Source organism: Erithacus rubecula (assembly GCF_903797595.1).
Source record: "Erithacus rubecula genome assembly, chromosome: 10".
NCBI classification, from domain to species: domain Eukaryota; kingdom Metazoa; phylum Chordata; class Aves; order Passeriformes; family Muscicapidae; genus Erithacus; species Erithacus rubecula.
Window position 1 is genome coordinate 27,792,058 of NC_136662.1, and position 283,107 is coordinate 28,075,164.

General features: G+C 46.6%; 10 protein-coding genes and 1 long non-coding RNA gene across 20 annotated transcripts in view; 4 read left to right on the plus strand and 7 right to left on the minus strand.

Moving 5' to 3' along the window:
• Positions 1-3,232: 3,232 nt before the first annotated feature.
• On the plus strand, positions 3,233-81,974 carry ACBD6 (acyl-CoA binding domain containing 6). The gene is made up of 8 exons (XM_079313747.1): positions 3,233-3,472; positions 9,253-9,317; positions 9,812-9,908; positions 27,262-27,347; positions 36,920-37,025; positions 43,320-43,409; positions 77,588-77,618; positions 81,402-81,974. The coding sequence occupies exons 1-8, from the start codon at positions 3,275-3,277 to the stop codon at positions 81,554-81,556; spliced, it is 828 nt and encodes a 275-aa protein (XP_079169873.1). The 5' UTR covers positions 3,233-3,274; the 3' UTR covers positions 81,557-81,974.
• On the minus strand, positions 48,672-49,579 carry LOC306806085. The gene is made up of 2 exons (XR_013775388.1): positions 49,292-49,579; positions 48,672-49,154 (listed from the first exon to the last, which is right to left on the minus strand). It is a non-coding gene; the product is annotated as an uncharacterized lncRNA (long non-coding RNA).
• Positions 81,975-84,639: 2,665 nt separating the features above from the next.
• Positions 84,640-95,797, minus strand: LHX4 (LIM homeobox 4). The gene is made up of 6 exons (XM_079313882.1): positions 95,647-95,797; positions 90,308-90,479; positions 87,125-87,327; positions 86,819-86,973; positions 86,208-86,379; positions 84,640-86,117 (listed from the first exon to the last, which is right to left on the minus strand). Exons 1-6 carry the CDS (start codon positions 95,720-95,722, stop codon positions 85,720-85,722), a joined length of 1,176 nt encoding a protein of 391 aa, XP_079170008.1. The 5' UTR covers positions 95,723-95,797; the 3' UTR covers positions 84,640-85,719.
• A 5,079-nt stretch (positions 95,798-100,876) lies between these two features.
• QSOX1 (quiescin sulfhydryl oxidase 1) lies at positions 100,877-111,145 on the minus strand. The gene is made up of 12 exons (XM_079314185.1): positions 110,812-111,145; positions 108,637-108,737; positions 107,294-107,342; positions 107,012-107,114; positions 106,157-106,251; positions 105,788-105,929; positions 105,225-105,362; positions 104,979-105,108; positions 103,195-103,317; positions 102,941-103,085; positions 102,522-102,701; positions 100,877-102,164 (listed from the first exon to the last, which is right to left on the minus strand). Exons 1-12 carry the CDS (start codon positions 111,077-111,079, stop codon positions 101,434-101,436), a joined length of 2,205 nt encoding a protein of 734 aa, XP_079170311.1. The 5' UTR covers positions 111,080-111,145; the 3' UTR covers positions 100,877-101,433.
• Positions 111,146-118,062: 6,917 nt separating this feature from the next.
• On the minus strand, positions 118,063-187,285 carry CEP350 (centrosomal protein 350). Of its 5 annotated transcripts, none has more exons than XM_079313953.1 (39): positions 187,119-187,285; positions 176,518-176,603; positions 174,870-174,913; positions 173,820-173,934; positions 173,106-173,238; positions 171,514-172,091; positions 170,879-170,989; positions 168,351-168,464; positions 164,971-165,114; positions 163,539-164,176; positions 163,063-163,184; positions 160,754-161,802; positions 160,021-160,174; positions 158,793-158,956; positions 157,728-157,917; positions 156,183-156,403; positions 155,907-156,070; positions 155,138-155,248; positions 154,763-154,894; positions 153,178-153,314; positions 152,682-152,801; positions 152,082-152,248; positions 151,417-151,613; positions 150,692-150,876; positions 149,719-149,806; positions 149,221-149,367; positions 147,818-147,975; positions 144,388-144,510; positions 140,636-140,835; positions 138,696-138,907; positions 137,362-137,506; positions 135,094-135,254; positions 134,365-134,504; positions 133,420-133,502; positions 130,725-132,778; positions 130,031-130,432; positions 129,797-129,943; positions 128,552-128,674; positions 118,063-122,087 (listed from the first exon to the last, which is right to left on the minus strand). In XM_079313953.1, the coding sequence occupies exons 2-39, from the start codon at positions 176,588-176,590 to the stop codon at positions 121,923-121,925; spliced, it is 9,411 nt and encodes a 3,136-aa protein (XP_079170079.1). In that variant the 5' UTR covers positions 176,591-176,603; positions 187,119-187,285; the 3' UTR covers positions 118,063-121,922. The 5 variants fall into 5 exon arrangements, with proteins under 5 accessions (XP_079170079.1, XP_079170077.1, XP_079170078.1 ...); XM_079313951.1 differs by having other exon boundaries at positions 163,539-164,179; XM_079313952.1 differs by lacking the exon at positions 187,119-187,285 and adding an exon at positions 186,948-187,004 and having other exon boundaries at positions 163,539-164,179.
• A 4,464-nt stretch (positions 187,286-191,749) lies between these two features.
• Positions 191,750-202,636, minus strand: LOC306806161 (torsin-1A-interacting protein 2-like). Its single transcript, XM_079314629.1, has 6 exons — positions 202,131-202,636; positions 201,844-201,912; positions 198,842-198,943; positions 197,939-197,998; positions 195,313-195,372; positions 191,750-194,277 (listed from the first exon to the last, which is right to left on the minus strand). The coding sequence occupies exons 1-6, from the start codon at positions 202,540-202,542 to the stop codon at positions 193,484-193,486; spliced, it is 1,497 nt and encodes a 498-aa protein (XP_079170755.1). The 5' UTR covers positions 202,543-202,636; the 3' UTR covers positions 191,750-193,483.
• Positions 202,637-205,354: 2,718 nt separating this feature from the next.
• On the plus strand, positions 205,355-213,049 carry TOR1AIP2 (torsin 1A interacting protein 2). 2 transcript variants are annotated; one of them, XM_079314627.1, is made up of 6 exons: positions 205,355-205,540; positions 206,322-206,519; positions 208,109-208,408; positions 208,539-208,859; positions 209,235-209,399; positions 210,190-213,049. In XM_079314627.1, exons 2-6 carry the CDS (start codon positions 206,486-206,488, stop codon positions 210,948-210,950), a joined length of 1,581 nt encoding a protein of 526 aa, XP_079170753.1. In that variant the 5' UTR covers positions 205,355-205,540; positions 206,322-206,485; the 3' UTR covers positions 210,951-213,049. The 2 variants fall into 2 exon arrangements, with proteins under 2 accessions (XP_079170753.1, XP_079170754.1); XM_079314628.1 differs by having other exon boundaries at positions 205,360-205,540; positions 209,235-209,333.
• A 4,738-nt stretch (positions 213,050-217,787) lies between these two features.
• LOC306806016 (ADAMTS-like protein 2) lies at positions 217,788-237,713 on the plus strand (the record flags this gene model as incomplete). The annotated part of the gene is given in 19 exon segments (XM_079314397.1): positions 217,788-217,811; positions 217,814-217,956; positions 224,256-224,393; positions 226,178-226,253; positions 226,753-226,855; positions 227,507-227,652; positions 227,891-228,014; positions 229,272-229,352; positions 229,666-229,841; positions 230,060-230,486; positions 231,158-231,566; positions 232,300-232,406; positions 232,578-232,704; positions 233,039-233,252; positions 233,815-233,970; positions 234,338-234,508; positions 236,101-236,277; positions 236,949-237,093; positions 237,205-237,713. Coding segments are annotated over 19 exon segments (3,063 nt in total). The 3' UTR covers positions 237,324-237,713.
• A 173-nt stretch (positions 237,714-237,886) lies between these two features.
• FAM163A (family with sequence similarity 163 member A) lies at positions 237,887-242,737 on the minus strand. Of its 2 annotated transcripts, XM_079314395.1 has the most exons (4): positions 242,632-242,737; positions 242,238-242,260; positions 241,650-241,764; positions 237,887-240,847 (listed from the first exon to the last, which is right to left on the minus strand). In XM_079314395.1, the coding sequence occupies exons 3-4, from the start codon at positions 241,740-241,742 to the stop codon at positions 240,437-240,439; spliced, it is 504 nt and encodes a 167-aa protein (XP_079170521.1). In that variant the 5' UTR covers positions 241,743-241,764; positions 242,238-242,260; positions 242,632-242,737; the 3' UTR covers positions 237,887-240,436. The 2 variants fall into 2 exon arrangements, with proteins under 2 accessions (XP_079170521.1, XP_079170522.1); XM_079314396.1 differs by lacking the exons at positions 242,238-242,260; positions 242,632-242,737 and having other exon boundaries at positions 241,650-241,798.
• A 20,479-nt stretch (positions 242,738-263,216) lies between these two features.
• On the minus strand, positions 263,217-278,245 carry TDRD5 (tudor domain containing 5). Of its 4 annotated transcripts, XM_079313652.1 has the most exons (11): positions 276,732-276,742; positions 275,603-275,841; positions 274,140-274,669; positions 274,070-274,079; positions 273,193-273,308; positions 271,069-271,274; positions 270,180-270,386; positions 269,098-269,164; positions 267,940-268,140; positions 266,949-267,108; positions 263,792-263,931 (listed from the first exon to the last, which is right to left on the minus strand). In XM_079313652.1, exons 1-10 carry the CDS (start codon positions 276,737-276,739, stop codon positions 266,953-266,955), a joined length of 1,740 nt encoding a protein of 579 aa, XP_079169778.1. In that variant the 5' UTR covers positions 276,740-276,742; the 3' UTR covers positions 263,792-263,931; positions 266,949-266,952. The 4 variants fall into 4 exon arrangements, with proteins under 4 accessions (XP_079169777.1, XP_079169776.1, XP_079169778.1 ...); XM_079313651.1 differs by lacking the exon at positions 276,732-276,742 and adding an exon at positions 277,313-278,245 and having other exon boundaries at positions 263,217-263,931; positions 274,070-274,669; XM_079313650.1 differs by having other exon boundaries at positions 263,217-263,931; positions 274,070-274,669; positions 276,732-276,878.
• A 1,014-nt stretch (positions 278,246-279,259) lies between these two features.
• NPHS2 (NPHS2 stomatin family member, podocin) overlaps positions 279,260-283,107 on the plus strand; it is a 5,767-nt gene continuing 1,919 nt past the window's right edge. Inside the window, exons 1-5 of the mRNA XM_079314432.1 lie at positions 279,260-279,540; positions 281,107-281,210; positions 282,115-282,187; positions 282,465-282,547; positions 282,814-283,017. Coding sequence (XP_079170558.1) covers positions 279,264-279,540; positions 281,107-281,210; positions 282,115-282,187; positions 282,465-282,547; positions 282,814-283,017 — 741 coding nt within the window. The 5' untranslated portion in view covers positions 279,260-279,263. The remainder of the gene's footprint in view (positions 279,541-281,106; positions 281,211-282,114; positions 282,188-282,464; positions 282,548-282,813; positions 283,018-283,107) is intronic.

Genomic DNA, 283,107 nt, shown 5'->3' on the forward strand with positions numbered 1-283,107 from the left:
GCAAGGCAGGGAGACTGCTCTCTCCATGGAGACCCGCCGGAGAGGCGAGGCTGTGCGCTCCAGCTCGTTCGCGAGTGATTTTCCCGAGCTATTCCAAGCGGATTCCAGTCTGCCAGGCTGCCTGCGGGGCACCGGCGGGGTCGGGCCGGGCTCTGCTGAGCAGGGCTCCCCGGGCTAGCACTATCTGTCTACATATATGTATTTATTTTTTTTCAGGTGGCAGAGTCAAGTTGGTTCAGCCTTTTTCCTCTTTCAAATTTGGGATTAATCTCTCCCCCCTACACAGGCTGTGACTAGCAGGGTACACTTTGTCCCCATAGAAAACAGCTGGGGTAAGAGTGGAAGAGTGGGTGCTTGCAAGCACACCCCTGGCTCTGGCACAGCTGGATCTGTCCCCAGTCTGATACTGAGCAGAGGATGGGACCACACTGCCCCACTCAGACTAGCTGGGATGCAGGGATCCCCTCCTTTTTCATGAAGGGCAATGGTGGGGCTACTTAATCCCACATCAGGGACAGGGGCAGTGCCATGGCTTGGCAGCCCTGCATGGCTATGTCCAGGTGCTTCAGTGATCATGGAAACATAGAATATCCTGAGTTGAAAGGGACACACAAGGATCATGGAGTCCAACTCCTGACCCTGCACAGCACAGCCCCAAGAGTGTTGTCCATATGTTTATTGAGCTCTGTCAGCCTTGATGCTGTGACCACTGCCCTGCTGTGAAAGCCTGCTCCAGTGCCCAACCACTCTCTGGGTGAGGAACCCTTCTCTAATATCCATCCTAACCCTCCTCTGACACAGCTCCATGCCATTCCCTCAGGGCCTGTCACTGTGATGCTCCAGCTGGCTGCCTTGGCTATTTTAGGGCTTTTCCCCAACTAAGTAAAGCCTCTGGCACCCAGTGAGGCTGTGAAGAGAGTAAGAGCAAAAAAACCCAAACTATTTCTGCCTGTCATGGAATGTGGGTTTTCTCCACAGTTCCTGCATTTTCCTCTGGAAGCCCCTGGATGGAAAAGTGGGTGCATGCATTGCTCACAGGCTGCTGAATGGAAAAGGTTGGCTTTTTTCCTCTTACTCTCTTCACAGCTTCACTGGGTGCCGGTGGCTTTTCTTAGAGGTGGAAAAAGCCCTAACACAGCCAAGGCAGCAAGCTGGAGCACCCAAATGACAGGCCCTGAGGGAATGGCATGGAGCTGTGTCAGGGGAGAGTTAGGATGGGTATTAGAGAAAGGTTCCTCACCCAGACGATGGTTGGGCACTGGAACAGCTCCCCAGTATCAAGGCTGACAGAGTTCAGGAAAGATTTGTACAACACCCAGGCACATGGTGTGCCTCTTGAGGCTGTGCTGTGCAGGGCCAGGAGTGGGACTCGATGATCCTTGTGTGTTCCTTCCAACCCAGGATATTTTCTATTCTGTGGTTGAGTCGGATGTGGCTGGGAGACACCACATGGAGAGATCAGGGCATGTGTGTGAAGCACCTTCATCCTCATCCATCTTCCAGTGCCTCGGGGTGACACAGAGACCCCAAAACCGAGACCCCAGCTCGCAGCCCCCCACAGCAAGGAGTGGGCAAGGGGCTGGGGGTGGCCAAGGGCTGCCCAGGTGACTCGGGGCTGCCATTCGCCGCGGCCGGGGGTGGAGGAAGGAGGGAGATGGGACTCGACAGCTGTGTCCGGGAGATACCGGGATAAATATAAACCTCCTTTGGGATGGCTCTTGGCCGGGACCCCCGGGCAAGGCAGGGCAGGGTCACCCCTGGGAATCTGGCACCGCATCCTGGGAGGAGCCCGGGTGATCCCGAACACCGTGTACCGGGAGAATCCCGGGTGATCCCGAACATCGTGTACCGGCATCATCCCGGCTGACCCCGGGCACTGTGTTCCGGGAGGATCCCGGCTGATCCTGGACACTGTGTCCCGGGAAGATCTCGGATGATCCTGAACACCATGTACTGGCTTCATCCCGGGTGATCCCGAACATCGTGTACCGGCTTCATCCCGGGTGATCCCGGGCACCGTGTCCCGGGAGGATCCCGACCGGTACAGGGCACAGTGTGCTGGGAGAATCCCGGCCGACACCGGGCACTGTGTCCCGGGAGGATCCCGGTTGACACCGGGCACTGTGTCCCGGGAGGATCCCGGCCGAAACCGAGAACTGTGTCCCGGGAGGATCCCGGCTGACACCGAGCATTGTGTTCCGGGAGGATCCCGGCCGACACCGGGCACCGTGTCCCGGGAGGATCCCGGCCGAAACCGAGAACTGTGTCCCGGGAGGATCCCGGCTGACACCGAGCATTGTGTTCCGGGAGGATCCCGGCCGACACCGGGCACCGTGTCCCGGGTTCCCGCCCCACGGTCTCCGGGATGGTCCCGGAGCGGCCTGCGAGTGCCCTCCAGTGGTCCCGGGAGGAAGACAAGGAGGAGGAAGATGATGATGAGGAGGAGGCGGCGGCAGCCCCGGGACGGGACCGCGGGGGACGCGGGAGGGATTGCCCTGAGAAGCTGTGGCTGGCCCATCCCTGGAAGTGTTCGAGACCCGGTTGGATGGAGCTCTGAGCAGCCTGGTCCAGTGGGAGGTATCCCTGCCCATGGCGGGGTGCAAGGCTGGATGAGCTTTAACATTCACCCCTTTAACTTATCCCCCTGTGCTGGGCACTGGGGAGGTCACACCTCGAATCCTGTGTCCCGTTCTGGCCCCTCAGTTCAGGAAGGACATTGAGGTGCTAGAGCAAGTCCAGAGAAGGGCAAGGGAGCTGGGGAAGGGTGTGGGGCAAGATTCTGGTGAGGAGCAGCTGAGAGGGCTCAGGGGGGATCTCCCTCTCTACAACGCCCTGACAGGAGAGTGGAATGAGCTCAGTGTCAGCCTCTTCTCCCAGGTAGCAAGCGACAGGATGACAGAAAACGGCCTCGAGTTGCGCAGGGGAGGTTTAGAGTTGATATTAGGAAAGTTTTTATATGTCAGACTTTTGGACAGGGCAGGGGCCATCCCTGTAAGCGCTCAAAAAACGCGTGCATGTGGCACCTGAGACATGGTTTAGTGGCGAACATGTCGGTGCTGCTGGGGAAACGTTCTGGCTCGATGATCTTGGAGGTCTTGCCCAACCTAGACTATTCTGCCATTCTACGTCACGTCGCCGCTCGCCACCACGCGGATCCGCGGCCGCCCGGAACCGTCGCGCGTGGTGCGCGTTTCCCGCGGGCGGTGCAGGCGCGCGTACCGAGGCGCGGCGGGGGAGCGTGTTGCCGGGCGGACCGGGGCGGGCGCGGGCCGCCATGGCGTCGCCCCCGCTGTCGGCGGCGGGCGGGAGCGGCGGCGAGCTCAGCTCGGGCTCCGAGGCGGCGGCCACGGGCGCGGCGGCGCCGGGCCGGGACCTGCCCGCGCTCTTCGAGCAGGCGGCCGAGCGGCTCCCCTCGCTGCTGTCCACCGCCAGCAAGGAGCAGCTGCTCTACCTGTACGCCCGCTACAAGCAGGTGAGGCGGGACCGGCCCACGGGGCGAGCGGGCCGGGCCGGTGCGGGGGCGAGAGCGGTGCGGTGCCCGAGGGGCCGGGGCTGGGGCTGGGGAAGCGCCACAGCGAGGAAGGACCCACAGCAGCTCAACATGAGCCCGAGAAGGCCAAGGCATGCTGGGCTGTATCAAACACAGTGCCCGGTGATAAATAACAGAGAATAGACATGTTCAGTGCCGGCAGGAGCACGGCAGCGACCGACCCCCCGCGCTGGGCATGGGTGAGGTCGCATCTCAAATTCTGGTTTTGTGCTCCTCAGTTCAGGGAGGTCACTGAGATGTCCAGAGAAAGGAACAGAGCTGGGGAAGGGTCTGGAGCACGAGTCTGGTGAAGAGCGGCTGAGGGAGCTGGGAGGACTCAGCCTGGGGAAAAGGAAGCTCAGGGGAACTTTGTTGCTTTCTGCAGCCACCTGAGAGGAGGTTGTGGCCAGCTGGAGGTCAGGTTCTGCTCTCAAGTAACGTGACAGGACAAAAGGAAATAGCCTTAAGCAGGATTGGGTGCAGAATTCATCACTGAAAAGATGGTCAGGCATTGGAAGGGGTTGTGAAGGTGGTGATAGGTCTAAGGTTGGACTCAGTGATCTCACAGGTCTTTTCCAAACCAAATGATTCTGTAAATCCATCACCCTGGTTGTTGTTCCTCAGCTCTCCTCTCACTGCTGGTGGTCCTGGCACTGCATCCTTTGAACAACATGAACCAGACTCAAGTTCTGCCAGCAGAGGTCCAGGTTGGATATTAGGAAAAGCTTCTTGCCTGAAAGAGTGGGCAAACACTGGAATGGGCTGCCCAGGGAAGTGGTGGAGTGACCATCCCTGGAAGTGTTCAGAAACCAAGCACTTTGCCTTATGCTTTAGTGGGAATGGTGGGGTTTGGCCAAAAGTTGGACTGAATGATCGTGGAGGTCTTTTCCCACCTTAATGATTCTGTGGCCTTGATTTGGCTTTGGCAGAGTCCACCATGATTGAAATTGGTGTGGAGGACAAACTCCACAGCTGAGCTGGTTGGTTCTGGTTGTATCCCTGAACACAACCCCCACTTCCCCCTCAGTGTGAACCGAGCAAGCTGTGGGATGCATCCTGTCAGAATGCACAGAGTAACTTCTTCCTGCTCCTGTGGGAGAAGTTTACATAAACCAAACAAACCACCAGTTGCAAAGGACTGTATCAGTTGCTTAACTTGGAGAAACAGAAAACTGTTAGTGTTGTTACACCTGGAAGATGAAAGAGTAAAACTACAAATGTAGGCTGGATGGAGCACTGAGCAACCTATTGTAGTGGAAGGTGTCCCTTTCCATGCCAGGGGCTTGGAACTGGGTGATCCTTCAACCCAAACCATTCTGTGATTCTGTGGCTCAAGTGTGTGGCAAGAGGTGCTGCCTCAGCCCTAGAACTGAATCCCACTCATTTGGATGATCAGACAAAAGATGGGTGTGCACATCTTCCATATATGTTCCTCCCATATGGATTACCTGTGTCTTACTACTGCCAGGTATAAGTGCTCTCAATTTTTTAGTGCAATATTTAATTATCCTCTAAGCTGGCAGCTCCCAGGCCATGGTTTGTGGACTAGTAATTATGTTAAAAGCAGGCTGGTCACGTGAGGTTTTGTTTTCAGACTGTACAGAAACCCAGGTTTTTCTTTCTCTTGTAAGAAAAAGAGGGTAGGGAAAAAAATGTGAGGGGAATCTTACAATGCCCAGGATGAGAGGAAAATGGTGTCTTTCCTATAATTTTTTGTCTGTTTTCTCAGGATGCTTGTTGCAAATAACAAAAAAAAAGAAAAAAAAAATTTTTTGCTCTGTTTCAAATGCTTTGTGACTATCCTGAGTGGAAATGGGAAGGGATTGGTTGCTCGTCAGCTCATGATAGTGCACAGACTACAGAGGGTTTCCTGGTGTTACCTCTGTAAGACCAATAAGGAGTTTAATGCTAAAAACTGCAAAAATCAGAAGCTGTTTCACAAGAGTTTTGATGCAAGTCAGGAAAAGCTGACAATTAACACTTTGTCAGCACAGATTTCCAGTTGCCTTCCAGTGAGGAGGTAGGGCACTTCTGTGTCCTTCTCCTGTGTCCCTGAGCAAGCAGGATGTGAGTGCAACTGTCTTTGTGCTCCTTGGTTTCAGCTGTGCTTGGCTCTGGATTTCTGTGCCTTCCCAGTTCAGAAAGGTGCCCTCCCTGTTACAGAGTGCCTGGCAGTGTAGTGCTGGCACTGGTGATGGGAGAAGTTTGCTAGCAGAGCCACTGCAGGATTATGCCCTGCTAACTTTAAGTTTTGCAGCATTTTGTGCTTTAAATCAAAAGGAGGGTGCTTAATGCAAGTTTTCTGTATTTAATTACAGCAGCCATATCAGGATGCATAATGAGCTGCTAATATATTACCCTGCTGGATGGTGGAATTGCTAGCACACAAAAGGTGCTGACTCAGATCTGTCCACTGTCCTTGATTTGGCATCCTTGTCTTTTCCCAGTTTAGTGTTTTGTGTCACTAAAGGCTTTGATTTAAGGTACAGCACCGTCATAAAAGAGGTGACAGTAACAGCTGAGCACTCTGTTAAAATACTGTATATTATTTATTTCCAACTGTTTGGGTATATAGGCATTTTCCTGGAATTTTATTACCTTTTATTGGAGGCCATTTCAGGATTTTATTACTTTTCTCTCTGATTTTGTTTATGTGTCAGAGACCTGAAAAATAAGGGAATTGCTTAGTTGTCATCTCCAGTGAGGTTTTTAGAAGATGTTGCTGAGTTTATGACTCTGCCCCATAACAGGAGGAGCACACAAGTCCATAAGGCTCTGGACTGGGACTGATTTTTCTTTCCTTCCACTATTTTCTGTATGGCTTTGGGCATTGTGTCTGGGCCTTGTGTCTGTAGTGGTGAAGTGAAGAGAGCACTTGCCTGTCATATGGAAAATGTCAAAATCAGAAGGTGCAGTAATGGAGACCAATGTAGCAGTGGTGATTTAGATAGGGGAGGGGATCCAGAACTTGCTGGAAATTATTGGACTGGGAAAACTGCTCTGCCAGGAGGAGGATGTGTCTATGTAAATGCTGAGAGGTGCTGGCAAGCTGGAAGTCCAGTGCTGATGGCAAAACAGGGCCTGTACTGTCTCTAGGTGTGGGCTGAAGGATATAACACCAATTTTGCATGATGTCTTTGAAGTATTGTGGAACATGATGTCACAACCTGCCCTGAACACAGGAATTTCTGCCTGCAGCTTCTGTTGCATGGAACAGTGCAATGGCACTGACTTGGTTGTTACAGTGTGACTCTGCCTCTCTGGGATATACAGTCCCTTGGTCATCATGACCCCATTTCTGTGATTGGTGTTTGCTTGTCCTTCCTTAGGCCCCATTTCCAGTCAGGGCTATGGGCAGGAACAGGTAGGAATTGCCATCTTGAAAAAGCAGTTTATTTTACGTGGCAAAGGCCAAGTACAGAAAGAGCTCAGACCTGCTGTCCATTGAGGTTCTGTTCCTGTTACTGCTCCACAGGGAGGCTTCAAATACAATTCACCTTACAAGAGTTACAATCAGGTAGGAATATTTGGCTGGAACACTCTGCTGTATAATAATCAGGAGAATAGTGCCTGCAGGCAACTCTGCATGCAGAAGCAATACCAGGAAGTTTTTAATGCATTCTGGCTGTCATGTTCTTTTAATGCAGCTGATGAACTGTAAATGAGGAGCACTGAGCATCAAGTGACCAGTCAGCACCCTAGAGACCTTCAGTAATTATTTTCTGGACACAGAATGAGCAAGTATTAATTTAAAGTACTAATAAAGGTTCTTGGCTTCATGCTGGCTGTGGAGTAAAACAGCTTTTGAGGTCCTCTAGGGAAGTAGCAGGAGGACAGAGTCCTGCTCAAAATTTTGCCTTTTTTGTATGTATTGGCATTGTTTAACTCCCTCAGCTATCAGGCTCAGGTCCCCTTTTATGTTAAATTCCTCCCTAGCTTCTCCTGCATTGTGAGTCTTGCAACAAAAAGAGAGGAGCCAAAATCTTGTGTTTTATTCTTTCCAACAAAACCACTGCAAGCCTTTTTAATGTACCTTAAAATAGCAAGCAGGGCACAAGAGCACTTTTTTCTCCTCTTGATGGATGAAATTTAACTACTGTTCCTTGATTTGTATTACTATCAATGTTGCTAACAGTCCTCCCCAATACTAGAACAGCCTTTGAGTGCCAAATCTCCAGAGAGGAAACTGCTGGCGTGTTTTGATGATGACAGTGGAAAATTAATATTAAAACTGATTTATTTTTTTATCCATCTTGGCCAATTTTTTCAGGTTGGCTGTTGAACTAAAGAATTGCCAAGCAGGCATTTTCCATACAGATAATGAATTTGCATTTTATTCCCTGGTTTGTTTTGCTTTTTAAAACAAGTGGTCCAATCCACCTCAGAGCATAGAAAAAAACATTTAGACTACATGAATTGTGACTGATTTATAGAACTTAACTGTTGCTAGCCTCTTCTCCTATTTCTACATGAAATGCAATATGTTGTTTTAAAGGCCAGCTAAGATGTTCTAATTTGGATGAATTGCTCACTGGGAGACAGTCAGATGTACAGAAAATTAATTTCAGTTACAGTCACTCATATCCTCTAACACTTTAAATGAAAACATAGTGTAACTAATAAATATCTCTCAGCATGGGCATGCTCTCTTTAAAGCCTGATTAATGCTTCCATCCTCAGCATAAAATCCCCACCCTGTTAAGGTGAAGAATTGTTAGTTGATTTAAGCACTTCACCTGCCTGAACACTTGAGCATATTTCATAAAACATTTGCTGCATGCAGTTTGGTTTTGTTTGGCTAACAAAACCTTTCTCCAGAAGCCTTTGCCCACCTCCAGGATGTACCTGTGTCCCCTCCCTGGGGTCCCCATCTGTGCTGTGCCCTGTCTTAGGGGGACTTGCTATGGTAACTGCTTCCCAGGAGCTGCTGCTTTGGTTCAGCTCTGAATTCTAGCCTTTCACCCATCATCCTTGTGTTAAAACAATTTTACACATGGAAAACTGACTGAATCCCACTGGCACCAAGTCTGCTTTGCATTTGCTATGACACTTCTTTCCATATATCTGTCCCTGGGTTCTCCTTGCCCTTCCTCCTTGTGTTTTTAATTTCACCCCCACACACATTCATTTTAATTTCTGACAGATTGCTTCATCTCTGGCATTCAGGCCTTGACTTGTCTCTCATGCAGTGATTCCTGCTGCTAGGTGCCTCAGAGCAAATTCAGGAGCTGCCTGGCATTCCTTTGCTCCAAGTTTGTCCCCTTGCCTTCCAGAGGACCTTAATTAAGCAATTATTATTATATATATTTCAATTAAGCAAAGTCTGTTTATTCGAGTTTCCTGCAGAAGCAGGTGAATTTCAGCCATAATGAATAATCATCTCTGTAGAAACCCTAATCAACAGATTTTTTTTCTTTCTACTTGTGGAGGATCAGGCATTTGGCTAGGTAATAAACATAACATTAGTGAGAAATCACTCACTGGTTATCCCCATGGGTAATGCATGCAAAAGAAATGAGCTGCATGACAAAATTGCTTCCTGTGCATCATGCAAAGAAAACCCAGGGATGCAGAGGTGCTAAAGCAGTGGTAAGATGGTTTCCCAAAAAAAATCTTTCTTCTGGCCTTATGACATGGTTACCCTGCAACCATCAGAACACAGAATTTTCCTTGTGCAAATCCCCTTTGTTTTTTTCTGACAGAAGGAAATTTCTTTTCTTTAGGTGAAACTTGGAACCTGTAACACCCCCAAGCCAAGCTTCTTTGATTTTGAGGGAAAGCAGAAATGGTAAGAGGAAATCCTTGTCATTCCTACAATTCTGACTCTATTTTTTGTTGCCTCTTGTCTCATCTGTTGACAAATTATGGACTATGGGGATGTCAGCTCAAAGAGTTGCCACTGAAATGGCTTTAAAATCCTTTGTTTAACAGGGAAGTGTTTGCTGTTATCCTGACACAGATGTGAAATCCCAGATCCTGTATTTACTGTCTTCATCCAAAACTGGTGTGCATACAGCAAAAATGTGGAAATAACTGCAGCTCTGTGAACACAAACTGTGTTCCAGCCTGCATCAGGATCCCCTGAAAGATCCTTTCACAACAGAGCTGCACTGACAGTGGCCATTCATGGCCTCAGAGCAAAGTTGACCATTTCAAGCTGAATGAAAGATGGCTTTGCATACCCTGAAAGGATTTTACTGAATCTGTTTGTCACTGATGTCACTATAAAAACACCTTGTGCTGTCTCTTAGGGGCTCACTGATGTTTTGCTGTTGCTCCTAGGGAGGCTTGGAAAGCTCTGGGAGACACCAGCCCTCACCAAGCTATGCAGGAGTACATTGCTGCAGTGAAAAAACTCGACCCCAGCTGGAATCCACAGGTAGGAAATGTGGAAATATCCTTTGGAAAACAAACCAGCTTTTGTCTTTGTGAAGCTGACAATGGTTCAATTTCTCACAGGCTTTAATTGCTGCATGGCAAACTTCATTTGGAGCAGATTAAAGTCTAAATTCGTTTTTAAAACTCTCCTTTTGTTGTGACTGAAGCATGAAGAACCATCTCTTTCATTCATAATGATCTTCATTACAGAGAGCACATGCACGGGGCTGCTTTGGCTGTAGTGATCTAATTTATTTTGCTCTTATTGGTTCATGCTGTATTTAGCATGTAAAGATACTTTTTATCCTTTTCTCATCCTTCTCTTTTCAACTACTATTTAAATGTTGATCAATAGAAAGCAATCTCCATGAAAGTGACATGAACTGAATGATCAATTCTAAAAATGTTTCCTTTTTGTTTCCATGCAGCAAATTACCAAATCTGATTATGATTAGATACTCCAACAGAACAAGTCTGTATCTGTGTCTTATAGGGAGACTGTACTGTCATTTTAATTAATTTGTCTTTCATCTACCAGGTTTATTACTTGATTGAATCCTTAAGGATATCTCCTGTTTATAGACTGACTTTTATACAATTTTTAAAGAGGATTGCTCTTTAGAAAAAGTGTAGCCTTTGGAAATAGAGTGGAGATATTTCACTAATAGTAAAATGCTGAAAGCATGGTAATTTCCTCTCATGGTAGGAAATTTGTTCTTCTGTGCCCCTTTGGAAGCAAAATCTTGTGTGGGCACAATCCTATGAATCAAGAATTTGATTATGAGTTGTCTTCTGATGCTATTCTTGAGACTTAAGGTTATTTTTTTTTCACTTGTTCATGTTTCATGCCATTCATAGTGTTTTTGCAGCAAAGAAAGGTGATCATTTAGAAAAATCCTTTTTTATGCCCTTGGAGAAGATAGTTTATGTGCTGTGCAGTTAGCCAAAGCTGGCTGCTTGCTTGGGTAAATTCTTGTCCAGGCTAAAAGTCTCATACAGAAATAATGTAATTTGTAAAAATCTATATATAGATTATATGTATAATCCTGAATGAAGTGAGTGTCAAGTGAAACACGTGATTATTAATTAAATAATGAAAAAAAAGAATTCAAACAAAATACTCAATGCCTTCCTAAACTAATTTTTCAGTGTGGTAACAGGCTTAGCCTTTTGGGTATCCCCTTCACTTCCTTTCCTCAGAGAAATACTGTTAGAGTTGTGAGCTTTAGGTTAGAGAACTGTCAGCCAGGAAAGAATAAATTTGTATTTATTAAAATACAAATATTTTAATAAAGAACCTATACAGCAAACAAAGAAAGGTTGGCAGCACTGTTCCTCCCCTCTTCACCTAAGGTGAAAAGGTTACCTTAGCAGAAAATGTAATTTAAAAGTCAGCATTGAAATAAAAGTGGTTTTGCTTCCTTCACAAGAATTCACTTGTCCTTCTTATTACATCATCCTTTTAATTCCACTTTTATAGGATGAAAATTCTCTCAGGAGTCCTCTCTGATGCATCTCGTGCTGCTCTCCTGTTTTTCCTTCTCCCCATCAAATCCAACTTCTTGGGCCACGAGAGGGAGCTCTGTTCTTTAAAATGATGGAGATGCATGTGTCAGGGGATGGAGATAAAATAGCTCCTTTAGTCCTCAAATTTCGAATTGGATTTATAGAAAAGAGCAGTGGGTACATTACAAGGTGCTTCATCACTGTCATTGTGTCTCCTTTACATGCTCACATGCTCATCTGCTGGGTTCCTTCAGATTTTTCTCACAATCTGTAGATTGTAAATGAAATACTTCAAATGCTTGGTTAAAAGCAGTGTGAAGTGCACATTACAAATTTGAAAAGTTTGGCTTTCTTATCATTATTAATCATCAGTAGTAATTACAGTACAGAAGTGTTCCATTTCTTACTGTGCATCCTCATGAATTTTGCTATTTTAAAGCTTTCTGAGAGTTCCAAACTTACTTTTTCTTCAACCGTTCATCTCATCTGTAAAATTGTTCTTTTGTGTTATTTTAAACTCTCCTCAGTCTCCAGTTTCATATATTTGCAAAAGGGCTTTGTTAGCTTGATCCTTTAGTGAAAGTTTAAGCTTAAAACCACTTATTTTTTTCATAGGTTCATTTTTTCCTCAGCATGTTTGCTGCTATTCTGTAGCCTTCAGGCTGTCAGTGTGTTTGTTAATAAACAGAATGGAAGTAAATGAAGTATTTCATTTACAGTCCAAATAGATCCACTTCTTCATTCCTTGTTTCTCCATTGATTCATTCTTTCATATTGAAGTTTCTTTATTAGTGCACTTCCAGCATCAGATTTACCTGCTTTAATTTAGTATCTTTGTTTGGGGAAAAAAAAAAAAAAAAAACAGAAGTAAAAGGGTTCTGATGCAGTAGGATTGCCCTGAATTTGTGTCCAGGAGCAGTGAGAACTCTTAACAGCAGTCCAAATCTCACCTGCTCCTTCCTATTCCTGCTGACTTGGGAGTCCCCACACTTCATTAGGAGACAGCTGAACGTGGAGAGGCAGCAGCATAGCTGTTCTCTGCTCTCTGAAGTTTGTGTGCCATTTTTGACAGTATCTGCTTGGCTATTTCCAGTGTGGTTTTAGTTTCTTTTTCACCCTTGCTCCCTGCAGATTATCTCATGGTCCTGCCTAATCTTCTCTTTCAGAGCTTTGTCTAAAATCTGGGAAGAAATGATTGTACTGCACTTCTTTACAGCAATTTTATTTGCTGAAAAGTTTTTAAAATTAACAGGTAACCTGGGGGATATTTGAGGTGAGGTCCATTGTCTTTAAATCCGTGAAGCCACGGGAATCTCATGGCTGTGTTTGTGTAGAACCAGTAATCACAGTTGCCTTTCAGGATGTTTTGACACAAAGCCCTTCTGTGTTGGCATAGTCTTACTACGTGCTGTGGCTTGTTTGGTTGTTTTTCCCAAGAACAGCTGTTAGTAGGAGGTCAGGAATATTCTTTTCCATGCTGTCTCCTTCCCCTCTTGATGTAGTCTTCCTTCGTCATCTTCTACCTTTTAGCACATCTTTTGTTTCTTGTGAGTCATTCCTTTCAGTCTGAACTTCCAGGCAGTGGAAAGGTAATTGCTTGGACCAGCTCAGCTCTATTTGCATATTTTAGAGACATCACCTGTCCTTCAAGTCTATTCACTCTTCCTCCAGAACAGAGAATAATTTATTAAGCCATTCTTTTGCATTCTCCAGCCTGAAACAGAAACATTTCATGTCAACACCTCCCACTGCTCCAGTCCTTTACAAAGGAAGAAATCCAAACCCAAAGAAGGCAGAAGCAGGCCAGCACTTCTTTTCTTAGCAGCTTTGAAGATGTCCCTTCCATGGAAACACTGTGGCAGGGGCCGTGGGTGGAGGTGTGACAGGACACTGCAGGGGAGCTGCTATTGATCCCTTCTTGTAACGAGATGGTTATATGGCACGGCTCAAACAATAAAAATAAATAATAAAAAAAGCATCCAGATTTGCTCAGCACATTTAGCCTTCCATTTGCTGATTGCAATTTTGGCATGGCTGAGTTCTAAATATTTCCTTTTCCTATTTCTTATATTGCCTATTTACCAGTTCCAATCTGAACAGCTTGTCACTACTAACTTCAGTGGCATCCTTTCCCAAACACTTAGATGCCTCTTCCTATTTGCTTTGAAACTCACTGGAGGACTTAAAGATTTTCTATTTATATATCAGAGTTTAAAAAGTTGGCATTTTAACTTGTTTGACTCAGCTTCACCAATAATGCAGTTAGTAAGATTTCTGCTGTGTAATGAGGAAAGTTGGAGATCAGGAATCTGAAGAGCAGAAACTTCCCTCTAAAGGAGAAAGAGTTCCACCTCAAAGAAAATAGGCATTGACCAAACATCTTTTTAGGCTCTTGAAGGTGTGAAGTGAAAGTTCTGATGTTTACATGGGAGAAAGTTGCCTGTGCTTTTTTTAAGTACTATTCTGTGCCTTGTTTGAGTAGGGAAGGATTTAATTCTCTGTACTCTGGCCCAAAGAGTGAATGGGAGTAAAATCTCTCCTTTGCTGGGTTGGTGTGAGAGCAGCCAGGAGAGGACCCTTAGGAAACAAAAAGGCTCATGCAACAGAGAACAAACTTCAGAGTGAATAAAATAGCAAATGCTTGATTATTGCAGGCTTGAAGCAGTCCAGTAAGGTGGAAAACCTTTGGGAATAAAATAAATGGATTTGTCCATTGGGTGTTTTTGCAGGAAGTACTGCAGGGGGCAATATTTGATAAGGTGGGTAGCCAGGTACCTTGTGCCCAGGGCTGGATCCATCCCTTCTGCATTCTGGTGAAATAACCTTTCTATGTCACATTTAAATGCAATAAGCAAGTTGAAACTAAAATGTGGGAAAGAGAATTTGCAGTTCAGAGATACAGTTAAAAGCAGGAGAAACAATACCCAGATTTGCAGAAGAGCTGAGATCGATGTGTGCTTTTGGCAGGTTGCACCAAGTGTTAACTGAGTTATTTTAACAATTAATTTAAATTTATGAGCCTCTTGTATTTAAGTATGCTCTCCAAGGCAGCTTAGATCTCTGTAGTGTAGGATCTCCAAGAGAACTAAAAAAATTCTGTCATGACTCAAATACAAACTCTGTTTCTGATGACATTAAAAAAAATTTGGAAATCAAAACTCGAATTTTTCTAAAATTTGGATTCATTGCTTAAGTCTGCCCTGTTGATATATGAAACAAGAAGCTTTGATCTTTTGCAGGATTTATGTCTGGTCAACTTCTAAGAATTAGATTAGTGGCTGGTAAATGCAGTTTCAGGTTGAAATCTGTGGATTTCTTGGTTAGTTCTTCAGGCTAGTGGAATTTCTTCTGGAAATCAAGAAATGCTTTAGAAAAACTGTTGTCTGTAAACAAAATGAGTGCACCCATCATGTTTTCCTGTTTTTTCTATCAGTCAAACAGATGTCTCCCTTGATAATCTGGCCCAGCAGCCACTGTTTGTGGTTGGGAAAGAGCAGCAGAGTGGTGTGGTCAGGATTACAAGGGGGATGGGAAGAGCAGGAAGGGAAAAGACCTGTTTGGGTCTCTCTGTGCCTGTCACCAGCAGCACTGAGCTCACACACCTGCTTTGTTTGGGGGAATATCTCAATTTATGGCTTGCTGTGCTGCGAGGTCAAAAACTTTGAAAAATAGCGATTTTATTTCTTTTGTGGTATAAAAGCAATTTAATTGCATCGTGTAAAGTGGGCACTAATCAAATTATGGCTGTGCTCCCTAAAGCTTGCTGTCCTGTGCTAATGCAGCACACTGGGAAGAGGAGCTGTGGAACAGTGCTCTGCTCAGTTCTTTGTATGGATCCTGCTGTGGCACTTCATCCTTAGGGAATTTCATATCTGACTTTTTGTTTGCTTTTTTTAACCCAAAAGTTGTTATTAACAACAATAATAATAATTTCTAGCAAAGTACGGACAACATAGATTACTGTTTGCTCTACTATTTTTATTTTGAAAGATCTTATTTCAGTGGTGACCACATTGGAAGAAGCATATCACTGAAACAATTTGTAAACTGTCATCAAGCTCTTCCCCTTTGAAAACAAAACCAAACTATCAAACCTGTATTTTTAAAATTTTAACAGAAAATGAAGCACTAGAAATTAAGATTAAAACCAGAAAATTGATCCACCCCAGGCATCTGGCTTTGGGGCATGTAAAACTACAGTGTCCTCTGGTTTTAGACAAACTGCTGGTTTTTTGTGAACCACGTTGAGGTATGTAATAGTTTTTGAAGGTTTTTATATCCTGAGAAGTTTGAGATTTTAACACACAGAGGGATTCTTCTGCCTTGCTGCCTTTTGCCAGCTGTATGAGGGACAATCTCTAGCATGCAAGTGGAATTAGTGGAGGATACAGTTATTTATATGCCTCACAAAACCTTGCAGTTTGTGTACACTTCATTCCTACTTGTGAGACTAGAGGTGGAGTGACCCATCTTATTTTATCCAAGTTGGAAAAAAAAGGCACTTTGTTATCTGCAAAATTAGACTTTAGTGCTTTGCTTTTGGAGCATGCTTTCAGAACCATTTTTGCTTATTAGCAAGGGGATGTTTTGTAGTTCCTTTTGTGTCAGAAACTAAAATAGCACACTACAAACATGAACTAAATTTCCCCATTCTTCTGCAATAAAGGTGAGTAGTGTTGCTTTCCTACATCTTCTCATGAGGAGTCCTTGATACAGATCCTACTCACAAACAAAGCTATCTATAGGTGATTTACTGCCTTTCTGTCCCTGTCTTTGCAAGTAACTCACCTGCCAGGCATTGTGGTGCTGTGCTGGTGGGGCTGGGATTTTGGCTGTGGACAAGTTTGATCAATCACAGGATTTTTTTCTCTCCTGCAGCCTTGTATTGTAGAGCACAAAACAAAATGCCAGACCCACACTGAGATTTTCAGTTGTTTGGAACTGTGTCTCTGGCAAGCTGTGCAGAAGTGAAGAAGTTAAAATGAACCAGCATCTCATAGTAGAAATATAAACAGCTGGAATATGTGTCAGCCTCTCACCCCCTGGGAGTCTGTTGGATTGTTCTCTTTGATTTTACATCTCTGCAGAAATTTATCGTCTCGGCTCCTTTTATTTATGACATTCTGATCCTCCACCAAGAGATTGATTGAAATACAACAGTGCCAAGCTACAAGTCTGTATTTCAGAGAGGCTGAAGTTTAGGAAGCAAACCAGAAATGCAGTTGTGGATTGAAGGTTGCACTGATATCCTGTACAGAGGTTGCCCATATTTCTACACTTCTAAGCTTCTTCAAAAGAGAGAATTATCATGACAAGGGTTATGCCTCTTCTCTCTCCCTCCTTTTAAGCTGCCTGTTCTTGCTGAAAACATACTGTATGTTAAATATGCAATCTTACCAGCCCTCCAAGGGCTAACTTTGGCTTGCAGAGGTGCTAGTCCTCATTTTTCCAGCTCAGATCTGGCAGTGTTGATTCACTCTGTTAGTGTGCTGTGAGTAGCATAGCTTATTCTCTTGCAGATACTAGGATGTAACAGTAGTGGGTTTTGAGAATTCCACCCAAGAAATTTTGGGGGGTAAGGGGGTGTGTCACAATTAGTGATTTTGATTAAATATTAATATTTAAATATTTTTGGTTTTAATACATCACTGAAATAATTTTCACCGATTGCAGAAATATTGCACTGCTTACAGAAATACTACAGAATATACTACTTGGGATGTATTCAGAAAAAAAGAATAATTAGAGGTGTAGCTCTGCCTTGCTGAGTGTGCTGCTGCAGCAAAGTGAAGTGTGTGGCATTCCAGCATCATGATTCCTGGCTTTCAGGTGGATGAAGACACTGTGTGCTAACCAGATACACCAGAGGCTATTGAGGAAAAAAAAAAAAGAGCAAGTAAATTTATAAATATATAATCTCAAACTACTGTCATACAGTGATGACAAGATGTAACAGAGTGAGACAAAACACTTTACTGTGTAACTTTCTGTGCAGCAGGGAATTTATTGCTTTTTTTCTTATCCCTGTAATCATTGTCCAGAAGTAACAGGTTCTGCTTTCTAGTTGCAGTCCCACAGCACCTGGTTCTTCTGTGATCCCACAGCTGTAGGATTGGAAGCATAGGATACAGCTGAGCTCTGGGATCTTAAAACTTCATTTGAGCAATTGCTCTCCTAGCTGAGAAAGCACCTCTGTGTACCTGATCACAGATCAGGTGTCAGTTGCTGCAGATCCTCTGCTGAAAGTTGTTGCTTCTGTGGCTGAGTTGATAGAAAATGGTTAAATACTGATATTTCCAGGGAGAGCCCAAGACCTTGGCTTAAACTGAGGTGGCAAGGCTGAATTTGTTAAAATTTCAGACCAGAAGCTGAAATGACTGAGATGCAACCCAGGTGCCCTCTGTCATTTCTGCCTTGGGGTGGCAGTTTCTGGCGAGGCAAGGAAGGTTTTAAATGCCAAGTGCAGTTTTCATTTGTTGCAGATCTAAGCAGCAATGCTGCTGCTCCTCAGCACAAAAACATGAATGACAAAAGCATTGAAAAGCTCATTTTTGTGAAGTAGCTGTGTGAGGCTGGAAGCAGGAAAGAGCAGTGTTCTGCATGAGAGGTGACTCCACCAGCAGTCAAAACTTTCCTGTGAAGTTCATTTCTGTACTGAAGACTCCTCTGGCTAAAACAAATCAGTACTTGATGCTTTTGGTAGTGCTGATGTGGCAAAACTGGGAGCTGGCAAAGCTGCAGGATGGGCTGGCAGAGGAGAGGTGTTGAAGCAAGTTGGAAGCTGCCATGGTCAGTTCAGGAGCTTGGGGCAGAGAGCAGAGCCTCTGGTGGAACAGGAGGTTTGGAAGAGGAGGAAAAATAAATAGGAAATTGCAAGGTGAGGTGAGAGGAGGAGGGCAAGATCTGCTTTCTCTGCCCAGTTTCATCTGGAGTTGGAACTAGCTGCCCTTTAAGGTGCTTTCCTGCCCAAACCATTCTGTGGTTGTGTGATGACTCCTGCTGCCCAGGTGGATTCCTGAGCAGGAGAGAGCCATCCTGGCACCCTTGGATCCAAATGTTTTCCTGGAGTGTCCAGAAACATGGAAAAGTCCTGTCTCTTGGAATAGCCAACTGAGGTGGGAAGTGAGGGTGGAGGAGCAGGGACTGACTCCTCTGCTTGTGGCACTTGGTGGACATTCCAGAGGGGAGCTTTGACTTGCTCTGCTGCCCTGTCAGGAGCTGTGACAGCCTCTCCTCAAACTGCTGCTCCTGTTCTGGCCAGCAACCCACCAGGCTGGGCAGGCAGTGTGACTGCTTTAAATGTGAAGGGCTCAACCTATCATTAAAAACAAATAAAATCAGATTTTCCCAAGTAATTGAAGCTGTTGCAAGACTCTCAACTTGAAGTGTTAGAAACTCTTAAATTCAGGAACTTGGGTAGAAATTTCAGGTTTATCTCACTGTGGAATTTGTAATACATTGATTTAGGTGTGGAGCTGTAGACATTTACTTGAAAGTATTCAGGCACAGGTTCTGTGTACCCTGCATGTACATGCAGAGCTGGTTTAAAAGAGGGAATGTGTTAATTAAGAATATCATATGCTTTTGGGTAGGAGCAACCAGCTGTAATTGTTTTGTGTACAACATAAGCTATAGCATAATTAAACTGTTTCTTTAGTGAAAATACTGCTTTTTGAGTTAGAAAAAGATTTAAGTAGTTATGTTTAGCTTGCTCTTTACAGTAAATATCAAGTATTGAGTGTAATTACTAGAGATTAAGATTTTGTTTGGATGTTAACTGTCACTGGTTAATGTCATGTAAACGCTATTTGTCTCTTAGATTGGAAAAAGTTTTCCTTTAAAAGGCAGCTATTGTCTCCTGCTTGGATACTTGGACACTGTTTTACCAAATTGCTCCTGTTCTAAGGAAAGGTGGCACTCCTCAAAAGACTCTGGAGAATCCTGTAGGTACTTTGAGCTGATCTAACCAACACAAATGCTGGGAAAGGCTCAGGCACAGCCTCAGTGCTCAGCACTAAGGGCTGTTCCACAGGCATCTGCTTCCAGAACCTGCATCCTTCTGGCTGAGCCTGCCAAGGATTGCACTGTACATTTGGAAACCTTCTTGTTCCTGCCTGGGACCAGAGAAGATCTCTTCATTCTGCCATTTCTGTGCCTGCAGACCTCATAAATCCACCCTGGACGACCGAGATGTGCTGCAGGGAACAAACGTCCATGGCACTGGTCAAGCAGCCTCAGAGCTGTTCCTTTTGCCAGTGGGGATGGTGGCCACTGCAGTCATGTCTGGCCCAGTGTCACTCCAGAAAGCAGAGGGTGGCTGTTGATGTCCTTTATATTTCAAAAGTTAGGGTTCCCTTCAATTTTCAGGCTTCACTAGTTTCATCCCAAGCCATAGAGTTGTTCAGTATTTTCAACTTGGCTTAGGATATGTTTCTTGCTCCTACAATTGTCTGTGTAAATCTCTATAAATATATTGTATTAGATTGACAAAACCCCCCAGCAATTACAGTACAGGCTGTATTTGTGTCTGTAACTTGGTCCCCTCTGCTTGGGCATGTGTGGATTTTCACACAGGTGATAGGACAGAAGGGATTGATTGCTCCAGGACTGACCTGGTTCCTGTCACTCTGGAAGGGTCCACTCCACCCTTTGGTCCGCAGACACTGGGAATCTGCAAGTTTTGGCAGAATCCATGAAAACAATGTGAGGAAAGGAGTCTGCTGGTCATCTTGTGTTTGCCACCTCCAAGTCTGCTACTCCTTTAAAAAAAAAAACTGCTCCACAAACCAAAAACTGTGGAAAGCCATTACTTTAGGGCTTTTTATTGAGCATTTCCTCATTTCCATTTTATTGAGTATTTCCTTCCACACATATGCTAAAATGTATACAGTGAGTCATGTAATCAGAGTTCCTAGCAAGCATAAAACTTGCTCAAAATTATGTTATGCATTTTACATTTATTTCCCTTCCCCTGACTGTCTTTACTGGTAATTTCCAGCTGTGATTATGGTGCACTTATTAATTAAGTCGTTATAGTTAAATGAGTAATCTGCAAGGCTTTGCTTTAGACCACAGCACTGTTTAACTATGACATTACTTATGGTATGTTTGTTTTTATTTTTTGACTGTAATCTGAAAAATATTTTCCCTGTCTTAAATTGTGTTTTTAAAGGGAAATTACGTGATGAGACTTAAAGGACCCACAAAAGTTTACATACACATTATTGGAATATTAACTAAACTGCCCCTTCAGTATTTAAAAGAAAAATAGAACCCCCTGTTATCGTGCAGAGTGCTGCCATTTTTCACGGGCAGTTTGCTCAGCTTGTTCAGATCCTCGGTGGCTCTTGAAAAGGCTCCAGGTGCTGAGTCATGTGCACGCTCGGCAGAGCTGCTGCGAGAGCCAAGGATGGCTGAGAGAGGAATATTAAAACACTCTGTTTATGACAGTCATTAATAAGGACCGGTGTGGAGGGTACGGCAGCCTTTTGTGAAAGCTGGCTTTGCGGAGCTGCCCTCAGCAAGGAGGGATTTGTATCTTATTTGGGTGTTACTGCTTTACCGCGGGCACTAAAGAGCGGTGAGAAATGCTGAGCTCATGTCTGAGTCAGGAAGGAAGGATTTGATGAATTTAAACCATGTCAAACCATGCCTGATTTTATAAGTGGTTAAAGCTCTATTTCCTGTAGTAGCATCACCTCCAAAGGGTTAATATTTGCCTTCGCTCCCGCTTCCCGCAGGTAGCGTGAAGTTCAGCCGAGCCGTGCAGTCAGATGGATACAGGTGGAAAATACCTTTGGAAGGGAACATTGTTTGTCCTCATTTCACGGCTCATTAGCCGCGCTGCCGGAGGAGCCTCCCGCATTGTCCGGGGTCAGCAGCCTCCCGCGGCCTGGGGGACAAGGGACATCTCCTCCCGTGCAGGGCTCTCATCTTCGGACCACCTGCGTTTGGGGTGGAGAGCACCCTCCTCCCCTTGGCTCTCCTGGCACGGGCTTTAACTAGCAAAGGAAAAGACGGCAGCAATTACGGCACACACAATTAACGAGCTTCTAATCTCCAGCCTTGTGTGTAATTGCTGCTGTCAAATACAATTAGTCTCTGCCCAAGTTCCCTTCCCAGGGGGATGGCCAGGCCGTGGCACACCGGGAGAGGAGGGGGGCGAGTGTCTGAAACTTTAGGAGAGTTTACATTTTCTTGTTGTCTCCCTAATAATCCTCACTCCTCAAATAGAGAAATGTTAATCCAGAGCATTAGGGGAACATGGTGGCCAGCAGAGCAGGTCTGCTCTTGTGTCTGAAGTGTCTTCTGTAAAATTTCTCACCTGAGACTATACCAGCTTAATTACACTTCAATCAGCACATGTCAGGGATTTACTGGTACCTTCCTGTGAGCCTGACAGAGTTCCAGCATGTCACCTGTCCTGTCAGAGCAACAGACTGGAGTTGCTACACCTTCCAGGTGTAGTTCAGCAAGCTGGGACATGGGCCAGGGTTTCTCCTACCCTGCCAAGCAGATTTCTGTGAGCATCCAGCAATTGCAGCTACTCCAGTCTTGGTGGCTCAGGACCCTTTGTTGCTTTTCCAAGCCCTGCAGCACTTTGAAAAGTGACAAATTTTGGTGGATCCTAAAGGCTGCCACATTCCTGCCAAGGAGAGCGTTTCACCAGTCTGCTGCTTTCACCAGAATGCACCTTGCAGAGAGGTGCAGAGCAAGGTGACATGTCCCTGTCCCCAGGCTGGGTTCTGTGCCTGGCCATGCAGGAAAGCCAGGGAATGTGCCAGGCTGAAACCTGCACTGGAGGAACAGGTGAGCTGGAGAAAGGTGAATTGAGCAGCACAAATGCAGACTGGAATCTGTACAGCTTCACATTTGCTGCTGCAGAAAAGCTTGAGAAGCTTTGACTGGAGTAATTTTGTTAGGAGTATTTATTGTCTGCATCCCACAAAGCTGGATACAGCTGCTACTCTGACTCAAGCTGCATGGGGCTTGGAGGAAGAGGAAAATAATACAAGTAGTGCAAATTTCTTCCATGTGGTGTGTGGCTCAGGTGTGAGATCCTCATGCATGAGATTCTCATGCATCACTCTCGATTAAGTTGTCTCACTTTCCTGTTTCCAAGGTGCGTGATGATGAAAAACCTCAGTCTTTACCATTTTAAAGTATTAGCCAGGGTAACTTTGAAGATAAGTATTTTGATGAGATGAACCTTTTTTTTTGCTGATGGCTTTCTCTTCTTAAATATGTATTATGAGAAGTTATTTAAAGGTTTTGGGTGTGGAGAAAAGCCAAGTGAGATGTGAGGGAATTGGGGGGATGATAGATGTGCAGTGCAGCACAGCCACGTGCATTGCCAAACAGCTATTGCTGTGTTTGCTGGGTGTTTGGGCATGCAAAACCAGACAGGCAGAGTTCCCATGTTGCTCTGGATAAAACAGGGATGCCCTGCATTTAATCCATACCTGGCATCAAGCTCTTCTGTTAACTCGAAATTGTGGTCTTTCAGTTTTTAAAGGCTTTATTGAAACTTGAGCTGTTCCTGCTGTTTTGCAGTATTTCTGTAGGACTTCTCTGTACCTCCCTTCTGTCAGAATTAGGAGTCCCTTGCCCTGCATGTAAATAGCTGTGTCCTATTCCATCCCAGCTAATCACTGAGAGTGAGTTCATTTGCATCTCTATGGCTGCTTCTGGCTCTCGAGCTTGAAGTGGGTCATTGGGAGGACCCATGAATTTGCCATCTTGTTCAATGTGCTGTAGCCTGTTTCGAGTTGATTGGAACAAAGCTTGGGTGTGGAAATGAAAAACAAACAATCCCTGGCCTGTCAGGGACAGAGCAAGAGAGTGATCCACCAAACCAACCCACATCAGGAAACTTCTGCTCTTTCTCTTAAATGATAATTTTCATCCTGCTCTCCAAAAAATGCCAAAGGAGAAATGGATCATGTTGCAATCATGGGAGAGTTTTGTGACAAAACCCTCACAAAGAAAATGCTTGTCTGTAATTGCTTTGCATTTCCATAATGCTTAGTATGATAAAATCATCTTCTCTTTCTCCTTTACTTTTCAATCGTGATTAGGCTTTAATGTTGCTAAAGCTAATAAGTGAGTTTGAGCCACTCCTGTTGAAGAGAAGATGGAGCTGAAATTTTCAGTGAGGCATTGGACAGGGTTTTTAATGTGTCTGTCATTATATGTTAACCTCTGAACTGGGACACGACGTCTGTTTTATGGCTGACAACAATTTAAAAGTATACATCTTGACATGGTGGATAAAGGAAGAAGGGGGAGTGGGGAAGAAAAAAAGAATTAATGATGTTAGCAAATATTAGTCCCTGTATTTCCATTTTGTTCTGAAAGTGGTTGTCAGGCTTTGAGGCTGCCTGGAGCAGCATTGCCAGTGACAGGCAGCCAGGATGTGATTGTCCCTTGGATCGAGCTGGGCTGTTATTGACAAATGCAGTGCACTGAGGCAGGGACAAGGATGCCCCACTGTCTGTTCCTGGAGGAGTGTGGCTTTCCTCCTGGCATTCCTGGTGACATTTGAGAAGGACAGTTCTGGGCTCAGTGGAGTTCCCTGCGCCGGTCCCTGAGCCCGTCTGGAGTCAGGGGAGTTGAAGATGTCTCTTCAGGAGAACGTTTGCTGCATACTGAAGCCCAGATTGCCTGTGATTGATGCTGGTTTTGGGCAGCCAGACCCGCCCACCAAACCCAGCTGTCACAGGAGCAGTGACTTTAACATCAGCCTTAATTGTACACCAGCCACAAAGAATCAGTGGGCAAGGGGAAAATGTGAGAAATTTCACTATTTAAGACATGTCTTACACTTCTCTATTGTCTTTTCCCCTATTTCTTACATGGCACTGCCTGTTCTTTGGCATGCAAGTGCAATCCTCCTCTTTCCGTGCTATCACAAATTCCTCTTTATTCCCACAGTTTTTAACTGGCATTTCAAGAGCAATGTCTTCTCCTTTTGGAGTCCACAGCAATTTTGCTTTTCCTACAGGGCCTCTCTTGCATGATCCAACTACAGATACTACTGCTGTCATCTCCCTTGGCTTCAGGTTCTAAATTGTGGATCCCTGGATCATCCTGTTCCTTAACTATCATTAGTTACCTGTGCATCTGCAGTGCTTTTGGACAGCACTGCCAGCAGTGAAAGAAATGGAGCTGGCTTAATTGAGAGTCACATAGTTAATTATTAGTGCCTTTTTAACAGAGGAGACAGGAAATTTGCAGTGTCAGTTTTTAATTTCATTGTGCTTTGTGGGGTAATGTGACTTTAAACTCACAAGTCATTATCTGCATGTAGGTAACCCTAAAAGCCCTCTTTTGCTATAAAAATGTCAAGAGATTTAAGAAGGAAAAGGGCATCTCTGTGCTACTGATCCCTTCAGCCAGGATGAACAACAAATAAAAACACTAGTTGCTGTCTGTGCTGTCAGTAGCTGTGATGTGATTTGGAGTGAGCTGCTGCTTCTTGTCCCACTTTTTGTGTCACTGAGTTTGGAACACCGTGCTCAGATATTGTGTGGAAGTTCTGGCAGGCTGGGCAGCAAGGATTTTGGAAGTGAGCAGATGAGCTCATGGATAGGCAGGTTGTCAAAGGCACCTGGAAAGAAACCAGTTTGTGTCTGTGCTGCAGCAGAATTAACTTTTTTGGGAAGCTTGGATATATTCCCTTTTGAAAGTCCAGTGAGGATGAATGGTGGAGTCTTTATCTCTGTCTTCATGGCTAATAACTGAGAAAACAGAATATTTTCCTGGACCTTCCTTATAAACTTGTTCTATATATCAAGGACTGTGATGGAATAAGCTTGCTTCAACATTCATACATTGAATATTGAATTACTTATTTCTGTGTGAAAGAGATGAGATAAAAGCTACTTGGACAAAGTAACTTGTATATGGATTAAAAGCCAGAGAAGTTTTTGCCTGAGTGTTTTTGGGAAAGCCTTTATCACTAAGTTTCCTGATGACCTTATGTGTACTCAATCAACGTGATTAATCTTTGGTAGAAATGCATTTGTTGTGCAAAGAAGGTGAACTTAATTCTAGAATTATTTTTTTTTAATAATTTCTGTCTCTAGAAATATTAAATGCATTTTTTCAAATGTTTTTTCTGACTTGGATAAAAGGCACCAAGAACTAGAGTAGAAAGAGATAAAAGAATATAGATTAATTTTTTTTGCAGTTTCTGACACTGAGTGCCCATCATCCCTCACTATCAAACCAGGATAGACTAGTAGTGAGTATAGCTTCTTTGTATAGGAATAACTCTTTTGTGCACTTTCAGGTGATCTGAGATTAATTTTATTTTATTAGTGGAGTCTAAGTAATTGATGGACAGTAAGGTTCCCTGCTAAATGATTTTTAAGAGGGGCACTGCACTGTAAAGACTGAAGCCCTTTCTCTTGAAGAAAGGAGAACTTCCTGTCACCTTCTAAATTAGAGAGAGCCTACTTGCCATGGAGTAGTCTACAAAGCCAATTTTCTTTCGGTGTGTTCTTATAAAGGAGTGTGTCTGTAATACCTGCAAACCTAATGTTTGGGCTTTTGGCTGGTAGAGGAGAACTGAAAGGTGAACTGGTTGGCTCAAGCTGGGCAGAATGTAAAAGTAAATGTATTACAGGGAAGTAGTACATTGATTTAAAACAAAAGCAACCTGAGTGAGGAGTGAGAAGAAAGACAAATTAGTATGTTTTATTAAAAAAAAAATCAGCATCTTTCTAGGTGGAATTCTGATGGGACAGCAATGGTTTTGGGTGTAATGAAGCTGATGAGAGGGATGGAGCACCTTTCCTATGCGGAAAGGCTGAGAGAACTGGGATTGTTCAGCCAGGACAAGAGAAGTCTTCAGGGTGATCTAAATGTGGCTTTCCCTGCCTGAAGGGAATCTACAAGAAAGATGCAGAAAGACTATTTGCAATAGCTGGAGTGGCAGGACAAGGGGGAATGACTTCAAATTGAGAGTAGGTTTAGATCAGATATCAGAAAAAAATTCTCCCCTGTGAGGGTGGTGAGGCCCTGGCACAGGTTGCCCAGACAAGCTGTGGCTGCCCCATTTCTGGGAGTGCTCCAGGCCAGGTTGGATGGGGCTTGGAGCACCCTGCTCCAGTAGAAGGTGTCCCTGCTCATGACAGGACTGTGAAATAGATGATTTTTAAGGTCCATTCCAACCCAAATCATTCTATGATTTCTTCTACAGAGAAGCTGCAAGAGTCTGGGACTTCACTCCTGATCTTTTTCACCCTAGATGTGACACTTTGCCATCACAGAAAGCCTCAGACCTGTCCACTGACAGCAGCAAGTTGCAGCTAATGGGCTGATTTTGTAAGGAATTGCTGATGCAAATTCCAAACCAGTTTTGGCTGCTTATCTGAAAACCAAAATGCTTAATGCTGTGGAAGAGTTGGGGTTTCTGGTTCCCTGCACCCCCTAATTAGGTCAGGCTTTCAGACAGCAGGCACTTACCCCTGCTGAAGGTCTGGCATCAGTATAAAGTCAGGCAATTGAAGATCCCAGGCTGCAGGATGGTTTTTTGAAAAGGTAGGCCTGGGGCTCCATATCGATCAATCATTATTCTAATTGTTCATTTCTATTATGGTGGGAATCATTCAGAATCCTAGAGTTCCTGGGAGTAAATCATTTGGAAATGCTGCCCATTATAAAATTTAATTTTAAATCTATATTAAATAGATTTATAAAGGCAAGCTTTGCAATCTTGTAACAGAATATTATGCTGCCTCACAGAGGTTCAGCTTTTGGGTCCTGAGAGGCCAGGGCTGGGAATGAGAGTTGGGAATGTGGTGGGAGCCAGGATGATGGACCAATCTTCCTTTTTCTTTCAGACAACAGAGAAGAAGGGAAAGGAGAGCAAAACTGTGTTTGGAGGCCCAGTCATCAGCTCATTATATCAAGAAGAAGAAATAATCAGGTGATTATCTGTGCTGGAATTCAGTTAAAAACAGTGTTTTTCTAATGTCATTTTGTTAAGCTTTTTTTTTTTTTTTTTTAATATTGCACAAGTGTGGTGGCAGCTACAACAGGATAATAAATGACAGGAAAGAACTTTTCAGGTCCATAATCATTTAAATCAATATCTGCCTGTATCATTGCCAGGTAGTAACCTTTCCCTAGCACAAGATGTGGGGGAAGGGCAAAGCTTCCCATTTTTCAGTTATATGGCTTAAAAAAAAAGTAATATTGGATATTTTTAATAGAAAGCTATTCAGGCACTACCTTTTTCAAATAGTTATTTCTTTACCAATACATTCATTAGGGACTGTTCAGTGAAGGTTTTAGTGTTGGACAATGTTTGCCTTCAGGGACAGTTTGTGCCTTATATCAAATTAATTTTTTTCTAGGCTTTGCAGCTAGAAAAGCCAGCTCTGCAATTTACTGAACTAGAGTGGCTGCTACTTAAAACTGTCAAGGTGCAAGTAGTAAGTGACATTAGCTACTGAATAAGGACACCTGCATAGTTTTTGTTTGGCTTATTTTTTTGCTGTTCTGGGCTACTTATCATGAGTATAATATTAAACTCCAATAGCTAAATGATTTTGTGGAGGAAATTTTAGAATATTGTATCATATTTTTAGTTAAAATGAACAGTCAGAGAAGACTAAATTTTTGACAGTGTTTCCTGTCATATAGTCAGCCATTTACATGTGTGTGATCCCATTTTTTAATGAATGTCTTGCATCTTTTTACATCCAGGAAATGTAAACACTGATTTCTCAACATGCATTCTACAGCTGAGAACTTCCCTAAAGAGTTAATACTCTAGCACAGCATTTCTTTGACTTGTTGTCACAAACCAACGAACAGAAATTTGGTCAGGTGGCTCCAAACCCTTAGCAAAGGGCTCAGGTAGGAATGGAGGCAGCTGATGTAAGCAGGCAGGGTGGCAGCTGTGTGCTTGGCAATAATGCAGGCATTTCCCTTGGGATTGCAATCCACTTTAGAGTGGAGTACTTGGCCAGAAATGGCTTCCTTCCCTTGCATGGAGAGCCAACACATCTTGGACTTGCCCTGGCCCTTGAGCAGGAGTGGTCAGGTGTGACCTTGGTTTAACACACTGTTTGAGGAATGGCACCTCTGTTGGCCACCAGCTCCATTTTTGTCTCAGCTCCATCAGTGCAGGTCTCAGTCAACATCCTTGATCTCACAGTTTGACTTTGTGGTTTGTATCCTGTTCAAGCTCCCCTTTTAGGGGTAGAGCATATCCCTATAGTGCTGTCAGAGTCCTGGATATCCCAAGTGCTGCCTTATGCCCTTTCTTGGGTTTGAAATACAGCATAAAGTAAAGAAAACCAGAGTTTGCTCTGGTTGACTTGACCAGCCTAAATCTTTTCATGTGTTTGTTTTTATTTCCAAGAGTACAGCTGCAAATGCTTTTTTCCCAAACATACCATGAGGAACATAGGTGCTGTTTGTTTAGCACAGCACAGCTGTCATTACAAATGAGGCTGTAGGCAGGTGCAGTCTCATACACAGCTGGAATAGGGTGATTCTGCTGAAATTTGTTGAACAAAGTGTCCTGACTCTGCTGGCAGAGTGGAGACTCAGGTAGTCCATCAGCACAGTTTGATTCCCAGGCATCAGTGTCTTCCTTACAAGACATGAATGAGCAAGTGTCACCATCATCTACCCACAGAGTTGCACAGCTTCACATTTCCTGGTTCTTTTGTCTGCTGTTCATTCTATTCCTGGAACAGGGAATAAACACTCAAGTACAGGCACATCTCTAATATGATAATTCCACTAATAAAAGCATAGACTAAACAGCAAAAGTGCTCTGGAACCAAAACTGCAAACAGATAAACCAAAGAGGGAGGGGCTCTAAACATTAGGTTTGCTGTCCAAGTTTGTCTAGAGCAAGTATTGGTTTCATTGCAGTACCTGAGAAGGGTGAGAAGCCTTCTGTGTGGCTGTGAGTGGTTGCTTACAAAAATATAAGCTTAGCATTCAGTAATACTTCATAAAAGAGAATGTTATTGTAAAAAATATAAGGCATTTTCTGTAGAGGAAGAATATGGGAAATTTTAAGGGGACAGAAAACTGGTTAGCTTGAGCCAAGATAAGCTTTAACACATTGGTAGTTCTGGGTGAGTCCTGTGCTGGCAGTTCAGTGTGTATATGTGTGCTCCCTCAAAACCTGCTGTTTGAGAAAAGAGACTTTGATGCAGACTCTTTTATTGACTGAGTTGTCCATGGTTGTCTGAAGATTTGCAAAAAGCTTGCAAAAATGTGAATAGAAATCAAACCACTTTAGTTTGTTTCCCAGTGCTGTTGATAGGATAAGTATTTTTTTGTTGCAGGATCACTAAGGAAGCCCAAAATAAGTAAGGAAAACCCCTTATTTTCTGTTCAAAAAGCTAAAACTTGAGTCCTCATCAGCCCTGAGTCCTGACAGATTGCTGGAAGCAATTTCTCAGCCAGTATTACTCTGCCAAGCACAGCCTACCATGTGCCCTTTAGGATTCTGCTGATCCAAAGGCAGGAAAAGGCTGCTGATTTATCTGGAGCCACAACCTCAGCTTGCACCAGGAGATAGACAAGAATGCAAGTGCAGAGTTTTGAAGGGTCACCTAAGCAGGTCCACTTTTATTCTTTACCAGAACCTTTTGAACCATTTATCAAATGATTAAAGCCCTCCAGGCTGTTGATGTGTAGTACAAAGAGGAGAGGTTTTGTTTTAAATGGAATAAACCCCTAGTTTGCCATCAGCAGTAGTTAGCAACAAAGCAGCAATGCTATTGACTTCAAATTTATACCTAAAATTATGCCTAAATAATGCTTACATTCCTTTTGTGAAATGAAGTGCTTGGGGTTTAGGATGCAGATCTGTAAATGATGGACAAAGTGAAGTTATCATACCCTGCCCTAAAGTGGATCAGCAGTAGGAGGAACCCAGGTGGTGCCAGGACCCATGTTTTTCCTTATCACTAATTATCTCAAATGTTTCTAATTGAGAACAAGATAGAAAAATGGTCAGTCTGGCTCACAGTACATTGCACTGATTCCAAATAAATTCAAGAGCATCCACAGAAACAGGTTATACCAATCTAATTAAATCAATTTAGAAAGAGATTCAGTTTAATCAGTGCAATTTGTGTGTTCATAGATCAGCCCTCAAATCAGGAGAAGGTCTCTTGAGCTAATGAGGCATAGCAGTTATTTACTTTGGGGTACTGGGCACTGGTCATCAATTAAGAGTCATTAATAAACCCTGGCAATAAAGAGCTGGAGTACCCCCAGTGAGTAATGGGGAGCAGTTGCAGGATGTATTAGCATAGTGCTCTGCCTCTGGGTTTCTCTGCAAATCACTTATCTCCCCTCGGGCATTGCATAAAACTCCTGCGTGCTGGTGACTGATGATGGGACTTGGAGGTTCCCTTGGAAGGAAAAATTTAGAAATTATCAGTGACTTCAGGCTGGGAATAGTGCTGTTTTTTTGTTTGTTGGTTTTTTGGGTTTTTTTTTGCTGCTACACAAAGCTTTATGTCCCTTTTCTGATCTTATTACCAGAATAAAGCAGTAGTAGTGGAGCTCTTTAATGATCAAAGCACTATAATTGGAGTTTCACAAACCTGAGAAATGACCAGTGATCTGAGATTGACTGATGTGTTACCAGTATAAATCTCATCCAAGACACAATCTGAGAGATACGCCAAAAATACCATAGCCTTGGAAATCCAGCTTCATTTTTCAGTATTTTTTTAAAGCCGGGGCAAGGAGTAGGCAGTTTATAAGTGTTTTCAGGAAACAAATGCATTAATTTGGCAGGTGGAGAATGAGAAATAAAGCTGCCAAATGTCCGTGTCCCTTTCCACTTCCACTGGGGGAGCCCTCCTGCCCTGTGCCACGAGCTGCTTCCTCAGGGCCTTGGCATGCCACGATGGGAATGACATCTGCCAGTCAGCACAGAACCTCCCTGAGCTGTGCTTTACACTTCTACACAGAGGGATGCCGAAGAACTCCCTTTTCTGGTCAAAACTACCACCCTTCCCCAGACATTTGGGAGCAAGCCCAAACATGAGTGGGGCAGCATTTGGGATGTGGGTGGGGAGCAGGCAGCCCTGGTGTGCAGGAGCTGCCTGATGCTGTGCAATCCATCAGAATTGTATTAATCCCACTAACGCAGCCGCCATCTGGTCCCGCTGCCGGGCCGGCTCGTGCGAGCCCCCGTGATGGATGGCCCTGGGAATTGATTAGTTGTTGTGCTAGACAAATGAACTGTTTTGGCAGAAAATACCAGAGGTCGCTGCATGTGGTCAGGCACAAAGGCTGGTGAATTTTAAAGAGCTGCTTCCAGCATCCATTGCAAGGATGCTGCTTCAGAGCAGCGACGGCTTTGGGGATGAGCCCACTACTCTGGAGCATGGTTGGGGTTTTGTTGTCTCCCTCCAGCCCTACTTTTGGGAACACCAGCACTGGAAATGAGTGTAGAGCTGCAGGGACGTGTGGCATCTGTGTTGGGAATTATGGGCTGATGGTGTGCATGTGGGTGGCTGTGCCACAGATGTGTCACTCACATAAGTGCTGGGCTGTGCAGTCCCTGTGGAAGAGCTTTCCTGGTTCTGTGGAGCTCGGGCAGCCTACAGTGTGCTCAAGCAAAACACCTGTGGGTCCTGGCAGCTGGGACTTGGGGTTTTTCAGGTCAGCATTATTAGAAGGGGGTGCTCTCATGGCAATGTTTAGCAGACCAATCTTTTGATTCAAGCTGATTGCCAAGTTTATTGCTTTCTCCCTTTTTCCTGTCCCCAGAGCAGTGAGCTTTGGGGCTTTGCTGTGCAGAAGGGCTCAGGCCTGCCTTCCCTTTGGAGAGCACATCCTCCTGTGGTGGCTCCCACTCGGCGTTTCCCGGCCGCCTCCTGCCGCCCCGAGTGCGTGGGGAGTCGGATGACACGTGTCCCTCGGAGGGATGGCACACGAGTGTGCCGGCAAGTGGGCAACACTTCCCTCGGGACGGCCCGCCGGCTCAAAATAAACTTGAGTTATGGATTTATTCAGCCTGTAAAACCTCAGCTGGCATAAATAATTGAGAAAGCAAAGGTTTGTCTGTGGAGCGTACCTCAGGGACCTGCTCCTGCCTCCCTCCCTCCCACCACCCTTTCTTATGAAAATGATCCCAGTTGCACTGATAGATAATAACAACACCAAGCAATTAAAAGCTATGGGTGGCTGGAGAGAGGAGAAAAGGTTCAGTTAATGAGCTTTTCCTCTTCCTGCGCCCAGGAGAGCCTCCGAAGTGACGAGGCGATTAAAGCGAAGAGATAATTATAGATGATGTGAAAATGGGTCCCTTGGGGGGCCGGGGGCGTTGACACAAACAGCGAGCGCTGCGAGTTCCTCTCGGCTCCCCGCACACGTCCCGTTCCGCTCCGCCGCCCTGCCCAGCACAGGGCGAACCACCTGTTAGCGGCCACTCGGCAGCACATCCCCTGGGATGTGCCTTGGAGCAGCCCCAGGAAAAGGGGACAGAGAGGATGCTCACAGTAGAACCTGGGCTCAGCCCTCTGCCCTGAGCTGGAGGTAACCTGCGCAGGGGGAGGAAGGGGACAGGGCAAACCTGCAGGGTGTTCTCTGCACAATGGTGAAATAATGTGAATTTCAAACCTCTTCTTTGCCCTTTTTGGTGCTGTTCAGAAAGCAAGGAGTTTTACAGCACTCCAGGTAAGAAGGAAATTATCAACTAGCAGCAGATCTTTTGCATGAGCTGTTCTAAACCTGTTGGCTCAACACATGTGTTTTGGACAGCCTATGGAGAAGGCTGGCAAAGCCTTGTAAGCCTGGGGAGAGATGACTTGGTTTAAGTTCTTCCAAGTCCTTTTATTGAAGGACAGCAAAACTGCTCATGAGTTACTTGCAGGCAACAGGTACACTTCAACTCATCTTAGAGTTACCATCTCTTACTGAGGATGGGATAGAGCACAAGGAAATAACTTTGGGGGCTATCAGCAAGGCAGAAGAGAAACCTCTGTGTGTCCTCAGGAAATAGATATAAAAACTCTATCTGCCTTTACTGACAGTCAGCTGCTTGCTGACTGGAAGACTCCTTTTTATCTCAACGATCTGACATGGAAATAAAATTGCATTCAAGTCTTCCTTTTAGCTACAGCTTTTGCATTATTGTGCACATCTCCATTAGGTTGAGTTTCATGGTGTTTCCCATCTGAAGATGTCCTGAATACTGTGGTTTATATATAAATTGAGATTTTTCTGAAAATACTGATGGAAATGCTATGGGTTCTCTCCCCCAAAACATCATCTGAGCATGTCTTTGCACTGTCACTTTTGTATTTTTCATGTGTTTCTGTCTGCTTTTTGCCTGTTTCTGTCAGTTTCTGGGCCTTGCTGCTGACTCTTACCAGTTTGTATGAGGAGTGTAAATTCCTGCTAGGAACAGATCTGATAAAATCATTACATCCTTTTTCTTTTCCTGTACCTACTAGGGTGGGAGCAGTACACATATTATATTATTATGTACACATACACACATGTGAAATAAAGGAAGGGGAAAAAAACAAGTTGCCAGGTTTTCAAACTCGGTTTCTTATTTATACTGTGTGGTTTTCAATGCAGAGTCAGCAAGTAACAGTAACTTGCTGTTATTTCATTCACACCATTCAAGAAGAATGTCTTCCCTAGTATTGGTCCCTCCAAAAATCTGGATTTAACTCCTCTGAGCTCTTTCCTCAGTTTCCCTTCCTGATTTTAGCTGGATCAGATTGTTTTAAATATCTGGAGTGCAGCTTCATATGACTTTATTTGTAGGTAAAATGTTCTAATTGTGACCAGAAAGGGCTTGTTTCTCTTTTTTAATATTTATGGAAAAGTTGGATATAATATATGCTTAATTTTTTTAAGGAGGGCATCAGGAGCAAAGGAATGGTTTAAACACTGGGAAATGAATGCAGAGTAGAAGAACGAAATTTCCCGAAACCTTATCTTCAGGTGGGGAAATTGGTATTCTGGATTAATTCCATTGTTGAGACTTCTGAAAGAAAAGTGGCTTTTTGGAATGGGGATATATAGAGCATTTGCAGAGTTGGTTATTCCAGAAAACTAAATCATATCCAAATAGCTGTGTCAGGTCATTTTCCCCTTACAGACAATAATATCCGCAGGAAAAGACTTTAAAAATCCTGTCTGGAGGCTGTGGTGGGAAAATGGACTGGTTGTGGTAGGTTAGGGTTGCTGTGCCCTCTCTGCTGGCATAGCCCCTGCAGATGCTCCCTGTGGAGCACAGTTAGATGCTTTATGGCTGCCACGTCCCTGCTGGCACCTCTGGTGCTGCCCTGTGAGTTCTGTCAGGGCTCTGCTGCATGTGCAATGACCAGGTGGCATCACTGCCAGGGAGAGAAGGACACAGCCCCAGCTTATGTTGTGACATGGAAAATCCCTCAGGAGTAACTGGGGGTGGTTGTGGGCCTCTCTAGTGAGAAGGGACTGGGGTTTACTTTGGTGTTATGGAAGAAAGAGTGATCTTAATAGATGAGAGAGGTGTGGCTGTGCAGTGGGTAACCCAGTTCCTGTCCAGCATAGTCTGGAAACTATCTTCTCCCAAAAGGCTGCTGTCAGCAGCCAGGGTTGTGTTGGAGAGGTTGGACTAACAAGGTAGGACTGGAGGGATTTCCAGCATATCACATCAGCTCTTGTTAGCAGGAGCAGGCATGTCTTGTGACCTCCATCATGAGTCTGTCAACCTCCATCTCAAGCACTATAAACTTTTGCCTTTTCTAATCCTGCTGTGAGATTCTTGTTTTTTCCTGTAATTCAAGGTAGTTGCATTTAAAGTGTGCAGTGATCTGCTTCCCAGGAGTTCGTGTGTAACGAGCAGGCAAGACCTCCAGTGAATGAGTTCATGACAAACTGGTCAAGAAACTGGGAGCCTCCTGTGATGTCCATAGGCCTAAACACAGAGTGGGAAATGCTGTGTGGCTCCCAGCTCTTCACTAGAAAGGTGCAGCTCAGGTGTCTCTGCAGGGACTGCCTGTGTACAGAGTAGGGAACAAGGGAGCAAGGTGAGAGAATTCACTTCAGAGGAGGTGACTTCTTTGGAGAAAAGCAGTGATTTGCCGCTAAAGCAAGTATCAGTGTTTTTTCCCACCTTTTTCTGGCACAGGACACAGATGCTTCAGGTCTGAAGCACCAGAGTGTAACTCAGTAAGCCGGATGCATAACAATAAAACACAGTGTCAAAGTTGGGTTATGGCACTCTGCCTGCCCTGATGGGAGCATAGGAAATAGCCTTGCTGGCATTTCATTTTGGGGGGACTACAGGTCAAAGAGTGTCACTTTTTGTTTGTAAGCCATTGCTCAGAAATGCAGATGTTATCTCAATTCTACTTTTCCTTCCTGGTGTTCCTCAGCCTGTGAGTTCAAGAGCAATGCAGATGAATAGAAGTGCTGTTGTCTTTTAGCATCAGAAGATTGGTTCTCAGATCTCCCTGGTGCATTTCTCCTGCCCACAGCAGACTCACCTCCTTACTTGGGTCTGACCAGCTCCAGCAAACTCCCTTTTCTCTGAGTAACTGAGACTGTCAGACAGTCTGAGTTCTGCTGAACATCCAGAAGGTCTTTAGTTAAGGTGATTGAAAACTGGGGATGTCATGTGAGGCAATGACTCTGTGTTTAACTCTTGTGAAGCTGCCAAGTCCCATAGCAATGCTGATGGGCTCATTTGAACCATGGTTTTCATCTGGAAACTAGAGAGAGGATTATGTGGGCTTTTGGCTTACTTCTGGAAAACCAATGGCCTCTTTTCTTTATTCCCTGCTAGCAGCACAGTGGTTTCACTGAACTTACACCTAAAGGTGTTATTCTGATAAGAATCTGTGAAGGGTCTTAACTTCATTAGAGGTTCTGTTTGTTTGGCATGTAAAGATGGAAGTTGTGCTGTTCCTGAAGCCAGACTAATGCTTTTAGCTGTAAGAGGAGCTTATAGGTGTGACTCAGGCACCTGTGACACCATCACTTGATACTTCTGCCTGCAAGCAGTTCTAAGCAAGCACTTGCTGGTGTCGTATCCAGGATCCAGCATTTGTTTATCCTGGGACAGAGTGTTTTGCAGGTGTCCTGTTTGTCCTGCTGTTTTCTCCAGGCCACTTTAGTGGCCTCTCTCTGGGATGGATGGCATTGGATGGGGCTTTGGTGTGACCCAGAGTGGCTCTTACAAGAAGAGCAGCTTTAGCCTTTTCTCTTCTGTGGCATTGCAGTGATTTATACCAGAACTCAAACATAGATTTTTCTAGCTAACTTCATACATTTCTTGTGCCATTTTCACAGGAATAAAAACAATTTGTGTTTTTCTAGGAAGCAGGTTCTGCTACTTGGGAGGGTAGGGAAAAACATATTATTCTGCATGTGCGATACTAGATGCCTATTTTGATCCAATCATGGCACTGAAATGTCTGTAACAAAGTTAGAGCGTATCATGTGCATGTAGCCTTTGTGTTGTGCAGTAACATGGTGCTTCTTTTGCTTTTGTTTCCTGAATAGGGAAGAAGACAAGAACATTTTTGATTACTGCAGAGAAAACAACATTGACTATGTAACCAAAGCCATTCAATCAAAAAAAGTGGATGTGAATGTCACAGATGAAGAGGTATGGAGAAAAGATAAGGACCATCAATCTTTTATCTGTTTTGTGTATTAATTCACTGCTACTCCTTTTTAAAATTCCATGGTTAGGATTGTTGCAGCAAGGTGCTGCAACAGTTGGACAAACACTTGGTCATTGAGACAGAGTAATCTGTTTGGAAACAGGTTTCCACTGGATTTCTGGTAAGTGTGGGTGTCTAATTCTCAGGCTGTAGCATGTCAGATCAGAAGCTTAGTTCTATTTTCAGCAGTAACAGCAGCCACTTGCAGAATAAGATCTTCTGAATACCTCCCTTCCCTCTCTTTGTACACTAAATGTGGTCAAACAAGTTGGAAGTGAGGGAAACAGCTTTTTTTGTTCCATGAAGTCTATTAGGTTGAAGGAGGATTTCTGACATGCCACAAACTTTTCATCATTCTCAGATGGAGGGGAAATGAATGACACTGGTTTTCCACCTTCAGAAAAACAGTGACATTGTCCAGCATTTCTGTGCTCATCAAATGCAAAGCACCATTTCCCCAGAGGGAGGTAATTCAGACACTGCCAGAAACCCTAAGAAAAAACAGTCTAAAACTATGAATTGACTTCTTCCTTTTTTTGATAAAACACCTGGTGGGGGCAGTTTCCTGTTGATCCTTCAGCAGTTATGGCCTGTGATGGTTTTTCACCTTGGTTTCCCTGCTTGCACAGTGCCACCTAGCCCTGCCCCTGGTCCAGGCTGAGCACAGCTCCTTGCAGCACGTTGTGTTTTGGTGAACAGATGAAGTGCTTAGACATTCATAGACTGAGACGCCGCAAATTCAGTTGGGTTCTGCTGTAGCTCTAAGCAGATTTCTGCCCTCTGAGCCATGACAGCCCCGGCTGGGGCTCTGAATGCTGATGGCAGGGCCTTTTATTATTAATCAGGAATTCATGTGAATTAATTTTCAGTGGAGAGGAGGGAGGATGTTCACAATCAGGGTTGGAATTTCACATCATAAATTCAATGAACTGAAACTGTCATGTGCCACACAGTCATTGCATCAGTGCTGTTTCTGGGCTCCATCCTCCTCCTGCAGATGACAGGTTACAGGAGATGTCCAGGGCAATCCCACAGAAAATACAGCTGGAGTCTGTTAATTAATAAAAGCTCATGTTTTAGGATCACTTGCTTGCAGTAAGTGCATGTTAGCATTACCTTGTTTCCACTGGCAAGGTACTCTTTGTAGTTAGCAGCATTCAGAAGCTTGTATTTTCTTTTCTGTTCAAGTAACAAATGTGCCTATTTTCAGCTGAAAAAATACTGTTTATAAAAATCAAAATATTTTGTAGAAGCAGAGGTATCTAAACTACTAAAAACTGCCAGATTACATCCTCTTTGGGAATTCTCCATGAGTCCCTGATGTAAAAGAAGTCCTATTTCTAAGTGATGGATATTAAACACATGGCTGTTGCTGGGTATGGGATTACTTCAGCACAGGCAGGAGCCAGAAACATCTGCCTACCTGTGAAGGACTTGTGAGAGGATTCCCACTAGGGCAAAATTCTCCCATAAATTAAATTCTCACAGCTTCAGCAATTTTGGTTTACTCCAACAAATGTTCAAAAAACCAAAAAGATGGCATACCAAAAGGAAGGATCTGAAAGAAATTGTTGTTTCATTGTATGTTATGGAACTGAAAGCATAGCCAGTGTTGTTTGGTATCCTCCCAGTCTGGGAAGTGGCTTATTTTCCAATATCAGGCTGATTGAAATTTTAGAACCCATTTTAGACTAGAGATAACCCAGACTGAGCCTTCCTTGAAGTGTACACAAGCATAATCTTGTCATTTTTATTAACTGTTTTAGTGTTACTGTGTAAATACATCCTGCCAAATCCAAAAGCTGCCTCACCTGGCCTCTGGACATAATTCACACTATCAATCATTTGATTTAAATGCCTATAAATTTAAAATGTCAGCAGGGTATGTACAAAGAGTTAACTTCTTATAAAACAAAATCTACTGAAGCACCAAATAGGCTTGTGCTAAGCTGCAAAGACACTCAGCTCAGCCTTTCCTTGGACAATAAAGACTTGGCTGGGGTTGTAGGATGTTTAGATTTTATTTTTATGTGATAGGGTAGCACTGCATCTAATTGTATCCTCCCCCCATTTTGTGCAAACCTGGAAGAAGTCAGTGAAAGGAGAAGAGAAATCAAGAATAAAAATGTAAAGTGGGGATGAGCCAAAGTAGTCAAAGCAAAAGGATTTCAGAAAGCGCAGCAGAAGATTCTGGGGTATAAATAAATGCCCTGGGAAACTCCAAAGCATAAGTGGCCTTCTCCCCAGAACCAGCAAAGCTCTTCATGTGCAGCATTCAAGCCAGCATACCTGCTAACAGTTTGGACATGATAAACTTCAATTTAGAATTAAACAAAGAACCTAATGACAGTAATCATGTACAAGCTTCCATTTGCTGTATCTAAATTGCCCAGAGTTCAACAGAATCACTTGCATTCACTCATAAGAAGTAGCACAGACTAAAGCAACCTGTTTTCCTTGTGTATGTCAGCAGGACTAATGGAATAAGAAATGGACTGTGGCTGTGAAGTCACCCCAGGCACATCCTGGGAGTGTGGCTTACTTGCTGCCTTTTTGAAAATAGTATTTCTTCAACTTCTAACAAACCAAGAGTTGCTCAAAGGCAGAGATGAGTTGCTTTTGTAATTTGTGCCAAGGGCTGTGGAGGTTGTAGCTAGATAATTGTTTTTTAATTGTTGAATAAATCTCAGTAAACAAACATGTTACCTGTGTGCAGTGTTTAAGCCCTTGCCAAAACTTTATTGAAAGGCATCTGACAGGATGCTCACTTAGTCCCTGATCCTTGTGCTTTTCAGACAGCAAGTGCCAGCTTGCCAAGGAAAGGACAGGGGGGAAAATGGATTTGAAGAAGGGTCACATACTTCTGGATTTTTAGGCTTTCTCCCATTAGAAAAGCTTTAGCAGATGTTTCAGAGCTCTGAAAGTGATTGACTTCCAAGTCAAGTTTACCTGTGTAATTGTAACAACAGGCCTTCTATTCACTGTTTCTGCTGTCACAGGGGGATGCAGCTATTCTGTAGATATCTCTCTTCCCTTAATTACTGCTCATAGAGCACTTGCCACGAGTTAGAGTGGCTCGTTGCTATCCAGCCTTTACAGCTGCAAACATCAAGCCTGGAAGTGTAGCTTTATACTGTAGCACATCCATTCGTTTTGGCTTTGTTCTTCCCTTTCTCTGCTTAGGCTAATGGATGTGAAAATCATTCCCATCCATTTGTCTGCAGACTCGGTGTATGGGAGACAAATCCCTGTCCTGTGCTTTGTTTGTGAACACCCTGTGACTTGGAGCTGAGCAAAATTGATGTGCTGTTGGCTTGAGAAACAGCTGCAGGAGCTGGCCAAGCTGGCAGCGGTGAGCCAGGCAGAGCACAGAAGATTTAAGAGGCAGGGTTAGTGCACTGGGGCTATTTTTATGCTTTTTTTTTTTTTTTTATTAAATACCTCAAAGGTGGGGGAGGGGGGGTGGAATTGCATCCTCTCAAGTAACTTCTGCAGCAACTGTTGTTTGAATTGCAGGGAGGGAGTACCTTGACTGCATCTAGCCAAGACCTCACTGCTGCAGTGCTTTCCTATGTGAAATGATTCATGTTGCTTTGAGCCTCTCACTGTTTAATGAAATAGTCATTTGGGAATTGTTTTGGGAAAGCTCAATCTGTGGCCCTTAAAATTTCTGCCATTTATTTAAACACACATGCTGTATGCTGCTATAAAGCAGCAGCTGTGCAGACTAAAGAGTTTTTAAAGCATGCAGAGGCAATATCCCTGCTATACAAAGATTGGGACTGTGCATTCACTTTAAGCTTATCTTGTCATTAATGTAGTTTAAGAAAGACATGGGAAACAAGTGGATTTTGTGGCTGTAGATCTGTGTGAATATGTTAGCTAGAGCTGTTGACTCTTGTTAACTTGCCTGATGCTCTACAAATAGTTGTGGATATTATCTAGTTTCCATAGAGCCATTGAGGTTGAAGAAGACCTCTAACATCATCAAGTCCAACCATTTTAAATACCCAATTTGTAGTAATCCTTTTGTTATGCAATAAGTCTGTTGAGATTCTTCTGGAGATATTTTTTTCCTTCCACATTTCCTGGTGTGCTCTTGCACAGAAGGTCTCCAAAGGTCCCTTGCACCCCATGTCGAGGGTGTAGCATGTTGCTGGCATTTCTTGGGTGGAACGTGTCAGGTGTTTAATAATGCACAATTACAATGCAGGGCCATTTAAGGCACTAATTAGAAAATATTGTATCCATTTAGAGTTGCAGAGAAAATATATAGGTAAGCACAGTGTAATTACCCAAAGTGGAATTGGCCCAGGATCTGAAATCCATACTCCTGCAAATAGCACAAGGAGATTTTTAATGACTGTAGATGATCAGGCTTCAGGGTATTGTCTTGTTCAAAAGGCACCATGTGTGGAAGAACCAGCCTGCCAGTGTCCTGGGCAGAACCAGTTGCCCAGTGCTCTGGTACCCCTGAGCTGTCACAATTAGCTGTTGGTTTTCCTTTATTGGTCTCAGTCAAGTTCAGCACCAATAAAATAAGATTCTCCTTGTCCAGAGACAATTGCAAAGCAACATATTTTAGCCCCTAATCTGTAGCATTAATTTTGACATAAAGGATGGAACTGCCTTTGTTTTATCATGTAGCTGTACAATACATTTGAATAATCACAATATTATTCCTCCACACATATATCAAGACACTAAAATAATCTGTTGAAGTATTTATTCCTTTTGCGATAAACATCTGTGGCTTGAAAAATGTTGGTGTTTGTCCAACTGAAATACTAAGTCTTAAGTAATTACCAGTCCAGAGATTAGTGAAGGGATGCTAAACATGAATTAAAGATCTCTCCATATTTACCAATTGTTTTAAGTTTCACTCTTTCCCCCTTGTGGACTTTGATAGGAATGTTGAGTACAAGAATATGAATCATTAAATGGCCTGTGGATGTCATCAATGCTTCCATAGAAAGTCACTGTCAGAAAATTCATTCTAATGCAAGGTTAATTAGTGCAACATTAAAATTACATGTTACAAAAATTAATTACTCACTAGGTCAAAAAGTGTGAATTTCCTGACTTAAAATCATGCTCTCCCTCTGCTGCCCTGCCCAGGAATATCCAGCAGAAGCAGTGTGAGCTTTGGTCACAGGAGTCTTCTGCCCCTCCTGCTTTCTGGCACCATGGCCAGGAAATTTGGCTCACATCTCCCATTAGCAGATAAATGAGTTGCTCACCTTGTTCCCCACTGTTTTGTCAGGAGATTTATAAACAGGCATGGGCTAATTTAAATGATTTCTTCTGTGAGGGTCTGTGACTGTTTTTTGTGGCATATTGAAAAACACAGGTCAGTCTAATGGTGTCACAGCTTGAGGGAGGTGATTCCTGGTTATCTGCAGGGTGATTTCCAAGAAATCCCTTACAAGTGTGCTGTGTGCTGTCCTAAATCAGGAGAGACTGATAGAACATTAAGGCTGATTTGCTAAGTGTATGTAGAAGGTTTTCTTCTTTGCTATCTCAGACTACTTTGAGTTACCTTTCTCAGGGATCCTAAGCTACTTCCCGTGCCCTTGGGCATGCAGGAAGATCTGAACTTCCATTACATCCCATCCCATGGTGGCAGACACCTGTAGAAAGAGGATGGGAAGAAAAGTCTGAAGGTTTGACAGGTGCTGGAGTTACAGGTGCAGCAGCCTGCCCAAAAGAGGACAGTGAGGGGTGCCTGTCCAGACACCCACTTTTAATTTTCTCTTTCAACAGAGGCAGGAACTGCCTCTGGGCAGCTGTTACAGGGTTGAGTGTTACAAATCTGCCAGAGAAATGAGCTTTTGGGGACTTGGTATCCAGGTGACTTAGGCAGCATTGAATATCCTACACTTGCTGTGTAAGTCATTGCTCCCAGAAAAGTCAGAGGTGCCAAAATCCTAAATCTATACAGGAAAACAAATAATGTGCTGGCTCCTGCATTTCATACTTTGCTGCTTTTCCCCTCTAAATTTTTTGCTGGCTTGTGGGTTTGGTGCCAAATTAATGAAAAATTGAACTATGTGTCACTTTTGACATTTCTAGTATTTTAAGTCCAGAGCACCAGTAATAGTAAGTGGCATACTAGTATTTTTTTGTATTTTTTTAAAGGCTGTGTTAATTTTGGTATGGGTACTTACTACTTAATAGCAAGACTGATTTTCCATAGGGTTTTTTTTGCTTTGTTAATTTTCTCCTGGCTGTTTCAGGGCCGGGCTCTGCTCCACTGGGCATGTGACAGAGGACACAAGGAGCTGGTTTCAGTTCTGTTACAGAATGCTGCTGATGTGAACATCCAGGTAAGAAGGAACACAGAGGTAAATTGCATTGGTGGGTTATACAGCCTCCTGACCAAATGATTCCATGAAACTGAATTCTTCCAAGACTCCACAGCAAGTTCAGTCAGGGTATGTGTCACAGAAAAGCTGCTCCATTCTGGTGAGACTCCAACTCCAGCTCTGGGGCCCCAGCACAGGAAGGACATGGACTGTTGGAGCAAGTTCAGAGGAGGCCACAGAGTTGATTAGAGGGATGGAGCACCTCTCCTATGAGGCTGAGAGAAATGGAATTGTTCAGCTTGGAAAAGAGAAGGTTTCAGGGTGACCTAATTGCAGCTTACTACCTACAAGAAAGATGGAGAGAGACTGTTCACAAGATCATGTAGTGACAAAACAGGAGGGAATGACTTAAACTGAAAGAGAGTAGGTTTAGATTAGATATTAGGAAAAAAAAATTCTTCCATATGAAGGTGGTGAGGCATTGGCCCAGGTTTCCCAGAGAAACTGTGGCTGCCTCATCCCTGGAAGTGTTCAAGGCCAGGTTGGGCAGAGCCTGATCTAGTGGAAGATGTTGCTGTCCATAGCAGGGGTTTAGAACTAGATGATTTCTAATGTCCTTTTCAACTCATACCATTCTGGGATTCTCTTATAAGAACATCCAAAAAAGGTAACCTGGGAAAATTAACAGAATGTTGAGCTACTGAGTTTGCAGCCCATGTCTGAGCTTAGCTAGCACCAGTTTTAGGGTATCTGAATAGACCAGGTTTTGACCTAAACTGGTTCAGCAATCACTTTGCAAGTGGTTTCCTCCAGCCAGCCAGCCTGATTCTGCCAGTGCAACACTCCCAGTTCTGTCAGCTTATTGTAATTAAGAGCTGGCCTGTGTAGATGTGGTCATATTCATAAATAATTGTCCAACTCATTTCTGTCAGATTATGATTGACTGCTCTTTACCATCATGGCATTTTTGGCACAGCTCTCCTCATAGATACATCTTTGCTGATGAATCTTTGAGCTCTTACTGGTGAGATCTGAGCAGCCTTCAGTAAATTCTTTGGGAGTTTGTAAGAGGTGAATATGAAGCAGAGCTGCAGTCTGAAGCCTTGTGGGTAGAGCTGTGGTATTCACAAGCTACAGATAGCTGTGTTGGTATTAACACACACATCAGATTGTTGTAAAAAAGTCTATTTTGCCTTTTCCTGGGCAGAATTTCTGGTGGGATGGGTATGAGGAAGCACAGCCCTGCAGTGGCTGGTGAGATGGATGGTGAGATGTGTATGTTTGTGCTTTGGTCTCCAGGGTTTCAGTTGTAATGGCTTTATCAGGAGGTTTTCTTACAGAAAAGAGGGATAGAGTGAAGCCAGTGCAAATGGGTGACTTTGCACATCCTTTCCATCACCAGAGCTAGTGAGTGGTGTGTTGGCTACAGGCAGGAACAGCTTTGCATTGAAATTGGGAAGCAGTGGAATCAGGCACATGCCCATTCCCTTCACCTTGGCACCCTGGGATATGGTTCTGGGTTCTCTCTGAAACATCTCTTTGGCACTTTTCTCATTCCTTTGGAGGTGAAGTCTGAGTCTCAGAAGAAAAAGCAGATGAGAGAATCATCGTATATTTTTTTTCCCCTGAGTATTAATTTTCTGTTAAATTCTTCTCTTTTCTTTTTGATGCATTGCACATTTTCTAACCAGATTATTTTTGGCCAGTAACAAAAGGTTAATAATAGCCATAAAAAGAAAAATCAATCTTTGATATGTTTTTCCCCACCAAGGTAATAAAGGAGAATTTTTTATAAAGGTCTCTGTTTGCACGTAGGTGTGCCCAGAGAAAGCAGACACATTTTTATTCTCAACCATATAGAAATTGCAATAACAGTTCAAGACTTTGTGACTTAATGTTTATTTTTCTTTTTTTCTTTTTTTTTTTTTTTTATTTGTTATTTTGACCTTTACCTCAGAAGAATTCACATTCACATCCAAAGCAAAATCAGGAGAAATTTTAAGAGCAACCACAAGAAAAAGAGAGAGGGAGAAATTCTGGCTTCCTAACAGGCCATAAACACTGCAGCACCTGCTATAACACATTACCAAGGACACCATCAGTTAATGTGTAGGCTGTAAAGAATAGTGGGTTCAGTGTGAGGGGATATTTGGTGAATGGGTGATGCTGTTTTTCCAAGGTGACATGGTCCCAGCAGAGAAGGTTCCCTTCACACCTCTGTCCAAGCTGCCTCCACAATCCCACCTGCCTCTTCAGGTCTTCAGGAATTCTTCTATCTTGTTCAGTTTTGCAGCAGCACCTTCATGCAGGCAGCATGAGAGATAAAGAATAAATTAGGCATTATGAGGGTTATAAGCAGGTAGTGAAGGAGAGGAATGTTACAGACCAATTTTTTTTTAACTGCCTGTGTTTTAGTATGCTTCTAAAAAGTTAGTCAAACTAACTTGGCAGATTTATGCTCTCTTCCATTACATTTTTAATAAATGTTCTTCCATCTTGGCTCTTTTGCAGTGTACTAAAGGATTGAGCTGCCCTAAAAAAGCAGTGACAGTGGTGATCTGCTGGGTGGCCTGGAGCAAGCCTTTCCTGTTCACTGTGCCTTTAGATGTGCCTTAATATCTTTTTGCTCCTCATTTTAGTTACCTTTATACTATCTATTGTCAAAGTACTGCAGTCTCTGGATCAAGAGGGTCTGCAGGAGTCAACTTATTTATCAGCTCTTTGCTGATAAACTGACAGCTTTAGGAGCAGGAAGAGAGGTCTCCTGGCTCTACTCATTCTTGTAGCATGCTCAAACACACTTCAGTCCCCCAGACTGCAGTGATCAGTGCCTGTGATTTTTGTTTCAGCAGGGGTGCCTCAGTGTCCAAAGGGTGGTTTGCTAATGTCACTGAAAAGCTGCAGCCACTGAATTCCCTGCTTGTTCATAATTAGCTCCTAACAGCACATTAGAAAAGAGGTGGGAGAGCAATTGTCATTGGCAGGGGATGCAGAAAGGCAGCAGGCTGCTCTGCTTTGTTGAGAGGGGACATCTGTGTAATTGAATTACCTAAATCTCCAGTGCCAGGGGCCATGTCAAAGTGGGTGGTGAGGTGGTGGTTTGGAGCTCTGCTGGAAATACCCAAAGCTTGGGGCTCAGTCTGAGAACATCCTCCTTCACTGGAATCATTTGCCTAAACGAGCAAAAAGCAGTTGGTAACGTAATGTTAAGGTAGAAGATTCTAAGCATAGCACATTAGTAACATAAGAGTTATTAAGGGGCTCTTCAATATGATTATAATATCCATTTCTAGCTTTAAAACATAAGAAGACACAAATTTTCCTTGCAGAGGATGAGCAACAAAGAAAATCCCCTTTGCTCTATGGGGAGATCACCTTGTGGATGTGAGGTGCAGCTTTCAGAGGGGCTCCTTTAGTGTATTTTGGGGACATAAACCATAGTCTTCCCTCCTGGACTTCCTGTGGGTGCATTTTGTTTCATTTGTGGGTACTCTGTACTCCAAAATAATAATCCATGTGTTCATGGCATGCCCTTGGGAGTGTATGGGGAGCTATCTGGGAGTGGTGCTAAACAGCTCAGCTTCTTCTGGTAAAGCTTTTCAAGCCTATCTAGCCATGTGAGCAAGTCTTAACATAAATATTGTGAGTTGTGAAGGGAAATGTATCACTTGACACAGAGGATAATTAAGGGCTGTGTACATATCTATGAGGTGGAGCAGCTGAGTTAAAACCAAATCTAAATATATTATGATTTTCAAACTGCATCATTGTGCAATTATCAATGCTATGGTAATAACTTTCTGTGCTGAAATTTTTCTTTAATTTTCTTTAGTTATGACTAAAAGGATGAAAAAAGCTGTAACTGATCTTCAGTTTTTATTTCCTGACTTTTCACTTCCCTGATAAAGTGCAGATCAGTGCACTAAGACCACTGGTCAGCAAGTTCTCAGTAGTCACTCATGAACCCTTCAGGTGTTTGAGAAGGAAACTTGAACTCAGAGCTGAAAATCATCAGGATAAGAAGTCTATGGCTAGTATATGTGAGGTTTATTTTATTCACTTCTATATAATGGTAATTTTGGTGAAAAGCATCTGGTATCTGTGCTGTCTGCAGAGAGCATGGGTTGATTTTTGTACCAGTGTTGGATTTGTATCTTGTACCAATTTATGCAAGGCTGCTCAGTCATTTTTATGCACTGAGGCATTGTTTGTCAGCATATTCATATTTTGAGTTAAATTGTTGGGTTTTTTTCCTTTTTCTAAGACACTTAGAGTAACAGAAGGAGCATGGTTGCCTCCCCAGGATTTCTTTCAGTTCCCAACTTCCCTTTTCTATTTGCATCCTAACATTGGTGATCAGGGAGACGTGGAACATGGAGCAGCCATTCCCTTTTAATACCTTCACTGTCTGGGGATAAAAAAAAAGAAAAAAACCTTTTCAAATGAAGACAATACAAACATAATAAATCGCAGGGAGGGTTCATCTCCCTCATGACTCAATCCTTTTCAAACAACATTATTATTGACTGACCTATTGGTTGCCAAAAAGGAAAATCAATTGTACTAGAAGTAGTTGCTGGGCCACAGATCACAGTAGTAACCCAGCAGAGACAGGTTGATTTTTATCAACTGTCCAAAGACTAATTTCCACCATTAGCTAAAAATGAAGTAGAAATTATGGATATGTCGAAGATTGCTAAGATTGGTGGTCTGTTGGTTTTGTGTGTTTGTGTGACTTTTCTGTTTTCCTGCCTGACTCTTCAAAGGCTTGTGTCTGTAGAGCATAAAAAGAAGCAAGGAATAGTCAAGCCTGCTCGCATGCCTGCTTTTGTTTTTTTCTTTTCAGCATTCTTAATTTGGATTTTAAAGCAAGGGTCTTGTGTTGGAGGCACATAGATATTTAAAAATTAAGCTAGTCTCAGCAAATGTGCATCCCTTCCCTGCCTCCTGCACCAAACATTAGTCATGCTCTCATGATCCTGTGTCTCTAGGGAGATGGAGAAATTGATGTGGATGTTTTGACTTGTGTGACCAAGGACCACTGGCTCCATCTACACCTTTCCCCCTCCCCAGTAAGATGCAAACACACTTGTGTGTGCCAGCTGCTAAAGTCCCTTGCTATTAAGACTGCATTCTCTAAACCTGGCTGAGATTAAACAAGAACAGGACACCCTCATGCCCTTGCAGTTAATGTCCCTAGGATCAATTTCTCCCTAAATATACTACAAGCCTGTCTCATAAAGGCAGGAGGGGCCCTGTCCTGGACCTGATGCTGCAGCAGAGGCTTTGGCATGGGTATGCTCACAACAAGCAAAGGATGTCACAGGTACTGCTGAATTGACCACTGTGCTGGTGGGAGGGAGCTACAGTGGTAAATGCATGGGGACACTAAACAGAAATGAAAAGCAAAGCAGTGAGAGCAAATTTATTAACCACAGTAGTGTCCTTCTCTTAACCACCCCCCATCCCTGTCTCAGTGTTTCTGTGGTCATTTATGTCAAGCAGATCTCTGAAGACTCTGCAGCCTCAAACCCCTTCAGTCTTGACACTGCTGCCAGTGGGTGTGAAAGCCATTAGCCAAAAGAAAAGAGAGATCTGCTTAGTGACAGAGGGTAGCATTCTACATTAAAGCATTGACATGGTGCCAGTCACACAGTTATTACAAGTGGCACAGCTCCATGTCTCTCCTGCAGGTCTCTCTGTGGAATGTAGATTGGCAGCAGGTTGAATGTTAAATGGTCACCACTCAGCAGATGCTGTTTTTACCTACAGGGAGAAAAGTCCCTTTCAACAGAAACATTTGCAAAATATTTGCACTGTAAATATATGCTGGGAAAGGCAGAGATTTATCCCTGGTTTTCTCCTGAGTTTCTGAAGCCACCTGAGGCCTCATCAATACTAACCATCAGTTGTACAGATAGTGTTTCCTTCTGCTTGTCCAGGCTGGGCTTTTTAGCATTGTTTCTTCATATCTTCCAGCTTGAGTTGTCCACTCTTTGTTTCTTGTGCTCCTTGTATTCAATGAATCGCTGCTTGATGGCTGGTGCAGCAGAGCAGTTGGCACCTTGCACAGGCAGCCCATGTGCAGCACTGCCTGTGAAGCAGCTCACCAGCCAGGAACTGCTGCAGGCTCCTGTGTCCTGCAAAAACAGGGTTTGGAAAGTGAAATCCAAGAGCTGGTCCTGAAAAAACTCACAGTGGTCTCTGCTGCTTTGCCCTCAAAGTCTAAAGCTGCTTTTGGGCTAATCAAAAGGCAGAGTTTAAAAAGCTGGGACCAAGGACAGCAGCACATTTTAGTGGTTTGTGGGCATCACTTTGTAGTGAGGGCTGTGCTGTGCAGAGGGAGGCACTTCTCCACAGCCAGTACTGAGGTAGGAATGCAGTCTGGCAAAAGGCACACAGTGTTAGCTCAGGGAGCCTTGTGCCTGATCCCCTGCCTGACACCACAGCTCTTTTGTGGTACACTCTCTGTCAATGCTCACGGGAGACAAACCAGCAGCAGCAGTGAGCTTTGAGGTCAGGGCAGGTGGCATATGGAGGAGAAGCAGGTATCTTGCTCCTCACTGTCTTCATGTGTCCCTGCAGAGACCGAAAGAGCCCTTCCTTGAATGCTTCCCCGAGAGGACATGGGATGGCCCCATGGCCCTTGGTCCCAGGGTCATCTTTGAAATCAGCATGTGTTACAACACCTGTAATTCCTGAGGTCATTGTTGGAAATGCTTTAGCCCCTCATTAAGCTGTTTGGTTAACTGCCCAAACAGGATACCTCTGGCAGCCAAGCTGGTTCTTCAGGTGAACACATCACCCTAGGAATGGTCTCTAATCACCCTAGGAATGATCTCTAATCACCCTAGGAATGGTCACCAGCCTTGCTTCATTTCCTATGGCTTTGGCATCACCCATCCCTGCCAGAGGAACAGCCAAGCTGTCAGCTACTCTTTGCTCAGGAGAGATGTTTCCTACAATATCTTCTTTTACCATCAGCCTCCTGGAAAAGCTTTCCCTGTTTTGAAGACGTTCTGCCACTCACCTTCTCCCTGAGAATTTATCAATTTGAAAAAAAAGCCTCGAGGCTTCGCTTTCAAGTGGAATTTTGTATTCATCTGTTGTCAGCACTTGTTTCTCCCAGTTTGCTCTAAAAACCAAAACCAAACCCATAGAGAACAAAAAACCAATAATAAAACACCCTCAGTTCTAGGTAAATCATTGGGGCATCTCACATTTGCAGTCTTTAGTACAAAGCACTTTTATTAAGTTTTGCTAAGTAAGATTGTTCTAATGCTTTAGATATTGGGGCAGTAACTCTTTAAGCTTATTTTGGTTAGATTTTAAGTAAGATTTTTCATTATTATAGCTCCATGGAATGTAACTGGCAGAGCAGCACTGAAAATGGCCAAGCTAATTTAGTAGGTTCTTGTTTCTCAACTTGTTACTTTTGCATCCATGAGGACAGTGTCAGTGCAGGAGACTTTCTAGATCAGAATCATGTTTCCAGTGGCAGGGAAGAGTGAATGCTTAGGAGACAGAGTAAGGTAAGCATAGAGTGATAATTTCATATCTTTTCCCAGAATCCAGGGCTTGGAGGCTTCCTCAACCACTGTTACTACCTTTGCACTTCTGGATTTTTCTTAGATGAATTTCTTTCATCCCTCTTTGGATTCCCAGACTTGATGCTAGTGGGAGTCCTGTAGTTTAACTGTGCATTTGCTTTGCACTTCCATGATCATTTCATGTTAGAGCCCCATCTTTCTTGTGCAATGAGAAGCAGTAATTATTCCCTCACTTACCTTCTCTGTCCTGCTTTTGGCTTTATTGGCCTCTTTGATTCCCCTTGATCACTTCTCTTTCAGACTAAGGAGTTTTATCTGTTTAATCCTACCCCATTTGAAAGCTGCTCAGTAACTTTGCCACTTGTCATTCTTTGGATCATTTCTAGTTCTTCCTTATTGCTTTCAGATGAAGGGAGCAGCACTTCTCCCAGTGCCAAGCTGTAAGTGCAATATGAGGTATAATGAAGCAATATAGTGCTGTTTTCTTATTCCCTTTTTTTTCCCCCAGTGCCTCCTTGTTGTTTTTTATTAACTGCTCTTGAATACTGAGCTGGTGTTACAGAGCTGTCTGTAATAACTCATGATCTATCTCCATAGTGGTAGTAATAGCTAGTTCAGAGCCCATTGCTCTGGATTTAGACTGAAGATTGTTTTTCCACATATGCATTGCTTGGTGTTTATTAGAGCTGAATTTCATCTGCAGGCTTTTCACCCTGTCACCTTGAGATCCTTTTGTAGTGTTTTACAGGCAGCTTTTGGTTTAAAGGACTCGGGTGATTCACTCCCAGCCTGTTTCCCCTGTTTCCTTCTGTGGGATGAACAACCCAGGCCCTTGCACAGATCCCTCAGAGGCTCCAACTCTCACCAACAATTGTGCATTGTGCAAGCTGGTTGTTTACTCCTATTCAATCTCTAATTTTGTAATCAGTTCTCAAGCAAAGACCTTCCCTCTTGCTCTATGACAGCATCATTGGAAAGTCTTTGGTGAGAGGGTGTGTCCAAAGGCCTTTGGAAATCCATGTGAGCAGGCATCCCCACTCTTGAGGGATAGCAGAAGTCTTGGTGGGTAGCAAAGGCTGGTGTCATCCTGTCTCTGCCTGTCACAGAAAAACTACTCAGTAGTTTTTGTAACAAAACAAGTAAATCCTATCTTGGAGTAATCTTCTAGTTTATCTGACACACTGATGGACTGTCCCATCTTATACATTCCATGTTGCAATGAGTCTTCCCTTCTCTTTTAACAGTGCTCAGCTTGGCTGGAATAGAAGTTTGTTATAAAACAAAGGCCTGAACTTCCACGAAGGTGTGTTGAGATTGTCTGTGTTGTTCATTCTCAGGTTAGGAGGTGCCTGTCTGCAGGCTGGGTACCAGTATTGGAAGAACTGTTGAACCTCCATCATCTAAATCTGTTTCTGCTGTTCCAGCCAATTAAACATTAAAATGAGCATGACAAATAAGTGTTGTTTATGGGTCAGTAACTCCAGAGTATGGCTGTGACATGGCTGCCTGAGACAATCCATTTCAGTGCAGCCTTGGGCAGCCCAACATCCTTGGGTGTGTCATTGCTTTCATAGGGAAAGGGAAGTAATAAGGATAATGCACCTATCAGGCCTCAACTCACCAGTTCAGAAACTTCCCCTTGCCAATCAAATTCCTTTGGTATTCACCCAGTTTTAGGCTTGCTCCAAAGGCATTATTGTGCTGTCAGAAAATATCCCAATGGATATGTGCATTCTCTCCAGTGTTGGATGTTATCTTCTAGGTTTTGTCCACCAGCCAGCCCTCAGTGCACACTTCATAGCAACTGACAGGCCTGTCTTGTCCCTCTCCCTCCCTTCCCCCTCCCCTATTATATATATATTTTTTTTTTCAGCACTATTAGATTATTAAATGCTTAATGACTATTCCATTCTTGCTAACTATACTTTTGATGAGCTGCAGTAATAAAACTTTGTAACAGTGAGGCGTGTGTCTGGTTCCTTTATAGGAAGGGCACATTTGGGGAGCTGAAGTAATGGGGGATAAAACTCAATTAATGAATAGAAATAAAAAGAAGTAAATGAGGTAATCAAACTCAGAGAAATTAGTATTGGCAGGTCTTGAATGATGCTCTTGGATGAACAATCTTTCAAAATCCTCCCTTGTATGCCGCTGCTGTCTCTTTATTTATTATTAAAATAACATGATCCATGAGGCGCTCGGGGTGACTCCCAGCCTAGCTAATTCTAATTAATCCAGTCAGGGAGAGCAGCAGGGTAAGTGGAGCAGTCTATCGGATTGAAATTCATAACTTAATTGAGGTCAAAGTCCTGGGTTGGGAGAACAAAAGTCTTTCGCTGGGACCAGGCAGATCAATAGCAATAAATATCTGGCTTGGATGCAAGTAGCTTATAGTGACGGATTATCTGACACTGGCCAGAGGTCTTGGTCTTGTTCAGGGCAAAGTCCTATGGCATGTGCACTGGAGGGTGACTTTTGCCAGTGTTCCCTCCAAAACCCCAAACAACTCTTGAAGGACTCATGGGGCCCTCAGGAGAAGGATGTCCATACAGAAGTTCACATGAGTCATGCTGAAATTTGGTTTCTCAAGGTACAGGTGTCTCATCAGTAGCACAAGGGCAAGTGTCACATTTAATGCTGAGAGAGGCTGGAAGAAGTTACTCAGGTTTACAGGAACTTGGAGCTAAATCACAGCTTGTCCAGAAAAAGACCTTTAGGATCAGGGGAAGCTGAGCTATGGATGGATGGGCTTTATGCCAAATCTGTATTTATAGCACGTTTACATAGGAGGAGAGAGGAAGGTTGGAAGAGGGAAGTGTAAATAATCATTAAGGTGAGTTTGGAGTGTGAGAGAAAACAGCAGAGGCAGATGTGGTGTTTCCTGTTCTTCAGAAGAGCATCCAGTGTCTGCTGTGAACTCCAAAATGTTCTCTTCCAGGGGAATGTGCTAAGGTTTCCCAATCCCTTGCCCAAGCACAGCCTGAGTTTGGGTGTTGCCTGAACTGCTAAACCAGAGAGGAAGCTTGAGGTCCTGGCCTGGGATTTGTGGCCTTGCACTGTGCACACAGCCTTCCCTGGGAGTGGGCACTGAAATATTCATCATTACCAGCAGCTTCTCTGAACTTTGAAACAAGCAGGTCCTTCGGCTGGAGTTCAGAATTAAAATGCAATCTTCACCTAGGCCATTATTAATGCAATGTTTATGCAGATTGGACTGTTCTGCTCATATCCTCTTTGCAGAGGACAAATACTGCTGTGGTCAGCACTTGATACATCCCAGATGGATGTTGTTCTGCCAATGCACTTCAACACAGCTTGGAAGAGAGATGGAAACCGCAGCTTGGACTCAGCCAGGGACTGAGTTTGACACACCTGCTCCTCCCATTAACACTGCATGAGTCTACAGCATCTGTTCTTGTCCAGCTTGACAGGAATGTACAGAAGATCTCTTTGGCTCCCCAGATCAGGTTTTGAGGTGTAGGGCAAAAGCTTTGGCTGTTCAGTATATAAATATATATATATTTATATACATATACACTTGTTTTTACTATATACTACTGTGATTACTACTGTGATTATCTACTACTTGCTATTCTAATATTATATTGTCCCATCCATGGCACAATCTCCTCCTTCTAAGCTGGTGGTTGCACTCTCCAGATTCCTGTTGGATTATTTGTATGCTCCTGCTTCATTCCTGCCCAGCCTGTGCAGGAGCAAAAAGTTCCCGAGGCTGTTAAACACTGGAAACAAAACTGTGCTGGCAGCTGTCATCAAAGGGGGAAGGGGTTGAGTGATTTATTTTGCTGTATATAAAAACTAACAGAAATTTCCAGGCACTGAGCAATTCATGACTTAACAGCAAGTTCTCATGAGCAGCACATCTTGAATGCACAGAACTTTGATATTGCACTTTAGCTTGAGTTACAGCTCTGCTAAGGTTTAGGAGGAAAATCAATTAAATATTATCATAACCATTTTTTCCTCTTCATAGAGCCATACCTGCAACACAGGTGAGAGAATTTGCTTGTTTTTTCCTCTGAGAGAAGTAAAAAGATCTATCCATTCAGAGCTGGGTTTCTACATTATATATGTTATTAAAAAACAAAACAGTAGATGCCTAGATCTGTAGAATATCTATGGATTCAGTGAAGAGATTCTGTTTATGGCTCTTTTCAGAGTCAAGTTTAGGTTTCTAATTCTCCAGTTTTGCTACAGAATTCCAGCGTGACCTTGAACAAGTCACTTGATTTCTTTCTGCTGTGGTTTCCCATTTGGGAAATGGTGGGGCAAATAATCGTTTTTTATCTCATGGATATAACAAGATTATAAAAATATGGTACTTTTAAGAACCTTAGAAAACTGATGAAATGAAATTAAACAGATCCTGCAGTCTGGATAAAATGAGATGAAACAAGCATGAAACTATTAGTGAAAGAAATGTTTCTTTATCTTCTGCAAATAAAAATGCAAAGTGATTAAGTGGGTCTTTTCTAGCTATTAGCAATAGCAGCTCTAGCCAGCTGACTTCTGCCACCCTTCTAAATTAATTTGTGGGGTACAGTCTTAGATTTAGTGTGCTCACAATAAATACCCTTAAAAGTTTTATCATCTTCTGTGATGCACAATGTTAGTACTGCAATTAACTTGCCCTGCAGATAAAAAGTGGCTGCTTTAAATGAGATGCTCTAACACAATGGTTTGCAGATTTCTTTTAATTGATTTTTCCCCCTCCCTATGATATTTACTGCCTTTACTATATTTCCAGCATTATTTTTGTGAGGCAGGGGAAAGGAATGGGGATAAAGCTTAAGGTTATTTTTGTCCAAGGCTGAGCACAATTAATGATGAGCCCTGTGTAGGTGTGAGGTGCTGCAAGAGGAGGAAAGCCCCAGCTCAGACTGTGGGCATTTTCCTTCCCTGGATTGTTGACTGGAAAGTCTCTCAGCACAGTTCTGAAATCCAGGTAGGGATTAATGAACAAAACAGGAAGGAAGGAGTTTGGACTGGTTAACAGATCCTTATCTGACACAGAAGGGAGACAAGCAATAGGCTGGAACATGCTACAAAGAAACTTAGACATGTGTGCAGGGAGTCAGCCAGAAGCCAGGTTAACTGTGTTCAGGAAATCTCAATTCCCTTCCCTTCCCTTCCCTTCCCTTCCCTTCCCTTCCCTTCCCTTCCCTTCCCTTCCTTCCTTCCTCCCTCTCCCTTCCCTTCCCCTTCCCTTCCCTTATCCCTTCCCTTCCCTTCCCTTCCCTTCCTTCCCTATCCCTTCCCTTCCCTTCCCTTCCCTTCCTCCCTCCTTCCCTGCCCTTCCCTTCCCTTCCTTCCCTTCCTCCCTTCCCTCCTTCCCTTCCCTTCCCATTTGTTTCCTTGTTTCTTTGTTTTGGTTTTTACTCAGTTTTTAATTACATTTGGACTGTGTAGATGAAATCTGAGGCAGAAGTCAGATCTGCCAAAGGTGCCTGGTTCTCTTCTCTGTGATGTCCTATTCCTGCTGCTATTGTAGGGATGCTTTCAAGCAGTGCTTACAGATTACATAGTAATTTGGATTCTGAAGTGGGATGAAATTGAGCATTACACTTTGAATTCCAGTGGTCAGACTCAGAAGAGATGTGTAGTTATGGCTCAGCAATTGCAAATGATCCATTTTTCACAGTTTAATGACCAAGGGCTTGTTTTTGGAGTGATGGGAAGTGATCACATACACCCTTACCTCCAGTTCTAATTGCAGAGTAAAAGGTTAATTTAAACCTTGGAGGTAGTTTTGGTCTGGATCTTTCACAGCCAAAGGAAAACTCAGAGCTGTGATGACTTTAAATCATTCATTTTACTTCTCAGACAGAAAAGTTAAGTGTGGATGTGCTCAGTTTGCTCTCATGACTTGGAAAAAACAACTTCCTAAGCCCAGTCAGTTGGGATAAACCACACTGTAAAGGTTATAAATGTATATGGAGTAAAAAATGGAAGATATATATTTTTTTTGCCTGTCAGTTCAAGTGTTCCTCTTGTGCCCATTTAAATTATAAGTCAAGGCATTAGGCAAGAGCAAAGACCATCCCTGTCCCAAAGAGATCATCTTGGCATCAGATGCAGTGCCACAGGTAGTGCAAATGGAAAGGCTGAGTGAATGGAAGTAAGAGAACAAAACAGAGATCAGCAGAAAAATGGTATTCTTGGCTCATGGCTTCCCCAAGCAATGCCAGGCAGCAGTGACACTGAGGGTCATGGCAGAAGGAGTCTTACTGAGGATATAAAGGATGGGAAGGTGTCATTACTGAGGACTTCTGGCAAAGGATAAACACGTGAATTCTTTGCTTAACTCAATGGGACTTTTATTGGCATGTGTCCTAGGGCTGTGTCCCTTGCTGGGATCAGTTTTAAAAACCCCCTGCAAGTGCTACCTTTTACCGAATCCTTTGGGAGGAAGAATCAGTGATGGAGAAGAAATGGGAGACTTTTCATAGAGAAAAAGAGAAAATTGCTTAATTTGCATAGGAATGTATCACAGCTGTACCCCATGCAGGAAGTATTTCCTTCTGGGATAGGGTGGTTTTAAAACACGGTCATCCAGCTGCAAAATTGGTTCTGACTCAAGCAGACAATGGCACTCATTTCTGCATGGATGATGCTTTCAATCTCGTGCCTAGCTACTGAAAACACCTGGTAGAGTTCTGGCCTCCAGGACAGGAGTCTGCTGTTTCTAAATAAAGAATTTCTGAGCACTATTCCCAAGCTGGGGGAATTGTCCATATAGATCTGCCAAACCACAACCCACCTTGTTTGATGTGATTTCTTGATAGCTTCAATGGTAGCATCTCCTGCTACCATTGGAAGCATTCCTGCTTCCATCGTCAGATAGCATAGAAACATCTTTTCTATCATCATTTGGTCTTTGAGACTCTTGGTTTGTAGCTGATGCTACACTCCAGTGGCTCAGTTGTGTGTCCTGGGAATCTGGAACTGCGAGTCACAGTTGGTCCCAGAGATCAGAAATACAATATTGAGAGTGCCTGGTGTGCTTTTAGCATTTTCCTCATTTCCCAAATCCAGGCAGATCAGTGGTTCTTTTGTCATGTTGGCTTTCAGGAAACAAAAAAAATGAGGGTTTCACCCTTTTTTGTTGTCTTAATAAATTCTCTTCATAATGTGAGTTCTAGTTATTGTTACTGCCACTAATTTATATTTGACTCTAATCTAATCCAGTATCTAAGTTGTGGTGTCCTGGCCAGGTGTGTTTTTTCCTGTCCCAGCAAGAGCCTTTTTGCTTCTTCTCTTTTCAAAACACTTAGCTAGTTTTCACCTCCATTTCTCTCCCCTTTCTTTGCAGCTACAGTGCAGCTGACCTACAGGTCTACAAAATGTTAGGTGTCATGTCTTTGATACCATTTGGAAAAAAGCAAGGAACGCAGGAAATATCTGATCTTTAGCATTGAGGCTTTTTTGCTGCTAAAAAAAACCAAAAACAAACCAACAGTGTTTTAGCAGAAAGATTCAGAAGGTTTCAAAGAGGCATCAGTTAAACCTGCCTGTTCAGTGAGAGCCAACAAGTGGATCTTTCAGATGTCTGAGTGTTCCCTGGGGGTTCACATTATTAATATCTGCCTTATGACAAGGTGGCTGTGCTGATGCCAGGCTTTTTTTCCCAGCCGGCGTGATTAATTTTTCCTTCCTTTCTTAATATCTCCGAGCCAGATGCTTCTAAATGTCCTCACAGGGTGTATTGCTGTTCTTAGCTACTCCTCCTTCCCCCCTACCCCTTTCCAACTAATTCATATAATGGCTCTGGAGATGCATTTTGTAGCCTCACAAAAAGCAAAACTTTGAAAGCCTCTGGAGGTGATGGACGTGACACGTGCAGATCTGGCCTCCCGACGTTCCTGGTGGGCTTGAAAGCTTTGTGCCAGGTGGTCTGTCAAGAACATTTCCCAATTCAGAGTCTGCTTATTTGCCTAGCACTTTACAAATTATATCCATGCAGAAGTGCTGAAGTGCAAGTATTCCTGGTGGGGAGGTTGACAGCGGGGTGTTGCTCTGATATTATGGAGAGGGGGAATTTTGGCCAAGGCAGAGGAGGAACACTTGCATTATTTATGGAAAGTGCAGTGAATCTTCAAGCACTGATTTATTTTAAGGGCTTCAAAACATTGTGATGCTGAAAAAGGTCTTTATTCTGCAAATGGAAATTAGTTCTCCTTCACAGGCCTGGTTCCATAGTGCAACTGCATGGACCTGAGTGATACCAGCTAAGAGGGAAAACCTTAGCAAGCTCTACAGCAATCAGCTTATTCCTGAGGTGTTCCTGCTTAGCAACATATCCAGCAGTTTTCTCTCTATAATAGATCTGTGGGTCTTATGTATTTATCCTCAGCTGTTTTCAGTCATTAGTACATTCACCTGCATCTCAGGGGATTTTTCCCAGAGGAAGCAAAACCCAGAAAGAGAATAGTTAGTGGTTAATAAATTAGAATTTAGTTAACTATTTTTTGTAAGTGTTAGTACTGTCTATTCTAGGTAGATCAGTGGATTAAATGATGGAAGTCTTAATTTAAGAAATCTAGAAGATAGCATTTCTTAATTTCTTACAGGGCAAGCTAAAATCTCCCACCCATTATGTTTTACTGTTCGTGGTATTTTTGCAGTGTAACAATGGTAGAAGGTATAATATAAACCAATTAATTTGCCAGTGCAAATAGAGCTGTAATTAAGGGAATCAAGTCTTCAGTTTTAATCTGAAGTTCAGGTTTTTTGTGGCAAGATGAGGGTACTAAGAATATCCTGAGAGTAAGAATGCTCTGAAGAGCTTGTCTGTTCCATAACAGCCAGCTGGCCATTTAGCCATGTGTAAGGCAGCCTCAGACAGCCCTTTGGCCCACAGCAGTGTGGGAATTAAGTTAAAATTAACCTGAGTTTGGAAAACAACTAGCACCACTTTATTTGTCCATTTAATTGAATTATATGATGCTGTGTAAGTATGCTGACCCACAGACGTAAATTGCTCCTCCCTACCCATTTCCCTCCTTAATTCTTTCATGCTAATGGAGCTGATGGGATGTTGACTGCAGAGAGAGAGAGAGAGAGAGAGAGAGAGAGGGAAAGAGGCTGGAAATAAAAAAGGCTGGAAATAAAAAGAGACTGTTCCAGCTTGGTGCAAACCTTCCCCTTTTGGTGAAATGCTCTGAGTGTCACAGCTGCACTAACTGCACTGTGATCTTTGTTGCCATTAAGCTGATTATATCCACAGAAGGATTCATCCAACTAATCCCACAATGCTGCAACCAGTTGCTTCACATTTAAACACAATTTTAATTTTTTTTTTCCTAAGAAATGAAAGTCAGTCAGCCTTCACCAGATTCTCTAAATGGTTCAGGCACTTATAGGGACCCACTTTTTTTCTGTTTGTTTAATAGAGGAAAATAGGACAAATTAATTGGCTCTATGCATTAGTGGATATGCTTAGTTTGGGAGCCTGTGGTATAATTTGGGGAGGATGTGCTGGGAAGGTGATGTGTGTCACTGTACCTTTGGCACTGCATCATTTTGTGTTTGCCTGGGTGGCCACACCATAGAGCAGCAGCTCTGCATCCAAGAGTGACTCTAATGAGGGAGGTTCTGACAGGATAAGATTGACTTAATTGATTTAATAATCAATTTATATCTAGTTTTTGCTTATTTTTCTAAGGAAAGGTTGATTTTTGTTAGTTAGTAGTCATTAAGATATGTTCATTTGCAGATAAATATAGCCTTTATTGTAAATTTAATTCCTCATTTGCTAATCAGGTGTACAATGTCTGCCCATGTTTGTTTAATCATGTAGTTTACCCTAGTCTATTAACATTCTTAATTTTTACATTTGAATCAGGATAGAAAACAGCAAATGAGACATTTCTTCTCTGTTAGACTATTAGGTTTTTTTGTTTTATCTTGTGGCCAAGTACATCTGAATGGAATTAGAATTTCATTTTTAGAAACATTTACAAGGAAATTTTAAAATGCTTCTTAAAAAATAAATTAAAATCACATCGTAAGTGTGGTGTGTTTGGTTTTGAAAGGAAAAACTGAATAGAATTTTCATTCATTCAGGTAGTCAATTTTTCTCAGTTTTGTTAACAAAAATCTGGGATTTCAGGAGGAAAAGCAAGAAGCAACTGGAGAAAGATAAGGATGAAACATAGGCCTTAATTCTGTCATTAACATTCAGTGTTGGATAAAGTTGTATCCTCTTTTTTCATGCTGTCTGTTGTCTACCCTGAGGCTTTGGGCTTGATTTTGGCTGCCTGAGCAGCAACACTTCCCATGTTCCAGGCCAGCTGGGAGTGGACAGAACATCCCGTGCCTTCAGCAGCATAAATCACAGAGAACTGTGCCTAGAGCCTTGCCATGATTTTCCTGCAGGGTTCTGCAGGATTCTCCTAATTCCTTGTCTTTTAAAAGCCATTCCTTCAGATTTAGTCTGCATTTGTCACTCTGATGCTTTAGCTTTTTACAGTTCTCCCATACTACAGGCAAGGCTGTATATTTAATATTTATCCATTAGGAGTCCAGAGCTGGTCTAATATCTCAAAAGGATGTTTAGGGTGACTTACCTGGTCAGTAGTTTGACTTGCTTTAAAATGTAGCCATCAGATGTATGCTGCTTGAAAACACACATCCTTCTTCATGGAATGTATGGATTTTATGGATTTGTATTCTGTTGGGTCATCACTTGGGGTGTCCTGACTTTTAATCTATTAGAGAAGTATTTTTTATTTTAGAGAGGCAAAAAAAGCATTGGATTTCACCTATCCTAGGCACTGATTGTCACCAACATTCTTCTCTCTCATGGGAGCTTCTAAAAGAGAATTTTTTAATGATTCCAAGTACAACTTCTTATATAAACTTCAAGGTCCCAATAAAAACTGGTGAAACAGATTATATTAATTCCTTTGGGATTTTTGTCTTTAACACTTAATTGTTTCATTGGCCAAGAGTGGTTAAGCAGCCTGCAAGCAGAGAAGGAAGAAGAGTGAAGATAACTGTGCAAAAGCAGGTGCCAGCCCAGTCATGGTGGCTCTCTGTAGCAGCTGGGAAAGTCTGAGCTCTCAGCTTATGGTTTTCAACTTCAGTGTTTCCTTCCCTTATCACAAAGTGAAATTAAGTGTCCTTAAATGTAGACTTAGGTGTGGAAAAGGACAGTGTGTCCTGAGAGCCACAGCACAGTGCTGGGAGCTCAGCATCCCAGAACTAATCCTGGCTCTGGGAGCTCTTCCTCGTTCGACCTTGAGTAAGTCAGACAGTGGGTTTTTTTCTGTGTGTCTCAGTCTCTGTAACCAGCATGGGAATACTATGTGTATATATCCCTGGATCTTGCCTAGATTAATAAATCAATATTTGTAAAGTAAGGCTTGATAAATGCTAACTCTATTACCACGTGTACTTGAACCTTGTGCAGAACTTTGGGAATGTGCTTGCATTTCTGCACTGTGAGTGGATATGGCCCAGGCCAGGGTGGTCAGCAGCCACAGAGACAGGTTTGGGTCATTTCCTTCCTCCCAAGGGATTGCCTGTAGCACATATCTGCAAGAAGGTCTTGAATACAACTTTTCCACTTAACATGCTCCCCCATCACCCACTGTCAGCAATGAGATTAAATTCTGTGCGACTGCAGAGGACGTTGCATGATTAAAATCCTCTTTTAGAAATTAATATGTACCATCTCTCCCCAGTACTGTGCCTCCTCTCAGAGAAGGGTATTGTCTCCTGAGCACTCAAGGTGTGAAAAGCCACCCAGGAAAGCTGTCTATCTTTGAATTTTATGCTGTTGCACAGTTGCTCCAGTGAGAGCTACAACTGCATAAAAATCACAGACTTGGGGACTTCTCCCTTCACAGGATCACAAGATGTGGGGGAAGTTTTGCAGAACAATTAGTAGAGTAGTAAAAGGAGTGTGGGAGCTAGAAGTCTTGGTTACAGTTCTGCAGAAAAGGTTTCCTGAGGGAGGATAGTCAAAGTCAATAATCACCCATTCTCCTTAGGAAACCTTAGGTGTCCTGGGAAGAAAATAAAACTTTTTTTCCAGATAATGCCCAGCTTTTTCCAACCTTTCTGCCTCTATCAGCCCAGGGAAATACAGTGATCATGGCATTTGCAGACCCAATTTTAGTATTCATTAGGCATCAGACACTGATGCAGCCCACAGAAGGGTTTACTTGTATAAACTCTTGGTAGATGGAATTAGGTGTTCAGGGCTGCTGCATTCAGTACAAACTGAAGCTTTGGGCCATCATTTCCAGTCTGCTTTAGTCCTGGAGGCTTTGTGGCATGACCAGGATGTGCAGTAGGGTGAGTTTTCTTGGATTGATTGGTGGCTTTCTGATGGAGCTTTTCTAGAATCACCTGATAGTTGAATATCCATATTTCATGTGGCTAGGAGCCTCCCTGATGCTTTGAGGAAGGCTGCAGCAGAAGTGACTGACTGCTAAAATATCTCCCCTTCCACTCACATCCTTGGGCTGCAGCACAAACCTGTAAGTATTAGTCAGTCCCACAGGTGTTCCCTGTTCACAGATACCTGAATGTGACTCCTGCCAGTTTTAAGCCTGAATCCTGGATTTTAAACTCTGGATCCCTGTTAGAGGCTTCAGGTCTCCTCGGTGTTGATCTATTCCCCTTTATCACTTGTTTATAGTACATAAAGAGAACTTCAAGGCTATTTGTTTATTTTAAAAGTAAGGAGGAGAATTCATCTTCTTTAAAGACAGAAGTTGTTTTTATCTGTTAAATTTTTTTCTAGCATATATTCAGGAGTTCATAAAAAATAGGTATTTCAGGGGGAAGAAGTCTCATTTAGCAGGACGATTTTTCATTTGAGGGTGTGCAAAACTGGCTTTACTGGCTCTTACTGTGTGAGTTTAAAATGCTGCTATTAGAGCACTCTTCCACACTGCCTTCAGACAGCACTTGCCAAGGCTTTCAAAGAAGATTTTCTGTGAAATTAGGTTTTACCAGGTTAGACAGTTAGACTTTCATGGCTTTTTCTAACCTTACAAAAAAAAAAAAAAAAAAAGGCAGGAACTTCTGAAAAAAGTCTTTAGAAAATACTAAAATTGCACATTACTGCCTCAGTAATAGTGAGCTTTTTAAAAATGAAGTTTTTTCTGGACTGCTTACCCTGCCACCTTCCCACTGTGTTTGACTCTTCTTTACCCTGACTTGTACAGATGACCCAGAAGGACTCCAAGGACTTCAGATCCATTGGTGCAGCATATTTTTGTGCTTCAAGCATCCTGATCATGTCTCTCACTTTCCTAATTTTCTACAAAACTGGGAAATTAGGAAGAGAGAATGAGCTGCTGAGCCTCACTCAAACACACAGCCCTGGTCCAGCTGAAATTGCCCTCCAGGAGTTTGAGGCACAGGGACAAGTGCCCCAGCTGGAAGGCACTGACATTTTACAGGTGGGGAAACTGAGGCACAGGGTTTGTCCCATTCTCTATAGCAGAGCTCCTTCTCCCCATGCTGGGCATTCCCTGTCTCCCCAGGGAAGACAGGCTGGAGCCAAAACTCTGAGCACAGGTACTTTTATCACAGGGACTGGATTAGGTGGCAGTGTGTGTTTCTGCTAAAGCACTGCTGGCAGGTTCCTGCCTTCCAAGAGCTCAGCCCTATTTTTCCTTTAGAAAACAGGGTCTGGAGGAATTTATAAGAGTGCTAACTCAGAGCAGACACGTGGTTTCCAAAATCGAATCTGGCTTTCCAGAGCTTTTAGCAGAAGGGTTGATTTGGGTCAAAATTAATGAAAACACTTGTGTAGACCATTTAATGTTTAGTTTATGGACCTGTTAAGGCAGCAGGATAATCCCTTTAGATTACCTGTGTAATTCCCAGTGAATATTTATTTTAAAGTGCCTTCAGTGCCCTCAGTCATTAGTGAAGGTTAGTAATGCCTCTCACAGCTGCCAGGCTCAATGCAGCAGCATTTGTCAATGGGAGGGCTTCTCCTTTTGTTCCCCGTTTTTTGGTTTGTTCGTTTTTTAACATTTCTCCAGCTCTTGCCAGCTTAATCCCGTGGGCTCACCTCTAATCAGAGGAAGGATTTTATCCACCTTTGCCATGCTGACTCGCTCTTGAGGGAGGCTGAGCCCAGCCTGGCGCTGTGCTGCTGCCTGCAGGGTGCGGGGCTGCGGGAGAGCAGGGCGGGTTCAAGGACGCGCTCCCGCTTTAATGTGCGCAGACATGCTCCCGCTGCCTCCCTGATTGGCAAGGTTAACTCGGAGAGGCTGCAGCTTTTTAAACTGATTTGATTAGACCCACTGCTTTATCCCATTCCCTCCCCCACCACTTGGCCCACCACCTCCTGATCCTTTTAACACAGCCCCTGCTCCAATAACCAGCCGCTCTGATTTTTTTTTTTTTTCCCCTACCCCCTTTTTCCAATTTTCATGCTGGATTTTGACATTTTGTAAAATAGATTATGCAACCCTACGGTGAAGATCAGTAGGCAGTGTCTTGGTCTCAGAGCTGGGTTTTATTGGGACTGTTTGAGAGGCTGGGATGTGCCTCCTCTTGCTTGATCACCTGGGCTCTGCACATTTCCCGTGTGAATTCAGGGACAAGAGACTGGAGACTCACATACCCCAGCCTGGATGCTTATTGCCCACCAATTCCTATTTTCTCTGCAAAACCAGCCTTGGGGAGAATTACACTCTCAGACCAGAATGATTTGGCATCCCACTTTTCCACTGTGGTATGACTTGTTCACTGTCTGCATAAAGAAACATGGACAGTATGGATAGAGAGCTCCCATATGCCACAGGAGCAAAAAAAATGGTGTCTTTTAGTAGCAAATGTTACTAGTTGGGATTGCTTTGGGAGGTCAGATCACCCAGAGCTCCCAGGCTGGCTGACAAGTGGGATGAGCTTCAAGAGGCCCTGAGAAGCCATTTGGGACAGCAAGGTTGGAGCGGGCATCAGCCCAGCCTTCAAAGGCTTTATGGTCCTGTTGCCATCTTTAGCCAATGTGTGTTGTGCCAGTTTGCAGTCCTGGACTCTGCTTGTGATATTGCCCTGTTTATCTTATTAAATATCCCAGGGGAACGTGGAGCCTTATGTGCAAAAGCACCTCTTGACCATTCTCCCTGGTTCTCCTATAAATAAAGTGAATAAAGCCTAAAAATTACAGGGTTTCCCAAAACCTGAGAGTCTTGAGTCACAGAACAAAGTCACTTGAGAATGAGCAGCACTGCTGAATTTTTGCTAATCCTGGACTGTTGCAGGGAAAGGTGCATCTCATCTCATTTTCACTTGCCTGTTCATTCAGCAGACCTGATCTGTAGTGGTGTGGGCTGTTCAAGCAGGGACCAAATCCAGTGACCAGGACCGACCCTATGGAGTCACCCTGGTGAAACAGCACAGAATACAGACAATCCCCTACACACAAGGTATTAAATCTTGACATACTGCATTACTTAAGAGGTCTCATGGAAAATTAAAACCCTTTTGACTGGGTTTTGCAATGCAGGGAAAATTTTAGTGACATTTAAAAGGTTTCTCTTGTGTTCCTCTAATGGGATAAATAAAAAAAGGCTTGTTTTAGGCCAGCAAATGGGGGGACAATCCAATTTCCCTGATTCCATCAAGACACTCTTAAAGCATTAGCTTGTGCAGTTTTAAAAAAACCCACAACAGACTGACCCCTCTGCTTGATGGCTTTGAAAAGTGTCCTGATGTGGAGGTATTTATCCTACACCACATGCTTCATCGAGGCACTCCAGCAGTGCTTGGAAATATACTCTTTTGTTATTAAACTATTTAGGAGGACAGCATGCACAGCAGGAAACACAAACACCAGTTTATTACTTACTGCAGCCATCCACACTGGGGCTGTGCTCAGACTAATGCATGATGACGTGCTCTTTAAATTTGGTACTTGGAAGGGAAAAAAGGTGGCATTAACTAGGAGTGTTTCTGATGGAAGGCTGAAACCTAAGCCTACCCTTAACTTTATGTTTTTAAGCATGATATGGGCTCAATATAAATAAAGATTCCCCTGTGGAATGTTATATTTGCAGTTTGTTTCCATCAGTCAGAAAGATTAATGTATTAACACTTACTTCAGAGGGGGCTCTGGGGGTTGATAATGGGAGATACGGAGCCTTTCACCTCTGGGTCACTGGTTCAGCACTGGCCCACAGTGGCAGCCACCACCAGCACCTGCCATCTGCTCCAGTGGGCTGGGCCCAGTTCTGGGGGCTCCCTGGGCTGCTGGAGTAGGAAATGGGATGAAGCTGCTCAGCCCAGCCCCAGATGTGACAGCAACCCCAGCCCTCAGCTCAGACCGAGCACCACCAGGGAACTTGACCTTCTGCCACACTTGTACAACCCATGAATGGAGAACCTGTTATCCCTGCCCTGTGCAGAATAACTCATTCAAAGAGCAGGACATCCCTGAACATAAATCTGCCTCTTATAAAGTTGGCTGTGGTTTTCCCTGGTTGCCTCCAGTTCCTGCTGAATTTCATTAGGAACACCTCTATTATACAGCACAGGGAGAGAGCAACTGCTGCCTCTAGACTTTGAAAGAGCCCTTTAAAGGGAAGATCAATTTTGCATCTCACTAAATACCTAATGACAGACCAAACTGCAAGTACTTAGTTCAGCTGTATTTTAATAGCACTGTGGCTCCTCAAGAAATCCCAGTTACTGATACAGTTTGATGTCCTGAGGCAGTTTTCTCCAGACATTTTTCCTTTTTCTTTCTTTAGTAGTAGCACTTCATTAATAGCTGTTAGGAAACCTGACTGTCTGTGAATAAGCAGTACCAACAAACCTTTTCCCTCACTATTTATTCCTCCTTTCTTCCATTGGGAAACAGCCCCAGTGATCATAGAATGAGTTTTCAGGGTCTGAGGTATAGTGGTGCGTGAGCAAATGAAAGAGCAGCTTCGTGCCTTATAAAATAACAAATGGCAAAGCAGCTACTAATACAATTCATGGGGGCTGCTAAAAGGCTGCTGGATGTCACAAAAACAGCAACCCTTTGAGGTGATGAGATGGGAGCTTCTTAAGTCAACACATGCAGTTGGCTTCTCCCTGGCAGTGGTCCACTTCAGGGCAGGATCCAGGCTGTGATGCCTTCCCCCTCTGACAGACAGCTGTGAGTGTGCAAACGTGCTCTCTAATTCCAGATTAGCCACAAAGAGGAGTCATCATCCTTAAGAAACAGGCATGCTTGGAAAGGAAAGGCTGTCTGGAGGCTGCAGGGCACAGCACTATCCTCAAGTGCTTTGAGATATCCGAGCAAGGTTCCTGGCTCTAAAGGCGAAAGAGAAAAAATGTGCCTTTCATGCTGAGGGCTGTGTGCCTCTGGAACTCAGCTTCCCTGCTAACCCAGGTTTTCTTAAGCTTGGCTTAATAAAATCCAGATCTCATCTAATGAGTTCAGAGGATGCTTCAGAATGTCTCAACGTCGAAAGTGCTGATTTTGCACACCAAGCCAAGGAAGGTTTATGCGTCCAGAAGAGTTTCCAAAGTCTTTATCTTCACTGACTGGAAGGAGAAAAAACTCCCTGGGCTGGTAGCAGCACCTCTGCTCCTCCTGCAGCACATTGTGACTTGGCTTTAATTGCAGCCATGCCTGTTCTCACAACACACCCTCTCTGACAGTGCTTCAGCTCTGCCATGGCATTCCTGGGCATTTCAGCTGAGCCTTCCTTTGTCCAAATCATGGGAATCAAACCCATGGGTTTGGGACAGGCAGTGCTTTAGCCCAGACACGGGTGGTTTCTCCACTTTCTTCTGGATTTCTTTCTCTCTCATGGCCACTCAGTTGTTGGCTTGAAATGACAGGTTCTACAAAGAGGACATCTGGAAAGGCAGAGGGGCAGCTCTGAGCCATTCGAGTTGACAATTAAAAGTGCAACATCTCTTCCATCCTGCAGAGCTTTAGGTTCAAACCTGCAGAGGCAAAGGGGTTACTTCCAATGCCCTGAATTCCTTTAAATAAGTATCAGGCAGCATTTGCCTTGCAGTCAGCAAGGGCTGAGTTGAACCAAGCAGTGGCAGCAATACTCTCAGCTGTTAAATTTAGCAGCCTAATCATGCTTCCTTCTCTCTCTTTAATCAGGTGGAGCAAGTGGCATGTTGTCTTGCTGGTTGGTGCTGAGTCCAGCCCTGCTCCAGCAGTCCCAGCCCCTGGGCAGTGCCTGGGCAGCCATCTGTGGGGCAGCAGCATTGGTGGGGCACCGTGGCAGTGCTGTCTCCTAATCTCCCTGCTCCCATCCACACGTGCTGTCCTGATACCCGACAGCCGGTCCCACGCGGGCATCGTGCCAGCAGTGACTTTACAGGCTTTGTGGCAGGGATTATTTAAAGGAGATTAACCCTTCTAAACCCCTTAGATTTTAATTATTTCTGTATGTATTTATAAAACCTGCAGTCTGCTAGTTCCAGGGCACAACTGCCCCAGTCCCCATCCTTAACCTGGATTTGTGAATATGCAACACACCCGTGTTGCAGGATAGGGGCTGCACTGGACAAGGCTCGTTGGATTTATTTATTTATTGCCATTCTGGAGCAATTCACATCTGGGATGAAAATTAAACATTATGGTTTCAAATTGTAAAAAGAGCTAATAATTTGAACCACTTTAAAATACTAATAGGGCATTAATTGAATTGTTTGGGTCGATGAGGCATTTCTGGCTAATTATTTTGGTAGGGCAGCTCTGTAATAAATGCCTCCCCACTGCCCATGTTGTGAGCACAGAGACTCCCTGTCCCTCTGAAGACAGGACTATCTGTAAGGCTGATGTGCTGGAAACCAGGAGGGGGAAGGACTGTTTCTTTCATTCAGTATCCTAGCAGGTTTATTATATGCATAATAATGTTATGATACCCTGTGGTCTAGAAAACTGTCATGACTAGCAGGTATTGGTTATAGAAGGGAGAACAGAAAGGTGTGCACTTCCATCCTTTCATGCTTTCTCTCCTATTAGTCGTGTTAGGGCTGGGTTAATTAGTTTGTTAGAGTTAAAGAATGATGGAGAGAGTGTTTCTACTCTGCAGGTGTGTTGCAAAATTTAAATAAGACTGGAAATACCTTATTTCTGCTTCACAGCACAACCTGGCTTACCTTGGGTCATGCACACCTTGCAATCTCCAAAAGTATATAGAATCTTAAGAGTGGCTTGGGTTGGAAGGGACCTTAAGACCATACAGATCCAAACCCCTGCTATGGGCAAGGACACCTTCCACTAGACCAGGTTGCTCAGAGCCTCATCCAGCCCAGCTTTGATCACTTCCAGGGATGGGGCAGCCACAGCTTCTCTGAGAAAGATGTGCTAGACCCTCCCCACCCTCACAGTAACACCCTCACATACCTGCCTGTTTTCCAAATGCAAACATGAAACAAAAAACCCCACAGCATTATGGACCCCAGTGATCGGAGACAAAAATAGGGTAATTTTGAATTAATTCCTTAAAATGGGATCATTTTTATTTATTCTTATCTCCTGAACAAGGAAATAAATGCAGACAATGCCAAGGAGTCCATAAATAAATTCTGTTCTTGGCGAATCTCTTTAATATGCACACAGTCCTGCTGCTGTGGTAGTGAACATTTGACCAGTAGCAATTAATTTCTTATCACAGTCTTTCTATGAGGTAAGAAAACATTAGTGTCTCCATTAGGAGGTGGAGAACAGGAGCTCTCCAAGAACAGATGATGTACCCCACTTCATTCCCATGCCCCATGGCTTGCCAAGAGCTGCTGCAGGGAGAGGGCTTTGCAGGGATGCCTCTCCTGCAGCACAGCTGGGTGTTCCTTTCCAGGCAGATCCATCCTCCTGATCAAATGATAGACTCGGAAAACGTTCAATATCTGTATATTTCAGGATAAGTATCACTAAGCTGATGAATTTTCAGCAGCTTACTGTGAAGCATACAGCATTCCCTGTATTGGCAGGTGGGAAAAGAGAGAATTAAAAATAATAAGGTCCCTGGTATGAATCTTTTCTGTGTGGAAAGGGTTGAAAAAGAGGGTTTCTTACAGAAAATAGCATGTGATCCCATGGCATGTTGATGATTAGGCAAAGTGTCCTGAAGGTTAATAAATCTTTTCTCATTCAAATAGGTAGGATCTCCAGCTGAAAGTGCTGGACCCTGCATCCAGCCCCAGGGAGGGGGGAGCAGGGAAGCAAAGGGTTAAATTTCGGGCTGTAGAAGCAGATTGTGTTTTCCTTCTATGATGTGGGCTGACAAGACATCAGTATTCTATTCATCTGTTGGGAATTAGGCTGTTAATCCAATCAATGACTCTTGAGCTAGCTGCAGCCTGCCTCCCCACTGGGGAACAATCGGATCAGACGGGAGATTGTTTAAGAGCACAGAGCGGTCCCGGTGTCAGGTGGAATTTCCAAGCGTTCCCTAGTGAATTGGGGATGGGAAAGCTGTCTCAGCCCATTTATCCTGCCCCTTAAATAAGCAGGTATCTGCCTCAGCCATGCTAAAGTGATAAAGCAGTAGAGGAGCACTAACTTTTATGCAGGGAGGGGGCAGGGAAGCACCCTGAGAAGAGAGGTTTTAACATCCTGCGCTTTGGAATATCATCCTGTCCATAGCTTGGGATGGCATTTGTGTGGTTTGTCAGGGGGACTGGCTCAGCCACAGTGCTGTGACACTTGTTACAGCTTCAGGCATTGACTTCTCCAAACATTTTTTTGATCCCTGCAGCTTCCTGGCAGTTTTTCTATTGCACCAGCACACTTGTTTGATGAGCAGCAAGATGCCTGGTGCTGAAAGTAACAGGCAGTAGCAAATATTATTGGGATAACCTATAAATATGTCCTAATACACAGCTGGGCACAGAGTGCTGGCTGCAAAATGGATTGAAAATGCTCAATAGCAAAACATCCCTGAGAGTTTCAGTGTTGCTGCATGAGCTGCTGCGTAGGTTCAGAAATCAGTTTGTTCTGCAATTAATGACAGCCATGTCTGCAGTGGGATATTGAGAGCCTGTATCTGTGCCAGCAGCACTACATGCTGATCATAGTAGATGTGATAAATCCCATTGAAATTGCACTTGGAAATTTAGGTACAGCACCAGTTAGAAACTAGGGCGATGAGGGATTAGCGTAACCCTGGCACACTGAACTCCTCGGGCTGGGGGCGTTTGGGAGCATTAGCAAATGCAGGCTTCAGGAGGGAGACAGTGGTGGTTCCTGGGCATCCTCTTCTCTCTGAGCTTTCTTAGATCTGCTTTTAACAGCAGCTTCTCCAAATTAGTGCTCCTAAATGAACCACGAGTATGAGCTCCAGCAGTGAATACAGGCAGGGAGGTCCCCAGACAGAAAAATCCCCAGCTCAGAAGCTTGGCTTTAAAGGGCTTCAACATCCCTCTTCCCTTGATCATAATTTTGAATCAAACAAAAGCTAATGCAATTTTCTTTGCCTTTCAGTAGCAGATTGTGCTGTAAGGGTTCATGCCATTAGAAATGTAATAATTGCTTCTCTATGCAGATCTAATTTATCTGTGAGGCACTTAGAAGATAGGCTAAATGATAGCCTGGCAGTAGGCTCTGGAGAAGGGCCTGAGAGGTGATGATAAAAATCTGTCTAGCACCTTCCATCCTCGGGGATATCTGCCTGGCACAGTGTAGGAAATGGTCAGAATGGGAGGAAGTGAGCAGAGGAGAGAGCTGAGAGCTCTTGGAGAAAGACAGCTCAGTGACAAAGGGATCCCTGCCAAACCTGCACACATGCAGAGGAGGTGAGAGAGTTAATGAGGAAGCAAACTTAAGAGGATGCCCTGCACTTGCCAGCCTGGGTTATTTGCAATCCCTAAAAAACAGTGCATGCTTTTTGGTTTTGCTTCTAGCAGAGGTTGCTGTGTATCCTTTGTCCCATAGTTTTGGTCCTTGGAGAGTGCCTGAGCTGCCTTGGAATTGGGACCAAGGATGCACATGGGGATGTCTCCTGCTAAATTTCAGACTGGTTGTGTTAGCCCCCATTGCCTGGTTTTAGTATTGGTGGGTATTAGCATGTCAATTCTGGTGTATTGAGCTCAGTCTTCTTGGAGAGAAAATATCAGAGAGAGAATAAGATGATGATGATGAGGTTAAAGTAAATTGTTGGGAAGTTGAAGTCTAAAGTAGAAATAAATGAGAAATAAAACCCTTTTTAAAAGTGGAGGGAGGTATTTTCTTGCTATTTTTCATCTCCCTGGCTTGAGTGAGTGTGTGTCATGAGGCTGCAGAGATTTATATTACAGCTCCTAAGCACCGGTGCTTGTTCAGAGTCTGTATTATTCTGGCCCTTTTTATTCACCTTCTAAAGATGTAGTGTAAATATTTATCTTCCCTCTGGCCCATCATGCTGCCCAGGACCCAGTGCTGTTAAACACTCTTATCACCTCATCGTTCTTATCTCCTGCGATCCCTGCCAGCATTCGGAGTCTGTCAATGGGAACGAGTGTGCACCTTAAAAGGTGCCTCAAATGAGCAGAAAGAAAAGGTAATATAGGTGAAAAATACCTTAAAATAAAGAACACATGTGCTACCCCTCGAAAGGGCACGGTTAGAGGCTTCCTGCTGTGTTTGGGAGGTGATTGGAGGAATCAAAGTGAGGTCTCGGTATGGAGCAGCACTCGAGGTGTGCATCCCCTACAGACCCTTGTGCTGGTGTGGAGGATCCAGTCCATCTTCATCACCAGTATGGGATCAGGCTGGACCAAAGCTCACCCAGGTAACCAGCATGAATTAGTTTTTCCTTTTTCTCCACTGGTGCTAAACAAAACACGTGAGATGGAGGAAGAGGCAGTATCTCCCTCCCACTGCACACAGCCTGGAGAGTGAATGAAGCAGCTCTGAGCTATCAGTGCTTATTCAGCACTGTTTTTAAAACTGTCCCATGAAACCACAGTCAGACATTGACAGTCAAAGTCTACTTGAAATGGCAAAGCAGCAGCAATCTTGTCTTACAGAGTGCACAGCGTCTCAGCAGGTTTAGCCAAGCCACTTCCTTGTCTCTGCCCTTCAGTCCAGAACTTGTGTTAGGTTAAGCAGGGAATAGGAATTCTGAAGGAATGAACATGGGATAACATGGGATAGCAACACCAATATAATCCTATCACTTATAAGACAGAATTCAAGTGCAGCAGCCATGGTACCACTTAGCAGATAAGACAGTTGGTCCATCTGCGCCCGGTCCATCTTCTCCCATTTCTCTTGCTTAAATTTCTCAGGAGCAGAACAAAATCCTGTTATCCAATAAGTTATCCACTGGTAGTTGGATTTTCATTGAGTGACATCTGTCACAGACCTGGCATGTAGGAAGTACCAGTGATTTTGTAGCATCTTTGTTTTGATGGGTTGGGTAAATATGGACATTTGGGTTTTCATGTCCCAGAAAGGCCATGCAGCTCAGCTGTCACCCTGACATGGCCAGATGTGCCAGGAGGCTGTAGAAGCCACCAGGGATGGCACATGGCATTAGGAGGCAAGAGGAAATCTTGGAATCAGATCTGTTGTTGGTCAGTAATGTGTCTGTGACTGAGCACTCCTGCATTTGAGTGTGTCATGGTCTTTCTTTCCTTCCAGGTCATTTTCTGTCTACCTGTGTGGGTTTTGCCATTTCCATGAGCTCCTCCATTTTACAGATGGAGAATTGCCAAAAGGGCTCTGGGACAAGGGCCTGCCAGTGCCTTGCAAGCCTTTACAGAAGATGTTGCTTTGAGCCTGGCTTTTGCCCTCTTTTGTGCTGAAGTTCACTGAATCAGAGCAGGTTTCTTCCTTTTTAACCCGTGACAGTGACATTTTCACAGGTGATAGAGAGGCATGAAGAGGCATTTCTCTGAGGCATCCTGGCTCAGTGTTGGCCCAGAGCTGCCTATCTCCTCTTCCCCACTCACCAACATCAGCTTCCTTTCTCAGCACCTTCTCTTTGATCCATCTGCTGAGAGGATCCATCTGATCACTGTGACATCTCTGTTCCTCCCAGCTGTGGAGGATGCACTCCAGCTGCACTGACTGGTGCCAGTGGGGTGAGGACTGAGGCTTGTACCTGCCCATTCATTGTTTGGGATCATCCATCCCAGCACAGACACACCTTGGGAGGAGGACATTAAGGTGCTCAAAAGGCCACTGCTTTCTGTTGCACATCAGGAAATATCCCTTGCATCAATGCCAGCTACAATTCATCTTCACTCATCTTCTGCACATCGTGTTTGATTGCAAAACAGCCACTTCCAGTGCCTGGCAGGCAGTGTTTGTTTCACATAATTCCCACAAAGGGAGCCATAATCCTGACTTTCACAGCCCATCGTTGATTAGTGTCCAGGTGTGACCGTTTTGCTCTGAAGGCTCAGCATTGCCATACCTGGAGCAGCCGGGTACATCAGGCTGCAATTAGCCACGGTGCTCCAAAAAGCCAAATCAAAGAGGGATTGAGAACAGCAGCTTCCCGAGGGCTTTCAAGGCCTTTAGTGAGTGACCACACTAGAGCTTTTTCCATTTACCTGGATTAAAATTTGTCACAGAGGAAATAGAAGCAAACAGCACGGCATCTGAGAAGTGTAACAAATAGCATTTGGCCATTGGGCAGGCTCAAAGCAGGGGGAAAATCCGCAGCATAAATAAAGTGCAAACCATGTTTGCATAACATTGGATTAATAGTTCTTTTTAAAAACCACACTGGGATTAAAGAGACCCATTTCCTATGCCGGGACCTGTGCTCCCTCCTTAGCCCAGCAGATGCCAGGAAGTACATCTAAGAGAAATAAAAAACCTTGTTATCTGCAGCCAGCTGCTGAAACAGCAGTGCTTTCTGCAGGCCTTTGGAAGAGGAACAAATATCTGCAGCATTCCTGGAGCAGTCCTATGTGTTTTAATAGGGAGTTCTGCAGCAAAGCATTCCAGGGGGAAAGGGTTTCTTCTGCATGGCTCCAGTCCTGTTCACCTGTGGGTTTTGTTGGCTGCAGTCTTGGAGGTGGTGATGCAGTGGAGAGCTGGATTCCCATCCCCCAGCCCACACATTTGACATCCTGCCTTTCCAATAACTCATTTGGAGCACTCCCACCTGTCCTTCCCCAGCCCTGCTCCATATTTTGCTGAAGTCAGTGCTGGCTCTGTGTTACAAACAGGCATGTGCTTAGGGAGAGCTCAGGGACACTGGCTCACATTGGTTACCTTATTAGTGTGGGATAATCAATGGATGCTGTCTGTGATTCCCTCAGTTCTTTGGTTTGTGGTACCATCTTATGACACCCATTTGCATTACGCTCCCCACAGTTTGGGCAGAAATAGGCTCTGAAATGAGGTGTCTTCAAACACTGCTGTGAGTGACATGAAGGGGAGGTAGTGGCACATGGAAAGAAAAATCTGGCCCTCCCACCCTTTTGCTTGGAAGAGCCGTGGAATGGGCATTTAGGCAGCCAATGCCTTTTACATTTGGCTTTTTATCCCTGTTGCTGCCGTGGTTGTTGTGTTGGTGCAGTGTCCCAGAGCAAAGCATGGCATCTCCCACCCTAAAACACAGGTCATTCCTAATTCCTCAGCTCAACAGGCTGAATATCAAACAGAATAACACACTGGGAAACCTGAAGACTTCCAGCTATGAGTGGAATTTCTACCTGTTCTCCTGTTCTTTTTCACCTGCTCCAGAATCTACAGCAAACTGTAGAATTTGCACCTTAATCCCCAAGATGACGGCAATTAAAAACTTAAGTCACCACAGACAGATGCAAATAAATTAAGGAGGCAAAGAACTGAATTAGAGGCTAATCCTGGTTGGGGAGTGAAAGCAAAGAGGCCAGTAATTCTTTCCTTCTGTTATTTCACCTATTCTGGTGGCAGGATGAGGCTGTGTCGGGGTGAGGTGCCTGGGTTTGCAGTGCTGGATGTAAGATATCTGCTGTGGCAGAACCCTGGAGAGGGGACACAGGAGTCTGGGGAGGAACACACTTCCCAAAGCAGTGCAGCTGATGCAGTGGCTTAAGTGTTAGCTGGAACAGAAAGCTGTGTGCCAACACCAACAAATCATGCAGTTTGCTTTGCCCTTGTGCTGCAGGTGTTTCACAAGGATGTTTTACAACTTATTCTCATCCCTGAGCACTGTGCCCTTTCCTGAGTTGGTAGAATTTAACCTGAGTATTGGGGTAGACCTGAATTCTGAAGGCAGGGACCTAAGATTTATTCAGGTGGAAGGAACTGTGTTTTTTCCCCCTTGTGCTCCCTTGTGCTGAAGAGTGCAGTGCACTGAGCTATGTGAGCATCCCAGTGCTTTACCCTTCTCTCAAGTAGCTGGTCAAAGCTAGGTTTGCACTGAAGCATCTTGCACTAAAGCATCAGGAGTAGCAAGAATCCCAGAGTGAGGCCATAGGACTGAAATCCTTCATTTTTATGGGCTGGAAGTGATAACAGTATGAACTGAATTATACTCACGTCATGACGTGATCCACGCACTCCTACGGGTGGGTAGATATTGATTATCCATCAATAGGGAGTGATGCTGGATGATGATTCAGATCTCAGCTGTCAGCTAGCTGGGTGTCCTGGCTGTTTGTCTGGTCAATTAAAATGATGCTGTGATTCAGCCTATTTGTTTAAAACTGGGATTTATTTGTGTTACCACAATGTTACCTACACCTCTAAAATCAAATCTTTCTCTTTTTCAGGATGGGGAAGGCCAGACTGCACTCCATTATGGTAAGCTGCTTCTAAGCTTGGCTGTTCCTTTTTAGCAGCATGGATTTGCAGCTGGAGTAAATGCTGTATATACACAGAAAGCAAATTTTGGGAGAAAACTGAGCAAGAAAGCTGGATTTGATTAACCAGTGGCTACCTCCACTAGCAAATCCCAGCATGGTAGGGGTAGGAGCCTTGGGAGAAGATTGCTGCCCTCCCTTCATTCTCCTCTGCAAATGTCACCTTAAAGCCTTCCTTTTCCCCCAGTTAATGATGCAGAGTTTCCCTGTACACTCTGTTTCTCCAGGATGGTGGTGTGCCTGCTGCAGACCCAGGAGTGGCTCTGGTTTGGGGATGCCAAATCCCTTGGCCTTCAGGGAGGACCTGGGCCAGTTTTAACAGGTTACACAGGTCAGGGGAAGGGGACAAACAAGGTGGCCTTCACCATCATGTGTCCTGGTGACAAATCTGTTTGATCACAGCTGAGAGAGCAGCAGCTTCTCTACTACCAAAATCAGCAGAAGCAAGTCACAGTTGGTGTCCCTCCTACAATTACAGGCTAATTAGATACATTATTTAATTGGAAGCTTGTTCTATCTCCAAATGAGAAAAGTAGAGACTGAAGTGACGCGTGCGGTGCTGATGTGCAGGGAATAGGAAAAAAGTATCCATTTAATCTGGATCATAATCTTTTTCCCAAAATTAAGACATAGCCAGTTATTATCTTGTACTCTCTCTTGATGCCTGTCACTGTAATTAAGAGCATACTTGTCATTCTGAAGTGTTTGTGTCTTTCTCTCTCTTCTTGATCTCTCCACAAGGACATTAGCAGGATGGCAAAATTGCTTTGCAGAAATCAGTCCAAAGCACAGCATTTGGATCTGAAGCTAAACTCCAGATTCCAGGGCCCCTGAAGCAAAACTGTAGTTACAATAATGTGTCATTTCTCCCTGTGGGATCTTTCCTGTAGGATCCTCAATTTTTCAAACTCCTATCACTGTGACTGGAATGGTGAATTTGTTGCTTAGCACAGTGTTGTCCACAGATGGACAGCACTTAAAATGCCACATTGCCTCTTCCTCTTCCTAAGCCATTCTACAGTTTGAGCTTTCTCTCTCCTTGGAAGATGCTTTCCAGCTCCAGGACTGAGGGGTACACAGTAGATTGTAATAGGTTGTGCAAAAGCATAGCACACCTGTAAGTTATCCAAGAGCTCTTGCTTCAAGCAAGCCCAGTATGTGGAAGGTGGATGCAGGTGGATCCCTCTGGCTGGGGACTGAGGCAGGTTGTTCAACACAAACAAACATAACTGATATAATGAACATTATTTCAGAAATGTTTTCTCTGATTCACCCTTCCAGCTTAGGTGTTTCAATAATGAGTTTCCCAGGATTTTCTTCCTAAGAAGAAAATATTTGTTAAGTGTTGAAATTTTTTCTTCCCCTTGAGCATTATCCCCTCTCTCATTCCTGTATGTCATCTTTGGGAAGCCTCTCTGGGTTGCTGGCACACAGGTCTGGGGTTCCCATGGGTGCCTGGCTGTTCTTGGTGGCCATCACTGCCCCCAGGACATCCTCATTCCCTTTCTTGCTGATCCGGCCATAGACCACCCCAAGCTTGGAAAATGCTTCTTAAACGGGTGACTGGGTTTGATTCAAGTGTCTGTTGGCCTGAAAGTGGAACTCACTGTCACCTCCCACTCCCATTTTGATCAGCACTTCACAACCAAGGCAGTGGAGGGGCAGAACTCCTAACGGAGTTCTCCTAATGCTCTGAGCAGAGCAGTGCCTTCACAAGGCCTTCCCTCTTGTTGGAGGCTGTTCATGGAGTTCAGGGAAGGGTTAAATCCCATCAGCAAGGCAGCCCCTGCTTTTAGGGTGTCTGCATCCCTTTTTATGAGCAGGTGTGGCCTGACAGCTGTCCTTGTGGTGACAGCTCTCCCGATTACAGCCGGTGTCAAAGCGCATCCTGCTGGGGGTTATAAATCCCGGCTCCTTCCGACGGGCTGACCCCGGCTTTAATCGGGGGTTAAGTGGAGGCCAGTCCAGCAGCCCTGGACCCTGCTCTGTGCCCATGGCACAGCTGAACAGCCCCTTCCCTCAGCTGCTCTGCATCCATCCATCCAGCCCCCCCAGGGGAGTGCTGGAATCATTGCTGCTGCCTGTCCCCGAGGAAATCAAGGCACTCGGAGCGGCCGCGGCGTGGGCAGGCTCTGTATCCTCCTGGCGCCCCGGCTCCCCTGCAAAGCACCATCTGTTGGGCTCTGTCTGCGCCGGGCCGGGGCACTGGGAGGGGACTGCGGGGAAAATAAATAATAAAAAAAAATTCATCATCCCAACCCCGAGGATTAATGGAGTCGGGAGGAGAACTGCGCCGAACGGAAATTCATCTTCACCCGTGCCAGTGTCAGGGCTGCCGCTCTGGCCCTTGACAAATCGAGGGTCCCAGGGTGTGATAAATCCAGCAGCTCTGCTTGTCCCTAGGGGTGTCCCCAGCCTGCTCAAGGACATGGCACTGGATGAGTAAGCCACCTTTCCCATCCCCAGAAGCTGCCACTGTACCTTCCTTGGCACCTCTGCAAGTCTTATTTTCTGCCTTGCCCACACCCCCACCTGCTTCCTCACCAATCTCTTTCCTCTTTTTGACCCCTTTTTTATCTTTTCTATATAAACTCAAATCACACATTGAATTTATTTTAATGAGACATTACTGCTTGTCCTTTTGGATCAGTAGGAAACTGTGGGAGTAATGCAAAATACACTAGTTACTAATGGAGTCAGTCGATTGCTTTATAAAAACACCCAAAATATTATTGAAACCAATTGCTACCAGTGCAAGAGGAAGCTGCCAGCTTCATGGCCTGGTAAAGCAGCTTTGGGCTGCACAAGGTCTGAGTTGCACAGGCTGAAGGGAAAATCCAGAGTCTGGGACTTCTACCTATGTCAGCCAAGTCCAGTGTTAAGAGTTTTCCTGATTTTCCTGCTTCTTTTTTTGTAGCATCCTTAGTTAAGACATCCCAAGACAGAGAAAAGCTCAGGTCAAACTCAACTAGCTTGGCAGAGAAAATGAGGGATGAAAAAACAGTTGCTAGTAGAGGTGTGGGAAATACAATGTGTGCCATTAACAGCTGTCCCAAGCCATGGGCAGAGTTGTCTGGAGCTGGTTCTCGAGGACATGGTGGCCAGCAGCTATAAACCATCTGATTTTATGCAGAAAGAAGTGATGGGCAAAAGTCAAGAGCAAGGCAGTACTGAAGATGTTGTGTCTGGGATGTGCTGCCTGCTCCCTGGGAGATTCAGGAGGCAGGTGAGGAGCAAGGGCTTACAGATACATTATAGATGAACATCTGAGTACAAGAGCAGGCAGGGAATGCCTTCCTAGGTGGCTCTTTGGGGGTGCCTGCAGTGCTGCAGTAGCACTCTGGGGCCCTTGCCAGGGTCAGTCTCCAGTCCTGGATGTGAGGGTGCCTTAGCCAAGCTGTGCCCAGGCTCCCTGTGATGCCCTGCAGATCCCTCTACTCCCAGCACCTGTGGCTGCACTGTGGGCTCTGGGTGCTGCTTGCACCCCCTCAGGACTTCTGGCTTTGCATTGCTCTCCCTCTCTTTTCTCCTTCCTTTGCACTATTCAGTCCAAAGCAATACATTGTGTCTGGGCGCTGCTGCAGCGATGCTGTGCCGGGCCAGGTGCTGAGCCGGCATTTCCTGCCCGCGGGGGAAATCTCCAGCCACAGCCACGGCTCCAGAAATGCCCAGCACCTCCCCCTCGGGCCACATCCCACACTCACCCTTCCCTTTACCCCCCCAGCTGCCACCTGCGAGTTTCTGGACATCGTGGAGCTGCTGCTGCAGTGGGGAGCAGACCCCAGGCTGCGGGACCAGGAGGGCTGCCTGCCCGAGGAGGTGACGGACTCCAGAGCCATCACTTCAGCTCTGCAGCAGCACAGCACCGGCGAGCCCTGACCCCCAGGGCACAGAGATGCTCTGCAATAGAACCCTTCCCCCTTCCCTCTGCCCTCCCCAAACACCTCGGGCCTTCAAGGGGACCTTGTAAAGCACAGCGTCTGGCTGGGCTCTCCAGCACCAGGGCCCTGAGCAGGATGGCATCAGAGTTCAGCATGCTCTGACGTTTATCAGTATTTGAGGGGGGGAGGGAGAGGGCCTGGAGGAGCCCCAAGTATTACTTTAATGTATCAAACATGAGTGCTGTGTGGGCTGTCTCACCAGAGCAGCGTGGGCTGACTGGTTGGCTCCTCCATGGGGATGCAGAGCCAGGTGAGATGCTCATCTCTCCCGTTGAGACTGAATTTTGGTTGTTTTTTTTTTTTTTTTCCCTGGGTCCAAACAAATAATATAAATAAAAGCACAGTATTGGGATCAAGCCTCAGTATGTTTGTTTGGGTTTTTGGGGGTTTTTTTAAGGGGTTGACTTGTAGCTGTAAGAATGGGAGGCAGCTCAGGGCAGTCATAACCTTTGAGAAGTTCTGCTGGAGCTCTTGTCCTGGGGAGAGAGAGCTGCAAAGACAGCAGAGTCCTACAGGTGTGTGTCTGTCCCTCTGGTTCTCACACAACACATGTTGCTAATCAGTCTCTCCAAGCTGACAGGACTTTTACCACTTTGCTGAATTGAATGGCTTTAAACCCCACCTCTGTTAGCAGCTCCAGGGCCTCCTGCTGTATGTCCATCCCTGGAATGACTCCTTCAGGGCTGAGGTCTGGTAAGAATTGAGCACAGATAAACCTGCACCTACCCTGTCACTCCTTTGGGTCTGTCTCAGACACTTCATGATCTTTTCAGCTGGCCAAGTACCCAAAAGGGAGAAAAATGTGCCATGCCTGAGTGCTGGAGTGAATGCAGGATGATCATGGGGTTTAGTGCTTCCTCATTAGCACCCAGCTGGGCCCAGGGAGCTGCCAGGGGTGGGTTTGTGCTGTGGGGTAGCTCCCAGCTGGGAGGGAGGCTGCTGCACTGGCTGAGTGTGTGGCAAGAGGAGACCATGGCTTCCCTGCAGGATATTGCCATGAGTTGGCTTTTCCCAGACAAGATTTACAGCCTGGGGGGAGCAGAGGAAATCTCCATGGCTGTGACAGGAAGCTGCTTGCCATGGGGTTCTGCAGCAGAAGAATAAATGGGAACATTCCTTTGGCTAAGGGCTGGCTGGGCAGCAGGCACACGTGGCTTTGGCCCCTTGCAGTGTCTGTGGCTCCTGCCAGCATTTGCTGACGCTGACAGAGTCACTGTGCTGGCTCCAGCAGCCACCACACCACACACAGCACGGGCCAGGCTCCGTGCTGAGGACACAGTGCCTTGGGCAGGTTATTTTCCATTAACTTAACATGAAGCAGGACCCCCCTTGGTTTCTGCTCCCTTTGCCCCTGCCCAGAGCAGCTGCAGGCTGGCTCATCACAACCCGGTGCTTTTGCATCCAGATGCAGCAAAGATGCCAACCCCACTACTGGAGTCACACTGACTTTGTGAGGGAGACATGGTGGCACTAAGGTTGGGGACAAGCAAGGCCACCCCTGTGCAGGCCCATAATGCACAGCCACTGCCTGGCTTGATGGACAGGCTGGGTAATAAAAAATCTCTGTTAAAGCTGGGATGAAAAGCAGCAGCCGCGGTGCCGGTGCTTTCAGAGAGCACATTTGGGGCCGAGCGCTCAGCCCTGGAGATGTTTATAGCACTTTAGGTCTGTTTGTGAGGTTGGAGCCTTTCCAAAAAAAAAAAAAAAAAAAAGAAAGCAGGGTGGGGGGGAGGAGAGAAAGACATATATTATTGTTTATAATCTGCTTTATTCAGCCAAACCTTTCCCCAGCAGCCTTGCGGATTGCTGTTAAATCCCTCGGTGCCTTTAACTACCGATACAGAAAGTGGTTAATGTGCATTCACCCTAAGCTTGGCATCTACTCCAGGAAATCACTTTAATTGAGAAGCATTAAATGTTAAAATGATTAAAATACAGAAAGCCAACACACCGGTGCCCGTGGAGGGGTTGGACCCCCCTGCCCCCCCTGCCTGGCACGGCCTTCACATCTCACCTGTGCCCACCAAGCGCTGTGGTGGCACAGCCAGGCACCCCTGTCACTGCATGGTGGCAGGAAAGCTGTGCCACCTTGGGGTGCCATGTGGCAGCCATGGAGATTCCTGCCCCAAAGGTCTCTGTGCCAGCAAAAAGCCAGGGCACGATGACCAGTGTCACTTGTTCCATCACCCAGGGATGTCACTTCCACCATCCAGACACGACCCCGGCAATCCTGACCCCAAACAGGTGCCAGAGCAGGGATGCCAGTGGTGACCACTGCCCTCCCACTGAGGAAGAAAATCTCCAAGACAGCAGCTGCTAAAGAGCATCCCGAGTTTATTTGCCTTCGCTTTCCCTCACAGAGGAGGGGGTGACTGTACACATCTCATGCCAACACACCAGAGGCAGGGTACAAAAGCAATGCCCTGGGCCCAAATCCAGGGGCAATTTGAGGGGATCATTTCTCCCCAAGACATGGCAATAAATAAGGTTTTATTCTTTAAAATTATTTTTATTATTATTATTTTGGTGGGTTTTATTTTTTTTCCTTTTTATTCCCCCAGGAAACAAGACTCTCACTTTCTGGAACTGTACAAAATTTACACAGCGAGGGGAGGAGGCATTTGGCCTTGTTGAAGGGGGATGGAGAGCAGCAGGCACAGCTCTCCCCTGACCCCTCCCCACCAGTGCCGGCAAGGCCGGGAGCTTGGCACGAAGCAGCACCCAAGGCTGGAGGGGGGGGAGGCACATGGATGCAGCTGGGGCAGATCCTGCAGCACCAAGGCACCCAGCTGGGGGGGCAAGGAAGGACAAGGACAGACCAGTGATGTGCTTTCTCGTGTGGCTTTTTTTTTTTCTTTTTTTTTTTTTTTTAATTATTTCTCATTTTTATTCATTTCTTCCCCCTGCTTCTGGAGCCTCCACATCTCTGGAAGGAGCCGACTAACCGGATCCACCCCCGGCCCTCCCTGAAGGGAGGATCATCAGTACCACCCCAGAGGCAGAGAGGATGGCAGGGAGCCCATGGCCAGGGCATCCCTGTGGGGCTGGGGCAGAGCTGGGCACTGGGCAGAGAGTCTGGAGCTGGATCTTACCCACGGGGCTGAGTGTCTGAGGGTAGGGGGTGTGGCTGTGCTGGACAAGATGGGCTTGTAGGTTTTGAGCAAGGGCTAGTGCTGAGTGAGCCTGGCCAGGAGCAGATCCCATGGGGCTTGTGGGATGTGCCAAAACCACCGGGATCCTTCCTGGCTGCCTGCATTCACCCTTTAGTACCATCAGACCCACGGCACCAAAGGAGGAGGGCGAATCATACCAGGAGCATCTCACACCTCAATCGCCTTCCCTTCCCACCACGCAGGTGCTCCTGCAGCTGATGAAATTCCCTTTCCCCTGCTTGGGAGGAATTTTTTTGCAATGCCCTCAGAGCAAACCTTGCCCACCTCTCCCACCCACGCCTCCAGTGGCTGCTCTGCAGGTGCAGCCCCATGGCCACCTTGGCCAGTGGGCATCCCGGGCAGGAGGCAGGTGTTTTTCATTCCTTCCCCTTGTGTGACCATGGTGCAAAGAAAGCAGCGATGCTTCTGCGTGCCCAGGGATAAATCACGGCCTCTGGGCCAGGAGCAGGCGGGACCGCCCGAGGCAGCATCGCCCCTGGGCAGCTGAGCAATGGCCTTGCCCGGACAAAATAAACCCTTTACAATATAGACTTCTGCGGAGGCTCCGGGCAGCGCCGAGCTGCGTTTCAACACCATATCGAAAAATAACTCTTGAGAATAGCAGCGGTGCTGGGCGGGGGGTGCGGGGCTGGCGCGGGTGCCGGGATGGGCTCTGCCCCCCCTGATTGTCCTTCTGTCCTTCCCGCCGGCCTGGCCACGGCCGGGGCCCCGTGCGCCGCCACCTCTCTTGTGCTTACACCCAAAGGATCCGTGCCCCCCGCCCGAGCGCAGCCACCCCAGCCGTCGGCACTGCCGTCCCCCCTCCCTGCAGCCCCGCAGGGCCAATTCCCACGGGAAATCCTGGGAAGCTCAGCCGCCGGCGGGTCCCTCAGCGCTGCGCTTGCGGGCCGGGGGGAGCGCGGGGGCCGGGGCGGGGGGCGAGCAGCGCTTAGAAGGGGGGGTGATCCATGTCGTCCAGCCAGGAGGCCGGGCTGGTGGGAAAGTCTGGGTACCCGACGCTGCTGCCCGTGGAGATGTCGGAGGTGGGGCCACCCCCGGCCATGGCCCGCAGCGTCTGACTCACCCCCTGCGCCCCGTGGGCCACCAGCCCCAGGCTGCCGTCCATGGCGTAGTCCAGCCCGTTGAGCAAGGGCGGGTGGGCCGGCAGCGACGAGATGGAGGACGGCGACTGCGGGAGGCCGTAGGGGCTGCCGTCCCGCAAGTCCTGGTACGTCTGCCCCGTGCCCTCCATGGAGAAGCCGCCGTTCAGCAACTGTCCGCCCGCCACGTCCCCCGCCGAGCCGTACACCCTGTTGTTGTGGCCGAGCTCGGAGAGGATCTGCTCTTCTGCCGGGGACAGGAGGGAGAGCGGGGGCGGGGGGTCAGCGCGGGCAGCGGCCCCGCCGCCCCCCGGCCCCGCTCGGGCGCCGCGCTCACCGCGGAAGCTGAGCTCGCTGTCGCTCACGCCGCACTCCTCGGCCGAGCTCTCCTTCTCCAGCTTCCCTCCGCCGCGGCTCCGCTTCACGCTCTTGTAGAACTGCCCCCAGCGATGCCGCCCCGCGTCCTTCTTCAGCCGCTTCTCCTTGGCCCGCCGGTTCTGGAACCACACCTGGAGCGGGCCGTGGGGACACCGGTGGCACCACGGCACCTCGCCACCCTGGCGGTCCTGCTTGGCAGCACCCCTGTAATCCAGCGCCTCTACCACCCAGCACCCAGGAAACGCAGTGCTCAGCATCCTGGCATCCCTTTATCCATGCCAGCACCCTCACATCCCAGCATGCCAGCACCCTGGCACACCATCCTGGTATGCCAGCAGCCCCATGCAACCCAGCGTGCCTAAACCCCTGCACACCTGCACGCCAACACCCCTGCCCCCAGCTCCCACACCCCATGCAATCCAGACGCCCATCATGCCTGAGGCCCAGCTTCCAGGCACTCACACCACCCAACTCCCATGTCACCCCTGCATCCCCTAAAACCCAGCATCCAGGCACCCCGGAGGGACCCCTGCTTTCGGGGCAGGGTGCAGAGGGGCACCGCGGCCTCACCTGCACGACCCTCATGTCAAGTCCGGTCTCGGAGGAGAGCTGCTCCCGCACGTGTCGGGCGGGCTTGGGGGAGTTTTTGTAGGCGTTCTTCAGCGTTTCCAGCTGCTTGGCCGTGATGGTGGTTCGGGGCCGCTTCGCGCCCGCCTCCGAGTCATCTGCAAGCGAAGGAGCCGGTACCAGCCCCGACCAGCGGCACACGCCAGCGGGGAATATCTCCCCAAAACCAGCGACACCTTCCCGCAGGGACACGAGCCACGGCCACCCCTGTGCGTGCCGTGCCCCCCGCAGCCTTTCTGGGGTGCCTACCGTTCTGCTTGGCAGTCTCGTAGTCCTCCTTGCAGACCAGCCGCCCGTCCTCCATCAGGTAGAACTCGTCGCCCGTGGCCAGCTGCCGGCTGCAGATGATGCAGGCGAAGCAGTGCAGGTGGTACACGAAGTCCTGGGCTTTGCGGACCACCTGGGTTGGGGGGATGCCCTGCTGGCACGCCGTGCATTTGGTCCCGAAACGCCTGCGAGGAGAAGCGGGCGACCCTGAGCCCCCCGGCGAGGTGGGGTTTGCCGGGATGGGGAGCAGGAGACAGGGCATAGTTTAAACCAGCAATCAACCTTATTATGCATGACACTTCACACGGCGGGGGTTTATCTTCCTCAGAGTGAGAGACCGGCCTAATGGAGCCGAGGAAGGTTTGATTTTAATGATTCTTTTAACTAATGCTTATAGGCTGCCTGATTTTTCCCCTGCAAGGACAGTACATATTTCATCCACATTAATACCAAATAAATTAATTACGCCGCCCCGCCGGCATGATGAATCCCACATTAAGGCATAATGATGGGGCTCATACACCATAACGAGGGCCTGGCAGGGGCGTGGGGTGGGGTGGGCTGGTGTGGGGCACGAGCAAAGCCGCCTGCATGGCTGCAGGGAGTGTCCAAGGGACATGAGAGAAGTGTGGCAGCAGCATGCAAGGTGGGTCAGAGTGGGAAAATAAGTGTGGAAGGAGCCTGCGAGAATGGTGCAAGGAGTGTGGAAGCAGTGTGAAAGAAATGTGCAAGGATGATACAAGAACACTGCAAGGAGTGTGGAAGATTCATGCAATGAGCCTGCAAGAATGGTGCAGGAAGTGTGCAAGAAGAGCATTCACTGAATTAATGGCACAAGGGTGACACGTGCCATGAGAAGGAAGTCACAAGTAAGCAAATATTCCACTGGTATTTTGGGCAGCAGATACTGTAGGATTGACCTGGGGCAGACCCCCACAGACACCACAGGGCTCTGCTCACCACTGCAATCCTAAACACCCCAGAGCACCACAGAGCCACCCTGGCTCTGCAGCAGCCCAGGTGACTAAACTGTCAGAATAAACCTGTCCCCATCTGCTTTGAAGGAGGCAGCACAGGAACACCCAACCTGTCCCCTGCCCCAAAGGGACAGGCAGTGGCATTTGGGAGTGTCCAGGGAGTATTTGGGAGTGTCCAGGCAGTGCAGCCACTCCAGGCAGCTCTGGCTGTCCCCTGAGGCCTGAACATCCCCCAGCCGTGCAAAATCACCATCAAGCCCCAGGGTCACCCATCCCCTCCAGAAATCCAGGGCACAGCCACCAAAGCTGGGTCTCTGAGACTGTCCTTGAGCTGCACAGGTGTCACCCAGGGATGGGTGGCAGGTACCGGGCATGAGTGATGCCAGCACGATTTCGGGGTGCTGGAGGCACAAGGTGAGAAGGAAAAACCTGGTTTGTCTCTGCCTCTGGATTTGTATCCTGAAGGGAGACACATCTGCTGGGGAGACCTCAGCTCTCCTGGAGTCAGATGGGAAGGAAGGTGGGACAGGAAGGGAGGAAGTGGGAGAGGGGTGGAGAGCAGATGGACAAGAGATAGGGAGGGAGGGATGAAGGAATGGAGGATAAAGGGAGAGATGCAGCAAGGGTGGGAATGGAGGGGAGGAGGAAGGAGGGTGGCAATGGAGGGAAAGAGGAAGGCAGGTGTGAGAGAGGAATAGGATAGACAGAGGATGCTTTTCTGCTCCCAAAACTGAGCTAGTGCCCACTGTGCAGCCACCATCCCCTGCACATTCACCCCCTCTCACAGAACACTATAAATGCCATTTTAATAACTGTCCCAACACCCCGGGGTGTTTCCACATCATCTGGGGACAGAGGACCCAGGACAGAGCTGGGGATCAAAAGCTGCTATTTAGGGAAAGGAAAAAAAGACAAAAATAAAAAATCAATCTGATCCTTTCCGAAGCAGCTCCTGCACTGCCAAATGCCTCTGAAGTTGGGCTGAAATCCTCACGTCCCCTGCAGGTTCCCCACCCCGAGATCAATGAGCGGTTAAGGAAAGGTGAGGTGCGAGCGCCGAGTTGCTATTGATTGGCACCAAATAATCCAGGCAGGACCTCATCTGAGAAAGTCGCTGATCTTTCAACTCCAATTAACATTGATTACCCGCACCTTTTGGGCGACTATTTAAATGACTCGGAGATTAATAGGCTGGAAAATATCAGAAGTGAAGTGTTATTACCCAGGCTGGAGTGGCCGCTTTGACCGTCTCCGGGAAGGAGAAATCCAAGCTGCATCTTTGGTCCTGATGCCTGATGAGGATCTAGGAGAGCCTGGGGATGGGAAGGCACGGGAAGTCCTGTCTAGGGGCTAATCATGATGGCTGTAGGCTGGTGGGGAGGGGTGCTGGGGACGGCCCAGAGCGGGAGATGTTGGCAGGAGGAGGTGGCTTTAGTCCCTGAGGGGCAGCAGCTGCCTCATGGCTGAGCCCCATCTCCTGCATCCAAGCAGTGAAAGGCACCCACCGACCAGGATCCAACCCCTCTGCTTCATGGCCATTCAGCCCCAGCAAAAATCCTTCTCTATCGCTTGGGGAAACTCCCAGATTTCACGGGCAGCCAGGGACCAGAGCATCCTAAAGGCAAAGTCCATTTTTAATGGGGAACGGGTTGTCCTGTTTCATGGGAGCAGGGAAATGCCAAGGCTGGGGCATCTCACAGCTAAGAGACAGCTGCCAAGGCAATCAAATGAGGTTTTCACACTAATGGGAGCAAAAAAGGGATAGATTTAAAAAAAAAAAAAAAAAAAAAAAAAAAAAAAAAAAAAAAAAAAAAAGGTAAAGGTGAAAAGGGAGAAAGAGCATCAGCAGATGCCGAGGAGGCGAGGGAGGCTCTCGGGAGGCAGAGGCAGCGTTGGCGCTGCCTTGCGCAGGTTTCTCCTGCCCTCTAGCTCCGAGCGGAGCCGGGGCCGCCGCAGGATGCCATCCCTGAACACCAGCACAGGGCACGGGCAGCAGCAGCAGCCAGACCTGGCGCTTTCCCATGGTTAAATCCCAACAACCAGCACCCAGCTGGCAGCAGCTGCAAAGCACCGACACTCCCTTCATTTCAACAACAACGAGTTGTAGAAGATCTTGGAGAAATTACGCTTAAAATCGTGCTGCGTGCTTGCTCCGCGGCAGGAGGACGCTGCTTTCGGGGGTACTCACTTGAAGAAATCCTCCTTGCAGTAGACGCTGCCGGCCCGGGAGAAGCAGCGCTCGGCCAGCTGCATCTGGCAGTCGGCGCACTTGAGGCAGGAGCTGTGCCAGTGCCGGTCCAGCACCTTGAGGATGAACTTGTCCAGGATGTGCTGGTTGCAGCCGGCGCACTGGGGGATCTCTAGGGATGGAGAGAAGAGCAGCGTCAGCCACCGCCAGGCTCCCAAAGCCCTGTCCGGGCACGTCTGGGGTTTTTGGGGTAAGGAGCTGCCACCCCTCAATCCCCGCTGGCTCCCTTTGCAAACCTCTGCCGAGATTTTGGGACAGCCAAGCCCACGGCTGGACACAGACACACACATGTGATGCTTTTCCTTCCTGCACCCCGTTTTTCAGTCCGTGTCCTGCTCTCTGCCAGGCGTTTTTTCCCTGCTTGCCTCCTCTACCCCTCTGGAATGGCACAGCCACCAAGCAAGGACACCTCTTGTTGCTCCCCACTGACTCACACATATGGAAGCAGATGGATTTGGGAAAAAAAAAAAGAAAAAAAGGAAAAAGATTTTAAAAATATATATATTTAAAAGAAAAAAATACTTAAAATAAAAATATCTAAAACCAAACAAACAAAAAGAAGGGGGAAAAAAGGGGGGGGAATTTTAAAAGGAATATTTTTTTTTTTAAAGGAAAAATATAAAAAAAGGAAAAATACGAAAACCGAAAAAGATTAAGAAAAAAAAAAGAAAGAAGAGAAAATATTTTTAAAGAAAAAAGGTATAGAATGAAAAGAATTTTTAAAAAAAGAATAAATGGATTAAAAGCGAGGAAGATAAAACAGGGAAAAGATTTTTTAAAGGAAAAATTATTTTAAAAAGAAAAAATTCACAAGAATGAAAAATATTTTTAAAAAACAAAAGAAAGAAAAGATTCCAAAAGGAAACAGGAAAAGGGAGAAAATAAAGCAGAAACAAAAAAAAAGTAATAATAAAAGAAAAGCAAAAAGAGGAGAAACAAAACAAATGTGAGAGAAGAGAGAAAAGGAATGGTACAAGTGAGGAAATGGGGAAAAAAAGGAAAAGGGAAAGGGAAGAGAAAGGGAAAGAAAGAGGAAGGAAAGGAAAAAAGGGGGAATAGAAAAGAAGAGCTGGGGGAAGAGGAACGAACGGGCAAAGGAGGAAAGAAAGAGGGGGGAGGAGGAAAAGAGCACAGGAAAATCTCATATTCTTACAGCCTCAAACAACATTATTTCAAAATCCTTTGGGGTCCTGCCACGTACCTCACGTGAAGGCAGCTTATTCCATCAGTGCCCGGGTTAGTTACAACCCCAGACCACAGCTACTGCTGGCGTTCAAGCCTCGGTGGCATTAACCGGACAATAAATTTAAAAAAATAATAATTCTACGGCTTCTGGAGGTCCCTCTTTCCCTTCTTGATTTGGGAACACCTGGACGCTTCGCTGCCCAGTGCTGGTCGGCACCAGGCACGTTTTCCAGGCTGGATTTGTTAAACCCGTTCGGGAACGCCGCTGGCACCGGCGGTGGCACCAGCACAGCACCAGCTCCAGGAAATCCTCCTCGGTCGCTCCCTAAACGCGTGTGCATCTTCGGGAAACGCGTTTTGTATCTAAGTGATTATTTATGTAAACACGTGTGTATTTATATGCACCCATCCACACTCTCACAAGCCAACAAAGAGCTTTCCCCTTCCCAAAAGCAGCAACGCTGCTCAATTTCAACAAGCAAACACCTGCAGCCGAGAATACACTATCTCCCTTCAAATTTCCAAACAAAACTATTTTTTTAAGAGGAGACTGATTTTCCTTCCAATTTCGCTGTAGATGCACAGCACCAACCCCATATACAGGTGCCCGTGTGTGCAGTGATGGCTGCGTGCACACACGGGGATGATAATAATAATAATAATAATAATAATAATAATAATAATAATAATAATAATAATAATAATAATATCAACCATACCAAAAGGGGGAACTGACTGGGGAACCAGATGTCCCTCTGGTTCGCAGAGAGAAAATATCTAAAATTCAAGCCCTGCTTTGTGCTTTTTCACACAGGCAGCTGCCTCCCTGCCTCGCATTTATTGCACTCGTTTTAACTGAATTATTTTCCAGAACAGGAATAAAGTTAATGGGTACAATCGGTACATCGGGACGGAGGCGCTCCCGCTGTCTGTGCCCAGCAGCATTCCCCGGCTCCGTGCACAGGGTGTTTGGATGGGGGGACACAGCCCGGGGTCCCCCCTCCCCACGCGGGGAGCACCCGGCGATGCAGCAGCCTCAAACCTCTCCCGGGGGAGCGGGGAAGTTTGGGGGTGACCCCCTGCCCCGGGGCGATGCTCCCGGGAGGGCATCGCACATGTGCATCCCTGGGATTTGCCCGTATCCCATTAAAGCCCGTGGGCAGATCCGCAATCCCCCGCCTCCCCGCGGACCCTCCCACGCACGGGGACCCGAGCGCTGGCCTGGCCCCCGCCGATGCCGTGATTTATTAGCGGTGGGTCCATCTTCCCATCCGCACCCCGCCTCTCTCCCCGACGGGAAAAATTAAAGAAATATCGATTGAAACCAAACAAACTGGCCGGTGGCCTCAGTAATCCCTCAGACCGCCAAACCCCCTCTGGAGATTCGGGGGCAGCGCCGGGGGGATGCGAAACGCCCCCGGCCCTGGGGCTGCGTTCTGCTCTTTTTAGGGGAAGGGACGGAACCCGTGGATGCTGCGAATTGGGTGTCCGGGAATGCGGGGGCAAAGCGGAGCACAAAGGCGGGCCGGTCCGCCGGTACCGGAGCCTGCACCGGACCCAAGGAAAGCACCAGCCCGGGGATTCCTTCAAAAGTCTTTCTGCGGGCAGGAAAACTCATTCCTTCACATGCAAAACCCTTCCAATTCATTTCTCTGCTGCAGGCAAACGACTTTCTCGGCGGCGATTAATCACTCCCCCCGCTCCAGCCCCTTGGCCAGAGCCTGCCGGCACCCGGGCACTGTTCCCGCAGGCTTTGGCACAAGTTCTGACTCCGGTGAGATTTGCAAAACAATATTCATAAATAATATTCGGAATTTTATTTTTAACAATCCCGTCTGCAAGGCTAAGCAAGGTCTGTCAGGGGGAGTGGTGGGGGGAGAGGCAACTCGGCTCCCCAAAATCCTGCAGAAAAAGATGCTGTAGGACACAGCCTCTACTTAAATAAGGAGGTTGGTGGCTAACGAGAGAGGAAAAATTGTGATTAAATAGTGCTTAAAAATGACAATGCCACGGATTTTTCTCTCACGCACGGTGAAATATCGAGGTGGTGCTGGAGGCTGCGGGGAGACTCTGGCTCGTTCTTGGGAATGGGTGTCCTGCCCAGGGCCAATTTCCTTTGGCTCGGAAGGGGCTGTGTTCTATGTCACTGAGGCAGGATCAGGTCCCAGACCTGTCACGACATGAAAACAGGTGGCTGGGAGCTGGCAGCGGCCGCAGGGCTCAGGCTGGGGCAGCGGGAAAACCAAGAAGGATGATTTTCAGCAGCTCAGACTCATCTATTTTCTTTCTGACAATTTTTGCGCGTAAATAAGTAAATAACTATAATAATTATTATTATTAATAATAACAATAATAATAGCATTAATAGAGATACAAGGTGCAATAACAGTAGGAGTAATAATAACAGTTGTAATAATAATAATAATAATAATAAATCGTTGTATTCTTTCCTGCTAATTCTTGATATCCATCACTAAGCACAGGAATGACAATGCAATGGGCAAGGAAGGGGGTTTGGTGGCCCCAAAAGGGGCCAGATCAGGGAGCTGTTCCGGGGCAATGCAGCTCCACAGTGGTTTAGGCACCTCATTTTTTTTTTTTTTTTCTAAATGAAGGGATTCCGAGGCCTTAGAAGTGACCCGGCGACCCGGAACCGGCGGCGTGACTCGGGATACGGCCGTGGGACAGACCCAGGCTATCCCCGTCCATGACCCTGCACCTGCTCTGTGCTCCTGAAAAACCTGAAAAATCCTCGGGATTTTTCTTCCTCTTTGCTGCGGTGAGATTGGTTAAACGGGCCCGCCTGTCCCCCTCCCGCAGCTCGGCAAAGGGATAACGGGGGATAACGGCGACAGCTCCCTCGAGGAGCCACGGGAAGAGGCACCACCGAAAAACCCACGGAAAACGAATTTCGGCCGCTCGTGGGCCAGGGCCCCGCGCGGGGCACGGAACGGCGCGGAGGTTCCGCGGGGCAGCGGCCAGAGGCGGCGGAAACCTGTCGGGAGCGGACAGCCCCGAGCCCCCCGCGCTCCCCGGAGTGATGCCGGAGCCCGGCCGGGCCCTCTCGCCCCTCCTCCGCCGCCGCCCGAGGTCCCTCCCCCCAACTTTCCCGGCGCCGCTGCTGGGGGGCCGCGCTGGGCTCCCCCCATTACGGGGGGGGGGGGGGGGGGTCTCGGGAACCGTTTGCGAAAGGGAAGGAATAATAATAATGAAAATAACGATGGCAATACCAACAGCAGCAGCAATACCCGCGCAGGTGGCCTCCCGCGGAGACCCCCCTCCGCCCGCGCAGCTCCGGGCGCACCGAGCCGGGGCACGGCCGCCCCCCCCCATCCATAGGGAGCATCCACAGTGCCCACGGGATGTCCCCGCGTGGGGCTCGGCCCTATAGGAACGACGGGCTCACTCACAGCTCGGATCCAGCACCCCCTTGGGGTGCATCATCCCCAGTGGGGTCCCTCTGCCCGCAAGCCGTGCCTGTGCGCACCCCACGGACACGCTACCTGTAGCTGCAGGGCAGATACGCGCCCATACAGACACGCGCGTGATTTTGGGATAAACGCGGATGCGGCGGCATCGCTCCGGGGGCCGCGCGTAGCCCAGCGGGCTCGCCACCCCCGGCACGGCGCACGCACGGCCCTGGGTCCCTTCCCACCGCCGCCGCTCGCCGCCTGTCGCGATAAACGATATAAGCGGGATGTCGTGCGCTGCGGGCCGGGGATGCGCGGGGGCGGGTGGGGGCCGTGGCCGTAAATACACTCACACACTCACACTCACACACTCACACTCACACACTCACACACTCACACTCACACTCCAATTCACGCTCACACACACACAGCCGGAGCCGCGCCGTCCTCCCCGTCGGGGCCGAGCCCGCATCGCTCCGCTGCCCGCCCGCCCCGCGGCACCGCTCTCCCCTCCGCACCCCCGCGTTTTCACGTCCCTGAACGCTGCTACACACTGGGGAAAATAAATGGAAAGTGCAGAACCGGGAGCGGAGGCACCTGCCCACCCGAATGGCGCTGCCCCGCCGGCCCGGGGCCGCCTTTGCGGCAGGGAGCAAAAGAGGGAGAAGAGAAAAGCGTCCTTACGTTGCACCGGCACACCGAGGATCTCGGGAAGCCCCTTGACAGCCCCTTCGGCAGCGAGCGCGGAGCTTTGCATCATTTTATTGGCCCGGGGGACGGCGGAGGGGAGAGAAGAGGGGCGGGAGAGCCGCGGGCCGGGCCGGCGGAGCCCGGCGGCGGGAGGTGGCGTGTCCCGGTGCCGTGTCCCGGTGCCGGTGCCCGCCGGTGCCGCCCGCCTCCCATTCATTCCCCTGCGGGGAGCGCGCCTGACGTCACCGCCCGCAGGGGGGCGGGGGCGGGCCGGACCCCCCGCAGCCAATCAGCGCCCGCTCCGCGCCGCCGGGGGCGGAGCCTGTCCGGGGGGCGGGGCCTGCGGGGAAGGGGCGGGGCCGGGCCGGGCCGGCGGTGGCTTTGGGGACACGGAGGGACGAGCCCAGGGCCGCGGGCGGGCTCCGCTCCCGGGGCTCCGGGACCTTCTCCCGCTCATGGAAGGCGTTGGCGGGTCTCCCTTCGGGCGCGCAGCCCTGTCCGTCTTGCAGTTGGGAATGGAGGATTAGCCAAGGGACACTTCCCTGGAACATCCCGCGCCAGCACGAGTTACTGCCCAGCGGCTGTCACCTCGCCACGGCAAGCTGTGCTCCCACAGGGCGCTGTAACACATGGCTGGGCCCAGCCCAAGGGTGCCTCCCCAGTGACACATCTGGACATGGGAAGAGCCAGCCCATCTCGGCAGTGTGCAGCGCGCCCAGCCTGACCGCCCGCCGGCCGTGGGGACACAAGGGTGGCAAGGCCAAAGTCACAGCGCGAAGGGCTCGGTGTGGCTGCAGCTTCCATGAGGATCCCCCTAAGGGAAAACCCTGAGACAACCCAGCCCGCAGCACCGGTGGTACCTGGCAGCTGAGCAAGGAAACTCCCTGAAATGGAGCTGAAGTAGAGTGCGTGCCCCGAGCATCACCCTTGCCGATGCTCACCGTGTCACCAGCACGGGGACAACGATACCAAAAAGCCCCGATGTGCTGGGCCGTCCCGCTCTGCTTAGAGAGCAGGGTGAGGCCCCCGAGGTGGCATATGGCAGCTTCTGGCAAGTGAGGGAGGATGCTCACCCAGCCAACCACACTGTAAGGAAGAGGCTTTCCCTCCTGAAAAAGCCTGAAACCCTGCCCCATCAGGAAATGTGCAGGTGGGACAAGCCAGCGACTGGAAAAAAATGTTTAAAAAAAAAGTAATAAACCCTAAGGAATATATTAAGCCTAATAGTTTCTTTGGGGAAAAAAGAAGAAATTTTTCTATGAGGTGCTGGGGTTTGACTCCCCAAAACTCCATTTTTACCAGCAAACCCTCTTCCCCTTCATATCGCAGCTCTGTGCAGAGACCGGTGTGCCCTCATTACAGGAGTGAGCTCAACCCTGCAAAATCTGCTTCCCACCACAGGGAGCTGAATCTTAACCTCTCCCATCCCATTGCATCCCAACCCCGTCCCGTCCCTTCCCCTAAATCACGCCGCAGCTCTTAAGTGCATTAAGCACCGCCAGAGCCCCGCCGGCCCCGGCCACCTGCGCCCCGCAGCCCCTCAGGGCAGGGGCCACCGTGTCCCCCGAGTCCCCAGCCAGCCAAAGCGTGGCTCCCAGCACTCAGAAAGGCAGGTCCCCAAGGCAGATTCACGGGAGAAGTTTAGCCGGACGCGCGGACAGACGGACACAGGGACACTGCCCCATCGCCTCCCTGTCCTGCTGCTTTGCATTTCCAACCTATTTCCCTAATTATTCCGCCGCTGCTGGGAGTCATCGCGGTCTCCCAGCTCCCTGGCACGCTCTGATTTATCTCTCAGCCGGGATAACAGCTCCCTCCACCCCCTTCTCCTCGGGGAATTCAATTTTCATTCATTTTTCTGCTTTGCCAGATTGATCCAGCCCCCTCTGCCCTGCTCTGGATCACTCATGGAAGTGGTGAGCGGGCAAACGGAGCCACACAGCACCAAGCCTTCACCTTGGGGAAGCATCGTGCTGCCGGTGGGGGGGGGGGAGAGAGGGGGGTGCCACCACCAAAAAAACCACCCCACCAGCATCTTCCCCGTGCTCGCTGACACATCTTCCCAGTAGAGTCTTCATTCCTTCCTCTCCTGGTAGCATTGCTTTGTTCCCCTCCATCCTTCCTGCTGTCCATCTGTTCTTTATGGCGGTGGGGATCTTTTGGTCTCTTCAGGGATTTTTTTAGATCACTTTGGGCTTTTTAGTCTCTTTAGAGTTTGTCTTTCCAATCTCACAGGAAGGAGACGGTGGTTGAGATGGGCATAAGGTGCTTACCCTGCAAATCCTCTCTGTGCCGCCCAAAATGCTGCTGCGTCCTGGTGGTGCCTAGGGAGGGGGGTTATATGTGATGGGTGTGAAATGCCACCCTCCACAGTTTCTCCTCGTCCCAGAGCTAAATCAGAGCTAAGGCTGACCAGCCTGCAGCAGGGTGAATGTTGATTTTCATCAGGTTGCATTTCTGGGGCACTTTTGCGGGGAGGACTCTGGCCCCACATAGATGTTCTGCTCCTTCCTTGGCATTGCTTGAAGCCCTCTGGCCCTGCAGCCAGAGGAAGACACGAGCAGCAGGAGGCTTTGATGCAAAACCAGCAGACGAGCAGGGATGGTGCTCCCACACCTTCCCTGCTGGGATTAATCATTAATAAAATGCAGGTAAATCCCAGAGCCTGTGACAAGACACAGACCCAGCTTCTCCTTGTGTGCTCCAGCCCTGGGCACACTGGAATTAGGACACTAATTCGGACACTGTGTCACTGAGGGGGACATCAGTGCATTGTTCCCTGGTGCAACAAGGGATTTTCTAGGCAGAATTGAGGGAAACATAAAGGAATATAAGGAAATATAAGGATAACCCACCCTGCCTGGGAGGTGCGAGTGCAGCTCTGTCCCAGTCAGCAAACCCCAAATGGGTTTAGAGATGCCAGGGAGCTGGGGATTTATGCCACTCATGCAGCGAGTTTGCCAAGTGTCAGCCCAGCTCCCAGAGTCCCCTCGTGTGACAAAACCAGCTCCCCCAGCTCAAGGTGGGCACATCCTTGCAAGTCCAAAGCTGCCACAGCCACCTTTTGGCGTGAAGCCACCTCCCATCTGGGCAGCATCGGCCGTAGCATCCCGAACCCCAGCGCTCCCCAGCTCTGAATCACCCCAATAATTGCCTCCTCCCACTTATATCCCTATTCCAGGACTGGCCTGGAGCGAGCACAAGCACGTCGAGACCCGGGTACTCACCAGCAGCCAGGGAAAGCCTCTCCCCTCACAGGCAGGGGCGTTGCTAATTGTAATTGAAAATTAATTGGCGCTCAGCGAACCCCCGGTGATTTTATGGCTGGAGCGCGGGCGGAGAGGGGATGCCGGCGGAGAAAGGCTCTTCCCTGCGCCAAGGAGGGAAAGGGAAGAGGGACAAGGCTGGAAGGAGCGAGCGCTGAAGGGGTGGGAAGGTGGCTGTGTGTGCGGGGGGCTGGCCTCGTGGAAAATTAAATTGCACTTGAGGGTAAATTGTATTAGGGAATAGCGGGCGGCTCGCGCCCGCCTGCGGCCATTTGGGTAATTAGCCCTGGGGACCCCCGGGCCCGGGGCAGTGCCGGGATGGGGTGACCCCATCAGGGAGGGCACCTCGGGGGCTTGGACTGGGCCTCCAGGACAGCCTGTCCCACCCCTGAGCGTGGGCACAGCAGTTTGACACTCCGGCTGTGCAGGGCTGAGGGTGGACCTGTCCCCAAGTCATGCTGAGAGGGGGACACAGTGTGGGGGACACTCCGAGCCCTGCAGCAGCCTCTTTGTGCCCTGCATGGGGCTGCCCAGATGTTGGAGGGGGACCCCCGGGTGCCACAGGCCGGGAGAGCGGGGGCCGGGAGGATTGGGACTGCACCAAACAGGATTACGGAAAGTCTATTTACTAGACTCTCTTTTTCCTGCGTGCACAGCAGCTTTAGGCTGCGGGCCTGTCGGGGATGCTAATCTGGGCATCCCGCTAACCCCCTTCCGGCAGCGCCCACCTCCCCAGCCCTAATCTCCCTCCACCTGCTGCAGCCCCTGCCCACCTCACCGAGAGATTTTGGGGCTGAGGTGACCGCGGGCAGCCCCACACCGCAATCCCTCGGTCCCACACAGGGAGCAGCTGGCGGGGAAGGGGGTGCACGGGGAGGGGTTATTGATGTTGGGGGTGAACCCCCCAGGGAAATCAAGGAGAAGGAGGCAGCAGGGCTGCAGCGATGAGACCTTCCCCATCCATCCATCACCCGGCAGTGGGCAGGGCCAGCCCCCGGCTCGGGGGACCCAGCCCCACTCCGTGCCGGGACGAGGCGCTGAGCCCCCGGTAAGAGACATGGCCAAGGCCGAGTGGGGCTGAGGTGGCAGGAGAGCGGTGCCAGCCCCACAGCGCCTGGAGGCGTGACCACACACAAACATTAAAGGAAAGATGGAGAGCGACAATTCATTTCACGGGCAGGTGAGGGAGGAAGGGCTGGTGGAGGCAGAGCTCCCGGAGCCAGGGCAGCAGCAGAGCTGGGCACCCTCCTCACCTCCCACCTGGGCAAAGTGAAGATATCAAGAAAAAGGCTCCAAATCGGATTGACACCCCCCCTCCCCCTTAATAAAGTTTATTATCGGCCGGGCTCTAATCCTTTTAAATCCCCCACGCGGGGGGATGGGCCAGGATTAGGGGAGGGCAGCGTAATCCCAATGAATTTGTTACAGGGGGATTTAGACAGCGCTGGGAGAGCAGATGGCCCCGGCCCTGGCTCTGGAAAACAACCATTTTCCTTAATGATTCCTAACAAGGATAAAAGGGCAGAGAGAATCGGGGACAGGCCCAGGGGGCCCGCACCCACGGAAGTCCTGGTCCCCAGGGATTCTGCTGTGTGTCTCCCTTCTCTGAACCACGGGCATGGTCAGCACTGAACTGCAGCTCCACATCTCATGCCAACTTTTTTCCAGCAGCTCCCTGGTCCCCACATACTTCCTCTGCCTCCCCCTGCTTGAGGAGAAACCAGGAGCCATCCCAGCCCTGGAAATGTAGCAGATGTATGTGGGGCAGCTGCCCAGAGGTGAATTATTCCCAAGTAAAAGGCAGGAGAAAACATACAATAAGAATTAAAAATATTGAAAGGATTTTAAAACTAAGTGCTCTTCCTGAGGTGGGTTGGAGGCAGGAGCAGGGAAAGCAGGAATGGGGTGTGGTAGTCCAGTATGCCCACCTGGCAGGGATGAGCCAACAGAGCAGGGCAGGCATCGGCAAAAATAATTTATTCCACTAAGACAAGCAGAGAACAAACAACAGCGTGGGGAGGGGGCAAGGAATGGTGGGGAGGCCCCAGGTCACATCTCAAAGAGGGGTGACACAAAATGCATCTGAACCCATGACTGCTGCCCCCACCCGGCGGTGTCCACTTTTTGGGGGGCTAAACCTCCACCCTGCTGGCCCCACTAGTGGTTGGACCCCAATGGGCTGCTCCCCAGCACAGGACTGGGCTTCCCCGTTTTAAACCAGGGAGCTTCTTCTAAGGGCAGCTGCGTGCCAAAACACAAACCACCGTTCATGTCCCAGCTCCCACATGCCCAAAACCATGGCACTATGACTTGAGAGAGGGATGCTCTGACACCACCTTCCTCCCAAAAAGAGCCCTCCAACCCCAAGCCCAGGTGAGGCAACTGCCTTGAGCAGGGCAGCTCCTGAGGGGGATGTGCCAGACCCCTGCCCGCTGTAGGACAAAACATTGTCCCAGGAGTGTCCTGCCTCAGCAGCCCACCCACCCTGGGAAAACCCCGTGCACCCCAGCCCCTCTCAGGCCAGGGGGAAGCCGGGGCGGCCTTTCCGGGCGCGGGTGCGGAGGCGGAAGAAGGTGTACATGCCCAGGAGGCACATGGAGGAGAGGAAGTAGAGGGCCACGCAGAGGCTGATGTCCAGGCGGGAGAAGCCCAATCCGAGCACCCGCAGCCAGGGGCTCCTGCGCAGGCCCTCCCCGCCCTCCTCCTCCTCCTGGTCCCGCAGCAGGATGCCGGGGCCCCGCCGGCGCTCCCTGCCCGCGGCGCCGCGGGCCAGGGCCACGGTGTCCCGCTTGCTGATGCGCCGCCGCCGGCCCGCGGCCGCTCGCAGCGCCTGGCTCCTGAAGTGCTGCTCGCTGAAGGAATCCAGGTCCACGATGTCCTCGCCCCCCTCCCGCACCTTGGGGTTCAGCCGCACGATGCTGGGGCGCCGCGGCTCGGGGGAGCCTGGGCGCCCCGGGACTCTCGCCTCTCCCTCCGTCTCCTTTTCCTCCTCTTCTCCTCTCCCCCTCTCCTCTCGTGGCTCCTCCGTGCCCAGCCTGGCGCTCGCCCCTTCCCTGGCCACGGGGATGGGGTCGGGCTCGGCATAGTCCATGTAGATGTTGGCCGGGGAGAAGTGTGCCTTGAGGAACGTGACCACGGCCGGCTCCTCCCAGGCATGAACCCCTCGCTCCTCCTTGTGGCACTGGGGACACAAGTCCGGTGGAGGCCACTGCAGCTTGGGGAACTTGGGGTCCTCCGTGTCACCTCCTGCAGGGACCGGAGCCAGCGAGGGCGTTAGAGGGGACATGTGATGCACCCTCCCCCTGCATAACCATCCCAGAGAAGCCAGCAGCAGGGGATCAGGACCTTCCACCTCAGGAGGAAGGGTCCTCCGAGGGAAAACAGGAACTTTGGGAAGCTCCCTGCAAAGAGCATGTAAGATCCAACTGCATCTCTGGGGCAGTCTGATGCAGTGTGACCAGCTGCTGTCCCCGGGCTTGGGGGACAATGACAACAGGAGGTGCCCAGCCTGCAGCCATTTGCCAGATCCATGCAGGAGGAGGGATGTTCCTCCACCTCACCTGCCCTCTTCCCTCCAGTTCCTGCAGTGGCAGCCCCCCTTACCCGCCAGGCGAGCGTTGACCTCGTTGTGGTGTGACCAGAGCCAGAGGATTGCCTCCTCCCTGCTGGCCACCCTGTCCATGGACTTGGCTGCCATGGCCTCAAAGTGCTCGGCGCACTCCTGGCAGCCAAAGAAGTGCCGGACGTAGCAGCGCATGGTGCTCAGCACCTCCAGGGGCAACTCTGGGGGAGCAGAGCACAGGGTGAGTCTGGACCCCCAGGGCCACCAGCACAGTCCCACAGCTGAGACAGCAACCCCACACCCCAAAACTCTTGTCTCTCGTGCCCATGGAAACTGCCACTGGATAAGATGAAGAAGGGGGGGAAGCAAACCTTTGTCCACATGCAGCATCCCTACCCAAGCCAGAGCTCAGCTGGACACTCCCTCCCTGAGCCCCTGATGCTCCCAGGGACACCAGTACCTTTGTCAGGGCCATTCTGGGCAGCCTGGACAGTCAGCAGGTGGAAGATGGTCCAGAGCCCACAGGGGTAGCCACGGAAGTGGCGTTCACTGCCCTGACAGCCCACCCAGGTCACGTTGGTGGGGAGCACGGAAGGGTGGGAGGCCTGGTGGACAGATGGACATGGCGTGATGGGGCTGGCAGGCAGTGCCAGCTGGGGAACAAGGAGCAGGGGTAAGAAGAGCAGGGGTTGGGGGTCCCCATGGACATCTTACATCTCTGTTATTCTTCATGGCCTCCTTCAAAACTGTGCGGGGCAGCTCAGGCTCTGTCCAGTTCCTCAGCCAGGCATCCAGGGTCTGCAGGTAGGTCTGCACGCAGGGGCGCCCTGGGAAATACTGCAGAGTGGGGGGAGAGGGGTGAGAAAACAGATTCCATCCTGGGAGCAACAGGGCAGCACCCCTGGCTCACCAGCACAAGCACTAGGCAGCACCAGCATCCTCTCTGCTGGAGAGCAGCGTGGTCCTGGCAAGGTTTTGGTGCCCGTCTCCGAGGGGCTGGGGACTGCAGCTCATCCCCCAGCCTTGGGTGGCAAGTCCCCTGTGTGCATGTTCAGGCTCCAAACCCCAGCCCCAACTGAGGGAGGCAAAAAGCCACTCTGTCCATAAGTCTGGCAAAGCCGATTAGCAGCTGCACTTTAAAACCACTCCAGGGAGAGGAGCAGCCCGGCAGCCCATGCCACCAGCACGGACAGAGGGACTGACCTGTGGGGAGGAGGAGACATCAGCACAGAGGAGATGTGATGGAGAAGTGAAAGGAAGGAGGAGTTTGCTGGGTCTGAGCTGTTCTTCCCAGGGCCTTGGGGAATCACACGAAAAGACCCAAAATTGCAGGGGAATCATCTGTGAGCTGACAGTTATGCTGCAAACAATATGTCCCCCAAATCCCTGGACAGCAGGCTTTGCTGTGTGATTCCAGAATCACTTTTTTCCACATTAGAACATTTTCCCCTCTTGTCTCCTTTAATACCTCTTGGGAATGCAAGAGTTAAGGCTGAGACCTGCTGGCTGAGCTCCCCCAGGCTGAGCCCTGGGCTGGCAATCCTGGGGATGCTGCTCCGTCCTGTGGATAAGCAGGGCAATGGCAGTGCTGGCTCAGCGTCCCTGGGGAAGAACCAGCACCCACTGCACACTGCTGGATCACATAAAACCACTGCTGCTCCCAGCCACCCCAGCACACTGCAACCATGGGCAGGGAGCTGGTGGCACAGGGATTTTATTTCCCTGCCTCTGTAGTTCACATTAAAGAGAGAAAGAGGGAGGACAGTGGTTGGAGGGGCAGGCAGAGGAACCACATGAAGGTCTGAGGACTTAAGGCACATGTCTGGAGCTCTTTTCTAGGGAAGAGCAGATGGGGGTGGAAGCAGGGGGTGTCAGTGAAGGCTGTGCAAGGTCCAAACCGTGTGTGAGACCCTGGGTGACAAAGGAGGGAGCCAAGAAGGAAGGCATGGCCCCAGTCTGCCAAGTAGCCTGGGCTGTGACAGGGATTGGATTGGGATGGACACAGGGCGCCTGCAGGCCCAGTGGAGGAAACAGCCAAATGCAGGACTCCATCACAGCAGGAAATTAAACTGCCCTGCTTGTGCTGGCTCAAAGCTCTCAGGCACTTCAGCTGTGCCAGGCCCAACACAGAAGAATAAAGGAGACCTTAAATTAGGCTTGTCTGGAGCCTGACTCAGAGTGGGAGTTCCTTTTCTGGACTATTATCAAAGGAGCCTGCAGAGACTGGCTCCCTGAGCTGAGCATCCACATCAGAGTGACAAACCCCTGTTATCATCCCTGACACCCCAGCCTCTCTTCTGAAAAGACCTCCTGCCTTGACACCTCCTACAAGTGATGATCCCATCACCCAGCACCAGGACATAGGCCCACAGCTGAGACTGCCACGCTTCACTACCCGTGAGTACTGGGGCACGGTGGCCTGCACCGTGTGTTTGTGTTTCATAAACAGACACAGGGAGGCACAGGCAGTTCCTCTCCCAACACCCAGAGCTCCTCACCTTCACCAGCGTGGCCACGTAGCACTTGAAGGCAGCCAGCTGTGCTCCTGACAGCGAGGAGGCACGGACAGCCTCCACCCGCAGCGAGTAGTGCAGCGCGGACTCCAGGTCGGCCATGTACAGCTTGGAGCTGAGGAGGGCAGCACAACACGAGGCTGCATCAGCCCCTCAAACCTCACCCCAGGGGCTTTCCCAGCTCCCAGCCCCTCCCCTTCCCCCGCCCCAGCAGCAGGGTGTGGCTCTGACCGGTCGGCTCGCAGAGGGTTTGACACGCGGTCGGTCTCGTTGGCGCTGCTGGCCGTGGCGTTCAGCTTGTAGGAGCCGCGGGTGATGCCCGTCAGCGTGCGCAGGTAGTAGGTGTAGAAGGAGCGCGCCTCTATGTGCCTGCCAGGAACAGAAGCCCTAAGTCCCTCCTCTCCCACACCTGGCCCCAAGGAAGGTATCAAAGGAGATGAAGGCTTAGCCAAGTGGGTAGTTCAGGCCTCGGGAGAGAGGGTGGGGTGCTCCATACTCTCCATCTGGCTCAGCAGTGGGTAGCCTTACATGCATCCTGGAGCAGAGCTGGGCCCCAGGTACCATATCATGCCACCTCCAGCCAGGTGTGGGAAGGGAATGGCTCATTCACAAGGATTTTCCCTTCTTCCAGCTCTAGCCAGGGCTGGCAGTGCAGTTCAGTGCCCACCAGCCTCCCCTACTCAGCCACTCTCTCTCCTTCCTAATGCAGCTTCCCACAAGGAACACAGAGAGATGAGGCACGAGGCTGGCACCCCAGCAGCATCCCCAGGGCCACACCCGTGTCTCACACTCACACGGGCAGGCGGGAGAAGGAGCCGTTGCGGAAGAGCAGGTATCCAGAGGGGAAGGAGGTGACGCCGAACTTTTCCACCAGCTCCTCCTCGCTGCTCAGCACCCTCCTCACTGCAATGTTCTCGTACTGCAGCATGTCCAGGGCTACCTGCAAGCCCCAGGGTCAGATGGGGGGCAGAGGGACTCGCCAGCCCCACCAGGGAGGCAGCAGAGCTCTTCAGTGCCCTGTGTAACATTTGGCACTGGCTAAGCTGTGTGCAAACTGGGTAGGGAGGCTTCCTGCAGAGAGCTGCCCCACCAAAGGCACCCAGGAGTTACCAGGCACCAGGGACACAAGCTCCAAGAGAAATGGGGGATGAATGCAGCTGCACCCACCTCTCTGCCCACAAAGGAGTTGCTCTTCTCGAAGATGAGTGCCAAGTACCGGTCCTTGTTCCTCTGGAAGAAGGTGCGAACCTCCTCGGCGCTGCAAGAGACGAGGGCAGCAGCAGGTGCTGCATGCTCTGCCCTCCCCCTCAAAGGAGCTCGACCCTTGCCTGCTGGGATTTGGCAGGGAATGCTGGTGCAGGATCAGCCCCACTGAGCAGGCAATTCCTCCTGCTGAAGTTTCCAGCTAGTTTCCTGCTCTGGTTCACAGGCTTTGGAAAAACCCCTGGGCTTGGCCAAGGAGGTAGAAAACAAAACACAGACAGGGCAGGGCAAGGCAGGAGACAGCTGCACACTCACCCAAGGGAAAAAACAGCAATGAACTTGAAACAGGGCTGGGGCTTTTTTGGCTAAGACACAGAGGCAGAGTATCTGAGGCATGTGCCCGGCTTGAACATGGCTTTGGGATATCTAAAGACTCTTTCTCAGGACATTGCAGCAACTGCTTGCATCCAAGCAAGGACAACTCAGATGCCAACAAAATTGTACAGAATCAAGAAAACCCTTTCTCAGGACAAGAAAAAGCTTCTAACACAGCCTCACTCAGCATGGCATGACACTGCCAAGTCCCAAAGAATCTGGAGCCCAGGAATTGCTTGCTCTAAGTAAGGCTAATGAGCAGGTTCATTAGCAGATGTGATAACACAGCCCATCTCATCTGGGCCATGGAAACAGCTCTTCAGGTTATCTGTGTCTCCCTGGGACATGGGCGATGCAGCAGCTGCTCCTTGCTGATTTTGGGTTCAGGATTTCCCCAGAAACCTGCTCCCCATGGGACAGAGGCCTCCTGCTGCCCCTACCTTGCTGGCTCCAGCGGAGGACAGGCGGGTGGCCAGGCATCCTGGCTCTGCTCAAGGTTGGTGATGATGGCGTGGCGCAGGTCCTCAACAGTGGCACTGGGATCTGCAGGGGGACAGGACACCAAGGGCTCAGTCCTAGGGAAGCCAATCCCAGCAGCTGAACCAAGGGAAGCTGCTTGGAGCTGCCCCCCCAGAGATCCCTGATATTTCAGAGTGTGGGGGGTGTGGGCAGCAGGGCCATTCACACCCTGGGTAGAAAACTCCATGGCTCTGAATACTCACTGGTAATCCTTATCCCATCCTCTGGCTTCTTGCTAAAAGCTCTGAAGAACTGAAAGCGAAAAAAAAACCCACAAGGGGAAACTGGAGTGAGTGTTTGGAGTGAGAAAGGAGACAGTGCAACCCAGCAGGCTGAGCCCAGCTCTGCCTCAGTTTCCCCACAACACTGCAGCATGCCACCTGACATCAGCCAGCATAGAGGGAGCTCCCAGCCATGTCCCCATCTTTTGGGGTATCCCAGAGGGAAGGGATGCAGACATGGGCTGGGAGCCATGTCCAATCATGGGCTGAGCACTGGCAGTGGAGCAGGTGTCTCCAGGAGTCCCAAAGAGGCAGCTAGAACCTTCCCAGTCCTGCAACCCACTTTCCCTGCTCCAGAGCTCTGACAGAGCAGGAAAAAGGGAGTTTTTGCCACTCCTGGCCTCCCACAGTGGCTCCAGTACCCAGGGCAGAGCCAGAGCAGCAACACCAGGTTGCATCAGCCAGGTGTTTGCTTTGCAGGCTGGGCTGGGAGCAGAGGCTGTTTGCAAAAGGTGCTTGTCAGGGACACAGGGTGTGAAGCAAGTGACATCTTGGCACGGCCACATCAGCACACCTCCCTGCCCCAGGAGATGTTTCCACCAGTGTCCTAGGGCAGTGGGCACTTGGTGAGACCCCAGGGCAGGGCTGGGGCCAAGCCAACCTGCCTGGAAAACCCCAAATCTGACCCCACCTGGAACTGAGCCTGTAAGCTGGGACTCTGGGCATGTTTGTTAAAACCCTCATCCATACCCATTCCACCTCAAAGCAATCCTGGTTTTAACTGCTGGCTGTGGCACCTGGAGTGCTTTTGCTTCACTGCTTCTATTGGAGCAGGGCTCTGTTTGCAGTGGGAAGCTCTGCAGAGCAGTGTTTTGATACAGCTAAAGGCCTGGGCACAGGCCCAGAATAAGGGATGGCTCCTTGCCAGCCACCACAAGAGGCTCCTAGGAGTTGCAACTTCCCACAGCATCCCTGTGCCCTCCTCCAAAACCTGTGCCTACAACCTCTCTCTGCCCTCAAACAGCCTTTCTTGTTTCCAGCTCAGGATTCTAACTCTCATCTTAGCAGAGATCCAGCCTCTGTGTTTCACCACAGAACAGCAGTTTGGTTTTCCCCCCTCCTTGTTGCTCCATTGCCCAGCAGTTGCACCGTCTGCAGCCAATTCACAGCATTGTTTCGGGGAAGGGTGAAACACTTCAGCCTGCAAAGCCCCAAGGGGAGTATTTTGGTGCAATATCCCTGCCAATCCAATTAAGCAAGAGAAGGACAGGCCAAAATGCAAAGCACAGCAAAACCTAACAAGTAGCTGGCACATGCAGTCTCACCTTCATGGTGGGGAAGCCAGTTATCCCAAAATCAGAGCACACTTGCTGGTTGTCCTCGTCGGCACAGTCGATGGCTCCCAGGATCACTGCAGGCCTCCACTCTGTGGGGACAGAGGATGAGGTCAGCACAGCTCAGCACCCCCAAAAACCGCCCTGCTCCCCACGAGTGCTTGTGGAGACAGGAGGGATCTCCTGCTGTGCCAGTGGCAGAGATCCTCCTGTCCCAAAACCACTGTTTGCCCCTCGCAGGACAGCAAGCAATAGTTTGCAAGCCTGAACACCCAGGGCTGTGGTCTCTACTGGTGTGTGGTGCCCTACTTTCCTGGCAGCAGGGACACAGGGAAAGCCCTGTGAGGCAGGAGCTGGCTTTGCACGCCCTGCTCTGCCAGTGCCCAAGCACAGGCAGCTCTGCCTGACACTGCCTGCCTGGCTGGTTCTGCCTGTCCAGCCTCTGCCCCAGCTCCCGGGAAGAGGACACCAGGAGAAGGGGAGGGATGGCTAGCCACAGCTCAGGAGAGCAAGGAACACAGGCTCCAGCTTGTCTCACCCCAGACCAAGGGCACAGCTGATAACCAACAGAGAACAACCCAAAACCAGCAGCCAAGCCAGGGCACTGCAACAGAGCCTGCCCAGGTTCTGAGCATCCACTCCCCATTTGTGAGACCGGCAGGCCCCTGGGGTAAAACAGATGAACAAAAGGGGGCATGGAGGCATTTTAAGCAGCAGCCTCTGAAAACTAGCAGGAAAATGGAAAACAAAGCTCTGAAATGGCTTCTTTTTAGTGTAAAGGACAATCTGGAGAACACCCTGCCTATCCTTAGAATGGGATAGGGAGGGACATGGCGCTGGCATGCAGATGGAGCCCATGCTGCCCTAGGCAGGAGCATGCTGAAGGCAGGGACACACTGTCCCATGTCTCAGGTGACGGGACAGGTGAGCTGCTTCCCACTGCCCTGGCACTCGTGGCACAGCGGGGCTGGTGATGAGCCCTGCTGCAGGGAGCCAGGCACGTTCCTATACTCATCTGCACGTGGTGCCTGCAGGTCACCCTAGCATCCTCCCTGTCCAGCCCACTCCTACGAAAATGTACCCGTGGGAATGGCAGCAAGGATGCCGAGCAGCACGGGGGCGGCTTCCCTGCCCTGCCTCCATGGGCACATCACCCACGGTCCGGCCTCCGGAGCAGGGAGCCCTCCTTTGGAGAGGGGCCAGGAGAGCCGGCATTGCCCCGCGGGGCCCGGGCACGCACCCCATTCCTCACATCCTGCCCGCCGGGGAGCTCTGACGGCATCCCCAGGGAGGGACGGCATCCCCTCGGAGGGACGGGATGCCCGGTCGGCGCCCTGACTCATGCGGCAGCCACCGCGCTGTGTCAATTAGCGCAATAACAGGGAGCAGCGCGCACCCCGGCATGCCGGGGGAGGCAGCCTGAATCCCGGCGGGACCAGGGGCCCAGCAGCGGGGTGTGCGGCTCCCCGGGCACGGCTGGCACCGGCCAGGCCAGGCATCAAGGTCAAACCGGGAACAAGCCAGCTGCGATCAGCGCCCAGCAACCTGCCAGCCCTGTCCCCGCAGGCACCGGGGCTGAGCGGCTCTGGGGGGCAGCGGGACCCCCGTGCCTGGGGCAGGCTCAGACTGAGCTTCTCCCTGCCAAAGGGGGTCCAGGGTGGCTGCTAAGCTAGGCCTGAATATTGGGGGGGTAAATCTGGACACCGGGAGGGAGCTGGGCCTTCCCAGCAGGCTGGCGTTCCAGGGAGGCTGGAGCTGGGCCGCAGGGGGGTTTGGGCAGCTGATGGAGGGTAGGGCAGAGCGGATTGGGAACGGCGGTGGGAAGGACACAGAGAGGATGCAGAGCCCGGGATGCAAGGAGGATTTAAGAGTGCGGGCGAAGAAGAGGAGGAGGACAACGGGGCAAGGACGCAGGAGGGATTGCAGGATGCTCCCCGTCTTGGGGGAAGCGGGACCCCCCTGCACAGGGGCACGGGAGGAGGATTTAGGGGTGCTGACAGAGACGCACGGGGAATTTGAGAGTGCAGGGGCAGAGACACTGGGCGCTGACGGGAGACAGAGACAGGGATGAGGGGTGGGGGGTAACGAGGTCAACGGCAGAGGGAGGGATCGGGGAGCCGCCGGGGGGGCGGCCGGGGATGAGGAGAAGGGGGGCCGGGGACTCACCGCGGATGTCGTGGGCCAGGGCCCGCCATGTGGGCGCGAAGTGGATGCAGTGCCCGCACCAGGAGGCGAAGAACTCGACGGCCCAGGCGCTGCTGGAGCCCAGCAGCCGCCCCTCCGCCCCCGGCCCCAGCAGCTCCAAGGGGTCAGCGGCCGAGTAGAGGGGGCCAGGCCGCGCCGCGGGCACCCGGAGCAGCAAGAAAAGCAGCAGGAGCGGCGGGACAGCCGCCGGTCCCCCGCGGCCCCCGGCCCGCGCCCGCCGCAGCCACATCGCCCGCCAGGCCGGCCGGCACCGCCCGGAGCCGCCTTTAGCGCCCGGAGCCGCCCTAGCACCGCCCCCGGGGCGGGGACGGGGCGGGGACAAGGCGGGAGCCCCCGACCGGAGCGAGCGGAGCGCCCACCCTCAGCAGGCCGGCGGGGAGCCCGCACCGGGGAGAACCCGCACCGGGGGGGGGGGAGCCCGCACCGGGGGGAAGAGCCCGCACCAGGCCTACAGCCCCCGCTCGGCGCCCCCATCTCATCGGGAGGGCCACATTACTCCCCTCCTCTCCTCGCTTTGCTGAGGTGTTACCCTTCCGTGAGGGGACAAATGGCATAAAATTTATACTGATAAAGTGAGGACTGCCCGGGGGGGTGGTGGAGTCGTTGTCCCTGGAAGTGTATGAGGAAAGAGTGGAGGTGGCACTGAGTGCCATGGCCTGGTTGACAGGGTGGTGATTTAGGCCTTTTCCAACCTAACTAACTGAACCTGTGATTCTGTAATGGCAGAGGCCGCTGATTCAGCCCCAAAACCCACATTGTCACCGTCATGGGCACCCCGAGGGCAGCGCCCTGGTCAGATGCCCTGACACCAGCCGGCGTCACTGGGCACTGCTGGGCACCCTGTGGAATGGGGACCCTGGAGACATCCCTGCCCTCTCCCCAGCCCCGCCAGGGATGCTCAGCAGGGATATCCAGTGACACCAACTCTACCTCTAAAAAAAGCAACATTCTACCCTCAGTAGCCTCTTCAATGGAATGTCTTCAAACTGAGAGTTAGATTACATATTAGAATAAAAAATCTTCCCTGTGAGAGCAGTAAGGCCCTGGCACAGATTGCCCATGGAAGTTGTGGATGCCCCATCCCTGGAAACATTCAGGAACTTGGAGCAATCTGGTCCAGTGGAAGGGTCGGCAGGATGATGGAATTAGATGTTTTTATGGTCCTTTCCCACCCAGGCCATTCCAGGATTCTGTGATTCCATCCTCCCGGCCAGCCCCGGCCGTGCCTTTGCTCACGCACACACACACGTCACTGGCTCCCAGACGGAAGGTGCCCGTTGCTCAGTGCCCCGGGGCAGAGCCAGGCACTGCCAGGGTGGACACAGCCCCAAAATCCAGCCCTCTGCTCCCTCCCCAGCCCCTGAGGCCAGGGAGCCTCTGGCACTCGGGGTGCCCATGGCTGCTGAGGGCTTGTTGCTGGCTCTGTACCCAGGAAGGCCATTATCCATGCTGGGCCCCACCTAGGCATTTTAGGCGGACTCGCCATGCTAGAAAAACAAGCCTGCCAGAGCCTGGGCTCACCGGGGCAGCGAAGGGCAGGGGCTCCTCATGGGGCACAGCTCCGGGAAACAACGGGAATCCCTTACACAGCCTGGCCTGGGGACACGGAGCATGGTGGGCACAGCCCATGGGATTGCTCCCACCCATCTCCTGTGGATCCAGGGTGATGGGAATCTGGCTGAAGATGGTCTCCTCCAGCCCTGTCAGCTGTAATTAAGTCCTTAAGGGATTATCGTGCCTCGTTGTCTAACCAAGAGAGAGGCACAGCCCAGCCTGTGCAGGGCTGCTCTGAAAGGTGGTCCCTCACCACTGACAGAGACTTTGCCAGGACTTGTCCTCATCCAGCTGCTGATTAAAACACAAAAATCCCCATGTTAAGGGAGATCACCACCGTTATCTCACCCGAGATTTAAAGCTTTATTTTAAGGGCTCATCAGCTTCATTAGGTTATCAAGGCAAAGGAGAGGTGCTCAGCACCAGGCCAGTGTAATTACCAGCATCCTCCCCATACAGCTCAGCCCTTCCTCCCAGCCAGCCCAAATTCCTCGAATCCTTTTTTAGATACAAAAGCAGCATCTAACACCAAGGTGGAGGGGCAAGAGGCCACAGCCCGGGGCTCTGGCTCCTTTGGAGGTGAGCCATGCCATTGCTCATCCCTGGAGCCCTGGGGTGTGGATGCTCCTGCTTCCTGCTGCCCCAGGAACAGCCGGGCTGCTACCAACGACCCTACTGCCCAGCTGGCACGTCCCATCCCCAAGGCTCCCCAGGTAATAGACTCCTTCAGCAGCAGGGTGTGGAGTTTTCCAGGCACAGACTTGCCCAAAAATCCTTTCTTTCCTTTGAGTGCTGCTGCAAAGCAAGAGATGAGGCTTTTCTTCCACTCCAGACTGGGAAGAGATGTATTTTCATGGCAGAACACTCTCATAGGAAGCCAAAGACAAAGCAGAAGCTTTGAAACAACCCTTTTAAAGCTGGATTTGAAAGCAACTAAGATGAAATAATAGCAATCAAGAAACAGTAGAAGTCTGGGTAGGTTTTAGAAGGTTTATCTCTCTCTGCCTTTTTGTCCTCTCTGGCTGCTAATGGAACTTGCAGGTAGCAAAACCAGGACACAGGTGCTGAGTGATTCTGGATGCCCAGCTGCTGAGACCCAGCTGGCCCTAAAGCTCAGCTTTAGGCTCCCATGGCACATTAAGGAACCTCCTTGGTTTCCTTAGCAAAGCCTTCAGTGCCTATCTCAGCATCCTTAACTTTGGGGAGAGTTGTACTTCACTCTGTAGCAAGGCCATGTGCTAAGGATGACCACAGAGATTCCTGTGCTGCAGAACTCTGTGCAGCAGCAGAGCAGTGGCTTTAGTTCATTAAGCTCATCAGCTCTGAAATCTCCTTTCCCAGACTAACACCCAGCAGGAATCTCCTTGAAGTCAGTGAGGCGTGGGCAACATCAACAGGCTGAGAACCTCAAAGGCGGCCACAATCTCTCCAAAATAATTTAAGCCCTGCAGAACTTGTTTTGTGCACCTAAAATGGATCATTTTCAGATACAAAGCTACTCAGATCACCTTTGTGCTGGGTTAGAGAGGAGACAAAGAAAGAGTGGTTGGATTTTATATGTTCAGGTCTTGAAGTGATGGAAAATAATGTATTTCAGAAAATTAAGAAAGGCTTTTATTGTCCATTTTTAAAAGCATGAATTTGTCTATAAAATGTTCAGAATGGCTGGTTGAGCAGACCCACGACCTCTTCACTTCCTTTCAGTTGTGGAAGTTCAGAGCCACAGGGAGATCCTGAAATGGACTTTCTTCCTTGAAAATTAAAGAACACGTTCCTACCTAATTGTGTGATTCCAGGAACTGACTGCAAGGAAAACACGAAACCAATGCAAGACTCATGATACAACCATGGCAACCCCGTAATTGGCATTTCAGAGGCTGTTCAGAGAGGTTTGCATCCAACATCCCTGAAAGCCCCTTGGAAATACCAGCTGCAGAGGAGGCTCAACAGTTTTCCTTTATCCAGACTTCACAAGATGATGAACTCAAGGAAGTCCCCCTTGATCTGCAGTACAGATGAAGTGTTGTCCTTCTGTGAATTAAAGGAAAAGCCTCACTTGTCTAAGAAAGCAAGGGAAAATTGTGCCACCTGCCACCTCCCTGACATTTCAATCCAGGTGGCACTTTTTTCTTGGTGGCACAAATCACACCTCAGCTGAGACATGGCCTCAGACAAGACCTTTGGCAGCATCTGTGTCACAAACCTGCCAGTTTCGCTGAGACAGGGAATAACACCCAGAGCGGATGTGAATCCCAACTGCTTCCCAATCTCTGCATTGGCCCTGCCAGGCTGACACCTGAGAAGACCAGGATGGCCCCTCAAAGCCCCCCCTGGCAGCTGGGAATTGCTGACTCCACGAGACAGGCTTGGTCGGAAATGGTTGATTTCTACCTTTCAAGCCCAACCAGCCTGTAATAACAAGAGGCACAAAAGCAAATCTGGGGTGCATTCTCAGGATGTGATGAATGTGTTCACGTAGTTTGCGTCTGCAGAGAGAATACAGCAGTACCAGCCTGCTGCTATTCACCCTCTGCTGATTCATCCCTGCTCCAAAGGACAGCAGCCACGCTGCCCTTGCTCTTCTCAGAAGAACCCAGGGAGACCAGGAGGAACTGGCACTGTCATTGGTATGTCTGGGTAGGAAACGTTTTACCTGCAAATTTCACATCTACCAACAGTCATAAATGATTACCATGACCCAGGTTGCACAGAGCAGATGTTTTCCAGTCCAGCTCATGTTCCCAGCTTTAAGTAGCAGATCGGAGGAGGCCACACCGCCCAGATTTGCCACATCATTATTTGGCAGGTGGTTTAATTGCAGCGCATGAAACTGAGAATACCACAGGGATGACAACGGAGCACTCCTCTCTTGCTCTGACAGTAGTCCTGCAACGTAAGCAAGGTCTCACCTACCAAGGACTGCTGTGCCCAATCACAGTTCACAGAGCAGCGCTGGTTCCATCAGTCCACAGAACAACACAGCCAGACACAGACACTGGACCAGGCTCCTTGCTGAGCTCCTCAAGCAAAGCCACATGAACAGTGGGATCCCCTGCAACCTCCTTTATTTTGTTGGAATCAAATCAAATCAAATTTGTAACACCCCCCAGAAGTGGTGTTACTTCTACCTCCAGCAACTTCTCAGACAAAATCTGAGTTTGAGTCAGTCTAGACTTCATGCAAGAGGAAGCCACTGGAAACCCAGATCAGGGAGGGAACACAGCCCAAGGGACACAGCAGGTCTTGTACAGGTGGAACAAAGGGCTGGAAAACTGGGGCCAAGAGAAACATTCAGAGCAGGAACTAACCACCTGCTCCAGGCCATCAGCACACTTGGCAGGCAAATGAAGGTGTCTGTACTTCAGGAGCCTCCTCTATGCCCCTGAACCTGCCCAGCCATCACCCTCCTAAACAGAGCTACTCTATTCTTTTCCCCAAATTTCTGCAGGACCTTATTCAGGAGGACGCAAGAAGGTGCAGGGCTGGGGCTACAGGTTTTGTTTGCTCCAGTTTTCAGGTCTCACAGGGTGCCTTTCCCTCCCCCACAGGACTGGCATCCCAAAGAGCGCCCTATGCTTTCAAACTCCATTACATCTCATCTGCATTCCTGCCAGGCAATGGCCCATGCTCTGGGCTGGGTGCCAGCAGCTGGGCAGCCCCCCTCCTCTCCTTCCTGCACTCTGAAGAGCTGCTGGTGTTCAGCAGCTCCCCACCAGCCCCTTTTCTTTCCAGGGCTATGTTAATAAGAGCCCAGACATTGCAGAAGCCCTTGTGCTAGGCAGGGCACAGGATGTCTGGAGCAGAGTCAACCTTTCAAATGCTCCAGTGCCAGGTGTCTTAGCATATGGGATGGCTGCAGCCGGCACCACATCCCCAGGGAGGCACCTGGGAATGGGCTGTACCTGGGAAGGGAGGCACCAAACCATCCCACTCAATCCAGAGTACCATCGAGAAGGCAGCTGCTGGCCATTGGCCAGCCCAGGAGTTTCACCAGGTCCACAGGCTGTCAAAAGTAAGCGTGCTCTGACAGTTCTGGGAAGAGTTGCACAAACACCACGGGTAGAAAGTCAGTGACAAAGTGAAGCAACGTAGACTTGCAAATGAGGAAATGAGAGCCTTCATCACGCTGATTGCTGGGCATCCTGGGCAAGGACAGCAGAGCAATGCAGCAGTTTGCTGCGTCACGCGCCGGAGCGCCTTGGCAGCACTCCCACCCACCGCTTGAGCCGTTTTTAAAGGAAGCCTCTTCTTCAGCCAGAGAAGCCCTGACCAGCTTTGTTTTTTTTCAATGAGAAATGCACTCTGAGCCCCTTCCAGGGATGGATGCAAGTAGACAATTGTCCAAAAATACAGGACTTGTGGAGTAAAATCGCTGCAGGGTGAGGCAAGGCTCGACACGGATGCTCTCCTGCTGCTCACTATTGAGGACACAGAGGCTGCAGCACCACTTTGCCTCATCCCTTTGGACATCCAAGGACCCAGCACTGCATTTGGCTGATTCAAGCACTGAGCTCAGAGGGCTGTGACATCCTCCTGTCTGTCTGAGGACTGTGATGGTGTTCCCAGCACACTCTGCTGGGGACCAGTCCTGCACACTGGCACTGTGGGACTGCAGCAGAGCTGCTTCCATATTGGAAGGCTGAATGCAGCAAGTTCTCCTCCAGGATGAGGTACCTCTGCTAAGGAAAAGCAAAGAACAAATAAGTGCAGTGGTTTAGTTCTCACAGGTGCCCCCCATTTAATGCAAACAGCCCTCCCAGGCAGGTGAGGTGTTGACAGTCACACAGTGTCTTCCAAGCTGGAGAGACCAATGCTGGGTTTTGTACAGAGACTGCAGTAAATGGAAAGCAAAGCCTTTTCTGCTGGGCTGTACATTAATAAAAGGCACCAAAACACAGCAGAGGTACTGAAGCAGGGGTGGCCACAGGCACTGGGGAGGCTCAATAAACACCTGTGCTCTCTGGCTCACACTTTCATGCTGCCACTCCATCACCACCTGCCTACACCTGTGGTTTGGCACTGTAAGTGCTCGGCCATCCTCTTACACAGCTCCAGAGCTTTCATGTGTTAAAGTGTTCTGGTTTTTTGGGGTTTCTTTTGTTTTGTTTTGTTTTTTGTCCTGGAAAGGAAACAGCAAAGATTTAGAAAAGTTCCATTAATACATAAAGTTTCCAGGGAGCAATGTTTGCCCCTTGGTGAGGAAAGGATTGGTGCTGCTAACAGCAGCTCTACAGAGCTGTACCAATTTAGGAGCCTAATTGAGGGATATAAAACAAGATTGAGGCTCTGAAAAGCCTCATATAATTCCAAAATTGTTGTTTAACATAAAAATATTTTAAACCATGAGGTTTTAAAACATATTTTAAATAAATATGTGCAAGGAGTAACTTTTATCCCCACAGTGAACTCCTGCAATGATTACTCAATGCTATTTTCTGGTGTTAGCAACAATCAGCTTTAACACCAATGAAATTGTAATAAAGTTATAATTATAATTAAGGCAACTCTAATGGGATTTTGTAGACTGTGATTGGCATCCCAAGCACAGCATCAGACAGAAAGGGGAATGCACAAGGAACGAATCTCCAGGACACCATCAGAATTAGCAACTGCTTGGGTAATTAGAAAGCTCCATTTTATAAAAATCAGAAAACAAGATTAATTTATAAATCAGTTTATTTACAGATTTTGTTCTCTTAAAGTACATTTCAGTTACCAAAGATATTTACACTGGTGTACACAGGGATCACCCTGGTTATTTTACAGTTCCTAATTACAAAAAAACTCCCCAACCCCTCCACATCCTTGGGTCTGTCTACTGTGCAAAGCTGCTGTGGATGTGAACACGAGCTGAAACTGGCCCAAACCCCAAGTTACCAGGTTATTTATACATACACAGTAAATGGGTTTTTTTCAGCATCTCCACAACACAGTACACTGGGAGAGTGAGCCTCCCAAAAGGTGGCTTTGCAAATGTGTATCAAAAGGCTCTGCAAAATCAAGGAAAAAAACCCCTAGTAAATGCAGGTTAATTACAGTATTCCTTTTTCATCTGTATATAATTTCGCATTTAACACTTAAATTACAAATAAGTTCAATAGTTTGCTTTTCTCCATTTTAGTTGATTTGTAAACACTTCAGATGCACTAAATAACTTTTAAGATTCAACTGTTTGTCTGCTGAAAAGTACTTTTTTTTCCTACTATTCTTAAGGTAGCAAAGATATATGAAAGTTGGAACTGCACACAGTTCCTCGCAGTATAGTCACTTAAAAGGTCTCTGTCACTGTGCTACTGAAGGTCTTCTGCAGGTACACACTTATTCAAGTATTGCAAAAAGCTAAGGCCACTTTTTCAAAAAAGGAAAAGGAACAAGATGGGATTTTTCAATCCCTCATTCCACCTTGTGAGCAACAAGCCTTCTCTGAAAGGCAGGAGTACTGATATTCCAGGGCTTGGCTCACAGAGTGTCCTGCTGTTAGAGAGGTACTTGCACTTCATGTTTTCACAAGCCTGGGCTTTCCCACCTGGCTCTGACATCCTTCCAAAGATGGAGCAGCATGTCCCCAGTGATGACAGCCACTCCCCCAAACAGCTCATGGCTCTCAGCAAAATGTCCCAGTCTTGAATCTTCTTATGTGGTTGCACTGAGATAACCAGGATGCAGAAATATCCTCTTCTTCTTACAAAGGGAAGGTTGGGGAGAGAAGCAGAGAATTCAGCCTGTTTGTGGGACCCCAGGCTTCCCCATATCTCCTCACTACCAGCCTGACCCTTGCTTCATTGCAGGAATCATCAGCCCACAAGTACTCAGCCCACTTGAGGTTTTGAACATACACTCAACTCAAAGCAACTCAACACACGTGAGGTATTGAGAAGATAATTCACGTACGTTCAAGTCATTTTAGGGTTGCTCCTAGCAAGGATTGCTACCAAAAAAAATCAGTGATGTCTGCAAAGGAACAAAGCCATTACTTAGACACGGCTTCCTTCTATCCAAACACATGTTAAAAACAGTGCTTCTGTGGAGGGTACTACAGCCAAAAGATAAGCACATGATCTGCAAAGGACCCCTGTACCCTCCCAGGTCCAACTGCCCAACCTCCTCCCTCCTGCTGGACAGACCAGAAACATCCCATGAGCCCCCCAGAATGGCAAAAAGCCCTGGGCATGCAGGACAACCTTCTCAACATTGGCCATGGGATCTACAGAACCTAACCTAACCTAATGCTCTGGGTACAAACCGACTCTGCAGGTTTCTGTCCTCTTTCCATAATTGCTACCTATAAAAATAGCAATCCTTGCTATTAAAAGAGATACACTCAGGAAAGGGAATCTGAGGTGGTGACCCAATCAGTGACACCATGCTGGTTAAAACTAGCAGCTTTAGTTTGCTTCTGCCTTAAGCATCCAAGGGTTTCCTGGTTCAGCATCATGACATTTTACATGAACATGAATCACTCAAAAAAAACCCAAAACAGCTGAGCAACTGAGCAATGCTCCACCAAGACCATCTGACCTTCCAGCCAGAAGGGACACTGCTGTGGGACATACATGTATATGCCCACTGAAGATGTCCCTATCCACCATTACATCCTCCTTGTTCTTCCACTCACAGAGCTCCCATGGATATGGCTCACCACTAACTCACAAATGAGGTGCTGGCAACACTACATCTGAGAATCTGCATGGACCTCTGGCAAATCCAACATTTCCCAGTGCTGTCCCTGAAGAATTACCAGCTATGTGTCATTGTGCAAAACGCAAATATTCCAATGACAGCTTTCAAAAAATCCCAAACAACCCAACTCAAAAAAAAAAATGGTGGAAAAGAAAAACCAAACTGGACCAGTAGCAGAGGTATGCACAGCAGGAAGCCCAAAAAGCAAGCAGATGAATTGAGATCTCCTTGCCATGCCTGTATGCCTGTTGGGGGCTGCAGCATCTTTGGGACACTTCTAAGGGCTTCTACATGTCTGTCTACACTCCATTGCCTGGAGAATCTGACTTTCCTCTGGCTCTTGTTCCAGGTTAGCAAACGGACATCCATTATTAAGGCATCAACGTTTGACCCCAGATTGTCCGTGCTCCTCCAAGAAAAACACATGAACAGGAAGAACAGGTCAGGAACCAGCACTAAGCAGAATGACACTGCAGGTAAATCCAGCACCAAACCAACCATGTAACACGGTGCAGAAATTCCGAGAAAGGAAGTGAATAGAAAGAGCTGGGAATTTTCATGCAATTTTTCAGCTCAGCCCTCTCAATTCTCCATTGTCTCTGAACCAGGTTCTTCTGTTTTCAAGCGCCACTCCTAGACCTGTCTTTGCATCCCACCCTTGGTCACTGAGGTTTGGTTCTTCCTACCTTCACCCCCCTTGTATCTGCCTCATGAAGCTGGAGGTTTTGTGCGAAGAATATGGAGCTCTGGAAGTTTCAAACCAGACAGTCCCTCAAGTTCACAGGACACTCTCCTGTAACCCACTTAATAAATTATCTGAAAATAAATAAAAAACCCACATGCACAAAAGATGCAGACAGTCAAGCACCAGACACCGCTTTCTTTGGTGAATACACTCTGTTCTCTAAATTGTTCAAGTAACAGCTTCTCCAATTCATTAGGTGACAGTAAGGGAGAAAGCTGAGGGATTGAAGGCCAAATTTTTGTGAGGAAATATTTCCCACTCCTGCATGTCTCGTGCCTGAGAAAATCCTGAGTATCCATTATCTGGGAGCAGCTGGTGCTCCAGGAAGAGAAGTGCTACACGGTAGGAGGGAAGTTGTCCATGGGCTCATCTTTCACACTTGACATTATGCAGGCTTTATCTTGCTCCACCTAGGAGCAAAGCAGCAAGAATTCTTTACTTGTAGGCAGGAAGCAACATCATCTAATTTCCCTGGACTGGGCTGGCACCATGCTTGGTACCACGTCACAAAAGAAAGAAGAAAACCAGCTTCATGGAGAAATTAATTAAGTAGGCTCTGAAGCAGAAGGAACTAATGCACATTGTTAGGGCTGCAGGAGAAGACATGTTAAGATTATAACACTGTTCAGTATGGTTAAGTCTCTGTTTATGACCAAAACCTGACCAAACTGTTGCTTCTCCAAATTACTCACATTTCCAAAGACAAGTTGAGTACTGATGGCTGACCACCATTCCAGCACAACAGCCAATATCCCAACTTAACCCAACCCTTTCAGGGAACAAGCCAAGCATGTCAAAGCCCCAGGCTGGGACCCTGGGCAGCTGCTGACAGTTATGTGACATAACTGCATTGGCACATGAACAGTCTTGAGCACTCCTCAAAGCAGCCTCAAGTGCGGGATCAGCTTGTTCCAAACAGTAAATCTGGTGCGAGGTCTTGGCAGCCAGCTCAGGTTCTTTTCATCCCACCTGAACTGCCTGGGAACTCCATGTGTGGAAGTCCAGCCACACCACATGCAGGAAGGAGAGCAGGTCAGGAGTCAGAGAGGCCTGTGACTCCATGGTTGGCAGCTCTGAGCTCACTTCAGCACTGTCAGACAAGCAGCAGCCTGCGCTGTTTCTCGTTTATCTGGTTCAGTACATCAACAGTGTCTCTGATTAAGGCCTCGAAGATCCCATCTGCCAACTGCATCTTTACACACAGCTCATCCTCGTCATAGTTCACCCACTGCGCTTCTTCCTCGTGGAGTTCCTGCACCTTGGAGGGTAAGAAAGGCAATACAAACATTACAATTCTGTTCCTTTAAAATAATATTGCCTGCAAAATTCCAGAAAGAGTCCAAAGCAGAGTGTATCTGCCAACAACATATCTGTCTTTGTAAGAGATTACAGGAAACGCTTGTAGTGGCAAAACAAACACAGTTCTCTTTGAACCAAGCTATTTCACTGTATGAATGTTTTTTACTTCTCACTGTAGCATCCATTTTAAAGGCTTTCATATTCCTGCTCAAGTTTTTCACTTGAAAGCACTCAGCTAATGGGATATTCTTGGCCAACAGAAGAAGCTCTATTAATTAAGTTCCTAATTATGTTTTTGCAAGAAGCTGATTCCGTGTGGCTTAAAGTAGTAAGAAATAATGGAAGGGCCTTGAAGAGGGCAAGGGGAAAAAGAAAAGATTTCACTGCAGTTCAGTTTATAACATAATAAGAAAATTTTAGGGAAACAACTAACTTCAATTCTTCTGCATAGGAAGACAAAATGCTTGCATGTGTTATAAGACAGCATTACAACTCATTTGCATAGAATACTCCACACTTCATTGGATTTGACAGCATTACTATAAATGGAATTTTGTACCAGTACATTTGAAAAGTACATATTTCCTCCTATAACTAAACTGTTGACAAAAAAAATCCCCTTTTACTGCTCACTTACAAATAGGTGGTTTAGCATCAGATGAAATATATAATTTCATTCAGCAAATCTAATCTTATTGAGTCTCTCCTAACTGGATGTCTTCAATTAAACTTATGAAAAATTTGTCTTACTGACCGTTTCAGTATTACAGACAAATTAACACAGCTCAAACTTTTTAAAAAAGAAGGAATGAGTGCAAACATCACTTGTATTTAAAATGACAAAGAAAACCTGTTGACAGCTCTGTCTCTGCTCAGCTTTAGCAGAAACTCCTTTGCCCATAAATCTTACACTCTGAATTCAAAATGCATTTACAGTGTACAAGTGGGGCAGACACCTACACACTGTGAAACTAAGGTTAAACATAATGAAAAGTCTACTAACCCAGGATCAGTATGCAATAATGTTGTTTTCTGAGGCAGAACATAAACTATAGCCCAAACACACTCTCTTCCTTTTGCCTGAGGCTAAACCTCCCAGAAACTGATCTGTTTTGAAGCTGACAGCTGCTGTGGCACAATGATGATTCAATAACCCCAGCACAGTGTGAAGCCCAAGAAAAGCCTGCTATGGGAACCCCAGGGAACTGGCACTGCTGCAGGGTTTGCAGGCATTCATAAGGCCCCAGTTCGACACGGGGCTTCAGGCTGACAGCTCCTTTCTCCCTGCTTTAAGAGAGCCTGGGGAGAGGGGCAGGGATCTTATCCTGCAAACAGCTTTGGAAGAGTCATGCTGCCTGCTTACAAATCTGTGCTACCACAGTAAGTGCCTCATTCCCACACAGCTGTCAAGGACCAGGCATTAATGGCTTCATTAGGCTTGTTACTAAAAAGGAAGAAGCAACATTATTTGTAATCAAACTGTGAAGGAGTGCTGCAGGTGAAAAATAATTTAAATAGAAGGCCAACAAGTGGTAGATAACTGGGTGTGGGTTTGTGGAGGGTGGGGGTGAATGTCTGAGACTCCTGAACTCTCACACAGAAATGTGCTGCCTGCAACCTGTATCTGCTGGTTGTAAATTCTGATAAAGTAAACAGCAGCATATCCCAAGTCCTCCCATCAATTAAGAGGCATAAGATAGAAGCAGCAATTTGCAGACTGATCATGTGTTGTGTGTCTGCTCCATGGACTATTTAGATAAGGAAAAGAAAGAGACAGGGGTCATGAAAAGAAGAGGTGATGCTGAAAAGGGATTCCCTAAAAGCAGAAGTGATTTGGGGAAAAAAACAACAGGGAGCTCAAAGGTAGAAGGTGAAGATGGCTTCTGCAAGAAAGATCCTGGAAATGAGGGAAAATCCTAAAGACAAAGGAGGTGGGTGGAGACAAAATCCCCTGGGCATGCCAGGCGATGCCCAGGGACCTCCAGTGATGACATCCAAGGCTGGTAACCTGGAGCAGCTGCATGACAGTGACTGACCCTCCCAGGCCAGCTGCAACTCCACTGCTGAAAGGTGAAGTCAAGACTTAGTGAAGGTAACACTGAGGGCGGGGGAAGAGAGTAAATAATCAAGCAAGTTAAAAGCTCTGATCTCTCTGGCCTTAAATAAATCCCAATGTCCAGATCCACACTAAGGTGCTTTTTATTGTGTCTCCCTGACAATTTCTTTATGGTGCTCTAGCAGGGAAAAGAGATACATGGGATAAAGAAGTAAAAGTAAGCAGAAGAGGAGAAGGTACTTGATCCAGGCAGAGAAAGGCTGGACCTTCTAACAGCACCAGAAAGAAAACCAGTATCAATGATTAATCTTCTCTTGTCTGTATCATTCCCCCCTCCCTCAGAGGCAGAGTAGACAATTTCCTTTGGCATTAGGAGGACTTCCTAGAGCATACTTCTGGAAAACTGCAAGAATGTGCAATTTGCAGCTGCAGGCAAGTCTTGTTTATAGTGTATTCAGAACACGTGTGGAAACTGCCGTGCTGCTTTGCAGCTCTGGCTGCACCATCCGAGCCAAGGCAGTTGTGACTCCTTTGTCTGGGAAAGGTTTGATCCATTTGCTGTGTTACCACTAACTGCTCCTAAGTAATTGAGACAGAGAAAGAAATTGAGATTTCTTTAATATCTGACAACTGTCATGGTTGCATGGAAACGGGCTTTGCCCTGTCTTCAGTACTTTGCACTTTCTCATGACAAAAGTAAAACTTCACATATTTGATACCAGGAAGCAAGATGTCTATACCAGAAAGAAACTGCATTTGGGTAAAGTCAGGAAAACTACAGTTTTAATGGAACTGAATTCCAATCTACATGAAAACATAAATAGTGATGAAATGCAGAAGGTTCTGTGGTATTTTTTAATCTATGCCTTTTTTTTTTGGTATGTACTTTTTATTAAATAAAAATAAACACGCAAGGGGGGTATGCACACAAAAGAAAAACCAGGAAACCAGGAGATAACATGATCACATGATCCTGCTGGCCATCTAGTAAATGTCACAGCACCTAAAAAAACCCACATAAAGTAATATAATCGGAAGGAACTTTAGAGAGTGACTTAGCATGTTTTGATTTTTTGAGATTCCTGTTCAAAACCATGAATATCTCTTTAATAAACTATATTTCAGGAGTCAGTAGACTATTTGGGAGACTGAAAAGGAAAGGCATCCAGATATAAAGTAGTGTCTTGGAAGAAGGCCAGCAGGAAGAAGGCAGGCAGGTACGTTCTCACAGCCCTTTGCTCTCAGAGTGCCTGGAAATCTTAAGACAGCATACAGGCAGCCTTTCAGTCTCTTCTTACTGTGCACTCCCCTTGGGCTTAGATCTGAGGTGCTGCAGCAGTGGCACTTCCAGCTTTCCAATTAAGCCAGCTTGGTAGGAACAGCCCTGCTTTGTTGCAGAGTTTTTGCACAGAGAGAAACATTTTGGCTGTTAAATCAACAGGTCAGAAGATCATGCACTTTTCAGCACTCTGCTGGCAGGCTCCTCAGGTGTGAAAATCAAACACATAGGTTTGGCAGTGTCATGTGAGCTCTGCTTTCTCAAGCTCCAGATAAAAGAGAAGGGGGGCTGACAGGGAAAGCAATGGCAGAGTTTGTTCTAGCCCCATGCAAACAGATCAGCACACGGAGTGTTGGCTGAAGACCCAAGTGGGAAAAAAAAAGGAGTGGAAACAAACTATTGTCAATGCTTGAACTTAAATAAGGAGATATGAGGGCTTTTGTTGTAGTTTAAAAACAGGTTTTGAAAGATGCTGGCAGCCCTGTTGTACCAAAATGTACATTCGACATTCTCCACAAAGCACATGTGATAAAGGAATAACATGAAGGGACAAGTAGGGAAGAAGGCAAATGCTTAAGATATTCCTCTAACTTGATTTTAAATGAAGTATCTTTTCATAAATGTGAATCTCCTGTACTTGTTTACTGAAAGTGAAGATTTGCTGTAAATGTTAGTAACTGGCACGAAAATCCAGCAGCTCAGATGCAACCCTGAAGAATCCCAATACAAATCCTTTCTGAGGACAGAGATGCCTGACTGAAGACAAAAAGAAGGCTGCAAAAAGGAAAAGAGGAAGATGTTCTTTTATCACTGGCACTAAAACATGACTCACCACATTGGTGTCAATGCTGGCAAAGCACAGAACAGAGTGAAAATGCAACTAAAAGTGCAGTGATTGGAGGAAGAAGCAAAGCTGAAGGCAGAGCAAGGAGGCAAAGTATTAATCCATTCTGTTGTCCCTTTAATTCCCAGCAGGTGTGATGGCCAACCCACAGGTACCAGTGTCAACAACAGAGATCACCAGTGCTGCTTCTCCTGCTCTGTCCCTTCATCCCTTCAGGGATGAACTTTCCACTGGGAATTAAGTTCAATATGATAAACCTACAACAGTGCATCCAGGCATAATCAGCAATAGCATTTTACTGGCATTTGTTTCTGTATCTACAGAAGAAATAAAAGTCACGCCCAGCTCCTGGGTCAGACAATATTGGACAGTCAGGTGTGTTCAATCTTCTCAATATCACAAAAATACACAGTTGTCTCAACAGAAAACTGTGAAGAGATGCTTTTATTTTAAGGTTAATTTGACTTAAAATGGAAATGAAGAAACTGGGAAGAAACTGTGCTCTAAGTTTAAATGCAAGTAATAGAAGCCTAAGAATGTTCACCTCTGCTTTAAAGGATCAAGTTTTATGTTAACAGTCATTGTCTTTACAAGCATCAAAAGAATGTGGAGAATCAATCAGCTCATGTATGTATTCACATGACATCCCCTACACATTGCACTGGTAGGGGTATACTGGCTACATCTTCACAAAAACTGAAACTAAGTATTTTGAACTGTGATTTTCAAAACAAATTCTACAGCACCTAAATCTACAAAAAACATCTCATTTTCCCTTTCAGAAACTGCTCTCTTGTACTACTTGAATACACTTTCAACAAAATGTGGGGAATCCTAAAACTGGCCTCTCAGTTTTGGGGTACTCATAAGCTAATGGGGATAGGCAGCAGGTCTTGCACCTCTATATATCCTCTACTGGCCTTGGATCTGTGTTACCACAGAACTCATGAATTTAAGCTGGGGTTGACCAGGAGACAGAGAAACCTGTCCAGATACTTCATGCTTCATAGAGATTTTAATAAAATAGAGTTGTTTCTCTTGCCTTATCTCCTCAGATTTTCAGTTAAAAGTTCCTCTGATAGTGCCTCACATCACAGTATAAATTTGTAAGAAATGCCCCTGGGACTGCTTTATTAATAAAGCATGGCATGCTGCAACCTTCACAGAGTTACTCCCACTCTTCAGCTGAAGTTTTATTACTATATTCTTGTGAGAACAAAATAAAATTAAACACATTATTTATTAGGCCAAACTTGTACAAGCTCCATTAATCTTTGATGTCTGGATCTGCATGTAAATCACAAACTGGATTGTCTGAACTTCAAACCTCACCTGAAGCACTCTGGGGCCTTCAACTAGAACAAATTTTTCCAGCCAGGAATCTTACTTTCTAGCTATGTTGCAAAAAAGTTAGGAATTTGGTACACATGTATAATAGCTGTAATATTAGCTCCCTTGGGGATCTAAATATAGAACTTTCTTGTGCATGCTTTAAAAACCTCTACATCCCAGAATCAAGTGCATCAGGACGTAGTGGGATCCATAAATAGATATTCTGTTTAAATACAATTAAACCCCTGTGTTGGAAACCTTCCAGTGATGGGCAATTAAAAGACCACACAACCCATGATTCCAAATTACTTATATGTGTTTGTTGTGTGGAATCAATTCCAGGTGTAATTAAGTGAAGCACAGTGCTAATGATGACTCATATTTCCAAGTAGAACCTTCACTATCATTACAGCCAATAAAACATGTTAATCATCCTGGCAATACAAGCCAACAAAATAACTTTCAAAAACTGTACACAGCCAGACATGATCTATCTTAGACAGTTTTAACACTGAACTGTCTCTGCCTCAGTGGCAGTTGCATTCACTAGTTTCATTACATTCTCTGTCTGAAATTAAATAATATTACTTCAAAATAAAAGCATTTTAATTTAAACTAAGAAAAACACATTCCCTTCTCAAAGAAAAAGTTTACTGTCAATCAAATATTTCAGTGTTTCCTTCTGAAAATTTAGGCTTTAAACTTTTTGGGAGTGAGCAAATTTATACTGCAGTCAAATAAGCAGGCAGAATTAACTCAAGTCACCTTCCCCCACTGGCACTGGACTTCTGACAGCTCCTGTACACTTTGTATTTTTTAAACAGCATGCCTGAATACTGAAAATGCACTCCTATGTCACACTTCAGTCTGGTGGACAGCATCTGACACAACTGCTTGTTTTCATACACTTACCAGTATGTGATCCACCCGGTCTCGTTTCTTCCGCCCGAATTTCATCATCTTCTGCCAGTCTGTTTTGTGATTAGGTTCTTTCCTCAGGCTGAACAACTTCAGTACTTCAGCTGCAATGAAGTTCTACAGAACAGTAAAGGTGAGATTTATTACCTCTGAGCTAAGTAATTAAAGGTGTGCACAAAGCAGCTCCCCTAAAAAGTCCCACTATAGAATTCACATCAGCTGTCAGAACAATTATTGAACCTACAAGGGGTGGGGATGGAGAATGGACACCGAGACACCCACTGCTGTAACAACCTTGAGAACAGACACTTTCAACACTACACAAGCAGAATATTCTTACAATTTATTTTATGGGAAAATATTAAAGAAAAGCAGGGTGGGAATTTGGTGTCCTTGTCCCATGCCCCTGCTGTCCCCATCCACACACTTTTGAAAGTCTTCTCAACTAATGATTGAGTGATTTAGATACTATTTATTTATTTTCTTTGATTTTCTGGACAGTTAACACACTGTATCTTCAGCAGGTTAATCAAAATTTAGCCAACCCCCTCAACTGCAGAAGAAACAGTGCAGGTGGGAAGTTCTCATTTGTGTCCTGATGAGCCACATGGAAGGTTCTTTGTGGAGGGCTTTAAGGAAGGTTTTTTCTCATTGTCCAGCCCTGCAAGTTTAACCTAGGTCCAGTTAGGCTCTTGCTTGTCCCTCAGGCTCTGTGATTTTGTCCTTCCTCGAGTGCTACCACCAATAACAAGGAGGTCTCTTCTGGCTTGTCAAACACAGCTATGTCCTCACTAGTCAAATTTTGGGTTTCTCTGGGCAACTCCTGTTGTCTTCAGAGAGGCTGGCATAGGTGTGTGTGTCTGACTGAAAAATCTAGCTCATCCCATTTGGCCCATCCCTACCATTGGATCCATTCCAATTTAGCCATACGGAGTTCCACAGAAATCTGCTACAGCAGCAGCCTGTCAGCATACCAATTTTATAAGATCAAGGTCATCCTGGCAGTTCTGCACAGAGAACTGAGGTTTAAAAACAACCACTAGCAGTCATAAGGACAGGGAGGCCAGTCTGTTGAGTAAAAAAGGACCTCTCTGACGTACCAGCTCTTTCAGGCTGCTAATCTCTTTTCTCAATTCATCTCTTGCTGGGTACACCTCTTATGATCTTCTAACACTCAGGTAAATGCTAGTTTAGTGTTTTTCATCTTGCTTTCCCAGCTCAACAAAGATTTCTTCCTACCTTGATTTCATCCAGATCATTTGGATCTTTGACTCGGCGAAAATAAGCAGATGCGATCCTACACGGTTTCATCCAAATGGGTTGATTCAGATTAGGATCCTCAGCGAAGATTTCCCCAAAAATCTCTCTTGTTAAATCAAATACCACCTGAACAAAGGATGAAATACAAGTTATGGCTTCTTTTGTCTATGATGAATTTTCAAAGGACAATACCAGAATATCTGAAGACCATACCTTTCTGTAAACCTGCTTGTTTATGGTGTCTGTGTCCTGCTCTTGAAGGGTACCACTAAGATCTGTTTTAAGGCTCCAGCTTTGCAGATCATGACCCAGCTCTTTCAGTTTCCAGAGTTCCTCAGCTGCTGCATGCACCATCCCTTCCACCTCCACCGCCGTGTGAGGGACCGCCAGGGGCTCCTCACTTGGCTTTGGCAGCACCTTCTGTGGCTCTGCCTGAGGCAGCACTGCTGCTTCCTCAGCTTGTTTCTTCTGCAGCTTAGGGGAACTCAGGCCATAGTCCTCATCAAACCAGTCTTGATCATCTCCCAGCACACTCAGGAACTCCCGGTTGAGCTCCAGCTCTGCCAGTCTCTTGGCAAGCTCCTCCTGGCCACTGGCACCAAACACGGGACTCTCCTGCAAATCAAGAGCCACAGAGTAAATGTGAAAGTGTGTCACATTGTTGTCTCACCCAGTTTACATTTTTAAATGCTCTACTGATGTAGCTGGCAATAAATGGCTACCAAAACAAGCCATGCACTGGGATACACAAAAACATATGAGACACATACTGAACATACAGGTAATCTCCACATCATCTAACAGAACTTGGGAGAGAAACTGGTGCCACACCACATTTGTGATTCAATCATCCCCAGTCAAAGGCAAAATCAACTCTTAAAATCAGTGCAAGATGTCTGCCACTCACCGGTCTGGGACACATGTCTGGAGAGGAAAGCTCTTCTCTGTCATCTTCCAAATCAGAGCTTAGGAAGAAGTTATTCAGTCTGTCTGGAATCTGCTTTTCAACCTGCTGGGGTGGGGTAGCAGCTCCCTCCTTCACCTCACAGAGCTCCTGGTTGCTGAGCTGGATTTTCTCATTCTTGATCTTCTTTATTTGCTGTAACTGATTGACTGTGTCTTTCACAAAATCCCTTAGTAGACAGTCTGTCAGCAAACTGACCTTTTCCAGTTGGTCTTTTGACTTTTCTTCCTCTTTAAGAGGCAGGCTGAGCTGTGCTTCTAACTGGTTCTTTTCTTTTGTCAGCAAATCCAGCAGTGGAGTTGCATGCATCTCCACGAGGCCAGGAGAGAGATCATCTAACTTTTCAGCACATTCCTCTCCCAGTGTCTTCTGCCTCTCCAGTTTTTCAGAAAGGAAATCTGACATGTCATCCAACTGAGCAGGGGAAATCTCATCCACAACACTAGAAGTGAGAGGAGTGTGGCTGGCCTCCTCTTTTACAGCATCCTTCAGGTAATCCACCACTGACTGCTCTTGGGCAAATGAACCAGGAGCTACAGAAATCTCTGTTGTGCCGTTTGCTTTAGATAACTCCACATCATCCCTTTCCTCAGCTGAGGCTTTTGAAACAGCTGTGCCCACAGGAGCTTTATCCTGGGAATAGCCCTCTGTTGCATTTCTACTCTGGCTTTCAGCTTCTTTGCCAGGTTTGGAACTTTCTCTATCTTTCTGCTCAGCTTTGTGTTGTTTCTCCAGTCTATCATCAAAGAATGAGTCTTCATCATCCTTATTTGTGTCTAAATGGCTATCAATACTTTCTATCATATGAGAGATTTTCTCAGGAGGAGCAAAAATACCATGCTTTTCTCTGCAATCAAAATATTTAATATCATTGTAAGTTCCATTATTGTTCCCTTCAGGTTTATCCAACTCCACGCCAGCCCAAAAGCCTTTGGCAAATTTAGTCAGCCCTTTGAATCGCAATGTTCCAGGCTGGACTTTACTCACAAGTACTCTATCTCCAATGTTGAAATTGGACAAACTGTCTGCTTCTTCTCTGATTGAAGCCGAGGCCCACAGTGGTGAGCAAGTAGGAGGCTGTTCTTGCTCTGCATCTCTGCGTTCAGTATTTTTCATGAGTTCTGTTGGGGACTTCAGCTCCAGCAGCCTTTCTGAGTGCATGCTGCCAGAGAGAGACCTGTCACTGAGGCACTCGCTGATTTCGCCATCGCTGCCCAGGCTGGGGGACCTGCTTCGGCTGGCCTGGGTGTGCTGGGACTGCTCCCTCAGGGACTCCTCGTTAGCAGAGAGCAGGGATCCCTCAAAGTCATCTTTGTACTCTTCCCCAGGCAGCGTTTCTTCAGCTGAAGCTTGTTTTCTGGAAGAGGATCCTTCAAAGTCTTCAAGGTATGATGGCTCTTTTTGACTTGAGAGCTGTTCTGAAAGCAGATCACCTTTTTCCCCTGCAGATTTGCTGTGTTTGTGAGAAGTCTCCTCTATGCTTGGGCCACTTACAGCATCTTTATTTGATTGTCTCTGTTCTAAGATTTCTTCTGTATCATGAAGACTTTCCACAGCTACATCTAACAGTTCCTTCTGAGAGTGTTTGTTTTCAGAGCTGTGATCCAGTGAACTCTCCCTTCCTTCATCTAACGTCAGCAAGACGTCAGAACTCTCCAAAGGTTTAACATAAGAACCTCCACTCTCATATTCCTCAGACTTTATGTACTCCAGTTCTTCTGGAATCTCAGATTTATGGCTAATGGTGGAACCAACACTGGATGCATTTACCACTTTGTTCACTGACTCGAGGGATATCCTGCTAATGTCTTTCATATCTTTGAGATGAGCTGAAGAAGGGACACTATCTGAGAAATCACCAGCTCCTGCTTTGGAACTCTCTGGTAACACTAAAGCCAAGGAAGGTGTTCCAGAAGGTTCCCCTGCATGGACAGCTGTCACAGCCACCTTCTTGGTGGGCACAGACACAGATCTCTCGGTTCTTGATGACACAGCATCTTAAAGGAAAATAAAAAGTGAATTTCAGTAGATTGTATAACCCACATTGTTTTATTGCAAACTGCAATCACAGGCAACTAAATTAATATCAAGACTTCTATGTTAAAAGAAGATACAAACTGGTGCCCTGGAAACATACACTTCTGGCTGTCCTATAAACATGATCGACTTCCATTCAGTTCCAGGGTTATAAAGCTTTCTTTCTGCTTCTATTCCTTTAACCAGTATCCCAAGGTAAGGACTCAGTTATTTGATTGCAAGCCACAAATACAATGAAGATTAGAATGGGAGATAATGAGATAATCATCAACAGCAAAACAGTGAAAAGCATCTGATCTCAAGTGGTAAAGGAACAAGAAACAAAAGAAAGTAAAAAAGTCGTCACTTAATTATGGTTTCATATACACCTCAGAAAGAGTAAACTAAATACTGAATACACAGGCTATTCTGCAAAAGCAGAATCCTGCTAAATAAAACTGCAAAAAATACAGCTCCATCACTATAATTTTATGAAGTCTCCATCTTCTCTTAAAGGGGAGATTCACCCTCTTCATGAATCAAGAAGGAAAAGGTTCAAGAATTTTAAAACAGTCAGTCTTCAAGATCTTAATCTGTAGTATGGATTCTCCTAGCTACTTACCTGCATGTTCTGAAATGGATTCCAAAGATGCTCTGGATCTCTCTGACTCAGTCAGCGACTTCCAGTTTTTAGCTGTCTCAGGCCTAAATTGGAAAAATCAAATTGCATGAATTACAGTTACACCAGAGGATGATGTTTGGTTGGTTTTCTTAATAGATAATAACAGATAAAAATGAAACTACAAGCTTGTAAAATTATAACACCACACCAATGTGTTATCATAATTATAACATAAATAGTTTGCGTTATCAACATACTGTGACCTTAGAAAATAGGAATGAAGATAGAGGAGAGTCTGGAGAGTCCTGGAAAGTAATCTTTTTAAAACATTAATCAAACTTTATCTCTTTCCAGGAAAAAAAAAAAAGAGAAGGAAAAAAGAAAAAAGTTGGGCTGTTTCTGTTTTTTTTTTTTTTTACATTTTAATGCACTAAAATTGCACCATCTGCTGGAGAAAATGAAATGTTTAAAAACACAAGTGCAAAAGATCAGCTGAATTCTCTACCCTTTAAAACCTAAGATCTAAAACAGATTTAAGTTTCCAAGATGAATGATTTGCCTCATACAGTGCAGTGGATATAATTAGTGACCACAATGACAAAAAAAAAAAAAAAAAAAAGCCTTTAGGCTGATAATCCATGCAAAGTATCTGGCAGAATTTTTTGCACAACAGAAAATAATTATTTAGAAAAATTATATTAAAAAAATTGAAAATAGAGCCTGAAAGGCTGGGCAGAAGAAAAGGGGGATGCCTAAGATAACAGACATGGTAAATCTTATCTATTTTGAGTCTGGTGACAGCAGCAAGCAGGCCAATTGGATACTGCCAATGCCCAGTGCTTTAAGGCAGAGCAATTAGCAGCTTCCATTGCATCCATGGTTTTGGCTAAAACAGCAGTCAGTTCCAGAATAAGCTCAAAAAGAAGAAAGAGAAAGCCCAGGTACCTGTGGAGTGGTGGTGCCTTGATTTTAGGTTTTTCAGCAGCAGCTGAGGATGGGGTTTTAATCTGAGGTTTGGCTGTTGGTGATGCCTCCAGATCTTGGCTCAGCTCTGCTTCAGTCTTCTTGATAAACTCATCATATGACTGCACATGGAAAACAATTCCAGCTGTTAATACACTAAACCACAACTGCAATTCAACAATCAAAACCTATTAAGTGAATAAAGAATACATTTTGTTTCTCTATAAACCGATCTATTTAACTTTTGCAAGATCTACAGCTGCAAATCCTAGAAATTTCAGTACTTTACTTCCAAAGCCAAATTACATGAGCACTTATTTTTAATCTCAGCTAGAATAGTATGTGTATAAATGTATATAACCCCCAGAATGCTGCTAGCAACTCATTACAGATAGACATTTTAAGAGGGAATGGCATTTTTGCTACAGCTCATGATTGGAAATAGTTAAATAGCTGGGTTGGATGGGGCTTTGAGCAACCTGGTCTAGTGGAAGGTGTCCCTGCTCATAGCAGGTGGATTGAAATGAAAGGATTTTCAAGGTCCTTTCCAACCCAAACTGTTCTGGGATTCTGTGTAATAGTCACACTTCTATCACAACAGTGTGCCTTTCACAGCTGTTGATACAATATTCTGCCAACAACACCCATACTATAAAGATTTATCCAAGGCTAACAATCTGCTACTTTGCCCTTCTTTCTTCTGTTCCTAACCTCCAGTTGTTTGATCAAACTGGCTTCCTGGGCCTTCAGTCTCTCCTTTTGTCTCTTTTTCTGCTCCTTTTTCAGCTGATAAACCACAGATTTCCTTTTCCGTAGCTCATCCTTCAGGGCCCTGATGCGTCCTTCGATGTCACTTTGATCAGAGGTGGTTTCTGAAAAAGTTCAGTTTTAGTCTTTACACACGTGCACCTCACAAAACAATTCTAAGCAAAGCAAGAAACAGTCATTCAGTAATTACAAAATCTAGTTCAAGAAAAATCTCAAAGAACTTAATGTCAACATATTACTTAACATGGTAAGACTCTTAAGGTGGGAATTCAGATTCTAAACACTACTATGTGTGTAAGATATAAAAAGGTGTTGCATCTTGCTTAATTTAAGAGATAGGCTCTGATACAATAACTTGTTACAAAGCTTATTCACACCAATCACACGTTTATGGTCTTCAACACTAGCTACTTGTCATGTTGGCTATTGCAGAAATTAATTTTCTGACATATTTAAAAATACAACTCAAAGCTGCACACCAAAAATATATCTGAAATACAGACTTGTAATTGTAATAGCGAGTTTCAAGCTGCAGAGTACACTTCATTGATGAGAATGTCATCATGACAGTGGACTTCAAACAAAGTCTAAGTTTCTGGCCCATGCAGATTTTCTAGACTAAATACATCTATGAAATGCAGAGCTGACTAGCCAACAGCTGGAAGGGAAGTCAGTTTGAACAATGCAGAGATTGTCACTGTCCCCAGATACTCAGACCTAGTCTCTGCATGGTAACCCAATTCTATCAATAACTCTGATTTTCTTATTTCTGCCGTACAAGTTTTACTTATTTTCTCTTTATCTCTCAGACTGTCTCAGTTGCTCATTAAGTGTTTTTTTCCACCCACCTGATCATGTCCACTTATTTCTTGTTTTAAATGTATACCAACATAGTGCAAAACAAGATCCTTGTCCCAGGTTAGTGCTGCCACAATTAGCTATCAAAAACTCCTCAAAGTATTTACCTGACATAGCCATTCTGGAGCCCCTCCCTGAGCTGATGTGCCCCTTCCACTTCTATAGCTGCCACTCCTAAGAGGAGGATTTTGGCTTGTTTGTTTTTCTAATGCTTAGTATGATCTGTAATTTTTTCTGGATGCTCATAAATGCTGATTACTTTATTTAGTAATTTAGAAGGTCAGTTACCAATATGCTTTGGTCAGCTAGCAGGAATAGCTGACATTTCCCTAATCCATCTCACTTCTGAATGTAACAAACCACCATAATGAAGGATTCCATTCTTAACAACAGCTGGTAAATCAAACTACTGTATTCTTTCTGCATTAATAACTATTGTTCACCATTTAAAGAATTAAAAAAAAAAAAAAAAAAAAAGCCCAAACAAAAAGAATGGAACCTCACTTGCTAATCAGGTGCACTTTGTGATGCCACTGTAATTAACAGCTCCTCCCTAACAGTAAGTGACTGCAATGTAATTACAGCATTTCTTGATCAACTCATAAGGGAAAGATCTGCACATGCTTTCATCTTTGACGATCTTGTCTACGCATGCATCAGACTGACAGGCAATGACTTCACTGCTACTCAGCAGGCCAGGACATTTGTCTCTTTACAATGGAATGATTTATTGTGAAACCAGCACCATCCTGATCGGCTTCCCAACTCTTACACCTTTCTTTAGAATTTGAGATCAAAGACTGGCAATATTTTGTAAGCACAAGTTTATTTTCATGACCACTGTTGCCTGCTCTACATTTCATAATGGCTGCCTTACATGACTGCTGAATCAGAGCTTTAAAATAACTTTATCAAGGTGCTGAAAGCTTTGCTGTGTTGGAAACTGGTCTCCAAACAGAATCCCAACACAGATTACTCAGTGCAAATACGTAGATGCTTCTCACAGTAAGTTACCAACCATCACAAACAACAGCCAGTGCATACAAGAGAACCTGCTAATTCTTTTTTCACTGAAGACTTACCATAAAAAAAAAAAAAAAAAAGGAAGGAAAATGCTATGTCATTTCCTAAGAAGTGTACCACTTTCTACAAGAAGATATAAACCTTCTCACATTAAGATCATCTTCAGCTGAAGAGGTCAAATTACATAATAGGAAAATAGTCCCACCAACCCCAAACCCTGGCAATTTCTAGGAAATTGTCTGCCTCCCTACATCTATGTCTGCATTTCCAGTTTGTTAAAAGCAAAAGCTTTGAAAAAGCAGTTTAAATCCAAGTGGGTATTACACTTACCTGACTGTGTCATAGATAAAGATTCATCAGACCAGTTGTGAGATGTCTGGTGGGACTTCACAGGTGAACGTAGCTGTCCTCCAGTTCTGTGACTGCCTTTGCTGGAGTCTTGCTTTGATACAGATATGCTGCTTTTGGGAGGAGACTGAGAGCAGAAAAGGATAAATAAGTAATTGCAGTTTGAAAGTAAAAGATCACTGTCATCAGGAGCCAGTTACAATGAAAGAACAGCATGACAAGAGTACATCTCAAACAACAATCTTAAGAAGAATTTAATCTTTGCTAGACAATAAAACAGTAATACCAAGAGCAGCAACCAGTTGACTGCTTACTTTGAGCCTAGATTTCAATAAACCTGCCCAGACTACTCTATTACCACCTAAGTGAACTGACATGGCTCTGACTCACAAGTGTTCAATACATTTGTGTCCTCTGCAGCAATAGTAACTCCTAGTAAATAAACCAATGAAATTAACCACTTCATGTAAAGGGTGGAAGATGATATTTTGAAGCAGTGAAAAAATAGAGCGCTATTTTTCTGAGGCCAGGCAAGAATTCAAAGAGCAAATGCTCTTCCAAAATGCTGCTTAATGCTTCAATATTATCCTACAAGCCTTTAAAACACCTTGGATATAACTTCTGGCACACGTGAGACATTTTATTAGTATCTCCTCAGCAAATTTGCCAAGAAAATATTTGTAGTAAGTCCAGATAAGCAGTTCTTTTACCCCACAGATACTGCATTTTCTGTCTTATTGAGCACAGGGCAAAGTTATCAGGATGAAATTCATCAAAATTATCATCCAACTAGAAATAACACTTGGAATAGAACAATAAGGCAGAATTAAGCAGCAACTAGACACAACCTGAAACCCAAAGGACTGCACTTCAGGTTACAGGTCTGCTTGCTCATTCCATAGCTACACTTTGGGATACATTACTTGCAAATAAGGCAAAATGGAAAAACAGAGCATAGCTTCCATGGCCTCAAAGAATTCATACAATGGCAACAAGCTAGCCTACAGCTAATTCACACTGCCAAACTGGGTCAGTGTTCCACCACTTAGCACTGCATACCTTCGTGACATACGCAAAATGTTTTGCAAGGCTACCCACAAGTTCAAAAATATCTAAACTTTGTGCGGAAACAATATTTCCTCAAGACTTCAAAGCACATGTCTGATCACAATTACCCACAGTAATGTGAAATGGTATCACAAACACAAAAACAGATTCAGTTAAAAGTGTAATCCCTACTTTGACAATTGGGATGGCTGTACCTTCTGCTTCTCTGTTAGTGTGTAAGAGCACATATGGCAGAACAGCTCACTCACCGGTTTGCCAGGTGAGGTAGAGGACTTGAAATCTTCAGAATAAGCAATTTCTTCATTAATTGTACTCTGATCTGGGCTTTCTGGCTGTCCATGGCTCAAGGGCTCTGATGGGACAGACTCAGCAGCTAGACTGCCAAGATCTTCTGGGATAGAGCTTTCACTATTCAGATGAGAGCAAGAAGGCACTGGAGACTCTTCCTCACTAGCTGTTTCTGAGATTAAATGAGAGAAAAAACAAAGCACATCAGAACTTGCACCATCTTCTATGCAGAGGCTGAAGGCATAAGGTTGAAGGCAAACTTTCTATGCTGTCTGCAGATAAAGTAGTAATTGCTAGCAGTACATGCCAAACAAGTATTATTTCACTCACCTAGACACAGGTGGTGAAATATTTAGCAAGAACAAGCCTGTTTACCAGAGAAGTATGATTTAAAGCTATGATCTGTGTTCAAGAAACAACTGGATGTGGCACTTAATGCTCTGGTCTACTTGACAAGGTGGTATCAGTAAGAAGTTGGACTTTATGATCTCATGAGGCCTTTTCCAATCCACATGATTCTGTGCATCTCTGAAAACTCCCCAACATTCTTAGTTATTGCTGAATATCTAAAATAAAGAGGTTTTCAGGATATTCTAATATTTTCCAGACAATACACACCTAAAAGATTATTAGGGAAACCTGTCCTTCCAGTTAACCATACATAAGCAAGAGTCACTATTAGTCTGAAGAAGTCATGGAGGAGCATATAATCTGCAGGCCAGATCTTGAATTCAGAATTGACTGCTTCCTTTACAGTAGTTGCAGAAAACATTTTAATGTTATGATTTCATCATGAGTCTCTCAAATGGCAACAAACAAAATAATAATTTGGGTTTTCAATATTCCTGTTTACTAAATTCCGCAGGAGTCATGGCATTACTGAGACTGCCATGGAGAACTATTCAGTGATTGAGTAAAGGCTGGGGAGAAGGACTTTTCCTTCTGAAGCAGGGCTGTGCTCCAATGCTTACTGATTAACACAATCAGTACAAAGCAAGGCTTTTCTCACTAATTGATAAAAATTCAGCATTTGTACTGAATTTTGTTCATTGGAACTTATTGACGCATATACATATGATCTTTAAAATGTCTTACAGTGCCTAAAATCCACATGACTGCTTTCAGTAATGTGGAATAGGGCATTACTCTGAATTCCCTTTGCACATTCAAAGGATGTGTTGCCTGCTTTCAGCAAAGCAGGGGGAAAAAGGAAAATAGATATGGTTTTAGAACAATCCCTGAAAGAATTTTCTCTCATTGCAATTCAGTTTCCTGGGAATCAGCATGATCCACTTAAGACAAAACTGTAAAGTTGTAGCTTCCAACATCTAGGAATTCAATTTTTCCTCACAATAGCATAATTTATACTAATTACATCCTAGCATATTCTACCACAGCTAAACATTTCAAACAGGTTGCATTAACAACAGAGAGAAGAAAAAAATACTTTCAATTTTTTGAAAACACAAGACAAACGGCAAGGCAGCCCCTGACAGGAGCCATCCTCACCAATAGTACTAATGCTAACAAGCAGAGAGACTTTGCTCACTGCTGGGGAAAATAGTTTTAACAGAGTAAGTTCAGAAGACTACCAGCAAAAGATCATGCCATACTGCAATATTTCTGCTTTGAAATACAGAAATACAGTTTAAAAACTGTATGCAGGAGTGACTGACGGGCTTATGCTGCACTGTTTACTTAGGAGGGTACACAGGAAAGGAGAAATATATATTTAATTATGCTGTAGAACAGGCAACAGAGTGCAGAAATTGAGACTCTATGACTGCCCAGAAAACAACCAAAATACCAGAAAAGGAAACAACTGCAAACCTAAGCAATCCTTGTGTCAAATTACGCTTCACTCTTGTCACACGTGTCACTTCCCCCCAATTCCCATTACCTTTGGGCTCATTTCTCTGATCCCCAGGCTCTTTCTTGGCCAGCTTGCTTTTGAGCAGCTCTTTGTCCCAGGCAGCCAGAGCCTGCTTTTCCATGCGCCGGATTTCTGCCTCCTCTGCGTCCAGGCGCCGTTTCCACTCCAGCAGCTCCTCCGCGTGCTGCCGGCGCTGCATCAGCTTCTGCTCCCGCTTTGTGAGGAACCTGGCAGGCAGAGCACAGGACAATGGCACACCAGCCAGCCACACTCTGAGTCCCAACACCAAAATGCAGTTCTTCAGTTTGTTTTCTAGGATAATATCCACAATAACTGCTATCTCCCAGACTTCTGATGTGCTGCTGCAAAAACCCCACAAGTAGATAAGGGTTCTTTTCTCTGCAGGAAGTAATGTCTATATTGTACTGTAAACAGGCTGTTTAAATTTTAAAAACATCTTCAAAATCATTAGAAGTGTTACAAATACGTGTTAAACTGAACAGAAAAAGTTCCCAATTTCAGGACATGAAAAGTACCTGTGGTGTTAAACTGGAACCTTCTAGAATGCCATTACCATTTGAAAAATGAACTTTTTTGATTTGCTCATCCCAATGACAGAAAAATGGCAACCTTAGTTGCCCCATGTTTTTTTCCAAGTATGTTATTATAAAAGAAGTTGATTCTATACTAATAGTCCTCCTGGAGCTTTAATTCTTCTTCTTTTAAGCATCATCTCTAAGGATTGGCACACTTGGAATGTTACTTGTGAGTTGACAGCATCAAGAGAATAATGATGCCAGACTGTTTCTTCACAGCTGCTAACATATCTGGCTGGTAGTTTAAGAATAAATGAAAATTAAAGCTCATGCTCAAAATTTGCAGATATTTTCTTTCTGACAAAGAGATCATAAGTGATCCATGAAACCTTAGAATTGACAAAATTCTCATAGGATTTTGTAGGTATGAATAGGTTTGTGTGCACACATTTGTTCTCTTTGCCAGATCCTGTCTCATTTTTGAGCACTGAAGTAACCATAACACTTAACCTTTAAGACAGTAAATTGGAAGCAAGTTCAACATCAATTGCACACACTTCCTCTGGCATGTCAGTCTAGAGAAGAGTGTCTATCAATCCATTAATCTCCTACACTGAAAGCTTTAAGATGTCACAGAATCACTCTGCAGAAAATCCACTGTTTGCCAGCTAGAGAGAGTTTGCCATTGGTACAGAAGTTGTAGTGCTGTAGAAGGCAGACTTCAAAGACTTGCAATTTGTTTTTGCAAATGTCCTTATAATTTTCAAGCCATCCCAAGCACTCAGCATCAAAGTTTTTAAGCTGCAAAGCAGATAATAATCTCATTTGTGTTTTTAAATCTCTCATGTTTCAAAAAACCATTTTATTTACAGAGACTGGAACAGCAAAGTGACTAATGTGCAGGTCTTGCCTGCTAAGGGACATTTCTCATTTGCTCACTTAGTGTTTGTTCTGTTCCCTGGAAAAGTGAGCTGGCAGTTGATCAGAAAGGTTGAGATTCAGATAAGTCCTCCTCTAAGACAGATTCGGACAAAAGGAGCAAGTTATGACATGAAGAGAAAAGTCTCAGATGCTCACAATCTTCTTTCTGATGGTCAAAACAAGAGGAGGTGATAAACCTCAGAAGCACCTCAGAATCTCTGGAACATCAGCCACCTTCAACCTGACAGATTCCATGATTTTGTGCACTATTTTATCACTTTCTATAGACAAACAACAAACATCATCTACACTTAAGCAAAATTGACAGGCTGGTATCATTAAGAGAGCAAACTACCAACAGCAATTGCACTACAAACATGACAGGGAGAGTCATGATAATGCTGTGTCTTTCACCAGCACTATCAGATCTATCCACTCTTACTCTCACACACACATCTGTTCCAATTAGTCCAGCAGATCATGTGAAACTTGTTTTAGAGGTCATTATTGCAATGACCTCAATGCAAAAAGCAACTTTTTCTTCTTTCTTTCTACTGTTTGATTTCATCAGAAAGTTTTGCAATTTTCTGGATCTTGAGAAGAGTCCAGTTGAAATAAAATGCAAGATAAAGGCTGAAATAAATGGATCCCAAAGAGCAGGACTCCTTAAAAGCAGATGTCAAATGAATTAACCCAGAAGACCACAAACAGGAGGAGAATTAATGAAATTGCCATGAAAATATTTACCACACAAGAACTACTTAATAAGAAAAATAAGTGAACAGAAGTGATGGGAGAGAAAGAGGATTCCAACAAAAAACCCACAAGAAGAGGAGGATCAAAGCAGCATGACCAAAGACACAGACCCTTTCATAATCCTGGGGTTTTAAAGGTTAGAGCCACAAAATAGCAGATGCATTGCCTTAATATTTACTGCAGTCTAGAGGGTTCCAGTTGCAACACCAAGCGTACACATCTATTCTCAAAAGCAGAAAAAAAATTGCAAAAGCACATCTGGCATCTATGCAGCTGGAAATGTGGGGGAGCAATGAGGAAGCAGCAGCACTCAGATTACAGCAGCATGATTTCAAAGTCTATTTCCCTGGTGCTAACATCAGACATTTTATCCATGCATTTCAAATATTAGTATTAACCTCCTGCTCTAAACTGTACTTGCACATTTTAAGGTATATTGACTATAAGCCCAAACTATCAGGTTTCAGCAGCTATTCTGAAATAGTAACCAGACATTGGGAGCAAAGTGAACTGTCTGTTTGCCACTCAGAACACAGTAGGAATAAGAGATTAGAATCCTGGAATGGTTTGGGTTGGAAGGGACATTAAAGATCATCTAGTTTCACCCCTCTACCATAGGAAGGGACTCCTTTTGCCAAACCAGGCTGCTCAAAGCCCCAGCTAACCTGGCCATGAACACTTCCAGATACGGGACAGGTTGTTTCTCTGTGCAACTTGTGCCAGTGCTTCACCAACCTCACAGCAAAGAACTTCTGCCTTATATTTAATCTAGATCTACCCTTAGCCTAAAGCCATTACCCCTTGCCTCATCACTACAGAGCCTGGTAAATCTCTCTCTCCATTTTTCTTACAAACTCACTGTATATGCTGAAAAGGCACAATAAGATCTCCCTAGAGCCTTCTTTTCTCCAGACTGAACAAACCAAATTTTCTCAGCCTTTCTGCATAGAAAAGCTGTTCCCCCTCATTTTTTGTGGCTTCCTCTGGACCTGTTCCTACAGGTTCATCTCCTTCTATCACTGGGGACCCCAGAGCTGGACACAGGACTGCAGGTGGGGTCTCACCAGAGTGCAGTAGAGGGGTAGAACCACTTCCCTCAACCTGCTGTTTTTCCATGCAGCCCAAAACAGAGCTGGTTTTCTGGGCTGCAAGTGCACACTGCAGAGTCATACCCAATTTTTTGGTCCATCAGCATCTCCAAGTCCTTCTCTGAAGAACTGCTCTCAATCCATTCACTCCCCAGACTGAACTGACAATGGGGATTGTCCTGACCCAGGTGCAGGGCCTTGCACTTGGCCTTGTTGACCTTCATGAGGGTCACACTGGCCCACTCCTCAAGTTTGTCCAGGTCCCTCTGGGTGGCATCTCCTTCCTCCAGCAAATCAACTGCACTGCTCAGTTTGGTGCTGAGGGTGGAGTGATTCCCCTGTCTATGTCATTGATAAAGATCTGGAAACAGTGAGGCAAGTGTCAAACACATCCACTGCTGAAGAACCTCTGGACTTTCTAGGACTGAACAGAGCATGCTCTATCAAAGAGTCTATCACTGGAGAAATATACAGTTACCTGACCAATTGGTTGTAGATATACAGCTGGAATTTGGGGTGGAGGTTGGGAAAACAGACACTGAGAGAGGCCCAGTGGTGAGACGTAAAGACAGAGAAGAAGTAGTGAACAGGAGAGCAGTGTCTACAAAATAAGGAGGAAGAGTTTAAAACTAAGATAGCAATTAAGGCAGAAAGAATGAGAAAAGGATAGCATCTGGCAAAGAACTTTAAAATTAATTGCACTTAACATTGTATAGTTAATACCCAACATCTGCAGTACAACAACTATACACTGTTATGCAGAAGGTTATAGAACATACACTTATAACACCTTGTTTTATGTTAATAAAAGATAAACTTTTTTTTTTTTTTAATTTTGGAGAGTTTTATCACTTTGATGAAGACTTCCATGGGCTCAGTTAACATATCTCAGCCTGACCTTTCTCATGCTATTCTCTCAAAAGAGTGCATTATTGGTATTAAAGAGCATGCTGGTTTTGCAATATCAACAATTTGCTGGTCTGAGACTTTGACACATGTTCTTCACCAGGTGAAACCTCAGTAAAATTATTTCTACAGTAAGGCAAGAACCAGTGAAAGAGCAAAGGAAAAAGAGATTAAATAATTTTCTTCTAAAACATGAACAGTTCCAGGAAAAGTCCAAGATATATCTACCATTCACATTCTAGCTGCTAATTGGGATTTTTTGCAACAAAGTACAGACTTGATCTCAGAATACTCAGTACTTTCATTTGAAGTACTAACTGCAGAAAGATAATACCTAATGTTAAAAAAAATCTACATAACTTACAGTTCTGTTTAAAATGGTATTTCTTAAAAGTATTACCATTTTAAAAGCTAATTCCTAATGAATTATCAAATTTATAGAGAAATGCCATGCTCCATTAAGCTCTATCAACTAAAATGCAAGCTAAGAAGCACACTAAGGAAAAGCAAATGAAAATAAGCATTTAATCTGTTATTGCATTATATCATTAATGCTGCATATGCAAGGAAAGCCAGGGGAAAGTGGTTAATTCTCTTTGACAGAGCATGCTCCTGTTCACATGCAGGCTACACAGACTCATCAGTTAAAATGAAAACAGAACTATTCTTTCATTCCCCTTTTAGCAGAAGACAAATATTAAAGATGTCTCCTAAGTAAGGAAGCCAAAGGATTTCCACCTTGCTGTGGAGTACAGCAAGTCCAGCATAGCAGGCTTTCCCAGTTCCTTCCTCCAGTTCCTTTGTATTTATCACCCAGCTTCTTCCCTTGAGCCCTATTTCCACCATCATTCCCCTCAAATGGCAGCTTGCTATCATAACACCCCAAATCAAACACATCACTGTTACTTTTATGTGTTTTACAAATCAGGACACTAAAATTAAAAAAATACCAAGTCAGCACTGTTTTTCAATCAATAAGCACTGCTATCACTACCAAAACACCTGGCAAAGGTGTTCAAAAAGTGTACAAGAGGGAAATCAACTTTTAGAGAATAATTTATGCTTACACAAAATACCTCCTCCTTTGAACATATACAAAAATCCAAGACTTTTAAAACCATAAAACCAAAAACACATGACCACACAGATCACACACAATTTCCACTTCTTCTTCCTAGAAGTAATTGTTCCATCTCTACTTTTCAAAAGCTGGAGAATAGGATTTTTCTCCAGTGAGCAATAAATAATCAAATGACGACTAAATTATCTTTAAAAGTAAAACATACTTTATATCTGATACTATCCCTTGTAATATATGTCTTTATACAATTGTAAATGTTGCTTAGAAATGAAGGTACTTTGAAAAAAAATTTCAAGAACAATATTGACAAAGACACTAGCTGATAAAAAGTGGCAAAGGAAGTCTTGAATATACAAGTATATTTGTCATCTTTTTTAGGATTAATACTGTATCTCAAAATTCGTAAGCTACAGATTGTTTTTTATCACAATCTGAAATTTGTTGAATATGTTTGTGGGAAAAAATAAGACAACAACCATCTTTTAACAAAAAAATCAGATCAGAAGAAAAAGATTATTTTCTTGAAACCCTAGAAGTCAGCATGGCCTATAACACACAAGCTTTTCAAGTCCCCATCTTAAATAATTTACCAGTCTCAAAAGATACTTTGAAAATTTGCCACTATGATGATGGGGTGGTTTCCATACAACTTGGAATCCCAGGAGTTTAGTTTTGGAAATATGGTACCCCAGAAACTTTTAATTATCAGTGATTTGGGTTGTTCAGTTTAGCAGATGCTGCCACAGGAGACCACATAAAACAGGAACCAACTCAGGCTGGACATAAAGGCCACAAAACTACAACATGTTTTGAGTTTTTCCTACTTCTACCAAAGCCTCCTTTACTGCTGTTGGGTTTTATTTTCATCATACTCAAATACATGCATGGATGGGAAATGTGCTTCTCTGGCAGAAGCCAGACTTTCAAATACTTTAGTCTCAAATAAGAATTTAGGGTTTCAAACTAACGAGCACAAGCAGGTAAAGTGTTTGGGATGTTCCATGCACACAAAGTAATTCCTACACTGAAAGGATGCAGAAACAATTTTTTATCTAAAACAACTTCATAGGTGAAACCAGAAGATTCATTTTATGTTTTCAGGCTCAGAAATTGCACGTAGATTTTGTTATTTCCTCTTGAGCCCAACAAACATTTCCAACATTTTTCCAATCTCTGAACTACATATCTTCTCAGTTACATACATATCACCTCCATTATTAAAGAAAATATTTAAAGAATTCATCCTAGCTGATATTAATGCAATCAGAATTAAATTTCAGAAGCTTGATAATTAGATAGAAATCACATACCTGACAACCCCAGTGTCTTTCTGTGAGACAGATGTGAAACTCTGTTACTAGTTTTTGCATAAGACAACTGCTGTTTTAAGTTACACTTCAACTCAAAATAAAAATTTGCATTGTAATTCCAGAGTCTCACTCCCTATATTTTTTTATTCTGTAAGGTAACAGGGGAGATACAAAATACAGCACCATTTTCATAATTTGACTTCAGGTCTCTGACTGCAAAAGAAACTCTGACAGGATGTGCTGTCAAGACAGAACATATTCCTTGTACCTCCAAACATCAACATCTCTTAAGATGATGTGCTTTTATCAACTCTATCAAGTACCAAGAATAATAAGCCAAATCTTCTGTAATAAAACTTGACCACATGGTCTGCCAAAATATTTGAATCTTAGTATCATGCAAGAACTGTAGCCTTTAAATTATTATATTTAAAGATTAATATGGTTTTATTCATGCTTCTAATCATCTGTTTTCCAGGCAATTCAGATCAAAGTGTGATACCAACAACACAAATATTTCTGATGGTCACTTTTTAGTGCAGATGTGGGCCAAACTAACTTGTTCCATTAAAATAGCAAACTTATGTAAAAGAAAGAAAAAATATAGTTACTTTTCATCCATTCTGCTGCGCATTTTTTTAAGTTTCTGCATAATGCTGCTGGTCTCACTGCTGGAGATGGAGATTGGGGAAGGGCTGCGTGTTTCTGCATCAGTTGGAAGTGGGCTGGAACCATTGCTCTGCTTGATGTCATCTTCACTGGGAAGCTCCTGCAATGAAAGGGTTAAAAAAAAAAAGCTTTAAAAGAATATTCCAAAATCCTTCAAAAACGATGTTAATTTGTGTTAATTTAGCTTGTAATCTCTAGATTACATGAAATACCGCTTCAAATAAGTCTGTCCACTTGCAGATTTAACTTCATAACCTCATATTTGACTCACAGCTTTTAGCACACCCTTTCTCTCCATAATTTAATTTTTCCCCTAACTGTGTCTAGAGTAAAAAACCAAACCAAAACAAAAAGTCCTCCAAAGCAGCAAACCATCAGAATACAGTTACCTAAACAGGAAACCCATCTTTTCTACAGTACTACTATTAAACTTGTGTCTTCTCAAAATTTTGTAAGGAGGCAGCCAGTTACCAAAACCTCATTTTGCTACCTTGTAAAGTAGATGTAAGAAACTTAGCAAAATTACACTAACACATATGGCAGGAAGTTTAGGGGTTAGGGCTTATATTTAGTACTTTGGGCCTGACAAACAATTAAACAAAAGTCAAAGCCTGAGAGATCTAACCACCAAAAAAAAAAACCTCACATTCCCAAAGTCAATAGTTCAGCTTGAGAATGAACAAACCCCATCAACTGTACATTTAAAACATCTTGCAATTTCTCCAAAGGCACTTTCTTAAATGATGTTCTAAAGAAATTGATTATTTAAGTTTTAGCTTTCATATTTTCCAGATTCTGCATTAGTATGTAACTCTGAATTTCATAAAAAGCGTTAGTAAGTTCTCTTCACAGTTTAGTCAGACAAAACAATCTTTTCCAGCCCTAGAACCAAGGACACTGCTGCAGCTTCAGGCCCAGAAAGTGCAAACAACAGCAAATTGAGGAGAGCAATCTCAGAGGATGGGACTGCAGAAACTGGAGCTGTAATTGGACAATTAACCCCAATATGGAAATGGACCAAAACTTAAAGAAGTGTGAAAATTTGTGACACACCATCCATCTTGGTCATAGCCATGGCCAGGGTCTTATACTGCCCATGGTGTATCCTTTGAAGACCATTTTAATAAATACCTACCTTATTCCTTTAATACTGTCTAGCTTCTCTTCTAGGTAACCTCTTTAGGCATCAAAATTAAACATAAATTGCTGAGATAAAGGGGTGAGGTTATTTCAGGCAGACAAAACTTCCAACTCATAGTTGCAATCCAGTAGCCTTCCATTCCTATAAACACTGAAGTTGCATGGCTGAAGAGGGAAGACTCCAGCCTCTGTGCTGAACACTCACCAGCTTGTTTTCTCCTGCAGACTTCAGTTTCTCCTGCAATTTCATTGTAGTCTGACGGATCCGCTCAATTTCCGCCTGCTGTTTAAGGATGAGCTGCCTCTCCTTCCGAGCAGCCTTGTTCGCCTCCTGGAGACGTTTAATTTCTGCCTTTTAGGTATAAAAGATTCAGCATAAGAACACTGACAGATCTCTCTCAAGAACACACTCAAAGCTGCCACAGTGCCCTTGCTATGGGTTTGACACAACTGCAATTACATGAGGAAGAAACTAGGCTGAACTTCAGTAGCCAAGAACTGGAGATCAGTTAATACTTCAGTGTCTCAATCATGAGATTACAGAGAAGCATCCTTGAGAACAACATAGTGAATATGACTAATATGCAAGTAAAACTTACAGGCAAGAAATACTATTGGTTCTCCATTCCTATATTTACAGGTCTGAAACATTCAACGGGTACAAATGATTTTCAATAGGACTTTCCTAAAGGGCATCCCTTACCTTTTCCTGCTGTAATCTCAGCAGCAGACCACGCTGCCTCTTTCGAATAGGAGGCATTTTATCATCCTCGCCCTTGTCTCGCAAGTGCCTGCAAATAGATTGAAAGGAAGAAGTATAAATAAAGTAATAAGATTACTTTATAATAATAAATAATGATAAAGTAATATAAAAAGGTGCACAAAAGGCCTTTTACTCTTTAAAGTGAAAAAAAAAAGAAGTTTACTTTTCCTACTCTGCAGAAGGGTATATACCTTCATCCTTGGTATGCTCTATGGTGGAATATTTTGGTTGGTAAGATAACACAGTAAAAAGGCTAGTGCAGGTAACAGATCTCACAAGAATGGGCAGAAGTTCTGCAGAGGTAGCACACTCACCATTTGAGAAACACAGAAGGAAGGACACTTGTCCCACTACCTAATAATACTTTGTCAAATTCACAATAACAAGAAATTGTAAGAAAATTTCTGCTGAATAATCATGCAGAGAAATTTATGGATTACTAGTTTCAGTGGGTTCTTCACTGGACTTCAGGACAAAGCATATCTCGGACTGGAAACAAATCACTAGGTACAACATGCGTCCAGATTCACAAAATGTGGCCTGAGTTAACTAAAATGCCCTCAGACAAACACCATGCAAAGAAAGGTCAAACTGTTTGACAGTTCTGTATCTTCCTGAGTGAAGATGTGTAGAGGAATGATTGGCAACTACCTTCTCTAACTGACAACAAACAACTGACATCTTTTCTTCTACTGTTTCAGTGAAATTCTTAATCAAACCACTTTCAATGTAAATATCAAAGCACATTTATAAACCGGGTCCTGTTCTTTTCATGTCCCAGAAACAACTGTACATGATACTGATGTCAGAACATTAGTTCAACCATTAACACTTAATAAGGGAGTGGCAAGTTGAAAAAAAACCTTGAAAAGTAGAAGGAGTGAGCAGTTACATGTATTCAGAGCTGCCTTACTTTTTCTGGTGTTCCAGCCAAGCTAGTTCAGCCTTGGTCTTCTCTTTGAGAGCCTTCTCCCGGAGCCGCAGGAGTGAGGACTGATGAGCTGCTCGCATCTCCTCCTCCTTCATGTACTGTCTTACCATCTCCATGGTAAACTTAGAGAAACTATCCTGCCCCCCTGAGAATGGCATGCTTAGCTCCTAGAAGGAAAGACAAAGTTGGCACAAAACCACAGAAATGCCATGGCTTTTTTCAATTACAAAGTGCATGTCTGCGTGTGTATATGCACTGATACACAAAAATAGATGCAGGAAGGGAAGTTGCTTTTTCCCTGAGCTTTGTGCAGACCAGCTTCTTTTGCCCTGGGCTATGTAACAGTTTTGGGAGGCCCCTGCTTTGTCCAGAGAGATGAGGAATCCTCTTGTATTTCCTAGCTGTGTGTTAGCATAGTTGGAGGACTTAATCCACTGGGCTTTTAAAATCCACCTCAAGAAGTCCCTCCTCCTAAGCCACAAGGTAGAGGCCTGGATGGACTGCTCCATAAGTAATCACACTTGTACAGCAATGACATACAGCATGATTCACACATCTCTCTGTTTTGAGATGCACAGAGAACCACAGGGAGGAAAAGAACCCTCAACCCTGCAAACACAGCTAAGAACAGCTCACTTGAAGCTTACCAGCTTAACCATATCAGCTCAGTTAATTCAATTTAACTTAAATATGGTTGCCTTGTGTACCTTGATAGATGACAGAGCTGTTTTGTCTGGGGACATTTCCTCATCAGAATCATCACGACTGCCCCGCTTCTTCTCCAGATTATTTCTGCGATGACTCTCAGAGGGCAGCAAAGACCGAAAAGATTTTTCTTCAATCTCATCCTCTGTCATGGACTCATCAAATTTCAGGGAATATTCTGTTGCAACAGAAGCAGAATCTGAAGGAGAAATGAGGGAAGCAGCTTTCACTCTGTTTTACAGCATTTTTAGTCTGTCTCATCTCCCTAATATTAGGGGGGTCACAAAGACAGGGAGCTAGCTAATGTAGAAAAATGTGTGTTTAGGAAAGAATGATTTTGAGTTAGAGGACATCTGTTATCCAGCTTCAAGTGATCTAACAGATTTATGTACTCAGGTATAAACATGTCTGGAGTTGCTGGAACATTTGGTGTTGTGCCTGCAGGTTCAGCATGTGAGCATCTGGCTAAGCTAACACAGCTGAATCTCAAAGGTTCCCATCTCACTGTGCCATTCTGTTATCTCTTTAGAGACAATTCACCTGGGGCTCACCTTTCTTCACATTTTCCCTCATTTATTTCAGAAATTCATTCTGGAACAGCACCACAACCCTCCCTCCCTTCCCCTCACCACCTTCAGACCTATCACACACTAGCAGTACAGCCAACCTTTTTCATCTGGTAGGGACAAAACACTGTCACTGGGCAAGGAATCATCTGCAGCAGTCTGAGCCTCCTCTTCAATACTGCTGGCTGTCTTCTCACGACGGGGAAGCTTTTTCTCATTCTCCTTAGAAGATGGAACTGAAGGGCTCTCCTGGCGGCTGCTGGTACTACTGTGTTATCCAGAGATTATTTTTTTAAAAAATGCTTAGCACATTTCAAAATATTTATATTACATTACTAATGTAACATCACAACAATAAAAAACATTGCAAATGGTTTGGCTCTGGTTTTAAAATGCAGTTTGGCTACTTTAAAATTCCAAGTTTCATCAAATTACTAATAGTTGTTTTATTCTAGCTTAAAATCCATGTGGTCTGAAGGTATGCACATCCTTTACCTGGCAATGACTAGTGATGATAAATAAATGCAAACAAATCTTCTTTCAGATTTTAAAAGAATGAGTAAGTTAGAAATTCTGTTTTAGAAGTTAGGAGAACTACAGAGGACAACATTTTTTCACTTCAAGATCAGAGAAAGGCAGTAAGAAACTTCATGGGACCTAACTAGATCAGGTAAGTAAACAGGACACAAAAAGCTTCTTACCTCTGATCATGAACCTTTGATCTTGAGGACTCAGAGTAACTATCAAACATTGGTGAGTACATCTGTTTTGAGTCGTCTGTCCCTTCTTTACCTTGTGATATGGTACCAGACTCACATTTCCTGGAAATGAGAAGCATTTGAGGCAAATCTGCATTGTCTTAAACACAGGAGTAAGACAGTTTTCATGAGATTTCCTCAGTTTACTAGAAGTAGTAACAACTAAAATTTCTGCCAAAAGATTTCTTAAAACTGAAACTAGGTTAAATCATCCCACAAAACATTTAGATAATCTTTTTCTACTCTTTTAGGTAGAGTTTCACAGAACCATTTAATGTCACCTTTGGTATATGTTATTAAGGGCATGCAGATGGAATCCAAGTTCATCTTAAATGCTCACTCATTATGGCATCTAACATTTTCTGCAAGAACAGTTGAAGCAAAACCTAACAAGTCTTACTTCCCCCCTCCCCTCTTAATGTGAAACATCAACCCAAACCTGTTTGTATCAGCTTGGGCCCTCATCTGCTTCACAAGCTCTGAATGGTGCTGCCGCTGGTGGTCAAACAAGGTGGGGACTGCAGCAGCTGGGGCACTGACAGTGTCCGAGATCTGGGTCCGTGCCAACTCTGTCATCTGAGTACAGCAAAAAACATGGGAACACAGTGAGCTTAGCAGCATCAAAAATGCTTCTGGAAGAGAAAATAATCATTCTGGCATGCAACTTAGAGACTTCTAACAACTGTGTAAGACTTGGGTTAAACTGATTTGTAACACTACATGTCACTTCTAGTGGTAAAGGTGCATACTGCTCTGTGAATACATATTCCTCCATACTCCATTCCTTTACACATAATAAATTACAGTGTACTTTTAAAAATATTTCCAGCACACTGGTGACAGGTGTTTCCACTGCTGCATTCCAGTTAAAACAAATGGCTGCTCAACTGAGTATGTGGAGTCACTCATGAACTGAGATGGAAAAGCCAATCTGCTGACCCAGCATCAGTGACTAGGTCATCCCCACAGCCTCTCTACCAGCACCTCTCATGCTCTGTCTTCAAACTTCAATCAAGACTTGAAAATATTAAAACACTACACCAAATGGAAGTCGTCTTCTCTGTTTCTTCTCAATTGTTTCTTAACTGGTTTCTACCCACTTCACTTCTAAAAACTACACATTTCCTTGTCTTGATCCAAGACTTCACTACCTGCTCTCACTGCATCTATTTGAGGTGTCTGACCTTTTCTGCTCCTTTAACCCATTCTAGTCTACTCAAAAATGATTTAAATTTCACATATTTGGCAGAACCCAAAACAAGCACATCAGTATTATTCTACAATTCCATTACTCATAATAAAACCAGCCTTGGTGAGCACCAACATGTGCGTGAGCTGTGAAGAAACCGTTCTGTTCACACTCATCAGCCTTTTGTACTCCATCCCATAATACTGACCCACAGTCACTGCGATTTCTAAACTATGATGGAGTAAGAGCATTTCTTGGTTACTGTGTTCCTTATCCAATGTTTGAAGCAGCTGCTACATACTGGGAACTGAAAAACTGATATAAAAACCTGAAAACAAATAAATATTCTGTATAGCACAAGAGGAACAAAGAGAGATTCAAAATGAGGAAACTTCAGTCTCTGTACCAAGTCAAGAGCTTTGCTGAAGATTCTGCCTTCTCCTTTTTTAAAAATTTTATTTGCTGTTCTTCTACCTTCAGTGTAAGCAAAATTGCAGTTCTCTGCTTTTCTAATTTAATTTGCACATGAAACAGATACAGGATCAATCCCTGATGGAGAGCTACTCTTATTCTTGTGTTCACTGTCATCAATCTATCCTGGAAGAACAAACTTCATAGTTTAGAAGATCATAAGAATATGAAACAGGGATTTAAAGCTGCTGATTGACTTCCAAGTAAGGATGCCAGAATAGCTCCTTTGAAGTCCTATCATTTGTCATGTTATGAAAGTGAAGAAGTACCAAGAATGACACCAAACAGAAAATAAGTTAAAACACAAGAAAGTATTCAAGTATACTGCATTTAAAATGGCTTTTCACTTTCCCTAGGGCCTCACCTCACGGAGCTGGTGAGTTGCATCTGTAGAGAGCAGTGCAGGTTCTGCCTGTTCAGCTGCAGCCTTGCACTGGGGCTCCTGTCCAGCCTCCTGCCGTGACTGCACCAGCTGCTGCAGTGACTCTGCATGGACCTATGCAGAAAACACAGACAGCTCAGCTCTTCAAAATGGTCTGGCTATAGTAACTACAGAGTTATTTTTCAAAATCTGGCAGAAAAAAGTTTGAGATAGGCCCTTGAGAGTTTCTTTTAGCTATATTAAACCTCTTTTGGCACTTTCATATGTTCACAGCTCTAAATTAAGGATACCTGTAGGTATGGATTTACTTACAACATTTTGCCTCTTACACTCCTCATTTTAGAAGGGCAGCCTTACCTGAGCTGCCTTCTGCCTTGCCTCTTCCAGTTGTCTCTGACTTTCTAAAGCTGCTTCTTCAGCCTTGATTTTCCAAAGAGCCAAATCCCGTTCATGGCGCTGCTGTTGTGCCTACAGATGAGGAAAACAAGTTTAAACCATGCAAGCTAAACATAAAGGTGTTATTTGCCTCAGCCACTAGTTGCAACTACCTCTTAAAGATCTGGATCTACTCTGCTGGGCTGTCTCTTCTGCTGAAACAGAATTTCTAACCCACAGACCCTCTTCCTTTTTAAGGCAATGTATATTCTCCATATTCTTCCACCACAGTGAAGATCAGAGTTCAGGAGATCAATTAATTCAACAAACTAGAATAAACAATCTTGTCAACATAAGGAAATTTCAAACAAAAATATTGTTTTTGTGGAATAAAAAAAATCATGCATCTCAAACAACTACACTGCTTGGCACTGAAATTCAACATCAATCCCAGTAAACAATCATGCTTTTATCTGAAGAACACAACCAAAACAATGATTCCAGCTAATGGTATATTAATGACACATATTCCAGAGTAGCTACTTTCTTGGTATCAACTTAAAATAAGAAAGATAACAGACATTAATCCTAATAAATGGCCATTATCAGAGATGCCCTACCATGGCCATGATGATTTCTCTGCACTTCTAACAGAAGCTTAACTTGCCCTAACTTGATTAATTTTCTTGCAAACAAACAATAAAAGAAAAAAAAAAAGAAAGGTTAAGACAAAGAAGCGTTTTGCCATTACCTTGAGAATCTGAGCCAAAGAAACACTCTCCTGCTGGGCAAGGGAAATGCCGCGCACTCGCTCCAGGTCCGAGAGCTGCCGCACGGACTCCTCGATGGCACTCAGGTAGTTCAGCTCTGCCGACAAACGGTGCTGCAGCCCCGCAGGGGAGAAGCGCATGCACCCTGCAGGACAGCACACACTGCTCACCCTCACACACTTCAGCACCCACAGCAAACACTCAAGAGAGAACACTGTAGCTGCTCTGGCTCCAGCAGAGTTTTTACAAATACTCACCGCTTGTTGAGGCTGCTCCTGCTGCAGACCTGCTGGTTCCCAGGCCCATGTCAGGGAAGGCCACGTTTGGCCTCAGCCCTGGGGCTGTACCTCCAGAAAAGCCAGCAGGTGACTTGACTCTTTCTGCTGTATTGCCTCCTGAATCCAACTGCAACTTTTTTTGGGAGCCCGGAGAAGGGGAGGAACTTGGTGTCTTCTGGGGTCTTCCCTTGTCTGAGAAACTGATGGTGAAACAAAAACCAAAAGGAGTCAGCAATTCTCCTAGTCCAGCCATTTCATAAAATAAAGTAATAACCTTGTTCTTCTTCCTACACACAAACAGATCCATGCAAAGGGCACAGTCTGTTCAGTTTGCACAGGCCCAGTCTGTCTTCAGGAAATGGCCTCACGAGATGGGTTTTGTCCCTGAATCCCAGTTCAGAGTTAAGTTTCTAGAGCACCTTGTTTTTCCCCAAGTATTAAGCCTAGTTACCACATACACACACATACACATAATTCTTAAAAAAAAATAACACAGTATCTTCATGTTCTACATGACCAGACAAGCAGTTTCAGTGCCTCCTGCTAGGAGCCTGGCATGAGAAAGGATGTAATCATCTGTACGTGCATTTTAAAAAGTGAAAAGTTTACTATCAGCACATGTAACGGATTGTGGCAAGCCACTGCCCTGAATCTTGACTTCTCTCCTAAAATGCAACAGAGACCAAAACTTGCCTTGAACAATTCAAAAGATACTATGGTAACACTGTTTGAGAAAAGATACTTCTTTTTTGAACAGGGAAAATTATACAGATGCTTCTTAAATTTACTATTTCGATTTTATTAAGCTGAAGAGGATTAACAGTGGCTGTTTGAATCCTTTGGGAAGACATTCTGCTTTACTTGGCACATCTTATGAGGTCAAATGACCTTTCAAACCCAAAACAGGATTTCACCAACAGTCACCGAAAGAAGCCAATAGCTCAGAACTCCTCTAAACCAACATAAAATGACAGATCACTCATATTATTTGATGCTTTTTAGAAAAAAGTGCAGTGCAAACTGAGTGTTTCACGAACACCTTTGTTGGACAATTAGCAGAAAAACTGCATTTTTAGCTAGACAAAAAGAGGCTGCAACAGAAAAGATATGTTTCTTTTTTTTTTTTTAATACATTATTTTCCAAGGATGGGTTCATCTCTCAAAAGGCATCGACTCACACAGCTGGGTGGGCTTTGTGAGTATTAGCTGAACACAACTACAGTGAAAACACCTGCGTATCTACTGAAAAAAGAAAGGTGACTGCACAGGTTGAATAGACCCTGACACATTTCTAACAGGCCTTTTCCAGAAGAGGGAAACAAAAACTCTATTTCAATGCTTAAGGTACTCAACATGACAGGACACCACATTTCATATTTAAAACACAGGGAAAAAATATTTTCTGCATGCATAGCTTACTAACATTTGACCATTTCTGTTACTCCCCTTTTGTACATCCAAAGACACAGACAGTAACACTACCAAGCATCATAACATTTGCATAGTCTTATAACATTTTGTTACCTCATCAGGGAGTGCCCAGACAAGTTTTCCAGTGTGCTGTCTGTATCTGGGTTCTGCTCCTGCTCTTTATTAGAAACTCTGCTACTCGGTAAGGATTTTTTTGAATGTTGGGATCCCCTCTCTAATTCAGACAGTATTTTATCTTCTTCCACAGAAAAGTGGTGAGAACTTCCATTGAAGGAGTCCAACCCTAAGAAATAACAACAGTGTCAAAAGTTTGTTTGATTCTATGTTGCAAGCCCCAAAACAATGAATTGAGAAGTTTTTCCCCAGTTAAAGAAGCCTTTGAGTTAGAAGTCTATAGATCCAATAAGCAAGAAATGTAGAATTGGCAATGAAGTTCACTTCTGTATATTGTGTTCACTGCCGAAACTGTCACTCAGTTTTCATTTCAGAACACTATCAGTTTAAATAAGGAAAGTATATATTTAATTCTTTACTACTAATAATCAGAATATAGCCTAGCTTTTTTGGGAGAAAAGTAAAGAGTTTTGAAAAAATAGGAAGAGAATTTAGAATGCCTAATCCTACTTTTGTCATGTTTCTATTGGCTTAAAATCTAGATTTTTTTTATCCATTGCTTATATACTATGAGTGTACCAAGCCTCAAGTTTCTTCATGCTTTTGTAATGTACACGTTACCACAGAAACCAATGTATTTATTAATTTGTGCACTGATAAAAACCAACTGTGATCTGAAAACAAAACATTCAGGAAAATTCGTTGTCACCTTCACAAACATGACCATAACTCAGAAGCCTATTGGCATTTCCTTAGTAGAGAATCTAAGGATAGTTCCCACCCAATATTAAAATTAACTGATTTATTAGAAGGTTGGTTTAGGAAAGGAAATTTTTCAATGCTGTTAACAACCTCTTGCTTATTTACCTTTAACTTACTGTATTTTAAGATCAGAGCATAACCAAAGTCAAGAAGAAACAAAGAAGGAAACACTGGAGGAATAAATCAATCATTCTATCAGTATTAATTACAGTTTCCAGATCTGCAGGACTGCAAGACAAGCCTTCAGAAGAAAGGATACCTCCAGCTAAGTAGTGCACTTACGTTCCTTTTTCCCTCTCTTTCTAGAGGAGGCAGACGAGCGGGAAGACGCTGCAGACCGGGGTCCAGAAGAGTGCTGAGACCCCAGCTCCACAGATCGGGGCTCAAGGGGAGACCTCCTGCTGGGAATTTCCTCCTGAATGCTTGAATTGCTGCTGCCAGCAACACTGCAAAGGAGCACATGGGGGGTGATTAAGGACCAGCCCATCTAGGAAAAGCATTGGTTTTGAGATTAAAAGCTATGACAGCTAAGACATCGGAAAGTTTGATATGATATTGAACATATTTTCAATAATATGAAAGACTAAAAGATGGATAACAACTGTCCTCTCCAATTTTAACTCTTAAGACCTATTTGACTCCATACCTGAACACAAGAATGACTCAATATGTGACTGCACTTCAGATAATCTCTAGGCATACAGACATCAACTACCTGAAATATGAGCAATTTTCAATAAAGGTTTACAAAAGGAGACATCAGTGCATCACACACTAAATAATACCAACAGAAGAAGGAAGTTTTAATCAGAAAGTTTTTTACAGCCAACATTTTAAGTGTGCAAAGTGCCTTTTAATTTCTTTTCTTCTGAAGTTAAGTATCATTGGCACAAACACACTTGTCACCTCTCCTCCAAATTGCCCATAAAATATAAATACAGCTAATTAGAAAAAAGAGGGTCTTGGAAAATTCAGGAAGCCAGGTAGTAGACATGGAGAGTCTAGGATCTAGAGTCTTCAAATTTTAATCTTAACAAAAGCTTTTAAAAATTCTTACAGTTTATGTATCCATTACTAATGGACTGACTTTTGCTTACTGAAAGCAATTGCAGATTTACTACAATGTTTTGAAGTACTGATGGCATTTTCAGACTTAGAAATAGTTTTTCTATTTTTTCTGAAATACAAGACTACCCAACTGAGCATTGTTGTAGCCACACAAGTCAGAACTAATTTTCAATGGACTACAAAGGATAAGAATCTTGTCTAAACCTACCTGTCCAGGATAAAGAACAGTAAAGATTGGCAGGGAACAGGAATACTGGACTCTAGCACTATGCTGGCTGCCATATTAACTGCAAAGTCCTAAGAAAGTACTTCTTCACTTTGACTAGTATAGTACAGTCCAGCAGAAAAGATACCCAGCATATTACGAAAAAAAATTTTTACATTAACTATTTTCTCTTGAATTCTGCACTTTTTATTTTTCTAGGAAGCCTAAGACAGTTACCTGAGGTCACGTGAAATCTTTTTGTCTGTCAGAGTGCTGCTTCCCTGCGAAGAGGCAAAATCCTCCTCGTAAGAAGCCACACTCTCTGGAGGGCTCATGGCAGGGAGCAAAGGGCGCAGAAGGGCAGAGCCTCCGTTCGGCCGTTCTTCAAACACTGAAGTGTGCAGAGAGAAGGGAGAGGACAAAAATTACAACAAATACAAACATATATCAAATAGCTAACAGGAGTTAAAATGCTCCAAGTTTTCAAACACAAAGTCATCAGGAGAAGAGCAGTATTGCTGTCCCATGGCAGTTTTAACTACAAAGTAACAAGCAGTCTTCCTTTTTTTCTGTAAATTATCAAATTCTTTACTTCATTAACATATTCCAACCAAAACATTCTTGAAGAGCACAGTGCTTTAGAGTCACCTGCAGAAAATTTCATGCAGTCATCTTTTAAAAAAATAATAAGAAGGTAAAAAGAATCAAGAAAAACCACAAGACAAAAATCAACTTCTCAGAAAACATTCCTCCTCAGAATGAGAAGCTTCAGGTCAGAGACAAAATACTCATAAAAGGAGGAATAAATTTGTACAAAATGCATGAGACAGTTGTAAGTTATGTCTTACACAGATTCACATTTGAGACCTCTGAAAGTACGTTCCTTAACTGTGAAGTATGAAGTGCATAGAGCAGTAAGATTGGGAAAATAGCAATTCACAAGAGGTTTGAGAAATGTTTCTGTTTTTACCTTTTCCATGAAGTTGGTAATTCTTTGCAAAGATGTTGATGACACTGTGGGGACTTCCCTTCGCTAGTTCCTCCCAGGGCCCCTTGCCATGTGTGTCATTTGTCTGAGTGAAAAGTGGGGAGTACCTCTCAGCTGCTTTCTGAAACTCCTTTATGGGCTCAAAAGCATTTCTCTCCCGAATGCAAAAATCCTTCTCTTTTAATGTCTCCAACATCTTCAGTGGCTGCTTGTGCTGGCCTCCTTCCTCTTCTGAGAGGTTTTCATCACTCAGGAGAGGCCCTTCACTGATGGAGTCAATGCTGGACTCATGAGGAGTAACAGCTTTGCTCAGAGGATATGCCTGGTTCTCACGCCCTGGGGAGTCTGTCTGCCTCTTGGATAAATGTCCCAGGACCCCTTCATGCCTGTTAGCAGCAGGAGACCTCAATCCAAGGCTGATTACATCAGTAAGAGGTCTGATAGTCTCAGGGAGCTTTTTAAACTCACTAAGGTTGCCTACCCCAGGAAGGCTGTCATCAAAGGTTGTATGAGACACGCAGGCACCCAACATCCTTTGAATTCTGGCTGAAAAAGTATTTTCATTTTCCTCCCTCACAGGAGGACTCACAGCCTTTGCCCACCGTCCTTCATCGTGGTTTTCTTGCATAAATTCTGAGTTCCACATGGTACCATAGTTGATACCAGCACCAGCCAACTTTTTTGCTTCAGTTTCAATCCTGCTAGAAAGGGAAGCAGCTGTAGCTTTCAAAGCTTCAAGGCGATCTAATTTGCTCTTATAATGGCTGGCAGAAGGTTTTGCTAAGAGGTTTTCCTGTGCAGCAGATGAATTCAGGTATGACTGAGGCATCAGGGACCCCACAGGGGCAGAATGGCTCCTCTTGCCTGCCAACATTGCATCACACTCCTTTGACAGAAGGTCCATCTGCTCCAGACTCCAGAGCTGGGAACAAGGGCCTCCACTTGAGCCCAAGAGAGCTTGTGGATGGGGGAGCTGGACTCTTGGGCTCAACCTGTCTGGCTGTACCCATGGAGGCTCCATCAAATCGCTCCTGAAATGAAAAGTCAACATTTACATTGATGACTCACATGAATATTGATGTCCTAGATTAAAGCATTGTAGCCACAGATTTATTTTCAGGACAAAATACTTTTTGGTGGAATCAGAGAGGCAGGGAATGGGACACTAAACAGATACACGTTATTTAGTAAAAAAACCCAACAAACCAAACAACACAGCACCTCCCAAATGTGAAATGCCATTGATGGTGTACTCTTCATTCTAGGGGTGTAACAAGTCGAGGTTTTCCACTGTTAGCAGTAAGTCTTTTCCAAAAACTTCCTGACTCCAAAAGGGAGAAAATTTTTTTTTATCAACTGCCCATGTCCAAAACACTAGAACACGTTGAAAGTCCTCCAAAAAAACTTCTACTCTGATTGCTATGAGGGTCTCTGAATACCTGATACAGTCCTGTGAGTCTCATCTCTCCTCTACTATTAGCAATTGCATTTCTTCTTTGATGTTACACTAACAATATTTACTATATGGTTTATCTTTTAATTCTACACATAGTTGTACATGGCTTCCTTAAACTTTTCCAGAAGTGAAAAAGTCTCATTGCACTTACTAAGTCAGAGTACAGATACTGAAGCAAGTATACATTTAAGAAGCAGACATTCATTATGTAGTTAAAAATGAAGACACTTGCACAACACAGATATTAAGGATACCCAAAGAACTTAAGGATTTTTAGTTTCTTACATCTAAGTGTTTGGTTAGGCACCTTGACTTGCAGTAAGAAAACTTTGATAATACACTGAAAGATACAAAATTGGGAAAGCTGCATGAAAATAAATTGGGAAAGGCTAGTTCCAAGCAGAAGCAGAGGTGTTTGGTACTTCATAGAGAGCAACTAATGGCTGAATCCAAGACAATGGATTAAACAGCAACACTGAGCAAACCAAATAAGAAAAATGAACAGATACACTCATACGATTGGCTTCACTTGTCCAACGGCAATGGCAGAGGAAATAAGAGTGCCCTATATGAAAAACAAATCCCACTGATGCCAACAAAACATTACCAACAACCACCATTCACTATTTATTTACACACTCTCAAACTAGCCATAGCCAAAATTTTCATATGGTTTCCTGCATCAGCTTCCTCTTTACTGCAAGGAAAATGCTGTAACTGATGTAAAGCCAATTACTCTCACTGGAACAGGAAATCAAGAGCCAAGGCTATTTTCACCTCCCAGAGAAGAAAGCAGGGGCACTTTCCTCTCTCTCCCAAGGTCCCATTTGCCTACCTCAGTAGTGGCAGCTGTGGTTCTGAAAGCGACATGTCACTGCTGGAAGATGCACTCGGAGGACGCTCTTGAGCCTTGTTTTCTTTGTCAGATTCCCCAGATGGTTGATAACCAGGTCTGGGCTAGAGATGAAGACAACCACAAAAATACATTTACAAAAGTCTGTCAAAGTTCAGGAGCTCTTGCCTCATTACAATTGAAGAGGCTAATATCCAGAATTCAGCTTCTCTTAAAATAGAAAGATGATTTTCAATCAATTTTCTAGTAGGCCTTGCTGGGCAAAAAAAAGCAGCCACTAGCAAAGAGGCTGCACACTGAAATCACTATGTTTAAGCAAAGCTACACATTTTGATTTGGTTTTTTTTCCTCAACTGATAACCACCAGAACAGCACAAATCACAACCTCCCTAAACATACCACCTCCTATTCCTGCAAACAACTGCAAGACATTAAGCCAGTGAATCAATCAGCAGTACCTGTGTTTCCTGCCCTGTAGGCAGCTGAGGTGGCTCTTCTAAAAGTGTTCGCTCCAGCAAGAATTTGGAATAGGTTTCCTGTAACCGTTTGGCTGCTGAAGGCTCAGGAGGAGGCACATTCTTCACTTTAGTAACAGCCTCCTTCTGCTTTCTGTAGAGCTCTTGAAGCCTTTTGTTCTTCTGTTCTGTTGCCTCCTTTTGTGCTTTCTTCTCTTCATTCTGCTTCTTCTTCCTCTCCTCCTGCTGCCTGATGATGTACTGACGAACCTCATTACTGTCATAGTGGCGTTTCTTAGAGATCACCTGAGGCTCCTCACTGGCTGCTACCTTGTCTGGTTTCCTTTTGGTGGGACTGTGGCTCCTCATATTTTGAGTAGGCAAAACCGAATTTTGATTCTGCTTTTCCCCATCTGCCTCTTGCTTTGTACTCATGGAATCCAACTGCAGGTCATCAAGAATCCCACGTATCTCCATGGGCAGGAAATCCTTGTTTACAGAGGCATGAGCTTGGTTATCAGCTTCCAGTTTTCTCAGATTGGCCTCAGACCGTACTTTACTTCTTGACCTTTCAGAACTTCTTGTAGAGCTTTTACGGGCAACATCCAATCTGGAATCAGAACCTGTCCTTCCAATGCAGCCTGCTAAAGAATGAGAGGTTAAATATGTCAGGTACCAATTAAATTTGCAAAAAACAATTGTAAAAAGAAGGATGAGGCAGGAGGGCAGATCTCACTGAAAACAGGTCTTTGCTTCATTCAGTGTCACAGTCTGAACGTGGCAGCCTTTGTTCAGAATGAGCCTTTCTACTCTTACCAGCCTCACCACCTCACAGGCATAAGAAGCACAACAGTTCCCAGCATGCCTTATTTGTCCTATCTGAGATTCTGGATAAATTCTGAAAAAGGCTGGTGGAGGAATAATGAATATTTCTGATGCACATGGATGACATTATACTGTATCTGGAAGAACCACCTTTCCTGTTAAACTGGGATGTTCAATCAATCATCTTGGATTATATACAGCACACTTGGAAAATTAATCTGGCCTGTGAACCACTGCTAGCCATTCCTTTCCCCACTGGGTTCAAGAGGTAAAGACAGATTGCAGATGGTCCAATTTTTTGGTTGCAGCCCCTATCTCATCTTTTCCAGATACCCCAAGCACCCTTGCAGCACATACCACCCCTCAAGTCCCATGTGCAGGAACCATGACACCAAAAAAGTCCACAATGCACCCAGGAACAGAGGTTATGCACCCCAGCCGTGGCTGAGGAAAATTTCCCCCCCATCTCCCTCAAATTCCAGGCTAAAAATAGAAGTTATTTTGAAAAGAAACTTCTAGCTCAGAACACTCTATCTCAGAAGTCTGCAGACATGCAGTGTTATGTAACAAAGTAAAATGAAGTAAGTCCAGTGATAAAAGAACAACATACCAGACTTGGTAGCTCTCTCTCGGCCTGTTCTGTCACTGGATACAGCTCTTCTGTCCTGTTCTATTCTGGGAGCTGGACCCAGGATCTTTTTTACCAGCTTTTGTCCCTCCCGCCAGGAGGATGCACTTATCACATAGCTTCCACCTGCAAAATAAAGAATAAATAAAAATCAGGCTCTAGAGGATTTGCCATGATATCAGAAAGAAACATTCATTGCAGCCATTCATCATTTCTGATCAATTTAATTTTGCATTAGTGGTACAGCTGCAGTTACACAGTTAGAACACTGATGTCCCAGTGTAACACCCAAACCACACTTCAGCACATTAAAGCCCTACAAAAACTGATTTTAGAAAGAAGAACGGGTTATGCATATCTAAAATATACAAACAAGCCTTACTAGGGACAAGGGTAATATTTCTAGAGCTGTTCACCACCACTCAAATACAGAGAATAAGAAATAAAAACATAAAAGCAACTCAGTTGTTGTAATAATAGGAACAAAATTAAAGGTGAGATATGAAAACCTTTCTATCAAAATAACATGAGCTAATACTCTAGGAAAAAAACCCAAAACTACTTTAAAGGCTTTTACAGATTATTAATTGGTGAGATATACATCTTGTGAGGAGGTTAAAAAATATTGAGCAGCAGATGTTTTACACCAATGCTAACTCACTGTCCCTTAGTTGGGACTTCTGTTCCAGCTGAAAACAGTTAAGAATAAACCCTTTTAGTTGATACTTAGTTCAAGGAGAGAATACCTTGCAGGTGACAAAAACCCAATCAAAATGTTCTAGGATTATTTTATCATCCTACATATAATTAAATGATAACAATTTGTTATGGTGGTATCTTTACCTAATATTGGGTAGATTAAATGATAGGTTTATTTAACTCACCTTTCAACACACTAACTTCCAATATATTAATATTTTTTTTTAATAACGACCTTAAAAGTGCTTCAGAGAAAAACACAGTATAAAAAAGGAAATTTATTTAGGTAATTCAGATAATTAATGATCTGTAAATTAATCAAACCTTTCAGAGGTATTTAATTGCTAGAAAAGTACCTAACTTGAATATATAATATGCAGTTGATTTTTAACAATTCCATTTCAGGCTCTACCTTCAAGTGCTCTGCCTCAAGAAACCCAGCCACTGCAGTGTGAGATCACCACAGCCAAAGAAAAAAGGCATTGTACTGGGCCCAACAGCACTTTGAAGACAAGATACCAACAATGTCAAGCAAAATCCAGCACAGATTAATTATTTTGGCAATCTAAGTCCTCAATTTCCAACTCCCTTCCTTGTTATTACTTTAATCCAGAAGTTTGCAGCCCACTACTCAACCCTTTGCTAGAAGAACTCCTTGCCTGCATTGTAAATTATCCAAGTATTTTATAAAAGAGCTGTCATTTGAAATATGTCACTCCAAGCCTCTTTGAAACAGAGGCATCAGCCAAAGGAGCTCTCCTGCAGAACTCACTGCTCTCAGTTAGTTCTGAGTGTGTTTGAAGAGCCAGTGTAAAGTGTCATCTTCCATTTCAAGTCAGCTGTTTAACTAAAACACGCCAACGGGGCAGAACATAAGCCATGGCTATTAATAGCCTTGGCCATGGTAAGCAGTTTCTTACTGCAATGACTGGAGGAGGATGGACTAGCATGGATATGTTACTAAGAACTGGTTCTTGTCTTCCAGGGATTTATGGCCATTATTTCCACACATTTAATCTATTATAACAGAGGGTGGCTTTGTATATAATGGAAGGGCTGGAGCTTACAGCTGTTGACTCCCTTGAAGGCAGAGAGGACTTCCTCACAAGGGAAAGCAGAGATCTCCTCTCCCTGGTAACCAGTGACAGGACCTGAAGGAATGGCCTGAACTTGTTTCAGGGGAGGGTTAGGCTGGATATTAGGAAAAGATTCTTTGTTCAGAGGTTTTGGGCACTGAACAGTCTCCTCAGGGAACTGCTCACAATTCCAAGACTGAGAGAGCTCAAGAAGTGCTTGGACAATGTCCTCAGGCACAGGGTGGATTGTTGGGGTTGTCCTGTGCTCTGAGCTCCTCCATCACTTGGAATTGTCATAAATACATAAGACAGCTGAGTGTGATTCCTCTAGTAGGGATTGATCACCATAGGAAGGAATAAATCCATGCTTATTACTGGAAGTATTTGTATTCCTTACCACAAAATATTCACAAGCAGGATTTACAGCATGCAGAAGTACATATGCACTCTCTAAAAATCCTTTGCAATAAGTTTTAAAGCTGCTTTATTTGATTCACAATGTTTACAGATCACTCTACATAGGGAGAAATATAAAATCTTAAGAAGGGTTCAAAAGGTGCCTAAACTTGCATATATTTAAAGAAAATAAATTGCTCTGTGTATGACTGCAGGCAATGCTACTTACTTTGTATGAAAACTAAAACCAAATAGGAAACATATCTAGAAGTCTTCCTAATTCTTTTGCTGCCAATATCAAAGATTCACACTACTGGAAAACTAGGAAGCTTTGTCAGAATTCCATATGTGTTTAATTTTATTTTCTTCTATAAGGGACTGCTCTAGAATAACCTGCTTGCATCATCATCTCTAAATAATTAAATTGTATTTAATAATCAGTGGAATTGTCAGACAACAGTGAGGAAACAAGTTCTCAGTTGGTAAAAGAAATAAACATTTCTTTAAAAATATCGAGATTTGGAAGACCAGTCAGGGAATGTATGTTTACATTCTTCCACCAACTGAAAAAGCCAGGAGTGGGTTCAGCCAGAACTGAAGGTGCAGAATAGCAACAACTTGAAACGTGGAAGAACAACAACCAGAAAAGAACCAAGGGCATCCTGTTCTCTGCTTCCCCACTGAGAAATCATCCAAGACAACACTTTTAACTGCAGCCCCTCCTTACCTGACAGGGGAGCAACTTGGCAAGTCCCACTGGCACTGATTTTAATATCATGTCTCAGCAGTGCTGATTGAGCCATGGGTCAGGCTCTAGTCAGATTCACCATAAGCTGAACAAAAACAAGATCCAGAGCAGAGCTACTGCTTCTTTTTGTCTACATTACCCTGACAGATACCTAAGGATACCTCTCCCCACAAGAAACTCATACTTGGCAGAAGTTTCCTTAAGGTGCACACAGCAAGTGGAAAGGCAAATAATTAAAATAAACCACAAAAAAACTGCACACAGGTACCAACCAAAAACAAAACCCCCAATGCAGTACAGAACAGTGTACAAGCTCACTGGCACAGCACTGCTGCACATCTAAGAAGGCTTTTGAAGCAATACACTTTACTTTTTCTTTCTTGAGACAAAACTCATCTCTGAAGGTCATGTAACAATCCTCCCTCTACAGCAGAAATAGTCACCTTGTTTGGACTCTGGGCTTGGCAATCGTGCCAGTTTTTGCACTTTTCGCACTGGTCTGGTTGCTTTCTTCTCTTTGTTTCTCTCACTAGATTTTCCTTTCACTGTTGAATCCTCTAAAAACAAACAAAAGCTGTTAAGTGATATCCCACAGGGGAGAACACAGAATAGCAAGCTTGATTCAACATTTGAAAAACCAGAACTCAGAGAAACACAACAGAATTCACTGGCTTTCCCAGATTATATACCCAGATCAATGACTTCCAGTCCAGTACTTCAAAATCTTCAAGGTCTGTTTACCTACACACTGGAAGGCAGTGAAACCACAGCAAGGCCACAACATCTTTTACAAAGTTAATTTTCAATTCTAAAAGAAATGTTGGCAGTTTAAAGTGAGCAACTATTGGTTCTCTTCTGCTACAGATACTGCATTTTACTGCTCTAATGTTCCACAAGGACATGTAGTTCCTGAACACAAGGGCTGCTGCTTCCACATTAATGCATGACAGAACATTCAGCACATCAGGAACTCTGTGGCTTCTTTACCACTGTTTTCTGGTTGCTCCTCTCTAAAGAATGGGATCAGACAACCTAAAACAACCAAGATGCACCCCACCATGGGCAGATCTGCAGCTTTATTTAGATGCCAATGCAAACATTTACAGCCCTGATTTCACGTATATTCACTCTCTCATGGATGTCCATAGGAAGCATCAGAGGCAGGTTATATTTCATATATATATCAGAGGAGGTTATATTTCAAAGACATAGGAATGGAATTTTAGCAGTCTTTCTCAACCTTAGCATCCTTTCCTTACAAATTTTCTAGCTGCCTTTAAGGCTGACAACATGAGCAGGTAAGGCAATCAATGCACTAAGTACCAGAGGCCTCAGTAACTGCATTTGCAGAAAGTTAACTTCCCCCTCACCTCTTTTAGTAACTAACAACCCTTTCCTGTCACCAGGAGAGTACAGCCTGCTTCCAACCCCTCTCCTATTACAGCAATTCTGTTCTAGTATGGCAAATCCTGAACATCTTCAAGACAAAATTACTGGAAGCTTGGGGTCCCTACAATATCCATTAGCCTAACTGCTATACAAAGATGAAGATACCCTGAATGGTCTATACTTATACATAAAAATCTTTTTGTTGTAAAGAACAGTGCTGCTGTAGATATTGAGATATGACAGATAATTTCAGCACTAGAGAGCAAAGAACAGTTCTGATACAACTGTCTGTACACATCAGAAACACCACATGCTGTAAACTTAATACAGAAGTAACACATGGATAGATAATCTGACAACCTAAAAATACATTTACAGTATGTATTATGTGCAGCACAGTGTTTGTTTACTAGCAATCAGCTATTCAGTATCATCTTTTCACCTCAGAAAGGAGACACGTTCCACAACAGCTGTTCTACACATGGCATCAGGACAGGAGTGTGGATCAACACACACAAAGCTCCTTCCTTTTGTAGGCACCAGACACATGATCCAAATACCTTTTAAATGGATCTCTTCAACGAAGCCTTTAAAAAAAACCCTGAATTTCTACAAACAGCTTGCTATGCTTGCCAAAATGAAAAAAATAAATCCTAGAGTAGATTACAAGTCTGTGGAAATTTGGCATTTATTTCACAGACTGATCTGAACAGTATATTTGCAAAATAGTTTTACTGAAAAGGAGCATCTCTTCTCTCTGAACTACTTTTTAATGAGTGATTCCATAAAAAGTCCCCAGTAACTTATTGAGTCGTACATGGAAAAAAGACAAATTGTTTTATTACTACACATACCTACAGACTTAAATCTCAATTTTCCTTCAGTCTTACATGATTTGAACAAAGAGAGAAGTCATTCTTAATAAATAAACTCTTATACTGCAAAACTAGAGGTTCCCTGGGGATTTTATTTTCCATTCCCTTCCATTGTATTCACCTGATCTCTTCCCTCTCCCCCAACTAAGTCAGTCAGAGGCAATTCAAGCTTACAGCACTCCACTGTAACCAGCCTAGCAAATAAAAAAACCACACTTGGGCATCCTACTCCAGCTCACACAGAGAAAAGAGCTGCCAATGGTACTGTAGTTTTCCAGAGTGAAAGATGAATAAAGATTGTGTTTTGCAGCAGTACATTTGAAAACAGAAACCAAAAGTGGGCTTTGTCCTTTAAATCAGGAAATTGTACTTATTCATGCAAACACATATTAAAAAGCCACAAAATTAAACTAAAATTATTCTAATGGAGACTCTTCTTTTTTCCTGTTTCAAATAAATGCCATTACTTGATTCTTTTCAGCACTGTTTTTTTATTAAAAGTATTTGAATGAGAGAACTGGGAGAAGGACTTATTTTGTTGTTATTTTAGTGTTCAGTAAATTATTCCTCCTATGGAGTGAATTACAATATATTTAACACTCATTGCTTCAATTTTTTGTTTCCATGACTTTGTAACTTGTACAAAATATATTTCTCTGTCTCTGAGAGAAGGTTGTGTGGTTTAATCAATTCCACTTGTTGCTCACCTTTTAACTGGAGTGCAATATCTCTGTAAAGCTCCCGACTAATACGAAACTCGTCCGCGTGCCAGATCTTTCCATCTGGAGTGCGAATCCTTGTTTCAGCAGGATTAAAACCTGAAAGTAAACGATCCAAGAGTTTAAAATAACTACAGAAAATGTAAATACAGCATTGTCAGGGTGGAAGGGATGGGAAACTGCTAAGTGAAAAAGGAACTACATGCATTTCTAATGCTAAAGTAGAAGAGAGCAATGTATCAGTCTGCCACTTCCTTGCAGTTGAAAAACAGCAGACTGGGTGAGGAAAAGATTATTAAAAATGTGAAAGGCTTTTTCAATCAAGACAATGTTACTAAGCTCTGAGAATATTAAAAAACTTATTGCAATCAACCTAAACACCAATACAGGGAGCTTCTTTTTCCAGTAATTCTAGGAAGAGACAGGAAAAATTTCAAAGGAATTTCTGTAAAGCAGCAAGAATTTCTTTTTACTTGTGATCTGTGATCAAACCATGTTATTCATTCCTATATTGCCCAAAGAGAGCTGTGAGCCAGCTCCATGCTTTGAAATGTTGCTCAGTGGATTGAGCTCTGCTCCCTCACCCAGACCAGCCAGCAGGAAAGGGATCTGCACCTCCATACCTCTGTATGATGGAACAGCAGGCACGGCTGTCACTTTCCTGACCTTGGGAGTCACCGTGTTCTCCACGCTAGTCACCACCACAGGCTGCTCAGCACATCCCAGGCGCTGCCCTCTGCCACTGAGCTCCTCAGAATGCTCCCATTGCTTTCGGATCCTCTCCTTCAGCTTCTCCAACTTGGCATCGTGCTGCCGCTGCTTCAGGATTTCCAGCCTATGACCGCTGCAAATACTCGTGGCAGAAGTGGAAGACGCTTTCAGTTCACTGTCCTGGGATGTGCTACTCTGAGAGGCTCTAACACTACTCTCATCTCCCCTGGAGCCACTGGTTTTTTCTTCTTCCAGTCTTGGAGGTGCTGCAAGCCTAAGCAATGCCTCGTTACTCTGCAGGGCATCGATTGTTGGTCGGTCATTCAGGTACCTCACTACGGTCTCGTCTGCAGCAGAAGGGAAGGGGCTGCCAAAGCCTCTGCTGTGCTGATCCCGCTCGTGTGCCAGACAGGCCGAGAGTTCACTCTTCCCTTCTGCTTCACTCAGCTCCAAACCAGACAGCAGCTGCTTGGCCTCAAGCTGGCTAGAACTGTGATAAGACAGAGAACCATATATATCCCTGATGTAACAGAAGTGGAAAAAAATTCAGCATCAGAAACATCAGTGTAGGACCTTCAAACTCAGTAATCAACGCATTCATCAACTAAATGAATGACTTCCTCTACCTTGGCTCCACTTTAAAGGCAAGTTCTTTTAAAGTCTGGCCACCATACATTTAATAGTGCAAGTCTGATGAAACAGAAAGAGACTTCTGTTCAAAATTTCATTTGTTGCACTCTCTGTCTAAAAAGAACTATATATAACATTGAAGACTAAAACATCAGCAAGCAGTAATGTCACCCTTCAATTTAAGGGAAAAGCCTTAAATAACAAGTAAAGAACTTAAGAGAAGCATAATATACATGAGCTACTCAATTAATAAAATTGACCCAAATCAGTCTCACATGCAATAAGGAGGAGTCACCTCACAGGTGACTCTAGTAGTGGAAAAAGAGAGCAAAACTTAGATGTCAGGATAATAATCATGTTCTATGGCCTGTTCTGTGCCACTTTTTTTCCATGAAAAGCTGCTCTTGTCTGAGTTTCTCACACTCACAAGAATGGAATGTATCTTTAGTCCTAGCTCTAGTACTACTAGTACTACTCTTGCTCCACTCTTGCTCTTGGTAATACATTTGGGAACATATGCTGAAGAACTAATGAAACAAAGCTGAAAAAGCATAAAGAAATAGTCTTTTTAGTTCTTAGAACTGAAAATAAATACCTATCAAACCCATCAGGTCACTAATGACATATCACTTGATGACCTGGCCCCATTTCAAAACAGTTGACTTTAAACTCATATTCACTGATTAAAAAATAATTTTTTAATATTAACTAAAATTACAATTACAATACAATAAAATTACCACTACATGCTGTCATGTGGGCAGAAGACGGGAGGAAGCAAACCAACTTTTGAGGAGTTGTTAAAAACACCACTTTTATTTTAAATCTAATCTTAGCACGTTTTTCTTCAATAGCCAGCCATCCCAGCACTAACCTGTACAAAGCCAATGGCTCACAAAATTCCACACGACTACATTTTTTCACATTGCTTTCCAGAGTAGTTGCTCGAAGAGGGCTGCGTGAGGACTTCTCCTTGCTTGATTTATTTTGGCTGGAGGACCGGGAACCTGAAACAGGAAACAAAGAATCTTCTATGTATCTGCCTCTCCAGAAAGAGAAAGCTCCTGGGGCTGAATAATTTATATAGGTTTTCTTGGGTTTGAGCAGTTGTCTCTCCTGCAACAAACTGATTTCAACAACTAGGAGCAAGGCAGTAAATGCTTGAAACGATAATACTTAAAAAGAGATAATAATGCTAAAAGATTAATTATAAGTAATTAAATCTGTGAAGTTGGCTGTGTTGCCACTAGAGCTTGATCTGTCTGTTCTTCAGTAGCACACTACCAGAATGCTCTTTAGGATATAAAAATGAGGGTTTATTTCCTATAAGGAAATGCTCTCCTTCAGTCAGATAACAGAAGCACCAGATTTTGCAAACTTCTTATCAGAGTGGGGTAAGCAATGCTCACTGAGTGTGACTGGGATAGAACACTCTCCTTCCTAAGCTCAGGAAAGAAGCACCAGTTTCTCCTGGGCAATTAGAGTTTCAGGAATAAAGGAGACAAGCTGGGGGCAGGGAGAACCCAAGCTCTCCCAGAATGCAGTGGCTTTGTGCTGCCTTACACATTTTCTCCTCAATAATACATACCCTTCCTGCTGCTCTTCCTGCTGGCACTAGCAGAGGGCTTCTTGGCATCCATGACAGAATCAAACACAGCCGTGCTGGTGGGAGCTATTTCCAATTTGTTCTCTATATGACGTAGCTAGAATTGGAAGATAATGCAAATTAGAACATTGTCTTCTATTTTTAAGCTAGATGTTTATTTCCCCCCCGAACATGACAAATTTTTCCTTTTTCATGATGAATCAAACTGCAGGTAAGAGCAAATTCACAAGGCTGACGTTGCAAACCTGTATGGTCTTATGGCCAGAAACTACTATTAAGTTTTGTTTAATAAGGTTATCTAAATTAGGCTTTGTTGCATAGTTTTATTCCCTTAAGTATGCTGTTTTGAAAACATTAATAATAATATGCCATTCAGAGACTTAATGCTCAGTCTGAATAAAATATTAATTTCACTTGGAAAATATTCTGTAATACGCTCTTCCAAATGGAGCGTGATACAAATTCCACATGTAAAACCCCACACTGATGCTCCACTAGTGAGAAAAAAGAGGGACAAAGCTATGGGAAAGAGCTGAATTCTGTGAAAACCCAAATTGCTTGGCCTCATGAAGCCAGATTTTAGAAACTACTCTATCATCTTAAGCACCCAAGTTAATTCCCACAGAAATACAGCAACCCCAATGCACAGAATGGAAAATAATTAAATACACTGGTGTTGCCCCAGTTTCTGACTGGTTTGAGTAAGCAGGGCAGAGCTATTTTTCCAAGTTTTCAGACAAATGTGACATTACCACTTTGTTAAATAAAAAGATATTACTACACTACAGACTAAGCTTGCTGTGGCAAAAGCCTCTCCCTTATGTGCAAAAAACTTTTCCAAGATACAACCATGTTCAACATTGGCATACTCCAATGGCTTTGTGCTATTTACAACTCATTGAAGAGACAATCACTGAATAAAATAATACTTTGGTTAAAGCTTTAGTAGACACTAACTGATTTGAAAAGGAGTTAAAAAAACCAAACCAAACAGCACCAAAGGAAAAAAAAAGTAAAAAAAAAAGTACTTACAGCAGCCTTACTCTGAGAAAAAGAAGCCCATGCTGCAGTTAGATCTTCCAGGGCAGAAACAAAGAAATTAATTTCTCATTAGTATATGAAAAACAATTAAATAAAATGTTGCTTCAAAATAATTTTCATGCACTTGCTAATCAAGTTCTTTTCACTACCCAATTCCAGCCTGAAAATCTCCTCTATGACAGACTGTTATCAGTCAAGGTTCATCTTAGCAAAGCTATAAAGTATTTAATGTAACATATTATGAGTTTACTAAGTTAGGTTGAATGCATGTTGACCTGACATCAAATCCACCACACATAATAGAAGATGTTTAGAAGATAAAATGAAGCTGGTTATTTACCCCAACATAAATGCTTTATATTTTTCTATTATACTACAGTTTAACTACCTTTTTTTTCCCCTTGCATTTTCTTCTTCAGTAAACTAAGCATGAATACATGGTCACTGAAAGACTCTACTCAAAACCCAAGCTCCGAACAGCAGAATTATGAACAGTAATCTTTCTGAACTGTGCACCCTACAAACAAAACAGAAATAATGTTTGTGATCAAGCAGGAGGTACTAACTCAAGCCTTTTAATCTAAACAGACAGCACTTACTCTATAAGCAATTGAGCTCAGGAGGATGTAGTAGTGTTTCCCTCTATAAATATTTACTTCCTCAGTTCCCCTCTTCTTTTGTTTTCTAATGGTTCTTATAATCTAATGGTTTATAAAACACAACATCTGTGTGTCAGAACCATGAAGAGTAGTAGTAACAGAGAGTTGAAAGAAATAATCTCTTCCTTATAGTAGAAAAACTGCCAATTTAATTTCAGGCAAGATGTAACAACACAAAGGAATAGGGTTAGGGAAGCAGCACAGAAACAACTTTGCTTTGACTTCTAGAGATGGTGCTTCTTGTCCATAGAATATTACAGCTTCAAAAAGTAAGTAATTTTAAAAGAAACTGATTATACCACAGGAAATAATCAGCAGAAATGTTTTCTTACAGATAAAATAATAATCTTTCTACTTTCAAAATAACTTCTGGAGTCCAGTTTTGTCATACTGGAGGTCATATGATTGATCTCAAACCACAGGCTTAGCACACGACTCAGTTGCTCCATGGACAAGACCTTTATTCCTTTCTGGGAAGATTTTTTTCAGGGAAGAACTGTAATTGTAAAATTTTTCTGCCCCCTCCTTTTCTAAAATTAGAGTAATCATAACAGTAAAAAACTAAACAATTTCTCCAACTAAGGGAGACAAAAGTGCTGTAAAAGTTATCCTAGCAGAGATGCACTGCTGCTATTCAAGTGCCTTCACCACTGTGGAACTGAGTAACTGTCACAGAGGCTTTTCTTCACTTCCTTACTTCCTTCAAGACCCAACAATTCCCAATTTCTGTTCCTGCACTGCTCCTCCTCTATAGCACTTAAAAAATATCTGTCCCTGTGCCATCTTGGCAACCAATCCCACACTGGCAACTGCTAATGCAGATCAGCAAATACTTCACAGATCAGAGTACAAAACTGCTATCTGCAAAATGGAAGCCACAGAACACATGCTCTCAGCTCCAAAGAGAATGCTCAAAGTTTCAAACAACTCATGACAAAATATCTCCCAAAACAAGGCAGCAGAACAGAGAAAATCCTTACCTCTGGTGGAATCCTTGCTTTGGTTATGCCTTGGATTTTGAAGAGGCACCTCATTAGACTTGTTGCTCCACATTGTGTCAATTTACCTAAAAAAAAAAAAGTAATATAAGAATCAAAGAGGTATAAAGTAAAAGCAAACGTGTTTTAGTCTAAAGAGAACATAACCTTGATCATTATGATCAATGTCCACCTCATCTAATGACTTCAAATCTTGTTCATGAGCAAGGACAGATAATCAGCATGAAACTACAGATGTGGTCACAGCTTCCAGCAGAAACCACGTAATTCCATGGGTAAAGAGGGGTTTGATTTTTTTATTCTGTCATAAAGAAACATTAACTTGATAAAAGGAGGCCCAGAGGTTGACACAATTTAGATCAGAATAACAGGTATTGCAGCAAGTCTGAAGAAGTCCACACTGAAATAGTGCACACAGAGGCCTAACAGAGACAGCACCACATGGCTTGAACCTAAAAATGCCTGGGGAAAATACCCAACTCCACCAGTGACAGAATGAACATGACACTGGTCTGTGTAAAAGGAAAAGGCACAGCAGGACTACAGGACACTACAGACAGGAAAAAAAGACAAGGCTGGTGCCACCATTGGTTTCCTATGAACTTCAAAGGCAAGACTCAGAGTGAATCTAAAATTAAAGTGTGAACTCCTAGCCACTAGCACCAAAGCAGTTTCTATAAAGGATAAAAAACAAAAACAACAAAAGAAAAACAACAACACAAAAAGATTCCAGCATATGCTTAACTGAGCTATCTTCATAACATACTGACAATACTTCTGTTATGGAAAGAAAAAATCAGGTGACCACAGAATTCTAACAGGAAGTTCTAGACCTCTGAAAGAGTAATAAAAGCACATTTTCCTCTATCTTATTTCATGAACTCCCAAATGTAATTTTTCTTATTTTTTAATTGCAGAAAATTTATTTTGTTCTTACTTCCATACACTGTGTGCTACATAAAAAAGCAATCAAATATAAAGATCAATCTTCTGGTAAAAGCAGACCAAAATTAACACTATCTACTACTTACTGAAACAGATTTTTGCCCATATATTTTGTGACAAGGATTTTTATCATATATGGTTTTAGGATACTCCCAGTGACCAGTAGTAGAGTTTTTTCTTACATTCAGTCATATATCCTGTACTTACAGTAGTAAGTTATCCCACAAAACTGCTCCTATGCCCCAGGAAAAGCTATCAATAATAAGAAACTTTGAAACACCTTTAGTTGTGACTTTCTTTGATGAGTCCAAGAAAAGAGTTTCAAACTCTTTGTTTGAAAGAGTGAGGAAAAGACATGTAAGCTTATATATGTAGGTACAGAAAGACAAGTCCACAATAATGCAGAAATTCCAGAAAGGAAAGGTGGGTGTGTTAGTTTTTAAGTATCCAATGGTTATTGGCGTCGAGCCAAGTGCAGTTAGAAAATTCTGCTTCTAGGACAGGTGCTGAAGAGCTCATTCATGCAGAACAGCACTTTGTGCCTCACATCATTCATGCTGTAAATCACAGCACTGCCCTGCCCTGGAAATCATCCAGCTGATCCTCTCCATCATTGCAGAAAAGATCTGTTGGGCTAGAAATGCAGAAAATAAATATTAATAAAAATGAGGGAATTTTCCACAGAGAACGGATTTTGAGAGCTGCTGAAAATACTGTATCATACCAGTATCAGGTTCTTGCCCAAATACATATGTAACAAAACCTACCCAATTTGCAAATTTAGCATATGATAACTTCTGGACAAGCAACTATCTATTAAAGGATTAAGATTCCATTTTAATGTAATTCCTTGGGATTTATTCTTATCACTACAATTATTAGCATAGATAAGAAAAAATAATGAGAGACTATAATTGTTCTTTTTATTTTACACACGCAGATCTATATAGTTTATTTTAGGATGCCCTGAGAATGTAGAATTGTAACACAAACTAAATATTCTTTAAATGTATATGAAAAGCACCAGATTAAACAATCTGAAATTGCTTGTTAATAGGTTTCATTCTCACACTGCCAGTTATTTACCTGAGCTGAACAGAACTCAGACTGTGACACACTTTAGAGAACACCTCATGTAGTGCACACTCACACAGTAATTATCAGCACACTTCTGTGAGAATAACAGACATGATCACCACTGGTCACTAACTATCTCAACTCCCTCAAAAGTTTCTAATGCCCCTCAATAAAAGACCATTCAACCTTTTCTTCAAGCTGGGCAGAAATCAGAAAGCATCTTGCTGTACTTATCCTAATACACACCTGCAGCACCAGCTCCAAGTGTAAAATTTGACCCTCACTGGCTTCAGAGCAGCCCCTGAGATTCACTGAGCAGTTCTGCTTAACTCAGGCTGCTGCTGATTGAAAAAAAAGACACGTCAGAACCCAGCACTCTGGAGCTGTCTACAGTTTCAGGAAGGCAATGCTGCAGTAGTTTTCAGTCCTGATGTAATCATAACTCTGAGGGTTTGAGGTTTAGGTGCCCCTCTCCCAATCCTTTGGAAGGGTGGGAAAAATTTCTGAGTTTTTCAAAATCTACATACAAATAAATGATGCTGATACCCATAAACCTTTTAATTGCTACATACTACTAAAATAACTTCTCTCTATTGCTATGACTTCTACATGAATAAGCAGTGTTTTATGAAAAAAACCCAAGTATTTTTACAATTCAATACCCTGTCTCTGCAAAAAGTTCAACCAGACAGAGAAGACTCTTTAATGTTACCAAGAGTACAGAAAAGGGAGGGGAATAAAAAAGACCTAAATCCAGACACAGTTACCATGTCTGTTTATAGGACTTGCATGCAGGGTAATAGATGAATTAAACACTAAAATGAATATCGATGAGAAAATAATACTAAACAAAGAATTATATGAAGGAAATGTAAATTATTTTAAACATACATTTTCCATCAAAAGTTGTTTCAAAGTCCCATGAATAACTTTCAGATAAAATACATTAAAACTACTATTCTGAAGTGATTGTTTCAAAGAAATCTTGTTCTGCTAAACCAAATGATCCATCTCTATTTAATATTGACCTTAAACAAAGGAACTGAGCTCAAAAGATGAAATGCCAAAGAACTTCTGAGGAGACAGCATTGATGGCAAGAGGTTACCTGCAGGCTGGATAAGGCTTTGAGAATTTTAAGATTGTTGGAAAAAAGGTGGAAGACTGCAGAATAAACAAAACTAATCTCATGGTTTTGGATTGCTCACTGGGAGACACAGCCATCCCACACAGGTCCATTCAAGGCTGATTTGCCAAGCCCATCCTCAGGTGAGTGATTAAGTTACAAACTCCATTGTGTTCTGACATTTCAATCCCACATCAAGTGTCCATCTCATTCTTTAATCACTTGTCAAAAAAACCTCAAAAAACAAGGGAAGGCACTGCAGAACTGCTACAGATGAGGACCTAAGAGGAAACACAAAAGGAAACAATACACTCCAAACTCCTGGAAGAAACTGGACAGGGGGATGAATACAGGACCTGACAACCACTCTCTTCCACAAATACTGCTCCTACAAGAAGACACTGAAGAGAACTGACAGATGAGAGAATGCATGAGAAAGCACTGGAAAGGAGGAAATGGAAACAAAGAGAAAAGCACTGCCACATAAAAAAGGAACATGAGAAACCAACACATTTAATACTAAATACACCAAGGATGGCATTGGAAGGTACAACAGACAACAAAACAAGAAGTTAACATAGTTAAGAGCACAGCAATTTAAAAGAGCAGGAGATATGAATGTAGAATATGCTTAGCAAAGATATTAAAAAAACCACAAAGAGATTAAAAACAACAATGGGAGAAAGAAAAAGAAAAATGGTGAGAGAAGCAGGATATAAAAAGGAAAAGGATGAGAAAGCTAGGAAGGTGAGAGAAATACAATGAACTTTTAAAAAACTGGCAGAGAGAGCAGCAAAAAGAAGAAAAGAAACTTGTGTATTGGTTCGATTGTGAAGTTTTTTCAAAGAGCCTTGGCAAGGCTTTTTTTTTTTTTTTTTTTTTTTTTTTCCTTAGTAGCACAGACTTGATAAGAAAAGGAAAGAGGAAACTCAGAAGTCATGGCACTGGAACAAGGAAACAGGAGAGGAAACTGAATTGTGCAGATTCAGAGAAGGAAGACAATGTGAGCAAGCTATTTTCAATAACATTTTGTGGTTATGGAAAAAAAAAAAACCCAAGTATGCACAGGGAACAGTATTCCTCAAGAGTTTGTTCCTTATAAAAACACAAAGGATACTAAACAAAAGGGATACCACAAAAGAAAAGATGAAGGTTTGCTAAGAATATGGAATGAAACAAGTTATTAACATACTTCTATGAGATATTCTCAAATGTTTCATTCACATAGGGGCAGATTTTGCTACAAACTGAGTACACAGAGCACAAGGACAACTTTTCAGTTTAAGCAAAAATAAGGTGCCAGTGTCAACAAAATAAACCATCTTTTCCTTTCTTTATGCCTGGGTCTCTCCTTGTCTTATTCAGGCAAAAAGTCAATGGGCTTATGTGATAAAGCAGAGTGAACTGGCTAAAAGAATTTTGCCTGTTCTTTTTGCTTTATTAGTTTTATCTATGTCATACTACAAGCAGCACCCTCCATTCAAGCAGAATGAGAAGGGATGGAAACACCAGTGAACAATGGGATCAGTCTCTGTTCAGTACTGGCTGCTGCTCCTCAGGAGCAAATGTGTGAAGCTGCTCTTGCCTCTGCCTCAAAGAGAACAGTGGAACTGGAGAAAAAAAGAACTATTTATATTCTTCTTACCAGTGGAGATACCACTGGAGCTCAAGAGCACCATGCCCCAGTGTGTCCCACTGCACCCACACCTCACACAGTGCACACTTGTCTGTGGAGGAAATGAACACAGACACACGTAGTTGGTTTTGGGACGGTTTTTCCTGTTTGCAATAACATTTTAAGTTTCCATGTATAAATACAAAGGTGGCTTTTGAATCTTAAAAGACCCTCTGGAGATCCTGTCTGTGCAGCTAAAGCTCTGCATTGCTAGCAGTAACAGACACAGGTGGACAGGCACAGGCAGACCCAGTCATGCAAATTGTTTAGCTGAGCCAGTCCACAGAAAGTGATGGAAATTATATTTAAAGATGCCAGAAACACTTTCCATGTCTTCTCAAATACCACAAAATACAATTTACTATAATATGCTTGAGTCTGGAATAAAAATAACGTTAACCTACTCGTTTTTCCGGAATCCAAGTTCTTACCATACTGCATAATGCCATTTAAATGAGAGTTAAAAATATCCATAATACATTGTTCTAAGACTTGTTTTGTTATGTATATGTATATGGGTTATTTGGGCTTTTAAAATGCTTTTGATTCAAAAATGACATATTCTTTCTTTGGCCAGAGCATATTTTGAGAAAACTTTGCCTTTCAACACTATCAGATACAGGCTATGTACTGACCTTCCTCAGGATTGAGGACAAATTCCAGCACAGCAAACAAATGCATGATGTGTTTGTCCAAAAAGCTCCAGAATCTACAGCTGACACTGCAGAATGAGGCAGGTCCTCCCTCTACCTTCTTCCAATGCTCATTTATACAATAAGCTTTCAAATGAAATGTAAAGGAAGTGAACACTAGCAATGCCCAAGGAGCTCATGAACATCAGCTGCTCTGAGTGATCTTATTTTAGATAACATACAATATTTTGTCTTATAGTACAAACAGTATATACACCAGAACAACTCACATTTCAGTCATCATTACTTTGGAAAATAATTACAACAAAACAAAACAGCTTCATATGTAAAAGAAATTAAATAAAACTTGATCTGTCTTAAGCTAGATAAAAAATCTTTAGGGATACTAAGGCAGTACAATAAGAGAGCAATCAAGAAACATCACAGACTTGCACATATAAGAGCATTTAAAAAATTCAAAACATGTGTCACTACCTCTAGGTGTTAACCAGGAAGATAAATGACATAAACACACATCCATCAAATGTCAAAAAACCCAGTAGAAAATACAAATATGTTTCCTGAGTTCTATGATTAAATCACTGGCACCAGTCAACTACTAAATTTGCATCCAAACTATAATGAAGATTTCTCTATAAACGAAACATTTCTGAATCTGATTCTTTCCAACTGTATGCTGAGAATGAACATTTACCACATCCTTTTGCTATGAAAAGACATGGCAACTTGCAAAAGTGTCTCTGCTTCATCACAAGTGATGGAGAAGTGATAAAAAAATAAAACTGGCCCTAAAAAGGGACTAGTGGTTCTACTGAAAGCCAAATGCATTGAATCTCTTCCTCTGCTGCATCACGTGCCAGGAGGTACTCTGAGGGAATCTATTGAAATGAATGTTGTGACAGCTAGTGTAACTTGATTCATTGTTCATGAAGAAATCAGAGTACAAAGGCACAGAGAATGCATCCATTTATTAAGGAGATGCACACAAGGGTTTGTCTATTCATTCACAAGTTCTGTATTTTCTTTGACTTCAAAGATCTTAGCATTTATGACAGAGAAGAAAATACCCCAGTTTCTAGAACCAATAAAGTTCTCCTGCATTTTCTTTCCTTGGCCTTCAAAACAAGAGTTTGTTCACTCATTCCACCTCTAGTTACCAGAAACTACACACTAGAAGATTTCAATTCTTGCAGTCCATAATAAATCCATCCAGCAGAATATGCTCAAATTCTTCAAGGTCTGTCTCATCTCACAAGGAACACTCCTCTGTGAGGGAGTCTTCTTAGAACTTAAAGGCAATGCTCTCAGTCAAGTACAAGAACCAGACCTGTCAATTGTGGGAAAGACAGCAGCTTTCAGTGTCCCAACACAGCCACAGACATGTGAGCAGAGAAGCAACTTCACCTGCAGCCGTGTCAACTGCAGGATGATTGCTATTTTCTTTCAAAGCAAAGTGCATGAAAACTTCAGGGAGAATGTTCCAAATGCCACTTTCTCACCTTTGATGCCTCTGCTCAGAATTGCATTTAGAAGGAGCATCTAAGAAGTGTCTCAATAACAACACAAGATGTCAAAACACCCCAAACACAAAAATCTCATGACAAGCTGAACAGTGACCACCAGCTCTGTTTCTCACCTGACATTACAAAGGCATATACTGGATCTCTGCTAAAAGACTTTTTCTTGATTTAGCTAAATGTAGCAGTAAGATATTTTCTCATATTTAAGTAACACCACCCCCTTTAAAAGTTTTTCTGTTTCAGTACAAGAACTCCACCTGGTGCATTGCCATGGATGTGACTTAGTGAGAAATTCTGCCATCAGTGAGAAGTGTTCTTAGGAAGCTAAAACAGCCAGAATTTCTGTTAGCATTTACTAAGTTTCAACTGACCTGGTATAATTGATTAGTTCATTTATTTGCTCTATTCTTTCTCTAGCATATTGACAAAGATTTCAGACTTAGGCATACAAGTAATTTTATTCTCAATGGAGCAGTCCATTAAAGTCTATTATATCATTAGCACAATGATACCCATCTATCTTTCAGGTATTTACATCTATGGATAAATTTTACACTTCTGTTCTAATCCAGCCACATGCCTAATATATTGGCTGCACTGGGAAATTTTCTTTCTGCATTCAACTATCAGAATCCTTCTGTTATCATTACTGCAGCACTACACCTGATCTCATATTAACAATTATATTGATTTAAATATCATTAGTTAGTTTAAGTACATCAACAGCAGAGTTAAACAGTTCTGCCATAGTGAAAAAAGGTGTCTCTCTGATGTAAGGTGGAGTTGAACAGATTTAGCAGATCCACAGTGATGAAGGAATCCAAATATTCCTTGCTACCTTCTACAGCAATCATGTCACTCTGTCATAGATGCAATGCTCACCACACTGCATAACAACTCACTAACCTGGCAGAAAATTAGTAACTTTTCTTTTATGGTGACTTTTCTGTCAGTTTATCAGGCTGCTCTCAGGACAGTCAAAGTGGGAGGAAAGAAGCAGCAGCAGCACATCACACCGTTCATGTTACCTTGTGTAGCTTCACTCACCTCCCAGAGATGGTAACACAGAATAGAGCCAGCACTGACAGCCCTGATTTCAAACCTAACTGGAAACACATTAACAGGACTGCAGCCTCATCTCAGCAATGTCTCTAAAGACAATGGGACTAAACAAATTAATGACCTTATCCACAAGTCTGCTTGATAGAGGGAAACTCTTTTAGCAGAAAGCAGCTGTATGTCTGGTAGAAGAGTGAAAGGAGACACAAAGTTCATTACACCCAAGTCAACAAAACCTTCAGTACATATGTAGCAGCTCCAAGATTAGATTCTTATCCATTTAAGGGATGCTTTTGCTGTGGTGACACAAATTGCCAAAAAAGTTATTTCAAGACATAAAAGACATGATCCACACTGGGACTGGTTTATCAGTAAAGTGTTCAAACCTGAGCTGTGCACCAAAGATTAGTAAAACAAACCCACGCAAACAAGATGTTCTTTAATTTTAAAATCACTTTCTCTCAGTCACCACCACACCCAGCCTACAAGATGATCCATGCCCATCAGCACCACAGAATCCTAGAATGGTTTGGGTTGGAAGGGACTCTAAATATTATTTAGTTCCAACTCCTGACCGTGGACACCTTCCACCATCCCAGGTTGCTCCAAGCCCCATCCAATCTAGTCTTGAACACTTCCAGAGACAAGGCAGGCACAGCTCTGGGCAACCTGTGCCAGGGCCTCACCATTCTCCCAGGGAAGAATTTCTTCCCAATGCCTAAGCTAAACCCAGTCTCCCAGTTTGAAGCCGCTCCCTCTTGTTCTCCCTCTACAGTTCCCAACAAAGAGTCCCTCTCTGGTTTCCTCGTAGGTGCCTTCAGACACTGAACATGCTGTCAGGTCTCCATGCAATCTTCTCTGAACAGCCCCAATGTTTTCAGCCTTTCCTCACAGCAGAGGTGCTCCACTTCTCTTACCAATTTTGTGGCCTCCTCTGGACTTGCTCCAACAGCTCCATGTCCTTTCTACGCTGGGTACACCTGAACTGTGTGCAGCATCCCAGGTGAGGTCTCACGAGACTGGACCAGAGGGGCACAATCACCTCACTCAAGATACTGCCCACACTTCTTTGGATACACATAATTTCCACAGTAGCCTGGCCTCTTGCAGAAATGTGCCATTACTACATAAATTAAGCTGCTCTGCTTAGTGGCAGCAGAATACCTCCTGGTTAAAGTAGCGTCACCCACTTAAAGAAACCGAAGCCTTGGAGAGTTTACACTGTTCACGTGGCCACACCCTCAGTTGCATCTAATTATCTCAAGCATTACCTAATGAAACTGTTGCAGCAACCAGAACTATAGCAAAGAGACAGCAAAACTTAGCCCGTCTGTGCAGAGACACAACACCTGAGAGAACACTGAAAACTTACATGTGAAGCAGAGAATCACAGCTCCACACGTTTGTCCCACAACACTTTTGATCACCATCAGTTCAAGCAGCTGAAGATGACAACCCCCCCTCCCAAGAACCGACCAGTCAAGTGTTAAACTTCCAATTTCAAGACATTGGACTGTTCATCTACACAATGAAGCTATTTGACAGACAAACCTCTACCTGCAATCTTACACAATGTGCCAGGAGATGCTCGGCGGCTGAGCTACAGCTTGTATCCAGAAACAAAAACAATCAGAGAATCAGAAAATTGTCAAGGTTGGAAGAGACCTTCAAGATCATCAAGTCCAATCATTCACCGACTGCCTCCCTTAAACCACTAAACCACACCGCCAGATCCAGACACATCCTAAACACCTCTGGGGATGGTGACTCCACCACCTCCCTGGGCAACCTACTCCAGTGCCTGACCACCCTTACAATTCCACAAAAACTAGAGTGACAAGAGGCAATATACCACACGAAACTGCGTCCACAGGGAAAACAAACAAACAAACAAACAAACAAAAAAGAGTAACTCCTCAAAAACCCAACAAAAATCCCCAATATAGTCATACTCGTATAGAAGCCTTTATGTCTCCAACAGACACAGTGAGTGGCACCGATGAAGTCAGAGAGCGCTCGGGGCAGATGTTCCCGGGGATGTCAGGAGGACTTTGAGCGGGCAGACACTGAGCGATGCCGCAATGCCGGGGCAGGACGCCCTGGCACGGCACACACGAGCAAAGCGCACATTTAAACTTTAAAAGCGCCGTCCCGGTGCTCGGGGCCGCTCCGAGGGCAGCGGGGCCACCCCGGGCTCTGCTTCTGCTTCTCCGCAGAAACACCCGGGTCGAGGGTTTCCCCCACAACGCAAAAAGACAACAGCGAAACGGAGCACCTCAACCCTCCCCCTTCATCTGCCACCCCCGGTACAACAAGCAGCGGAAAACAAATTAAAACTAGAAAAAGAAAGATACTTAACGGGTGAAGCGGAGCCGCCGGACCGGGCGGAGCGGCCGAGCCAAGTGACAGCCGGCAGCTCCTCGGGCCGGGCCCGCCCCGGCCCCACCTCACCCGACGCCCCGGCGGGGCGGCACCGCCGGCCGAGCGCGGCCTGGGGCGGCGGCGCGAGCCGCTCCCGCCGCCTCCTCACCTGGTGGAAGCCCGCTGTGCCGGCGGCAGGTCGCGGCACATCCCGCGGAGGGCGGGCGGAGGGAGGGCGGCCCGAGCCCGGCGCGCGGCCCCTCAGCGGCCCCTCAGCGCCGCCATTACCGGCCCGCAACTGACACGGAGCGGCGGCGGCGGCGGCGCACCGCGAACTCTCGCGAGAACCGGCCCGCCGACCTTCCCAGCATGGCGCCGTCCCGCCGGGCCCCTCGGCGCCCGCCGCCATCTTGGGTGCGGCGCGGCCGCCCTGCCCTCCCTCAGCCTCGGGACAGCCTCGCTCGCCGGTATTTCCCTCGAAGCTTTTCTTTTCCCCCTCACAGTTCTACAGGCTCGACCTGCCGGGTCAGTCCCCGCGGGTTTTGTATGCAGAGCCTGGGTGTTGGTGCGAGGCCAGCGCTTGGCAATGCTAATTGAACCCAGCGCTGATGTTGGCATTCCCGAAGCGGCTCCAGCCGAAACTAGGGCACCGCTTTTTTAGTCATTTGTGTTCATAGCTAAGTCATCTTTAGAAAAATAATTCAATTTTTTTTTTTTTCAAATGAAAGAGTCTCCAATTACACTCTCCCAAATTTTAAATTTAAATTTAAATAAACATTTGCAGAACTTCAGAGACATGACTGACTACCACGGGCTTCATTTCACTTTTAACACTCATTATAAACACGGAAGAATTTGTTAGTATACTGACTTTTAATCCATAGATTCCACACTGAACATGCATTAAAACCACCCACACTTCAAAAATAGGTCTGAGATATTATCCAGCAAAATTATTTCCACTGAAGAAGGAAAGATATTAGAATAGGAAAAAAGAATTTCTTCCTATAGTTATTTTGGGAATGTTCCCTTCAGGGCCTGTCTGCAACTTCCCCAGTCTGGTTTTCAGTCATTAGTGTGATTGCTTGGTGCCAAATTTCTTGGGGGAACACGGGGGTGGAGAGTTATCTACCCTAAACACTAAAGGATCGTGGTAACTACTGGAGCTACTTATTTCCTTTTCTTTTCTTTTTTTTTTTTTTTTTTTTTTTCTTTTTTTTCTTTTTTTTTTCACTTCACTAAAAAGCATTAACCTATTTTTACATAGCTTCTCCTCTAGTAAATGGTCAACATTTTGCATGTAAGTTCTTCCAATATGGGAGCATCACAGGAAAACACCCTAAATACTGAGAGATTAAAGCTATGAAGCTTAGGCAATGCAGAATTTAATCATGTCACAATTACAGGATACTAATTTAGCCCTAATTTGGGTCTTTTACATATACAAACTAATTGCAGAGTATATTTTCCTGCATAAGCATACCTCCTTTGAAAGAAGAGGTAAGCCTGAGATGTCCGTGGTTAAACCTTTGGAAGTTATTTTGCTTTGCCAGATGAGGAGAAAAAAAAAATGCCTGAACATGGAAAGACAAGTACAGCTCCAGTGGGAAAGAGTGGTAAGTAGTGCCAAATTCCCTCCTGAGTCCTCAAAGAATGAACTTGCTGCTTCCAAATGCAGAAGATTGTAAGTAATAATAATAAAAATAATAATGGCAATTTCAGTCAATGAAAACAACATTACTGCAATGTATGAGAGCCCTGATTGCAGACTAGGACAAATTAAATTATTGCATTCCCCATCATCACATAGTGTTTGCTTAAATTTACTGCTTAATATTGCTGGACTGGCAGCCCTTTTAAATTATTCAGCACTTTCATAATGTACTGCCTCTTTAATTATGCTTTTAAACATAGTTTCTCTTTTCTGCTTGGAAGCAGTTAGTCTAGTTTCACACTCCTCATCTCCAAGCAAACTAGGCATCACATTAGGATTTTCTCAAACATGGAAATCATTTGGTTTCACCCAAATAAAATTAAAAGGCAGTGTTTGTATTCTGGTTTTGCTCCTATTTCTTCTCTGTATCAACCTGACTGTAACACTTTACACTTTTCAAAGATTCCCCTGCAGTGAGTGGAAAGCTCTGATGGGCAAACATCCTACACGAGAAGAGAAAGAAAAAGACATTCTTGTGGCAAACATCCTACACGAGAAGAGAAAGAAAAAGACATTCTTGTGGAAAAACGCGGTCACCTTGTGCAATTGTCAGCGATCAGAAATAAAGAAACCAATTACCTGCAAACAGGCACAGCTGGGAGAAGCGGGGGAGTTGAACACTCTCCAGCTGGACGAGCTCCCCGAAGGGAAATCAGCGCAGGGAAGAGCAGCGAGCGCTGCCCCAGCACTGCATGGAGGCGCGCGAAGTTAAAAGTGAGGAGCCACCTTCTCATCTTTCACTAACTCGGTTGTTGCAGCTCTTAAGAGAGAGGTTTGGAAAGTTTTCCACTCCACACTGTTCTTGCACACCCCTTCTAAAATTAGAAAGGGGCAGCTGGCTCCTGCAGCCAAGAGCCCCCAGACTCCCTCCCCCCTTTCCCTGATTGACGTGGCTCCCAAGAGCCATGGAGGAATTTGGGGAAGGGTGCTTCCACCTGTTGGACATGGAATGAGATTTTCCAGGCATACAATTATAAATCCAACTGTCAGGAGCTGACAATAAAACAGGACACAGGACAGCTGTGAGGACTACGGGACACTCCCCTCCCTCCTCTGACTCCTACGCCTTTGCAGTCCATCTGACAGCAGAAACAACACATGAAAAATTCTTCTTATAAAATAAAAGCATCACTTCAGATTTCTTCCCACAGTTTTCCAACCATACCACAGAGTCCTAACAAAATCTGGTAAGTTGTTCATGTCTCATTACACCCCTCCAAAACCAGATTTTTTCCTAAATACAGCATGCTGGCAATTTCACTGCAGATGGTGCATATAGCTATGCCCTGCACAGCAAATAATTTTATAACTGCCTTAACATGGAGCTTTCCCCTTACCTTTTGCACTCAGTTTGAGCTGGACTTTTTGATCAAAACGAGCATAATTTTCAAAAACAAGATATGAAAGCCACAACCTTTTGGGTCTTTTAAATTTAATTTACAGAAAGTATTTTGTTGATGTAAAAAAAATGTGGGGGGGGGGAAATTAATTCCTTTTTCCAAACCTGCTTAGCATGCTCCAGACTCAGCACAGCATGACTCAGAGCAGGGTGTGAGAGACAAGGTAGCAGCATCTGGGCAGTGCTTAGTCCTGGGTCCCTTTCACAACAGCCACTGCTGAAGGCAATAAGGTGTTTCCATCCTCCAGGTGCCCACAGGTGACAGCAGGAGAGGGACCACACTCCCCCTTCCAGCTGCAAGGGGCTCTCACCAGCTGCAGCTCCATCTCTTCACAACCCAAGCAGCACTTTGACCATGTCCAGTCCAATTTGCAGAGTGCTGGAAATCTTGTCTGCAACTTGGTGTGTAGCTGGTTCAGTACCTCCCCTCCACAGAAAAACAAACAAAAAAAAAATCATATCTACTCTTTTTTTTTTTTTTGTGCTATAGGCCACAGAGAAAGGAAAATCCCCTTCTTGGTCTCATGGCCACATCTGGTGTCTTTGCTCTGTAAAACCACATTTTTTCTGTCACAAACTAATTTCCTCATCTGCTGACAGTCAGGGACACTTCAGCTTCACAAGTGAGATTTCTCAAGAAGAAGCCAAACTATTTTATTTATTTAGTTTGGAAGACATCAAATGGCTCAATTTGCCCCAAGCAACAAAATAATTATAGAAAGAGGATAGTAATCAGCTGCCTGTGAGGAACACAGACAGACATTACTCTTCACCTCTGGCTGAGTAGGAGTTGTTTAATGAGATCTGCATTAAGTACCTGTGGATGTTTAATGAGAGCCTTTTAAGGAAAAAGCCACAAACAACTACAAAAGGACCTGCTGCTTCAAGAGCAGGGAGTCTTCTAATCCTGAGCCTTTCCCTCTCCTGTGGAAGGGGTAACTGACTATACCATCTTGTTTTTCACCTTTTTCAAACTAAGCAGCACAATATATTTGTAAATACACTCTTGTAGATTTTCCCTACAGTTCACAACAGCAAAAAAGGTGACTTTCCTTTAGCTAGCACAACATTAAGTTTTTGGTTTCCAAGCATCCTATTTTCTCTTGGACCCTTTAATACCTATAAGGAAGAGAAGTTTTAAAACCAGAAAATAACCTGTATTAAATGTTTATTTGTATGTGTGTGCAATCTCCTGCCTTCATATCACAACTTTGTCTTTTTTTTTTTTTGTGGTGGCCAGTTCTGATAATTTTTTTAAGTTACTTTTCAGTAAGACTGTCCCTCCAGTCAGTTCACAGTGCACTAGTTTGCAACACCAAAGGTACAGAACATGCAGCTAGGAGTGGAACAAGAATGAAGTCATCCCTTTTGTCAGCTGCTGACTCTTGTATTGGCTAATGAAACAAGTGAACCATATCTTATCATTAGTTCCAGATGAAATCAGAACTGGGGAATTAGTACAAGAACACCAAGTAAAAGACAATTCACAGCCATTTCCTGAAACATTCTCTGGTAGACAAAAGCCCTGATATTATGAAATACATGCATCTCAGTATCTACCACTCCATTAAAGTTTCTTAAAAGTTCTAAATTTTGCAAAAGGTTGTATTTTAGGCATCTGTAGTTGGTCAAAGGTGAAATGAGCAATTTAAACATGGGGAAAAAAAACCAGTCTGACCACTTAAAATTCAATGGGCAAGTCTTAAAACACTTTTATAAAACAAACAAGTGTTTATTTTGAATCATTACTAAAATAGTTTACATAATATACAAACAAATATGCTATGAGGACAAATTTGAAAATAAGTCACAGGTTTTTTTTACTAAAAAAACAATTGTCCAGTGAAATGTTCAAAATGTAAATGCCATCTTTTCCATCCTGAGCTTTTAAACATCCAGAACAACAGCACTTCCATGTCTTCTTGCTGTTTTTATTTCTGCCCATTAATAGGAAGCATTATCCATTGCTGGATCTCAATAGTTAGAACAAATTGACCTCTGGTTTAAGTGACTGCAGCTCTGTGCCTCTCAAACTCTGCTCTTTTATATGCTTCAGCTGATTTTGGTTGATTCCACTTAACACCCCAAACCTTGCCTTGCACAAACAAGCCAGAAGCTCCAGCTCCTCAACAGGTTTTCCTGGTTTAAAAGATTTTTTTTTTTTTTTACAATAGGACAGTTCAAAGGGCTTGTGAATGAAGGATGGGCCAAATCTCTCAGCTGTTACAAGAAAACAATATCTTCACACATTCCTTCATGCTCAATAAAACCAAATGGATCAACAGCTCAGAACATGAAGTAATCAGCAATGAAGTGGAAGTGCTGCTATTCTCTTTTTTTTTTCATGCAAAGTAATTAACAATAGAAACAGGTAATATTCTGGTGTGAGGAATTCTTGACATGAGAGATTAAAAAGCATTTTAAAATCATGCTCTGCAAATCTGTGCTTTGCTAGAAATTTTTACAGCAAGCAGCCAGCTATACACAGATACAATAAGTTTTTTTTTTTTTAGGATATCAAGTACCACAAATAAATAGATTCTCTCAATGCAAAAATAATTATCTTAGTAAAATGAGAAATAACCTATGTCTTCCTAAAGTTCTGTTTGGAAAGCAGATAGTATGTACATGGAATGACATTTTATCATTTCCATCCAAATTTTACAACTTGTAAAACTTTGAAAAAGAGTAGAGAACTCCTGCAAGCATCCAGGCAGAAAGGTATTGAGGAATTATTTAACAGACATTAGTACTACTGACTTTAAGCAACCTTTCTCTCAGCTTTTCTCTTTCTCCAGAACTGTTTGGGGCAGGCTCATTTAAGGAAGAAATGCTTGCTGAAAGGTTCTCTACAGGTCACAGATCTTTCAAGCAATTTTGCCACTTCTACAAGTGGCCAAAGGTAGCTGACATCTATGCTATGATCCAATGAATCAGGAAGAAGCTTGTGCTTAGACTCACATCACTTTATCATAATTTTCCACTTATTTCTTATGTTAGGAGAAAAGTAAGCAATTCTGGGAGATGAAGGTGATGGTTTTACATTCTGTTACCTTGTCAAATATGATACCAGCTTTATGCACCACCAGAGAAGGATCCTCACAGCAAAGCCAACAGTTTTTCAACAGGTTCAGAGGCAGATGAGTGACTCTACACTGATGCACAGTAATGCCACATCAAGGTTGAATGCATCATTGAATACAATTCACCAACAAACAGCAAGTTATTGCTTACACTCTGTAGTTTACTTAGAGAAGTCCCAGTTACTTTGGCAGAAACAAGCCTGCCAGTTGATGAAAAGTCTCTGCACAGAACAGACTGGTCTGCTGCTGCCTGAGCTCAGCAGCCACACCATTCCCAGTTCTGCCTTGCAACACACATTTTGTGTCTTCCTCCTTTCCCAAGTGCTCTTCAGCAACTTTTATGTGCATCCCTCCAAAGGGAGGCCTCTCTCAGGCCAAACAGGCAACACAAGGTGAGATATCCGGCTCCACAGTCCACTGAGCTTATCTGTGTCCATGCCATTGTAAGAACTAGGAACATCTGAACTGGTGAACTTTGCCCAGAGGAAATCCCGGACTTTCTCCTCCACTTGTTGAAAGGTGAGGCTCTTTCTCAGCGACTGCTCATCCAGGAGAACTGTCAGCAGAAGAGCCACGTCCTTATACGCTGCATTTTCATGGTCACAGTACTTGTAAAAGATCAAGGTGGAGCCTGCGGGCAGTGACTCAAACCGATGCACCACTGCCACCTTCTTGCCTTTGCTGAACCCAGAGCTGAGCTCTGTGTCCACCTGCAGCTTGACAGCGTCGCTGTCCTGTACAGCCTTGTCCACCCCGTTGATGCTGATTGTGGTGGCGTTCTGGGAGGAGGCAAAGGCATTGGCAATCTCGTTGCTCAGGCACCTCAAAGCCTTCTCAGCTTCCTGGCCAGCAGTGAGCAGCAGGATAGCAGGCTCCAGGTGCACACGGGAGGAGTTGAGACGTTTCTCAAGAGAAGCACGGGCTCTTCTCCACAGGTCGGGGTCCTGACTTTGGTAAGTATTTTTTAGTTTCTCCATCCGGGCCCGAAACTCTTGCAGAATTTCAGCATCTCTCCTCGAGGAGGTTCCATCCTGACTCCCACTCCACAGGACGTAAAGCAATAGGATACTAATTAACAGACCCAGTAACAAAGTCCACATCTTGTGAAATCCATTCTGCGACTCACCCTCATCTATAGAGACAGGGAGCAAACAAGAAGAAACAATGTCTTAAAACGTCTTAGAAGTCAACAAGTGAAAGGAAAATTAGAGGAAACAGTTAAAACATCCCATTCTCAGTACCGGTACAATAGTTGAACTGCACAGAAAAGATGATCTAGTTAAAAAAAACAAACCACAAAACAGAGAAAACAGTTTTGAACTTCTTAAGACCCTTTGTGAAGTGACAGCATTAAAAATTCTTGCATGTTCCCAGACTGACTGAGGCTAAATTAGACCTTCTGAAAAAGGTGCTCTTAAAGTTCATCAACATTCCATTCAATTTAATAAAATCCAAACTAAGAATTTAGAATGGTTCTGAAATAGGATTTAAGGTTTTCCTACATTTATGGTCTGCAGAAAACATCCTATAGAAAACCTGGCTGCACCAGAATGGTTTCTGTGTTATTTCTCTTTCCTGTTCCCCCTAAGGACAAAAATAGTTCCAGCAGCAATTTTCTGCATCTCAAACAATGGTGGTCAATGCTATCAGAAAACACTGTGACCTTTGGATCAGTGAGCTACACAAAGTACACATAGCAAACAGTGCACATCAAATATCAGATATTTTGATTTGGTTCTGTATTTGAACAGTTAAATTAACACTTGCAAGCAAAAGGCTCAGTTCTGTTCCCAGTAAAATGACAGACAAAATACACTAGTCTTCCTAGAAACCGGAAGAACTTCATTCCTTTTGTTTGCTTTTTACACCCTAACTTTTATCAGGAGAGCAACCCAGCAATGGTTAAATAACACCACCACTAGCCCTGCCTCAATTTTTATCTTGTAAACATTACAGATGAAAGACCTCCAATTCATGTGAAAATGTTACTCATTATACAACACCCTTCCTTCCCTCATGCTGATGACATGTGCTAGCAAGCAAATCACCTGTTCTGGCAAGGACCCTCAGCTTAACACCAACTCCCAGGAACTGAAATACTTGGAAAGGCATGAAAATGGTTAAATGTTACACAAACATGAAACAGAAGTGAAAGCAGAAGTCTTACTTCTGGCCAAAGGCTGTGACTGCTTCTCTGTACTGGAATGATGCAGAGATTTACTTCTGCCTGTTAAGAGATTAAGAAAGGAACATGAGAAAAAAACAGTAAGACAACAATTATGATCAATCATCCAGCAGAGAGTTAAAATCACCAAACTGCATTATTTTCAACAAAAAGCTGTTTTTAGGTATGCTTTCACATACAAAATTCCACAAAGCTTACAGGAAGGGTAACAGCACCCTGCTGAAACAAACACAGAGCAAAGGTGAAGCTGTCACCTCATCCCACGTAGGGCTGTGTCAAGTTCAGGGTTTTCAGTTCTTTTCCACATCATTCACCCCCTTGTGCTCAACAGAATCATCTTGAACTAGGAAAATGACACCTTCACCAGTATTACCAGCCTGAAAAATCTCACTCAAATGTCAGAGCAAATCTTCATCTGTGCTCTTTGCCAAATGCCAGTTCCCAAGACATCCTGACAATCTCACCTAAAAAGCACAAGTCCCCAGTCTACCACAATTCACCCCCAAAGATTTTCAACTCTTGAAGAATTATGCAAATAAAACTCAATTTCAAGTACAAGGTGATAAAATGAAAGAGATTTAACAATCTGTTATTTGCTTCACAAGGATCCCATGTCCCAATTAAGCTTCCTGATTTTGCTCAATAACTTGAGAGGCGTAAAAATGGTAACTTAATTAGATAAGCAACATAATGCAAGACATTAACAGAAAAAAGAAAGCAGTATGTTAAATGCACAGTCTTATTTTCCCTCTCTATGTAGCTTGGGTTGGAGGTGTGTTTCATCAGCAGTCAGCTTCTTGGGATGAATTATATTTTTAAAGCAAAGTGCAAGCTTTCAACTTCAAAATATACTTTTGGTCTATTTAAATGGCTCAGACAAAGTACAAGAGGCATTATCCATAAAGTGAACAATTTTCCCAAGAGACCAGTATGAATATATACTGTGCAATTTCTGGTCAGCATGTTTTCTGCATTTAGCCAGTTAATTAAAAAGACAAGACAATTTATGTCTCCTTGTGAACCACAGCAACTGGTCCAAAGCTGAAGGCTCTTTAATAATATATAACCAAATCAGAGCAGTGTCAATGGCACTACTGGGAATAAATTGAACAAACATACCCTGGACTAGTTATTTAAAGACACTGAAACAAACTCTAACCTTGTTTCTGTATGAATGTAATTGCAGAAGGTGCTAAAAGCAGCTCAGGTTTAAGCTGGGGCTTAACTGGCTTAATGAACTGCTCTATTCTGTAATTTCAACCCCCTACCCCAAAAGGGCACAGCCATGGAGCTTGTCACTAGCTAAGCTTATCTCAAACTTTTAAGTGTTAACAGCTCAAATTCACCTTGATTCTGTAATACATCACAATGCAACTCTGTTTGCACAGATCAAATTTCATATTTAGGTGACAGCTGTAACTCATACACTATAAGAAAAAATAATTCAATAAACAGTCTAAAACCAGATCTTACTCTGCCTAAGAATTGTGCCTTATTTGCAACACAATTTGCACAAAGGCCCAGTAGAATTTGTCTTGTTTAATTCAAAAAGTCTATCTTCTGCAGACACCTTAAAGATTTCAGAGATTTAAGTGATCTTCCAAAGTTCTTCACCCAATACACAACTCATCACTCCTGCAGACCTTGAGTGACACAAAAAAGTAAAAATTCCAGATAAGACAGAACTCCCTGCATCAATTCATTTGTCAAAGGCATTTCACAGATGTGCAGCTACCACAAGATGAGCTTCTCTTCCTGAAGGCATCATGGTTCAAAAAAAAAAAAACCAAAAAACCCCCAAAAAACCAAGAAAAACAAACAAAAACTCAAGCAACCCTTGCATGTTCTTCAGACTGAAATCTGATTTATAAAATTTTGTGTATCTATACCTACATCTGTTGAGGATAGAAACAAGTACCAAGATTTTACTAAGAATTCAGAATATTTTTTTCTTGTTTCAAGTACTCTTCCAATTTAAAAAAAAACAAAACAAAAAACCAAAAAACCAAACCACACAAAAAATACCCCTACACAAAAAAAAACCCCAACCACCACCACTCCCCGCCCAAAAAAAACCCCAACAAAAAAACCCCAAAACAAAACAAAAACCCCAAACTCTGAAACACTGGGAGCTGCTCATTAGATGAGCAGATTGGATTTTGCCAGCAAAGAAAAATGCTGCTCCTTTCCAGGAGTACAGAACAACCAATTCAATCACAGTAAGCCACCACTTCTCAGTAAAATAATAAAAGAGAAAGTTTGTGTACAAACTAACATTCACTATCACCAAAAGGTGAAGGTTTTGTTCCTTTCCTCAGCTTCCCCCCACAATGCCTCTATTCCATGCTCTGCACTTACTGTCCCATGAGACAGCTTCAGAAAGAAAAGAGAAAGTGGAGCATTTTCTGTGGTCAGCAAGTTGAATAACCTCATAGAAATGCTCTGACTGGAATATGCTGCCTTCTCCAGTTTCTATTTGAATCTGCCTCCTGAGTGCATGTCCATCCTCCCAGACAGTGTCCAAGGGTACAAGAAAAAACAGAAGGAAAATAATTCTGTCCTTTTCATCTAATGAAAAGCAAAGACTAGGTTCCCTTGTTGTACTTACTCTGTGGTGCAGAAGTTGAGAAGCACTCCTGATTTTTCTCAAGGAAGTTAGCCTTTATTTCTGAAACCAAAGCACAAATGGAAGAACTCAGTTACCACATCAGAGTCAGAATAAGACAAACCAGCCATACATGCTTTTAGCTCTTTCTATGAAGTCCTCAAAGCTTATTAGGAGAGGAGGATATGCTGTGCTGCTAAATCAAGCCTGCAGCATATGGACAGCCTCTTGGAGCCTTCTGAGCTGGAGAAAGCTACTGTTATCTATTAGAAAGGGCTTAATTTGGCCCTTCACCCTGCTTTTGCCAATATGACAAATCATTCTTCTTATATCTTCTTTTAAAAAGACACATAACTTCCTTCTGTGGCTAAAAATGATCCCATTTTTTTCTCATTGTACCTCCCCAATGCTTGTGTAACACACATCAAGAAAAATCTCTGAGCAATGAGAAAACTGCTCCCTCAACTTGAAATCACTTGGTTCCCCCCAGAAAAGTCAAAGATAACTCACCTTTTTAGAAAAAAAACACTTTTCATTTTCTTTGCCTGGGCTAATTAAAAATCCACTGTCATAAGTTTTCTGAAGCCAGTATGATATTACTCTTCTTTTTATTTCGCTTTTCAAAAACCACACAGGTGGGTATTTATCAAAGTTGAAATTTGCCTTTTCTAGAGCTTTAAGTTTTTTCACCCAAGCAGATTATCATCATATTATTGATAATCAGTTTTACTTTGGGTCAGGCAGGAGTACACACAAACTTTATTTAAAAGAAACAAACATTCATCCATTCAATTTCAGCTCAAAAACTTCTCTTTTTTTTTTTTACAGAACTCAATGACTGTCATTTTAATACATTTAAGCAATCATTTGTTACACCATGGAAAAAGTACTGATGAAAGCTGTTACCTCTGAATGGTGTATAAATGTTTCGTTTCTCAGTTTTGTTACTGTCACAAGCCTCTGCATTTTCCTTTACTGGATTCCCTTCAAAGTAAGATGTAGTACCACCTGTCAGGAGAAAAAAAAAAATACCAAAAGAGAATTGGCAACCTCATAAATCTAAAGGACAGAGTTGTAGCTTCCAAATATTCATGATCTGAATCAGTGATTTTCCAAGTTGTAAACTCCCAAAAGTTACTCTCTTAAAACGTTACAAAAAGCAACTAAGACTTGAAATGCTTATGGTAAATTTGAGTTCACTAGAAGCAGATCAGTCTACACCACCACACACTTCCTTAAAAAAAAAAATTTAGGAGTTCTTGGTTTAAAAACATGAATACTAGGAGCCAAGAAATTCCTTACACTAAGGGGATTCAGTGTAAACACCATGGGAGTATAGAGAGTTTTCCCCACAGCTTTGGGCACCCAACTTACAATGAATGATTGTGCTGTCTTACACAGCATTGGGCAGAGGGGGAAAACAGACAGAAACAAATATAGAAAATAAGGCTCCTTTTTATGTAGTCCAAGCCATGCTTTAGTTAGCTCTTAATTCTCTCCTAATCCATAACAGCAACCTAATTTCACCCCTCAGGTAGCTGGGAAGAATCTAAATCAACATCTTTCAGCTGTTTGCCAAATTACACTCATTCAGCTGGGAAAGCCAACTTAGTTAATGTCACTAACCAGAAAGAGCAAAGCCCTGTAACAGAGGTCACAGAACAAAGGTTGGGACTGGGAAACCAAATGCAGGAAAGGATAAAGTGCAATCCAAGAATCAAGGGGCTGGTGAGAAAAAGCTCAGGTATAAAATAAAAAGCTATAGAACAATTGGGGAACAGAGATTGTGGCATATCTATCAAGCATCAGCAGGAGCAAACAGCAAAGAGAGTAATACAATTGGTAATTTTTTTTTTTTTTTCTAACAGTCACTCTAGGCCCTTTTACTCTTTAAACAGCCCAGGGTTCTGCTGGGGTTTAATTTGTTTCTGTGGCTCTTTTACCATATGCCAAGGGCAATGCACAGCTTGCCACCTAGTGTTTAATGATTTTACTCCAACAAAGAAAACAGCCTTTTCCTAAGGTGTTCTGGCAGTTTCAGCACACCAGTGCATGCCAAACATACTAAGGACAAAAACAAAACCACCAGACCCACCCAAACCACAAAAAATGGGAAAAAGCTGCAAGTTTTAAACTACAGCAAGTCACAAGTGTAACAGTAAAGTATTTGCATACACTTAATGGGGCCCTGTGTTTAAAATCTAAAAAAGCTGTTAAGTGACTGATTCCCCACAAAGCTCAGAATAAAGTTACTTACTAAATTACTTGGTTTTCAGGAATGACAAATCACATATCCATAACATTTCATTATGCACCAAGGTTTTACAAGGAAAAATCTCCTCAGTAATTGTGACCAGAAGACCAAAAAGATACATGAATCTAAAGAGGGCTACCCAGGCAGTCTCTGCTCTTAATGCCTCTCCCCTGCTTGGCATCAATCACTACTTTTTGTGCTTCAAAGACTTCTTCTAGAAGTTGCAGAAAAGAAAGGTCAATATACAACAACTTCCATGGAGGCTGCTAGCATATATCTTCAGCTCATTGATCTAGAAGCTGCCTGACTCAGGCAGGAGCTCTTAGGCTCTTAAAATTCGGCAAACTCTTCTTAAAGCTCTTAAAGCTTTTCAGCTCCCCAAGCAAGCTTGCCTAATTTGCATTTAAAAAACCTCTTAGTAAAAGGAAGGAACCAGTTTCTCAAGGTGTGGTTTTGCTTCCATTCTGTTCTCAGCGAAGCAGGACAACTATGATCCCCCAACAACCCAGCCTGCTTATTCTCCTGCTTCACAGACTGTCCCCTAAACTCTGCAGGAAAAGCACAATACTGCACATTTATGGATGGGGGGAGTGTGAGGAGGGGAAACTAATCCTCTGCCTCTATATAAACAGTTAGAGTCTCTTATACTTTTACAGCTGTTGTGCCTATAATCCAGTACAGCTGTTAAGAGCTGGGGGGGGGGAAGAGAAGCCTCATTTTTGGAGCCATCTATTAAAAACCCAACCCTCAGCTGTACCTCCTGAAGCAGCACAGCCACGATTGAACACTAAGCCTATTATAGCTTGTTAGCCACTATGTGGGAACAAGAGCTTTTTTAACAAACAAACCTCCACATTTGCCTGAGGAAATACTCATATCCTTGCTCTTCCTTCCTCAACAGGAGATTTTTTTCCATGCCTCCTTGAAATTCTGCTTCCGGAGCAGAACACAGGCAGACAATTCTTGGTGACAAAAACACAGATGGGAATGGAGAACAGTCCCAGACAAGCCCAGCACATCTCTGAGCACTGCCATGCACTGTATACACTCCAAAATAAAGGGGAAGGAAGTTCAAATTATTCAGTTTCCTGGCAGAATGACACGATTAAGCCACATGACTGTGCTACACTGAGTTACCACGTTTCTATAGTTTCAAGAAAGACAAAGGTTTCATCAAAGCAATAAGTAGGTGCTACACAGTACTAACACAACAGCTTGCCCAGCCCAGTGTCCAGGAACAAGTCCCAGAACATATTTGGTGTTTCAAAGGAAAGAGAAGCCCCAGTTATGCATTTCCTCATAAGCAATGCTGCTCCCTGTAGGGAGCACAGCCATTGAGGAATTGATTTCTGCAGCTCAGGATATCTTGTTTAAATCCCACCTTTCGAAACAAAGCACTGTTAGTAAAACTTGAATTTTGTGGTAAAATACTGTTCCAAGAGTGCCCTAGGAAAAGCAGCCACCTGAGGGTTTCAGCGTGCTGTGCATGCACCGATTCTTTAGAGCACTGCTTCACCTTCCATCCCTCGTGAATGGGATAAGAGCCAGAGCCACGGTCACGCCTGCCAAGCAGCTAGAACCTAATAAAGCACATTTCCCTAAGCTTGGGGCATTCCAGCCCCTCTGCCCGTGTGCTCCGGGAGCTGGAGCCTACCTGGCGATCTGTACGCTCTTATAGGGGGGCGCGTCAGGGAATCTGGGGTGCCAAAGTGATGCTCATCCCCTGAAACGAGAAACAGGTGAGGAGCACAGCCGGCAACTCAGCCCAAGCCCGACGGCTTTGCAGGAGCACCACGCTCCCGGAGAGCCCGCGGTGCTGCCAGCGGCGCGGTCCCGTCCCGGCGCCCCCAGAGGGACCCGCACGGCGCCCGCCCGCCCCGCTTCGCCCCGCCCCACCGCGCCTCAACCACAGGATCCACCGCGCCCGCCCGCGCCGCTCACCCTGCAGCGCGCTGGGCTGGGCCGCGCTGTCCACCTCGTCGCCGGGCTCCTCCGGCCGCGCCGCCGCCAGCCGCGGGCTCTTCCGCCGCCGCTTCAGCGTGGGGCCGTCCGGCGGAGCCAGCCCGGGGCCGTCCGGCGGAGCCGCCTCATCGTCGCTGCCCACCATCGCGTCCGCTGCCGCGCCGCGCCGCCTGCCCCTACCCCGACCCCGTCCCCGTCCCCTGCCCCGTCCCCTTCCGCGTCCGCCCAGCGCGGCCTGCTCGGGCCTGCAGCTGCCGCCTTCCCGCGGCGGCGGCGGCGGGGGCGGCTCCGCAGGCCTCACTTCCCGCGGGGCGGGACCCTCGCCCGCCGCTTCCGCCCGCGCGCGGAGCGGCCGCCGCGGCGTCACGTGGTACAGCTGCCGCTCCGCCATGGCCCCGGCACCGGGCCCGGGCCCTGGATCGGCACCGGGATCGGGCCCGGCGGGAGGAGCCCCGGGAGCGCCCGTCCGGCGGCCCCGCCGCTGCTGCCCCCCAGTGAAAAGAATGCAGGAGGCGCGCGGCGCCCCCCGGCCGGCGGGGCCCCGCGAGGGCGGCCCCTGAGGGCAGCCGGGCCCGGCGCCTCCGCTCCCGGCCGGGCTCTGTTCCGTGCCACCCGCTCGGAGCGAAACCGGGCCCCTTTTGCACTCCTCGGAGGCAGAAAAACCCTGTAAAATAAGCACGGATAGCAACTGAATGGCTGAGAGAGGAAACTAAGAGGTGCTTCGGGGGACGTGAGATCCTCTGGCACTGATAACACTACTCTGTTCCTTAGAGTGGCAATCATTTTGGTTAATCGGATCTGGAATATCTCACTAGGTATTTCATTTCTTACCCGTTTGTTCACATGCATTACAGGCAAACAGAGATTTTAAAATGCATTTCATTGCATTTTTGATAAAGCATTTTCTCCCAGGCATGCAGCAGAGTTCCTATGACCGGAGGTTTTCAAGATGTGATTTGACGGGACAACAAGATCTCTAGACTCCCACCCTTGCAGCTCAAGACCACCTTGGAAACGACTTGCTAAGCAAATAGAGACCCTTTTACAAATTCTGAGAATCACACAATTGTTCCAGGTGGAAGGGACTCCTGGAGATCATCCAGTCCAACACGCCTGCCAAGGCAGAGTCACCTGGAGCAGGTGACAGGAGCACTTCCAGGTAGGTTTGGAATGTCTCCAGAGAGGGAGACTCCACGCCCTCTCTGGGCAGCTGTTCCACTGCTCTGCCACCCTCAATGTAAATAAATTCTTCCTCATGTGTAGGTGGAACTTCTTGTGTTTTAGTTGATGACCATTGCTCTGTCACTGAAGAGAGTCTGGCACTCCTGTGCAATCCAGCAGGAAGGCTGGGGAGGTGCCACAGGGAAGTGCTATTCAGCCTCCACTGCCCATCCTTTCTGTACAAAGATTTCAAAACTAAAAATACCTTAAATTCTTTACTAACACCATAAATGTTGTAGTTTCACCCAAAAGCAACTGAATATTTTTGAGATTTTATACACACCTACTGTACCAGCAGTAAATGTCATTCTTTTCAGTCCTAAAAGCTAAACACACACTGAACATTGTTTTCTCAAGCAAAAATTAAAGAGGATGTTACAAATACCACATCAGGAAAAAAAAAATCAACAATGTCAAGATCCTTTGTTTGTAACTGTTCTGTGATGACTTCATGCCCTAGGCCAGACACTTAATTTTCCTGTCAAATGACTTTTTGGGAAGCAGATTCTCAACCTGGGGAGGCTGAAATGAACCCCTGCTTTTGTCACACACTTGCCACCAGTTTTGTGACACTTGTGCTTCTTGTGGAAAGAGTGGCCCCTCAGCCCCCAACACCTACTGTGTTAAAGGGACTGGATGGTTTTAGGGACAGAAGGATAGAAAATACTTGGATTTTCATTAAGCCCTTGCCAGCTGCAGTTCCTCTTTGCTGTTCCTTACTGATGGAGATGAAGTCAGGGTGTGAGGTTGATGGCAGCAGGGCCCTCAAGGTGACCTTGGACCTTGGCCTCAGTGGATCAGCCATGCTGACTTTTTCCTTCCTGCTTTTCCACTCTCCTGGTTTTATAGCCTCTCCTGCACCTGGTGAGGGGTTGGTCATGACAAGGGAATGTGCTGATTGTCCCCTCCCAGCTCTGTGGGTGACAGAGGAAGCCACTGTCAGAAATAAGGTGCAGTAGCCAGCACACCTCGCCTTCTCATCACCTTCCTGGCATGAGCAGTGTCAGTATTGATGCCTGTGCACACGCTGACACGCCCAGGTAACAAGGCCCACACATTTTATTGACCCCTCTGACACTGCCTCTCTGCTCCCTGGGCCAGTAAATGTCCCTCCACACAGCATAAAGAAGTATTTTTTCCTGCCCATTTGAACTCAACCTCTTACCAGTTTTACAAGTGCCTCCAGTAACAGTAAGGGGGGAATTTAGTCAAATTGAAACAAATCAAACACATTAGTCCAATCCCCCCTTTCAGCCCTCTGAAGACTGAGGAGTTCCAGGCACTCCATGCCTGCTCCTTTCCAGCACTGTTTTAGTTGCCTTTCCTTGTGTTCTGTCTCAGCCATTTGCTGCTGGGCTCCCCTGGGGATGCCGGTGAAAAGGCAGCAAGCTGAGTTCCAGGGGGTTGCTGTCTCTGTTCTGCTGCTCCTTGTGCTGCTGCCTTTCTCCTGGTGTGCTCCATGCTGCTTCTTTCCATGAAATTCCTGGGCAGGGGGAATAGGGAAGGGGTTGGAACATACCCATGCCTATACATGCCATGCAGCACAAGTTAGAACAGATTTTTTTTTTGGGAAAAGCATTGCCTAAACAAGGCCAAGGGCTGACACACAGTCTCAGACCTTTTCCCCCCCTTGCAGTCTGTGGATCCCTTCAGGGGACACTGGGTGGGCTCTGCACCCTTTTCCCTCCATTTCATTCCTTGCACTGGCAAGGTGGAGTCCAGAGTCTGGGCTTTGCTGCTTACATGCTTGGGTGGCTCCTCTTGTAGTCCTTTTCCTAAAAACAGCTCTCAAACCAGTTTCCTCCTCACTTATTTCCTCTCTTCAATCCGCAACACTGTTACTGAAAGCAGGAAGCCGCCAGTCGCGCAGTGGGTCTGGAAAAACGGGCACAACCACAGAGTCGCGGAAACATGGCCAAAAAAAGAGGAAGCTATTGTTTCCTGAGGGATCCCGAGGATGACTGTGGGAAGGAAAACTACAGCTCCCAGCAGGCAGCCGGGAGCCAGGGAAGGGCAGAGTTCGCCGTCACGTTTCCAGCGGAGGATTCAGGGTGTGCGCTGGTGTCCTGCCACCGAAGGGCCTCTGGGCAAGGGGAAAGGCCAGCGCTGGCCTCCTCTTGCCACCCTTTGCTCTGATCGCCGCCCTGACCGGCCCCGAAGCTGCCTGGGTAAGCGTCCGGCTCCACTTTGTCCTGCTGACTTCCTTCTCCTGCTGGAGCGTCAGCATCGGGAACAGGGAAGGGAAGGACGAGAGGCGGGCGGCAGGACAGCGTCTGCACCCCCGCACTCCCAAATCGTGTGTTGGAGACAGTGCTGGGGGGTGAGGTGTCCCCCTGTACCGAAAAGCTGCTGAGGAGGCCGGGCGGGAGATTTCTGTACAGAAAGCCGCACGGACCGCTCTGCAGCGGGGAAAGTTTCTTGGGAGTTTTCCATGCCGCTTTAGTTGTGCTTGGGAAAGCCATCAGCTGGGTTACGCCAGCGAGCCCGGCTCCGTCTGTGCCCTGTCCCAAAGTGCTTTATCCTGGGGGAATCGTCTCTGGAGGGCTGCAGGAGTCAGGCTGTGGCTCCGGTTCGCAGCCCCCGGCCCGGCACCGCTGAGCCCGCGGGTGGTTCTGCCGGATCGCCTCCCGGTCCGACCCGCTGGAGCAGGCGGGTGGGAGTGACGGGAGGAGCGGGGTCAGTGCTCCGTGTCTGCCTGGCTGCGGGGTATCAGGTGCCCCAAAGCACTCGGGCAGCCTGCCGAGCCCCAGACTCCAGGCCTGCCGCTCCGGAGCGCAGCCGAGTCCGTCGGGATGAGACCGCAGTGCCTCACCCCCCCGGCATGTCCCAGGATAAATGCGGGCTGAAGGGTCATGGTTATGGGCGACATCCGCCCGTTTTCACCTTGGGAATCATGGAGGAGGAGTCTCCTGCACCGTGAATCACGGCTGCGGTGTTTCTGCTTATCAGGTTCGTGGGCGTGTTGGAAGTGGCCGGACCAGGACGGGATGCTGGCTGTGAGGGGGGTAGGGCTTGGTCACCCTCTCGAGCAGCAGGGAGATCCAGCTGCCTACGAATATCGGAGAAAGTGAAACCAAACCGTGCAGGAGCCAGAGCTCCAGGGGAAAAGGAAAATGGAAGAGAATCCGAGCGTGGATTTGCCTGGAGGTAAGTGAATTTTAGGCTTACTCAATCTGCTAGGAAAATCCCTTTGCTGCAAGTCATGGGTACCCCGTGCAAAAGAAAAACCAGTAAAAGAATCCCATCTTTTCCAGGCCAAGGAAAACAAGCTGCCATCATTTTTTAAAGGGTAAAAGATGAACAAGTTACTTGCAGTTTTAGATTCCCATCTGCAACAGGTTTAGACTTTGTGTCCCAAGATGGCACCACAAGGAATGCTGAAGATGGAGATCCAGACTGGAAGAGCTTTCTTCCCTACATCCTGGTGCTTCCCATGTGCAGATCCTTAAATAATAAACCAGTTTTCCACACCTGTGGCAGGAAAAACTCTGGAAGAGGCAGGGCAAGGAGTAATATTTACCTAGCTTGAACAGCAGGATATATCAAAGTTCCTCATGTTTCAGTTTGTACTTATATTCTGTGGGACCCTTGTTATGACTAGTACCTATGAGTGTGTCAGTGATACAGTGATGCCATCACCAGCTCTGCTCTGTCCTAGATAGTCAGAAGTGTTACTATAATAATCAGCAACAAAGAATGTAAAAATCATGTTCTGACAAGTGACAAGTGCAGCTTTTTCTCCGATTTCAAATTAGAAGGGAGTTTTTTGCCCTTTTTATCTGAGTTTATTCTAATTATAGTATAATCATTTATGTCATTGTAGTGCTTGATCATTCATAAGCAATTTTTCACAAATAGTGCCTGAAATTTGAGTCAGAATATGTCACAGATGCTGTTCAGTTGCAGAATCTCTCTATTGAATTATACTTCAGTGTTTATTTCTAATTAAATGTTGCCATAGCTCTTTTGGAGAGCAGCTCCCAGACAGAAACAGCGACAGAGCATGAGCAGAATTATCATTTACATTCAAACAGATACTTGAAGTGCATTGGCATAACTGTACTTAAAAACAGCCATAGGAATTCTTCAAATCCATCACTGTCTGTGAAAACCCACTATCTGTGGAAGATGTAGTAACATATCCTACCACTTAAAGAAGGATTTTCCTGTCCATCCCACCTAGGTCATAAACTGGGATTGAGTTAGCTTTAGTATGGCAGGTGTAAGTTCTGTGGTTTGGATTTGTGGGTTTAGAGAAAAAAGTGTTGAAAACAGATTAATGTTTCAGCTGTTGTTGAACAGTGCTGGCACAACATCAAGGCTTTCTGCTCCTGCCCAGCAAATACCCTGGGGTTGGCAGAAGATTGGGCAGGGACCCAAGGTGGGAAAAGGGTTATTGAATACAATATAGCATCATGCTCAGCAACAAAAACTGGGACACAGGAAGAAAGGGAGGAGAGGTTGGCTTCCAAGTTGACCATTGTTTGGGGGCATTACATCAGTCTGCTTGTGGTGAGCGATTGCCTTTACACCCTGATTCCCTCCTTCCCTCCACTCATCTGTCTGGATCTCAACCCAAGAGTTTTCTTACTTCTGGTCACTCTGTTCTCTCCTGTCTCACTGGGGGTAAATGTTTCTGTAGTGCCAGAACTGAGAGTTGTATGGGTGGTGCTAAAGCACTGGGCATTCCTGAAACCTGTGTGGCTTACTGGGATTTTAAACTCTGATCCCAACAGCTGAACCAGCCCAGGGTGAGGTGGGGAGCACAGCAGATTGTCCTGTGCACCAGGAGTCCACCCAGGAAACACCTGGGCACCAAGTGACAAGCAGATGGCTTGAGGTATCCTGCAAACCAGGGGAGGACTCTTCAGTGTGTGAATCAACTGCTGATGGGGGAGAGACAGCACTGTTGGGTTCAGCTGGTCCCTCACTAGAGGAGAAAGCTGCCCAGGAAACTGAAGTATTGCCAGAAGAGTCTGACAAGACAAGAGAAGGTGTCTCAGAAAGACCCCTGGAAAAGGAGGACTTGGATCAAGGTGAGTTTGTCCCCACCCTTGGGCCTGATAACTTGGGCCTTGGCTTAGAGGAGGCAGAGCAGGAGAAAGAGTTCTTGGTTCTTGGGCTAAAAGAGACTGAGTATAGGTCTGTGAATTTTGTTCCCTACAGCTGGACTGGGCCATGAGAATGTGGAAAGCAAAGGAGACAGCCCTATCCACCAGGAAACATGGGAGCACCAGGGGACAACTACAACTGGGCAGTGTGAAAGCCTCTGCAAGGCAGAGGAAGATGCCTCGTCAACAAGCAAGGCACAGAGTTCTGACAGTGAAATGACACATTTGGATGTGACTGGTGTGGAAGATGTCTCCAGTGGCCTCTTGGCAGAGAAGAGCAGCAGTGCCACTCTCCCAGACTGGGAGCCAGAGGCACCCAGAGAGCAGGAAACACAGGAGAGGGGGTCCCAAGGCATGTTAAGGAAAAGACCAAAAGGTGAGCTGGTGGCTGCACGCTGCTGCTCTTCTACTTCCTACACGTCCCATAGGAATTAGAGCAGTAGTTGGGTGAAATCTCTAATAGCTGTTGTCACTTTCCTGGAGTCAAGCAGGAAAGAAGGTGTAAGAGATTAATGGGCGTCTCTCACTCTCCTTTGGCTCCTGTCATGCTTTGAAAGGCATGAAGTCACACTGCACTCTGCATTGTCTTTCTCCTTGCCCAGCCCAAGAGGAGAGGGCCAAGACTCATGGGCAGTATTAACTCATTCACTTCTAACTCTTCCCTCACCTGGGAGCTTCTGCTTTTCTTACTACAGCTCTGTTTTTCTGTTTCCTCAGTAGTGAGTGGCACATTTCTTTTCTCTTGCTGCAGGGGAGACAGCCCCAAACCCAGAGACTCAGTCTTCCCTGCAGAACATCACCACCCAAAACACAGAGCAGGAGAAGGCCAAAAAGTCCCTCCCGTGGAAAGGTGAGGAAAAGAAGCTTCCCTTGCATGTTACTCATCGACCAGAAGGCACTGATCCTCCAGGAGCAAGTAATGAAGCACATTAATTACTCTTCTCTCTCGGGACCTTTGACAGCCTCTTCTGAGGGTTTGAAAGAAAAAACATCCCCTTAAATACAGGCTTGGTTTGAGCCAATAGTGGCAGCTTTCCCTCCAGCCCTGCATCCTCAAGAGCTGGCATATTGTGCTTGTCATGCTGTGAGTGCCCTGGGATGTCCTGGGAGGTCTAGGGGGCTGCTGTGCTGAGGGTCCCCCTCCCCAGCCCTGCTGTGTCATGAGGCTCTAAGCAGGAACAGTGATGCTGATCTGCATAGACACATTTCTCCTGTTAGAAAGAGACTCTGCTTTACCATGGAGAGGGACACAAGCCATTGTGTCTGGACCTTGCTGCCTTCAGTTTTCTGAGCAGAAGAATGGTCTCCTTTGTTCACTCATAGCATGGAGGAGGGAAGTGAATGCAGAACTTTACCTGGGTCTGACACTTCTGTATGTGGTGCTCTGAACAGCCCCAAACCCTAAAGAAAACAGGAGGAGGAAAGAAAAGAAAGCTCATGGGCAGCTGCAGTTTCCTCAGGAGGTTTTGCACAAGGCTGTAACCTTGCCCTCATCCCTGGAGCTGCAGCCCCCTCACTTGGTGTATTGCAGAGGGAGTCTCGCAGCACAGAGCCAGCAGCCCCTTCACCTTTCCTGGCCAACTCGCTCCACTTTCCTGGTGCAGGTGGGGAGGTCTGAGAGGGGAAAAATAGCCATTGTAGCTACTTTCCAGCATGTCACCGCAGGTCACTCGAGACTGATCTCCCGTCTCTCCCCTCTTGAACAGGGCTTTTCATCGTGGGCCTCGCAGTGCTCGGCTTCTGCATATTCTGCTTCGGCAGCCCCACCTCCAGCTCGCAGCAGCCGCGCAGGAACCCCGCGGTGGAGGCGTTCCTGTCGCAGTTCGAGCAGCTGCAGCGCAGCTTTCCTGGCCAGAGCCCCGACCTGTGGCTCCGCGGGCGCAAGCTGCTGCGGAAGCACCTGAACGCGTCGCAGCCCGCGCAGCCGGCCATCATCATCCTCACGGCCGCCCGCCGCGGCCAGCGCACCCTGCGCTGCCTCAGCGCCCGCCTGGCCGACTGCTACTCGGCCGCCCTGCACGGCAGCACGCTGCACATCGACGGCGGCCACAAAGCCGGGCTCCACAGCGACCGGGCCAAGCTGGAGCTGGACTCGGAGCTGAGCGCGGCCTTCGGGGCCGGGGGCCGCGCCGCGGTGATCCACCGCTTCGAGCTGCTGCCCGCGGGGGCCACGCTCATCTTCTACAAGTACTGCGACCACGAGAGCGCCGCCTTCAAGGACGTGGCCCTGCTGCTGACCGTGCTGCTGGAGGAGGAGGCGCTGGAGAGCCGCATCAGCCTCCAGCAGGTGGAGGAGAGGGTCCGAGACTTCCTCTGGGCCAAGTTCACCGGCAGCAGCACCCCCGGCTCCTACAACCACATGGACTCCGATAAGCTGAGCGGGCTGTGGAGCCGCATCTCGCACCTGGTCCTGCCCATACACCCCGTGCAGAGCATCGAGGAGGAGGGCTGCTCTGCCAAACCCTAGGGACAAAAGTGGCCAGAGCCCCCAGAAGGTCCTGGCTGGCTCTGGTGCGGGCAAAGCCACAACCGGTGTTACTTCTCTTCTTGGAGGTTCCTGGGAAGAGTTTGGCAGGTACAGGTTGATCAGGACATTTGGGCAGCTGAGTCCTGGGGGTGGTACACTAGCTTGTTTCTGGCAGATGGGAACAGAGGGGAATTTTGGAGTCCACAGGAGAACATTGATGGGAAAACAGGACCTTGCAGGTAGCTTTTCTATCAAGAATTAGATAAATAGTGTTCACAATTAGTACAACAGAATGATGCTGTGGTTCAGCAGCTCTTTCATCTCTCCCTGCTCCTCAGCTTGCTAAAATTGTGTGTGTCAGTCTATCAATATACTTTATCCAGGGAGCTGCTAGAACACAAAAAGGTCCAATTCCTCAAAGTCAAACATTTTGAAGGCATGCTTCAAAAAGAACAGCAGTTTGCCAGGCAGCCCCAGTAGAGTCCCACTTGCACAGCCTGACTGACACCTGGCAAAGCCCAGATCCTCAAACAAACCTGCAACTCAGACATCCCCTAAACATCAATTAAAAGAAATTTCAGGTTGTCAGCACTCGAACGCTACCCTAATGCAGAGAACCCCACGAGCCAGAGAACAAGCTCCAGAACCAGAGAGCAGTGAAACACTTGCTGTCACTCAGAGTGTGAAGCATCAAGAGATTACACAGCTAAACAAATGAATAATACCATCTAATTTAATGCTGCCTCTCTAAAACAAGTCCACTCTATCCCTTTGCCACACAAAGGCTGTCACTCTCTCCTCATGCCAATGCTTTGGTCCCACACAACAGATTTTCTTCACCTGGATCTGTGATCTGTCTGCCAGCCTTTCCCCAGGTGACTTGTATTGATGAATGTAGATGTTAACGATGATATTTCAAACCATGTAGGGTAGCACACCAGGTCCTTGCTCTCCAAGGGTACATTTGCCTCCCTGCTAGGCAGATGGAAGTCTGGTATCTGCCAAAGCAAGTAGAAGCAGAGCTTGGTTAGCTGGTAAAGACAAAATCTTTGCTATTAACACTAAAAATCCTTGACACAGCAGGTGAGTTTCTTTCCATGCCTCCTTTTCTGCTCCCTAGGAAGGGAAATCCAATTCCTGGGAACACTGTGGTTCCTCTGCACTGTGTTTTTGCAGGTGCTGGGGGGCAGAGCAGCCAACTCAGGGACACCTGGAGGGCAGGTGCAGGTTACAGCATTTATTATAACCTAAGGGCAGCCCCAGGTGCCTGCCCCAAGTGCCTGTGCACAAGGAGCAGCTGTAGCAGAGCCAGGCTCTGTATCCAAACAAGAACACATCCACCACAATGGATTTTAGCAGCTGCACATCAGGGTGCTCCTTACAGCAACTGGACCCTGGTGTTGCATGGGTCTCCTGCCAACAGTGCCTTGCTGATCTGCCCCACCAAGGGCACAGGGAGGTGCAGCCCTGCACCCTAAAAAACACAGCCTGTCTCTTCTTTCCCCCTGCCGTGTGCCTTGACCTGTTTCAGGAGATTAGTGACCCCCAGTTTAGAGGAGGGGACAAAAGGAAGGAAGAGGGAGGGTTATTTGTTAATATTCTGACCAGAGAATATGAATCTTTGGCTGGGGACATGAAGACAAGGCCACTGGGGTTTTAACTGTGATAAACACTGGGCTAAATGTGAGAACTGCCTGCTGAAGCCCAGGGTATGGTTTGATACAGGATATACATGCTGCTTCCTCCTCTCCCCCTTTTCTATTACTGTACACTACTTTGGTGAGGGAAAACACTGTATCCTGCTCAGCAGGGTTAAGTGTGGGTGTTGATGTAAGAACCAGCAGAGCATTAATCATGCTATGCCAATATTTTGATGGAAATCTGTATTTTAATGTTCTCTCTGTTTTACATACTGTATTTGCAATGTATAGCCCAGGTGTGCAAAGGCAACTCCCCATCGCTGAAAGTGTCACCTACCTGAGTTCTTCCAATACAGGGATATTTTTATGGCCTTTCAAAGACAAATATCTGCTTGCTTCTGCAGCAGGACTTCTATTTAAAAATAAATGATGAGATTGTGAAAGAAGCTAGAAAATTGAGATTGGAGTCTGACTGTATTCCATTCTTTCTTCTTATCTAAAGAGATCATCCTATCAGGCAAATTTTATTTAAGTCAGGGCTGTAGCTGTGCAATCAAAGTGAATATTTGCTTTTCCTGGAAAAACTCTAAACAACATTCTTCTCAGTTGTTTGGGGCAAATATTTGCAGCTTTTTCAACTGAGACAAAATTAAAAACAAACCCCCAGAGAGCTGCTGGATTCAACCCAGGCTAAAATACACTGGGGTTTGCATAATACTTAATAAATGAAACTGAAATCCACTGACAACTGAAATGTTTTAGAAATCCGAAAAGCAAATTTTTCTCATTTCAACAGATTGGTTCCACTTGATATTCCACCACCTCAGCACACACAAACTTTCACTTTTGTGATGAATTATTTCACCCAGCTCTAGCCTAAACAGAGAAAGGTGTGGAAAAGAGGATTTACCCTGTTGGTTTGGATTTTCTTCAGCCCCCTAACAACAATACTCATTACAATGGCACCTGCCTTCACATAGGTGTCCATGTGTCCATGTGATTGATTGCCAGAGGTAAACATCACCCCTGTCCTGTTTGATGCCAGAGAGCTGGTCCTACACAAAAAATTTACATGAAAATCCAGTGTCCCCAGACACAGCAACACTGGATGCAAAAAACAGGCTGTTTTTTTAAGTCTTGCACATGACTCCAAAAGCAAGTCCAAAGGGATCAGCTGAACAAACTCAGAGGCAGAAAGGTGCAGTGGTGGTTTTTTGTGAGTCCAGATCTCTGCAGCAGCAGTTCTGCAGGGAAGGATGTGTTGCCAAGAGGTGCTCAACAGTCCTAAAAATCACCTTGAAAATTACACAGGAGCACACCTGAGGGTCAAACCCAGTCCTGGAAGGCCAGACTGGATTGCTCTACCACAAAATCAGAGCTGAAATCCCTGTGAATGTGCAGCTGTCCTGCGAGCCAATGTAGCTTTGTCACCCTCAGCATTTAAAGCCAAGTGGGGCAGCCAGTGCTGCCTGCAGCATCTTTGGCCCTGGGACAGGTACATTCCTGCCACATCTCTTCTCACCTTTTGAACCAGCGTGGGCTGGAGCTGGAAGAAAGCAGGGGACAAAGAGGAGGAGTGAACCCAGTTCAGCCAAATCTCTCCTGTTGAGCTTTAACATCCTGAGCTCATCTGCAGCCTCACCCTCCTGCAGCTCCATGCACAGACTCCACTGCCACAGGGCTGCTCCCTCAGGGGCCACTTTCTGGCTGACAAAACCTCCATTGCAATTGAGATTTGCAGATATTGGGAGCTGGAATCTGTTTTTATTTCCCACCTTCGAATCTGCAGGGGAAGCAGCTATACAAGGAACCACACAAAGGAGCTTGGTCTCATCCTGTGGGACACGGATCCAAGAGCCTGTGATGAAAAGGCTCAAAGAACCCAGCTTAAAAGTGTGTTCCCCACAGAGGGAGGGGGCTAAGCCGTGGTAGGCATCCCCCTGGCCTCTTGGCTGTAGCTGGACTGAACAGTTGTGCTGAGCCTGAGGAGAGGCTCTGCAGATCCCTCGTGGGGGCACTCAAGAGCTGAGGATCCTCTCAGAGCCAAGAAGAGGATTCAGGACAGCACAACACAAGGGATGGAAACAGCCTCCACACAGCTCACAGCCCTTTGAGGTCTGCTCCATCCCCTGCCCCAGCAGCCCAGGGATCACTCAGACACCTCTGGGAAACAAAAAAACCAGGACATGGCAATGTCCACAGAGGAGCAGACCTGGCCTCTTCCCACAGCAACAGCTTGAGCTGAATGAAGCCCCTGTTTTCTGTGGTAACAGAGCTGAATCCTTAGGGCTGCTCAGAGCAGTAGGAAGAAGGATCAGCCACAGCCCTGGGCAAAGCTTGTGTCTGCAGAGTGTCTGGGTCATACAGGTTCTTCCTCACAGGGACAGAGGAATACAATTATTTCTGGTCCAGGAGGGGCATCTGTTCTGGGGCAGGCACCAGGCTCCCTCCACAGGTTGGGCACACAGGGAAATAAAGAGGTGCCTAAAGACCTTTCCACACCAGGCCAGTCCCACACACATTTTTCTTAACTCTCAACCTCTATAAATATGACCTCAAGACTTTCCCCATGAGAAGGCAGCTGCTATCTGTGACAGGTGAGTTGTGAGCAGAATGAATCCCTTCAGGTCATGTTCAGGACCTGATGCAACAGCAGCCACAAACACTGCTTTTCCATTCCAGAGACCTGTGGTTCACCTCCTGATTGTGTTTGGAAGATTTTTGAGAAACTGTTGGCTGATGGAACCAAATTCAGTGAAACATAAGGTTGAAATAATCCCAGGCAACTTCCAGAGGGCAGAGGATGAGTGTGAATCAGTTCCAAACAGGATTGGTATCCTATAGTGAAAAACACTGGCTATGGAGACACATTTGGGATGAAACCATGAATGCTACTACAGGGGAGATCCTCAAACTCATGAATCCTTTAAACATTGCCTGGTGGCAGTACAGACCTGCTTTCTGTTAACATGACAGAAGAAAATGGAAAGCAACAGGACAAAAGCCCCTGGTGATGGTAAAGATGAATGGAAGACCACAAAGAGCTGCTGCACATGCCAGGCTCAGTCTGCTCACACATAACATATCCCACAGCAGAACCAGCTGGCCCAGTTAGAAAGTGGCAGCTTGACTTTATGGTCTGAATAGAGACAGTAGGGGGAAAAATGAATTGAGAAAAGTGGATTGGAAATTATTAGGAGCCCAGGAGTAAGCTGTGGTGGCTTTGCTAACAAGATTTAAAATGTATTTAATCAGTTGAGTAAAACTTCCAAACCTTCCCAAACTCTGGTTAATGTCTACAAGGGAGCCTTTATCTCCCACATCCTTGTTCCCACATTGACTGAGAGTATTCAAAAACCTCCTCTGCACCTCGAGGAAACAATCACACTGCCTAAACTCAGGATGTGAAATGACAAGCAGCATTTTAAACATTGTCTTTCTGCCTTCCACACTGCACTTGTGTCACCCCTGCAAGCACAGGAGGCTCGGGAGTGATGAAAGGGGATGAAAGCAGGACTAGCAAGAAGGGTCAGGAGAGACGGGCACAGAGGGGCCCTGGAGGGGAGAGCACTGGAGGCCACCTGGGTTTGCCTGTCATGCTCTCACAGAGCCTCACATGCAGACCCCTCTCTCCAAATCATCTGTGCAGCACAGCCTCCTGCTGCCTGCCAGGGCTCCTGCTCAGACACTGCTTTTTGAGAGGGCCTGATGAAGATCAGACTCACTGAAATTTGCTCAGTTGTAGTCAGCCAGCCCCCTTTTCTTTTTAGGTACAGCCTCTCCCACACCTCCCTGCCCTTCCACAATTTTTCTTATCTGGGGGGCAGGACCTGGCTCCGGAGGAACATTACACGGGGCTGCAGCAGGGCAGAACAGCCAGGAACTGACTGAAGCGTTTCACCCTTCCCTGCTTTTGTAGGCACAACCGTGCTCTTTGTCAGCTCTTCTCACCCTCATTTTCTCCGGCTGGGTCAGAAGCAGATCGCCCCCTCCTCCCGCTGCCCCTCCCTGCCAGCAAACATCTTTGATCTGGAGTCCCCCTGCTGACATCCCTGTCTTTCCTCTGCCCTCCCTTCACCTTGAGGCTGAAACCCTTGGTGAGGGAGCGATCACAGCACATCTGGCAGGCAGGAGCCGCTGCTCCCCGGCTCCCGCCCCGGGCCGGGCACACCTGATGCCATTTCTGCACAGCCCGAGGCCGTGGATCACAGCTGGCAGCTCCCGGGGGGGCGAGCTGTGACAGCACGGGCACTGGCAGCGTCTTGCAAAAAGATCTGAGAACTTCCGCTGCCTGAAAGGGCTCCAAGAGAGAGGGAGAGGGATATTTTGTTAAGGGCATGGGGTGACAGGACAAGGGGGAATGGCATGAAACTGCCAGAGGGCAGCTTTAGGCGGGATATTGGGAAGAAATTCTTCCCTGTGAGGGAGGTGAAGCCCTGGCACAGGTTGCCCAGGGAAGTTGTGGCTGCCCCATCCCTAGCAGTGTTCAAGACCAGGGTCGGGGCTTGGAGCACCCTGGGATAGTGGAAGCCGTCCCTGCCCGTGGCATGCAAGGAGTAGGACAAGATGGTCTTTAAGGTCCCTTCCAACCCAAACCATGCTAGGATTCTGTGATTCAGCCACGCTCGCAGCAAAAGCAGCTCCCCGTGTCCCGGGGGATGCTGCGCTCTGTCCCAGCACGGAGCACCGGCTGCTCCAGCCGGACCAGAGGGATGCCTGGGGAAACACAGCCTGCCTACAGAGGGCAGGAAGGAGGAATCGGGTAGCGAAAGAGTTTTGTGCGGGAGGAAACGAACGGAGATCTCCGCTCCAGAGCGAGGGGCAGCGCGGGCGGCTCCGCAGGGGCTCTCGGCGCCGGGGCCGCTGCGGGGGCTCGGGCAGATCCGCACAGAGCGAGCTGCGAGCGGGGCGGTGCGAGGGGCAGGCGGGGCGCGGCGGGGCCCGAGGAGCCCCCATCCCATCCCATCCCATCCCATCCCATCCCATCCCATCCCATCCCATCCCATCCCATCCCATCCCATCCCATCCCATCCCATCCCATCCCATCCCATCCCATCCCATCCCATCCCATCCCATCCCATCCCATCCCAGCCCCATCCCAGCCCCATCCCGACCCCATCCCTCCCCCGCCTAGCGGCCGCGCCGCGGGTCGCCGCCCGCCACCCGGCAGGTTGTAAAGTCATTAACTCCCCCAGCCATGCCGGGCCGCGCTCCGCGGGCCCCGCCGCGCCCGCCGCCGCCGCTGTGGGGCCGCCGAGCCGCCTCCTCCTCCGCGGCAGCGGCAGCAGCAGCGCGGCATGGCCGCCGCTCCCCGCCGCCTCCTCCTCCTCCTCCTCCTCCGCGCCGCCGCCCCCCTCGGCGATAAGGTAAGCGGCGGCCGAGCCTCCCCCCGCGCCCTCCCTCCTGCCTTCCTTCCTGCCTTCCTTCCTTCCCTTCTTCCCTCCCCTCGGGGAGCCGCGGCGGGGCAGGCACGGAGCGGGTCCGACCCGCGGCCCCTCGCCCTTCCCCGCAGGTTTCAGGTTCCCGTGCTCCGCGATCCCCGCGCTTCCCTCCCTCCCGCACTCATGCGCCGCTCGGGAAGGGGGTTTCGTCGCCTGTCCCCCAAGCTGACCTCGAGGACCAGACTTTGCCCGCTAACAAAAGGCTGATGGGGGTGTGAGGATGCATGAAGAGGGTCCCAGCATCACCAGAGGGACCGCGGGGGCGCGGCGCCTCTCCCTGCCTGGGGGTTTGCCCGGAGCTGCCCACCACGTTCATCCCTCCACGCTCGTCCCTAGGAGAAGGTTGGCCCAAGTTTTTAGGGCTAGAAAAAACAAATTTTCCCCTTCCCTGTCCCTCCCGCCGCCCCGAGCATGGCTTTAGGCAGCTGCTTTCCCCACTGACCATGGGGTGCGTGTCCAGGCATCAGAGCCCCGCGCTCCCCTCATCTCATCTCTCCTCCACAAAGGACCCTCAGCCTGGCCCTTCTCCCGCGGCACTTGTTTCACCGAGACCCCTGTCCCTGTCCCGTCTCCTCCCCGGGGCCCAGCCGGGGTGAATCGCCCCCGTTCCCGTGGCAGGGTCGGCAGAAATCCCCTTTTCCCGGCAGAAATCCCGGCTTCGCGGGGCGCCGGCGGTGCCCTTGCCTCCACGGGTCACTGCCTGCATTGTGCCTCGGCGCTCCCGTTTCCTCGAGGGGAACCTGGCCGGATTTCTTTGCTGCCTAAGGAATTCTGCTCTGCTGAAGGAAGGGGGTTTTGAGTTGTGTTTCCCACCCCCAGACTCATGGCTGGGATAAAGCAATCCCACACGAGCCATTTTAGACACAAAAAAGACCAGACACTGAAGATTTACTGGGGATACTCAGGTTTGAGGGGCAGCAGTGTCTTCTGTTCTGGGGTTTGTCTTAATTTTGGAGCTCAGGTGTCTCATTTCCACTTTGTTTTTTTCCTCCCTGCACATCTGCTGCCTGTTCTGATTACCCCTGAGCTGCAGGGCTAAGTCAGAAGCTTCAGGCAGAGCAAGCCAGGTCAAGCTAAACAGATGTGAAGTCCTTCAGTGGGGACCGACCTGGATGGACTCCTCCATCAACACACGTGCACAGGCTGCTCTGTTCTCCCTGCCCCCAGCAGCTGTGTTTGCACAACACCTCAGACAAGGGCATCCCCAGGTGGGAGGAGGGCTCCCCAGGACAAACACACACCAGTTCTGTGTCCAGCTGTGCCCTGAAGATTCTCTTGCTCCAGGAGATCCTCACAGAGCAATCTGATCACAGATGACATGGTTTGAGTTGTCTGGGCTGTTGGTACTGATTGTTCTCAATTTCTAGTGCAAGGCAGTGCACAAAATGCTCATTGGAGAATTAACCTCTGGTTCCTCCTGCCCTCCTGTTTTCCATTTAAAACATTATACAAAGTGTGTCAGCAAACCTCAATCCAGAGTTTGGGCAAGCAACTTCCGAGCTAACTTCCTTCCTAACTGCATTCAATGCCTCTGAAAAACCCGGTGGTAGATATGTCTCGTGCTCACTGCCTGTTACTTCCTCCTCCCCCTTCACAGTTTTCCATCTTTTCTACCAGTTTGTCCCAGGATATGTGCATTATCCTGCTTGCAGGGAGTGACCTGGCTTGGACCAAGTGTTTTGTAATGACATGCAGCACTTTGCCTGTGAACTTTCTGTCATGGAAGGATTATGAACAGAACTTGGTAGTTCTCCACTGGCTTCTGTTCACTGGTTTTCTAATTTGCTTTTCATCTCTGCCTCATTATATGTCCAGATTTTGTTGCCTATCAGCTGCAATTCCACATCTTAACAAACTTTCATTTCCCCACAGATTACTGTTCTTCCTGATCCCTTAAAAATTATTCTGCATTGCTTCTTTCACCTCAGGATACCTGCCTCTATGGAAAACTCCTTAGATACCTTGTTTCAGCTTTTCTAGGGAAAATTTGGGTCTGTGTCTGCTTCCAATATTGAATCTCTCACACAGACTATCTAGTCTACATAAGTAGTGTAAAACAATGACAGGATGAGAAATAGCTTTATATAAACCCCACTTCTTTTGTAAAACATCAGGGCATAATTGCAACTGCTATTGTTTTTTTCTCAGGGCTCTGGTAGAGTGTATCACCACAGCTTCAGTCAGAGAATGAGAAGGGGAATCCAAACCAGGGGCATTGAACACGGTCATTCATTCCCAGATAATAATCTGCCATTCATTCCAGGCATTCAGACATCTGAAGCTACTTAGTATTTCAGTAAGTGGTGTGGTTTGCTGTAGAGAGAAGCCCTTAAGTAAAGGGATGGTGGAAATTTTTGGTAGAGGACATGCAGTTAACAGCTTTGGAAAAGGTCTGGGAAGAATTTATTTCATTTTCAACTGCTGTTTTGAGTTGTCTCACACACTCAGACAGGGTTGAGCAGAGCATTTTATGACAGCTACTGTGCCCTTCAGTGGTGGGCCAGCCCTCAAGGCTGCAGAGAGAGCCTTTCCCCTCAGCTCCTCTATTAAAGGAGGCATGTTTGTGGTCTCTCTTCCCAGACAGCTTTTTTCCCCAGCAGCCAGGCTCTAATGAATCTCAAGATTAGGCACAACAATAAGCAACACAGGGGACATGGTAATTGCAGTTATTCCCAGGTTTCTGGGAAACCCAGTGTAGCTCCAAGCTGATCAGAGCATGACAGAGAGGCAGAGGAGAATTTATTTTATCCCTTTCAACTCTTCAGAAAGGCCGCCTGGAAATCTGATAGGATGTCAGGGCAGGCCCACCCTCCTGAGCAGGGCTGAAGCATTTCTTGCTTGTGGCAGCCTTTGTTTGGCAGGGGGGAGAGGGGAAGCAGCTGCTGGGGCTTCACTTGGGCAGAAAGAGCTTTCAGTAGCACTGGTTTGGAGAGTGATGTTCTTTTGATACTGGCAAATCTGGGCACAGGCGTTCTATCCTGGAAAAGTTCCCTGCAGGTTGGGGCTCACAGCTCTGCTCCCCTGTGAGGGGTGGGAGGGCAGCCCACTGGAATTCCTTGGTTAGCCTCAGAGAGGAAAAGCTGCAGCTCTGTAACCACCAGGTGCCAAACCACAAGCACCTCGGGGGAAATTCTTGTGGGGAGCACCTGGCTGAGCTGGAATATGGTCTGTCTTTTCTAGGATGGAAATTCTCATCACCTAAGGAATCATATCTCCTTCAGGCAGAGCCAGCCTTATAAAAGCTGAACCCATGTGCACCTCCTGTGCCCTGGTGTTATAGCACAGGAGATGCACGTGCTCCTTTATCCTGCTCCTTTTTCAGGATTCTCAGCAGAGTGCAAATCAGAGCAGCTCCGGCATCTCCCATAACCAGGACAGTGCAAAAGAGTTCAAAATTCAGCCCCTTTAATTTCTCCCTCTGTGAGGATTAGGTGGGTAGGGGAATTCATTTGTCCAGAATCCACTCTTGGGATTTTTTGAGATGCTTGGGAAACTGAAGCTAGGAGTTAATTTAATCTGGAGTCTGTCCCACAGTCCTTAATTTATTATCTGGACTTTTGGAAAATGCATATATCTTCAATTAAAAACAAGAACCATTTGTGTGTCATAGTCAATGCAGATTTTCTTCTGACAATACAATAAATTCAGCACAGATTGGAACCAGCTGCCCCAGCTTTAAGTACCTGAAGCTCCCACTCCTAGTCCAGGCCTAGGACTTGGATGTAGTCATGCCATAAGGGACATGACCAAGGGGACAGCTCAGCATTGTCCTTGCTTACACAAGAGAATAAATGCTCCTAGGGAAGGTCTGGCAAGGGAGCTTAGTCATGGAAAACCTGAGAGCCAAATCAATCTGCTTAAAAAGTGATTGATTCCTTCAGTGCAGAGAGGAAGCAGGAACAGGGATTATGGATATGGGGGAACACATTCTATTAAAAGAACAAGTCTCCCTGACTAGAATCTTTCAATAAATCTTCATCTGGCTCCTATCAGTGAGGTGCAGTGCAGAGATGTACCCTATCCTATCTGGGAAAGAAGCTCACAGAGGTGGGGATGCAGATCTCCCCCAACCCTCAGCTGTGCCCAATCTCCTTGCACCCAGACAGGAACCCTGAAAAGGAGCCTGCAACTTCCCACCATTCCAAATACACAAATCCTGCTGTGTCTTGGGGGTAGATCAACAGAGTAGATGATTTCACTTCACCTGTTTTCCTTCTGCCCCTTCTTACCTGTTTGGATCACAAGATCATCAGGGCAGGACTACTGGGTAGGTTACAGCTACACAGTTTTTAAAAACCAATGCTTTTTATTGCCATTTGGGGAAAAGCTGTGCAAGTATTTCAGCTTTTGGTCCATGTGTCCATGTGTCTCATGGAAGGGGTAAGACGCCAGCTTTGATTTTTTCCCCAGCTATGGGAGAATCAGTTTTGTGCTGAGCTCTCCACCCAGACACCAGATAAATCACTGGAATTCTCCTTTCTGACAGCTATGAAGAGCTCTTCCACCCCAGCCTTGAAATATGTACCACACAGAAGCACAGGAGTAATCAGGGAAATATATTAGTTGAAAGTATCTTACAATGAGTGACTTTTGCTTTGTTTCTTTTGTAAATGTGGAAGCTGCATAGTCAGAATTTCCATTTACAGTCTGATAATATACAGTGAGACAAAAATTCTCATAGGAAATTGGTTGAGATGATCATTGGGAAGAACAGAAAAAGGTATTTTAGAAAACATGTCTGTTTCTTTTAATTTTGTTTTCCTAATGAGCAGCTCAGCTGCTGGTCACAGCATTTGGTCCCTGTCAGGCAAGTCATTTCCAGACAGAAAGTAGAACAAGGAGTTTTGTTATCTTGTTTTTGAAATCAGCTATTGCAATCACTGGAGAGCAAAGCATCAGCTAACACAGTGCTTTTTGCAGCAGCAGGGTAGGTTCCTTCCTGCCATCAAAAAGATGCACTGTGCATATTTCAACCATTTAAGTTACAACTTTAAAAACATTTGCATAAACCAGCTGCATCTCCTCTGCCCAGAGGCTGTTCTGTTGGCAGGCACTGAGGAAACACAAGTTCTCAGGCAGGAATTACAGGACAAAATGAAGAGCACTTTGGCTTTATTACACCGTGAAAGAGCATAAAGCCAAGAGACAGCCCAAGAAGCGAGCAGAGCACATTTAGTGATGAGCAAACCCTGCTGAGTTTTCTCTCAAATCCATCAGTTCTGCTTTGCAGAGGGTTGTTCACACCAGCACCATCAACACCAGCGTGTTTTGCTAACAGTAGCACTGATACAACTTCCCTGAGTCCTTGCTTTAAGAAAGCACACTTCACACACACACACAACATTAATTTTTGTCCATTAATATTTTAACACTTGGCACTTTAGCTGGATAAATCCTTTCCAGTCACTGTTCTGTGTTAAACTCAGGGCTGCATTCAACACTACTCACAGCTGTGTTTCAGTAAACAGCAGATTAGTTCTTGCACAGGCAAGTTTGCCAAAGTCCCTGGGAGCTTTTAGACCATCAGACACTAAACAGGAAAATACTGCCAGGAAAAAAAACAAAACAACTAAACCACAGAATTGCTTACCTGCTGGGAATTGTGGAGGCACAGCCAACAGCAGCCTACTGCAATGACCCTGCTGGGGCCAGAGGAGCTCAGGTTTGCCAAATGTACAGGCTGAGCCCCAGCAAGGTGTGCTGGCAGAGGGAGCATTCCTCCTCTGAACATAGTGGGGGTCGTGGGGAGAGGCTCTGGTTCTGAAGCTGCCTTGAAAATGATTTTTGTGAAGGTTGGGGGATGAAGAGCCTGTATCTGAGCTGCTTTAGTCACAAAGGGAAGGTTATTCATGGAAATGCAGCTCTGAGAGTTGACACCTGTGTACTCCCAGCTTCCCTGCACAGCCAAGAACTGCAGCTCTTCCTCTTCCCTGCTGGGCCAGGCGTGAGCTGTGCTCTGCTGCTCTGCCTCACCCGGGCTGGGAGTGATGCTGTGGGGCCAGGCTGCAGCTGCTGTTACTGCCACACATGTCCATTCTCTATTCCATGAGATCCCAAGGCATCCTGCTTCCCATGCAGCACTCAGTCTTGGAGGCAAGTTTTAATTCTGAGATGGGGTGTGGCCCCAGCAGGACTCGGATCCTGTTGCCTGTTTAAGGAGGCATCCAGCTGCCTTTGAGGAGCCAGGTTCTCCAGCTAACAATGCTCTGTTTCTGTCAGGACAGCAGTGAGGCAGCAGATGGAGTTGGTGCCTGGGATGAAGAAGTCACCAAGTGGTGGGGAGAGTGGAGCTCCTGGTCCACCTGCTCCAGGTCCTGTGGAGGGGGGGTGATGTCCCGGGAGAGGCACTGCCTGCGACAGAGGTGAGTGTGGGAAATGGGATGCCCCAGACCTTTGTTTTGGGGCTGAACCTCCTGGGGTGGCAGGTCAGCCATTCCCTCATCTGTGGCCTCTGGGAGAGGAAGGCAGCTGCTTTCTGTGGGCAGTGGTGGGGAAGGGGGACAGGAGAAGCACGCTGCAGTGGGGCAGGTGACAGGTTCCCTGAACATGTCACCCACTCAGCTTGATTTATCTGATGGGGAGCAAGGGGCTGGTCCTCTCTTGGAGTACTGATGATGAGGGGCTTATGGGCTGGAGAAGGTTGACTCTGTTCCTCTTCTCCTTTCCTTCACAAACCCCTCATTGCCATGGCAGCTCTGACCATCCCCTGATTTGTGGCAGGTTCCTGTGCTCAGGATGTGGGCACATATTGCCAGACACCTTATGGGGACTTGATTTACTCCTGGCAGCAGCCAGCTCAGCCACATCTCAGCAATTTCCCCACTTTATTCCCTGCAGAGCTGGCAAGTTTTTCCCCCTCTGTCATTTATCTGGCTGTCACCTGACAGCATCTGCATTTGTCCCCTGCAGCTGCTGCAGTCCTGGGATCAGTCAGATTGGGACTGTGGGAGTGGGCAGAGCAGGGGAACTGCAGCTGCCTGAACTCCTGCTGTCCTCTCTGGTCTACCTTGCCACCAATCCCCCTCCTCCTCTTCCTCCAGCAGCTCTGTAACCTGCTCCCCAGGCTGCTGGGATGTTAATGAGAGCAGGCATCCTGCAGCACAGTGAGTTTTCCCTTCTGCGTGAATGCGCCCCTGAGCAGAGCGAGCTCAGAGCAGGGCCCCAGCCTGCCTCCTCCCTGCAGCACAAAACTTCTTCTTTGTGACAGCATGGTGAAGGTCCAGATGTGCTGTAGGACCTGCCCTCTGGCTGTGACCTCCTGTTTTAGTCCAGGGATCAAATCTGAATATAAAAAGAGATCTCAACAGGTTTCTGCAGCTTTAAGGTGAATGGCTTAAGTGTGAGCCAGGTATGGCCATGAAACAATTTCTGCTTGAGTCTGCAGAAAGCCTCTGCTTGGCACTTTTGAAGTCTTACTGCAAGTTTAGGCTCTGCCTGTGTCATGTGAAGCTTTTCTCTGGAGGGACAGCTGCAGTATCTCCAGCCAGACCAGAATGTATATGCTTATGCTGTTCCTTCCATCCTCAGTTCCCAGTGCTGTTAATACACTGTCTGCTGCAGATCTTTACACATTGCCTAAATTATATTGCAGATCATGACTGCACTGCCTTAACCTGTGGTCTCAGCCATTCTCCAAATATCTTTGCAGCTTTCAATAATTTTTTCTGTCTTTGCATCAGTCCAGTGTCTCCTGGATAGCTCATGCTAGCCAGAGTGAAAGATTCAAGTGTTGAGAAATTCCTATGGTTTTGGTTCAGCACCTGTACCAAGCCTTCCCTGATAATCTCTTGGGGTGGCCAGTCACCCTGATAGGCACCTTCTCTCTGCCTATTGCTCAGTGGATTCTGAAATCAACTCCCCCAGTCACTGCAAATCCTGGACACATCCATAGGAGTGATGGACCATCAGGTTCTACCTGATGTTCAGCCTACCCTAAAATAAAAATAGCCTAGAATCACAGCCCACCTAAAAGCACTGAAGGTCTGTTTCAGAGGAGATGTTGGCCAGTCTAGATCCAGAAAGTTTTTCTCTGATGAAACATCTGCCTTGTTTCTCCCACTTAAGTCAGGCCTAACTCCTGTGTCATCCTCAATACCTGGGTACTTCACAGATCTCCAGCTTATGTCTGGAAATTTCTGCTTTCCAGGCTCCAGATGCCACAGGGAACGAACAGCACCATGTGTGTTGGTCAAGCCAAGCACTACCAGCTGTGCCAGCAACAGGTGAGAACCACTTCCAATTCTGACTGGTCCTTACTGGAGGCTGTGGGACTCAGGAGGTCCTGCTTGGAGCTGCAAAATCACCAGCACTTGGGGTGGGATTGGTCCCTCAGAAGATGGAGACAAGGGATATGGTGCCTTTGAGGATATGGGAGATGGCCTCTATTGTTTGGGGCTGGGAGATGGGACAGAAGGATGTAAAAACATATTTGTTGTGGGGTGAGGGGAGGGATGAAGTTTTTCCAGTATGCTTTTCCTGTTGCTACTTTTCCCATTGCTGGAAGGAATTTTTGCAACCCTGTTAAATGCAGTTGTTTGAGAGGCCCTTGGCAATGAAAACCTGGCCTTCCTGCCTGACTTAGGGGACCTCCAAATTCATCACCAATTCCTTCCAGGGTGGACAGCACATTTTCATCCTGCAAGGATGCAGCAGGGACAGTCAGCTGTCACAAGACTGGCTGTGAGATAAGGAGCTTTTTGATTACCTTTGTTCCCTCCACAGCCCTGCCCAGCCAACACAGCAAGCTTCAAACAGCAGCAGTGCTCCAGTTTCAATGCCAAAGCCTTTGGGAAGCACTATTACCACTGGATGCCCCTCTATCCAGGTGGGTTTTCACAACTTCACAGGGGTGAGGATCAGAACACACCCAGAGTATCCTTTTGGGCAAAGAAAAGTAAAGTGCTTGGGCACAAGGGATGGGTGCTCTGGCTTGTTCTGAACAGGATGCTCCATTTCCTACACAGTGACTTTACATGGGTGTCCAGTTGAGACCCAGACTGAGTTCACCTAAGATACTACCTTGTTTCTGGACTCACCTGTATCTCCATTAGCTGCCAAGGGGACATGGAACATCTGCACCTTCAGCTGCTCATGTGAACAGGGCATAGCTGCCCATCACCCCACACAGTCAGTGCCCCTCCTGCAGCCCTTTTTTTGCTTTTGGGCATTTATGAATGGCCAGGGATATGCTGATGCACATTCCCATGCTGGGCACAGTGATGGCACTACAAGGGCATGGAAAGGAAGAGGGTTTGCCAGCAAGAACTATTTCTGCTTGGCACAGTCCCCAGTGCAGTCTCACGCTGTCACCCCTTCACTGCTGTAAAATCCGTGCCCTTGGGGTGTCATTGCGAGTAGCAGGAACATCCCAGGTGACATCAAACCATCAGCAGGGACAAGGGGAAGGTCTCCTTCCTCGCTGCCCATCTCTGGGCATCTTGACCTGCCTGGTGATCCTCTGTCTCTGTCCCTGCAGATGACTACACCAGTATCTCCAACAAGCCGTGCGACCTGCAGTGCACCACTCGGAGTGGAGAGAGGCAGCTGATGGCCCGAGCACAGGATGGCACCTCCTGCAAGGACAGGACCTATCAAGGGGTCTGCATCAATGGGAAGTGTGAGGTGAGGCTCTGGGAGGAAGCAGTAGAGAAATTGGGATTTTAATTGCATGGCTGAACCTCCTGGTGAGGCAAAGCCAAGGAGGTCCCAGCAGGGAGCTGGAACAGAGGCCTTGTATTGGATTAATTTGTTACCACCCCCCAGAACCTCCCCAAAAGAGCACAGTAGCATTTCCTGGGACAGCCCCTGGCCTGTGGAGACGGGCTGACCCCAGGAAACGCTGTGTTGTTTGTGTTTGCAGCCAGTGGGGTGCGATGGGAGGCTGTACTCGCCCCGGACCATGGACAGATGCAGGGTGTGTGGAGGGGACGGCAGCACTTGCCACCGCGTCTCAGGCACCTTCCGAAGGGCAATCTCACAGATAGGTACTCCCTGCTACCAGCCTGCAGACTTCACCTGCTGCTTCTCACCACCAGCTGGCATGGAGGGGGACTGGCTGGAACGTGGGTAGGAGCTTTCCCAGCTGCTTGGTGGAAAGAGTTGAGGAGTGCCACCACCCCTGCTTAAACGCCTGTGTTTGTCCTTCTCACTTAATCATCAGAGGAGATTGGTTTGATGTGCTCTATATTGGGCTGGTAAGGTTTCCCTTCACCTGTTTAGAATAGGAAGCAGCTGGGGATCTGTTTGTTCTTATTGATTCTGGCATCTTGCCCACCTCAGATAATGTGAAGAGATCAATGAATCTTCTTTTATTTGTGCTACGTGTTCATTTGAAACTTAAGCTACGATGAGGGTCACAGCATTTGTTTCAGCCTGCACTTAATCTCTTGCTTTCCCCAGTCCTGTGGCTGGCACAGATGGGGGACAGTCCCCTCTGAAATCAGGCTAAGATTCATCCCTGCAGCCTGATGGGCCAGTCCTCCAGTCACAGAAGGAATGTAGACTGTGGTATGCTCATTAGTAATTCATGAACTGTGTTTTGAGGATGTTTTGGAACAACATTTCACACTCTTGTTGTTTCACTAGTTTGCCTCACTCCCTACAAACACCAGCCTAGAAAAGCACTCAGGCCCCTTTCCAGGGCAGGGGTAGAGGTGTTACCCCTGTAGCAGTATGGGTACAGTTTTGGCCTCCCATTCCAGCCCTCATAATACCTTACAGAACAGACAAGACCTGCATTTCCAGCAGGAAAGACAATCTGCCAAACCAGGCAACTTTAAGAGCCTCTTATTTCCTCTCCCTTTAAAGGTCAATTTTTATGTTACTCCTGAGACAAATTCCATGGAGTCAGGAGCTGAGGGGACCTATGGTCTTTTTCCACCCTCTGTTTAGCATCAGCCCTGATCACTACTAAGCTTTTTTTCTGTGCTCTTGCCAGAAAGAGTGTGAAAGCACATTCATCCACACCCCCAAAGCCAGACTATTTCATTGTTCCTTCCCAACTCCAAACCCAGCAGTGCTCAGACTGACATCCATAATGGTGATCTGTTAATGGGATTTCAGAGGAGATTTGGGATGAGAGCTCACAGACTGATGCAATGTGCATTCAGTTCCTCAGCAACCCTGCTCCTGAAGGGCAGCACTGCCTCCCTACAAATACACTTGTCCCATGAGCTGCTTTTCCCACTCAGACCTTTTTATTCTGTCCTTGGGGTCTCCTCAGGCTCTGTTCTGTTCCTCAGGTTACGTGTTCATCACCAACATCCCTGCTGGTGCCACGGACATCCTCATCATTGAGCGCAGGAAAACAGAAAACATCCTGGGTGAGCAGAGGAGCTGCATGGCTGTGGAGACCCCAGTTCAGCTGCCTGGAGAGGCTCTGTGCACTCCCACCTGTGCTGTGAGAGAGCTACTGAGAGCATTTCCTCCAGGATAGCTACATGGGTGCTTCATCTCTCCAAAAACCAAGGCTACCACATCTCCAGTGCCAGGACAGACATTTGGAACCCAAGTTCACTATGGGCAGGGCCTGGGGTTCTGTTTCTGCTGGGCATTTCTCATTTCTGGGTTCTTTGCTCTCCTCAGTGCCAGAGTTCTGCAGAATGTCCTATTTGTCTGTTTTCTCTCTCTTTGAAGCACTTGCAGATGAATCTGGGCATTTCTTCTTCAATGGCAACTCTGGCATTGACAACCCTCAGAACTTCAGGGTAGCTGGCACCATCTTCAAGTACCGGCGGCCCCTGAGCCTGACCTCGGATGGGCTGGAGTACATCATAGCTCATGGGCCCACTAACCAGTCTCTGAATGCCATGGTATGTGAGGAGCCACACAGCAGCAAGATAACCTGCTTCCCAAGCCAAACCTGCATGTGTGGGTGGGTTGAGGAAGCAAGACAGGTGGGGGAGGTCTTCCCTTTTGGATTTATATCTCTTAACAGCCATCCCCAAACAGATGCAGCTAGAAAAGGTTTTTGGGAAATTCATACCCTCAAAATAAAAGGAGTTTTGTTTTCTTTCCCTGTTTCCTCCAGTACTATAACTTTAATGGGAAAATGCCTCACATAACTTATGACTACACTGTCCCACGGACACCACCTCTCCGAACTGCAGCCCCTGCTCTTGCCAGGCCTCTCTATCACCACCTACCAGAAACCAGCCAGAGCCATCCCATTCCAGCCAGCTCCAGAGCTGCCCAGGACTCCAATGCCACATGGCTCTCCCTGTCACCAGATGACACCAGTGAACAGCTTCCTCTAAGGGAAGGGCAAGAAGATTTAGACTTTGGCCCCCCACACTTCTTCCAGACCAACTCTACCAGTCAGACCCAGGACTGGGGCTGGGAACAAAGTGAAGAGAAGGAGAAGTATGACTTTCAGATCAGACAGGTCTACCATGCAAATACAGCAGGAGAGGAAGAGGAGGAGGAAGCAGCAGCAGCTGGTGAAGAAACAGAGTTGGGTTGGTGGTTTTGTTCTTCTTTCCCCTGTTTTATTGACTGAAAGCAGACATTCTGCAGTGGTCTTCTTGAAATCTAAGGTGGCTTTAGCATCAGGGTGGACAGGAGGGAAGGGTGGTAAATAGTGGGGTGGAGACTGTCAGGGAACAGCAAGGGCCAGTAGCTTTGTGGGAGAAAGGGAGGCTGTGAGAGGGTGGCCACAGTGAAGAGGTGTTGGGTCATAGGTTGGACTTGACGATCTCAAAGGTCTTTTCCAGCCTAGCTCATTCTGTGGCTCTGTGATCCTGTAATATGGGTTAGGCAGGGCACTCACTCGGTGCCTGAGCTTGGCAGGCAGGGCAGTGACAGCAACAGGACCTAGCAACAGTCCAGTGGTCATCAGGGGACAGCAAGGGGACAAGTCAAACCTGAGATCCGTCTGGGAGAGCCGTACAACAATCCAGGAACTAAGAACATGTGCAACATTTTGTAGCCCAGGAATGAAGGCCCAGACTGGAGCTTAAATGGGGCTCCAGAGCACTGGGCAGACAGAGGGAGGGGTTGACCAGGGTAATTAAAGCCTGCTGATGCTCCCTAGTAGAAATTTTATTTTTAGGCTGAACACCGAATGTTAAATGCCACACGCTGAAGTACAAACCATCCCATACAGTTACAGCATATATTTCAATTGCAGCTGTCAGGTTCAACCAAATCTCCATCAGCACGGCCGTGCCCTACAGCAGGAGGAGAGCCGAGCTGTCGGAGAGCGGCCGTGTCACATCCTCCAGGCTCCGTCTGCTCAGGCGCCTCTGCCAGCGGGACCCTCACAACGCCGCCTTTTGCAGGGAGCTGCAGCCCCTGGCAGCCAGGCTGGCCCCCAGCAACTCCACAGCCAGGCTCTGGCCCCGCTGGCCACAGGGCCTCCACAGAGCCCTGGCTCGCAAGAACTCGCTGGAGGAGCTGAAGGTGGAGGTGTTTGCTGGCAGTCAGGGGGAAGCAGCCAACTCCAGCGTGATGGCGTCCGTGGAGAGCCCTCTGCTTGGGGCCAGCCCCAGCACCAACATCAGCCAGGCAGAGCCTCTGCGAGCCCCTGGCACTGAAAGGTGGCACCTGATTTCCTGGGCAAACAGAGCACGGTTGGCTAGGGAGGGAGGGCCAAACCAGTCCTCTGGGAGTGTCCCTGCTGTCCTTGATGTCCCCATTCACCAGTGGCTATCCACGGAAGCTGCTGTAGGTGCTTCCTCCCAAGACCGATTGTTACAACTGGCCTGACAGGTTCCTGGAACATATTTCAGGGTCCATTTAAGTGGATGCTGAAGGACCTGGTGTGGTTGTAAAGAAGCCCAGAAATCCATAGCATGTCACATATACCATCATGTCATGCCCCTCCTGTCCCTTTCTTTCTGAAGCCTCTGTAAACATTTGGCAGGAGACAGAAGACCAGCCTTTAAAGATTTCTGGCAAGCCACATATGAACTCTCCCCATGACATTATATGATATGAGAGGAAGCTTACTTGAGCTTCCCTTCCCAACCCAAGTCATACCTCCAGGCAAGGTATGAGCTGAGGCTGAGGGCACCCCCATGTTTGGCAAACCATGATATACACAAGACTCACTATGAACGATGCTTCCTCCTTGCTCATTGAATTTGGGAAGGAGATCAAGCTTTGCACTCTCTGTCCACCAGTAGTCTGCCTTGCCCAAGGTGGTGGAAATGGAAAGCAGAAACACTGAAGTCTTTCCGTCTTCAGAGACATCAAGGACGAATTTCCCTGTATTTCATGTTTGCAGCAAGTTTTTTCAATTTTAGCTCACACCACCTCCTTTTTCCACAGCAATGAGTTCGATGTGAGCCCCGTGGGCCATGATGACATCAGCTTGGCTGACATGTATCGGTGGAAAGTCTCAGCTTATGCCCCCTGCAGCTCCACATGCACTTCAGGTAGGTCTGGCTTCAGGTGACTGATCATGTGAGGTCCTTTTGGGCTGTTGAGGGGGAGAATCCTGGTATTTTTTTATGTGACAGGGAGAGTTTCAGATGCAGTAAGCACTCCAGTTATTTAATGCAGGTGGGAGGAGGCTCTTGGATCTGAGGGTGTTGCTGGCCCAGCAGGTATCAGCACCTCCTATGCAATGTGTGTGCGCTATGATGGAGTGGAAGTGGATGAATCCTACTGTGATGCCCTGACCCGACCAGAACCTACTCACGAATTTTGCACAGGGAGAGACTGCCAGCCTAGGTGAGTGGAAGTGACATCAGCTGTCCACAGGGAGATGTCGTTCAAGCATCATTTTCTGCTCAAGGCACAGAGCCATATTTGGGCTGAAAGGTACGCTCAAACTAAGAAGACTTTTTGTCCCCTTGTAAGCAAAAAGAGGGGAAGAATTTGGGACGTAAATTGCCTGCTAAGGGCAAAGGTGGTTTCAAGACCAGCACCACATTTACTCAGATGTGATGAGCAGAGCCACAGCAGCAGTTGCTGGGTGAGGGAACCCCAGGTGTGCAGGCACAGCCCTGCCACCCCCTGGTCCCCCTTACCTGGGCGTTGCCCTGTGCTTTCTCTGCTCGTGGAGGTGGGAGACCAGCCGGTGGAGCGAGTGCTCCCGGACCTGCGGCGAGGGCTCCCAGTACCGCACCGTGCGCTGCTGGAAGATGCTGGCGCCGGGCTTCGACAGCTCCGTCTACGACGACCTCTGCGAGGCAGCGGGGCTGGCCAGGCCCATGCAGAGGAAAGCCTGCAAGAACAAGGCCTGTGGGCCCCAGTGGGAGCTCTCCGAGTGGTCCGAGGTAGGCTTTGCTCCCAGAGCGGAGCAGCCAGGGCTGGGGTGGGGCCTGGAGGAAGGTGGCTGGCGGATGCGGGGTGCTGAGGAAGCCCCTGGGCAAGCCCCTGGTGAAACAAGGGTGCCTTTACCTGCAACTGCCCTGTTCTGGCACTGATCAGGGGACAAAAGCCTGTGCAAAACATTTTCTCTATGGTCACTTCTAAAGCAGGACATTGATCAAGTGAAAGCCCTGCCAGCAAGAAGCTTCCTCTTTTAGAGGATCCAAACTGAAGGCCAGTTGGGAAACAGTACCATTGCAGTCCCTTTGACTCACTTCCCATAACGTGCTTGGGTTGTGGCCCAGTGACTTTGAACAGCAGTTTAGGCATCAGCACATCGATGTGTTGTAGCTCTAGATCCCAAACCAAATGAGCAGCAAAGACAGAGGGAGACACACCTTTTTCTGTCCTTGCTGGGGCCCTTCCCCTCTCTCCTAGAGCAGCCGGAGTAAAACGGGCGGCGGCACAGCTGCTTCCCCACCCTTGCTGTGTGCTCCTGAGCCCGGGCTGACTCCTTTACCCCTGCAGTGCTCGGCGCGGTGCGGCACGCCGGGGACCATGAAGCGGGAGGTGCGCTGCTCGGTGGAAGCTCCGCTGTGCGACGAGTCCCGCAAGCCCAGCAGCGAGAGGGCGTGCACGGGCCCGCCCTGCGACCGCCGCTGGACCGCCTCCGACTGGGGCCCCGTGAGTCCGGGCATCTGCCGGCCTCCGGCACCCGGCGCCGGGCTGGAGGGTGGCAGCAGCCGGGCAGATGTGATGCAGCATCTGTCGGCTCTCTTCTGGCAGAGGCCAAGCTACAGAAAACTAAAATAACCTCTGGTTTTGCCTCTCCTTGCTGTAAATTTTGGTTAACTGTGAGCTGAGCTCCATTCAATAATCTGGGAATCTCACGGTACCTGGAGAATGGAAGCCCCTTTAAAATCCCTTGGGAGCCAGTGCCACAGTCCCGGTGTCAGGGCTGGACTCTGGACTCAACCCTACTGGCACCACCAACCCTGACTTCTCCAATTCCCAGCTTTCTGATGTGTCTAAATGCCTTTTGCTCTCCAAGTGCTCAGGTTCGTGTGGAGAGGGGCGCATGAGCCGCTTCATCGCGTGTCGCAACCTGGAGGGCAAGGTGATCTCCAGCTCGCAGTGTGACCTGGCCACCAAGCCCCTGGCTGTCCACCCCTGTGGAGACAAGAACTGCCCCGCACACTGGGTGGAGCAGGAATGGGAGCAGGTAAAGCCAAGCCCACCCCTGTGTCCTCAGACCTCCTTTCTACCCCATATCCTACCCCATCCCACCTATGGCTCCCATGGCAGAGCACAGTTGTATAGTGTGACCTCCAGAAATGGATCCGTATCCTTGTCCCAGCTCCTTTGAGAAAGAGGGAAGGAGTAGTGAATATCCCAGCTTGTCCCTGGCGTACCCATAAAAACCCTGTGGCATTCACTGCCTTCCCAAGGAGCTCCACGGGATGGCAGCAATACCTTGAGGAAACTGCTCTCCCACCTGGCTCCTCAGTTCACTCAAGCCCACAAAGGACATGATTTCCCACCAGTAAAAGAGAAAGTCTGAACAAAACTGGCTTCGTCTCTGATAAGTAACAGCTGGAGGTTAACCTGAACCACGGCCCAGATCCCTGTGCTGGAAGTCACATCCAGACCATAACTGTGTACTTGCTCCAGGGATGACAGTCCAGTGAACGTGGTCCAGGTGCTCTGTTCCACCCAACACTCAGTCTCTGCACATCTTTTTACTCTCTTTCTGTTGCTCAAGGCCTAAAGACTTCAGGCTTCCCCTTGCATGCTGATCCAAATCCCAGAGTATCCAAAGAAACACATTGTGTCAGTTGTGAGGCTTGGGCTTTTTCTTTGAAGTCTTGAGCAAAACCACGATTCGAATAGCACTAAGGAAGAAGGTTTCTAGGAAATTAGGGAAGCAGCCAAGCCCTCTTCTCTCCAATCATGGCTAAGCCTCTCTTCTCGCTTTGGTCCCTTTATAGCTGCTGACTGCATTCAACTGAACCTCCTCCAGCACAGGCTGGACAAGCACAGGCTGGTTAAACCTGGCAGTTCTGTAACCCTCCCCTGTTCTGACATTCCTGTGTGGGTCACACACAGTCCTGAAGTGCCATTTTCATCTGTGACCCAGCTATGAAACTCATCACAGCTCTGAAACATCAGCTGAGCTCTCCACCTTTGCCTGTGCCAGCTTCTTTCTGTGTTCTGTCTGCTGATGAGCTCTGAGTTCTCAGGATGACTAAGGGCGGATGCAAGCCAGTTGTGCTAGCCCTGCTGTGGTGAAAAAGGACTCAAAGCAGTGGAATCTCAAACTGGCAACTGCCTGCATGGGCATCAGGGAGCAGATCCTGCCTCCTGCTGCTTTTCCTGGTGGTGTCCTGATGGTGAGAGCCCTCCCAGCTAAGCTCTGGGTTCAGCAGTGCTTGTCTGTGCACATCACCTGCACTGCACCACTTCAGCCCTCTTGGGCCCCCACAAAGCTTGGCAGTACTCCAAGATGGAGGTTGCTGCATGCATATGCTATGTGGATTTTCAGAACATAGATACACATAGAATAAGACAGAAACAGCCTCTTGCAGTCTTAGCTTGGCTGCTCCAGGCGTCCTGCAGTAGCTGCTCTCAGGGCCAGCCAAGGTGAACTCAACTGAATGCTAATTACCAGCATTTGTCCCTGCTCCCTAGGAAATCTGGGCAGCACTTCCGTTAGACTGGTGTTAGCACAGGCATTAAGCCTTCCTTCTGAGCAGAATGCCCTCTTGCCTGAAGCTGGAGCATCCCTTGCTACCAGGCTGCTCTGTTCCCTTGCAGTGCAATGCCAGCTGTGGGCGAGGGATGAAGACCCGGCTGGTGCTGTGCGTGGGCCTGGAGAATGGGCTGTACAGAGAGTACCCTGAGAAGCGCTGCCAGACCTCTCCAAAACCTGAGCAACAAGCTGCCTGTTTCAGGAGGCCATGTTCAACATGGTTCACCACCTCCTGGTCCCAGGTAGGGCTGGGGGTGGTGGGGAAGGGGCAGGGGAGGCCTCGTAGCCCTGGTTGGTGGAGCAGGACCTGTGCTGAGGCTCTCTGGCAGCCTGCTCTGCCAAGTCTGGATGGGACCCCAAGTTTTGTTCTTCTGCAGAACAGGCAGCAGGATGACAGACTGGCACACACAGGCTGGAGAAAATCTTGGGGCATGGGGGTTGTTGCCTCAAAAAGAGCATGCATCACACTCCAGGCATGCAGGATACAGCCGTGTCTCCTCCGCTGCCAGGAGTCCATGTTTTGTCTTTCCCTCTTTCCCTTAATATTAACTAGTGAACATTTAGGGTATGGGAAGATTGGGGAGCTATGTCTGGTTTATAGCAGCCATTTTCTCCATTTCCTGACACAGCATCAATGCTCCAAACAAAAATAGTTCTGAGCTGCAACAAAGAGATGAAAAGCAAACTCTGTCTTGCTCTGCCCCAACCCCAACTCAGGGATGCTTTCCTCCAGCAAAAAAAAGGGAGAGTAAGTTTGAGATCGATGTTGCATTTGACCCAAACCTCCTCAAAAACAGGAATCCCCCAACAGGGATTGGGAGACCAAAGAACTTGGGTAGAGCAAAGAACTTGGGAGCTATAGAAGAATAGAAAAGCCTCTCACGTTCTCTTTCCTGTTTCTTCACCCCGACAGTGCAGCAAGACGTGTGGAGCTGGTGTGCGACTGCGGGAGGTGAAGTGCTACCAGGGGGAGGCACTGGCTCAGGGCTGTGACCCCTCTGCCAAACCAGAGGCCAGGCAGACCTGCCAGCTCCAGCCGTGCCCCACGGAGGCACCAGGTATGTCTGGGAAGGCAGGGAGGTGGAGGAGCCCTTGGCTCTGTCCATAATGTCCATGCTGGGGAAGCACATCTCTTTTGTAACCCTGCTGTGTGTGCTTCTGCTCCCCAGAAGATGCCTGTGAAGACAAAGTGACGGCCAACTGTGTGCTGGTGCTGAAGGTGAAGCTGTGCTCACACTGGTACTACAGGAAGGCCTGCTGCTGGTCCTGTCGCCTCAAGTCACCCTGAGCATTGCCAGGCCTCACTTTCCTTCCAAGTTCAGGGGCAGCAGCCCCCTCGAGCCAGACTTTCCACTTGAAGCCACCCCACTTGGCTTGGCTGTGGAGCCAGTCCCTGTAGAGCAGCCTGCTCAGGGAGGAAGGGTTCCTACAACTTAGTCATCACTGTTCCCTCTCCATTGAGAGGGTTTCACACAAAACAAACCATCAGTGCCTAGAAAACTACTGAGGAGTGAGTTGGGAGAGCCTGTCCCTGCTGCCACCGTCTCTCAGGGTGTCAAGGCCAGCTGCAGCAGGGCAGGGACAGCAGCATCCCTCCGCTCTGCCCTGCAGGCTCCTTATACAAGGGCAACTGCCAAAACACACCGAAAAATTGTGTCACAATAAAGAGATAAACTATAAAACTCTGGATTTGGGATGCATGTGCCTAGGGAGGAGCAGGGGACACAAGAGGAGCAAAAACAGGAGTAGGAAGGGTGGGGAGGAAAAATCCCTGCACCAGCAGAGCTTCCAGGCAGCACTGGATAAACCCCCTTTGGTGTTGCCTGCCAAAAGAACAGAAACCACTCCTGGTTTGTATTTCAAAGTCCTCATTTATTTCTGACATGAAATTTGGACCCATAGCTGAGCAACAAAGGCAGAGAATAGTAACAGGAGGAATCTGAAGTGGAAAAAAATCTGGGATCCCTGCCCCTACCCCATCCTGTTCTTCCACCAGCTCCCAAACCTTCTAATTCTCAGCTGCATCCCCCTGCTTTTAGAGCCCTTCCAGACTCACCCATTTTTCTGTAGCTGTGCCAGACCCAGGGTGTGTGTTGGCTGCAAGGCCAAGCCTCATCTTGGCCATCTGGCTGCTCTGGAACTGCCTCCCCAGCCTTGGCGCCTCGTTAGCCTGAGACAGGTCACACTTAGTTTGATTGTGACGAAATGACAGTGGAATGGCCTTCCTTCAACTACAAGGGTGACCCACAGAAGTGTGTTATCCCCACCCTCTGGAGGTCAGGGTGCTGCTGTGGCAGTGGAAAGCCTTTTTGTGTGCCAAGAGGTAGAGTTGGATGCCGGGAGCTGCTGTGTCTGTGTCTCTGTGCCTGCCAAAGGGATGGCATCATGGGGCTGTCTGGCAGAGACCACGCTGGGACACATTAACTTCTCATGGCTCCCAGCACGATGAGACCTGGCTGAGCAGATGCTCTAGTGGGAAAGAACGGGATTTATCATGTTAGCCAAGATTTTCTTCCAGTTACAGACCATGTTTTCAGGGAGGAGCACTGGATGGGAGGCAGTAGGAGCTACAGATTATTGACCAGTGGGATCCAGAGAGCCTTGCTGCTGGTAACTTTCATCTTTCCTCCTGCCTGCCCTTAATGTGAGAGGACATTAAAATCTGCTATCACTATTTGGAGAATGGAAAGAGACTCTAAAAGTTGCCAGACCGAGTCTCCAGATAATGGGAATGCAATGTCTTTTTGGGCTGGAGGTGGGGGGAGATGGTGCATAACATTTGCTCAGAAGTGTGTGAAAAATTCAGGCTGGGGCAAGGTGTTTGGTTCCAAGGACCATCACCATGTTTTGTCTGGCTCCTGTCTTCAGACCAGAGGTGCCAAGGCATGGACAGGTCCAATGTGTACATCAGCCTTTTGCCTGGTAATGTGGACATTCGAGGCTGGTGCACCCTGTGTCTCTGTGCTGAGACCTACTTTTTCTGTGTGTGAATGGGGAGGTCAAGTCCAAATCTTTCTGTGAGCAGTGGGATAATTTCTAAATTGCAGTGGTGAAAATAAAACCCCACCACTCACATTTCTGAGCAGTCCTATCCTATATTGCAAAGGCATGGCAAGAGTTTCTTGCCACTGCCTCCAACAGCGTCCGCAGGGATCAATGCTGTCCCAGTCCCTCCTCCCTGCCATGAATGGGAAGTGCTCAGCAGAGCAGTCCTGAACTGGTTGCTATGGAAGTGCCTGGGAATGATGGAGATGTCCCCTAAGTAATTTTTCACTTAATTTGATTTATGAGGAAGAAGAAACTTTCCCACATTCATTTTTGCAGAAAGGCAGAGTCACTGGCTGTCGTTGCCAGCTGCAGTGCTGGTGAACCCATGTTCACAACGTGTTTGGGTCTTGCACCCTCTTCTTCCAAAAGCAAAAACAGGGGGAGCCCAACCATCTGAACATCACTCTCCAGTGGTGGGAAGGCCCTGCAAAGGAGATGTGAGCCAGTGGGCTCTGCTGTTGCTGTCATAAGCAAAATCCATCCTAAAGCAAATCTTCCTCTGGCTGGCTGAGCTGTCAGGGTGGGGCTTTGAAAGCCGAAGGTAACCAAAACTGCAGTCATTTAGGTATTAAATTCTTCCCATAAGTAAAATCTTGCCATATTCATGGGTCCAAGTTAAAATTGCTCCTAAGAAAGCTTGTGAAGAGCAGAAGAGGTGGGGGCTTTGGCCGCAGAAGGACTGGCCTGTGCCTGTTGGCGTGGGTGAGCACTTTTGTGAGGAACTTTGCCTCCCCAGCAGTGACCTAAATTCATGTCTGAACTTCTTCAGCACGTGTGAAGACCGAAGCAGGTGGGAGACGGTGCCCTATCTTACACTTGAACAGGAAAGCTAACTAGCAGCAACTGACGTGCTACGAGGGGAGCAGGACCACAAGGACCTTCCCTTCTTCACCTCCCCACAGCTGAGGAGCGCTGCCAGCCCCGCTGGGCACTGGGATTCGCTGGGATTCACTGGGACGGCAGCTGGGGCCGGTCAGCCCATCGCTCCGTGTGCCGGAGGCGGCGGGCGTCACCTCGGGTGGCTGCGTGGGGACACCGAAGGCCTCGCCGGGCTCAGGGAGCCAGGGGTAATTCAATTAGGTTGTACTGTACATAGCCCTCGTTAGACAAGTCCCTTTGGGAGAGAGAGTAGATAATAATGACACTTAAGATGGGCTCGGAGGTGGCCGGTTCAACGTTGCCCTTGGAGGTCTCACTCGCCTTCTGGCCCACGAGGCTGGGCCGTGCCAGGCGGCTCAGCAGAGCGCGCCGGCCTCGGGCTGGGCTGCGGGCTCCTCTCCTCAAAGACACGTGAAAAGCCCCTTCCCCGGAGCCCCGCCGGCTGGGGACACGCTGTGCTAGCGGCAATGGTGACTACACCTCCGTGCTGACGGCCCGCGGGTTCGGGAAGCTGTCGCGGAGGAGGCCGCGGCGGCTCAGCGTGTAGCTTTGCAGGGCGGCCATGCCGAGGGGCGGCCCCATCTCCTTGTAGCACGCGGGGCTGTAGGCGACCCGCTCGCCCCCGTTGCGCACCATGTCGGCAGTCCGGATGTAAAACGGGGAGCCGTACGGGGAGCAGCTCGGGCAGTAGCTGTGAGCCCCGTGCTGGTTGAGCTCGCCGGGCGGCGGCGCGGGGCTGCCCTGCCCGTCCACCATGCGGGAGCTGCAGGCGTTGCACATGACCAGGTGCGAGTGCGTGGGCAGGTCGGGCTCTTCCTCTTCCTCCTCCTCCTCCTCCTCCTCCTCCTCTTCCTCATTGGAGTCATTTTTCTTGCAGCAGTAGTACTGCGGGAAAGGGAAGGGGTTGTATAAAGGGAAGCCGGTGGGATAGCCCTGCCACATCCCCGCTCCCCTCGTCCCCCCGCCAGGGAAAGACTCGGGGCCTCTTGCTGATCTGCTCCATCATTCCTGGGTCCCGTGAAGTGGCAGAAGCCAGACAAAACCTGGACCTGAGCATGCTGCTGGGGAACTCACCCTCATCCATCCCCCTGTGGGGTTTGCAAGGGGAAGGTATTTCACCCTGCCGGCTGAAAACTGCTCCAAGTAAGCGCTGCGCTTTTCATCACACGGGCATTGCTGCATGGCACAGACTTCACATTAACTTTTAAAGAGCAGGAGGTTGTAGCTGGCCGTTGTTGAAAGCCTCCTCGGTTGATTTACAAGGGGGGAAAATATTATATAAAAATCTCCATTTGCTATTGCAAACCCAGCCAAGCCTGCACCTCAGTCGGTAAGTGCTGCAGAGCCTCAGGGCAGTACCCCCCACACCTCGGGGAGGGAAGGACAGAACTGCAGCACCTGGGGAATAGGAGGTTTCAACTCCTTGCCATCACAGGCAAAAAAAAAAAAAAAAAAAAAAAAAAAGCAAGCTCATCTTGACCCTTCATGAGGCAGCACCTTGGGCTGGGGAGCACAGAATCTAAAATATCCTGAGTTGGCCCTGCACAGGACAGCCCAAAAATCTTACCATGTGCCTGAGAGCATTGTCCAAGCACTTCTTAAGCTCTGGGAGGCTTGGGGCCATGACCACTGCCCTGGGGAGCCCATTGCAGGGCAAGGTGGGGCTGGCAAGGCAGAGCACACTCACCTGTAGCCTACAGTAGCAGAGCACAGCAATGATGCACAGTAGGATCACCGTAGCTAGGATTCCCCCGGTGATAACAACAGTTCCTGCTGTCATCCGACCGATTCTCCATCAAACTCTGGAAGGCAGGGACACAAAACTCACCTTCCCTGGTTTTGTCATCACATCATGGATGTGCTGCTCAAAAGCCATCCCAAAATACTGCATTCGTCCCCAGCTGGAAAAGTATTATCCAATATTATCCTTCTCTTCTCCCTCTTAGTGAGAGGACACCTAAGATGCAGCATCACATCCCGTCACTGTTATTGCTGCTCTGGCTTGGGGTCTTTGTCACCCCATAGCCCACTGGCAAAACCTCACCCTTACTGAGCCAAAAGTGGTGATTTCCACCCTCCTGGCAGAAAATCCAGTTTCTGCTTCAAAATGCAGGAACAAACCCGGGCTTTCACAGCAAAGCCAAAGGGGAGCCTTTGAACTCCACAACAGTCTGAGCCCAAAAATTGCACCCCAGCTGCTTGTAAGTCTGGCTCTTACCCAGACTAAGCAGCCCCCACCCCCATCCCTGTGCCGTGGCACCCAGGGGATACTCACGTTCAGTGACGGAGGCGTTGGACCTGGAAGAAGTGGAGGGAGAGGTTAGACATGGCCTGACAGCACCCCTTGCACCTGCCTGCCTTTCCCCATTTCCCAAGAATTTGCCAAGATTTGGGATCTGTGGGAAGCCCTGCTTCACCCCTGTGCCATTTTCTCTAATTTGAAGCAGAGAAAGGAGGTATTTCCCAAACTCAGAGCAATGCTCTACAGGAACAGGATGCAGACCTGGCTTAGTCAGCACTTGGCCTTTTCCACTTCAAAATTTATTACAAGTAAGGCAGATGCATCATTTCCTGATGTTTTTAGGTGCCGCTGGGAAATGAAGTCTCTCTTTCATCCCCTCCAGGACAGGTGAGGCCCAGCATCCCCCCACCACCCCACAGACACTTACCCAGAAAAGGACAGGCAGGATGTCACAGTCACACTGGCCCTGGGACGGATGGTGGGGACAGGCAGCACCACATTGCCACGGGAAGACTCAGCAGCCCTGGGAGGGAGAACATGGAGAAAAAAATCCACCATCAGCTCATCCTCCTTCCCAAAGGGGCTGCCCAGTATCCATCCCCACCAATGCTACCTCTGTCACTGCAGTGGGGCCAAATAAATTGCTTTTTTTAGGGAGACTGTCAGGAAAGGTGGGTGCTGCAAAGGTGTGTAAAGCAAACTGCCAGGAAAGGATGATCCTGTGCCCCAAATCTGCCATTTCACCAAAACTGAGGACACCTCTTGTACCAAGAAATGGGTGCAGCCATCGCCCCTCCCATCACCTCCCATTGCCCCGGCAATGCCCAGCGCAGCCGCATTTCATTATTGGCCCCCGTGTCCCTCTGTGCCTCATCCAGAGCAGGAATAATTGATAGAGCCCAAGTGCCAGCCCAGTGCAGCTTAGGAGATCTAATTACCCACTCACCACGCGGCCCTAATTAACGGAGAGAGGTGGCAGCTTCCAGGCGAGACCTTCCCAACTCTGCCCTGGCCCCTCTCTGCTGCACGTCCCAGCAGGCACAGTATGAAACCTTCCTCCCCAAAAATCACCCACCCTCCTCTCTCTGCTGTGGTCGTTTGCACATCCTGCCTTCCACAAATTGATTTTCAGCTCATGGGAAGTTCCTGTAGGAAGCCAAAAGGAGGGCACGCATTGGATTTCCTCCTTGAGCCGCTCTCACACACGAAACAAAGGGAAAAAAAAAAAACCAAAGGAATCAATATGTCCATAACCCAGCTAATATCTCCATCCATCAGGAGACCCAGCACAGAGCTAATAATAGAGACCAACACACTCAGCTCCCTCTCCCTGTTACCAAACTGTTCCCTGAACCACTGCCAGGAGTGTGAAGGGACACGCAGGGAGCCTTTGGTGTGGTTTTCACCTCCCCAGGTGCCTTCCTTGATGGGGAAAAGGTGACAGTGGCTGGCTGAAAATGGCAAACACTGACCTTTGATGACCCCAGGAGGGACATGCCGCAAGCTGGGCGGTGATGGATGGTGCAGGCGGCTGTTCACGTCCAGAAAACTTCGTTTCATGGGAGCTGTGATTTGATTTAGAGCTTAGAGAGCAACATCCAATTAGCCTGAGGACTGGAGTGAGCAGGCAGCCCTGGAGAATGACCCTGGGAGAGGAGGGACTAGCCTTGGGGATCTTGTGCTCACCTCGGAGACCTGAGTGTCTCAGAGGATGGTTGGGCTTCTACACGCCCCATCTCTGGTATTCCCATTTCTGGGAATGCTGGGATCAGCATTTCACTAGCCCTGCTTAGGAACTGGGCTCTTCCTTATTGGAATGGTGAATGCTAAACAAAGGCAAAAATGAAAATGAAGCACAAGAGAAGTGCTGCCTTTCCTCTTCTCTTTGGAGGGGGTGTTTTTCAGAAGGAGGAATTTCCTGCCCTTCTCTCCTTCCCCAAACCTAGCCCACCATGGGCCCAGAAGTTCATTTTCTACCAAGTTTGTGCCTTATAAAATAGCCTTATCTAGTCCACAGCTCTTTACTGCATGGAAAAAGGGAATGTAACACCTCCCATGGAAGGAGCAAGAGCTGTAGTCTCAGGAATAACAGGGATTTTGGGAATGGCAATTTAATATGTCCATAAACAACTACAGCAGCCTTTTTTATACCTCTGCCACCAGGAATCAGCCCATCCCAATTTTCCATCCACCCTTCCCAAACACATCCCAGCCTGCTGGGAAAGGAGCATTTTGGCTCCACTGGCTCAGCTCCACACAGCCCCACCACTCCATCCCAACAAAGAGCCATACATTTTTATGGATCCTTTAAAATCCTGGGCAGCACTATGAGCTGAGCTGTCACAGAGGGGGACAGGACACAGAGGCATCCCAGGGGATGGATCCAACTGGACAAATCAAATTCTCCAAGGCACAGCCCCATTTCTCATTCTGGCTTAAAAGGGCAATTGAGGGCAGTTTAAGTATTTAAATATTCCAGGTCGAGTAGATGCCTTGGCACTCGCTGGTCACCCACTCTGGGGTGGCTCAGAAGAGGCAACAACCCAAGGGTGGCCGCAGGGACCCTTTAGCACACAAATAATCTGAATAATGAATAATTATATGAACAGGGCTGCGTTCCCTCCCTGCCTTTCAGGGATCGAGCAGAGCAGTGACACTCAGCAGAGTGGGGACACTCAGCAGAGTGGGGACACTCAGCAGAGTGGGGACACTCGGCACAGCAGTGACACTCAGCAGAGCAGTGTCGCTCGCAGAGTGGGACACTCAGAGCAGTGTCACTCAGCAGAGCAGTGACACTCGGCAGAATGGTGACACTAGGCAGAGCAGTGACACTCAGCAGAGTGACTCGGTGTCATTCTGTCCCCGGTGGGTCGGGAGTGGGAGGATGGTGGCTCCGGGGCTTTCTCAAACTCCTCCGGGCAGAGCCGCTTGCTGCAGATATACATTTTCTTTAACGTTGCCCCACGGCGCAAAGTTACGACCTAATAAGTGACTCTGGGAACCAGCGGCATCTCATACTTCTATATTTATTTTCCTCCGATGACGTCCATAGCAGATCTGCACGGTTCGCAAGTCGGTGGCGAGGTTTTTGCCAGCCACCAGCCCTCCCAGCCCGGCTGAGACACTCCCGTCCTCCCTCACCCGCCGTGTCCCCACAGCCTGGAGCTCATTCCTGTCCCCCGACAGGGTCAAACACACACCAGAGCTCGGGAGCAGCTTTAGGCTGGGGCAGGGCGTGGCTGTACACCGAGAGCATCATGCCGAACCTTGCCACGAGTTCTGCCCCGAACCAGGCTCTGCTCTCCTGGTTTTGCTCTGCAGCTCACGGGATAATTCAATGAAATGTCTGCCTGGTAAATTAGCCCGGCCGCTGCCTCACCAGAGTCATCTCCCAGGGCCTAATTGGAAAAAACCAGCATCAGGGGCTGCCTTTTCAAAACAGATTATGGCAGCAAACAACAGGGCAGCTCCCAGGCAGCTGTGACCTGCCCCGTGGCGAGATTCAGGGGAATCAACCCTCTGCTGCAAACCCCCAGCCATGGGGCAGGATGGGTGCTCAGGCAAGGCTGGGGTCCCCCAAGCTCCCTGTGTGTCAGGTGCTCTGTGCTGCAAAGCACGAGGGGCCGAACCACGGCACAGGGGGCAGAGCCAAGGAGACCCCACCACACAAACGAGCTGAGCTGGATGAAATGTTACCCAGAGCAATGGCACTGTGGGATGGAGCTGGCAGCCCCCCAGTAGCCTCCCTCTGGTCACAGTGCTCGCCCCCAGGCTTCCTGCCCAGGTGGCAAAACCCTGGCTGGACCTGCTGCTGGTTCTGCTGGAGTTATACTGGAGTCTGGACCAATCTACAGACAGAAATCACAGCAGCACTCGGGAAAACTTTTATTTCTGCCTGCTGCAGAGAGCTCCAAATAAGGTTTTTCCCAGCAGAAAGGGTGTTTTGTGTGACTCATTTCCTCCCCCAGGCTTTTTCCTGCTGTGATGCCTTTGGTGCCTTAAGGCACGTGGGGGTTTCCCAGCAGTTTTGCTGAAGCCAACACCCTGCACCTGGCTACCACAAGGGCAGCCAGGTCACAGAGGTGACACTGTCCCCCAGCTGAAGCTCCAGTGAGTCACAGTCAGTCAACAAAACCAAAAATTCTGTGTCCTGCTGCAAGTCTGCCCTTGCTCTCCCTCCACCACCTGGACCAGCTCCCCAAGGCTCCCCACTGCCTCTTCCCAGCCCAGTGATGGGAAAGACAAAATACCAACAAGGATGTGAAAACAGCTCTCTTCTTGCCAAAGCTTTCTGTAAAAGGCAAGGTATTAATCACAAAAAAGAATCAGTGGTGGCAGCTGCCAGCCATACCCCAACTCCCAGGTGGGCATGAGGGGCTGCTCTCCTGCTGTAGCACTGTGCTCCTGACCCACTGAGCTCAGGAGATCTCTTCTCCTGGCCATCAAAAACCTCCTTCTTGCCCACCCAGGTTCACTACCTCCCACACCACGCCTCATCCTGCCCATCCACCCCATCTCCAGGGTGGGAGCCTTGGAGAACTTCCCTGCCAAGCAATTTGTCTTTACAGCCACAAAGTACCAAGCACGCCCCTCCAATCTCTGTCCAGGTGTGTGAAGCCCTGGCACATCCTGGGACCAGCTGGCACATCTGTATTCCTCTCCCTGGGAGACCTAGCACTTCTCAGACTTCTGGAGGAAGGGCAGCTTTGCAGGGTGGGACTTCTCAGGCACAGATTATCCTGGTATCTTGTTACTTGGGCATCTCATCTGCCCTTTATCTCCTTAACCGACTATTCAGATCCCATCCTGCCCGCCTGTGTGGATTAACTGCAGCCATGGATATGATGGAGTGACACAGAAGGGACTGTCACCCCACCCTGTCCCCAAAAGCACATACACACACACCAAACCCCGTGGGCTCAGCCAGGGCTAGACCCAGATCAAGGCAAGTCTCTACATAATTACAACCCCATTTGCACTCTTCCTCATTGCTCCTGCTCATTTAAGCCTGGGCATCTTAAAACCCAGGGCAGGAGAACGGCAGCTCCCTCCTCACCCCCCGCACGCCTCCTACCCGCTGTGTGTGCTCAGCCGGCTCCCAGTCGGCCCCGCCCGGGAGCCAGGGCGGGTGGATGCAGTCCCAGGAAGGTGGTGAAAGCCCCGGACACAGGGAAGGCAGGGGTGGGAATGCAGGGTGGGGATATCCTGGGCCTGATCCACATGGCTCATGTCCCGCCGCTGTGCCCAGGGCTCCTGCCGGGGCAGCTCCTGGCAAAAGCCCCGTGTGGCCAAGGCCAGGAACGTGTGCCGGGGAGCCGCTCCGCCGTGCTCCCAAAATAACCCGGGACAAAACCGGCGGCAGGAAGCCAAGTCACACAGAGAAAGGCTTTTGAGATTATCCTGCACGTCAGATCCCCAGGAGAGCCAGCCAGTACCTGGCCAGCATCCCTGCTTCAGGCACTGTCCCTCCCAGCACCCACACATCCCCATGAGGACCAGCTGCAGCAGCCAGGAGTGGAGCAAGCCAGGATGCTGGGTGTGTCCCAGGTGAGATTAACTCTTGCCAAAAAGCTGGAGAATTTTCCCACACAGGTGTGCTGAAGGCTTGGGACCTTGCCTGTGGCCACAGCCTGAGGAGAGCCAGAGCCCAGGCTGGACCTGCCATACTGTGGAACCCTGGAGAGCACAGACTGGAGAGCAAGGACCTGGATCTAATTTCCACCCCATGCTGCCCCTGTCCCAATGGGTGCTTACGATGTCCAGCAAAAGACACGGATCCTTGTGAGATTGGAATGGGTCAGGAAAGGTTATTTGCTTCTACCCTTGGAATTGCTGATTTGCACCTTGTACTGCTGTAGGTATCCCACAACTGATTTAACCCCATGGCAAGGCACCAACACAGCACAGGTATTCCCCAGCATCAGCCAGCATTCCCAGCACTCGCCCCAGACTCTCCCCAGCAGTGGGATGGAGCCAGCCTCCCATCAAGGATGCTCCACTGTTCATTCCCAGCCTGGTCTCTCCAGCACTCTCATTGCTTCAGGATGAAACCTTCAACTCCTCACACCATGGGCTCTTCCTGTCAGGGCAAGGACATGAAGACCTGAGCCGAATCCCTCCATTCCCTGGGGGCTGCAAACACACTCTGTGGATATATGATCTTCTCCCTGGTTTGATTTTCTTGCTCCTCCCCCATAGGAAGGTGCATGCTCTGCTCTCCAGTGAGGCTAATTGCACTGGGACTAAGTGACACAAATGCATCTTCATCCCAGGCACCCAGTGGAAGAGGAGGACCAATCCCAGAAGCATTGTTCAGAGAAATCCTACACAGAATCCTCAACAAGATCCAAATGAGCAGAGTAGTGAGTTTCCCTCCAAAGTCTTTTTTTCATTAAGCCAGTTTCTCAGCAGCTGTCTGTGAAACAAAACTCAGGACAGCTTCTCCAAGGCACCATTTCACCATCACCCTTCTTGCCCTGGACATCAATGCCATCTCACTCTTCCCACCTCATTTCCACCATTCCCATGAAAATTCTTTCCCCAGTTTCCCAGTTCCCACACTGCTCTGCCCTTGCTTCCCTATCCCAGTCCCTCCCAGCCTGACACATGAAACACAACTTGTGCAAAACCTTTCCATGCAGCAGCAAGCTCTGCTCCTGAAAGCAAAGCCCAGGGGAAAAGCTCTGAATGAGGCTGGAGCCTCTGTAATCCCATCAGATGCAGTCCCCCTGGCACAGCACACCGGGGCAGATCTGTTGTGCCACAGCATCACCCAATTTACGTGTTTTGCTAAAATAAAACACAAATTCTCTGTCTCACCCCCTGGGTTTAACCCATGCCCTACTGCAACCTGGGGACTGGTGGCTGAAACTGTGACAGGTGTTTGAAGGGTGCTGCTCCTCAGCATGGGATGTTCCCCTGTGTCCTGCCAGCATCTGCCCTGCTGCCTGCAAGTGTGCCAGCTAGACAGCCACTGTGGAGTGATTCAGTTAACAAAGACATCATCAGGGGTAATTGCACTGTTTACCAGTCAAGAGGAAAGAAGGGAGAGGAGCCTTGTGTTTGCCCATAAGGTGAGGGGCCACCATCACCCCTCTTGATTTAGGAGATATTTTAATCCCATTTACATTACAGTTAGGAAAACCATTTGGATGCCTATTGGTGATCCACTGCACTTTCCCTTTCACATTTTGTTGCTTGCCTCATATTCATCTCCATCCAGCCATGGGGCCAGCTGAAATCTCTCCCAGCTGCCTACCAGATCCAGGTAAGGGTTATCAGGTAATGACCATCGGCATTTCTAACAAACCAGGTACGTCTGTGCCCACTTTCAGCTGGGCAGGTGCCAGGGAACAGACAACCCCCCAGATCACAGCTCCTCCAACAAAAAACCCAATCCTAGGGCTGGTTGTAGTTTAATCCTGCTCTCACAGTAGCTAATCTGCATGGTGCTTGGGAAATATCTTCTTTTCCAAGGGAAAGGGAGATGGAGGGTGCCAGCCCCAGGAGGAGGGCGCAGGGAAGGGCAGCCTCTTCCTCCGCATGATGCAAGACCTGCTGCTCGGCCTGCCAGCATCCCCCCGGCATGTTCACTTGGAGTAGAAACAGAGATTTATTTTAATGACTCATTAAAGCCTAATTGCATTCAGGCAGCAATACAGAGAGAGGAGCCTCCCACGTGCACCAGTACTACAGTGGGGAGGGCTCTCGGAGCCTCCCCGAAAGCGCAAGGCAGACAGACTGTCTCTTTTTAGTGGGGCCAGACATCAGGGCCAGCTGCTGGCTCTGGAAGTGTGGCTTTGTGAGCAGGATCCAAAAAACAACCCAGAAAACTCTCTGATCTTCTCTTCATTTGCCTTTGTCTGCCTGATGTGGCAGCTGCCACCAGCTGCTCACCCCTGAGTTCCAGGGAGGAGACGTGACCTGCCATCTCCAGGGCTCTGGGTGACCATTCCCTAGCCCTGGGGACACAAGTGTTTGTAATTTCCCCCTGGGCTTCCAAGGACCCCATAGCAGGGATCTGCACGGGAGCCACCCCAGGTCACCCTGGCAGAGAGCTGGGCATGACACATGGATGAGCTGCTCCTCCCATCCTCAGGGCACCACGAAGTGGCCGTGCTAAAAAACAGCCCAAACCCCACCCCTGGCCATCCAGGGAAACCCTTGCCACTGACACCATCCATGAGGAGCCCACATACCTCATGCCTCCCAGTGGGATGCAGACCCAGTGACAGCCACACCACCCATGGGAATAGGAGCTTACAGCCACTCTGACCTGCAGAGATCCCCATCCTCAAGACACATTATGGGAAGCAAGCCCCTCCTGCCCTTCTCACCAGAGCGAGACACTCACATTACCAACAATGTTGCCAAGGGTGTGCTGTGGGAGGACAGCCCATCTGGAGACAGACACCCCATGGGATGGACAGGGTTACCCTGCCACAGCTCTGCTTTCCAAACCACCAGGAATCCATCTCTCAGAGACGGCCCATCCATGGGGATCCTGGACCACAGCCCCATGGCTGCACACACCAGGGAAAGCTGGAGCCACACATTGCTCCAGGGGCAAATGCAGGGCACAGCACCTGACCCAAACCCCACTGTTTGTGGTAAATCCAAGTGGAGTCATTCCAGGATCAGGTCCAGAACCAGCTTTTCCATAAAGCTATGAGGAAGGCTCACCTGCAGTTGCTTTACAGGACTACTCACACCCCTTTCACCCACTGCATCCTGGCCAGAGCAAGGAGGCGCTATGCAACCGGGCACAGGCAGAGATAAACTCTTTGCTGGGTTTCAGACCAGCTATTTTTTTCCTCTCGTTGATTTATCACACAGCAGGGCTACAGACTCATGCATCACTCAGGATGCTCCACCTCCTGCAGCCCCATCAGGCCAGGAGCGGGGCCGGCCGGGGTGGTCACGCACACACGCGCCCAGTGAGAAGGAAAACCCAACGTGAAGTCTCTGAATGTCTCCTGCAAATGAAGTGTGAAACTCGCTTTCAAGAAAACAAGGGTAACAGAGCCACGATAAATATTTCATCCTGGTGGGAAAGCAGCGACAGGGAAGGTTAGGAGGGCAGAGATGCCAGGAGGGATAGGGGGCAGCAGGGATGGAGGATGGAGGGGGAGAAGGTAGAGGCAGCCAGGGCAGGGAACAAAAGCAACACCACAGCCTGACCTTATTTCTGTTTGCCACTTGCCATGGGGACTATTGGATTGGAGGCACAACCACAACGTAGTTCCCAGAAACAGGAGCATATCTTGTGTTCCTGTTTGTGCCCATGGCTAAGTTGGGTGATCCTGCACTAGCTGGGAACAGCTCAACCAATGCTCCATCCTAAATCTTCCCAGTAGTCACACACAGCTCTCCTGTTAGTCCTTGCACCCAAAATGCCCCGTACAAAATGGCTGGAGGATGCTCTGCATTTCTCCACAGAGGAGGGTTTGCTGAGTGGAAAATCCTTCACACCTGATTTCCACTCTGCAAAGGCTCTTTTGGGCTGGAGCAGTGCAGGGCTGAGCTGCCTCTCCTAAGCAGGTCTCTGGAGCTGGCTGTCCTCATGTCTGTGTTCAGGTTGAAATCCTGCACTTTGGAAAGGGATAAAGATTTCACATCCCAGCAGAGATGGTGCTGGAATAAGATTGGACTCACTGATCTGATGTTCACCATCACATCAAGAATGGCAGCCTACTGATGCTCTGCCCTCTCAGATTTTCAACAGGTGAAAAAGTCCTTCCTAGGAAAAACCTTTTCTCCTAATCCCTGGCAAAGCCCGGGTTTGAACCCTTTGGATTCTACAGGAATGATGCTGAATGCCAACCCGCAGCCTCAGTACACACAGTATCCCTCAAACAGCATCACAGGGAATTCTGAGGCTTAGGCAAACGAGGCAAAGCTGGGGAAGGGGACAAAAACAGCCCCAGAAACACAAAGCCTCCATCGGGGTGGAATATTCCACCACCCCTTAGAAAATCTCTCTGCTGGAGACACAATCAATAGTACACAAATGAAATACAGCTGAAAACACTAAATGTTTCCACATGCCATTTTGGAGGGAATAAAATCCTCCAGGATAACCTTAAGAGAAAACAAAAGCCAGGCAAATAGCTCAAGCACAGGTCTCCTTTAATTACTGCAGCCCTGTGAGAGATAAAACAGAGATGCTTCAGAATAAACAAAAGGATTTGATTTCTTCCACTTCAGCAAAGGCAGCCACCATTTCTGTGGAGAGGTTTGGTGATGAGGCTGGGGATTTGATAGGCTGACGTGTCCTTGATAAATGGCAAAGCTTTGGGCCCCAGGAGAGGGAGCAGAAGACTAAGCCTCTGGCTTGAGACTTCCAAAACTTCAAGTGACTGCAAAGAAGTAGGTTTAGAGACGGGAAAACTCTGTCCTACCCACCCAAGGTGCCACCAGAGCTCACGGGAAGCGAACAAACTCAGCACAGAGCTAAGACAGACCACACAAGCCATAGAAAACGAGTCGGGAGCTTGTAGGGCACCGCAACCGCGGAGCTTCGCCCAGACGAAGCTGTGGCGCAGGGACTCGGCGCAGCCGCGGGATGCAGGGAGCAGGATGATGCTGCGAGCATCCCACCGCAGCATCCCAGCCCGTTGTGCTCGCCGTCCCCCACCACTTCCCCCTTCCCATGGCAGCCCCAACCCCTGCCAGAGCCTTTCCCTGGCCCCGAGGCCCCGGAGAGCCGCGGAGCGGGGGAGGCTCGATGCCCGAGCCCTACCTGTGCGCCCGGGCCGGGAGGGAGCGGGCGGCGGCGGGTCCGGAGCGCGGCGGCAGCGGCTGGGGCGGGGAGAGGCCGGGATGGCGGGGGAGGGCCGGAGGAAGAGGAGGAGGGCAAGAGCAACAACAGCGGGAATAATAAATAACGGGAAGAAGAATAATCACCGGAGAGCGGAGCGGGAGCGCCCAGGCGGGTCTGGCCGCGGGGGAGGAGTTTTCCGGGGCCGGAGCTGCCGCCGCCAGCACCGCCCCTGGCCCCGGCCCCACGGCAGGGGAAAGAGGAGGACACCCACTCAGCACACACTAAGCCTAGTCCTCTCCCGGGGAGCACACACTGGCAGCACCCCCGAACTCTTGGGTACCTTCAGGCGACTCCCAAAGCCAAGCCCTGCAGCACCCCAGTCACTGTCAAACCTGCAACATTCCCATACCCAGGTCCTGCAGCACCCCAGACACCCCAAAGCCACTCTTGCAGTGCCCTGAGCACCTCCATCCCCGACAGCGTTTCCTGATGTCACCACTGCCTCGGCCCCATGCTGGTGTCCACAGGCTCTGGCTTGATCCATTCACCATGTCCCAGCTACTCATAGTCCTCCCCCTCTGCAAGCAACCATCAGAAAAACCATCACACACCACTGCCACAGGGATGAGCCAGGCCCAGGGGATGCCAAGCCTGTCCACCATTTTTTAGACAGAACCACGTCCCCTCCCCACTACTCCTTGTAAAACACATCTCTCTGAGCAGACACTGGCTCCCCAGTGCGAGGCTGGAGCCCTGCTGGCTTTGCTGCAAGCTCAGCCCATTGCTGGGTGCCCCAAGCCCATGCTGACACCGGGAGGCATAAAAGGTATCGTCCCCAGCAAGAGTTTCCAGCTGCTGGGAAGATTTGAAGCTCCAAAAGCAAGAGTTTAAGCTGGAGAAGGTACAGTTTGCAGTGGGCATCGCCTTTGGAAGCAGAGAGCTGCTCACTGCTGCGGGCTGTGATAAAGATAATTGAATCTCATGCCTTGCACCACAAGCTGACCGCTGCGAGTATGAGGATTACTGTGCCAGGAGAACATGTGTTTGCCTGTTTCTCTCTGATTTTGTTCTCAACAGGGCAAAAAAGCCACGGCCAGGCAGTGCAGCTCGGTGGGATCAATGCAGAACCTCTGCTACGGCGAGGCAGTCAAACTCTCCTGCGCTTCAGTTTCTAAGGACAAGATACCGCTGATACTTTTCATCCCTGCAGAGCAAGCTATAAAGCTGGGCAGAAAACACCACTCACCTTCTCCTCCGTCACCTTGCCGTCCGTCAGGGCATCCCGTCGGGCGGGGATTGCTCTCCCCGTTCCTCCAGCCCAGCCCTTGCAGCTGCTCACTGCCGGTGCCAGGAGCCCGACCCGCCGATTTCTCGCCGGGATCCAGCGGCAGAGCTGAGCCGGGAGGAAATAAGCGCTCGTTTGGATGCAAATGGCTCTGCGCCTTTAGCGAAAGGGCAGGATGAATTATGAAATGCAAAGGCGAGATAAGTGGATCCTGCCACAGCACTTACCCTCGGTGCTGCAGGATCCAGGCGCCTGCTGCCGTGGGATGAAGGGCACAAACACCTGCACTCAGCCCGGCCAGGGACAGCCTCCCTATTCCCCTGCCGATAGGGGAATCCACATCATCCACTCCCGCACATCAGAGGGCTGGCGAACACAGAGGAGCACTGGGCGAGAGAAACCAGCACACGGAGCATTTCTGTGCATTTTCCCGTTAGCTGGGCTTCAGAGCTGCTGGAGGGGTGGGAATTAGAGACATCCAGACAAGCACGGAGGAGGAGGAGGCCAGGACAAGTGACAAAGTCATTTCCTGGGCTGCTCTGGGCAGGATGCAAGGAGGTGATGACAGCCCAGGATGCAGGGAGAGCCACTTCTCCCCTCGGCAAGCACTGCCAGGGCCATGGGAGGCATTATTACAGCTAATTCAGGAACTGAGATTTCGCTGTTTCCATGGATGGACAGGGAAAATAGTTTCTTTCAGATTAAGGAGCCACTTGGCTTAGACAGAGCTGAGATTGCCCAGATCCAGCTGATGCTCCTCCATCACCCCTGTGGCTCTGGCCCAAAGCAGGCAGGCGCTGCAGGAGATCACAACAAAGCCAATGTGAAGCAGCATCGCTCCAGCGAGCAGGTTATCAGCTCGCCTGATTCCAATGCTGGTCTCATTTTTTTCCCCCTCAAGCTGTCTTTCCTATTGTTGTTTCATTATTTTTTAAAGCAATGCATGGGTGACCAAACAGAACAGAGAAGGTGGGATTCCCACTTTATGGTGGCTGGGTAAATCAGAAACAGGAGTGGCAGATGCTTTGCAATGGGGAAGAAAATGAAAGCTGAAGTTTTGGTTTTCAGTTGATGTGGTTTTAAATAAAACACAGCATTTGGGAGGCTCAGCTGCCGTGTTCAGAGTGTTTGAGGTTAGCACTACTGGCAAATCAAGGAGCAGTTTGATACAGTGTACTTATCAAGTTGTAATTTGTTTTGAGGCAAGAGTAACACAAAGCACCTGCAAAGCATCCTGCCTTGTTGGCATCTTGGGATTAGCTGCTGCCAAACAGCTCAGCCTGCCCAGGCCCAGGTACACAGGTACCCTGGCAATAGAGGATGATGAGAGCAAGACTCTCACCCTCTGCATCCCTCAGATGTTGCAGTTCACGCACCTACAATTGACTTTAAAGCTCGTGTTACAGCTAATCCCATATCAGCATAGGAAGTTCTTGTGGGTTTTATAACATTCCACCTTTCCTGTGCTGGAAAAGATTTCACTGACTAATTAAAAAAATAAAAACTAAAAAACCCCAAACTTCTGGTTCCTTCTGGGTTTTTCTCTGTTGTAAAAAAAAAAAATCTACACCTCCAGACTTCTCTTTCCACAATGATACTTCACAGCCTTATTCATGAGGTGAATATTCAGGTAAATAACTCAGCGAGTTCTTTGTTTAGGTGCTTCTTCCACGATATCTGCATGTGCAAACATGGTGAAATGCCCAGGTATGTGCACAGAGCCCCAGCCCTGCCATGGTGCCCTTGCCTTGGTGCACCTCACCCCCTGCACTCCAGCACATCAATCATTTCCTTCCTGTCCAGACCAGAATTTCCACCAGCCCAAAACGCTGATGCTGAAGGATGCTCAGGAGCTGAACCTGCAGCTGCTGGCAGGAGAATTTATTTCCTTCTGTGCTAGATCTTGCTTTTATTTTTATTTTAGCAGAGGCCAAGACTGCTGTATCAATCAGAAAAAGCCTGACAGTGCCAAATTCTGTCTTCACCTGCAAGTAGCCTGCTCATCACAGGTTTCAAGCTCTCTGGTTGCCTTGTGCACTCAACAACAGGGCTACCAGGCTGAAAATGGGGGATTAACATCTGGAAAGGTCCTTGGGAATCAGAGCATGTTTCTGTGTCTCTGGTTGGAGGTGGGTGTATGCATAGGTTGCAGTGTCTCAGTACTGTCCTGTGATACCCTCACCGGATCTTCATCCCTCTCATCCCCATCCAGGTACATATGGCCAGAGCCTCCCTAGCCTGCCTGCTCCCTGGGGAGAGCTAATGCACAGCTTCCCCCTGCACAGCACATTTCCCATGCCAGATGTGCATTCATTAGTCATCATGCACCTCGATGGGTTCGCTTTTGCCTGCACAAACACTGAAAAATGAGCCCAGCCACACAAGGAATATTCAGCAGCAGCTGCCCAGCAGCCCTGACATCTCCATTATGTGAGGGATGTGCCCATCCTGCAGTCCAGGGATCACACATTCCAGTGTCACAGGAAGGTCTCTGTGCAGCTACACTGCCCCCCAAATCTGATGTGTTTAGGGGACTGCAGAGACCCCCTCCCATCCTAGTGGGCTGGGGGAGAGATGTGCTGTGACACCTGCACACTCACTGAATAGGGCAGATGGTTGTTTTCCCCCAGGAGCTGGTTGAGGGAGGGTGCATTGCCCAAAAGAGAATCTTTCTCCATCTCTGCAGCTATCTAGGAACTCCAGCCTGGGTGTCGAGGACCAGGCTGTCCACACTGCACAGGGACACACAGGGCTGCCCATCTGTGCTGGAGGAGAGACAGAATGAGCCTTGGCTAATACTGTTAGCCAAGAGTTATGCTTTCTCCTTCCCAAAGATAAATATCATTAAAGCTCAGGCCTGAGTATTTCACATCCAGAGCTGCAATGATGTTCCCCCTGGGTAGGGGTTTACAGCTTTGGGCTGTGATTAGGCAGCAGGGTTGTATTAACCCCTCACACTCCCAGAGCAGCAGCAAGATGAAGGAGGAGCAAGAGCTGCTTCCCTCTTTCAGCTGGCTCACTCTCCCTATCCCAGGGCATGGGAAGAAGTTCAAAAGTCCAGGGGGATCAAGGGACAGGGTTTAAAGCTATGGAGGGCAAATCCAAGTAGCCCATGGGTATTTTACCTGTGTGCTCCTAGACCCTGCCAGGAGCTAAGGATGCACTTTACCTTACCTTGAGATAGTTCAGATGTGGGGAAAATATCCCATATTACATTTTGGACTGTTCAGTCTAAAACTGGGATGTTTGCCTTGAACATCCCTCCAGGTTCATCCATCCCATGAGACACAGAGTGAGCCACACACAGGGAACAGGCTCCATCTCATGGAGTCTAGGCAAGTTTGGGATAAAAAAGCAGGAAGGGACAGCACCACCAGCTGTATCCACTGGCACAGCTACAAGAATGGTGTGCCCAGCAAGGAGATTTTACCCTGCTCCAGGGCTCCCCTGGTAGGGGGAGATGGGCTGTGGGGGGTGATGCTGGTTGGTTCTCACAAGAGCCAAGGATTTCCTTGGTGCATCGATTGCTGAGGGGTCTCTGTGCCTGCCAAGCCACAGTACTGCTGGTTTTGGCAGAGGCCCATCAGTCACTGTGGGCACAGCCACAGCACTGGGTTAGGAGGGAAAACATACCCAGTGGGATTTGTGGTTCATGTGGCTCCAGGCAGGGCCAGCAGCAGGCACAGGGAAAAGCCCATCCCAGCCCCAAAGGGGGAGTTTGGGTGATGCTTAGCAGAGTGGGAAGGGCAGACAGAGCAGAAGATTTAACTCCTTACAGCTGAGTGTGACCTTACCATGCATACACCCACACCTCTCCAGGCTCATGGTGACACAAGCTCCAGGATTTGGTTGGAGTATCCTCCAGGGATCATCCACGGGTTATCCACATGTCAGGCCAGCACAGGGCAAACACACAGGGAAGAAGTCAGGCTCATATATAGGCAAGAATCTTCAGGAGCCATCAGTGAGGAGCAAGGGGTGCAGCAGTGCTACCCAACCCAAATCAGAACCCCTAAATCCCACCACAGGGCAGGGCTAAGACTTCCACTGGAACATTTTCTCTTCTCTTTCTTTAGGAGCAGAGGCCTCTCCAACCTTCCTGGCTAGACAGGAGCCTTTCAAAGTCACACTCTGGCCATCATCAAGACAGCAGTGCCTGCCCAAACCCTGGCACTGGATGCTCCTGGCTCTACCCTCCTTCAGCATGGCTGAGAGGGAGATCAGGGAAAATTGAGGTATTTGCCCATTGACTACCCAGAGAGCCCCCAGTAGCCTGTAGGGCTCTGTCTCTCTGTATTCCCACCTTCCCTGCCCTTCCTCATGTTCTTGTCACATGTCAGCTCCTTTCCAGCTAACTGCAAGCACATGGGCAGTCAGAGTTTTGAAAACTCTGTGAACGAGGAGAGCAATGATGAGCCGGGCTGGTCCTATGGGCCTGGGAATCCAGGGTGCTACTCACGGGGCGGGACGGGGATGAGCGGCAGCCCCTTCCCCTGGCGCTGCCGAGCCGCGCAGCCCAGTTTGTGAGGCTGGGGGGGACGCTCGGCCCCGGGTTCTGGTCCGTCAGCTTCCCTTCCCGCAGCGCCCTGCTCCGGCCGCGCTGCCTCCCGCCGCATGCGGCAGCGGGGAGGGATGCCCGGCTCCGCACGCAGCCCGGCCGCGGCCACACGTGTGCGGCCCCGGGTCACCCAACTGCGGCTGAGGCTGCAGCGCCCAAAGCTTCCCCAGCACCTTCAGTGCCTGGGGAGCGCCTCTCACCGCCACCCAGCTCCTCTCCATCCCCTCCCAAAGCGGCCAGGCCACCAAAAGGAGCTGGTCTCAGACTTCCTGCAGCCCCTCCCTGCGTCTGGAAGTGCTGGGGAGAGCAGAGGCCCCTAAAGCATCCCTGCTCCCCGGCCCCTGCTCGCTCCAGCACAGCCCAGACTTGTCCTCATTTCAGGCTGGGCAAACGGCAGCCCGGCCCCAGAGGTAGTGAGATGAAGACAAACCTCTTAATGGAGCTTGACAGCAGTGGGATTAAAAGCACAAGTGAGATTGCAACCCCTCTGCAATCAGCTTCTGCCCTGGAAGAGCTGAATCAGAACAGAAACCTCCTGGCAGCAGGGATGGGGAGCCCGCTCACACAGGGTGAGGGCAGCAGGAGCCAGTGGGAGCCTCATCCATCCCAATCCTCATTTGCCCTGCCAACTCATTGTCAGTAGGAAGGAGCCAATCTTCCCCTCCTGCAGCAGCACCAGGAAAGGGTTTCACTAGCAGCAGTCCCAATTCCAGCTGGTCCTAAACTTTGGATGCAGAACAGCTCACATCATCTGCCCCCCTTCTTCTTGCTGCCTATGAGGACGTCAAAACGTTCCACAGCATCCACAAGGAGCTCCCTGCTTTCTCCCTCTCCTTTGAATGCTGTGCTTGGAATGGTGTCACTGACACTGGAAATGACGTGAGCAGCTAGGTCCAAGATGGAGAGAAGATGGGAGAACTCGCCTGGATGCAAGGGGTGCTCAGGAGTTCACTCACAGCCCAGTTTCTGTGGGACAAGGTGCACACAGGTCCTTGCAGCCAGCACCAAGCCCCAGAGCACAGCCCTAGTTCAACCAAAAGGCAGCACTGACCCATTTCCCAGCCGAGGGATGCTCCAGCAGAATTGCTGCCCCACGTTTCCTTCACATTCCTTCTTGCCAGCAGGAATATCTTGGCATTTCCCCTGAAGTCACCCAAACAGGCCTCTGCAGAGATGCAGTGCTGGCCAGCCTGCATGAGCCGTCCCAGGGATGTCCTCCAAAAGGCACAAACTGTGCCCATCTCTGCTCATCTGAAACCCTGCAGCCAGAGGCTGCTCTCCTGCCTGGCAGTTATTTTCTCCCAGCAAAGTGCAAGGAAACCCAGGGCTTTTTACTGCAAGAAAAAGGGATCCACTCCAGGGACCAGTGGGAAGAGCTGATGGGTCTTGGCACAGCGCTCAGGCTGAAAAGCTCCAGCTCCAGACCTTATTTTGCAGTGACCTGTACTAAGATTTGGTTTTTTCCCTTTTTCTTGCCAAATGGAAAGAATAAAAAAGCCATCCAGGTTAGAGGGAAGAAAAGCATTTACGTACGGGTCAAGTGAAACAATCTGATGCAGGGTTGAATGCACTTTTATCCTCCCCAAACAAGGAAAAGATTCAATTTCCCTCTCAAAAAAACCCCAACTAAAAATAAAAACATTTTTAGGGTTGGAAGCACTCAATTTTGGTTTTCAAGCCCAAATGATTTTCTTAACTGAACCTCACGTTGCAAAACACGGTGTGACTCAAAAGTGCAGAGAGGTGGGGAGGGATGGGCTGAGGAATCTGGGAAGTGTCACCCTTGCTGAGATGGCACAGCCACAGTGACCACAGGGCCAGCCCAGGACCACCCGTGAGTGCAGCCTGGGAACCCAGAGGAGGGAGGGAGGGAGGTGTTTGGCCACCTCTGCAGCACTTTGCTCATGCAAAGTGAGCTGTCACTTCCCATCCTCCTTGCCAGCCAAATCCTTCCTGACATCCCGTTTAAAACTCAAAGTACCCAATTACCACTGCAGCCAGGAGAAACTCTTCCACAAACACACCTCCCAACACAAAATCCTTGCCCAGAGCACTGCTCCCCACCCTTCCCAGACCCACCCACATGCCAGGAGTACCGGGGTCCTTCTTGAGGTGGTGCAGGTGTGGCTCTGCTCTCAGGTGCATGGCCCCAGCACGTTTGCATGAGCCACCACGTTTCCAGCAGCTGCTTCCCACCAGCCCAGCAGGGGCAGAGCCACCTGCCCCAGCTGCATCCACCTGCCAGGGCTGACCCCAGACCCCTCCCGTCCCCAAGTCCATTAGCAAATCTCTGGAGCACACACCTTGCTGGTGTTTTGCTTAACCCTGGCTTTTAGGGAGAGCTGCAGAGCTACGTTGCCTTTCAATTTTTAATTTCCTCTAAACAGTTTGGTCCTCTCCCCAGGGATTCTGAGTCGATCACCTCTGCTGGCAGCACAGCTGCCCTACAGCTGTGGGGAAGAGGGAAATCAAGGGCAAAGGAGGGGGAAGCAACTCCACCCCAAGCTCCTTTGGAGGAGCAGGACTCCTTTATATGCACCCTGGGATGAGGGGCATCCACACCAGGCTCCCCAGTGCCCCATGGAGATGCTCCACAAGGAGCAGGGGGGGGATGACTCCAGATCCCTCCAGACACCTGCAGGGACTGGGTTGTTGCAGAGCAGTGCCCTCTTCCTTCCATCAGACACCTCTGTGGGTCTAAGTTCCCCCAAAACTGTCAAGAAGGTTTATCCCAGTGCCTGGCACAGCCACTTCTCCTTCCCCACCACCTGGCACTGGCTCAATAGCAAGGACACATACAGCATCACTTTCTAGTCCCTGAGGCGTCTGTTTTTTCCACTGCCTTAGGCAACAAATGTACAAACAGGGACCTGCTGGGCATGAGGAATGTGAGCTGAACTGCTCTGGGAAGGGAAATGCCATCACAGAGCTGGGAAGAGTAGCTCAGATCACGCTGGAGCAGGGCAGCAGCTCCATGGGTTTTCTGTCCCTCAGGTGCTGGGGGGGGTTCAGGCTCAGGGTTAAGGTTCAGTTCTTCACCTTTTATCTTGATTGAAAGTGCATGGAAAACTAACCAAGCACTTACAGGCAACACAGGAATGGCAAAACCTCAAATAAAAAAGGAATCCTAATAGTTCAGCATGAGGTAAGGTACATGGAATAGCAGCAAGGCACCTTCAGCTGGTACCCAGGGTGCAGAATGAGTGATGTGCCCCGAATATGCTCCCTCCACACCCAAACTGGCAGGTTTGGGAGTTCCCAAATCGAGGGGATATTGTTTATCATTTGCTGGTTCCCTCCCACAAATTTGCTGCTACCTTTCTGCACACATGTAAGCTCCCAGTATCCACACAGCACCTTCCAGACCCCATAGCATCTCCCCACTCCCAATTTCTTTGAACAGCAGTGGGACCCATCCCCAAAGCTCCCAGTTAGATGCCCACACAGCCTGGGAGCCTGCTGCACCCCACTCTGGGACAGAGGCAGCTCCTGCTGGGCACGGGACCTGTCTGCTGAGCAGGATGATCTTCAGCTCCTCATCTCCCTCACCCTGCCAAGCCCTCAGCAGAGTCTGAGGCTGCAGGGAGCTGAGCTGCTGAGCACTGGCCTCGGCTGCCACCTAGCAGTGACCTGGCAGCAGCAGGACACGCTGACAGCTCTTCCAAGTTCAGGCCCTGCTGCAGCCCAGGGAGCAGTAAAAGAGGATCTGGGCACCTTCTCAGGACACCCCACCTTGGCCCCAGCTGTCACCTCCCTGAAACCAAACGGGGGCTCTGCAGCAGAGGGTGAGCTCTGAGCAAGATCAGTTTGGTTACAGTGATGGATGACAAAAATGTGCAAGGGACTGCCCCAACCCAAATGTGGCACCAGAGAAGTCAGGAAACCTCTGAACCTCCCCACAGGGTTGGACAGCCCCCACTCTTTAATATTCCCTTTCCACCTCCTTCATTAGCTTTCCCAGCAGCTGCTTTCTAACCAGCACAGGTTTTTTGGTTTTCAGCTGTTTCACATCCCAAACAACCCTTAAACGCTGAAATTAAAAAATAAATAAATAAAAAGTTTAAGAATAATACAATAGTTTGTGTTCAAAGAGAGCTTTAAAGATCAGCTAGTCCAATCCACAAACATCTTATGCTGGGTTTTTATCCATGCCAGAATTACTGCTAGTATAACTCAGCTTTTCTTGGTGGTTTGCAGGGGAAGATACCTCTGGCATGGTGGGCACAGAATGGCCCTTGAAGGCCTGAAGATGTGAGGAACACTCCAGGCAAGCAGCTCCAGAAAATCAGCTGGATGCCAGCATTCCTAACCAGGGCACTTCTGTTTCCACAGCTTTTCTCTGCATTAATACTCATTAGGATCACTTGTCATAGTCAAGGAGCTACACAAACACAGTCAAGCTTCAGGTTCTCTCTCACTGGATTCTTCATAGATTTTATTCCATATCTTTAAGATGAGATTCCTGACCCTTTGTACACACAACGTCCAACAAATCACATCATCTTCTTCTTGGGGAAGGAGATTTCTTCGGCAGCAAGGAGTGTGCAGAGCAGCCACTGTGCTAAAAACCAAAACCACATCCCCACACAATGTCAAAACAGCTCATGCACTGAAAGGAGGGAGGGATGGGCAGCCAGTTTCCCTCTCCTAAACTTAAAGGATACATAACACAAAGTGACACTTGGATGCTCTCCTAAACCATTATATTAAAGAGCAGTAACTCAGTACACCACTGGTACAACAAAACCAAACTATTTTCCTGAAAGTAAAACTAACATTTATCACACATGCTGGGCACACTTGAGACATCACACTCCAGGTTTTTTCTAGGGATTAAACATTTCTGAACAAAAAAAAAAAAAAAGCCCCAACAGCCTGGTCATACAGACAGCCTTCCTTGGCAGCAGCTCCAGCTTCTCCACTCTTATCACACCTTCCTTCTCAGGCTGGGCAGCCACTGGAAGTAGGATGGGAAGTGGCTAATCATGCAGCTGTCACCACTGCAGAGAGCAGGGCAGGAGGGACACACAGGTTCTGAGGTGACCCTTGGTCACAGAGTCCAGAGCATCACAGAGGCACCATGAGACTCCCAGGAAGGTCTTGGTCTTCATGTTTTCTTCATCTGCATAAAGAGGAACACAGAAAAGAAAGATCAAATTTAGATCAGATCTACACAGGTAAATCCAAGAGCTACAGACTGAAATCCCTTTTCCCTGGACCTCACCAGGTCATGGAAAGAAGACTTGCTACTGCACACCTATTTGATGAGACTGACATGGTATAATGCAAGGATCCCTCTCTCTCTCCTCCTGCTGCTCCATCACCACTTCCCCAGAGGTGGGAAATCAGATGTGAATTCAGTAGTTTTTGTCTAGGGAACTCTAGAGAGAAAGTTCCAAGGCATAAACAGCCACTGCCTTTGGCAAGTCACTTAATCCACCTTGTAAATGGAGCAACTCTTGTATGTGTGCTGTAAATTCTTCCATCATTTGGAAGGTGGAAGACAAACACCCACACAGGGAACTCACAGGGTTTACAAAATGCTTTAGTTCTTTATGGTTGAGATACTGGGAGACTCAGTATGAAATGAACACTGGAGTAGAGAAACAAACACCTCTGCATGCAAGCAGCAGAAAGTCTAGAAAAGGGAACAAACCCAACGAGAGAACTAACCCTCAATTCATTTGCTCCCATTAAACAATGAGAAATCCATTTTGCTGCACGAAGGTCAACCTGATACATTGCATCCAGCTATTTATTATTGTGGCATCTCCAATCCACAGAAACACCAACATTTCCATCTGTTCCAGCAGCACCAGCCTTAGGATACCCAAGAGTGGCTGCAAAACTCACAGCACACTAACAGACTGCTCAACTTTCTGTCAGTCAATTTTGACTGATGGATCTGTTCATACTGTCAAGAAGGTGCAGCAGGAATGGTGCTGCCATGAATTCAACAGTGGGATGTACAGCTTCAAGCTGGATCCTGCTGGAAAAAGTTTCTGTCTGATCTGGGTCATCTTGCTTCATTTCTGCTGGCTGCCTGGAGTAAATAAAGAAGGTGTAAAGGTCTTCTACTGACTTGATTAATACAGCAGGCATTGAGGACTCTCCAAGAGAATGAGGTGTCTGCAAACGTATGCAAAAAAAATTGAGAGGGTGCAATTAAGTGCACACTCAGCTCATTAGCTGCCCTGATGTTAATTATCTCTCAAAATTTACAAAGAAGTGGAAGGTCAGCAAATGGATAATTAAAAAACCAGAACAAGAATACACAACAACAATCCCCCAGTCCCCTTGGCCAAAGGGCAGCTTTTCCTCCACAGCAAGCTGGAAAGAGCCATAGATTATTACAAGACACAATACATCCTCTCTTAGCAGAGAATTAACAGCTGTCTCATCTCTGAGCAGCCCCACGCAGAACCAGTGATGGCAATGACAGAGGGAGTTTCTGCAAGGAGGCAGCAGCTGAGTCAGAGGAAGCCTCTCTGCATTTTTGCTTAAGAATTCAAATTAAATCAACATTTCAGGGATGTTCACTCATGTCTCAGGCACAGATGAGAGCTGATGTTTGTATTTTTTAACTCTTCATGGAGGAGAAAACTAGTGAAATGACAGACAAACAGCAATTCAACCACAGCTGTTCAAAAACCGGGTACTTGCTCTCTAGGCTGCTTCTGTTGTCAGGGCACAAGGGAACTGTGAGGTACTTCTGCAGCAGCAAGGATGGCTGGCCAGCAGGAATTCAGTGCTGACAGGATGCCAAGACAGGCATCACTAGAGCCCAATTAGCCAACTACTCTGCTGGATACCAGCAGCCCATTGAAAACCTCTGCTTAACATGCAAGAAAAAATGAGTGTTAGGACAAGGTTATAAGGTGACTTTTATCTCTTCTTGCCACTCACGCCATTCTTACTGAGGGACAGGATGCATTTACATTCCTCTAGTCTTCAAATCACCACCTGTGTCTGACATTTATGAATCTTGTTTAGTCAGCTAGGTAAAGAACTCTCCAGATTCCTGCATTTGAAACACAAACTCAGATTTGCAGTCTTCCCCACATTACCTTCATCTAAATACATACAACAGGATGATGATTTGTGTTTTTCAGTACATCTGATAAACTGACAGAGCAAGGACGTTAATAACAAAGACACAGCTTACACAGAAATTCTCTAGCATAGAAACCTAAATTGGCTAGAAAAAGAAAACTGGAGAAAATGACTACTTTACAAGTTACTAGCATTACACTCACTTTTATTCTTCTTTCAGAGCAGTGTCAGAAGCAGCCCCAGAGCAGGACCACTGCTGGACATTTCAACAGCTGACACTGGTGTGAATACTGGTCCCTGTAGTAAAATGGCTCATGAAAATACTACAATCTAAATAACACAGAAAAGGGAACAGGATCACCTGTAGATAAGTGCTCCTGGTGTTTCTAGTGGTACTACCCTAGACTGCACAGAAGACCTGGGGTTTATTCCCTGCTTAACCTTTGTTCAGCAGTTAATCAAACTGTTAAATAGCCAAGGGCATCTCTTTGAACACGCTCTGAAACCCAAGGTATAAAGCATACACACACGCTTTACATTCACCCTTAGAGTTATTCTTTTAACAAAGCTTTACTTGTATAGAACCTTATCCCCAGCAACAACCAAGCCTGCAATTCACTTCCTTTCAGGTCAGTTTAGAATGACCAAGACCCTTTACTGCAAACATTCACCACTAGCACTTCTGGTCTTTTCCTGCATTTACAGACTACTACTCTGAACTACTACACATCCTTTGCCAAACCACAGAATCTAAGATGAAGACACACACTTCCTGGCTCCCATGGGCACAAGAGTCTGGCACTGCTCTGAGCTCTGAGTCCACTCTGGAACTGAAAAATTGCAGTGCACATATGGGAGGTTAGAGAGCACACAGACCCCCTGAAGTCTGCAAAGGGACCAGAGAACAGTCAGCTAGAAACATATTTATGGTTCGCATAAATAACAGTTTTCATATTATGCTTCTTCTTGCTTTTTATAAAAGCAGAAAATCAACTCCACAAAAAAACTTCCATGGGACTAAAACAAGACATATCTGCTGAGGCCTGGAGCTGATTTCATGGAATGACAGCTGTGCCAAACTCTCACCTGGTCACAGCTCAGCCCCACCCAGCTCCAAGGTTGCTGTTTCACTGTCTTCATCTTGAGATTCCCACTGCAAGCAAAGGTCTGGCTCCACCACTCCAGCATCCCTCTGCTTTCCACTGGGCTGAACATACAAAGCTGAAGGATTAAGTTCCTCAAATTCCTAGAACAAATAAAAACCATGCCAGAACAGTAAAATAAAAACTCTACAAAGAATAAAAAGCATTCAGAAAATCTCAAATAGGTCAGCAAATGGATGAAAGTGCACAACACCCAAGAGTTAGCTCCAAATTCTTGCACAAATGGCCTTATTAAGAAAATCAACTCCTCTTTCGCCAGCAGCAAAATTTCTCAGCAATGCCCCTCTTCCCCAAAATTTGGCCTGCACATGTAAAAATACCATCACAGGATCTAATCCTGGCAGAACATGCATTCTGCATCTGCTGAATAAAACAACAGATAGAAGTACTCCAGGCTGTAAAACTCAGCTTTCTGCTGAAATATAAAATTGTGGCAGTACCTTTGCATGGGTTCTCATAATCCACACAATTCTTACTGGAACTGAGCTGAGACATGCAAAGAATGCCACAGGTAAGCTGAAAGCACAAATGATCTGGCTTACAACTGGTGTGGCAATAGGCAATTACCATTATGGTTATGCCATCCAGCACTGTACATTTCACTGGCAAAGTACAACAGTTTGTAAACCAAAACCATTTCCATATCAACTTTAAATTCATTTCTAAAAGACAGGCTGAAAGCAGTTTGTTCTGCTAAACAGAACATCTCTGCTATACCATCAGATTCCACCTTAACCAAAAAGCAAGCACTCCACCTAATCAGACACACTGAGATGAAGTCACAAAATGATAAGCTACAGGAAAGCAGAGAATACCAGTTTTGTGCTTCACGGTAAGAATCTTCCCATCACAGGCACCCAAACAGGGATCCTTCCCTTCCCCTCCCTTTCAGCAGCACTCGCCTCCCTCCTCACCCGGGAAGGGATGTTCTCTCCACAGACATTAGCATATCCCATATCCCTCAAGACAGAGTGGAAGTAGACATCGTTCTTGGTGGATGTGTCACACAGGAAGAGGTACAGAACACCATCCACGTATTCATCCACAACCCCCACAAGCTCCTTGAAGCGACAGAGATTCTTGAAGAGGAGAACTGCAGCACTGGACCACCTGCCCTGAAGAGGAAACAATGTAAGTTACCATAAACAGACCAATATCCACCACCTGAGACTTTTCCTTGTGGTAGGCACTTGTCAAAAGCCAACTGAGCTAGGCCAGGCTAGTGACAAATACAGGAAAGTCAGGCAGTCAAGATTCCCAGCATGAAACTAAACTAAACTATCCCAAAGACTGCAATTCTCATTACACTAGGAACGCCCTTTCTCCCTAAATACCTACTTCCAAACATAGTTCCATGGCATTCCCCAGTGATTTTATCCCAAGTGCCTAAAATACAGTGGTTTGTTGGTTTTGTTTGTTTGGTTCTTTTTTAATTCCTGGAATCACAAGACTTTACAAACACTAGAAGTATCAAAAGTCATTAAGATGCTGCTAAAGCCTCACCACAAGGAAAACTGTGATTAACCCTCAAAACCCTGGGTAAATAACTTTTTAAAAGCAACATCTTCAAAAACACCCAGGCAACAATTCTGCTCACATGCTTTCCTTCAGAGATTGTACTTCTCAGGCTTCTTGACCAAGAGGATTCCCATCACAGAGAAACTTTCTTATGACCTCTGTAACTCTGGCTGTGCTAACTGCATCAAGCCAACTCACTTAAAGCTCTGTTAGAGAATAGGTTTTTACAACAGAGAGTTGGAGCTACCAAGGCTTCAGAAGGATGTTGGGGAACTACTGGAAGGGAGAGGAACAAGTTTGCTGTGTTGCTTAACTGTAGCCATCTGTTTCTGCAAGAATATAAGCAAGAATGTTCTGATGACAAAGAAAGCAGTGAAAGGGTGATTGCTCACCCAGCACCCTCTGCTGAACATAACAGCACTAATTCTGCTGTAAATATCAACAGGACCCGACTTCATACTAATGTTTGCCCTTGGCAGAAGAAAAAGAAGACAACCTCTACTTGATAACTCCTCTGCATATGTCAATAAACAAAAATGCACATGGACATGTACCTCCACGGGTTTTATCCATGCCAAGGAACATGGGATGGCCTGAGCAGGGAGCTTCAAGTAGTGCCACCTAAAATACAAAGCAAAACCATTACAACAAAAACAGGGATAAATCAGCAGAAGAGCAGAACTTCCTCCTCTTTGGGTTTTACTACCAGTTTAGGAATATAGAAGCATACATTGGATAGCACACTCATGACTAAAACCCAACAGCGACTTCAGAAAACACTCTGCATCCAGAGAATGGGCACAGCAAAACCAGCAGTAACAACTGGTCTCTTATGCATTCCCTGGCCCAAGCACATTCCCATCAAAACCCCTTGTTTTGATGAAAGCAAGACAAAGTTACAGACATAGAACCCTGACTTTTGAACTAAAGAATGCCAACAGCCAGGCACAAGGAGAGTAGAGAGGGAAGACACAAATACAGAAAATGTGCTGAACAGCAGAGAAAAAGTACCTCTGACATTGCAAAGAAGTGCCAGTTGGGGGATGTGCCTCCAGGAGAATGTGTATATTCATTCATGCAACCCAGAAAGGAGTATTAAGGAGTGTGCCCTGAGGTGACAGACAGCAGCAAGAAGACAGGCTAAAGAGTGAAGGCAGACACAGCAGTGTACCCCAAGGGCTAGTGCTGGGTCCAGTATTGCTCAATGGCTTCATGATTGACCTGGGTTTTGGGGGAGAGTCTACCCTCAGTCTGCTGATGACACAAAACTGGCAGGAGTGGCTGATGCCCTAGAGGGTCAGGTTGCTATCCAGACAAATCTTGGGCAGACAGGAGCCTCACAAAGCTCAACAAATCCTGCGCTTGGGGAACACCACCCACCATGCATCAGCACAGTGTGGACCAGCTGGAAAAGTGTCATTTTTACCAGGAGAGAGACCAAGCACTGGAATGGGCTGCCCAGAGAGGTCATGGAATCTTCATTCTTGGAAGCACTCAAAAATCACCTCAGCATGGCCCTAGGCAGCCTGTTCTAGACAGCCCCTCTTCAGGAGGGAGCTTGGACAGGATGATCTCCAGAAGCCTAATCCAACCTCAGCTGTTCTGCAATTCTGCCACTCATGTGTAACTTACTTACTTGAGGAATCTCAGCCAACACTTCTGGACAATCTGGAGGTGTCCATAGTCTGCATAGAACACCTCTACCTCCTGGTCATTGATCACACGGTGGATGATCACACGGTACCACCACTTGCAGACCATGGCACAGCAGAGCTGCCCAGGCCGCACTGCAGACTCTGGCATGATGTATTTATCAGAAGCAACCTTATGAGAGTAAACGTGCCTGTAAAAGACCACAGTGAGAAACCAGGCTTAGCAGGATGCAGGAGATGAACAAGGAGAAATACACAGGACATCAAAAGAATCCTGACTTTTTACAGTTCCCATGATGTGAATTTTCAGGAGTTGTTTTAATAGACCCTTTATATCTCTGTTCTGCCACACTTAAAACTGAAATGGGAATCAAATTGCAACCCCAAACTTTTAACATTGGAACGATACTCTCGGTGTCTAACAAAAAGTTAATTAATGGGGATTAATCAGAGGCTAAACACAGTCATCCTAATCATTACTTTTTTACCATTACCTTGACATATCAGCATTTCTCATGAACCAGATTCTGGAGTACTGGCCCAGGTGCAGTGTTGCAGGTGGAAGTAAAAACCTTAAGCACATTAGCAACAGCTGCACAGACAAGAAAAAAGAACCCTTCAAGCTCCTTTTTATAACCTTTCCAGGCTTACAAAGTTCAGGACTGCTAGGGCACAGACAAACCACTGGAAATGCTGGTGACCACACTTACTGTTTGTTAGTTAAAAGTAACAGATAAACATTTTGAGTAGTGTTTCAGGACAGCACCAGCATCTCTGTACTAAGTAAAGAAGCCATCAGTGATCATCACCAAGACCTGGGTGCCCAGCTCCCTCAGCACAAACACTCACTGCACTGCAATAACATGATCCCACCTCATTTCAAACATGAGATCCTGCAGTTTATACGAGGTTTCTTTGCTGCAGATGTGGATATAGAACTGGCTAGGAGAGACAATGAATTCCACAATGACTCCCACCAAGCGTCTTCTCTTCAGAGGTGGCAAACTGCAAAGGCTTCTGTCCTGAACAGCATCTGGAGGGATTTCTGGAGTTGGTGGAAACTGCTCAGAACCTTGATGCTATAAAGAAATAAGTGGGAGGTGGCACTCAGATGTCTCATCATGCACTGAACGCACATAATTGGCCTTTCCATTAATTAAAAAAGTTCTGCTTTCCTGGGGAATTGTGAATTACTGAATATCAGAGAATTCCAACAAATTGAATAAATAAGGATGTTTCTATCACAGGGAAAGTTTTCAATTATTTTCACACTCTCTTTCTTTTTTCCCTCCAGTGTTAAGAGGGGTGCAACAAAAACACCTTATTCATATTCCTGAAAGGAATAAAGGAGAGAAATTGAAGTCAGGTCACATATTTAGGCATAAGTAGTGAATGACTATTACCAAAATAGCAAAATAAAAACAAACCCCAAACCTAACCCACTCCTTTGCTGGATTTTACTGAGAAGATATTATTTCTGTGCTCCACAACCATGAAAAAGTACATAACTGAACCAGCAAAACTACCTGAAAATTATTCCAAAGCAACAGAAGATAGGAATGAATCCTACTTTCACACTAGAGTCATTTCCCAAAGACACAACCAGTCAAAATTTACAAATTCTGTTCTTTTCTCACTTTAGACAAATTTGTACAAGTGAGTTATTCACACAGATTTCAGTTTTTCATTATTCTATCTGCTGAAAACATTATGGACAGGAGCCTTAATCAGACATCAGCTACTTCCACTACCTCAAGAGCTTTCTTATGTGCCAGCAGACAGTACTTCTCCAATGATTAGTAATCAAAAATATTTCAATTTCTCTCATTGTGAGCACAGCACAAGTTATCACTGCATCATACATCAGGCAAGGTGTGGGCAATTCATATTCCAGCCTTCTCCCTGTTGCTTATATCTAAATTCAACTGCAAACAATGGGGTTTTGCAATAGTGGCTCTCTTGGTCACTTTGTAAAGATGCAGATCATAGAATATTTGGAGTTACAAGGCACCCACAAGGATCATCAAAGTCCAGCTCTTAGACCTGCAAAGGACCACCCCAAGAATCCCACCATGTGCCTGAGAGCATTGTTCAAATGTTTCTTGAATTCTGGCAGGCTTGGTGCTGTGACCACTTCCCTGGTCTCTCCTCCTGCAGACTGAATAAAGCTTAATGCCTTTCAATTCTTTGGAGCTAGAAATTTTGACTAAAACTTTTGAGTCAAACAGTGAGTTAACGTAAGAGTAACTGAGGGAATTCGGGACTGAGCTGCAGTATCACCTCTAAAAACCACTTACAATTTCACAAATTTCCTCCAATTGTACAGCTGGGTATAGCCACAAGACAAGCTTGGCAGAGGAAACACACTAAGCAGGAGGATTTTCCTCAGAAAAAGAGGGCCTATAGATGCTCAAAAGAAAAAATTAAAGGAGGGACAAACAAATTCTGTCAAAAAGATTTGGCAGTTCAGAGTGTCTGCACTGCTATTCTCCATCCCTTTTTAAAAAACCAAAGCAAAATATTGATAATTTCCTACCAAATAGCAGCTTTGAGACTGCAGGAAACAAGGTCACTGAGGAACATTCCCCAGCTCTGTCAAACCAGTTGATACTGAAGCCCTGTCAACAACAGCAGGCGAAATTTCACACAACTGGTCTCACAACAAAGTTACTAAAGTCCAGTTACAAGTAACTATACCGAAAGATATCACCAGGCTTGTAAATGAGCAAAACAGCTGGCTTAACTGGCCTTGGATTATCTGATAGACCTCAAGACGAGCAGGAGACAGAAAAAACTGACTTTGGATGCCACATAAAGCCATCCACCAGGTCACTATGAGTCTGGCCACCTCCAGAGACATCTAAAACAGGTACAAAAAATGTTTGGAAGCAGTGGTGCCTCAACAGTGCAATCTCAACAGAAAAAAAGATAGTAAAAAGAGTATCACCCCTTGAAATCCACATGAAAAATCTACAGATAATTCGTCCAGCCACTTACTTGTTCGAGGTGATCACCCAAATCTGCTGGCTCTGAATCCATCAGAAGTGCTGCCTGGTGGATGCTCTGTGTCTCATGGGTGGGTCCTAAAGGAGGCACCTCAGATGCACATGCGGCTGCAAAGACAATAATTTGGCTGTTATTCTTCACTGGACTGATACAATGTTGCACATTAAACAGAAAGGGAAAACATAAAATAAAGGAGGTCTGAAAACACTGGTGTTGTTTTCCTCAATACTTGCAGCATTCACAGCCATCACATTTATGAGGATTCAGTGTCAGTAAGTTAAAACAAGAATCACTTGTTCTTGTAAGCAAACTAAAATCCATTGCTAGAATAATGTTAAAATCAATTTTTCCTTTGAAAACCTGTGAATCTGGATAGAACTGTATGAGATTATCCACCTTCTCCCACAGATTTTTTGGGAGTGATGAAGCCATCTGCAGTCCTGTCTCTTCTGTGGAACCTGTAGCCAGTGTTAAACCTTCAGTCTCAAAAAGTGTATGGCAGCCTGAAGAACAGACATGCAGAAGATCCTTCTACTTTTTTCACCTGTTCCCTGGAATGACTAGAAATTCCAGTCCTACACACACGTTCAGCAAGTCCATACTCTGAATGGGCTAATCTGCCCTTCTTTCACCCCACACCACAAAACAGTGGCAACCTGTCAAAACCTTCCCCTTAAATTCTCTGCTACCAAGACAACTGCCTTGTGACAGCTGCTTCTGCAGCACTCAACAGCCCTTCTGTGCTAAACCCCAGGGGAATGAGGACTTCTACATCAAGTGGAAATGCAGCAACAGACACTTGAAAGGCAGCTGCTTGGCCACAGAGCTTGCATGAGTTACGACCTTTCAGTTAAACACACCACCTCACCTTGAGGCATCTCTTCTTCCAGAGTCTCACCCTGAGGCACCTCATCTTCCTCAGCTTCACCTTGAGGCACCTCATCTTCCTCAGCTTCACCTTGAGGCACCTCATCTTCCTCAGCTTCACCTTGAGGCACCTCATCTTCCTCAGCTTCACCTTGAGGCACCTCATCTTCCTCAGCTTCACCTTGAGGCACCTCTTCCTGTTCTATCTGGCTTGCCATGTACTTCCTCAAGACCACCAAGGAACCTGCCTTTGTCTGCTCGATGACAATGGAGTCAGACATGCTCCTGAGGACTTCAGGCATGGACAAAAATCCATACTGCCTGTACTGGAACGCCCGGCCAAAACGGCTGAGGAAAGCCTTGCCCAAGTCCATGAGCAGAAGTGGTGATGAGCTCAGCAGGTCCTGCAGCTCAGCCTTCACTGCTGCTGGCAGGACAGGAGTCCTGGCACTCAGAGTTTGGAAACTCTGCGGATTCTTAGAATTCTTAGTGGGAAAAGTAGCATTTGCCTTGGTGGCAGTTTTCTTTGATGCCTTACGTGTCTTCACTTTCTGGTTGGCAACCAACCTGGCAATCCCTTTGGTGGAGTCATCTGCAATGGCTGCAACAGAAATAAACAGACAACCAGAACAATGAACCATTAAAAGCTGTACACTGGTAAAGCTCCTCTTCTCTCCTTTCTTTCCTCTTCTCCACACCCTCTCCAGAAGCAGCTGTCTCCTTCAAATAGCAATCACACTAAACCATGGCTGATTTCCAGCAACCCTGCCCTTCGCAAACTGGAATGAACAATTTTTAAAAGCCAGCAACCAGTTTGCACCCTCATCCCTAGAAATTCAGACCAGGCAGGAAGGCAGGTCAAATGCTTGGATGCAGGATCACAAACAAAAACCAAACTGCTCAGAGTTTTGCTGGGAAAACAGAACCACAGTAAACTCTCACTACAGAGCACCCCCTTGCCCAGGAAAGGTCTCCCTGGAGACCAGCCCAGGCTTTTTCCTAGCTTCTAAACAACTTTTTCTTATGTTACTGTAGCACTCAAAAAGCCTCCAACCATTTCATCCTTTCCAATCAACATCACAACTCTTATCCAAAGAGAAAGGAATTAAAAAAAAGTCATTTGATAGAGACTAAGCTTCCTATGGCATCAGGTACAGAGACCTCCACAGCTTCTCTCAAGAGGCCCCATCCCTGGTTTTGGCTCCTGCTGTAGTCTGCATTTACAGGAAAAATGACACTTAACAGTTCTACTGTACCCATAAGGAAATGTTACTTCAGTTTCTAAACCAAGTGCAGAGTGAAAAAGTGTATAAAAATAACTAGAAGCATGGATGACTTTTTAGGGAGGGAAGAGCAAAAAAGTGTTAAAAAACAGATCAAAATAAAAGAAATATCAAAATCAAAAAATTAACCAGAGTCATATGAGGAACACATTAACAGATGTGTGGCATACAGCTCTGCACATAAGAACATTGCTTCACTCCAGTATGAAGTTCCAAACAACTCCTCCACCCATTTGGAAACAAAACCTCACCTTTGAGGATTAAAGTGCCATTCTTAGAAGAACAGATTCGGACAACTTCAGGCATTTGTGTCACCAGCTCCAAGGTGGACTGGAAGCCCAGGTCACGTAGAGGGAGGGGTTTGCAGACCATGGCCATGTACTGCTCCTCCAGCTGCTCTGGTGTCAAGCCTGCTTTGGCAGCTATCAGCATGGCCCTCACCTCCTTCTTGAGCACCTCCATAAGGGCCACCTGCTTCGACAGCTCTGTACTAAAGGAGAACACAAGGAGATAGCAACTTGTACCACAGCTGCTCATAATTACATGGAATTTTAACTTTTTCCCACCTAGCAGTTGAAAGCTGGCAGGGGGACTGGGCAGCAGCTTTATCAACAACCCCTGTATTCACTTGCCAGCACTCCATGAGTTTAGTGCACCCCTAAATCCCTGCCAGTCCAGACACCCTGTGCATCCATCCTGCTGCCCAAGGACACCCCACCCACGGCCAGGATCAGCTCCCCTCACAGAAACCCCAGTGACCCCCAGCACGGGGGTTCACCCCTGAGCCCCACAGGGTCTCTGTCCCCCACACACATTCCTGTGCCCCTGAGCCCCACAGGGTCTCTGTCCCCCACCCACATTCCTGTGCCCCTGAGCCCCACAGGGTCTCTGTCCCCCACCCACATTCCTGTGCCCCTGAGCCCCACAGGGTCTCTGCTCCCACCCACATTCCTGTGCCCCTGAGCCCCACAGGGTCTCTGTCCCCCACACACATTCCTGTGCCCCTGAGCCCCACAGGGTCTCTGTCCCCCACACACATTCCTGCCCCCCTCAGCCCCACAGGGTCTCTGCTCCCACACACATTCCTGCCCCCCTCAGCCCCACAGGGTCTCTGTCCCCCACACACATTCCTGCTCCCCTCAGGGCCTCTGTCCCCCACACACATTCCTGCTCCCCTCAGGGCCTCTGTCCCCCACACACATTCCTGCTCCCCTCAGGGTCTCTGTCCCCCCCTCACATTCTTGCTCCCCTCAGCCCCACAGGGTCACTGTTTCCCAGGCACATTTCTGCTCCCCTCAGCCCCACAGGGTCTCTGTCCCGCACACACATCCCGGCTGCCCTCAGCCCCCCGCCGGGACACCCCCACGTTCCCACACGCACGGCGCCATGGCTGCGGCCTCTCCGCGCGCCTGCGCGCCCCTTTCCCGCCTTTCCGGGTTGGGGGGCGGGGCGCGAGGGCGGCTCCCCACCCCTCGGCCGGGGCCGCCATTGCTGCGCTGCTGAGGGGGCGCGGCCGGCGCCGCCCTCAGCGCTCTGCGGCATGGGCTTTCCGCTCTCTCGGGGCTGGGGGATGCCGCCCTCGCCTTCTTAAAAAAAAAACCCCCAAACTATTGGAGAATATCTCGGACATGATCAAGTGCAACCCATGACCCAGCAGCACGATGTCAGCCAGACCAGAATACCGAGTGTTATGTCCAGGATTTCCTTAAACCCCTTCAGGGGTGGTGATGTCCCCACCTCCCAGGGCAGGTTGTTCCAGTGTCTAATCCATCTTCACCGTGAAGAAATTTCTCCCTAGTCCAACTCAAACCTCTCCTGGTGCACTGTAGGCTATGTCCCCTTGTCCTGTCTCTGGCTGCTGGAATGACAAGCTTGATCCCCACTTGGCTACACCTTCCAGAGGTTGTAGAAAGTGAAAAGGATTCCCCTGAGCCTCCTTTCCTCCAGACTGAGCTCCCCACAACTCCCTCAGCTTCTCCTCATCAGATTTGTGCTCCAGACCCTTCCCCACCTCTATAGCCCTTCTCTGGACTTCCTCAAGAACCTCCTAGTATTATTACGAGGAATCTTTTATTGTAGGGAGTCTTGATTTATTTTTTTTTTTCTCCCATCTAAGAGGAAAATCCACAGTGGAGACACAAAAAGCACATTAGAAAAGAGCCACACACAGAACAGGACCAGTTCCTTCAACATAACGATATTTAAAACCAGGTGTGGTTATTAATAGGAGCCTTGTATTTTTGTCAGTCCCATCTGAGAGAAAAATCCACAGAGGAGACATTGACTTTCCAGAGGTCACAGAGTGTAGTTAAAGAGGGGTGCAATGGATGTTTCCTAAGGGCTCACAGATACCTGATCAATTACACAGCTGATTTCCACCCAGGAGTACCTTCCAGGCTAAAACCTGTGAATTTTGGGACACCCATCAGCACATGGTCTCAAAAAATTTCCTCATTTCAAAAGTTAGCAATCAAACACCTCTCCTAGGCACAGTGGAGTCAGGACCCTCTGGTTGAATAAAACATCAGACAAAACCAGTATGTTGCAGGTTTGGAAGTGTTAAACATGCCAGAGTGCTTTTGATATCACACCAACTGGAATCCAAAACCAGACCTGAGCTGCCTTTTGCTGTTGCTGCTTAAAACAGCAGCTGGGGACCATATCTGCCAGTCCCATGTTGGCCAAGGGATAAACACAAAGTGGAAAAGGTTTCTGGAGCACTTCCACAGAATATACACTGTATAAATTTATTAATTACGCCTCATTTACACCCAGCCTTTTGCCCTTTCCATCTATCACTTCGCTGGTGACCTGCTGACACGGCGCCCAGCACAGCAGAGAAAGGAAAGCAGGCAGCTGGTGCTCCTGCCCTCCCTGCCTGCAATATCCTGACTCCGGGTGGAGCACAAGTCTCCAATAAAACAGGAATCTGTGAAAAAAACAAAATCAGCACCCCCCAGCTGTCTTTCCAGCTCCCTCCAGCCACTCCTCCACACCAGGGACTGGAATCCCTGAGTTCACCCGTACCCTGGTTTATGTCACAGGTGTGTCCTTCTGTAGTGCAATTTCTAGCCAGGTGCTGATTTCTTTAATACAGTGGGTGACTTTAAAAGTGTTTCTTCCACAAGTTTCTGCAGATGTCAACAGTCTGAGCAGCATGAAAAGAGAAAGCTCCTATGTTTGCTCTGCCATGCTCCTGCTGTGGAAAACTAGGGAGGGATTTAGGCACAAACTCTTCTGTCAATTTAGATTCAACAGCTCTAACTCCGTGATGGCTCTCAAATTAACACCCATTGAGGAAAACTGGGACCAATTACTTTCCCTCCTTGCAAAAATGTGACCCTGGAGAGAAGGGGGATTGCTGCCAATGTCTCTGCCACTGTGCCAGCCAAAGGGTTTCTGGAGAGCAGGGCAGGGTGAGATGGTATTCACCCAGATGTTCACCACAACACCCCTCCAACCACTCCCAAGTAAGCCACTGGTCTCACTAGCAAAGGTTTTTCACCCTGCTGTCTATTCTGAGCCACTCTCCCCTTTTGATATCTTTGGGGCCATATGCCTGACAGCTACTTTTAGGTAGCTTTCCAACAGCTTTGCAGAAACTATCTACTAAAAGTCACCAGAGGGCTTCTGATTGTATTTTATTTCCAAAAGCAGGAAGACACAAATTGAATGTCCTTCTGTTAGACCTGTCCAGGTCTAACTTTCCTTCCCATCTCCACAGCAGTGCATGATGAGAGCAGAGCAGCTGGAAACAGCTTGCTCACTTCACTGTCCATTTGGCCTGACAAGCCTGTGATGAACTTGAAACGAGCCTCCTTGATGTGACACCTCCCCTTCTCTCCTCCCCTGCCTTGCAGCAATAAATTTGAGCACATATTCTACTGTCTAGGCAGCTGCTCCTTGGCACAGATGAGGATGGAGAAAAGGTCTCGGAGCTCCTCCAGGGAGTCTCACAGAAGGCGCAGAGAGTCGCCGGCTGCGCAGAGCAAACGACAGAAGAGAGGGAGCAGCAGAGAAGCTGGCAAGGGAAAGGGAGATGGAAAGCAGGAGAAAGCCAAGGAGACCAAAAGCACCGTGGGGAGTGATGGTAGGGTGCACACCTCCACAGTGGTGGACGTGGATGATGTGGTGTCTGATGAAGAAATGGATGCAATGGCATTGCTGGATAGTGAGCAGCAAGAAGAAGGTAAGGCTTGAAGAAGGGAAGGGGGTGGAAAACTGTGGGCTCTTTGCTGCTGCGTGGGTCACAGTATGACTGCTCTCTGCATGGTGTCATCACACCCACCTTGCACAGGTGTGGTTATCCTCAGGGAGCATATGGGAGATTCTCCAGCCAGCCTCCCAGCCAGCTTCTGCAGGCTTGTTAGCACCATCCAGCAAAGCAGTGAGCCTGCAAACAAGCAGTTACATTCCCAGCATCCTTCATGCTTCAGCTTGCTACTCCCCAGTTCTGTCCATGCTCTGGTCTCTTCCTTTCCTTGCTTGGCCACCTTTAGGTGGATGGCATTGGCCTTACTGCCAGTCCATAGTCCAAAGCACCTCAAGTGGAGAAGAACTGCCCTTGAGGTGCACACTTGCCACTCACCTGCTGGATAACATTTAAGAGCAGATCCTCTCCATGTGTTTGTTAGGCACATTCCCAGCCTACTACAATATAATGGAGTACCATGATCCTTTTGGCAATATGACTGGGCCTGTTTGGGCTCAGCATCACCACAGGCATGGCAGATGTGTATTACAGGAGCCAGCACCACTTGTGCCCTTCCATGTTAGCACCTCTGCTGCCCCAGAGTGACACAAAGGTTCAGACTTGCTCCTGACTCCCTGGGAACTAGCTTTTCACAGCTTCATCTTTCAGCCTCTGTTACAAGAATTGCAGCTGCTGGGCAGTGCTTAGGAGCTCTGGTGACTACACAGGCTCTTGGGATCTGAAGCTCCCTAAGAACCTGGTGGGTCTGCAAAGTATTTCAAAGGCAGAGGGGCAGAGATGGAAGGGTTGGAAAAATGGGAGGGATGGTAACTTTCCAACTTCACAGTTGGAAATCCTGATCTACTCTCTGGCTCCATCTGTCCTCATACCATACCTCCCAATTTTTCCCTCAGACAGGACCTCAAGTAAGGGCAGCCAGAGCAAGCCACACTCACTTTGGGGAGATGTAGAAAGTAATAATAATCTGCCTGACCATCCCAATCGGCCTCCAGTACCTTGGGGTGACTTCTTAGATTACAGGAATATTTTACTGGAACCAGAGGCTTCATCCCACTGCATTAGGGAGCTGGGATGCAACTAAAATGCTATTCCAAAATAACTTGATATACTCCCATAGAGAAGGGCACTTCAGGTTGTGCATGTATAAAGCTCTCTCTTATTTTCAATCTTTAGCTCATTTTTCCAGATGAACTTCAGGGACCCCAGCTCAGCAAAGTTGCCCAATCCAAGCCTTTCAACCTTGCTTGGTAGCCCCAGTTCTTCAAGATACAGTTTGCTTTCTAGTCAAGCAACTGTGGAGAAGCATGGCTCAATTTTTTGTCAGTAAAGCAGAGACAAAATCTATCCCTCCATCCTTGCAGGTCCTGGCAATCTGGAGCAGGGAGTGCTCCTTAACTCTCCTCCAGAGAGAGCCAAGTGGTTCATTTACTGTGAGTCCAGGCAAAGGGCAACAGTGAAGCTGATGTGTGCAGGCACTTGTCAGGCTATTGGTATTTTGGCAGCAATCCTCTTCTAACACAATCCTGTTGGGTTTCTCCCTAGGTGTAAAGTCTCCTGGTCTGGGTGTCTGTGAGTGGCTTTTGACCATCTTGTCTTTCCTGTTCATCATAATGACCTTCCCCATTTCTGTCTGGTTCTGCATGAAGGTGAGAATAGCCACGGGGCCTCTCAGGATTTGGTATCTCTTCTGGATGTCACATACTGATTCAGCATGTGTTGGACATGAGCATAAAGGTTTTAGGTATAAGGCTAAACAAATATATTTATAAATATAAATGTATATATTTATAAATATTTATATATATTTATATCTCTTCAACTCATCATTAATTTTGATTTGTCCTTTATTGCATGTTGCTAGAGCACATTGGTCCAACTATTGCCTATCAAATACTCCTGCTAAATACCAGCAGGAAGGAACTAAAGTTTCTCTTTTCTAAAACAAATTGCAAGTCTGTTCATTTTCAGACATATCCCTCAGCCTACCATACATGGCTGCATGAGAGCAGCAGGGTAAATAAGCTTTAAATTCAAAATTTTAAGAGAGATTGATCTTTCAGTTAATAGCAGATTTTCCCTCTACCTCTCATTTTTATTCAGATTTGTAGCATGGCTACAAGTAGGCATTTGTAGGCATTTTGATTTCTGCTTCTCAGGAAATTTCACATTCATCTTGGTATCAACAAGAATGTCAGTATTGCAGCTCAGCTCTTAGGATAAGCACATATTTGCCTTGGAGGGAAACAAGCAACATGAAACATTTAAGTTTAAGGTTATTTAAGTTTAGCCAGGCTATAAGGAAGCAAATTTTGGGTCATCTTGGGAAGCTGCTCTAATCAAAACTCTGTCTGTCACAGGGCTCCTCATACACGAGGCTGGCCAGCATTTCTGGGCAAAGGGTAAAGTGACTCAGTGGCAGGGGATGCCACAATCTGCTGAAATCCTCCCTTTGCAGGGCTTGTCCAGAATAAACTTCCCCCCGTGCTGGTGAGGCTGCTTTTCCCAGTCCCAGTTCTTGCTCTCCAGCCTAGCTTTTGTTTCCCTCTGCAGGTAGTGCGGGAGTATGAGAGAGCCATTGTTTTCCGAATGGGGCATCTCCTTCCTGGCAGAGCCAAAGGACCTGGTGAGGTGTTCACTGAGTTCCCTCCACCACATTGCTCCTCTTCTGCATGCCTCACCAATGCAGACATTGCCAGACAGGAGATGGGATGGTTTTTGTTCCCTTTCTTTTTAGGGCCTGTAGTTTCGGATGGCTTTTCCATCACAGAAGCAGCCTGAGAGTTTGAGCCTATGTAGTAGTTCTGTAGTTCTGCATGCTAAACCCTCCCCTGTTCTCCAAAACAGAAGAAGTCATTTCTGTAGTTCTGGTGATTACCTGTGTCTTTCTCTTCCTCCCTCAGGACTTTTCTTTTTCCTTCCCTGTTTGGACACCTATCACAAGATAGACCTCCGCCTCAAAACCCTAGAGATCCCTTTCCATCAGGTACGGCTGACACCCCCACTCTGCATTAATTCTGGGATCTTTTTAATCTTAAATCTTATGCTTGCAGCCTTCATCCTTGCAAAGAAAAGTTTGAAGAAACATCTCAAAGTAACCTCTAGTTTGCCCAAGATCAGTCAGTAGCCGAGGTGGAAGCTACAAAGACTCAACCCTTCATCAATCTTCATCATTCTCTCAGTTGTGTGCCTTTCTGTGCTACCTTAGAGTTGCTAGAACCAGCTCCATCTCCCCTAATGTCTTCTGCTTAGGTGGTGACCAAGGACATGGTTACTTTGGAGATAGATGCTGTCTGCTACTATCGGTTGGAAAATGCCTCTCTTCTCCTCACCAACCTGACCAGCATCTCCAGTGCCATCCAGCTGCTGGTGCAAACCACCACAAAGCGCCTCCTGGCACATCAAGCCTTCTCTGAGCTTCTGCTGGAGAGGAAGAACATCAGCCAGGAGATAAAGGTGCTTCTGTGGGGAGGGAGGCAGCAAAGCAAGGGGTGAATTGAGGCTCCACAAGGAAGGTCAGGTGGTCACTCCCTCAGAGTCACAGAC

Coding starts and splice junctions, on each gene's coding strand:
- ACBD6 (XM_079313747.1), top strand. CDS start 3,275: ATGGCGTCGCCCCCGCTGTCGGCGGCGGGCGGGAGCGGCGGCGAGCTC. Junction 3,473..9,252: donor TGTACGCCCGCTACAAGCAG/GTGAGGCGGGAC, acceptor TCTTTTCTTTAG/GTGAAACTTGGAACCTGTAA. Junction 77,619..81,401: donor CCAGACTGCACTCCATTATG/GTAAGCTGCTTC, acceptor TTACCCCCCCAG/CTGCCACCTGCGAGTTTCTG.
- LHX4 (XM_079313882.1), bottom strand. CDS start 95,722: ATGATGCAAAGCTCCGCGCTCGCTGCCGAAGGGGCTGTCAAGGGGCTT. Junction 90,480..95,646: donor CCTCGGTGTGCCGGTGCAAC/GTAAGGACGCTT, acceptor CTCCATCCCTAG/AGATCCCCCAGTGCGCCGGC. Junction 87,328..90,307: donor TGCAAGGAGGATTTCTTCAA/GTGAGTACCCCC, acceptor TTCTCCTCGCAG/GCGTTTCGGGACCAAATGCA.
- QSOX1 (XM_079314185.1), bottom strand. CDS start 111,079: ATGTGGCTGCGGCGGGCGCGGGCCGGGGGCCGCGGGGGACCGGCGGCT. Junction 105,930..106,156: donor CTTTGTGGGCAGAGAGGTGG/GTGCAGCTGCAT, acceptor GCTTGCAGGTAG/CCCTGGACATGCTGCAGTAC. Junction 105,363..105,787: donor TCCTTCTCCCGCCTGCCCGT/GTGAGTGTGAGA, acceptor TGTTCCTGGCAG/GCACATAGAGGCGCGCTCCT.
- CEP350 (XM_079313951.1), bottom strand. CDS start 176,590: ATGTGGAGCAACAAGTCTAATGAGGTGCCTCTTCAAAATCCAAGGCAT. Junction 154,895..155,137: donor CAAGGCAGAAGGCAGCTCAG/GTAAGGCTGCCC, acceptor TTTTCTGCATAG/GTCCATGCAGAGTCACTGCA. Junction 147,976..149,220: donor CTGCAGGAGAAAACAAGCTG/GTGAGTGTTCAG, acceptor CTTTCATTGCAG/GAGCTTCCCAGTGAAGATGA.
- LOC306806161 (XM_079314629.1), bottom strand. CDS start 202,542: ATGGCGGAGCGGCAGCTGTACCACGTGACGCCGCGGCGGCCGCTCCGC. Junction 198,944..201,843: donor AAGAGCGTACAGATCGCCAG/GTAGGCTCCAGC, acceptor TTCTCCTGACAG/GTGGTACTACATCTTACTTT. Junction 197,999..198,841: donor CATTTATACACCATTCAGAG/GTAACAGCTTTC, acceptor CTTTGGTTTCAG/AAATAAAGGCTAACTTCCTT.
- TOR1AIP2 (XM_079314627.1), top strand. CDS start 206,486: ATGGAAGAGAATCCGAGCGTGGATTTGCCTGGAG. Junction 206,520..208,108: donor GAGCGTGGATTTGCCTGGAG/GTAAGTGAATTT, acceptor TGATCCCAACAG/CTGAACCAGCCCAGGGTGAG. Junction 208,409..208,538: donor AAAGGAGGACTTGGATCAAG/GTGAGTTTGTCC, acceptor TGTTCCCTACAG/CTGGACTGGGCCATGAGAAT.
- FAM163A (XM_079314395.1), bottom strand. CDS start 241,742: ATGACAGCAGGAACTGTTGTTATCACCGGGGGAATCCTAGCTACGGTG. Junction 240,848..241,649: donor TCTGCTACTGTAGGCTACAG/GTGAGTGTGCTC, acceptor CCTTTCCCGCAG/TACTACTGCTGCAAGAAAAA.
- TDRD5 (XM_079313650.1), bottom strand. Junction 273,309..274,069: donor GGAAGAAGAGATGCCTCAAG/GTGAGGTGGTGT, acceptor TTGTCTTTGCAG/CCGCATGTGCATCTGAGGTG. Junction 270,387..271,068: donor GATCTCATGTTTGAAATGAG/GTGGGATCATGT, acceptor GGTCTTTTACAG/GCACGTTTACTCTCATAAGG.